The 270476-nt window shown below is 49.1% G+C and overlaps 3 protein-coding genes and 1 pseudogene across 9 annotated transcripts; 2 read left to right on the plus strand and 2 right to left on the minus strand.

Annotated features, from left to right (window-relative positions):
- The first annotated feature begins 27300 nt into the window (after positions 1-27300).
- On the plus strand, positions 27301-59386 carry TMEM248 (transmembrane protein 248). Of its 2 annotated transcripts, none has more exons than XM_081299250.1 (7): positions 27301-27475; positions 48040-48216; positions 51111-51396; positions 53654-53804; positions 54455-54638; positions 56087-56230; positions 56728-59386. In XM_081299250.1, exons 2-7 carry the CDS (start codon positions 48058-48060, stop codon positions 56746-56748), a joined length of 945 nt encoding a protein of 314 aa, XP_081155376.1. In that variant the 5' UTR covers positions 27301-27475; positions 48040-48057; the 3' UTR covers positions 56749-59386. The 2 variants fall into 2 exon arrangements, with proteins under 2 accessions (XP_081155376.1, XP_081155377.1); XM_081299251.1 differs by lacking the exon at positions 27301-27475 and adding an exon at positions 27610-27628.
- LOC308651891 lies at positions 42513-43853 on the minus strand (annotated as a pseudogene). Its single transcript has one exon. The product of its transcript is annotated as an uncharacterized misc_RNA (transcript).
- Positions 59387-75990: 16604 nt separating the features above from the next.
- Positions 75991-81020, minus strand: SBDS (SBDS ribosome maturation factor). Its single transcript, XM_081300163.1, has 5 exons — positions 80694-81020; positions 80399-80528; positions 79094-79294; positions 77896-78060; positions 75991-77193 (listed from the first exon to the last, which is right to left on the minus strand). Exons 1-5 carry the CDS (start codon positions 80819-80821, stop codon positions 77065-77067), a joined length of 753 nt encoding a protein of 250 aa, XP_081156289.1. The 5' UTR covers positions 80822-81020; the 3' UTR covers positions 75991-77064.
- Positions 81021-81741: 721 nt separating this feature from the next.
- LOC308651774 (S-adenosyl-L-methionine-dependent tRNA 4-demethylwyosine synthase TYW1-like) lies at positions 81742-190538 on the plus strand. 5 transcript variants are annotated; one of them, XM_081299246.1, is made up of 17 exons: positions 81742-82005; positions 82509-82639; positions 84293-84430; positions 86996-87097; positions 88907-89101; positions 90356-90640; positions 100108-100230; positions 103142-103256; positions 107331-107383; positions 117454-117572; positions 130233-130342; positions 137950-138127; positions 143746-143881; positions 165946-166053; positions 171199-171366; positions 187954-188001; positions 189501-190538. In XM_081299246.1, the coding sequence occupies exons 1-17, from the start codon at positions 82002-82004 to the stop codon at positions 189720-189722; spliced, it is 2235 nt and encodes a 744-aa protein (XP_081155372.1). In that variant the 5' UTR covers positions 81742-82001; the 3' UTR covers positions 189723-190538. The 5 variants fall into 5 exon arrangements, with proteins under 5 accessions (XP_081155372.1, XP_081155371.1, XP_081155374.1 ...); XM_081299245.1 differs by having other exon boundaries at positions 165943-166053; positions 189501-190537; XM_081299248.1 differs by lacking the exon at positions 187954-188001 and adding an exon at positions 173413-173578 and having other exon boundaries at positions 165943-166053; positions 189501-189602.
- Positions 190539-270476: the final 79938 nt, after the last annotated feature.

The raw sequence follows: 270476 nt of genomic DNA on the forward strand, positions 1-270476 counted from the left end.
CGTGGGTTGTCTGGAGTCGGCACCACGGCGCCAGGGTTTCTGCTCTCCATGGGGAAGTGTGGTGTGTCATGTCCTGTAGCTGTCGTGACTGGAAGAGCCTTTGATAAAGAAGTCCTTCTCCATGGACGTTCACAGTCCGTCCCTCTTCCATATAGGTCGACTTTGGCTCAGTATTAGGAAGACATACATTATTTCTGACGTTTTCAGGTGACAAAGGTGTCCTTTTTGAGCTATAGTCAACCTTTATCATCCTTAAAAATGGAACATTAGAGAAGTTTTCCAGCTAAAACTTAGAATGAGACAGGAATATCTGCTATTTCAGTTGACATTGTGGAAGTTCTGAGGCAGGATAAAAGAAATGCAAAAGAAAGGAGACAAAGGGCAGAGAGACACGTGAACCCGAAAGCCTCGAGCTAATGCACCCCCTTCCTCCAGGCCTCTCACGCCCACACTTCTGGGAAATCTGTAAATGTGGAGTCCCTTGAAGTTCACCCACTTGTGAAAGTCACCTTGTGCACCATTGGTCAGCCTGTGCCATGAATAGATGAAGCAATGGTGGGACACTGGCTTAAGAACCCTGTTGTCCAGGGGCTTTAAAGCATTGCCTGCTGATCAGGTCTCGAAAACCACATGAGCCCGAGGAACCTGAGGACACATCAGGCCCCAGGACCCTGGGCGATTACCAGACCAGGGCACCGCACTCTGTCGCCAGGCCCCTTGTCCCTCAGCGCACATCGCCTGCCCTCCTCAGGTGGTCTCTGCCTCTGCTGAGTGTCCGTAAGCCCACTTCTGTGCACTTTGTCCAGGACCTCATTGCCCCAAGCTGAGTTCCCTCTCCAGCCCTCCTCGGACCCCTGCTGCTGACAGCTCTACCCAAGGTCAAGTCTTCAAACAGAAATGAAGGGAAGGTGGTGGAGGGATGAGAAGTCGGCAGGTGGGGAGGACCTGCGCTGCAAAGCTGAGAGGCTCGCCTTTGGTTTTGGGATTTTTGTACCATTTTACAACCTCCCATGAATTGATTGGCGTGAAGGTGGCCAAGGAATTCCAAATGTTGCAGAACATGGTATTCTTACTGCATCAAAGTGTTCTCTACATGATAAATTTAAAGGGAAAAACTATTAGAACTCTTTAGATAGAGGGGTCTCCAAATTAAAAGGATTTAGTCAGCCATTACATAACAAGAATTTTGAGGCTGCTTTTGCTGAAAACATGGGACTCTGCCCTTGAGTCTGCAAAATGTGGAAAGAAATTTACATTTCTCCCTCTGTTTTGCTTCTGTCTCCTCTGTGCTGAGCCAGTCAGCTTGGATTCCAGGAGCAGCAGGTCTGGCCAGAAACATCTTGTAATGAGTAGAAACTGCCCGGCTCCTCCCACCTGCCACAGCCACCTTCTCATCCCCAGACAGTGGTCAGCCAGACTGCCGTAGCCGGGAGGCTCCTATCAGTACCCCAAGGACAAGACTGAGGACGTGGTTCCCCTTGTCTTCCTAATGTGGCCATAATGACCGAAGTTTCTTTCCTGCTTTCACTGTTATTTTTCCCATTTAGTAAAGGACAAGTGCCAAATGTGACTAGGACTCTGGCATTGGGGCTCCAATCTAGGACGAGAACAATTAGATACTAGCTAGAAAAGACCAGGTCTTCTGACACATTCTTGCAATTAGCAGCTGCAAGCTAGGTAGCATCTAAGTGTCTGCCAAACCTACAGTCAGGAGCTGTTGGTGATGACAGTTTGGAAGGGAAAGGATGAGCTATTTACTCTGAACTTATGCTGGCCACTGATGAGGGTCCCAGGGCAGCTGGAAGCAGGAAGGGCCATGGGTTTGTACAGTCACTGAAGAGAAGTGCTTGTTTCTGGATTGGGGAAGTAAACAGGAAGGTTTTTGAGTCAAGATGAGCAGTCACAATGTGGATAGCTTCTCTCCTCCCTCGATTCTCTAGCCTCTAGTTGAATTCAGGATAGCTCAGACTCCTTCTGTGTCACTTGCTGATGGAGAGACGCAGGGTCAAGAGCAGTGGCACCACCTGTGATTCATTCTTGTCAAGAACAATCAATTGCCATCTAACCAAGTTCTCCCTGACGTCCAATCCATGATGTCAACTGGAAATACAGCAGGTCCTTGTTTCCAACAAGACACCTGCGTCAGGCCCTAGTAGACCAGGCTACGGATCATGGAGTCATTTATACTCAAGTTCCCCATCATCAGCCTGGAACTGAGTTCTCATCTGCCTCCTGAGGAATCAGGATGTGGGGGCCCATGGCTCCCAGCCAGTGTCCTTCCTGCCCTTAATCATCACCGCTCTTAACCCCTAGGAAGACTGCCCTGAAATAACCCTGAAATAAATTTTCTATTACTCTGTCTCCCTAGACCTGCAGCTTACAAGAAAGTAAATTCAAAATGACTAATCTTTTTTTTTATCAGAATTCTCTTTTTTTAATACCTTTATTTTATTTACTTTGTGTGGTGCTGAGAATGGAACCCAGTGCCTCACACGTGCAAGGCAAGTGCTCTGCCGATGAGCCCCAGCCCTGACTCATCTTGTTGGTGGTTATTTTGCTTTTTACAGCCCTTCTCTGTCTGTAGAACCCACCTCTTCTGCTCAGCAGCCTGTTGGAACTCTGATTCTATCTCGTGGAGTATTGCATACGATTCTAAGGTCATAAAGCCACTAAAATGTTGGGGGCTTTTTTTTTTTAACCAGGGATTGAACTCAGGAGCACTTGACCACTAAGCCACATCCCCAGCCCTGTTTTGTATTTATCTAGAGACAGGGTCGCACTGAGTTACTTAGCACCTTGCCTTTGCTGAGGCTGATTTCAAACTCATGATCCTTCAAAGCCACTGGGATTACGAATGTGGACCCCCATGCCCAGCTTAAAATCTTAGTTTGTTGCAATTTTGACAACATACAGGGAAGAGAAAAAAAAACAGAAAAGAATAAAAAATATGGGACATTTTCTGTGATAATTGTCCTGGTTCTTTAAAAATGACATCTTTATGGGGGAAAAAAAGATGAGGGGGGACTATTTTAGAATCAAAAAGATTTAACAAAAGGGAGAAAAACACCCACAATTTAGGACAACTTCATACGTCTGGAAAGGAGCTGATTAGTAGGTGACATAAGTGTGACATTTTCACTATTTCCAGGGGTGATACCTGGTGTTGATAGCCGTCATGGGGCTCCCGTGGGGCTGGACAGAGGGGAGTGCGGGCAGTCTGCGTGTTTTCAACTGTAACAGCAGAGGTCCGTGGGTCATGGGTTCCCGTGATGCTGGCTGGAGGGGCAGTCTGTTTTCTGTTTTGCTAGACCATGCCTTCTCTCTCCTCTTTCCTCTGGCTGGAGTCAGAGCTTTACTTGGGGCTCTTTGGTTTGTTCTGTAGGCTTTTCTTAGCTGCGGGTTTCTTTTGAACCCAGTCTGGGAAACACAGGAGCCTGGCTTCCAACACAGCTGGGTGGTGACAAGACACCCCTCCGTCTCTGCGGCAAGGCTGGTTCCGCCTGGGAGACCAGCTGTGCAGAGTGAGCTCCTAGGGCCGGTGGTGCAGGCCGAGTGGGGAATCTGAACTCTGCCTGCAGAGCAGGAGCGTGGCACCCTGTCCTCTCTGGGGTGGTGTGGAGGCTGACTGGAGACCCAGGACTCCTGCTGCTGGGGTTGAATCAGAGTTCTGCTCTTAAAAATAAAGCCAGGCGCCATGGCCACACCTGTAATCCCAGCGACTCGGGAAGCTGAGTCAGGAGAATTGCAAGTTCAAAGCCAGCCTCAAAATGAGACCCTGTCTCAAAAAAAGAAAGAAAAAAAAAAGGACTGGGGATGTGGCTCAGTGGCTAAGGACTGCAGGGTTCAATCCCTGGAACAACAACAACAATAAAAAGCTTTTAGCCAGCCTAGATATCCATCAGTGGATTCATGTATTTAAAAAAAAATGTGGTGGGGCTGGGGATGTGGCTCAAGCGTTAGCGCGCTCGCCCAGCATGCATGCGGCCCGGGTTCGATCCTCAGCACCACATACAAACAACGATGTTGTGTCCGCCGATAACTAAAAAATAAATATTAAAATTCTCTCTCTCTTTCTTTCTCTCCCTCTCTCACTCTCTCTTTTAAAAAAAATTAAAATAAAATAAAAAAAATTTAAAAAATGTGGCTGGGGCTGGGGCTCAGTGGTAGAGTGCCTCCCTAGCATGTGTGAGGCACTGGTTTGGATTCTCAGCACCACATATAATAAATAAAAATAAAGTTCTATCAATAACTAAAAAAATAAAATTTTTTAAAAAATGTGGTATAGGGCTGGGGTTGAGGCTCAGTGGCAGAGTGCTTGCCTGGCATGTGTGAGGTCCTGGGTTCCGTCCCCAGCACCAAAGTTTTTTTAAAATGTATTCAATTATGCGATAGGAGATGGTTCTCATTCAGCAGTGGTTCCACTTAGGATTTTCAACTTTACAATGGTGGGAAAGTGATATACGTTCTGTAGAAATGTCAAGTTTTGAACTTTGATCTTTCCCTGGGCTCTCTCCATGCTGGGCAGTGGCCCCCAGAACTGTTCCCAGCCGGCCACCAATCCCAGGGCACAGAGTCAGGCAGGTGCTGCCAGGTTGGGGTACTCAGGAGATCAGGTATCTTCTGTGCGTCCTTGACCTACGATGTTTTCCTCTTACAGTGGGTTGGCTCATCAGGAAGTTCCCCAACATTAGTCAAAAAGAGTCTCTATCAGCACAAACAGGTGGAAACAAAACGTAAAACACAATGCCACTGGGGCCGGGGCTGGGCTCAGGCAGAACGTTTCCTAGCCCGCGTGGGACACTGATCCTCAGCAGCACATAAAGACAAATAAGTAAAATAAAGGTACTGTGTCCATCTACAACTAAGAATTGAAAAAATACAATCCATTTACAAATGCTTGACGTTAAATATTAGGGTATAAATACTACTGGACATTTATGCTGACAGCTGCACCAACTGCCAATGATGAAGCCAAGGAAGAGCTGGACAAGCAGAGGGGCGCATTGGGTTCTTGTATTGGATGATTCTCCCTGAACTGACCTTTAGATGTAATAAAATTCCAGCAAGATTTCCTTTGGTAGTTCTTGATGAGCATATTCTAAAATTCATGGGGGAAGGCAGAGGAACCAGAGAAACTAGAATTGCCTAAGCAATTTGGAAAAAAAGGGGGGGAGCAGGGGACATAGATCAGTGCTGTGCGTTTGTGTGGCCTTGGGTTCAACCCCTGGCACTGCAGAAATACCGAATGGAAGGAGGAAGGGGTCGGGGAGAAAGGGAGGAGGACTCCTCAACTTGAGGTCCTTCACTGGGGGGCGGCTGGGGCTCAGTTGTAGAGCACTCGCCTGGCTGGGGCGAGGCTCAGGTCTCACTCTCCAACCCTGCAGGGAAAACAAAAGCAGGATTCAGTTACAGCGATTGAGAGGGCCCTGCAGTCGCATAGGGGATGGATGGATGGATGGACACACCTTAGGACCAGTACAAAAGCAGCACAATGGAAGGGTAGATGCTCAGCAAATGGTGCTGTAGAAATTAGACATCAGTAGGCCCAAGAAAGAGACTCCTCCTAGGAGCACTTTGACTTCTATGATTCCTGCAGAGAGACAGTCTTGGGTAGGACCAGGTCAAAGGGTCTTAGACTTGACGCCAGAAGCATGATACATAAAGGGGAAGAAAACAATGAAAAATCACTTAGTCAAAATCAAAGACGTTGTTCTTTGAAAGACCCTGTTGATGGAGTGAATGACGGAAGAGAGAGAGAGAGTATCTGCAAAGCACATATCCAACCAAGGGCTAATATCTACACTGCATGAAGAGCTCTGTCAACTCCCCCGTTAGAAAGAATCAAAATGCTACTGTTATGTATAACTAAAAATAAAAAACAGAAATAGTTTTTTAAAAAAAAATAAGTAAATAAGTGTGCTGAATTTACATTTTTAAAAAATTAGAAAATGAGCAAAAGATTTGAACATGGAAGAGCATACGTGAGAGCGCTTAGTGGGGAAAGTACAATCTTCTCACAAATGGTGCTGGGAAGACTGGACAGCCACGTGCAGAACCGATGGTGTTGGACCCTCACCTCACACTGTACTAACTCAAAATGGGTCAAGGATCTGAAACAAAACTGTGAGACCCAGAAGAAAACATGGAAAAGTGTGCTTGATGTTGGGTGTGACTGCTGTTTTTTGGGATATGACACCAAAAACACAGGCAAAAAAAATAGAAGTCAAAATTTAAAACTTGCAGGACATGGTGGTGCACGCCTGTCATTCCAGCAACTTGGGAGGCTAAGGCAGAGGCTGGCAAGTCAGAGGCCAGCCTCAGCAACTTAGTGAGGCCCTATCTCAAATCAATTAGTAAAAAGGGAACTGGGGCTGTAGCTCAGTAACAGAGCGCTTGCCTCTGTGAGGCACTGGGTTCGATCCTTAGCATCACATAAAAATAAGCAGGCATTCTGTCTATCCACAACTACAAGAAAATTTTCTAAATTCAAGGGGCTGGAGGTGTGTGACTCAGTGGTAGAGCACTTTCCTAGCATGTGGGAGGCCCTGGGTTGATTCCCAGCAAAACACACACATACACACACACACACACACACACACACACACACACACACACACACGGTAAATGGATTGCTCTGTGGGAGGTTCCCAGGGCTCAGCCACGGCTTCCTGACTGGGCTCAGGCTGAAGCCTCCCCTGGTTGCCTGCTGCTACCTACAGGTCATAGGCTGGGGCACCTGTGGGGATGTGATACTTGTGTGGCACCCTTGGGATGGCAGGCAGGTGGCACAAAGCACTGCAGAGAATAAACCAGCGAGACCCCACCTCTAAGGAGGAGGCCCAGTGCCTGTCTTCACCTGCAGGCGTCCTGGGAGGGGGAGGCCATCTGCTCTGCCCAGTCCTGGGCTTCTCTGCAGAGGGCACCTGTAGCTGGAGGAGCAGAAGGGGACACTTCTCCCTGAGAGTCAGGGGCCATGTCTCTGATGTGCTTAATTGAAAAACCCGACCTTCACCCAGATCCAAAAACTCAAAATTGCAAAAGACCTCAAAAATACTAGAAATAGTGACTCCAAATCCAAGTCTTGCTGCAGTGGTTTCCAGGAGACTAGAGGAAGCCACAAGGTGATCCCCTTCCAACCACTCTCCTCCAAGGCCCCAAGACGTCTAGTGGGCAAAGCTGAAAGCCTGGGCATTGGTCCCCTGAAGACCCCTGCCAGACTTAATGGCCACAGAGCAACCCAGACCTGGCAACACTGCAGAGTCACCAGCCACGGTCAGTAGGGACAATGTCAACGTCCGTCCTCCTTAACCCAGGAGGATCAGCCAGAACCCTCAGGGACTTCTAACGGACCAAAGGGAAACGCAGTGAAGGGAAGACCACAAGCTCAAGCCAAGACAGTGCTCGACTGCAAGCCCTGTTCTCACAGGAAAGGAGTGGCCAGTGTAGCCTCTGCAGCCCATAAGCCAGGACCAAAGGCTGTGATCTAGCTGCTGGTGAATGGATGACAGAAAAGCAAGACAGGGCTGGGAGTATGGCTCAGTGGTAGGGCACAGGAGAGGCCCTGTCCCACCCCAGCACTGCAAAAGAAAACCAGGACGAGGCCCAGCAGGACAAGGCCCAGCAGGTCGAGGCCCACCAGGATTAGGCCCACCGGGACAGAGCCCACCAGGATGAGGCCCACCGGGACAGAGCCCACCAGGTGAGCAGCCACACGCTGTGCTGCGTCTGAAGCTCCCCAGCTCCTTGGCTAAGGCAGAAGAGAAAGCAGGTTGGTCACCATGGGGAAGATTCCCAGGGATCTTCCCAGGGGTCTTCCTCTCCTCTCACCTTCTCTACTCTCTGTTGGACACAGGTATCTGTCTCATCAACATGATGGTGCAGATAGCCCAAGCCAAGTGCCAGCGGGTCTGTGGGCAGTTCACAGGGTGCTCGGATGTCCTCATCAAGGATCCACCTTCACCAGCAAGAGTGTCACAGGAAGAGACATCCCCCTGGGCCCTCACCTAGGAAGTTTCTCAGAGTAGCCACAGGAGGAGGCCAGGCCATCCCTCTGGAAAGGAAGCTCGTCCATTGTCCCCAGAGGAGTTAAGTTCTTCCTCAAGTTCACCAGTCACAGGAGGCCTCAGGGGAGGGAGGGATGGGAAAATGCATGGAAGGAGGGGCCCAGAGGGCAGGAGCGTGTGGAGAGCTGCCTTCAGAGCAGCCCTGAGTGCGGGAGTGGGGGGTGGGGGGGTCCAGGGCAGGCGCAGGAACTTCAGGCGAGCTGGAGAGAGGTGTTTTGGTTGCACAGTGGAAACATGGCAGACCGTGAGAACGCTCAGGGATCGAAAATTTCTGAAGACAATATGAATTTCTGAAAATGTATCCTGTCTGTCTACGGCCAGAACTAAATTCCTGTCTTCAAAGATATTTGGCTTAAAAGACAAAACCCTTAACAGAGTTTAGGAGATCGCTGCAGTTTTATAAATGAAAAAAAAAAAATTGGACAAAACTGTGTAATATGAAGCAAACTCACAAGAGAAAGACAAGTAAAAACCTCTGGTCTCATAGTCCTTTTGAGGAAAAGAGGTCATGAGATTTCACTTGGTCTCTGTTTATGGAGCCTGTTTATTTTATTACCAACTTTAGGTCTAGAACTTTATTTTTTAAGGTTCTAATTGAACTATCTTAGGAATTTTTAGCATATTTTATGTTTTCAGTATTCATAAAGTATTAGATCAGAAGTGTCTGTTGCACTATTGATGAAAGTGATGAAGGGAAAGTCACACTCTGTTCAGTGATGGCACTGCTACTGTAAATGGCCTTGGGCGGGGCTTAGTGGTTAGGCCCATGCACAAGGTCCTCAGTGCGATCTCTAGCACCCCGGAGTAGTAATGATAGTGATCATCTTAGGTGGTGGATTGTAAATTATAAAAGATGAATACAAAGTTGGGTCTAGTGCTTGAGCAATTAAATTCCATTTTTACACACTAATGGACATTTAACGTCTTATTTTCATTTAATGCGAACCTTGTTTGGGTTATATATTGAAATTAATATATTTTGGTTCTGAAAAACACTGTTTTTACATACTGGTTTTCTTGGATTTATTTTTCCATCAGCAAAAACATTTCTCTTTTAAAATTTTTTAATGTTATTATATTTTTATACCTTTATTTTATTTATTTATTTATTTATTTATTTATTTATTTATTTATTTATTTATATGTGATGCTGGGGATTGAACCTAGCGCCTCACAGATGCTAGGCAAGCGCTCTACCACTGAGCCACAGCCACAGACCCCCATTAGCAAAAATTTTTTTAAACATTGACACCTTTTCCAGTTAAACAACGTTTAAGTAAAGTCCAGATCCTTTTATTTAGGATGGATCTATTTAATCCTTGTCCCAGGAAGATTGTCGGCATGCACTTAAGATATTGGTTGTCTTCCTAGGTGATCATATATCACATGTACATATACTAGATGCTTAATCAGGGCTAATGCCATCTAAGAAATGTTCTCATAAAATAAACAAAAAGACAAATGACAAACTACATTTGTCAGATAAAGGATTTCTAACCTTTACATAGAAAAAACTTTCAAATAAAAAAAATCACATGTGAGGCACTGAGTTCCATCCTCAGCACCACATAAAAATAAATAAATAAAATAAAGGTATTGTGTCCAACTACAATTGAAAAGCATTTTAAGACTGAGTGCAGTGGCGCACACCTTTAATCCCAGCAGCTCAGGAGGCTGAGGCAGGAGGATCACGAGTTCAAAGCCAGCCTCAACAATAGCCAGGTGCTAAGCATCTCAGTGAGGCCCTGTCTCTAAATAAAATAGGGCTGGGGGTATGGCTCAGTGGTCGGGTGTCCCTGAGTTCAATCCCTGGTACCCACCCCAAAAAATTATAGGGCTGGGGTTGTGGCTCAGTGGTAGAGCCTTGCCTCATATGTGTGAGGCACTGGGTTCAATTCTCAGCACCACATATAAATAAATGAATAAAATAAACGTCCATCAACAACTCAAAACAAATTTTTAAAAAATATTTATTTTTTAGTTGTAACTGGACACAATATCTTTATTTTATTTATATTTATTTATATGTGGTGCTGAGGATCAAACCCAGCACCTCGCATGTGTAAGGCAAGCGCTCTACCACTGAGCCACAACCCCAGCCCTAAAAGAATTTTTTTAAAGTTCACAAAGGACATGGGAAACAATTCAGTCTTTAGACAACAATAGGAAAAATACTCAGTCTCATTAATACTCAAAGAAATGTAAAATAACTGAGTAGCAATATACAGTTTTCCTCTTTGGCAAGGATGAGAGTGTAGGTTCACACTGTTGTGACTGTGAGTGTGCAGAGCAGTGCCCTTCATTGAAGGGAGCATGGACGGTGACAGTCACAGGGGGTAGGTAGCATGTGTCAAGGGCCTGAGACCACTTTCCTCAGGCTGGGGCGTGGCTCAGTGGCAGAGCCCTTGTCGGCACACACGAGGCCCTGGGTTCAATCCCACCCTCACACAAATAATAACAATGGAGGAAACTGCCCTATAAAACGTTCAGCATGGTCCCAGGACTGTTTTAAAGTCCCTCAGCACCCACGGGAACAAAGAAAGGGAAGAAGCAGGGCAAAAGCCTGTAGCAGGAGTTACCATTGGGTTTGGAGGATTACAGGTGGCTTTAATTTTCCTTTTAAATATCTTCTAAAATTTCCTAAATTTATATAATACCATGGTTGTCTTATAATCAGAAGATGGAAAAGAAATATTCTAAAGGTATGAAGACAAATCTACCCGAACCATGGCACAACACAGACTTTCAAAAGGGCATATTAGGGCCGGGCACAGTGGCCCACGTCTGGGATCCAGCGGCTCAGGAGGCTGAGGCAGGAGGATCCAGAGTTCAAAGCAACCTCAGCAAAATCGAGGTGCTAAGCAGCAGCTCAGTGAGACCCTGTCTCTAAATAAAATACAAAATAGGGCTGGGGACGAGGCTCAGTGCTCGAGGGCCCCTGACTTCAGTCCCTGGTGCCCCCCACACACACCAAAAAAAAAGTACATATTAGAAGTTTAAGGGCTCTGCTGCCTCTGCGCAGGTTTCCAGGGCAACGACCCAAACAGAATGCTCCCTACAGGGTAGAATCGCCCTCTGAGAAGGTTCCAAAGCCTGCCCTCTTTAAAGGAATAATGAGTTCTCTGCAGGGAAGGATCTGGTGTGGACTTCCTCTGTGGAGCGCCCACTGGGTGGTTTCACAGGAGGAGTTGATCGCTCACTTAATGAAAACTTGAGGAAGCTGAAAGGACAGCCTTTGGATCCTGGTGCCCGCCCGAGGCTGGTAAGCTTCTTACATAGAGGACACTCGCCCGAGAGGGCCAGTGGTCAGGCTGAGCCTGAACTTCTGACAGCACCTACTGTGGGGGGGGGCAAGGGCTATGGGCAGGTATTCTGGTCATCGTCTCCAGATTTGAAAAATCAGAGGACTGAGTGGACATGACCGCTATCGTAAGTGGGAAATTTTCTTATCAGTGTGTAAATAATAGCACCTTATCCTGAAATCCCAGTCCTTGGGTGTCCAGTAAACTGGTGGAGGGGACTGGACGAGGTGATCTGCTCAAGGTTCCTCTGAAACCACACTGACTGTGGATGCTAGAGTGGAGCTCAGGATTGGCGTGAAGGCAATGTGGAGAGACAGGACACACAGACGCTGGACTCCCCTGTGGCGTGCTCACAACCCAGCAGCAGTGGAGGCTGTAAAGACAGGGAGAGGTGTAGCTCGAGATTCAGATGACCCCAGAGACAAAGGAAGGGAGGCAGGAAGGGCGCTGGCATCTGCTGGGCGTGACCATTACTGAGCCCTTCATGGTCCAAGGACTGTTTTATTTATTTTTTATTTTTTATTTTTTTTAATATTTATTTTTTAGTTCTTGGCGGACACAACATCTTTGTTGGTATGTGGTGCTGAGGATCGAACCCGGGCCACACGCATGCCAGGCAAGCGCGCTACCGCTTGAGCCACATCTCCAGCCCCACAAGGACTGTTTTAAAGTCCCTCAGCCCTTCATGGTCCCTCATGAGTCCCTCATGAGGCTAAGGAAGCATCTGAGCTCATCCCACTTCAGCACTCACTGATGTAGAGATGGGGCCTCACTAAGTTGCTGAGGCTGGCCTTGAACTTATGGTCCTCCTGCCTTTGCCTCCTGAGACGCTGGGATTACAGGCATTCGCCACCAAGTGGCTTTCCCTTTGTAGCAAACCTCGTCTAACAGGGATGGTAGTAGGTGGCCTTCACTGAGTGTTTGATTCACGCCAGGGACTGTGCTAAGACCTTCACAGGACACAGACCCTGCCAGGTCCCTAGATCTGTTTTACATGAACGCTCCTCATGGTCCCAGAGTTCTGAGGCAGGAGAGAATGGCAGGTCCCAGGAGTGCAGCCCAGTGGTGACCCGCCCGCATGAGGCCCTGGGTCCAACTCCAGCACCCAAAGCCAAACCAAATCAAAGCAAAGCAAAAGTTGGCTGACGTTGGCCTAGTGTGTCAGAGGGGTGGTTGTTTCTCCTAAAGTTTCATTTTTGAAAAGTGACAAGAGCACTGAAGGCAACACCCGCATGCCATCAGCATACACCCTAAGAACAGGGACATCCTCCTGCGTAATTATGGAAATCCAACCTTCCTGCAATGAGCAGACCGTTCGGAGTTTTTCAGGATTTCCCAATATTGCCTTTCATTGCTCGTCACTTAAGTGGTCTGGTCTCCACACACCTTAGATGTGGAGCTGCCCCTCTGTTTCCCACGACGCTGCTGCTTCTGGGTTGGTAGTACTGATGCGTCGGCCTCGCGGAGCATTCTGTATCCCGGGTTCGTTGGACCACTTCCTTGTGATTAGGCTCATGTTGCCAATGGCCGGGGCAGGCACACCAGAGTGATGTGTCCTCAGTTCAACCCATCAGCAGGCTGCTGACCATTTTATCATCACTACTTTAACTTTTGGTGCTGGGGTTGGAACCCTGAGCCTCCCTGTAGCCCTGAGCTGTACTCCACCTCAGCAGCCATTTCTGACACGCAAACCGCCCAGAGGGAGGGAGACAGGTGTCACTTGCTAGATTCCAAAGACAGGTCTCAGAACAGCCACACTGAGCCACCTGTGGCTGCTTCAGGACACAGGCGGCAGTGGCCATGATGTTAGGTAAGGCCAGCAAGGCTGTCCCAGGCCTGCAGAGGCTCAGTGCCTTCACCTCCTTCTCTCTCAGTCAGAACCCGTGGATCTGATGACCAGGGGGTGGCTTTCCTCACGTAAAGGCCCGGTCCAGCTCTTGCCTCCCCTAAAGCTCTCCTGCTCTGGGTGCCAGCGTCTGTCCAGCACAGGGATACCACCTGCGTGAGCTCGCTCAGGAGAGGAGTTTCAAACCCCGCGGCGTCGGGTCCCCCAAGTGGAGGCTTTCTGAGCTGCAGCCTCTCCGAACAGAGCGTGTGGGCATTACATCGGCGCTTCTCATGACCACACACTCTGAGGGCCTGGCCTGGCCTGGCCTTGCCCTCTTGGGAATGTGGACCTGGTTCCTCGCCTCGCTCAGCGAGCCAGGTGTCCCTTGTCCATCCACCACCTTAGGCTTCCAACCCACAATGAGGGGAAGAGCTGTCTTTACACCTTCTGTTTCACACCTTCTGCTCACAGTGACCAGGTTGTTTTAACCGGAGCTCTGCCTTGCCCAGGTAGTGCTCCTGCAGCTTGCTACCCCGCTGAGCCTCCGTGGAGACAGGACCCACGAAAGGCAGACCTCAGCAGAGCTACGCTCCCGGGGCCATAGTCAGACCTCCCGCTGGCTCATCCACAGTGCAGCCTAGCCTTGCCCCGGCCTGCGTGGACGCGGGCAGTTTAGCGGTCAAACACGCACAAGATAAAATCTACCAAAGGGTACGATTTGGCACCTCCAGGTCACTGTACAGCCAGCTCCGCTGTTCATTTCCAAAACTTGGTCCTCACCCCAAACTGCCACCCGTCTCCAGTGACCGCTGCTCCCCTTCCCTTTGGTGCGGGTGCCTCGTCTAGGCACCTTGGGAAGGTGGACCTGTACGGTATTTGGTGTCTTTTCATTCAGCGTGTTCCCAGGATTCACCCACGGTGTGACATACACAGCCCTGCGTTCCCATTTTGGGGACCTGTCCTGAGCAAAGTGTCCTCATGAGATTCCATCCTTGTGCAGACATCAAAGACGGCCTGGGCTGCAGTGGCTATGGGGGCTGCAGGCGATGAAGTCTTGGGGCCCCGGATGCAGTCCCTCCTGCCATGCAGATGGTGGCTGAAGGATATGTGCTGTGTCTCCCACTCTCCTGCTGGCAGCCAGTGAGTGGTTCTACCTGTTGGCACCGTGAACAGCGCTGCTGTGAACGTAGGTGTAGACGTAAATGGACGAGTCTCTGCTTTAATTCTGTTTTTTTTGGGGGGGCGGGGGGCACCAGGGATTGCACTCCGGGGCACTTGACCACTGAGCCACACTCCCAGCCTATTTGTATTTTATTTAAAGACAGGGTCTCACAGAGTTGCTTAGCACCTCTCTGTTGCTGAGGCTGTCTTTGAGCTTGCGATCCTCCTGCCTCAGCCTCCAGAGCTGCTGGGATTACAGGGTTACAGCCACTGAGATCTGCCTTTTAAGTTTCCACATTTCCCAAGAGCAGTAGTCCATAAAGGGGTACCCTCAATTACCAAGTTATCTAAGAACCCACATAAACTAAATTGCACGACTGTTGGCCAGAGCACACAGTGAGGGAGCGGGGCTTCCTCCAGGAGCGCAGCTGGCAGGCTCCTCCTTCGGCGTGAAGGCCATCCACAGGACAGCTGGAAACTGCATTCTGTGCTGAGCATGGCCTTCCATGCTGGTGTGTTCTCTGGAGCCCTCAGGGGATGGGCTGAAAGGCCCGGCTGCTGGTTTTGAGTGTGGCAGTCCCCACGCTAAGACTGGTGCCACGGTGCTGCGGGGTCAGGACGGGGCCTAGGGGCAGGGGTGCTGCCTGCAGCATTCCCCTCTGCTCCACATTACACCATTGTCCCGTTGCCTTTCACCGTGCAGGGTGGACCCAGCCCCCCGGGCGTGCTTGGCCAGTGCTCGGCCAGTGCTCTACTGCAGGCTGCACCCAGCCCCACCTCCCTGTGGTCAGCAGGGCGCAAGCCCTCTGAACCCTGTCCTTCAAGGTTGTAAGGGGGTTTCGTTGCACAGGAAGATGGTGATAGGTGGGGTGGGCAGTGGAGTCTTCGTGGCTTCTCTGCGGCACTCCTTCCATTTAGGTAGTGGGACGGGCCTCTCTGGGAGAAGGCAGGTCTCCTGACTTACTATGGGAGAAGGTGGGTCAGCCCCAAGACAGAAGGTGGGGAGTCAGCATGTCTGTGACTGCAGTGGGGAGAGACATTCCGGGCTCCACGACCTGCCTGGGGGACAGAGTCAGGAACTGTGGCGGGAAACTGAGACCACGAGTGGCAATGAGGTGGGAGGCGCTGGTGGGAGCAGCAACCTCTTAATGGAGCCGCGCCTTCCCTGGGGGAGTCCGCGCCTTGGGGGTGGGGTGAGATGGGGTGGTCCGCGCCATCACAGGCTGGTTTTGCTGCTGCAGAAGCAGGTTCCACACAGCGAGGCCACTCGCCAGGTCTGCTGCGCACCACGGGGAGCCACGCAAGGCCCTGGCCCAAAGCCCAGCGGGTGCTGTGGCTATTCTGGGACCTCCCAGCTTCCAGAGCCTCGAGCCAAAACTAGCCTTTCTCCTGTGAGAATCGTGGTCTGGGGTGTTCTTCCAGGGCAACTCCATTGAGGACAACCACCATTGAGGACAAGCAACCCAGATGGAGGCAGCCTCCGCAGACCAGCTCTGCCTTCTATTCAGCAGCCGAGTCAGTCAGAGGGTCACTTTCTGGGTAGAAAATGGCCCCGATTGCAGGAGGAATCTGTGCTTATGTAGGTCACACAGGGGGACCACTGGACCATGCAAGACCTGGACACAACACATCAGCAAGGATGGCGGGTCCAGAGCTCAGCATTCAGTGCTTATCTCTTTCCCTCCAGGGCCCGCTGCACTGTCCCTGGGAAAGGATGTTTCGGGTCCTTCCCAGAGACTGTCATTCTAGGCTGGATGGATATCTTCTTCCCAGGGACTGTCCTGCCCTGGGGAGGGACGTATTGGGAAAAGACCAGTGTTACCAGTGTGTTGCCCCCTCCCTCCCCTCCCCTCCCCTTCTCCCAGGCTGCCCTGTTTCCAAATCCCTCAAACAGAAAATGGGCGAAGGTGGGGTCCATTCAACAGCAGCCAGGTCCCTGAGTAGCTCAGCTGCAGGTCCCAGGAGGGAGGAGGCCACTCTTCAAGAGCATAAGGCCATGTGCTCTCCTGGCTGCTGTTCCCTTGGGCACTTCTCTCACGATCTCGGGACACTTTCCTGACATCACCCTTAACGGGAGAGTATTTCAGATCTTATTTATTTATTTACTTATTTTGGAGCTCTAGGCCCTACCTGGGGTATGTGACCTCACACAAGAAGGATCCTAAGAGGAAGGAAGAGGCGGTCAAAGGCCTGGGCAGAGCCAGGGCAGTCCGCCTTCTGTCCAGGGAAGGTTTTCCGAGTGCAGGTGGGTAGGGTTCTATTAGCCCACCCTGTCTCAGTGCTACCTGGCAGGATTCCGAGGCATTCCCAAAGAGGACCCTGCACACCTGGAACGTTTTTCCCCCTAGTTCATTAGTGCCTGTCACCTGCCACCCCACTCCTACTGGATGCCACCTTCTGCCATGATCAGCACCTGGGCTCAGTGGGAGGGTGTGGGCTTCTCGCCGGCCACACCTCTGACACATCTTCTTGGGCTCACTTACAGCCCAGGGCCATAGACTGCCACTTGGTGTGGGGTCACATTCGCTGTGATGGCACAGTGGGAGTCCAGTCTACCTCATAGGCGGGCAAGGGGCCGGTATAGCGTGGCAAGCCACCGTGAGTGCTATCCTGTGAATGCCCCCGGTTGGGAGCCTGCGTCACCAAGTGTGAGGACAGTCCAGAGTCCTCCACTGAAGCGCAGCTCTGCATGCGCTTGCTCCCTGACTCCTCCAGGTCCAGGGAGCCAGGGCCCTCTACTCGCTGCGCTTCCCCAAGATGGCTGTTCTGGAAGTGGCCAACTGAGGGACCTGCCCCTGCGGGTGGATGACCTCATCCTCCTCACTGAAAGCCGCCTGTGAGTTCTTCCTTTTCGTCTTTGGTCTCTGAATGTCCAGATTCCCTCCTCGACAGTGAAGGTGGAAGTCTGCTTGCTGTGGACAGGGTTGTACTCTGTTGGGTTATCAAATTTGGCTTCTCCCTCTGGACACCCAATAGGCCCAGGAGTCCATCATCCACTCCAGTCCTCTTCATCTCCTTCACAGCTGATGGCAACATCTGAGGCCTCACGCACAGTGTGTGCCCTCGTGGAAGCCCCAAATGACACTGTGGAATTGGTGGGATTTTGTTGTGGCCTGTGAGGCTCTGCTGAATGTGACCTAAGAAAGGGCCAGGTGTAGTATTGCGATCTCTCAGGAAAACTAACTCTGGGTGTTTGTGATGGGCAGGGGTTTCTCCCAAATAAGGAATTCTTCTCCTCAGTGTGAGTTTCTCAGCTAGTTCATCTGCTCTGAACACATCCAGAGGTAAACCAGGGGGGTTACCACCAGGTCAGGCAGTCGACTAGGGGAGGCTGGAGCTGGAGCTGGTGGCTGTGCCATCTTGCGTCTCTCCCCTCCCATCTGGAGGCCCTAACTCAGGTCTTAATATAATTCTGTGTCCTTCAGGTACCGGGGCAGGTAAGTGCCCAGTAACAGGACAGTGACTGTTTATCAATAAGAGCACAGCAGAGAGCAGAGTGCAGTGATCTTGTAGTCCAGGAGCTCGGAGGTCGTCACTGAAGAGCCAGTAAAGTTTTTTCTGGAAACGCCAGGTGGGAGGAAGAGGCAGCCATGTGGTGAGATTTCAGCGGTAGGATTGTAGGGTGCTGATGGAGCAGGCTGGGCCGAGCCGAAGGTGTGCTGCTGTTTTTTTTTTTTTTCTTTTTTTTTTTTTTAAAGAGAGAGTGAGTGAGAGAGAGAGAGAGAGAGAGAGAGAGAGAGAGAGAGAGAGAATTTTTAATATTTATTTTTTAGTTCTCGGCGGACACAACATCTTTGTTGGTATGTGGTGCTGAGGATCGAACCCGGGCCGCACGCATGCCAGGCGAGCGCGCTACCGCTTGAGCCACATCCCCAGCCCCTGTGCTGCTGTTTTGTCAATCAAAGACTCCATGTGCACGCTAGCTGTAGTGGCCTGCGCCTGTGCACGGGAGGCTGAGTCGGGAGGTTCACTTCATCCCAGGAGTCCAAGCCCAGCGTGAGCAAGAGGGAGTGAGGGTAGGAGAGGTCTCCTGTGTTGAGGCCAATAATAGGGCCTAACCGTGGGACCCCACTTGGTTTACTAGGCACGGAGCCTCCTATTCGGCCCGGGTGTGAAAAAGCCCTAACAACTGACTCCTTGTCCCAGGGCTCTGAGTGTGGTGTCTTCTAGGTCACCAGAAGAAGAATTTCTCCCATGTTACAGTCTGCACGGGCCTGGAGTTTTGCCGTTAATCAACCACACCTGATCAATTACATGATCTGTGACCTTAATGAGGTTGCTTTTAATGTGGCCTGTTTTACAGATGGTCATATCACCAATTTAGCATATTAGAACAATGCTCAGTCGTATGAGCTCTAGGTCCCACATTACCAGACTTGGGACAAGGTCCACGAGAGTTCAAAGGTCTCTCAAGAGGTGTAGTAGGTGGATGTTGTAGACTGTCCCATTAGCCAGGTCAGGTGTGGCACACCAGCCATGCTCGGTTCGATGCATGAGTTGGACATTCTGCTGCCCACGGGGGCTCGTGAGGCTGTTGGAGTGCTGTTCGCTGAGGCCTTTGAAGTCGACCCCAAATCCCCATGATCTGCCAGTATTACTCCTGGTCTTCACTGGGTATCTTGAGCAAGTGTGTGGGCATCTTGTGTTTCCCAATTACAGCAACAATTTCTCATTGTTCTCCAAGTATCTGATATAATTTCCAATTTGCTATTTTGAACTGGCTTAGGTGACATGTCTGTTCCTTTGCCCGAGACGTGCCTGTCATTCATGATTCACCTCACCCAGCAGGGGGAGACCTTTCCTCAGACATGATCCATACCCATTGTGCATTCAGGTATGAGACACCACCCCAGCACAAAGTTTATGGATCACATATTCTAGCTTGTTCGTGGACTTTAAATAATTCCTTTCACATCAGCATCTGCATAGTCCCTAAATTAATTTCTTTCCCCTTGAGCAGGCCTTGGCAGTGCTGCGTGCCGTGTCCTTGAACACAGTAACTTGACCTACTTCTCCACCCTGACCATTTGGTGCACACCGAATGGCCGTGGCCCTTCTGGGCACTGGGGTCAAGAGATCCTGACCTTCCTGTCAATCCTCACCCTCCATTTCTGCCTTGATCTTGTTTTATAAATAAGAAAAGTCACTTAACTTTTTTTTTAAAGCAATCCCAGTATTCCAGCAGACCTGCAAGTGAAGGGAGATGCTGCTGCCTTACCTAAGCAGGTGTCTGGTTACCCGATCTGTAGACTCTTGGGTAACTTTTCTTTTTGAAATTTGTTCTGAGCCTTGGGATTTTACATCGTAGAGACTCTGAGGAGAGTTAAGGCAGCCTCTATTCCTGTGAAATCCTATCCAGGTTTGTGTAGCACTCTGTCAGTTGCCTGCCTTGTGGGGGTGCGGTGGTGCTGCTGATCCATGCTACTCGGGAGGCTGAGGCAGGAGGATTGCTCAAGTCCAGGAAGTGAGACTCTGAACCGGGCACGGTGGCACACGCCTGTAATCCCAGTGGCTCCGGAGGCTGAGGCAGGAGGATTGCAAGTTCATTGCCAGCCTCAGCAACTCAGTGAGATCCTGTCTCTAATAAAATATAAAAAAGGGCTGGGAGTGTGGCTTAGTGGTTAAGCGCCCCAGGTTCAATCCCGGTACCAAAAAAAAAAAAAAAAGTGAGATTCTCACAAATAAATAGATAAAATAAAACTAATAAATATCACCACATGAGGGGCTGGGGCTATAGCTCAGTGGTAGAGCACTTGCCTGGCATGTGTGAGGCACTGGGTTTGATTCTCAGCACCGCATATAAATAAATAAAATAAAGGCCCATCAACAACTAAAATAAATAAATAAAGATCACCACATGATGAAAGCCTAAAAGTTTACTGATTTCCTGTTTTGATTTTCTTTCTTTTGTGAAGTCCTGACTTAAAAAAAAAAGAAAAAGAAAAATCGGTGTCTGCAGTCCCCTCTCAGTGTGCAGAAAGTGTCCCTGGGGGTGTCTGGGCATTCGCAGCCTGTGCGACCATCACCACACTCAGCTGTAGAGAGTTTTCATTTCCCCTCACAGAAGCCTCTTGGCAGGAATGGCTAAGGAAACTGTGGAATATATACACAGTGGAATATTCCTCAGCATTAAGAGAGAATAAAACCATGGCATCTGCAGGACATGGATGGAGTTGGAGAATATCATGCTAAGTGAAGTCAGCCATCCCATAAAACCAAAGGCTGAGTGTTCTCTCTGATAGGAGGGTGCTGATCCATAATGGAGGGGGCATGGGAGGATGGAGGGACTTTGATGGGGCAAGAGGGAGGCAGGGAAGAGGAGGGGGAAGGGGTAGGAAAGATGGCGAAATGAGGCGGACATCATTACCCTAGGCACACATGATTGCACAAATGGGTGACCTTACATCATGCACAACCAGAGAACTGAAGTCGTGCTCCATTTGTGTTCAGTGAGCCGAAATGCCTGCTGCTGTCCAGTACAGCTGGTTAGAACGACAAACCTCTTTTCTTCCTTCCGATGGCCGCCTCCCCGTTGACACTTGCCTCTCCCTCTCTGTGGTGTGCATGTTCTGAGCCTGTCACACAAATGCCATCACATGATACCCGTCTTTTGTGATTGCCTTCTTTTCTCCTCCCTCCCTTTTCCCTTCCTTGAGACAGGATCTTATGGTGTTGCCTGGTGGGGGTCTTTAACTGGGGGGCTGAGTGATCCTCCCACCTCAGCCTCCGGAGTCCTTGGGACTCCTGGCCTGCCACGCCTACCATAAACCATAAAGCTTTCTTCCTTCCTTTCTCTCTCTCTTTCTTCTCCCCAGGTAATGAGGATGGAACCAGGGCAGGTGCTAGACCACTGAGCCACAGCCCAGCCCTGACTCTGTACTGCTTGAGTGAGTGAATGTAGAAGTGGGAATCCCAACCTGGTACCGCAGGGCTTCCCTGTCTCTTCTGATTTGTGGCTGGCCTCGCCTGCTTCTGGAATTGTGGCACTCAGCTGAGGCATAGTCTTTGCTCTCACCTCAGGGCTGGCTCCACAGCCGCCAGTCTCTTTCAAACCCACTTCCTGGCATTCGACCTCCAGCTCACGTCCATGTTCACCACTGGCCAGGGGTCCTCCCCCTTGTGGAGAGCGCTGGGCTACGGGCACTATAGACTTAATCTGAGTGGGACAGGGTCGTGCTAGCTTAACCAGGCTGGCCTCAGATGTGGTCCTCCTGCCCTGGGCTGGAAGATTCTTGGCCATCACTTCTGGATCCAAATCTTACCTGATCATTCCATCCTGAAGTAGAAAATGGTGAACTGAAGAACTGTTCAGGGCTGGGGACGCAGCTCAGTTGGAGAGTGCTTGCCTCACGTGCACAAGGCCCTGGCTCAATCCCGAGCCTGGTGCAAAGTTAGGACAGTGTGCACTGTTTTCAGCCCAAGTCTGGGCGACTGCCCGATTAAACTCTAAAGTGACTTACCACCTAACCTTTAAAAATTATTCTATTTTTTTTAAAATATGGAGCGCTTCACGAATTTGCATGTCATCCTTGGGCAGGGGCCATGCTAATCTTCTCTGTATCGTTCCAGTTTTAGTAAATGTGCTGCTGAAGCAAGGACACACACACAAAAAATAAATCTATTTTTATTTAATACTCTTTTATTTTATTCTATTATTTTGTATGTATATATTTATTTATATAGAGATGGGCTCTCCTTATGTTACCCAAGCTGGTCTCAACCTTGTGGCTCAAGTGAGCCCCCCTCAGCCCCGTGGGACTACAGATGCCTGTAACTACACTCAGTTTTACTCCCTTCATTTGGTTTTGCAGGGCTGGGGATGGAATCCACTGCTTCACACATGCCAGACAGGCACTGTACCACTGACCTATATCCTGAGCCCTTTTTATTTTCTTTTTGAGACAGGGTCTTGCTCCGTTTCCCAGGCTTCCCTGGAACCTGTGGGCCTCCGGCCTTGGCCTCCTCAGTGGGTAGCCCACAGTTGTGCACCAGCTGACCAGCTTCACTCTTTAAGTTCTTTCCCTCTCTTGGGGGTGGGTGCTGGAAGTCGCACCCAGGACCTTGTGCGTGCTAGGCGTGTGCTGCATGGCTGAGCCACCTCCTGTGTTGCCCCCTTTTTAAGTTTGCAAGACCCATGCCCACCCTTGAGGTGACACTGCCAGCTTCACCATCTCTCTACAGCTTCCCACGTGCTGGCAGCAAGACTGCCCTTCCTCGTGTGGCTATGATAGACCTTTCTGTTAGGCCATCCAATAATCTGGGGGCTTCTATGTGAATCTCCCCACAGTAGCAGCCAACAGAGGATGTGAGGTGGGCCCCTAGTTTCCCGCCAATGTGCAAAGCCAGCGGCTGCTCCTTGGTCCCAAGCTCTCAGGACCCATTTTCATAAAGATCTAGCAAAGTGCTGCCTGTAGTGACATAAAGACGACTCAGCTCTGCCACTGAGTCATCCCTCTCACTGCCTCTTCTTCCCTTTCATTGTCATCTCACCCCACTTTATTTTTTGTTACCAGGGATTGAACCCAGGGGCGCTTAATCACTGAGCCACAGATCAGCCCTTTTTATATTTTATTTAGAGACAGAGTCTTGCTGAGTTGCTTATGGCCTTTCTAAGTTGCTGAGGCTGGCTTTGAACTCACAATCCTCCTGTCTCAGCCTCCCAAGCCGCTGGGATGACAGGTGTGCTGCTGGGCTCTCAGCCCATTTTATCATCTTCTTTGTTGTAATGAGTCTCATGGGTTTGGCTTATTCATCAAAAATTAGAGTGCAAACCAGACAGGGTACAGATCAACTGAAGGAGGTTCTAACTTACTTTACCTTGCTAATGCTGAAAATACCAACCAAGGAACTGAAATTTGAGCTGTCCTGACATTGTTTTGTGGTTTTCTTCTGATCCATTTCTGTAGCTCCTGAGGTCCAGATTCTTTCATTTCCAGATTTCATTGGAAAATTTTATTATTAGTATTCATTTTTGAAGTCTGTCTTACTTCAAGCTGAGGGTAGCTCGTTAATTTTCAGCCCTTTATCAGAATCACATTTCTTTCTAAATTATGCCTGAACTTTATATATATATATATATGTGTGTGTGTGTGTGTGTGTGTGTGTGTGTGTGTGTATATATATATATATATATTTTTTTTTTGGTACTGGGGATGGAACTCAGGGACATGTGACCACTGAGCCACATCCCCAGCCCTATTTTAGAGACAGGCTCTCACTGAGTTATTTAGTGTCTTGCAATTGCTGAGGCTGGCTTTGAACTCATGATCCTCCAGCCTCCCGAGCTGCAGGGACCTGAACTGTATTTTTAGAGTGGGTAGAAGTCCTCCAGAAAATCCCACTTGTGACACCAACAAGGTTTAACAGCACTCACAGCCCCTCCCAGAGCCAATGACAGGGAAAAATACAATATAGTAACTACATCAAAGTAAAGACACATCACAGCCAAAAGCTGTCTCAGCAAGAGATCTGGAAAGGCCAGGTTGAGGCTCCTATCATCTTTCTCCTGTAAGAGACAAGAAAAACCCATTTCTGTCTTGAATCAGGAAGCATCACAATCCACACGAAAACACCTTAGAATAGGGAGCTGAAAATGGAGTTTATATTATTTATTTAAAGAAAAAAAATTACTGGTCACATAGGCACATCCCTGCTTGAGACTGGCCTCAACAGCAACATCCTGCAGGTCTTTTTGAGGCCAGGTGTCCCTCATCAGTCTCACCAGCCTCCGTCAACACTATTGGGAGGCAGACGCAAGCCGCTCCTGATTGCCCTGGGTTCATAGTTACGAAGCGACACTGTTTATGAGTTTGTGCCCCATCTTGACCAGGGGCAGTGTCCTGCAGAAACTCAGCAAGACTTTTAGACTATCGCTGAGTCTATCAGAATTAGCCCTCTGCACACCCTAGGTCATTGTGATCAGTGCTTTACCATCCATGTGTTTGGAGGGTCCTTGACAACTGGAGAGAGCTGGTGTCATGTGCCAACCTCAGGCATGAAGAATGGGAGATTCAGAGGAGGGCCGTGACCCAGAGAATCCAGGGCAGTGGAGAAAGCTGTTTGCTGGAGTCTGAACTTTGAAACTACATGTGATAGTTTAGAGAAAACTTTTCTTTCACTGCTGTGATTGAACCTGGCGCATGCTAAACAAGCACTCTACCAGAGCCACATTCCCAGACCTACAGAACATTTTGAGAAATGGGACACACTCAGATTCTGTGGTAACGAGAGCCCAAACAGAACATTCTGGGGGCTTTGGTTTTACGACCTGCTGTGTTGAAGAGGTGGATGCAGCAGGACCAGAGAGAGCTGTTTTCAGAGAAGGTTTTATAAAGCCTGATGCTAGTCTGTCAGTGAACATTTTTTTGTTAGTATTGAAGAAGATACAGAAGAATTTAACTTGAGAGACTATTTTGGAAACTATGGCAAGACTGAAACCATAGACATCATAGAAGACAGGTACAGTGGAAGAGAGAGGACTTGCTTTTGCATCTTTCAGTGTCCTGATCCAGCTGATAAAGTGTTGTTCAGAAATACAACACCGCAATGGGCAGAACTGTGTGGAGACAAAGCCCTTTCTAAACAAGAGATGCAGTCTCCCGGGCCACAAGAGCTCAGGAGATGGACCCCACAGCTTGTGACAGAGGTGCTTTCAGTCTTGGAGGAAATTTTGGTGGAAGAGAGTCTTGGGTGGTGGAGGAGGTAGATCAGAGTTATGGAGGAGGACATGGAGTGATGGTCCTGGTGAAGATAGTAGAGGAGGCTTTAGTGGTGATGGATCAGGATATGGAGACCGAGGCAATGGATACAGTGGCGGTAGTGGAGGTGTGAAGATCCCACTATGGTGGGAGGAGCTAGGATGATTTTGGACCACAGCAATCACATATGTACCCATGAAGGAGGGCAATTTGGGGGAAGACTCTGGAAGTCCTTATGGTGGTTATGATCTGCTGGTGGAAGTGGAGGGTGTGGTGTAGAAGGTTTTAAAAACAAAAAGGGCTGCAGTTCTTAGCAGGGGAGCAGGAAAGCTGCAGGTTACTTTGAGACCATCACCCCAAATGCATCAGAGGAGCTGGAACCATGATCCATAGTCAGGAAAGTTACTGCAGCTCACACAGGAAACCCTTCTTTTTTTATTTTTCATCTTTTTTTTAAGAGAGAGAGAGAGAATTTTTTTAATATTTATTTTTTAATTCTCGGCGGACACAACATCTTTGTTTGTATGTGGTGCTGAGGATCGAACCCCGGCCGCACTCATTCCAGGCGAGCTCGCTACCGCTTGAGCCACATCCCCAGCCCCCAACCCTTCTTTTTTTAAAAAAATATTTTTAAATTGTTGATGGACCTTTATTTTATTCATTTATTTGTATGTGGTGCTGAGAATCGAACCCAGTGCCTCACACAGGCAGGGCAACCGCTCTACCACTGAGCCACAACCCCAGCCCATGGAAACCCTTCTTGTCCAGGCCAACAGGTCACAGTTTGCAAAAAGCACAGCTGTTAATGTAATGTAAAGTCAATTAGATGTACGTTCCCAGAGTCTTTTATCTGTTGTAGCTTTGTCTTTCTTTCTTTTCATTACTTCAGGTATATGCCCTGTAAATTGTGGTAGTGATACCAGGAATGAAAAATTAAGAAATTAAAAAAAAGATATCTAGGAACTTAGTATGCCTTTAATTAGTATGTGCCACTGTCTTCTGCACACTCCACAACTTTCCAGCTAAATGGTGAATAATAATGTTGTTTTTTAAATTAAATATTTAGTAGATACGAAGTGCTATATATAAAACGTAAACACAACAATTCAGTAAGTAATCATGTACCCATCACCTTTCTAGAACACCTCGCAGGCGCTGAAGGGCTCTGGAAGCTCTTCCCCCTCCCAACTCACCCTCTTTGTAAAAAAAATATTTTTTGTAGTTGTAGGTGGACACAATACCTTTATTTTATGTTGATTTTTATTTGGTTTCTGGGGTCGAACCCAGGGTCTCATGCATGCTAGGCAAGCGCTCCACCATTGCGCCACAGCCCTTAACTCTCCCTCCTAACACCTGACTTGAAGTTTGTGCATCTAACGCGCTTTGTGTTGAACCCGCCAGTTCCGTGTGCATCTCTAAGCAATGCGACTGGATCTGCACGTTTGGGAACGTCCGGTACTGGAGACGCTGCAGTGACGGTCCTGTGCTGTGCTATCCTCCAGGCGGTGTGCTGAGATCCACGCCCACCGTCGCACGACCTTGGTTCAGGGTCCCCCGCGCCGCTGTCAGTCACCCGCGAGAATATCCAAGTCCGTCTGCACTGGTTGCTTATCGGCACCTGTTACCCACAGTGTCCAGCGACCGCAGAGGCGCTGATGGAAATCGGTGAGGCCCGCGGGGGCCCACGTCCGAGCGCCCCCTGGGTGACGCGCCACCACGGGAGGTCGTGCGCGCCTTAGTATGCGGTCGTTCCCGAGCACTGGACAGACTGATCGCACAAGACCACACTCGTCCACCGTTTTCTTTCGCGGTGCTGGGAACGCGGTCCAGGGGTTCACGCACGTTAGGCAAACAACCGCGCTCTCACAGGGGCACCTCGCCCACAGGAGCACAGTTGGCCTGAACACGAGCGTGCAGTCACTGCGTTCGCGATCGCGATCGCGCCCGCGCGCACGCCCGGTCCCCTGCACCAGAACCGTTCAGCACACCCGAAGGCGCGCAGGAACGGAGTCGCTACGTGCGCGCACACACTTTTGCGTACTGCACGCCAACGCACTGTGCACGCGCACGACGCCCTCGCGTGGGTCCGCGAGCGTATGCCACGCAGGCTCCTAGGGGTGCACCCTGCCGGGAGGCGGGGCCCCAAGCCAGGTTCCGAGGAAGCTTGTCCTGGCCGCGCCGCCGTCTACGTCTGCGTCGGGGGTCACGCAGCGCTGGCAGTGGCGTGGGTGTTTTCCACCCGGAAACCGCGGCGGCTGGAACCCGTGAGGAGCTGACTGCGGCGGCGGGAGCTGGCTGGGCTCTTGTCCTCGCGGCGCGGCGCGGCGGGGAGAATGGTGCCGGGAGACCGCGGGCCCGCCGCGCGCCGCCGCCTGTGAGCCCCGCGCGGCCGGGGCGCCCGCCCAGCCGCCGGCCCGCGGGAGGGTGAGCCGAGAGGGTCGGGAGGGAGGACGGAGAGGGCGGAGAGAGAGGCCGGGTCGGTCGGAAGGGAGAGGGGAGGCCTGGAAGGCAGCGGGCCCGGGCAGGGAGACCGGGAGGGCCAGGAGCGAGGCGGGGGGCCGAGGGAGGCTGGAGACGGTGAGCTCGACGGGACCTGGAGGCCGGGCGGGCCGAGCAGAGTGGGGAGAGGGGGCGATGGGGCGCCGTAGGGAGGACCGGGCCCGGGCCGCTCGCGGGCTTTGACTCTGGTGGCGCCTGAGGCGCCGCCGTTTGCAGGCTGGACGCCCGTGGGAGGGGAGGGGCGCTTGGCGCGGCGTGTGCAGACGCCGGTCCTGGGCGGGCGGCTCCGGCTCTGTTCCCGCGGGTTGTCTGCACGGTCGGGCGCCGTGGAGCGTGCGGTCGGGCCTGCGGTGCTTCTCCAGCCGCCCTTCGGGCTGCGGAGCGGCTTTGGTCGGAGGAAATCTCCATTAGCAGGTTCCGCCCTCGCCGGTGACCAAGGGGGCTGCCTCGGAGCCCGGCCCGACTGCTACGCTCCGGCCCCGGGGAGCCTCCGCGGGGAGTGGGAAGATCATCTCCCGGGCGGGGGTGAGCCTCCGCCCGTCTGTGCCCGCGGTGCCCCTTTGGTCTGCGGGGGTCTGGGCGTCCGCACGCCGGTCGTCGGTGAGTGCAGCGTCAGTGTTTAGCAGGCAGGAGTGCTTTCTACATCCTCGTCTGAGGATTCTGGGAAGAAACAGGCCTGCTGCACACTGAGACCCACTTGGTGACTCTGAGTGGCTTACGTCCCAGGAACTAGGACGTGGTATGCTGACGTTGTAGTAAAGGGCCTGCTAGGATTACTAAGGTCGGGGTACTAAGGTCACCAGATGCTTATTATTCGGCTTTTGGGCTCCAGAAGCAGGTGCACCATGGAGGAGAGAGCTAGCGAAATGTAAATACAGTTTCTGTCTGCAAGGAAGCAATAAGCTATAAAATGTGGTGGGACCGAGATGGCATAGGGCTATAACTGCTGTTAGGGATTTTGTTAGGTTCAGGAAAAACTTAATAAAAGTGACCTTTCAGGTGGACCTAGAAAGATCTGGAGGATTTGGGTCATTAAAAATTAGCTGGGAAAATGAAAAAGTGCGGTCAGTTTGTGACAGAGCACCCTAGTTTGTGGCAATAGGTGCCTCACAGTGTTGGCAGAGGCAGCTGGTTAGGGTTAAATGTTAGAGACAGAAGCAAATATTAACTACTGGTTTCCAGTTGGTTTTTTTTTTTTTTTCTTTCTTTTGTAGTTACAGATGGTCAGAATGCTTTATTTTATTTTTTATTTTTATGTGATGCTGAGGATTGAACCCAGTGCCTCATGCATGCTAGGCAAGCACTCTGCCATTGAGCTACAGCCCCAGCCCCATTTCTGGTTGATTACTTGGTTATAAAGAGTTGTTTTCATTTGATAAGTCTTATTTTATTAGGCAGTCTATGGCAAAAAGCAGTGTTTAACTTATTTTAAGGACAGTAAAAGATGCTGATTGTCATTCCTGTCTGGTATTAACCACTGGAAAATTAAATTTGGTGGTGTCTGTGAGTGTTTCAGTGCCCATGAGTAATCTGCAGGAGCAGGGTTCTAATATGGTCTAGGCAGCTGTGGCCAAATGACAAATGTAAGTCCTTTAGCTGTCTCCTGAGTTTTTCTTTTCCATTTGTTTTGTGGGGGAGGGGGCACTGGGAATTGAACCCAGGAGTATTTAACCACTGAGCCATAACCCAGCCCTTTTTATTTTTATTTTGAGACAGAGTCTCATCAGGTTGCTGAGGGTTTTGCTAAGTTGCTAAGACTGACTGAACTTGGGATCCTCCTACCTCAGCCTCCCGAGCTGCTGGGCTACAGATGTGTGCCACTTCCCCTGGTTCCTGAGTGTTTGTAGTGACATCTTGCCCACTTCACAGAGAGTCTGTTTGTTTCTCTTACTTTCTTGCTGTTGAAGAACTTTTGAAGCCATTCAGACAGAATACCAGGTTGCTGACTTTGGAACATGATTGATCTCAGGGTCTCACTGGCTTCAGGCTCAGCTTTCTTTAAGCACACTCAGAAATGCTCCACTTTCCCTGTTTGATGCTGCTTTCCACTCTTCCTCCTTCTCCACTCATGTTCTAGCTTTTCCTCATTACAAACATCTGAAAAAATGGTCCTGCTGGGGGACACGTATAACACACTACAAGAGTGGTGGCTCTGTGGAAGGTTTTTCAGTATTTATATGCTACAGAATTCCATTATGTAAGAGGGTGTTAAAAAGAGACTTTTTAGCATCCTGAATGTGTAGGGTTTATTTGGGTAAACTTGGAAATCCTTAAGTTGTCTTGCCCAGATTAAAATAGTTTTACAAAGATCTGTAGCTCTCTCTGTGTAATTTTCTACCTGAGTGTAATCCTGGAGCCACATGGCAGTCTTTGAAGCATGGCTGTTTGCCAGTTGGGCTTTTGTGCTTTTGATTACAAGTATCATTTTCAAAATATTTCCTGATATTTACACTGAGTTTTAATGTTATAAGATTTTATATTGAGCCTGGAGCATTCATCTGATCTCAGCATCTCTCATGACTTATTTTCTTGAATATCTGTTAGTAAAGCCCAAAAACATTAATTTTTAGGGGCTGGGGATGTGGCTCAAGCGGTAGCGCGCTCGCCTGGCATGCGTGCGGCCCGGGTTCGACCCTTAGCACCACATACAAACAAAGATGTTGTGTCCGCCGAGAACTAAAAAAAATAAATATTAAAAATTCTCTCTCTCTCTCTCTCTCCCCCCTCACTCTCTCTTTAAAAAAAAACATTAATTTTTAGTATAGGAATACTTCTAATTTTGTTTAAGATGGTCAGCTAGTTAAAAAATAAATAAATTTTTTTTTTAGTCTTGGAACTATGATGAATTTACTTTTTTAAAAATAAGAGAAGCGCATGTTGGAAGTTGCCATGGTTTCATGTCATGTATTTAAAAATGGAATCATAAGTACATTAAATGTGAGTAAAAATCCAGCTAAAATCTGAAATTTGAAAATAAATGGTTGTAGACTGTGTCCTTTCATTTTGTCTTTATGAGAATACTGTTGTCTAAACTGCACATTTAGCTACAGAATTTCAGCTTTATGCCTTTGGTTATAATTTCTCTTTTGATCACTTTGAATTATCACAAGTTTACGAAGAGTTTACAAATCTTATCTGAGTGAGATGCAAGAAACCACTGGCAGAAGAGAGTGCTTTATGCTCTCTTGAGGTATGCCTTGATGGAACATTTCAGACTTCAAAACAGTTTATTTAATTGCACTTTTATTGAAGTCCGTGCTAAACTATACCGTGTGTGTCTGTGATCTGTGAAATTGGTTTGTTTTTCAATTTAGCATTTGACTCTTATCAACCCTGGTGTTGTGATTGATGGTACGGCTTCTGGGGTCAGACAACAAGTCAGAATCCATCTCTGCTGTTTATTTGCAGTGTGACCTTGTACAAATTACTCAGCCTCTTTTGATTGAGTTTCCTCTTCTGTAAAATGAGGATAGTAATGTCTACCTAGCAATGTTGGGAAGATTAAAAAATTTGTGTGTTAAGTACTTGGAAGCGTGCCTGGTATATTAGGAATGTTATTTTGTCCCTCCTTAGCCCTTCCTAATCTGTTTTCTGCTTCTGTCATTCCAGTGAAAGATTTTTTTTTTTTTTTTTTTACGTTATTGTTGATGTCTTGACTGCAAAATTGTGTGGATGCTTTTTTACCTCTATCTCATTTGATGAGGTCGACTCTTCACGCAAACCGATCCCATCTGTTAGGCAGCGGTAGAACTTAATGGTTAAAGCATGGGCTCTAGGGTCCCAGTGGATTTAAACCAGGTTCACTGACTGTGGCATTGGGCAAGTGAACAAACTCTTCATGCCTTAATTGCCTCACCTCTAAAATGCATTTAAGAATCTTGTAGAGTATGTGCAAAACTCTAGAACAGTGTCTCTCTCCATAAAAGCAGGCAATACTGCTAACATTATCAAGCACCATCTTAGTGCGGGGACTGTTTGAGGTGGGAGGAGTGCCCAGACAGCATCAAGGAAATGAGGGACACCAGCAGGATGCATCTGCAGTTCAGTCTGACTGAGGAAAACAGCATCGGTAGGGCAGAGAGATGCTTTTGAGAGTCATTTAAGAGATGGAAGCCACTGGGCTTTAATGAGAGAGTGTACTGGTGGACATCTTTCAGGAGGAGGAGGAAACTGTTAGGCAGCTTGTAGTGTTTTGGTCTTGTTGGTTTGGTGAACTGTGGGTCATCTGAGTTCCTGAAGCTGGATGTTGGATCTGGAAGTTAGGGGATCTAGCATGGGCATAAATTTCCAATTTTATCCAAATAAACCCTACACAGGTATGTGCCACCCTTGAACAGAAGTCCCAGCTTGAACATCAGCTTTTGAAGGAGAATGAGGAGGGAGGGCCCAGGGGAGTGCGATTTTGTGTGTCAGGTGCTCCGCATCGTGGCTAGAACTCCAAAGCAGGCTTTGTACTTGGCACTTCAGAGGTTACTGGAGGCCTCAGGGTTCTCTTGGTCTTCTTTGCTTCCCACTTGTCCCTTGGAAGGTCTGTTCTGCCTGCACTCCCTGCTTCATGATGGGGAGGGAGGAAGGTAACTATTGCTGGGTCTTGGTGCTTGGGTGCTTGGGCTGGCACAGGATGCCAGGAAGTGCCCTTAGGTTGGTGCATCTTGGATGATCTGCTGTTACATCCATTACTGTTGTTTGTTTGACTCAGCGTTTGCAACCCTTGGCCTTGAGATCCTTTGGATATTTGAGAAATATAAATGTGTGTGTGTGTGTGTGTGTGTGTGTGTGTAGTGCTGGGAATCAAATCCAGGTCCACTTTTGTGCCTTAATTTTAATTTTTGTATCAAAATGAGCCGTTCTCCCACATCAAAGTGACTTCCTGCTGTTCTCAGGACGTCAAGACCAGTGTGTTTCTTGATGGGCTTATACAGCAGGCTTGCCTCACCCACTTTCTCCCTGTGCCCCCTCCCCACCCCAACTCCCAGCTTCTCTCAGACATGACTGTTAAAGGAGAACTTTAAGTAATTTCCCATTCAACCTGAGGTCGGAAGTCTAGTTGAAGTTGAATGGTGGTTTTGTTTTTCAAGTGAAGTGAACTTTCTGGTCTGGGTCACAGTAGAGGTTTAATGTGTCTTAAATGAAAACAAATTGGGTCAAATATAAAAGTAGGAGTATTGTCTGGAAGCATAGAATCCCTCTCCAAGGATTTTTAGTTTAAAACTAGAATAAAACTAGTTCAAACTTTTGACAAGTAACCATGTGATACACTTGAAAGTGCTTGGGTTTGGGAGAGAGGAAGGGAGAAGAATGAAAGGCCTATAATGAACGAGCATTTGCTTCCTTTCTAATAAAGTGCTGCAAGCAGGTTGCAGAAGTTTTTCTCCACTGATCCCCCTTGGCGGCCTCTCTCCTTGACTACTCCTTTCCTCTATGCAACTGTGTTTCCTTACTTAAAAAGTTAGCTCCTCACACCCACCCTCCTTCCATCTGAACCGTGGCATTTAGCTGTTGCCTCAGTTTCCCATGCCGTTCTTATCTTTTTATTATTGGATTCTTCCCTGCCAGAGAATACCAGAGATTACCAGGATCTTGCCAGGTGCAGAGCTCAATTTTCCCTGGGTACTTTTTATTTCACTTGATTATTTTTATTTATATTTATTTGTGTATTTTCCAGTACTGGAGATTGAACCCAGAGCTTTGCATTTCCATGTTGTACCCCCACTGATTACTTTTTTTGGGGGGTGATACCAGGATTGAACTCAGGGACACTCAACAACCCCTGAGCCACATTCCCAGCCCTATTTTGTATTTTATATAAGAAACAAGGTCTCACTGAATTGCTTAGCTGAGGCTGGCTTTGAACTTACAATCCTCCTGCCTCAGCCTCCCAAGCTGCAGGGATCACAGGTGTGCGCCACTTCACCTGGCCCACTGAGTACTTTTGAAGGAACAGAGAGGTGCAGGAATCTTTTCTTCTTGTATTCTCAGTAGTGGTTCACCTCATAGCCTTTGTCTGGTACCTCTGGAAACTTTGGCTGGGAACTCTTCTCCCTGCCTTACAGGACACCTCCCCGTCCTGGACACCTTTTGGCACATGGTCTCCCTTCTTTCCTTGTCCTCCTCTTTTTCTTTTGCTCCAATGGAGAAGCCCAGGCCTGTCTGGAGAGCAGTGTGCTTCCTGGTCTGGGGAAGCTGCCTCTGAATGCGCCTTCTCACTTTGTACTTAGGCTTCTCCTCAAAGTACAGGTCACTCTGAGCCATCTAAATGCAGTTGCTGCAAATTAAGGGTCACCTTTCTTGGCACCAGGACTGGTTGGAAGACAGTCTTGTTTTCTGTTTTCTAGGGTGTTTAAAGAAATCATTCCTTTGAGTTCTGTTTTTTTTTTTTTTTTTTTTGGTGGCACTTTTACACTGAGCTACCTTCCCAGCCTATTTATTTATTTAGGGTACTGGGTATTGAACCCAGAGGTACTTTGCACTGAGCCACGTCCCTAGCTCTTTTTATTTTTGAGATGGGGTCTCACTAAGTTGCTTAGAGCCTCACTGAGTTGCTGAGGCTGGCCTTGAACTTGTGATCCTCCTGCCTCACCCTCCCAAGCTGTTGAGATTACAAGCATGTACCACCTAACCTGGCTATCCCAACCCTTTTTATTTTTTATTTTGAGACAGGGTCTCACAGAGTTGCCCAGGCTCGCCTGGGATCCTCAATCCCTCATCCTCCCCAGTAGCTGGGATTATAGGTGGGTGCCCTTGCATCTGGCTTTAATAAAAGTTCTACTTTTTTTTTCTTTCCTATTTATTGTCTTCATTAATGAAGAAAATGAATGGAATTAAAATTTAATGTTTTATTTTGATCACTCACTAGATTAGCAGGATTAATGATGATCATATTTATAAATTTTATTGTTGAAATTGTTAGAAATGAGGCTAGGGTTGTAGGTCAGTGGTATCATGTTTGCCTAGCATGTGTAGATTTGATCACCAATAGCACAAAAATAAAAAACTACTAGGATGGAAATGCAGATTTATTCTTAAAATTTTTTTAGGAAGAAGAAAGGTACATGCTGTCCCACCAGCAAGAGAGCCACCAGTGTTTACATTTGAGAGTACGTTGTCTTTTTTCCATATGTGTGCTTGCTCAGGAACATTCTTCAAAAACATGAAATAGCTTCACTTCTTGTAGAATCTCAACACATACAGGCTTTTTTTTTCACATTACTATTCCTTAAACAATACAGAATAACTAATATTTACATAGCACAGATATTGTCTTAGGCATTATTAATAATCTAGAGATGATTTAAAATTTATAGGCATATCACTAGGTTATATGCAAATACTACACTATTTTATCTGAGGGACTTGAGCCTCTGCTGGTTTTGGTGGCCAGTGCTAGTGGGGTCCTGCAACCTCGCAAGGGACAAAGAAGAACTGTATGTTGCTTCAGGTCCTGTGTTTTTAAAGGCTGCCTTGTTTCTTCCTTCATATTTTATGTAACCAGTCGCCTGCTGTCGTTGAATATCCAGTTTCCACTTTTCACTCCTTTAAATGCTCTTTCTGTTTTCAGGAGTGGGTGTTTTGCAGGATGAGTTCTTAGAAATTCAGGGGTAAAAGTGTGCCAGGTTTAACTGTTGATATGTATGGCCCGGTGGTTTCCAGAGGTGGTTCACACACCCTCCCCTGTGCCCTTGCAGATGATTTATGCTCCTGTAACTTGTGGGTTCCTTGGGGCATCTTTAGGACAGTCCTAGTATTTTCACTGGCCTTAGTCCCTGTATGGCATGCAGTGTTGTCACTGAGCTAGTCTCAGTGTTCTTGGTATGCATTGGGGGACTTCAGTCCCAGGCTGGCTGTGCTTGTGAACTGCCTTTGCACTGCATTGTGAACCTTGAGTCTCTGGACTTTTCAGAGGCAGCTCTCAGCCTTGGTAATTTTTCTCCTTCCTGGTGAGTTCCAGGACTCTAATTGGAGTTGGAATTAATTTAGGGAAAGGGTCAGAAAGAGTACTTTTCCTTTTCTTTATTTTCCTCAAACAAAACAGTTTATTCTTTAATTAAAAGTGGCATTTACTATTGCAAAGATTACAGTAGCTTTCTTGTAACTATTAGCAGGGAAAATAAATTTATTTAACCTTTATTAATTTCTTGTCTGAAAACGCCTGTGAATAGTAGAAAGGAATTTTAAGTTTCTAAACTATTTGGAATATTAATAGTTTTTATTGGAAAATGCTTTTGCCTGTTTGATGACTACCGTTGGCCTATTCTGGAAAATTTCCCCACATTAAAATGGTTTCACAACATTAGCTAACTTGTGTATATTTAGGTTGATGTAGCTCAGTGTTTTAGTTATCGGCGGACACAACATCTTTGTTGGTATGTGGTGCTGAGAATCGAACCCGGGCCGCACGCATGCCAGGCGAGCGCGCTACCGCTTGAGCCACATCCCTAGCCTTAAAAAGTATTTTTAGTTGTAGATGGACATGATATCTTTATTTATTTACTTATTTTTTATGTGGTGCTGAGGATTGAACCCAGGGCCTCACACATGCTAGGCAAGTGCTCCACCACTGAGCCACAGTCCCAGACCCTCAGTGTTTAACATTTGATGTGACATGGTTGTAATGACTAAGTTCTCTCTAGAAGTGATTTTTTTCCCCCTTTTTAATAGTCAGGGTCTTGCTCAGGTTGGCCTCAGATCCTTGGGCCCAAGCCATCTCTCCCCTATTTCTGCCTCTTTGACTGGACTGCAGGCCTGTACCTTTGCAACTGGTGTGGAAGTGGTTTTTATTTTGTTTGTTTGTTTTCAAGGTGGTGGGGATGGAACCAGGCCTCCCACATCCTGGCAAGTGCACCACTGAATCATACCCCCAGTTTTAATTCTGTTTTTTCCTTAATGTTTCGTAATTATAGCTTCAGGTATTGAATGCATCCTTTTTCGGGTTTTGTTGTATTTTATTTTTAGTAAATTGAACCTTTAATTTACTGTTGATGTGTTTTTGTTTCTCAGTCCTGTTAATTTTAATCTAACTAATGTCATTTCTAGATTTTTCTTGTAAGTTTATTTTAAGCCTCGACTTATTTGATTCATTTAATGCACTTGCTTTTTTTTGTGTCGGAGGTTATTGGGGATTTAACCAGAGTCACATTCCCAGCCCTTTTTATTTTTTGAGACAGGGTGTTACTAAGTCACTTAGGGCCTTACTAAGTTACTGGGGCTGGCCTTGAACTTGTGATTCTCCTGTCTCAGACTCCTGAGGATATAAGTGTGTTTTACCATACCCAGCTGTGTGTCCCCCCCCCATATATTTTTTAATTATAGATGGACACAATACCTTTATTTTATTTATTTAGTTTACGTGGTACTGAGGATCCAGCCCAGTGCCTCATGCATACTAGGCAAGCATTCTACCACTGAATCACAACCCCAGTGCCTCTGGCTATATTTTTAAAATTATTTATTTATTTATTTATTTTAAAATCAGACTTTTTCATTTCCTTTTTTTTTTCTTTATTCTCTTTTTAAATTTTTTTTGTGGGGGGCCAGTATTGGACAGGAAGCCGAGTGCTTTGTATGTGTTAGGCAAGAGCTCTTTCTCCATAGCCCTGATCACCTATTTTAAATTTATTTTATTTTTATTTAAAAATATATATTTTTTGTGGTACTGGGGATTTAACCAAGGGGTGCTTTATCACTGAACTGAAACCCCACTCCTTTTTCATTTTTTTTAAATTTTGAGACAGGGTGTCACTAAGGTGCTGAGGCGGGACTCAAACTTGTGATTGTCCTGTCTTAGCCCAGAGTTTCTGGGATAACAGGTGTGCACCACCACATCCGGAAAATTACCTATTTTTAAAATTTAATTAATTCTTTAACTGGTACATAAAAATGTAAAAGTCATGCACATTAATGAGGTAATATGATGATTCAGAACATGTATACTTTGTGTAATGTTTAAATCAGATAAATCTCTTCAAACATTCAGTTTCTTTATGATAAAATGTTCAAAATCCTTCCTTTAGCCTTTTGAAATATGCAGTACGTTGTTGTCACATAGTTATTTACTTGCTTACGTCTGACTATAACTTAATACCCATCGGTAGCCTTTCCCCTTCCCTCCCTCCTCACTTGTCTGTTTTATGTCTAGATATTGAGGTGCAGAGACAAGGCTGACGGCTTGGTTGGGAAGGTAGACTGACGTGGGCAGTAGCAGTCAGATGTCTCAGGCTTGCGCAAGAAATTTTACAAGCATAGTGGGTGTCAAAATGGTCACTTTTCTCCAAGGGGTTGCTGGGAGGGGCCTGAAACAGTTCCATAGAGAAGGTAACCATTGAGTCTTGGGAGAGGATGAAAGGGATGTCATTCATGAAAGTTGAGAGAACCAGTGGACTTAAAAGCTTCAAGGTGTAGCTTTGTCCAGTATGTTCTGGGAATTGCAAGCAGGTGGAATACGGTATATTGAGAAGTAGACAAGACCTAGTTCATGGTGGACTGCCGTTCTAAGACACATGGACTTGATGTTTTGGTCATTTGGAGCTCTGAAAGATTTCAGCAGGAACATGATTAGATTTGCATTTGGAAAAGTTACTCTTGACAGTAGCATGAGACTGGATTATTTGACAAGTGACAGATCCAGTTTAAACTTTTAGAGTCACAAAAAAGATGAATTGCAGAACGAAATAAAAAGCAAGTTCAGAAAGGAATGTTAAAGAAATAGACTTGTTAGCATTCAGTAATTGCTAGAATACAGATGATGAGGCAGAAGTCTAGGGTGTTTTCTGAGGATTGGACTGAAATGGAGAACATAGGAAGAGTCAGGGTGGTTAGAAAGCAGACATATTTATTTGGACATGAGATCCTGTGGGTACAAGGTACTCAGGGAACATGGATGTGGAGATCCTGTGGGTACAGAGGTACTCAGGGAACTGGGATGTGGAGATCCTGTGGGTACAGAGGTACTCAGGGAACTTGGATGTGGAGATCCTATGGGTACAGCACTCAGGGAACTTGGATGTGGAGTTCCTGTGGGTATAGAGGTACTCAGGGAACCTAGATGTGGAGATCCTATGGGTACAGAGGTACTCAGGGAACTTGGATGTGGAGATCCTATGGGTACAGCACTCAGGGAACCTGGATATGGAGATCCTGTGGGTACAGAGGTACTCAGGGAACCTAGATGTGGAGATCCTATGGGTACAGAGGTACTCAGGGAACTTGGATGTGGAGTTCCTGTGGGTACAGAGGTACTCAGGGAACCTGGATGTGGAGATCCTGTGGGTACAGAGGTACTCTGGGAACTTGGAGTAGAGGTATCAGGGCTGTGAGGACTGCTCAGGTGTTAGTCTGTGGGTGGCTCTGAAGTATGCTTTTTGGAAGAAAAACAACAGTACGTGCTGTTGGGTTATATTGGTAGAAGAGGTGGGAGAAAGGAATACAGCTAGAGGAGGGGACATGTAGGGCAATTTATATTATGAAATTTATATTATGTTTACTTAGCAAAGAAAATTTTAAAAATACAAATTGAGACTCCAGTTGACCGAGTTAGAAAAACTCAACTGAATAAATCCAAAGAAAGCTGATGAAGGAAAATAATAAAAATATGTAGGGCTGGGGTTGTAGCTCAGTGGTAGAGTGTTTGACTAGTATGTGTGTTTGAGGCCCTAGGTTCAAGCCCTAGTACCACAGGAAAGAAAAGTATGGAAATTATTGAAACTAGAAAACAAAAAAGTGGTCCAGATACAATCTCTAAAAACAAATACTGTTTTTTTGAAAACATGAATATGACAAAGTTCTGGAAAGGTTCATAGAAAAGAGAAGGTGAGCACGAAAAACACGCACTGAAGAAAATATAACTACAAATACATTAAAAATTGAGCTAATCACAAATTGATTCTGTGCCATAAAGTTTAACAACCAACATAAAGTGGTTAATTTGTTAGAATAATATATCGTCAAAATTGACTCCATAGAAGTAGAAACAGATTTATAGCCATTTAAAAACATGATGAAGTTAACCCTACCAAAATACTAAACCAAACAAAAACTTGGCAAACTCAGATGATTTTTCTGGCCAACGTCTATCCAATTTCTTAAGATATAGAAGTGTGTACTTATTCACAATGCTCTAGAAACTGATTAAATACAGAGAATATGGTAGGAGCCTATAATTTTCTTATCTCACTTATGAATGGATATGAAAATTTAGAATAGAAAATTTAGCAAACATATCATTAGTGTAGTTTTAAAAAAAAAATCATTACCAGGAGCTGGGATTGTAGCTGAGTGGTAGAGCATGTGCTTTTCAAGCACAAGGCTCTGGATTTAACCTCCAGTGCCAGAGTAAAAGAGCCTCTACAAAAAAAAAAAAAAAAAAGCTCATTAAACTCATGTAGAGTGCAAATATTAGTCAACATGAAAAAGATCAAGCAGTTCATGTTAAGAGATTAAAGGAGGAAAATTGATTGCTTGGAAAATTGCAGATGAAGCATTCATAAAGTCTAGCACGTTGCTGGAGTACATGCTTAACATGCAAAAGGCTGTGGGTTCAATCCCTGGCACCAAAATTAAAATGACATTTACAATAAACATTTCTTTGCAAACTTGGAACAGAAGGTGAGAGATTTCCAGTAGAAACATAACAAACCCCTTATCTATCTATCTATCTATCTATCTATCTATCTATCTTTGTGGAGCTGGGGATCAAACCCAGGACCTTGTGCATGCAGGGCAAGCACTCTACCAACTGAGCTACATCCCCAGCAGTGAAGTTTATAAACATTTTCTGTAAAGCCAGGAATGAGGCAAGAATTCCTATTATTTCCACTTCTATTCATCATTTCATTGAAGGTACTAATCCTAGTAATAAAAAAAGAACAAAATTGATAAAAGGTTGGAAAGGAAGATCATACTTTTGTTTACAAGTGGTATGATCATCTATATAGAAAACTCAAGTGGGGCTGGGGATGTGGCTCAAGCGGTAGCACGCTCGCCTGGCATGCGTGCGGCCCGGGTGCGATCCTCAGCACCACATACCAACAAAGATGTTGTGTCCGCTGAGAACTAAAAAATAAATATTAAAAATTTTGTCTCTCTCTCTCTCTCTCTCTCTCTCTCTCTCTCTCTCTCTCCCTCTCCCTCTCCCTCTCCCTCTCCCTCTCTCTCCCTCCCCTCTCTCACTCTCTTTTTAAAGAAAAGAAAAAAAAAAAGAAAACTCAAGTGAAGGCACAAACAGGCTGGTTAGAATTTAAAATATTCAGCAGAGCCTGACATCAAGATCAGGATGTAAAAGTCTTTTTCATTTGTATAAACTCAATAACAATAGTCATTGTAATTGCTAGAGGATACCTCCAGCAATAGCCCGATGAGTTAGTATGTCTTTGAATCTGACAAGATAAATAATGAACTTTCAAGAAAGTTTTTACAAGTGGTGCTGGCGTTTGAACTCAGGGCTTTGGGCATGCTGAGCATGTACTCTGCCATTGAGTTACATGCCCACCCCTCTCACCCACCAGAGAAAGTTTTTTTGTTTGTTTGATTGTTTTTTAAATCTTTGTTTATTTTTATGTGATGCTGGGGAACAAATATGTGCCACCAGAGAAAGTTTTTAAAAATTATTGAAAAAGAAAAGTAGGCCAGGTATGGTGGCACATGCCAGTAATCCCAGCGGTTTGGGAGGCTAAGGCAGGAGGATCGCTATTTCATAGCTAGCCTCAGCAAAAAGTGAGGCACTAAGCAACTCAGTGAGAACCCTGTCTCTAAATAAAAATACAAAATGGGGCTGGGGATGTGGCTCAGTGGTCAAATACCCCTGAGTTCAATCCCTGGTACCAAAAAAAAAAAAAAAAAGAAAAGAAAAGAAAAGAAAGAACAAGAAAAGTAGACCCAAATAATGGAGGGAAATACCACATTCATCGTTTAGGAAATTACAATATTATAAAGACTTCCCGAATTAGTGAATTTAATTTCCACTTAAATCTTAGCAGGAATTTCTGGGAATTTGTAATTGGAACCTAAAATTCACGTGGGAGATTGAAGAGCAGAGAATAGCCACCACAACTGTTTCTTTTTTTGGGGGGGCGGGGGGGGGCGGTGCTGGAGTTTTGGTGCTTTCCACTGAGCTATACCCTCAGCCCTTTTTATTTAAAAAAAAATTTTTTTTTTTGGGAGGGACTGGTTCTTTATTTCAAAAAGACACTTGTCAATATTCAGTATCAAAACAGTTGCACTATTGTTTGTCTTTCTCCCAACTGGCCTCAAAGAGACCACAACAAAGGAGAATACATTTTAAGCCAATAAGCTGCAGGATGTACACCTAACAGACCTCACGGAACCTCACCTAAAAAAGTGGGGATTGGGCTGGGAAAGAAACTTTGAAAGATCAGCACACTGCCAGCCCAGACTCCAGGACTCTCACAGCCAGACGAGGTGGCCAGGTACCCCACCCCAAAGATGCAGTTTCAAAATAATATAAAATTTAAAAAGTTGTGTACATAAGCTATTCAAGATTCTCCAGCACTGACTGATACAAAGCACAATACAAAGCACTTTTAGATACAGCAGCTTCAGACCCAGAAAAGGGTGATGAGATGAGTTCATATGGCTAAATCAGTGGCCAAAACATAATTTTCTTTCTTCCTTTTTTTTTTTTTCAAGCAAGCAGGAGAGCAATTAAGTGGTCACGAAAGATTAAGGGGCCCATGATCCAGTCTGTGAGCACTTGGGAAGTGGGTAGAGATGGGAGAAAAATTTGGTCTCAGGGCTAAGAATATGGCTCAGTGGTAGAGCATTTGCCAAACAAGCACGAGGCCCTGGGTTCAATCCCCAGCACCAGAAAAACAAAAAGTCTCAGAGGTCTCAACCATGTTAATTTGGTCATTTCTGATGAAAAAAAGTAAAAAATAAGAATACAGTTGTCTAAAGATACCTTAAAGCTAAAAATAAAACCAAACCTGAATAGCAAGGTTTTTGTTTTTTTGGCTAACTCCTCTTGGAATCACCTTTCTGGTTTGGCTAGTACTTTGCACAGAGCAATGAGGTTTGCCATAGTAGAGTCTTTCCCTGGGCTCTGTTTGGCTCTCAGTAAGGCAGGCCCATTCCTCTTTTCCTCCTCTAAGGAGAGGGCAATAGGGATTAGGCTGGAAAGTTACCTTCCAAAAGTGAGAAGGGAATTAGATTGCTGCTTCAGAGCTATGAAATTATTTGGAATGTTTTACAAATGGTTACTGTAACAACAAAAAAAGTAATTACAAAATGTGTACATCACAACATGCTTTTAAAGACACTTTGAGTTGTGCTCACATTCCCTTAAATGCTGTTCCCAAAGGTGCTCAGCCTCTAGCCCAGCTGGAATCTCTGGGAAGAAGCAGAGACAGTTTGGTGAAAAAGACAAGGGGGTAGGGGGTTGAGGGGGTGTTGAAAGGAGAAAGCAGCCTTCCAGTTAAAGATCAGCCCTCAGTTTCAAGGTCAGCTTCGGGCTGGCTGGCCTCAGGCGGAGTCAGGGTCAGAGGGAGGAGCAGCAGCAGGGCGGGACTGGGGAGCTCTACATCTCATTCAGGTCTAGCAGAGTCTGGTCCAGCATCCTTTGTGTACAGAGGTGCTCCTCTTTGGTGCATTTCAGCTTATCTTCCAAATCATCAATTGTCTTTTCCAGTTTGGCTACCGATCTCTCGGCAAACTCATCTCGGGTCTCTGCCTCCTTGAGTTTATCAGTGAGAATCTTTATTTCTTCCTCATATTTGTCTAATTTTTGAGAGTACTTTTCTTCAGCAGCATTCAGACACTTCAGGTTCTGGTCCATCAGTCTGATCTGCTCATCCATCTCTCGGCAACGGGACTCTGCCAGCTCAGCTCGTTCCTCTGTGCGTTCCAAGTCTCCTTCAATAATCACTAACTTACGAGCCACCTCTTCATACTTCCTATCTGCTTCTTCTGCAATGTGCTTAGCTTCTTTGAGTTGGATTTCCTGGAGTTCCATCTTCATCTTTTAGGGCCTGGTTTTCAATAACCTTCATACCTCTCTCACTCTCATCAGCAGCTTTTTCTGCTTCCTCCAGCTTTTGCAGGGCAGTAGCAAGGTGCTCCTGAGCACGGTCCAGCTCCTCTTCAACCAGTTGGATCCTTCGGTTCAAGGAGGCTACCTCAGCCTCAGCCTGTTCCTGGGCCCGCCTTTCTCCCTCAACTTCCCGCTGGAGGCGCTCAGCCCTCTCCTCGGCATCATCCGCTTGCTGCTGCAGAACCTGGATCTTGCGCTTCACCGCCTCGACGGTGGTGATCCCGGCCATGGTGCCCACCCAGCGGCTTCTCGTTATCCTTTATTTTAAATTTTGAGACAGGATTTCAGTAAGTTGCTGAGTCTGTCCTTGAAGTTGATCCTCCTGCCTCAGCTTCCAGAATTGCTGGGAATAACAGGCATGCACCACCACACCTGGCTAGCCAAGACCATTTTGAATAATAACAATAAGTGGTAGACTTCTTGTGGTTGATAGCAAAATTTAAAGCTGCGTGGTACTAAGGTAGGGGGGGAGAGAGACAGTGATGAAACAAACAATAGAAGCCTACAAACAAACCTAGGTACACATGCAAGCTTGCTGTGTGAGAGGCGTGGTATTGTAAACCCACCAGGAAAGGGTGAGCAGTTCAGTAAATGGGCTGGGCAATTGGCCGCCCGAATGGAGCAAGATTATAAAGTAGAGAGCTGGTTCCAGGCTTTCCAAACTAATTCCAAGTAGAGGAAAGACTGAAAGTAAAGAGAACTATAAAATTCGTAGAAGAAAATGAAAAAGTCTTTATGGTGATAGTATTGAGAAGGGATTCCCAGATAATTCATATATACACAATCATGAAAGCAAATAGGTGATAGATTTAAATACATTAAAGTCAAGAACTATCAATCGAGGAAATGCAAGTCAAATTGAAGTGAGATACCACCTTGTGTACAGTAGGATTGTTATAATAAACAGATAATGAGTGTTGGCAACACTGTGGAGAAATTGGAACATTTTTACACTGCTAGTGAAATGCAAAATAGTGCAACTGCTTTGGAAAAGAGCCTGGCAGTTCCTCAGAAGATTAAATAGACCCTGCAGTGGCACTTCTAGGTCTGTAGCCAAGAGAAATGAAAACCTGTCCCCACAAAAACCTTCATACATGTTCATAGGATTATTTACACTAGCTGAAAAGTGGAAACCCAGACATTCACCATCTAATGAATGGATAAATAAAACATGTACAAGTTAGAGATCTTGTTCAGTGGAATATTTTTGGCAATAAAGGAATACAGTATCGTTGTGTACTACAACATGGATGAACCTTGAAAACATTAGTCTAAGTGAAGTCTAATTGTATTTATTTGAAATGAATGGGCAAATCTAGAGAGATGAGGAGCATCATTAGTGGTTGCTTCAGGGCTAAAGGAAATGTCGATTGCTGTAAAGGGTATGGAGTTTCTTTAGGGGGTGATAAAAATGTTTGAAAATTATGATCTCTCCATACTCGTGATGGTTGCCCAAATCTGTGAGTATATTAAAAACCATTGAATTGTATACCTCAGATGGGTAATTTGTATAGTCTGTGAATAAGAGATATCTCTAATGAAGCTGTTTTTAAAAAGTCAAGAACTCTTTGTATGACAAGGCATATCATAAACCATATTAAAGAAAATCCAGAGACTATAAAATTGTTAAAGATTCAAGAGGGGCCGGGGTTGTGGTTCAGTGGTATAGCGCTTGCCTGGCATGCGTGAGGCAAATATGGGTCAGTACGATCCCTGGCACCACATAAAAAATAAAAATAAAAAATAAATAAAGGTATTGTTCATCTAAAACTAAAAAAAAAAAAAAAAAGCATGTAAAGAACATAAAAGGAGGGCTGGAGTTGTGGCTCAGTGGTAAAGCACTCGCCTAGCACATGTGAGGCACTGGGTTTGATCCTTAGCACTACATAAAAATAAGTAAGTAAATAAAGTATTGTGTCTGTCTACAACTTGTGGGGGGGGGGCGGGAGCAGTAGTAAATGACCAAACCATTTAGGCAGTTCACTTTTGAATGGACCCAAAAGGGTGATAAAAAAGTGAAGAGGTAGCTGGGCGTGGTGGAGCACGCCTGTAACCCCAGTGGCTTGGTAGGCTGAGGCAGGAAAATCAAAGTTCAAAGCCAGCTTGGCAATGGCAAGGTGCTAAGCAACTCAAAAACAAACAAACAAACAAACAAAAAAAACGAAAAAGGGCTGGGGATGTGGCTCAGTGCCCCTGAGTTCAATTCCTGCCCCCTCCCCCCGAATAAAAAGGAGGTGCTGGGTTTCTGAAGGTGAAGTTTAGAGTGATATATATCATTTTACATCCGTCTAGTTGGCTCAACGTGGTATGACAGAGTATCAAGGCTCAGCACAGGTATTGGGAAATAGAGCAAGGCCTTTTAGAGATGGTCTCACTGAGTTGCTTAGCATCTTGCTTTTTGTTGAGGCTGGCTTTGAATTCAAGGTCCTCCTGCCTCAGTCTCCCGAGCTCTGGGATTATAGGTATGCACCACTATGCCCAGCAAGAAAGGCCTTTAATTGCAGGTTCTGGGTGGGGGAAGTGTAACCTGGGACAACCTGCTTATAGAGCATTTTGGATCATATCAGGTCAGGTTGAAGGGGGACCCTAACTCCATGAATGACTGGAACTAGAGCCTTTTTAGTACTCATTGTAAGTCCCTTTATGAGTGAAACAGTGGGAAGAACCTAGCTGGGATATTTCTTTCTGTCCAGCCATCTATTCTGTAGTTGAATTATCTCAGAGATATATATATATATATATCTCAGGTAGCCATCTGGATATAAATCTATATCTACATTTATATCTAGATATGTGTCAGTTACATTCAGAGGACGATATGGGCATAGATCAAAAGATAAATCTCAGAAACAGAATATTAAGTGGAAATGTATGAGGGTTGATGCATACCTATAATTCTAGTGACTCCAGAGGCTGAGGCAAGAGGATCGCAAGTTCAAGGCCAGCCTCAGAAACAAGTTCTTCAGCAACTTAGTGAGACCAAAAGGGCTGGGAATGTGGGTCATTCAAAAAAAAAATTCAAATAGTGTTAGTAATTATATTTTTGTATATATACATGTATATATACTTTTACTAAGTACAGAAAACATGCTTGGATAATGATACTTGCCAGTTTAAGGACTGAATTTTCATCTGAGGAGAGGGAGTAAATATTATTTTCCATCTCAGAGGGCTCCTGTGAAGACAAGAGGCCCAGCCTGGCTGGTCTGAAGTATGTATTTTGGGTTCTTAATCTGTTCATTTACCTTTTTGTCTCTAAAATTTAAAAACGGGTACAGACTTTAAGGGGTTGCTTTTTGTGAATGTGGTACGCTCACACTTGTTGGTTGTGTGCCAGCTGTGTTTAGGAACCGGGGCAGGGCTGAAGACAGGCAGAAGATCTCTGCTTCAGTAGATCTCACAATGAGGGGACAGCATGGACAAGTGGTGAAATTTCAGGTGGACACTGAGCCTTGTGGAGGGAGCAAAGCAGGGAGCTGGAGCAGGTCAGTGTGGTCAGGGAGAGAGGTCTGCTGTCCTGAAGAACATGCATGTGAGCTCTCAGGAAAAGCTTCTCAGGCAGGTGTAAAGGGTCACAAAATAGGTCATGCTTAAAAACCTCAAGCAAAATAAAATACTTAGGAATAAACAAAAGAAGTGTAAGCTTACACTACTAAAATGGAAAACATTGTTGAAATAAAGAAAACCTGAATAAATGAAAAGGGCATCCCAGCCATGCTCGTGGACTAGAAGACAACACTGTTGAGATGATATTACTCCTAGCCCACCCTCAGATGGAGTGCAGTCCCCATCAGAGTCCAGTGTGGGGGGAGCTGATGGTAGTCAAGTTGGAAAGGTCCACAGGGCAAGATCGGGCGCGGTCACAGACTTCATCCTGGGTTGGTGGACGCTTGGGATGTTTAAGTAGGGGAGTGATGAAATCCAGTATTTAGTATTTATTGAGTACCCACTGTGTGCCAGGTACAGGTGCACATGAGTGATGGGGTAGTCAGTAGAATGGTGTCGAATAAACAGAATTTAGCTTTTTAGTGGTGAGAAATGAAAACATTTTTAATTTATTTCTGTCCAGTGACATACTTAAACATCTTTTTAAGTAATATGGAAGTAGTGGTATTCATTATAGATATTTAGATGGTTCAGTCTGAAAGACAGTACGTATCTTTCAAAATCTTACCACTTTGAGCCAATAGCAGTCAGTGTTTACTGCTTTTTCCTTCTAGTCTTTTAATTAATTAATTAATTAATTTTGGTGCTGGGAATTGGATCCAGACCCTTGCACGTGCCAAGCATTTGCTCTTCTTCCACTGAGTCATAGTACCAGCCCCTTGAATGAATTTATTGGTCAGTCATTTCTCAGGTTCAACTACAAGTGTCTCCCCTAACACCCAGCACTACTAAAGGAAATAAAAGTGAGAATCAGTCTACACGTCTGATGATCCATTTCTTTCAGGTGGAGCTGGTCACAATAATGTTGAGCGCCAGCCCCCTGGAGAGCCTGAAGCTGCATGTCAGCAGTCGGCCCCCCCTGGTGGTCTTCATGATCAGCGTGAGTGCCATGGCAATAGCGTTCCTGACCCTGGGCTATTTCTTCAAGATTAAGGAGATCAAGTCACCTGAAATGGCAGAGGTCAGTATGTTCTAACTTCTCTTGGGCTTACGGGTGGAGAAGTGCCTCTTGGCTCTCTGCATGTCTTTGTTTAGTTGTGAGTTTTTGCTCCTGGTGAGAAACATGGGTTTTTATTCAGAATTTTCTGTCTTCCACCCCTCAACTCACTTTGTTAGGAAATATTATTGTTTGATTTAAATAATGCTGCTGGTTAATATTTCAGCAATAAAACAGAGGTGGTTTGGAGAGTATATTTTTAAAATGATTTGTTTCAAGAAGCTAGAGAATTCACTTTTTTGATATTTATAATTAAGTTGCTCACTGCTATTTGCAAAAATTGAAAATTTGGTACTTCAAAGTCACACGTCATCATTGAATTTTATCAACTGTTCTGATGGCCTTTTTATTGGCCAAGAAGGGGTTCTAAAGAAATTTGAAAGTAGGATCTTATTTCCAAATATATGTATCTTTTTTAATCATGGAAATCTTCAGTTATTTATAAACTTGCCATTTAGATTGTACATTTTCAACAATTTAAGTAAGTTATTGGGGCACTAATCTTTAGGCATATAATAGTTGGGACACATGTAGTGCAGATTTTGAAAGTTGTGTATTTTATATGTTAGAAAACAACAAATTTAATAGTTCTTCTTTAATAGAAGTGAATTAATTTTTTAAATTAATGAGTAGAGATGATGCTGGATTAATGGTAAGTGGTTTGGGTGGTAGAACAGAGTCTGTCTTCCCTGGAGCGTCTCCTCTTACACCTTTCTTCCTGCTTGCCTACTGGTGGATGTGGGTGAGATTGGGGTGTTAGTGTTGCTCTGCTGAGTGTGCATTTGTGTGCCTTGTGCTGGAGAGAGAGGGTTCTGAAATTGGTCTGTGGCTTTCTCTTGTTCTCTTTGGCATTCTAGATCGGAGGTGATCTTGGCAGTGGGGACAGTCTTCACACACAAACTGTCTTACATAGGTCAAGTAACAAGTTTAAGCTATTTTTATTATGGAACCCTTTCAAAGAGTTTCTTATCAGGGCACATATTGGCTGACTTAATTCTTCCTCTCTCTTGTCTCTACCTGAATCCTTAAAAGTTGCTATAATCACATTAAAGCTGAAAATGGACATTCTAGTCACAATCAGATCTCTGCTACATCCTGGCATTTCTTACTTGCAGAGCTCAAACTCCTGTGGAATATGCAACCAAGGCCAATGGTTAAGATTTATTCTGGGGGCTGGGGTTGTGGCTCAGCGGTAGAGCGTTTGTCTAGCACATGTGAGGTGCTGGGTATACCCCTCAGCACCACATAAACATAAATAAGCAAAATAAAGGTATTGTGTCCAATTATAACTAAAAAAAATTAAAAAAAAAAAAAGATTTATTCTGGGCAATGAGCCCTTGATAGTCAAAGTGGCTCCTGGCGTTGGCTTTGGCTGGCCGTTCAGCATGGGATTTGGAAAGGCAGGAATGCATGGGAAAATTTGGGGCTGCAAATCAGAACTTAATTCTTCCTTCAACAGTGGAATTGAGAGCCCCTAATATGCTCTGGGCCTTGGTTTTTTTTCATGTCTGCGATATGCTGGGATAAGATTAGAATGTTCACTTCTCAATCCTGATGTTTCTACTGAGTTTGTAGGCATTAGGAAAAATGACATATGATATATCCGTTTATCTTAGTAAATGTCAACATACAGTTGTATTGAATGCTATAAGATAGATTTCCTGACTTCCTGGGGATTACTCAAATGCTTTTACAATTAATACTGTTTGCTTCTAATTCCAGTGGCTTGGGAGGCTGAGGCAGGAGGATCTCAAATTCAACGCCAGCTTTAGCAACTTAGTGAGGCCCTTTCTCCAAAAAAAAAAAAAAAGCATGGCTGGGGATATGGTTAAATGCCTCTGGATTCAGTCCCCATTTACCCTCTTACCCCTGCAAAAAATCTCTGGGTTTCTGTTAAATTTAAAATAGATTCTTGGGCTGGGGATGTGGCTCAAGCAGTAGCACGCTCGCCTGGCATGCGTGCGGCCCGGGTTCGATCCTTAGCACCACATACAAACAAAGATGTTGTGTCTGCCGAAAACTTAAAAAATAAATATTACAATTCTCTCTCTCTCATATAAATGGAAGAATAAAATACATACTCTTAAAAAAATAAAATAAAATAGATTCTTGTTGCGTTCTTTATAGATACTGGCATCTGTTTCTCTATGATATAATCAATTGTGTTTTAAAAACTGTATTATGATTTAAATCATTGATGCATGACAGCAGGATATGACGTTAGGAGAGAAGTCTGGAGCTGGGGATGCAGCTCAGTGGCCGAGCACTTGCCTGGCCTGCACAAGGCCCTGTGTTCTATTCCTAGCAGTGCAAAAAAGAGAAAGAACAGGAAGAGGACAGTACTGCAAACACACTCTGTGCCCTTCCTAAAGTGGGAGCAGGCACCAGATGAGCATCGGGCTTTACTGCTGTTTTGTGTTCTAGGAAGAGAAAGCAGTGTATGTAGAATTAACCTGTTGAGGAATTGTTTTAAAAAATTATCATTGTAACTCTGAAATGAATTTGGATTAGTGCTTTTATTATTTAGTACTTTTTTTTAAGTTTGATTCTGAAGCTAGATCTTCTTAAAAGTATAATAAGCTGGGTTTTTAAAAAAACACATTTTTCTCAAGTGCTTATTTAATCTTACAGGGTATTTGCTGTCTCATGGCACAGTAGTTTTTCTTTTTGGTGTGCATGTGGCAGTGAGTAGGCAGACTGCACTGTCCTGCCAGTGTATGGTGGTGGTGCAGCGATTGACTCCACATCATGGGCTTCTCTTGTGAGGTGTCACTACACTGAGGGTTATGACTGTGTCCCTGCGGTAGGAGACTCTGGGACTGCTCATGTTTCTTTCTCTCTATCTCACTTTACTGAAGGATTGGAATACTTTTCTGCTGCGGTTTAATGATTTGGACTTGTGCGTATCAGAAAACGAAACACTAAAGCATCTATCAAATGACACCTCAACTCCGGAGAGCACAATGACCAGTGGGCAGTCCAAAGTGTCCACTCAGTCCCCCCAGACCCTGGAGGACTCAGGCCCAGTTAACATCTCAGTTGCAATCACCCTAACCCTGGACCCACTCAAACCTTTCGGAGGCTACTCTCGCAACGTCACCCATCTGTACTCGACCATTTTAGGACATCAGATTGGACTTTCAGGTGTGTACGAGATAGTCAACCACATATGGGTCTATTCATCTTACTGTTTGTTTTTGCATGTGTGTCTCCTTTTGTTGAGCTTAAATTCTGAGGTCAAGAAGGAAGCATGTGTACCACATGTTTTCACTTAGTAAAGTACTGAGCATAACGTAATCCCTTTCTAAAAGCTTGTAACTAAAATCAGAAACTGATGGGCTGGGAGTGTAGCTCAGTGGTAGAGCACTTAACTCGCATCTGTGATGTCTTGGGTTTGAGCTTCAGCACCATACACACCAAAAAAAAAAAAACAAAAAAAACTGTAAAGTTTGTTTGTGGTCTTACAATTCACCCTTGAACAGCAGTCTGATTTTACTTGGATTTTTTTGCAGGGGGGTTGGTGGAGATTTGCAACAATTTGAAAAAACTTATAGATGAGCTGTGTAGCCTAGAAATATTGAAGAAAATATAAAAATTGTAGATATGTTAGTAAATTTTTAAAAAAAATATATTTTTTTAGTTATAGGTGGACACAATACCTTTATTTTATTTTATTTTTTGTGTTGCTGGGGATCAAACCCAGTGCCTCACCCATGCTAGGCAAGCGTTCTACCACTGAGCCACATCCCTGGCCCTGTTGGTAATTTTTTAAAAATAATTTACTACCTTAAAATATGTCTTTTATAAAAAGTTCAAATTTATCAAAATGCATTTTGTAAACAGAATTGTATGTGTTGACATTTGCAGACAAGAGAAATGTGAGCAAACCTAAAACGTGGCATTAAATTTTAACTGCATAAAACTAACTGTAGTGCACACTGCAATGATTTCATAGTCCTTTCTTATTGCTGTTTTGAACTCAAGTGTTATAAGTATCCATATAAGTTAAGATACTGGGTGGCGCTCATCATTGCTGAGTGAGCAGTCCTCTCTTCACTAGTAGTTCAGCATGTTGTAAACGTGATCTCGCTGTACTAGTGTGTCAGTCCACATGTATACTATAGATACAGCACACAACCTGTGCTAATCAACTGCATTGTCTGTACAGCTTCCAGTCAATGCAAGACTGAGTTAAGTTCTTGGGGACTCAAAAGTTATATTCAAACTTTCTACTGGGTGGAGGGTAACCCTTATGTTTTTCAAGACTCAATTGTGTGTACAAACACATAATTTTTATTGAGTCTATCCTGTGGAATTTTCAGTACTTACCATGAGGACATTGTCTTTAGTCTACTTTCCTCCCTGCTCAGTGCTGAGGACTGAACCCAGAGCCTCATGCATGCTAGGCAGGTGCTCTACCATACCTGAGCATTGTTTGAGTGCCCATTGTTAGTCCTGTGCTAGCTGCTGAGAGAACTAGAAACAGTCTAAGATCTGACCTGCTCCCCTTGGAATTTTGGGATTACAGAAGAGACAAAAATAACATGAGTTAACATATCTATCAGGCACTTAAAAATAGTTTCTGGCACAAAAGAAATGCTATATAAGCACTTGTTAGATAATATGAAAACTAAACACCTATAAAAACAAAACATGGATACTGTCCTTTGACTAATGCTACACCTGTGAGGTACTGATGGTTCTGGAGGACAAAAAGGCATTGGAAGTGGAAAAATCAGAAAAGGCTTCATGTGAGATTCTTGGAAGATTAACCTTTGACTCTTTGTTTACTGAAAACTTTTTTTGTAAAGTCCTTAAAGGAATTTGTAGTGCCTGCCTGTCTCCTGTTGCCTGTTTGAGAGCTAATCCCATGGTAATGAAGACTTCTGGGTTTTCCATGTAGCAAGCATGCATATCATCTTCTCACACAATATAGAACTTTTAGTTTAAGCTCTGTCACTAATCAGTCCCAATATCTTTCTTAAATCTGATAGACCTCTGTATGTAAAAAGGGAACATTAACCCTTCTTTGGCCACATTCGTGGGATATTGGTGACTTACAAATGAAGTCAGCAGACAGAAGCAACTTGAGAATGCTGTGTGCTGCAGGGTCTAGAACAGCAACGCAAATTCCCCTAACCAAGCTCTCCAGTGCAGATGCTGCCTTGGCTTTGGTTGGCATCTCAGGCCCTGGGTGAAAAGGGGCATCTCTTCGTGTGCCACTTGGTGGCTCTGCTAGTTGAACAGGTCTCATACTTGGGATCAGGACTGTTCCCACAAAGGCAGGTGGCAGGTAATTCCTGGGTGGGTTTATATTCATGACTCCCTTGAATCCCAGAGAAGAATGTATGAATTCTTGCCATTATTTAAAAAAAAAAAAAAATGGGTTTGTCTTTCACAGGCAGGGAAGCCCACGAGGAGATAAACATCACCTTCACGCTGCCTGCAGCTTGGAGCTCAGATGACTGTGCCCTTCATGGTCACTGTGAGCAGGTGGTGTTCACAGCCTGCATGACCCTCACAGCCACCCCTGGGGTGTTCCCCGTGACCGTGTAAGTATCTCTACTCCTGTCTGATAAGCCATTCCAGACATCTGAGGGTGTAAATTGGACCTTACTTTCTATTAAACACATTTTTATTTCTGAAACCTGCTGCAGTTTTCTGAGCATCGGTGTCGCTTTATGTTTAAGGTGTTCTTTCTTGGGCTTTTGTGCCTCTCTCTATATAAAGGAGATAATGATCTGTAAAGAAATATGTGAGATACGCAAGATAAATCCTATACTTACAAGAGTTCTGTGCTGAATACAGAGGAATTGTACTGGCATATATCTATTTTAGACATTTGGAGGTTTGCAGGATGAGGTCAGAAAATGAATAATGCCTAATGCAAAAGTTTGTATGTAAAGCTTTGAGTTGTAACTAAGAATTTTGGTAATTTGAGAGTAGGTGTAAAAGGAGCATCAGTGGCCACATCAGATATGAGGTGACAGTGAGTTGAATTCTGAAGGCAAGACTCCATTGCTCAACACCCAGATGTCAAGTGCCTGTAGTTTTCCTGTTACATGTTTATTTAAAAAATAAGACTGAAACTACACATAATGTGTTCATCCCAAAGAAGCATGTGTATTTCCCACATGTATCATGTTGAGGATGCCTGGTGCAGCGGGAATGGGTCACTGATGGTCTTTCCCTCTGCTTGCAGGCAGCCACCGCATTGCGTTCCTGACACTTACAGCAATGCCACACTCTGGTACAAGATCTTCACGACAGCCAGGGATGCCAACACAAAATATGCTCAAGATTACAATCCCTTCTGGTGTTACAAGGGAGCCATCGGAAAAGTCTACCATGCTTTGAATCCCAAGCTTACAGTTATTGTTCCAGATGTAAGTGAAATGTGTGTGTGTCCTTGAATGGGGAGTGTAGGCCCTGGTTACTTCCTAGGGTGAGCTTAGTCCCTGCAACTCTAGATTTCCAGCTGAGGTTGTCCTGGGTAGAATAAATGAGATTTGGAAAAACAGGCCACCTTTTTGGCTAAGAAAAATTTGATTATTTTCTTTATTGTTTTGCCCAGCAACTGCTATTCCCTAACCTGTAGGGCTTGCAAGAGATGTTTGCATGGTCTCACTGATGCCTGCAACCATTCACAGAATATGTGGTTAGTGTCACCAGGAGCAATTGATAGTTCTGTTTGGAATTCAGAAAGATAGGCCTTGGAGGAGGTGTGAGTCTTGGGCGAGGTGTTGTAGTCTGAATAGGAAAGGAAGAGAAAGCCCTGCTGTCTGGTTGAGAAGGTGCTATGCCAGCTTCCTCCTGGTGAAGGCTGCACTGCTGTTCTCAGACGTTAGGTGGAGTTCTCTCTTTAGGCCTGGCCCTTTCCCTTTTCTGTGGCTCTTGTTCGTATGTGTGGCACTGGGGTTTGAACCCCAGCTCCTTTTTATTTTTTATTTTGAGACAGGGACAGGATCTCACTATTTGCCCAGGCGGGCCTTGAACTTGCCATCCTCCTGCTTTGGCCTCCCAAGTCACTGGGATTATAGGTATGGACACCACACCTAGCCTCTATGGCTCATTTTTATCAAGTGTGGGAGTTGGTAGGTCAGGGACCTCCAGAACTGAGCAGGAGAGATGCGGCTGGTGGGCAGGTACCAGGTTCCAGAAGGCCCTCCCTGCCTAGCTGAGGCATTCAGCCTTTCTCCTGGGGCAGATAGTCACTGCCTTTGTTGGGCAGCAAGGCACTTGTAAAGCAGTGCATTAAAAAGATGGTTCTGCCACCTGGGACATGTAAATGGGAAGGAAAAGGAATGGAAGCATGTCTGGGTTTCTCCCACAAGCAGCAGGGCCTGGTGATAGATTGCATATGGGGGGTTGCAGAGGAAAGAACCCAACAAACCTCAACATGGTCAGCAAGGAACTTACGAAAATGGTAAAATGCAGAAGGAAGGAAGCTGGCTCTGGGGAGGGTGAAGTGCCGAGGCCCTTCTGGTGGACTCAGGCTGGAGCCTTCAACCTGAAGGCAGTTGGGGGAAGAGAAGAGAGGGGGCTAAAGACAGGTGTTGGGCCTCCACAGGGAGGAGGCCTGGGAAGGTGGGGTGTGGGCAGTGTGGGCTAGAGGCCAGGCAGAGGAAGGAGTGGGTGACACACTGCTGAAAGACACTGTGCCTCCACTGAATGGGCGTCAGCTGTGGGGTTATGATGACAAGCGAGGCCTATGTTTCAGCTTGAGAGTGAGGCTGATGCCAGTCTGGAGCTGGGAATCCCAGCTTCAGAAACTCAGTGTTAAAGTCATTCAGAACTCAGTGCAGATGTTTCTGTTTTTTTCTTGTTTATTTAGGATGACCGTTCACTAATAAATTTGCATCTCATGCACACCAGTTACTTCCTGTTTGTGATGGTGATAACCATGTTTTGCTATGCTGTTATCAAAGGCAGACCCAGCAAATTGCGTCAGAGCAATCCTGAATTTTGTTCCGAGAAGGTAGGTGAGCTGGGGATGGAGTCTGGCCCAACACTTTGCTGGAGGGTATTCTGTATATGGATATTCCCAGTTAGTTCTTTACCCCACTTATTGTGAGCAGCACCATTTCTCCAAAGAAGTCTATCCCTGACTTTTCATTACAAGTAGTCTTCACCTGACCCTGAATTGTGATATTGGGTTTTCAGCCATAGACCCAGGCTCCTTAGCAGTTCAGAGGTGCCAACCATGGCACGTGCTCTGAAGCCCCCTTGGAGAACCACTGATCAAGTGGGCTGCTTTCTGCACCTCTCAACGCAGTGGTTCCACAAGTCAAGTGTTGCTTGCAGAAGACTTTAGACTTCTAGTAATTCCTGCCTAGGTGAAATTGTTTTCTAAGGGGCTGAATAAGTCCCCACCTGATCAGTGCATGCAGTCAGTGTGTCCTGGTCTCTGGGAGGTTGCTGGAGCCCTCATGGGCCTCACTGTTAGACTGGATTGCCTGTCTTGCTCTCTTCTAGGTGGCTTTGGCTGAAGCCTGATCCTGCAGCTTCCAGTTTTCTGAGAGAGACTGAGAACCATAATGATTGCCTGCTGAACCCAGCCAGGGCCTGGCCACTCTGTGAATACATGATCTTGCAGCGTTGGGTTATTCCAGCCAAAGACATTTCAAGTGCCTGTAACTGATTTGTACATATTTATAAAAATCTATTTGGAAATTGGTCCACGATGCACGTGCTTGGCACTGGGTGCAGACGGAACTCTTCAGCCTCACCTGGGGGGGGCCTGTGGACTTGGGATAGATATGCATAATATTAGAGAGCTCCTGTGTCCTGCTGCAGGGGAACAAGTCCTGGTGTTTTTAACCAAGGTCACAGGCGTCTCACTGCTGGTGGGGTTGAGGTTTGCTTTGGTTCTTGTTTCAGCCCAATGTGTACAGAATGTTTGAAACAGTCTGCACCTTTGATATGATACTGCATTTCCAAAGCCACCAATCCATTTTGTGGATTTTGTGTGTCTGTGGCTTAATAATTATAGTAACAACAAAGATACCTTTTACTTCATTTTGCTTGCAAGGAAGCATACCTATCTTCTGTTTTTGTTTTTGTTATTTTTTTTAAAGAAAAAATAAAATAGTCACATTTTAATACTACTCTAGTTAGGACAGACTTGTGCTTTTATCTTGAGTAAAAAGTGAAATATTTAAAAATCACCTATATGGTAAAGATCTAAGTTTCATTTTCCATGTGGATGGTGAGGAACCTGGTTTTCAAGTTGGCACAGAATGTTCTTCTGTCTTTTTTCCCTTTGTTGCTCCTTCCCTCTACATAAAAGTTAAAGCAGCTTCCTCACCGAAATAGCTTACAAATTAAGTAAGAGGTCCTAGAGTAGAGTGACAGCTCGCTGCTCTGCTTCTGGCCTGCAGACAGTGATATAGGAAGAGAGAATGAAACGTAGTGGTCAGGAAAGGGTTTCTTGTTTGTTTTTGGAAATGAGATTCATTTTTGGTTTCCATTTATTTTTATATAACCAACACATCTTCAGGAGGAGAAAGGCAACTACTATATCGTGAAAACTCCGCCTGTGAAATTTGAAGGGTGCAGTTTTGATTTGCTTTTTGTCAAGGAGGACCAGAAATGTTTGATTACCTAGTTCGTCTGTCCCTTTTGCCCTCTGGTCCTCCGACATTTAAACAGAAGTGTGCATTATTTTCTCCAGTCCCTGTTGGTGTGTTGTTGCTGTGTTTCTCAACAACTCTGCCTTAATAACTCATTGTCATTGATGACTTCTGTGTCCTCCCAGGCACTGTCAGAGCAGAAGGGCAGTTAAAACCGCGGACAGGACCACCATCTCTTCTTTCCCTTCACTTTAGGTCTGAGGTCTGTTCTAAGTTAGAATTAGTTTCTGCAGCCTGAAGTTCATTGACCCAGAACATTTTATACCAGGTCTTTTTGAATGGAAAACAGTTGTGGGCTTTTATCGAGATTGTTAAAAAGTAATCATTGTAGCTGTTTGATATGTTAGTATTTCTTCTTCTTTTTTTTTTTTTCCTTTCAGTACATTTCAAGCACAGTAACAGTTTTTGTCTATACAGTTTTTATTTTTATTTTTTGGTATGATGTGAGTTGCTTACATGATGGATGACTAATTTGTTAATTTAGTTTTTTCTTGAGAGACTTTGAGAGTGTAATGAGACAAGATTGAGAAAGCCATTTGGCCAGGCCTTTAGAAATGTCAGTATCATTTGAACCATCCTATTTTAGATTAAACTGCTACTGAGTTAATAGCTTCCCAATGAAGTGGAGTTGTAGGGATAGACTCATAACTGGAAGAGTAATGTAGAAGGAAAAAGACAAGTGAAAAAGGTCAGTTTCACTGCTTTGTTCCATCCAGCTAGTTGCCAGTGTTAATTGCCCTTGCTTTAATTACAGGGAGTGCTGGAATCTGTAACCAGGGGAGGGACACGTTAGGCATGGGGAGAGAAAGTGCCAGAAGTACTTGGGCAGTATGTCTTGTCCTGAGGCCAGACATACACTTTACAATCCACATTCACCACAGCAGGTAATTCTCGAAGATTTAAAGCAACACACAGGCAGGTGTGTGAAGGAAGGCTGGGGAAGAGGAGAGGCCCTGGGCCAAGAGCCTTTCACAGACCCTCAGGAAGTTAGGGGCCTGTTACTGTTGGGGCACATGCATTCAAAGCTCAGTCCTCAGCTTCCTCTTGCTGGTGGACTCAGGATTAGAAGGGGTCATAGATGGGGCCCTTTGCCATTCAGGGGAAGTAGCACTGGCTTGTCCTCGAGCATCTTGGACTGGAGGTCCATTCAGAGGTCAGCAACTTACTGTTAAAATGGTTGTTCAGATCATATTGATCTCTTTCCTTTCCCTTTTGTCCTGTCACTGTATGACTCGAATCAGTTTTGATTCTATTTGTAAGTTTTCTCATCGTTAGGAACCTGCCATTTCTGCTGCGTGTTCTCTGGCGGTGTGTCAGGATTCAGCATACTGGTTTTCAACCCTCCTGCAGGCACTGGGGTCATGAGGGCCAGCGGATCCACTTCACTTATCTTGCTGCATGATGGTCAGAAGCTGATCTGTTATGGCATTCAACTCCCTGGTTAATTTTCTGTGTTTGAAGTATGTGCATATGTGCTTTACAGAATAAAACATCTGAATTTATTTCCAGTGTCTCCTTTTCCTCCAGTTTGATGGGCATTTTCTGAGGGAAGAACATGTGCAATAAGCAATTGAGAGTTTTTTGCACCTGTTTGTTTGAAGCATCACCTGTTATTAGGATGAGTAGTAGGCATTGTTCCTACTAAGGTGGCCTCACGAAGCCTGGGTCTTTTTCCTAAGAGCACAAAACCTCTTGTCTTTTACAAGGTTGGTAAGAGCTGACAGACCTGACCCAGATCCTCCCCAAGACTTAAGCAGTGCACAGTGGGGAGCATTGAAGAAATAAGGGAGTTAAGGATGCCCTTCCCTTCCTGTGTGCACCAGGCCCAGTTAACAGCAGACTGCAGTCCCCTCTGCTGTCTCCGGGCTCCTCAAGCTCTGTTCTTCCTCTGCCACCACAGACATGACATCCTCTGTAGCTTCTGAGGCAAAAGGAAGGTTGTGTTCACTAATGCAGATTCTTCTCTTCAGTGGGCAGATGTTCCAGTCCGTCTCTCACCCTGCAGCTAGATGCCAGCTTCATGAGGTCAGTCTCAGGGCCAGGCTTAGCATTGAGAAAGGTGATATCTCAATGGACTCTTTGTCTCCACCTCCTTCGCCACTACCTTCTTTCTGTAACAGGTGGGACACTGTGCTTGGAATGTCTTGTGCTACTCACTTCTCTTTGCTTGTACTCTTATCTTGTGCATGAGGTTTGCCTCCCATCATTACATAGACCACATTTGTGTATTTTACAGGCTATATAAAATCTGATTCATGCTAGGTTCTCAAGTTAGAGATTTTACTTTAAAACCATTTCAGTTTCCTTCTGGGCTTACTGTGCTTTAAGTTCCTGTAGACTCACAGATGAGCAAGGATTACCAGGAAAGTGGAATGAATACACAGACCAGAGGAGCTCTGCAGCTAGCTGAGTTTCTTGTGAGCTTTGTTGCTGTCTCAGAGAAATTTCTCTGCTCATTTGTGAGAACCCCTCTTCTTTTCACCACTAAAGATCTGAAAAACTTATACCATTCTAGTTGCAATTTGAGGGGTGTACATGAGTGGTTTGAAAATGGAAAAATAGATGGCAGTTAATTGCTATGTTGAAGGGGAGGGAAGGGGTGGAGTTTTGTTTTGATATTCAGGTTCTTTGAAGAGCCTTCTTTGTTCATTCATTAACAAATATTTCTTGGGTTCCTTCCTCTTGCGTGCCAGTCACTGACAGTAGGCAGTACGATACTTCGTAGACACAAGGCTCCCCTTCTGAGCCCTTATACCTTCTAGCTGGGGAGACAGTTCATCAACATAGAAATAATAATCCAATGTCAGGTAGTGATGAGATAAAGATTACCTGGGTAGAGCAGATGGACATGGCACCTCGGTTGGGGTGGTCACAGGGCATCTTGGGAGACGAGCAATTTGAAGATAAATGTGAGTGTTCAGGATTGAAGCATTCCATGTGGAGATTAGAGGCCCTGGTTTGTTGCTAATTGAAGAATGGTAGAGACCTGTTTTCCACCTGAGGACAGGATCATCCTGGTTGCCACTTGATGGCCCCAAGAGGTGTGGTGTGCAAGAGGATTCTTCCCTGGCTGAGGCACAGCATGGGCATCATGAACCCAGGCCCCTTCTCAGCCTCCTTTATGCCATCCTTCCAGAGGCTGGACAGCCACCATGGGTTAACCTTTCTGTGTCCCTTTCCTCTTCTGTAAAAATACCCAGTTCAATGCAGAGAGGATTCAACATAGCTAGTACCAGGCACCAAGAACAGTGTTGGACACTGTTTTGGGACATGGGGACTAACAAAGCAAAGGGGGGCTCCCTTGAGCTTTATTCTTCGTAACAGTGGTGATGCCTGAGCTGTGGCTTCTTAACCCCCATTGGATTCATGGGAACCAGCCTCTGGAAGGATGTTTATCACCAAAACAAATGTCATGCAGGGATGTGCAGGTCAGCAATACATGCAGGTCAGCGGTACATGCAGGTCAGGTAATCTCCCTCACTGCATATGGCACGCACTGATAGTTTTGAAACTTTCTGTTTTATTAGAAAGTTCTTTGACTACTAAATTGATTGCATGGTTCACAAATGGAAGGCAGCCGTGGTTTCAGAAATTTATTTAGATGATCTCTGAGACCCCTTAAACTAGCTGAGGGAGTTCTGAGTCAAAGCCTATATTCTAGCTGTCAAGAATTAGTTTTATCATTTGTACAAAGTTGCAGTATTTCTAAGTCTTGGAGACTTGGCCAGACCTCATTTTAAAGATGAAGAAGCCATTAATCCAAAGAAAAGAGACTGGCCCCGGGCTGGGGGTGGTGGCTCAGTGGTAGAGTGCTTGCCTAGCATGCATGAGGCACTGGGTTTGATCCTCAGCACCACATAAAAACAAACTAGTGTATCTACCTAAAACTAAAGATACATAAATAAATAAATATAAAAAAAAAAAAAGACTGGCCCCGACGCTCCCAGTTAACATTTAACTGCTTGTCACTACCAGCCCCTTCATCTGCAGTCCAACTCCCAGCTTACATCCTGGATCTGGAAGACCTTTCCAAAGGCACTTGGCTCTTCATTCTGTCCTTGTTCTCCACCTGGATCTTGGTGACTACATTGCAACATGTTGGTGACCATAGGACTGGATCACAGGCCTCATCTGCAGAAACTGGATATCCAGCTCAGCACCCAATGGACACTGTTCTCTGCATGGTGGACCCTTACCATTGATAGACAGGCCTTGCCTCTTGCATGGCCACTGTCCTGCTCCAGCCTGCCCTAGGGGCCAACCTTGGACACACTTGGGACATCAGGGATCCCTTGGCTTTCCCTGAAATGTAACTGAATTATTCCCAGACTCCTCTTTTTAAGACTTCTTTTATCTTAAAGAAGGTCATCACCAAGAGGTGACGAAGGGATTAGATGCTTGTGCCTGTAAGTCACTGTGACTGGGGCAGCGATCCGTGCAGGTCAGGTGCATGAAGGTCAGCGGTACACATAGGTTAGGCAGCGAGCAGTACATGCAGGCCACTCCTATGATGGCACTGCTGGAGTTGGGTGTTGTTTTCCCAGTAAAACATACATACTCTTTCCCAATTTACTTGCATTCCTGGAAAATAAAGTATATTTAAGTGAGCAAATAATAGTTTGTGCAAAATAGAGTTAGCTCGCAAGCTCAAATGACTTAAGATTTTTTTCATCTTTACATGAATGTTGGGAAAGACTAGAAAGTATAATAGATGACATATCTTGGCCTTGTCAGAGTTTACTGTCTAGGAGCAGGCCTCTAATCACCATGAGCGGGAATGCCTCAAATTTCCAGTGTGTCCCCTGGGGGTGGCATCACTTAGAATCAAGACTTCAGAATTCTGCTGAAGTTGAAAAGGTTCCCTGTGGCCTCAGCTTTTAACTTTAAAACTGCTGTCACTCCCTGGCCCTCATGGGCCACCTGCCTGTGGTCGGTAGTTGTTCCTCCTTGGTTAGCCTGACTTCAGCCTGGACCTCAAGACAGTGCTGGGGTTTAAGGAGGTCCTGCACTGACCGTGCTGTAGGAGGAAGCCCTGCCCAGGTCCGTCTGGCATTCAGGTAGGCCAGCTTCCACCCAGGCAGGCACTGAAGCTGGGAGACAGTGCTGTTATTCCTCTTTTTTTTTAAAAAAATATTATTTTTTATTTGTTCTAATTATACATGACAGTATAATGCATTTTGCTGCATCATACTTACATGGAGTATAACTTCTAATTGCCTGATAGTCCATGATGTATAGTCATACAGGTCATGTAATCATATGTACATATAGGGTAATGATGTCCTATTCATTCTACTGTCATTCCTACCCCCTGACTCCTTCCTCTTCCTTCACTCTCCTCTGTCTTGTTCAAACTACCTCTGTTCTCCTCCCACCCCTTGTGAATTAGCAGCTGCATATCAGAGAAAACAATTGGCCTTGGGTTCTTTGGGATTGGCTTATTTTGCTTAGCAGAATATTCTCCAGTTCCATTCATTTACTGGCAACTGCCATAATTTCATTCTTTAGGTCTAAGTAATGTTCCATTGTGTATATATTACCACAGTTTCTTTATCCATTAAACTGTTGAAGGGCATCTAGGTTTGTTCCATAATTTAGCTATTATGAATTAAGCTGCTATAACATTGATGTGGCTGTGTCACTGTAGTAGACTGGTTTTAAGTCCTTTGGGTATAAATCTTGGAGTGGGATAACTGGGTCAAGTGGTGGTTTCATTCCAAATTTTCTAAAGACTGAGGAAGACCTGGTGATAGGAGAAGGTTCAGTGGGTGGTGGGTCCCCATGGTCTTCAGTTTCTCTCTCCAACGTTCTGCAGTTTTCATTGTACAGGTTTCTCACTTCTTGGTTAGATTTATTTCCATTTTTTTAATGTTATTGTGAATGGAATTGTTTCTCTGATTTCTTTCTCAGCAGATTCATCATTAAAGGGTAGGAGAGCTGATGCAGGAGTGCTGGTGTGTCCTGCTTTGCAGAACGTGCTCATCAGTTCTGGAAATCTTCTGGTGCAGGGTGTTTTTTATTTTTTTTTTTAATATAGTTTTTTTTTTGTTTGTTTGTTTTTCTTGACACAGGATCATGTTATCAGCAAACAAAGATAATTTTTTTTTTACTATTTGTGACCTTTTAATTTTCTCCTCTTGCCTGATTGCTCTGGCTAGAGTTGAATAGGAGTGGTGAGAGTGAACTTCCTTGTCTTAGTCCTGATTTTAGAGGAAATGTTTTCTTTTTCACCATTTAGTATGATGATAGCTTTGGGTTTATTACACACAGCCTTTATTATATTGAGGTAAGTTCCTTTTAGCTGTAGTTTCTTGAGCATTTTTAATATGAATGGTGCTGGATTTTTCTTTTTTTATTTTTCTTTTTATTTTTTTTTAAAGAGAGAGTGAGAGAGGGGAGAGAGAGAGAGAATTTTTAATATTTATTTTTCAGTTCTCGTCGGACACAACATCTTTGTTGGTATGTGGTGCTGAGGATCGAACCCGGGCCGCACGCATGCCAGGCGAGCGCGCTACCGCTTGAGCCACATCCCCAGCCCTCTTTTTTTAAATTTATATTTTAGTTGTAGTCAAACACAATACCATAACTTATTTATTTGTTTTTATGTGATGCAGGGAATTGAACCCAGGGCCTCGCACATGTTAGGCGAGTGCTCTACCGCTGAGCCACAACCCCAGCCCTGGATGCTGGATTTTTCACACTTTTTCCTGTATCTATTGGAATGATCATGCTATTCTTATCCTTAATGTTAGTTAGGTGGTGAATCACATTGATTGATTTGAGCCAGTCTTGCATCCCTGTGATGAATCCTACTTGATCATGATATAAAATCTTTTTAATGCAGATCGATTTATACACACACACACACTCACACAAAATATGCATTATATATATTTATTTTATATTTTGGTACCAGGGATTGAACCCTAGTGTGCTTAACCATGAGCCACACCCTCAACTCTTTTTTTTTTTTTTTTAAATTTTGAGACAGGGTTTCACTAAGTTGCTTAGGGCCTCACCAGTTGCTGAGGCTGGTTTTGAACACACGATCCTCCTGCTTCAGCCTCCCAAGTCACTGGGATTACAGGTGTGTGCCACTATTCCTGGCTGATAATATTTTATTAAGGATTTTTGTGTCTGTATTCATTAGAGAGATTGGTCTAAAGTTCTGTTTCCTTGATTTATCTTTGTTGATTTTGATGTGAGAGTTATACTGGCTTCATAGAATGAATTTGGGAATGCTCTCTCCCTTTCTATTTTATGGAATACTTTGAGAAGGACTGACATTAGTTCTCCTTTAAATGTTTGGTAGAACTAAGCTGAGAATCCATGTGTCCTGGGCTTTTCATTGTTGGAAGGCTTTTAATTACTGTTTCAATTTCAGTGCTAAGTTGCTAAAGCTGGCTTTGAACTTGTGATCCTTCTGCCTAAGTGTCCCAAGCTGCTGGGATTACAGGTGTGCACCACTGTGCTTGTCTCTTAGTCTGTTTTCTGTTGCTATAACAGAATACCTGAGGGTAGTGAAAAGAGATAGATAAAGAAAAGGGATTTTCATCTTGAAAGCTGCAGTGTCCAAGATCTGGCCATGTGCTGATTCATGTTAGGGAAGTGGGCAGAACACAAGGGCAGACTCAGTTTAAAACAACCAGTCTCACAAGAGGAAGAACTGAATTTATCAGGTCCCTGGAGAAAGGCATTAATCCCAGCTGGGCACAGTGATGCACAGGCCTGTAATCCCAGCTCTTTGAGAGGTTGGGGCAGGAGGATCACAAGTTCAAGGCCATCCTAGTCAACCCATCCAGGGTCCTAAGCAATTTAGTTAGGCCTTATCTCAAAGTGAAAAGGGCTGGGGACTTGGCTCAGTGGTAGAGTCCCCCTGGGTTCCATCCCCATAACAAAACAGTAACAATAAAACACAACAAAAGCAAACAAAACCCCCAAGAGGCCAAAGAAATGAAGGCTTAGGGAAAAAAGTTAGTCTGTTCTCTGTGGAAATTCCTTTTCCAGTTTTTATTTTACACCGTTTGCTATTCACAAAGAAGTACTGCTGTTAAAAACGACCCAACCTTGAAGATCATTTCTTCTGAACTGTGGGATATTTTGCTGCCCAAAGACTGTGTCTAACACAGCTGCCTTCCTTGAAGATGCTTCCCTAGTTCTACTGCCTGGCGACCGTGTGGAAATGGAAAGAGCTCAGCTCCCTGTTCCGAAGGAAATACAAGATTCGAAATGTGGGTTTTCCTTGAAGAAAGGGATGATGCTAATTAGAAGCTGGGAACAAAATTGCTAGTACTCAGAGTTTTTTTTTTTTTTTCCGCCTTTTTTTTTTTTAACAACACAGTTGCTGTGCTATAAAATATTTAGTTTGTAGTGAAAAGAAAATGAAATTTACAAGCTTCTGAACTCTACAAAGAGCTTGGGCCTTGGGCTAGGGTTGTGGCTCAGGAGTAGAGTGCTTGCCTAGTACCGGTGAGGCCCTGGGTTCAATCGTCAGCACCACATAATAATAAATAATTAAAGTTATTGTGTCTAACTACAACTAAAAAAATAAATATTAAAAAAAAAAAAACGGCTTGAGCCGGACAGTGATTCAACCTCAAGAGAGTCTCAGAACAAGTGTCCTCTGATTGCTTCCTTTTATGTGGTATGCAGAGATGGCAACTTCTACTTTTAACTGTGTTGGTGTGGAGCTTTATGGGATTTTAAACTTTGTTACAGGCAGCCTAGCTCAGGGAGCCTGCCTTGGTCTGAGCTGGCTGGATTCTGTTGCCTACCAACATAAGAAATTGGCAAAAGATGGAAAAAGGAGAAGTGGACTTTGTGTAGTTTGATCCAGCAGGGGAGACACAGTTGGAATGCTTTTACTCTGGTCCCACAGAAGTGGTTCCAGTCCATGGAGACAAAGCCAGGTGGTGTGTGACATAGATTTAGGCTGTGTTTACCAGGGAGTAGGTTAATCTTAATTTCCTTGGCGTCTGTCCTCGGCATGAGGTAGATTTTATTCTTGGTATGAGGAAGTTTGATATGAGCTGTTTCACTCTTTAGTCCTATGACTGCCAAAGTTTGTAAAAAGCACTTCAGGTGATTGTGGAAAGACACAGACTTGGCTAAGATAACAGATAATAATGGTGTTATGGGTTAGACTTGAGGTGTCCCCCAAAAGCTCATGTGGGAGACAGTGGAAGAAAGTTCAGAGGTGAAATGATCTGGTTCTGAGAGCCTTAACCTAATTAGTGCATTAATCCCCTGATAGGGATTAAAAGTGTGGTGACTGAGGCAGGTGGACTGGCTGCAGGAGGTTGTCCTTGCCTTTGTGGTTTATATTTTGTCCCTGATGAGCTGAGAGTTCTTTCTGCTTCCTGGTGCCCTGTCGTGAGCAGCTTTCATCCTCTCTGCCCTTCCGTCATGATATCTTCCTCACCTTGGGCCCTGAGGAGTGCAGTCAGCTGACCGTGGTCTGAGATCTCTGAAACTGTGAATCATATGCGCTCTTTCTCTTCTAAGACTTGTTAGGTCTTTTGCCACAGAGTGAAAAAGGTAACTAAAACAAATGGCTTCTTACTGATGGATGTTAAATGAAGATTCTAAACTTGAACATTTTTTCTTGCTTCTGAAATTTTCATCTGTGAACACCTACGAGGCTGCCAGAGCAGTTTAGTTCCCCATGACTTTTATAATTGGCAGCCTCCTCTCTACAGATGTCTGCAGGCTTAGATGAATCATAGGGCTTCAGAACGGTTCAGAATCCGGCACCCCGGGAGGAAATAGGAGATGGACACGTGGGCCAAGTGGGTAGTTGCTAAGTTATGTGTGGGTTCATCCAAGGCTGAGTGGCAACCCTCCATCTGCAGAGGCGACCGGTGACAGAGGTCAGACAAGCCCAGGCCGCTCCCAGGTTGAGTGTCCCTTATCTGAAACACCTCAGGTCCAAAGGTGTTACAGATTTCATAGCTTCTTGTTTGTTTTGGATTTTGGAGTATTTGTATGTATATGGTGGAATATCTCAGGGATGGGTCGAGTGTGTATTTTGTCCACACCTTGTGCACACGGCCTGGGGTGATTTCATTCAGAGCTTTAGTGAGCCTGTGATGATTGTGACTCTGAGGACATGTGTGGAATTTCCCACCTCACATCAAGGTAAAAAAGATTCAGATCTTGGAGCATTTCAGGATTTGGATTTTTAGGCTAGGGACCTTCAACTGAGACAAGGCCTCCTGGTGTAATATGGGTGTGTCCACATGCTTGGCCACACGTAATCCTCACATCTGCCCTCGTCAGTGAGAGGGCTGAAGCTCCCTCTGGCCACAATCCATCACGTTTGTCTGAAGGAGAGGGAACCTTGTCCTGGTTTCCAGAACAGCACAGAACATGGCCATCGTGGGGTTCATGACAAGGTCCTGTCTGCAGGGATCTCTACAAGAGGCTACCCTTCTTGCTCTGTGGGAGTGGACCAGCTTGACAGGCCAGCCTGGCTGGGCGGGTCTGGTGTGACTGGGTACGGGCTCCACACTGCTGTCCTCTCAGTGTGTGGGCAGCTGGAGTCATGGCTCTGCCATGAAAAGCAGCTCCTGGAGGAGGTGAGAAGACCGAGCTGCTGGAGAGACGAAGCCAGCAGGGCCTGTGAGGAGCAGCTGCTGCCTGAGAGCTTCTGGGGACAGCTCTGTGGGTCCACTTGGTGATGAGGAGTCCCCGATTCCACCAGGGACCCTTCTCCAGCTTCTTCAACAGCACAGAGGATTTCAGGGTCAGGTAGCATTGAACACAGGTCAAGAAGCCGTGGAGATGTGGCCACTGAGAACAGTCTGCTGGCATTTCAGAATGACCAGGTGTCTTACTGTGCTGAGGTTTTGTTGTTGTTGTTGTTACATTTTTTTAAAATTTACTTTTTAGGTGTAGATGGACACAACACAGTACCTTTATTTTTATGTGGTGCTGAGGATCGAACCTGGGTCCCACCTGTGCTAGGCGAGCACTCTACTGCTGAGCCACAATCCCAGCCCTATTTTTTTTTTTTTTCTGGCGGTTGTAACAAAGTGCCACAGACTGGGTGGTTTGAACAATAGGAATTTATTTTTTTATTGTTCTGAAGCATGGAAGTCTATTGAGGTTGACAGGGTATGTTGTGTCCCTTCTGAAGCCTTTTTCTTTGGCTTGTAAAGGGCTATTTTCTGAAGACCATGTCCGCACATGGTCTTCCCTGTACCTGTCTGACTCCAGATTTCCTCTTCTTGTAAAGACGCCAGTCATATTGGATTAAGGCCCACCACAATGACCTCATTTTAATTTATTTCCTTGTTTAAAGGTCCTATCTTAAAGTGCATTCACATTCTGAGATATGGGGGATTAGGATGTCAACATACACGTTTTATGGGGGACACAGCTCTCAGCCCATAGTGTAGCAATTCAAATCCTAGGTAAATACCCCAAAGAATTGAAAACAAGTGGACAAGCCAAAACGTGTGCACTAATCTTCATGGCAGTATGATCCACAGTAGCCAAAAAATAGCCCAACATCCATCAATGGGTGAATGGATAAACAAAAGGGGTATATCATACAATGGAGTTATGGTTCAGCTATGAAAAAGAATGAAGTAGCCGGGTGTGGTGGCACATGCCTGTAATTCCAGGGGTTTGAGAGGCTGAGGCAGGAGAATCACAAGGTCAAAGCCAGCCTCAGCAACTGTGAGTTGCTAAGCAAGTCAGTGAGAACCCTGTCTCTAAATAAACTACAAAATTGGGCTGAGGACATGGCTCAGTGGTCAGCTGCCCCTGAGTTCAACTCCAGGTACCAAAAAAAAGAATGAAGAACTGATATATGCTACAACGTGGATGAAACTTGAAAACATTACGTGAAGTTGGATAATTGTTATGGTTTAGATGTGAAGTGTCCCTCAAAAGCTCATGTGAGAGTGCAAGAAGGCTTAGAGGTGAAGTGATTGAGTTGTGAGCACCTTCACCTACTCAATGCGTCAGGCTGCTGATGTGGGTTAACTGGGCAGTAGCTGCAGGCAGGTAGGGTGTGGCTGGAGGAGGTGGGTCACTGGGCATATGCCTTTGGGATTTATGTTTTGTCCCTGAGGAGCAGAGCTGCACATGCGTTTCTCTCTCTCTCTCTCTCTCTCTCTCTCTCTCTCTCCCCTCCTTCCCCCCCCCTCCTCTCTCCCCTCCCCTCTCTCTTCACTCCTCTATACCTTTCCATCATGATGTTCTGCCTCACTTTGGTCCCAGAGCCTTTGAGTTGGTGGTATATGGACTGAGACTTCTGAAACTATGAGTGCTAAATAGACTTCTCCTCCTCTGAAATGGTTCTCATCAGGTCTTTGGTTCACAACAGTGAAAAAACTGACTTAAACAATAAGCCAGGTACAAAAGGTCATGTATTGTATGATTCTGTTTATATGAAATATTCATAATAGGCAAATGCATAGAGAGAGAGTGTAGCTCAGCCGTTTCCAGGGTCAAGAGTGTGACTGCTAGTGGGTATGGATGGGGTTTTCCTTTGGGATGCCGAAAACCTCTGGAACTAGGGAACCATGAATGGCTTAATGCTAGTGACATGCACACTTTACAGTAGTTCGAGTAGGCTGGGTATAGCTCAGTGGGAGAGCACTTGCCACTAGCCTATTGTACGGGGGTGGGGGGAGTTCCAGTGCTTAAAATGGTAAATCTTATGTCTATTTTGCCTGTGCCTATAAAAGCCCCTGGGAGATGCTGGCTGGATGTGTGGCCTGGCGTTCTTGGCACCATCTCCAGCCCTGCTTCTCCTCTTTCCTGCCTCGTTGTGAGGCAACACTGCAGACTCAGAGCCCCTGCTGCTTCTGTCTTTTAAAGAGGAATTGCCAAAACCCTGCTTAGTCATCCTTGTCACCTTCCTGTTCAGTTTTATGTGCCCAATAAATATTTCCTCTTTTGGCTGGGAACAGTGGTGCACACTGTAATCCCAGCAACTCGGAAGACTAAGGCCGGAGGTACTGTGACAAAACATCTGACATAAATGAATAAAAGGAGGAAAGATTTGGCTCATAGTTTCTGAGGTTTCTGACCATAGTCAGCTGGCGAGGCAGAACATTATGGTGGAGGGCGTGGCAAAGCCGAGCTGTTCTCCTCATGCCAGCCAGCAGCAGAAAGCAGAGAGAGCAAGGGCTGGGTCTCAACAGGCTCTTGGTCATGCCCCTGGGGACAACTTCCTCCCAGTAGACCACCTTCTGATATTCCCACCACCTCCCAGCAGCCCCATCCGCTGGAGATCCAGCTTTAAACGCGGAACCTCTGAGGGGAATCCCAGGTCCCAAACAGGAGCCTGTCCCCCGGAGAAACCAGTGTCTAGGGTGAGAGTGGGAGAAAGAGAGGCTTCATCTGAGGCCAGAGAACTGAGAAAAGAAAGGAGCTCTGCTGGAAAGTCGGCTGCTCAGCTCAGGGGTTGAGGGGCCACAGATAAGGGACAGGAACATCATGGGAGATGGAGAGTGGCTAATAAAGGGGAAGAACACTTAGGTGTAGTGTTTTTTTGTTTTGGTAGATGGACACAATACCTTTATTTTATTTTATGTGGTGCTGAGGATGGAACCCAGTGCCTCATGTGTGCTAGGCAAGCGCTGTACCACTGAGCCACACCCCATCCCCATTCATGTGTTTTCTGGGAATAGGCAGAGATCTTCCAGGAAGGGTGGATGGTACCATCTATTGAGTGCCAACTCTTTTTACCTCTTTCATGCTTTGGTGTTCCCGGGCATGACGGTGGGTAAGTCTGGGTCGAGGTAACCCTGTATTACAGCGTCGGACAAAGCTTTTTTTTTTTTTTTTTTTGTAGCAGTTTGAAACCAGACCCATTTATTATCTCACAGTTCTGTAGGCCAGAGTCCAGAAGGGCTTGACCAAGTTTCTCTGCTCAGGAGCTCATAAGGCTGATATCAGCTGAGCTAGTCTCTTATCTAGAGGATGGGGTGAGTATCAACTTGCAAGCTCAGTACGCACGATAGTTTTTCATTGCTGTGACCAGAATACCTGACGAGAACAATTTAAGAGTAAGAAAAGTCTCAGTGCAGTCAGAAAACTCCATTGCTCTAGGCTTGAGGTAAGTCTGTGCATCGTGACAGAAGGCTTGGCAGAGCCAAGCAGAGTGGGCATGAGGAGCAGGGACGAGAGATGTGACCCCAGGGCCTACCCAAGTGGTCTGGACCAAGCCTCTCCCAGGTGGGCAGCATGGCAGCACACAAAGCCGAGCAGATGCTGACCAAAGGTCAAGGCAGCAGAGGAGACAGACATGATGTGAAGACAGAGAGGCCATGTATTTCATCTTCATCCTTGCTGGACACCTGCAGGCCCAAGGGAAGAGTCGGTGTCCATCCACGGCACTCTTCAGGAGACCATTATCCCTGCCTAGCCATCAGCGGTGCTGCCTGTGGCAGGGCTCGGGGGGCCAGCGTGCACGCCCAGCTGGTGACCTCCAGGGTTCAGGCTGTCTTTTGGTACTAGGATTGAACCCAGGGGCGCTTAACACTGAGCTACGTTTCCAGCCTTTTTTTTTTGTTTGAGACAGGCTCTCGCCTAGTTGTTGAGTCTGATAACTTTATTTCCTACTCCCCATTAGGGCTGGGATAGAGCTTTTGTGAGCTAAGCTAGAGCTTCCCATTTTCATGCCGTAAACCTCAAACATGATTTCAACCTGAACTTTGAACTTGTGTTCTTCTTGCCTCAGCCTCCTGAGCTTCTAGGATTACAGGTGTGCATCACCACACCTGGAAAAAAAAGTTAGTGATTTTTAAGTCAGCTAAGAGCAAGTGAAACTAGAAGGTTTACTCAGGGTTTCTTCCCGGGGACATTTTATGCATGGTTCTCTTGTGCTAGTCCCTGCAGGTGGCAGTGTAGTTTTCTTCTTGGCTGTTTCTGGCTGTAGGGCCTCCTGGGTGCTGGAGTCCTTTGGGGATGGCTCTGGTCAGTTGCCTTCCTCAGTGTCCAAAGGTCAAGGCAGAGCATTTCTTTACTCTAGAAAAACATAGCCTTCTGGCGGTATTTTATAGAATGACCTTATTTATAAAGCCCTTTGCATGATCATGGGGAAGGTGGAAGAATGGATATTTCAAGCTGCACCCTGAAACATAGGGAGAAAATCCATTGACCTGTTTTTTTTTTTTAAAGAGAGAGTGAGAGAAGAGAGAGAGAGAGAGAGAGAGAGAGAGAGAATTTTTAATATTTATTTTTTAGTTCTTGGCGGACACAACATCTTTTGTTGGTATGTGGTGCTGAGGATCGAACCCGGGCCGCACGCATGCCAAACGAGCGCGCTACTGCTTGAGCCACATCCCCAGCCCCCATTGACCTGTTTTTAACTTGATTTCATAACAATTTATTTTCCTAGCTATAATGTCCTTTAACTATTTGTATTTCAAAGTAAAAATCACAATTGCAGTGATAATTCCTTTTAAAATAATGTTTTAAGGCTAGGGATGTCTTTCACTGGTAGAGTGCTTGCCCAGCATGTGCAAGTTCCTGGGTTCTGTCACCAGCACTGCAAAGAACAAAAATCATGCTCTTCGGAAATGTTAATTATGGCAGTGTGTGTAGTAAAATCACTGAGGTCCTTAAAATCACATTGTCTCTGAGAAACTGAGGCAGTCATCACTCAAGTTTTACACAAGCAGACAAATTTCATTAAGAAATACTTTATTGATATTAACTCAGGTCAATATATACCTCAAATCTTTCTATCTGCAGTTTTAACTATAAGTATACAAACTGCTTTTACCTGAACAGCTTGTAAGATATTCCTACTCTGGATCCCAGAGGGTCTGCATTGATGGGAAGGAACTAGCTCTTGGTCAGCCCAGCAGCATCAGCCTGACTTGCATCTCTGCGCAGGAGCAGAGAGCCACCCAGTGGCCTGCTAAGTGGAGCCTGAGATTCCACAGCCTGGCAGATAACAAGAGGTGGAACCTGTTCTTCCACAGTGAGCATGATTCTCCTCCTTCCTCCACAGCCTTTCACCTCCACACTCTGCCAGGGAGGAATGGAGTATTTGTAGATTCAGTTAGGAATTCAGTGAAACTGATTTTTCCTGAGGTTTTTGGGAGGGTGCCTGGGCAAATCAGCTATGTGTGCTCAGTGTTGTGAAGTCATTCCCAGGTAGGAGCTGGATATCCAGTTTTATCAAGATTTGGCTCAGAATTATAATTTTATCTCAGAATTTTGATGCTATAAAGTGATATTTAGATTCTCTTAATTTGAAAGGTGCCGTCATGGATAAACACATTTGGAAATGGAAATCAGGATGAGAATCAGTGATTGTCATCAACTCACCATGAAGTGCTGCAAGTGGCAACTTGTCCATACCCAGTCCCACTGTTCACACAGCAGGAGCCAGCACAGGACCTGGAGATCTAGTAGTGTGAGGGAGGCATACAAAAAAGTGTAAGGTTCTGCAATCTGCATTTGTGGTAAAATTGGGGGTTCATAACCCACTTCAATCTAATGTATGAAGTATGATATGTCAAGAGCTTTGTAATGTTGTGAACAACCAATAAAAATTAAAAAAAAAGTGTAAGGAAGAATATTACTACCAGAATTACAAGGGATCTCATGACACAGGCTTGAGGGCAGCATACAGGTTGAAATCATGTTTGAGGTTTACGGCATGAAGATGGGAAGCTCTAGCTTAGCTCACAAAAGCTCTATCCCAGCCCTAATGGGGAGTTGGAAATAAAGTTATCAGCAAATTTTTCACCATGCATCTATCTCCTGGTATCATGGCCCCTCCCTGAGCTACACATTCATTTGTTCCACATCGACTATGTCCCAAGCATGGTGCAGTGCACACATACATCTGTCCTTTGCCCTTAAAGGGGCTCACAGTTCAAAACAGAAGATACTTAAGCAGTGTCTTTGATATGAGATGGAATCAAGGGGATTTTCATGTGGCAGGGGTTCCAGATGCTACAGCAAATAATTGTGCATGAGGCATAAGGAGAAGCACAGAGAGCTGTTCTAACAGAAGATGATTAACTTTGAAGCATTCTTCAGACCAAAGGTATACACCAGTCAATCCTTAGGACAGTGCATTTTAATGATGGTACTGGGAAGATGATTATGAGCCAAAATGGTTAACTACTTTGAATAATGAGATCAGTATAAAGTGAAAAGAATTTTAAAGGTTCAGAAACGTGACTCGGATGTGATACACATTGGGCATTTCTTTTTATTTTTTATTTGTAGTTGGACACAATACCTTCATTTTTATGTGGTGTTGAGGATCAAACCCAGGGCCTTGCATGTGCTAGACAAGCGCTCTACCGCTGAGCCACAACCCCAGCCCACACTTGAACATTTCTTGAAGTTTGTTTTCTGAGAGGAATAATCAAAAAACTTAAGGCAATGTTGTTTTAATTTTTTTCTATGCTAGTATGTGGCTACTGAACATTTTAAGTTAACTATTAACCTGCAACATCATGTTAGTAACAGTATAATTAGCTGGAAGAAGTGTGAACTTCATTGTAAAATTGTCTCCTGGGACTTCAGCTTTTTTTGAGACGGGGTTTTGATATATTGCCCAGTCAGGCCTTAAGCTTATGGACTCAAGTGGTCCTCCCACCTCATCCTCCAGAGCAGCTGGGACTACGGGTACATGCCAGCACACCCCGCTGGGACTTGGAGCTTACATTACACTGGGGCAGAGGTCAGTGGCAGACATATGCTTAGCATATGCATGAAGCCCTGAGTTTGGTCCCCAGTACCAAGCAGAATAGACCCCAACAAATAGGCAAAACTGAGGCAGTGAAGGGCACTTCCTGGAGCAGTGTCAAGCAGCAGTCCAATTTCAGTGTTGACACAAAATTGTTCATTCCTATGCCGTATTTCCTTTAGTACTACTAGAAAAAAATTGACTTCATTTTAAAATAAACAGTATTTTCTTTTTGGTACTGGGGATTGAACTCCGCCATTTTTACCATTGAGCTACATCTCTAGCAAAGTTGTTGTGACTGGTCTCATACTTGTGATCCTCCTGCTTCAGCCTCCCAGATACTGGATTAGAGGTGTTCAACACTATTTTGGCTAAATGGGACACTTGGGGAAACAAAAATTTTTAAAGGTAATAATAATTACACAATCATCAGACTTTCAAAAGCTTAAAGTTTTAATACATAAATCATTGCCAGTAACAGAAGACTTGGACATGGTGGTACACATTTGTAATCTCAGCCACTCAGGAGGCTGAGGCACAAAGATCCCAAGTTCCAGGCCAGCCTCAGTAATTGAGACCTAAGCAACTTAATAAGACCCCATCTCAAAAATAAAAAATGAAAAGTTCTGTGGATGTTCTTCAGTGGTTAAACACCCCTGGGTTCAATCCCTATTACCAAGCCCACCCTCCTCATGCATCTTTTTTGATAAGCAGATTTAACGGTGTAAATAAAAACTGCTATCAACAAAATAAAACAATTATATCCCCCAAATTAAGATTTATTTGGTGTTTGTCAGATAGGCATTTTCATTAACACCAGCTTATTTAATTCTCCTGACAACTTCCAACCCTACTATAGATGGAGAAAAGGAGTTAGCAAGCTGTCTACAAACACAAGCCAGTTTAACAAAAATAGCAGTAGTTTATTGATCACATATAATTTTAGCTGTATTAATATATGTTATATAACTAAGAATTAGAAACGAATGACTTTATATTTTACCAAGGACAATCTGAGTTTTGGCAGCATATTCAATGACCATCATTCAGTCCTACAGCCACCACATGCCCATTTCAGATAATCAGGACGTCATCATCCAAGCTTGACTGACACGATAGTTACCCCTACAGGCTGTATTACACGTTTTCTTTTCCAGTAAATACTCCTTTTTAACATACAGACATATTTCCCAATAATCTTACTTATATAATATACAAAACTTAACTTTTTAGCCACAAGAGTTGTCTCAGGAAGCTTTCATTTTGGAGTGCCATAAAGGCCTGAGACAGCAGCAAAATGACCCTCTGGACTTGTACTTTTGAGTTTTCATTGTGTTTAGAACACCCACATTATCCTCATGTAGGAAGTCTTTTTATGCACACATGAACACAAGACAGAAATGTCAAATTGATCACTTTTTTTGGCAAATCACAGAAATTGAACAGTGCTACCAGAAACAGAAACATCTCCTTTTAGTGTTTTATAGCTGAAGAGACTGATGAATGTCATTCAAACTTCTCATCTCCTTCTTCCACGTCTTTCAAATTGAGAACTTCCAAAGAACCTTTGCCCTTTGTTTCCTTTTGTATTAGCTCATCAATTTCCCGGAAGCAGCCTGGGTCAATCAGACACACCTGAAACGGTCAACACAGCTGTTTAGCACATGAAGACAAGCAACCCAACAGAGTCACTCACTCATCTCCTTCAGGACAACGAGGCACTACAGTTCTGTGTGCCACAGACAAGCAGCAGGTAGGCAGCAGCGGGCCTGCTAAGTCTCCACCTGTCCTGTGGTGAGGGGGGGATACGGTCAGCAGCAGAGCGAGCACTTGCCTGCTGATGTGCAAGGCAACCCCACAACCCTAAAATGTTCTATGGTGCACAAAGCGGACCAACTTTTAGTCTAATTTCTCTTTGGCCCATAAGAGAAGATTCACTGTAAAACACGTTTTCTCATTAAAGTTGAACATGATGGATATTATCTTGAACAATTTAAAAACAAAAATTATGGGCTGTGGTTGTCGCTCAGTGGTAGAACATACATTTGCCTGGCACATGTGAGGCACTGGATTTGATCCTCAGTACCATAAATAAATAAATGAATAAATAAATAAATAAAAATAAAGGTATTGTGTCCAACTACAACTTAATACACACACACACACATATATACATAAAATTGTAACTGCTTATCCATATAAATTTCTACTTAAACCTTGATATGTTAATTCTAAGATTATGATACTTCTGGAAATGTGTATTTACTACACATTTATGCTAGAAAATACACTATGTTGGTATCATAAAGCAAGGAAACAAGAATATCCAAATCTCACAATTTCTAGCTGCTGGCCATAGTCTTCGCTTTCTATAACCTTGATCAACGGCTTGAGCTTGTCCTTGAGCTTCTTCCCTTCATTCACTGGAAGAATGAACCGGAGCCTCATGTGAGCACGTTCAATCTTCATCTTTTCCTTCAGCTGCTTTATCACTTCTAAAGCCTGTCAGGACAAATGTCATTTCTTTACTTTTGCTGTGTAAAAGTAAAAGTATTCAAAAACAAGGAAGCTTTCATTGACTGCGTAGGCAAAGGTTTCTTTGCTATGACAGGAAGAATATGACTACAGAAGAGAAAAACTACACATTATCAAAATAAAAAAATTCTATTTCAAAAAACAATACCTAGAAATTGAAAAAACCCACAAAGTGGGAGAAAATATTTCCAAACCTACATGTGTTAAAAGGACTAGTATCCAGGATCACTAAAGAACTCTTTTGTCAATAAAAGAATCCATAAAGAAATGGCTCAGTGGTAGAGTGAACCCAATGTCTGCCACCTAATAGACAAAATGTGATATTCCTGTACAATTCCCATGAAGTTCTGATCCGTACTACAACATAGAAGAACCTTGGGAAGGCCACACAGTGCATGATCCCATTTATTTGAAATGTTCAGAACAGCTAAGTCCAGGGAGACAAAGTTGACAGTGGTGGCCAGTGGCTTGTGGGGCATGGGAGATAGGGAATGACTGCTGTCTAACACAAAATTTTTCTTAAGGGTGTGATGAAAATGTTCTCAAACAGAGCATCAAGAAAGGTACTAAAGTTCTGTAAAACTGAATTGCATAATCTAAAAAGGATGACTTTTATGGTGTACAAATTACATATAAACATAAAATTTAAAAAAGAAGAGTTAAAAACAACTCTTTAAAAATCCAAGTTTTGTCTTTAAAGGTGTGATTTGGACAGGAAGAGAAGAGTCCTGTGTGTTTGTTTTTAAACAAATTACCTGTTGTGTAACCCCAATCCCTGTTCCCCTCCACCCCATTTAACCTCCTATTGAGCAACTTCCACGCAGCCCCAGTGTTTTAATGATCTCTTTAGGGGAAAATAACATCCATGGATAGAAGTCTTGACTTTAAAAACCACTCACTTGAGAATTAGGATGTGGCTCAGTAGTAGAGCACTTGCTTACCACACACAGGTCCTGGGTTCCACCCCAGCACTGCAAAACCAAACCAAGCCCCTCCTTACCTGCTGTTTTGTACTCTTATTGGGCTTGACTGAATAGTGGATGTCCTTCATGGCTCTCTCAATAAGGATAACAGTGTATGGTCTCTTTGTTTCCGGGTTGACACACTTGTCTGCCACGATGGTTGCAATGTCCCTAAACATCTGCTCCAGCTGTGTGTGCCTTTCTTTATCAGATACCTGAACCTCTCCTTTAGTCAAAATCTAAAAATAAAACAAGTTTAAGAAAGCAAGCTAGGCATGGTGGTGCACACATGTAATCCCAGCTACTAGGAAGCTGAGGCCACAAGAGTCCAAGCTTGAGGTCTGTCATGGCACTTAGTAGGACTCTAACTCAAAAAAACAGGGGTGGGGGTCGTGAGCAGGGACTGCTCAGTGGCATGTACCAGGTCCTGAGTACTAGGAAGAGGGGAGAAAACGGATATCTTTCTTTACTGCACACTCTTTGTTAACTGACCACAAGAATTAATAACATTGGGGCTGGAGATGTGGCTCAAATGGTAGCGGCGCTTGCCTAGCATGCATGAGGCACTGGGTTCAGTTCTCAGCACCACATAAAAATAAAAATAAGATATTGTGTCCACCTGAAACCAAAAAAATATACACATTTAAAAAAACCCTCTTAAAAAAAAGAATTAATAACATTGAATTTCATCTTCTCCAGCTGACATTCAGGATTGATCTGAACTTTGCCTAACCATACACTGGATTTCAAGGTGTGCTCACTTATTTAGGACAGGGTAGAGAAATAGAAAAGGGCAATCTCGTAGAAAAAATTCGATATTTCAGGCATGCCACATTTGAAAAAAATAAAGAACTGGGCAAAATGAGGGAATTATCACAATACCTAATTTTTGGAACTTCTGGCAAAAAGCATTCCCATTCTGTATTACTAAAAACGAGTTCCAGGTGCAGCGGATTCCTGTAATCCCAGGAACGTGGGAAACTGAGGCAGAAGGATCTTAAGGCTAACCTGAGCAAGTGAGATACTGTCTCAACAAAAAGGCAGTGAATGTGGTGGTGCACACCTGTAACCCGGGGGCTTGGGAGGCAGAGGGAGGAGGACCACATTTTCAGGCCAACCTCAGCAACTCAGCAAGACCCTATCTCAAAAACAAAAAGTGCTGTGGATGCAGCTGGGTAGGACAGCGCCCCTGGGTTCAATGCCCAGCACTGAACACAGCAACGGCCTGCGACCCACGTTCTTGTGCGCAACCTTTCCCTTTAAAGACAGCAACGCTAACGCTGGGCACCCCTCCAAGTACCTGGCCCAGGGACTGCCGCGGAAGTCAGGCCCCGGGGACCCACCTGCTTGCAGATTTCCGTTTGATCGTCGGTGCCGAAAGCACTGATGAGGTCTTCCTTCTTAGCGACCTGGCCTTTGGAGACGTTCACGAACACGGAGTGCGTCTGCAGGACCTCGTCCAGGTCTTTCTCCCTAGGGAGAGCGGGAGAGGCCGCTCACAGCCTGGACTCGCCCGCAGAGCCGCCTGGGCACGCCCTGGAGGACGCAGCCCCGGCCCGCGCCGCCCGCCCCGGCCTGCCTTCGGACGCGGCGGGGCCGACCCACCCCGCGACCCGCCGGGGAGCCGGGCTCACTCACACGCCGCTGCGCCAGCCCACCACCTTGTTCTTGTAGCAGGCGATTTCGAAGCGCTTGCCTGCGCGCTTCATGCGAACCACCGCCACGTTGGTCAGGCGGATCTGGTTGGTGGGGGTGAAGATAGACATAGTGGCCGCTCACAGATCGCGGCCGGGGAACCAGGGCTCTGCGCCTCGCGGCCACTGGTGCCCAACTCCAACGACCCCAGGCGCGCGCAACCCTAACGACAGTCACCGGGCTAGGCCCGTCCGCGACCGCCACTGCGCACCTCGCAGACCCACTGCGCACCTCGCAGACGCACTGCGCAGGCGTCCGGCCCGGCGCGTCGGGCGGGGACGCGAGCCACCACACCTGCGCTTTGCGGCGTTTTACGACGCGGTTTACGTCAGCGAGCGAGAAGAGCTGTTAGGTCTGTGGCTGAAGTTTAGAGACCGGATGGAAATGCAGCACCTCGTTGCAGAGTACCGCAGAGTTCTGGGGTCACGCCCACTTTAACTTATTCAGGTTGTTTTCTTTTCCTTGCTGGACATCGAATCCAGGTCCTTGCGCACGCTAGGCAAGCGTTCTACACTCCTAGCCTAAAGGGAAAAATTACCAAACAATAGAGAGTAAAAAAAAAAAAAATGAACTCCTATCGTCCCTATTTCATTTTTGGCAACACTTTTCCTTCTTTTATTTCCTATTCCTCATTTTTTGGTCAAGTATTTTAAGACAAATCATCCCATGATTTTAGCCTTAAATAGTGAAGCAGGTACTTTAACAGTACGTCCAACGACATTAACCATGACTGCTCAGCATCTTGTAACAGTCACGGAACTGAGACCCAAACATCAACCCACGCCCGTCTTTTAATACTCCTCCCCTAGTTCTCCCCCCGCTCCGCGTTCCCAGCCGAACTTAGCTGCCTAGTGTTTTGATTGGTGCTTCTTTCTGGGCTCTCCTCTTCCCCCTCAGCCAATCCGAGCACTACCGGCAGCGCTGGCCCGGGCCCTTTTGCCTAGCGCGCTGGGCGGTGCTCCCCCCCTCGAGCCCGCCCACTTCCCCTCTGAGCCAATACGATCAAGACGAGGAAAGCGCGCCGGCTCAGAGCGCTGGGCGGTGCTTCCGCTGGGCCCGCCCCTTTCCCTTCTGAGCCAATCCAGGCAGTGTCCGGCGCGTCCGGCGTCCCCTCTCGGCCCGCCTCTTTCGCTCTGGAGCGGTCTCGCGCGGCTGCGAGCGGCATGGCCTGTCACCGGGCTGCGAGTTCTGGCCTGCGCGGCCGCTGAGGAACAGCTATCTCCGGGTCTGAGGGCCTGGGCTCCGAGGAACATGGGTGAGGCCCGGCGCGGCGAGGCGTGAGGAGGCGGGCGGATCTCCGGGCCTTGCCCCCGAAGGCTATCCCGGTGGCCGCGACGCTCGACCCGCTTCTGCCCTTGGAGACTGGGGGCGAGGTCCCGGCATCCGCTTCCGAGGCGGAAAGGCACGGCCTCGCCGCCCCACGCTCAGGACCCGGAGGAGGGATCCTTGGGGGTCGTGCCCGGCCGAAGCTCGGGGCGCTCCTCGCGTCCCCTCCGCGAGCGGCGAGGCCTGACGCGAGCCCGCGGCGGCGGCGCGCGCCTGTGGCCCGAGGCGGGGACTGGCTGCGCACGGTTCGCGGGCCTCGCCGCCGGGTCGCCTCCTGGCGCCGGACCTGGCTCTCGTTGGTCTTGCCTGCCGCGGTGGGCGCTGTCTGCGGGGCTGTTCCAGCAGGTCCCCTACGTGAACCTGGGGGCTGGCTTTGGCGGTGTTTCTCTTGCAGCTTTAAGTAGCATGGCTAACGTGTCGTTATGAATTTAGATCCCCCTCTGGCCGCCTGGGACCTCTCCTCGCCTCTGCTGTCCTTGTGGATGCACAGGTTTTACCTTTATTTGGGCTTTGCTTTCGGCATCAGCCTTTGGATCTGTGTCCAGATTCTCATCAAGAAGCAGGTAAGGGGCTGAAGCTGGGGCTCAGCGGTGGAGCGCCTGCCTAGTACAGGGCCCTGGGTTCGATCCTCAGCAATACATAAAAATAAATAAAGTCAAGGTATTGTGTCAGACTACAACTAAAATAAATAAATATCTAAAAAAAAGAAAAAGAAGCAGGTGAGTCGAGCAGGTTTTCTTTTCCCTTCCTTTTAATACAGTATTTAGGTATCAGATTTTACAGAGAATTTAGAGTGCAGATTTTCCAAGCCTTTCAGAAGAAATGCAGAAAATCTAAAAGTAATTTTGAATCATTTTCATGTTTGATCTCTAGTGTGTTGTGTGTGTGTTTGCTGGAGACTGCATCCTGGGCCTAGTACGCATGCCAGCCAAAGAGCTTCCGGTCTCATTATTATTTTCTAATAGCTTCACAATCTTCTTCTTGAAGTTTTTAGAGAATAAGTTATTATTCTATTATCTGAGTTAGATACAGCAGACCTTTATTTATTTGCTTACTTTTTGGGGTACTGGGGATTGAACCAAGAGGCACTTTACCACTGAGCTGCATCCCCAGTCCTTTGTACTTGAATTTTGAGGCAGATCTCACTAAATGGCTGAAGCTGGCCTCTAACTTGTGATTCTCTTGCCCAAACTACCTTCTGTCCACAGTCCCTGGAATTATAGGACTGTGCCATCAAACCCAGGTACAGGAAGATGTTAGTAATGAAAAATTTCTTATAAAAAATCTTTTATACGAAAATCAAAAATGTTTTGTACTTTTAAGCAGCAGTAGTCCTCTTTTTGCATTCCACTAATGAAGGATCAAAAAAATGTTTCCACTGTTATTCCAGTAAAACACATTGCAGAGGAAAGTATGCATGGTTGGCCTTCTGGGTTCAATAGGATTAACCCACTTACAGATTGAAAATACTTGGGGAACTCCCTATTTGTCTCCTGAACTTATACAGACATTGTTCCTTGTCTTGTTTCCTAAACAAAACAGTGTAACTGCTACTTATACAATATTTATGTTGTATTGGGTATTATAAGTAATCTAAAGATGGCTTAGAGCATATGGGAGGATGTGCTTTGTTATATGCAAGTACTAACCCATTTTGTGTAAGAGTCTTGAGCATCCTTGGATTGTAGTATTGACAAGGGCTCCCGAAACCAGGTCCCCTCAGGATATCAGGATGACTGTAGTAGTGACCCGTGCAGGCCCCTTCTTTCACAGTTTTACCCTTTCACACCTGCTTTACCCTTGAGGGAATGGGAATCATTATAGTCTTAAAAAATAAAGGTCTTGCCGGACACAGTGGTGCATGCCTGTAATCCCAGCAGCTTGAGAGGCTGAGGCAGGAGAATCGTGAGTTCAAAGCTAGTCTCAGCAAAAGTGAGGTGCTAAGCAACTCAATGAGACTTTGTCTCTAAGTAAAATATAAAATAGGGCTGGGGATGTGGCTCAGTGGTTGAGTGCCCTTGAGTTCAATCTCCAGTACCAAAAAAAAAAAAAAGATTTGTCTTTAAAGGTATACCAAGAGGTTAATACTTGAGGAGTACAACCAGAAAGATCAAGAAAATAATGAAGAGGGTTAATAGCTGTGTTAATCTTGATCCATACTGAAGTTGGGAAGAGATTGAAGCCTAATGGATTTGGTGCATTTGTTTATTTTCAAGGGCAAAAGTTCACAGGAGAGATCTATTCCAGAAGCAGCTCAGGATCTGATGACAAATGATTATGCCTCCCTTCCAAAGAAGCACATCTTTGTATCTGGAGTGAAGATTTTCTATGGTTCCCAGACTGGTACAGCAAAGGTGAGAACTTTATATGATGTTTTTTTTCCTTTGATATCTTGACATTTTAAGAAAATTCCTGAAATATATTTTTTGGCATTGGATTGAGTTAGTCTTCTTATCTTTAGTTACTTCCCCTGTTTTTTCCATCATACATTTTTCCTTTCTGATTGGGTGAATGGATGGGTCTCATCTCTTGCATTCAGTTAAAGCTGATGGATGGTGTCTGGTGGTCATTGTCACGAAGGGTCTTTGTTCTGAAGTCTTCTTCTGCTTCAGCAGGATGGAGAGACTTCTGAGTTCATGACTGATGCTTGTGGCTCCAGGACTAGGGGGTAGTCAAAGCAGAATGACTGCAGTAGTGACCCATGCAGGCCCCTTCTTTCACAGTTCACACACCTATTTAATTGTGCTTTGATGTCTAATAATATCAAGTGTTGAAGATGGACATTAAAATAGATGTGTACTACATGCATAGAGCTGAGAGCTGCTTCATATTCTCTTAATTGTGTCTAGATGACACTTTCTTCTTTATTATGATGGTCAGAGCTATTTAGTGCTTTCTAGGAAAAGATTCTAGCTGAGTGTGGTGGCTCATACCTGTAATCCCAGCTGCTTGGGAGGTTGAGGCTAGAGGATCATGAGTTCAAAGCCAGCCTCAGCAACTTAGGGAAGCCCTAAGCAACTGAGCAAGACCCTGTCTCTAAAAAAAATGTGCCCCTGGGTTCAATCCCCAGTACTGCAACCCATCCCCCAAAAAAGGTTTTCTGTAGGGCTAGGATGAGAATGACTTATTAAAAAATCAAGGACTGGGCTGGGGATTTGGCTCAAGCGGTAGTGCTCTCACCTGGCATGCGCGGGGCGCTGGGTTTGATCCTCAGCACCACATAAAATAAAAATAAAGATGTTGTGTCCACCGAAAACTGAAAAATAAATATTAAAAAATTCTCTCTCTCTCTCTCTCTCTCTTTAAAAAAAAAAATTAAAAATCAAGGACTTATTTCTGTCTGCTACTGAAGAAGGATCCACTTCCCTCTTGAGGATTCACTCAGAAACATGCTTCTTAGGTGATCAGCACTTCAGTCGTCTTTGACTCTAGTGCAGCCTCTCACCAAGGTCAGCCCCCAGCAGTGCAGGTGGGAAACCTGAGGAAAGGGAGAAATTCACGAGAAGCTGAAACAAAGTCCTTTCATGTTATGCATAAAATATTTTGTTCAGAGCCTTTTTATGCGTGTGTTTAAATTTTTTAAAAGAACAAGTGAATCCTTGCAGATGGTAACAAATCCAGGCACAAAGAAATTTCAGAATGAAAAGTGCTTTCCAGAAAGCACCCACCTCACTACCTCTGAACCCCTTTTTGCTGTTCCTGTTTTTAATTCTTGATGATTGTTTAAATTATCATCTGCTCATGTAGTATGTCTTTATCAATAATGGGAAAACATTTTGAACTCTCATACTAGCTACTCACACAGTCCTCAGATGTCCCTGGCTTGACACTGCTGCCCTCACTAGCTGAGCTGGGGTAGGTGCCTGTCTACAGCTGTGCCTGCTGAGCTTTTTTTTTTTTTTTTTTTTTTTTTTTTGCGGTGCTAGGGATTGAACCTGGGGCAAATCAGTGAATTCCAAGGGATTTAGAGCTTTGTGCTGGGTGACAAAGACTAAATATTTGTTTTTCAGTATGCTCTTTGTCCTTACCCTTTCATGTTCGATACCAACTCTCACTGGCTCCAGTCCTGCGCTTTCTGCCCTCATCTGGGGATTTTTTTCTCCGTAGTGCTGCTAGTCACTCTCTGGTGTACTCCTTTCTCATTCCTAGTTTATTCTCTCTCCATTAGACCCCGAGTTGCTTGAGATCAAGGGCCATGTTTGTTATGATTACTGTTTTCTAATATTGCCCAGAACCCAAACTGGCATGGTAGTGCCAGTGGATGACCAGTTTCAGCTAATAGTCCTGGAAGGCAAGGAGTCAGGTGTTGGACCACCATAGAGAAAAGAGGAGGGTGTTTTCCTGGGTGCCAAAATTTGGCCAGCAGTTTATCTTTCCCAGGTTTGGTTCATTTCCTTGAGGAAGAGCTGGCAAGTGTTTTGCCAGGGGTGAGGGGTTGGTGTCGCCTCCACTCTTCGACCCGTGTGCATTCCTCCCTCACCTGGACTTTCACTGTCTGGCTCCCTCCTGCCCAGATCTCTCCCATCTTGTGTTGTAGTGGTCCGTGGTTCTGTCGGAACTGGAGTCCCCTCAGGGCTGTCACCTGTCAGCCTGCTTCTGTTTGTATCTCCCCTTCTCGTCACACCCCACATTTCTTTCTGTGCTTTTTATGTGTTCATTCTAGTGGGCAGAGCTGCTGGAATGTCTAGCCAGCGTGGGTCTGGTCTTGTGCCACCCTCAGAGTGAGAACAGGATCAGTGGTGGCCTCTGGGAGGGTGACGAGGACACGGTGAGCGCAAGGGTGCTGTGTGCTTGCCACGGCAGACACTAGTTGCCAGCGAAGCCTTCCCAGGGAGTGCCGAGCTCTCCTGCCAGCAGAGCTACAAGGGCTGTGCTGTGCTTGTTTGGTTTACTGATGATTTTATTTTTTTCCTTACTAGGGATTTGCGACAATTCTCACCAAAGCAGTGACCTCCCTAGATCTGCCAGTGGCAGTTATTAATCTGAAAGAATATGATCCAGATGATCATCTAGTAGAAGAGGTTGGTAATCATCTTATTTTTTTTCTTGAATAAAAACTCAAATTTTGGGGCTGAGGATGTGGCTCAAGTGGTAGCGCGCTTGCCTGGAATGCGTGTGGCCTGGGTTTGATCCTCAGCGCCACATACAAACAAAGATGTTGTGCCCGCCGATAACTAAAAAATAAATATTAAAAAAATTCTCTCTCTCTCTCTACCTTTCTATACCTCCCTCTCTCTTAAAAAAAAAACAAAAACAAACATATAAACAAAAAAAAAACCCCAAATTTAATTGACCTCTTGACATCTGGGACAATTACAGTCTTCAGAGTAAATCTGATTTTTCATGTTAAGGAATTTCAACCAGTTTAATTTTCAGCATGAATCAGAAGCCCTGAATGTGTAGTGTAGTGTGCTGATCCTGCCGTGGGGTGTGGCCTGTTCTTTGTTGGGGTGGATAGTTCTGGGCTGAGGTAGGGGTGGGAAAGCTTGAAATTTCCTCCTTCCCTTGTTTTTTTTTTTTTCAGTACTGAGGATTGAACTCAGGGGCACTTGACCACTGAGCCATGTGCCCAGCCCTATTTTGTATTTTATTTAGAGACAGGATCTCATTGAGTTGCTTAGCGCCTTGCTGTTGCTGAGGCTAGCTTTGAACTTGCAATCCTCCTGCCTCAGCCTCTTGAGTAGCTGGGATTACAGGTGTGTGCCATGGCACTGGTCTCAAAGGAAGTATCTTTAGTGTCCCATGCATACGGTCAAGGCACAGAACAGCCGTAGACAGTATGTAACAAGTGAGTGCAGTTCCAATGAGAGTTTATTAAAAATCAGCAGCAAAAACCAGGCATGGAGTTACTGGTTCAGCTCCCCTCGGCCCAGGTGGGATGATCACTTGAGCCCAGGAGTCCTGGCAGGACTGGGCAACGCCGAGACCTTGTCTCACAGTTGGCCAGCCCTTTGCTGGATAAATGTCTAGTTGTTACTCTGTCTATCCGTCTTCACAAGAAAATACTGGGGTGCAGATGAGCTTGGATATGCTATAAATTATTTGTGAAAACTTATTAGCCAACTTTGATCCTTAATTGTAAGTAAGAACATGTGACCAAAGTCTAACCTCATGACTTGGAACTGTGAAGAGACAGGCAGATGAGGTTCTGGGCTAGAAGGGCTGAGGCTTCTTTCCCAGGTAGGTGATGGAACCAAGTGTGGAGTTACTTTACATTTAAAAGTTGTTTTTTGCCAGGTGAAGTGGTGCAGGCCTGTAATCCCAGTGACTCAGGAGGCTGAGGCAGGAGGTCTGCAAGTTCAAGGCCAGCCTTAGCAATTAGCGAAGCCCTAAGCAACTTAGTGAGACTCTGTTTCAAAATTGAAACAAAAAATCGACTGGGGATATAGCTCAGTGATTAAATGCCTCTGGGTTCAATGCTCAGTACAAAAAAAAAGTTTCAGGTGCTGGGGACGGAACCCAGGTTGTGAGGAGTTATGTTTGTCAAGTAGTTTTAGGAGACCTTTCTGTATTTTTTTCCTGACTGCCTGGGATTTTGTTTCCAATATGACAAAAAAAAAAAAGATGATAGGAACTTATAGTCTAGAAGTAGGATAGAGCGTGGAGAAGCAGCCAGGAGACGGGTTGGAGCCAGGCAGGGTGTTGTTCCTGGCCAGGGGTCCTTTGGAAAATAAGTAGTGTCTATGAACGTGCCCCTTATCCTTAGAAGTTAGGTGACAGGAGTGCCAGCCTTTTAGCAAAGGGTCTTCTTCATTGAGACTGTTTGTATCTTGAATATTCTTAGATAAGTTTTACCTTCAGTGTCCTTCTAAGCTCTCTGTCTTGGTTAGATCGCTAGTAAGAGCGTCTGTGCCTTCCTGGTTGCAACGTATACTGACGGCAGACCCACGGAGAGTGCAGAGTGGTTCTGCAAATGGTTACAAGAGGCGTCCAGTGATTTTCGATTTGGCAGAACTTACCTGAAGGGTATGAGATACGCTGTGTTTGGCCTGGGGAATTCTGCCTACGCAAGCCACTTCAACAAGGTGGGTCTGTGTTAAATTACGGGTATAAATTATTTTTTCATTTTAAACAGGGACAGCAATAACTCATACATGTGTATGTGTACGTGACATAATCTATAAACTTTGGTATTTACAGTAAATTTCTTGAGTTATTCTCTGTGGTGGCGCTTGTCCCCTGACCACAGCTTGATGTGTAGAAGGCTGTCAATAAATTTTTGTTGAATACAGTGTATCTCACACTGTCTGGTGTCTGGGGTAGACTGAGGGCTGTCAAGCCGAGCTGCCGGCTCCCTGGAGCCTTGTAGGTGAAGATCGTTGAATCTTTGGACTTTCTCAGCAACCTGTTCTGTTGTTGAATCATGTTTGTTGCCCAAGCTAACTCTTAAAACAGGTGAACTCATTATTAACTCATTAATTTTTAAAGGAAAATAGAGAATAAACATTCACTATCTTTTTTGTAGTAAAATATTAAGTTTTTAATATTAAGTTTGTTTTATTTTCTTGGATCTTTTTTGAAATGAAGTTAACTTGGTTCCTTTTTGTTTGTATCCTGCTCATTGTACTTAAAGAAATCAAGCCACAGAGCCTCTGGCTTTTCATGTTCTGCAGGATCACCAGAGCTCCTGGGTGGCTGTCCCTCAGGGCCCTTGGCTGGTCTGTGGTGGGTGGAGTGTGTGGTGCTGGGCACTCAGCTTGCTTTAGTCCTGGTTTTCCTTCATGTATCACAGTGTAGATTTTCCCTTGTATTTTCAAAGGCATTAGACTAAGAATGAGAAAGTTCCCGTATGTAAGTATTCATGTAGCCTTGCCCCTTGGCAACCTAAGCTGACCCCTGTGCCTCAGCTTAACTGTTTCAGATCATAGGGAGTTTGTGAGACATGAGTCCTGCCAAATTGATTCCCTTTGTACTTTATTTCTAACTGGGCTTTGGCCCCACAGGCTTTGTTACATTTTGGGAACTCATTTGCTTTGCTAATGAGTGTTTTGTTCTGACTACGATTTAGAGCAGCAGTTTTAAATTTCTTTTTTGTTATTAACACTTTGTCCACTGACAGGGTTTGTTTGTTTCTTTGTCAAAAAAAAAGTTTCTTGCAGAGAATTAGAATATTACATAAAGTGCAGCCTGGCTGGGTTGAGAGTAGCCTTTGAGGGCTTGCAGTTCCCTGTGCCTCAGCAGCCCCTGGCGAGAGCCCCGTGCAGCCCTGGGCTCTGGAGAGCAGTCTGAGGGCCTTTAGACTCCCACATGCCGTCTGGCTCATCTCTCTGTTCTTGCAGGTTGGCAAGAATGTTGATAAGTGGCTCTGGATGCTTGGTGCTCGTCGTGTGCTGGCCCGAGGAGACGGGGACTGTGATGCAGTTAGAAGCAAACATGGCAGCATCGAGGCCGACTTCAGAGCCTGGAAAACCAGGTTCATTTCCCGGTTGCAGGCTCTTCAGAAAGGAGAGACGTCCTGTGGGGGCAACTGCAGGAGAGGCAAGTGCGAATCCAAGCAGCATGGCATAGAGGATGAGGAGCCAGAGCCTCACGCCCTGGCTGCCCAGCAGCCCAGGGACACTGAGGTATGTGGCCAGCCATCGCTCACTGCTTCCCTCCACGTCTGGAAATGCGAACGTCACCTCTGCCCCCGGAACCAGTTCATGGGCTTCTGGCTGGAAGGAAGGTCTCCCACTCGTGCTGTATTTAGCCTGTAGTTCTGGATCTTTCCTGTATCTCCCCTTCCATCGCCACATTGCTTGAGATAGGTAGAGTCTTAACACATCTTGCAGGTTAGCAAGAGAAGTCTCAGAGAAGTCAGATTGTCCCACCTGTCTTATTCCTCAGATCATGTTCCTTGCGACATAGATGATTCCATTGTCACCTAAGCAGAGGTTGCAAGTCCCGCTGGATTCACCTGTTTCTTCCCTCACTTTCTGAACGTTTCTGAGTGTCCCTTTGACACTCTTGTCTACAGGCTGTGTCCGTGCTGTCCTCTCCACAGCTGTTTCTTTTGGCCACCTGGTCACTTGTGACATTCAGAAGGAACTCAAGACCCTGACCCCGCTTGCCTTCGCTCTTCTTGGCCAAGTTGTGGCATGAGTGGCCCCAGCTCTCTGGCTCAGCAGTGGCAGCCTTCACACCTCCACAGCCTTGCTTTCTCCCTTCTGTAGTCAGCTCTGTAATCCAGGTTCCTGTGACCCGTACTTGTGCCTCATGCCAGGGCTCCTACGTTAAAGTCTCTTGACCCCATTTGCTCTCAGCCATTTTTGTTGGAGAGTGGGGACGGCTTGCTTCTCTCTCTCTGTGGGCCTCCTTTGGACTTCATGCTCTGGTGAGCACCCTCACTTGCCTCACTGTTGGCCGCACCGCAAGCCAGCTTGTGCCTTTCCCATGCCCTGCATATCATGGCCACAGGCTCAGCCACCCACCCACCAGGCTCCCTCCCTTACCCTGCGAGTTCTCCTTCTCACCCTCTTAGAGGTCATTGCACAGCTCCTTTCCCCCACCCCTTCTTCCATGTCTCTTGTAGAACCACCAGAGGGGAAGGAACCCGGTGAGGTCTTCCTACCCCGTGCCACCTTTGCCCTCTTTCCTGGTTCAGAAGTTAAGTGTCTGGTCTGTGCTGTGGGGTCAGGGACTTGGTTCCTTTATATATTGCATCTTCCTCTCTCCCTCTCTCCTAGGTTGTGCCTGTAAATAAGCAAACATACTCTGGAAGCATTAGTGTTTAAGCAACATAAAAAAGCAAAATTTCCCTTATTGCCCATCTTCAGTCACTGATCCATTTATCTGCTTTTTTTTTTTTTTTTTTTTTTTTGAAAAAGAGGTTCTTTTTTTTTTTTTTTTTTTTTAAGGGCCTTTATTGTGTTTATTTATTTACATGCGGTACTGAGAATCGAACCTAGTGCCTCTCACATGCCAGGCAAGCGCTTCCGCTGAGCCTCCGCCCCACCTCCCATTTATCTGCCTTTTTTTTCCAGCTAGTCTTTTTGCTTGAATTTGCTTATCCTTCCTTCAGTTCATGTTTTTTTTTTTTTTTTTTTTGGTACCAGGGATTGAACTCAGGGGTACTCGACCACTGAGCCACACCCCCAGCCCTATTTATATTTTATTTAGAGACAGGGTCTCACTGAGCTGCTTATTAGCACCTTGCTGTTGCTGAGGCTGGCTTTTTTTTTTTTTTATTTCTTTTTTTTTAAAGAGAGAGTGAGAGAGGAGAGTGAGAGAGGAGAGAGAGAGAGAGAGAGAGAGAGAGAATTTTCAATATTTATTTCTAGTTCTCGGCAGACACAACATCTTTGTTGTTATGTGGTGCTGAGGATCGAACCCGGGCCACACGCATGCCAGGCGAGCGCGCTACCGCTTGAGCCACATCCCCAGCCCGAGGCTGGCTTTGAACTCACAATCCTCCTGCCTCAGCCTCCCCAGTTGTGGGGATTACAGGTGTGCGCCATCGCAAATTCACTCTAAACATTTTTATTGAAGTAGAATTCATGTAACATAAAAATAACCTTTTTAAAGTAAACAGTTGAAAAGTGTTCACAGTTGTGGATGACTGCCACTTACATCTGGTTCCAGAACTTTTTTATCATCTTAAAGAAAACCCTTGGCCCTCAGGTAGTCCCCGCTGCTTCCCCCAGTTTGCCCTGTCTGCTTTCTGTCTGTGGACCGTGCGACCTGTAGAGTCATGTAAGTGTGGTTGTGCAGTGTGGGACCTTTGTGTCTGGCTCCTCCACTTGGCTTCCCCAGGATCACCTGTGTGGACTGTCTCCGTTCCTATGGTCAGTACTCTGTGAGCGTGTGCCTGGCCTGTGCCGCGCCTCCTCGGCCTCTGTCTGCTGGCCGTGGGCCTGTTCCTGCCTTTGCCTGTGGTGAACCTTGCTGCCGCCAGCCTTCGTCCACATGCCTTCAGTTCCGTTGGTGTGTCCATAGGAGGCACCCGGCTGGCAGTGCTGCCGTGTGACCTACAGAGCAGGTGCCCGTTCCTCATGTCCCCTGGCAGCATGGGAGAGTGAGTTCTCACGTCTCCCGACACTTGTTTTCCACCTTCCCACTTTTCACCTGCCCTCCAAGTTGGTGTGTAGGGATGCCTGCTGTGGTTTGGGCTTGCGTTTCCCTTGTGACTGTGGATGTTGAGCTTTCATGTGCTTATCGTCACTTATGTGACTTCCGTGACTTCCTTTGAGAAATGTGCATTCAACTCTTTACCCACTTTTTAATTGGGTCATTTGTCTTTTTGTTGTTGAGTGTGTAAGAGTTTTGATTTTATCCTGGGAAGTCACACCTATCAGAAATGCAATTTGCAAATTCTCCATTTGATAGACTTCCTTTCTTGAGGTTCTTGCTGTTTATTTCCTTGCTGGTGCCTTACAGTCATGCTTTGCGAGGTCTGTCATGCCGTGTTGGCACCTGCACATGACTTCTGCTCAATCTCCTTCACCAGGCCTTCCCTTCTCTTCCCTCCTCCCTCTCCTGGTCCACTTGCTCTACTCTGCTGATCTTGCTAGGTTTTCTTTTCACTCTTCTCAGTCACAAGGGAAACTTGGCCACACTGTATCGATGACTGAGCTGCAGTGTGATTGGAAAATGGGAACTGCTAGGCAGGCAGCATTGTTTTTGGAGGCTGTTTGGAGCTCCTTGCAATTGCATATGAATTCAGAGATCAACTTTATCCAGTTCTGAAAAACAGGTTGTTGGGATTTTGAAAGAGATTGAGTTGAATTTATGTTGGGCAGGCTCATCTGAGTAATTTGTGTTTCAATCCATGAACACAGGGTATTTTCCATTTATTTAGGGAGCCTTTAACTTCTTTCAACAGTGTTTTGAATTTTCAGTGTATAAGCCTTTCACCTCCTTGGTTAATTTTTTTCCCCTAAGTATTTTATCTCTTGAAATGCCCTTGAATTCTATCTCTAGTGATCAGAGAAAATACACAGAATACTTCAGAATTCAGAATTTATCGAGAGTTGTGTTTTGGTCTGATACGAGATCTGCCTGGAGAGTCCCATGTGAACTGGGAGTGTGTGGCCTGCTCTCCGTGGTGGCAGTTCTTTGTGTGTGGTTCCCTGCCGCACAGTGCTGCACAGCCTTTGCCCTTTTTCCTGTGTCACTGTCCGTGCTGGTCTGCAGTGCTGAGAAGTAAGGAACTCAGGACTGGGTGCTCTCGGGCATCCAGTGCCTCCCAGCCCTGCATCTTATTAACCTGCTGGTTCTTCTGGCTACTATTGAAAGTGCGTTGTTAACATTTCCAGCTGTGGTAAAGCTGTGTGTTTCTCTTGTCAGTTCTGCCAAGTTTTGCTTCATCTGTTTTGGGTCTTATGAGATGAAGCATCTGTGTGAATGATTGTTAGGTGTTCCTGATGGAATTAATTATCAACTCTTGTTAATATACAGTGGCCTTCATTTCTTGTATTTGACTTTGTCTGATAGTCACCTCCCATCTCTTTTGGTCAATATTTGCATAGATTGTATTTTTTCCGTTTTTCTCACTCTTAACCTTTTGTGTCTGTGGAACTGAAGCTGGTCTCTTGCACATAACATAGAGTTGGTTCATACCTTTTTTGTTTTCCTTTTTTCTCCTTCCATTCTGGGTATTTTTACTTTTTAACTGGAGGGTTTAATTCATTTTCATTTTAAGTAATTACTTGTAAGGAAACACTTCTGTCATTTTTCACGTTTTCTATGTGTTACATATTTTTGTTTCTCATTCTTTTCCATTATTGCCTTCTTTTGTAGTGTTTTTTTTTTTTAATTAAAAAATTTTTTTTCTGGTGCTGCGGATTGAACCCAGGGCCTTGTACATGCTAGGCAAGCATTCTGCCAACTCAGCTCTATCCCTAGCCCCTTCATTTGTGTTTATTTAATTTTTTTTCTGGCATGTTATTTTGATTCCTTTCTTGGCAATTGTTGAGCTTTTTGGATGTTTAGACTCCTGTCTTTTTTCAAATTTGGTAAGTTTTCAATGTTTATTTCTCTCTATATTCTTTCTCTTTCTATTCCCTTTCTTCTGGGACTCCCTGACATGTGTGTTTGTTCTCTTTTATTTATTTATTTATTTATTTATTTATTTTTTTAAGTTTTTTTTTTTTTTTTTTTTAAGAGAGAGCGCGAGAGAGGGAGAGAATTTTAATATTTATTTTTTGGTTATCGGCGGACACAACATCTTTGTATGTGGTGCTGAGGATCGAACCCGGGCCGCACGCATGCCAGGCAAGCGTGCTACCGCTTGAGCCACATCCCAGCCCAGTGTTTGTTCTCTTGATGGCACCCTACAGGTGTCTTAGGCTCTGTTTCAGCTGATCTGTCCTCACATTTGCGGATTCTTTTGTTTGTTCATATCTCTTACTGAAACATTCCAGTGAATTTTTCAGTTCAAGTTTTGTACTTTTCAGCTCAGGAATTTGTTTTCTTTGAATAGTTTCTATGTTTGTGTTACTGTTCTCTATTTGTTAAAACATTGTTCTTACGTCTTTTATCTCTTTGAGCATATTAAGACAAGTCGACTTTAAGTCTTAATAAAATTCAATCTGTGCTTCCTCAGGGACAGTGTCTGTCTGTTTTTTGGTACTGTAACAGAGTACTTGAGACTGGGTAATTTATTAGAAACAGAAGTTTTCCAACAGTTCTGGAGACTGGAAGGTCCAAAATCAAGCTGGTATGTGGGGTCTAGTGAAGGCCTTCTTGCTGACCCGTAGTGGTAGAAGGTGGAAGGGGACAGAGTGAGTCCATTCTCACAATCTTTTTGTAGTGGCATTGATCTGAATACCCCAAAGGTCCCGCCTCCCAACAGGGTTGCATCTGAATCAAGTTTTCAGCACAGATGTTTTTGAGAAAACACATTCAAACATAGCAGAGAGTTTCTGTTAATGTCTCCTGTAAAGGGGCCTTGTTTTTTTTTTTTTATATTTATAATTTTTTTGTTGTTGAAAAGTAGAACTTTTGGATATTCTGATGTATTAACTGTGGAAATCAGATTCTTTCTCTGTTAAGGATTTGTTTTCGTAATTTATTTCTAGTTGGCATCAAGGGTTTGGCCTCTCAATTGTGGCTTTTGGCTCTGGTCTTCATTTGCCTCCCTGCAGTGAGTCCTGACTCTTCTCTGTCCGTGTCCTGAGCAGCTGTCAGTGTCTCCAAAGTTCAGCCCAGTGTCAGCTCCTTCCTTACCTCCTGGGATTCCCTGTGTGGTTCATGTGTTGAGGTTGGGCTGGGTGCTGGCTCAGTTGGCCTGGGTGCTGGCTCAGTTGGCCTGTGGTGATACTAACTTCTGACCCACTCTTGCTCACATCCATCCATTTCCCTCCATCGCTACTGCTCACCTGCATTTCTTGACTAGACTGTCAGAGGTCTTCTCTCCTTCCTGTCTTCTTCCCATTTGTTCTTTACCAACACTTAGGGTCATCTTAAAAGTAGAACTCAGAAGCTTTACCTGATCTTCTAGTGCTGTGTTAATCAGAGCTGCCATTCCTTGCCTGACCGCAGCACCTGCTCTGACTTGGGAGTTGCCTCACTCTCATCCTGCTGTTCTGTGCCTTCCTGACCAGTCCAGTCACACTGGTCTCCTTGGTGGTCTGAGTCTGTGCTGCACCCCAGGTGAGTTTGAATACCCAGTCTTCTGTTCTCCTGTTCCTCTCTGACTCAGGCCAGCATCTTCTCTTCCTAGAGTACTGCAGTGCTTTCTTCCTGGTTATTCCTGTCCACGGTCCTGTCTCCTTTAGATTATCTTCTGTGTTCCCAGACTGCAGTGCAAATCTGTTATTTCTGTGTTTAAATCATTTTAGAAGCTTCCTCTTCTTCCAGGATGTGTAAGATCCATGTGGTCTGAGCACACCTTCCTCCCTCTTTTAGTTAAGTTTTTTATTTCTATGTCCAGAAGATGTGACAAGAGTAACGGAGAGGAGGAAAAGTTCATTTGGTCAGTGTCAGAGTTTCTGTCCACAGTTGGCCAGCCTTGCAGCTCTGAGCCTGAGGTGAGGCAGGACACCAGGTGGAAGGGCATGGAAGGGGAAAGAGTCAGGCTGTGGCCAAGGAAGCAGAGAGAGCTCCACTCGCCAGGGACCCAGAGGCACCCCCAGTGACCCAGCCTGCCCACAGTCACCACCCAGTTAATTCATGTCAGTGTATGTATTAATCCACTGACTAGACTAGGTTATAGCTCTCACCCCGAACATTCCTGCTTGTCTTACACATGAGCTTTTTGGGGACATCTCATATCTACCACAGCACTCCCCCTGTTCACCTCTAACAGCTTTTCACTTGTCTTCCCTGGCCAGGCCAGTTTATCATCCCTAACATCTGGCCCAGGCGCCATCTTGTTCAGGCCGCCGCTCATGGGTTCTGAGCCAAACTGTGTGGTTCTGTATTCCCGGGTTTTTTCCTTAAAGCTTTACCACTTCATAGTGGGTGTCCTTGTGGTGCTTTAACTGGATCAGAGCCTTTGAAGAGGAGGGGAATGTGTTATATTAGTTTTCTAGCTCTCATGCCTCACATGAACTGAGTTTACTGTTCATGGAAGAGAACTTTTAAGCTTTCCTAAGGTTGCAGAGCCAAGTTAATGGTGGGTGTGATTCAATTTTTATGTGGCAATGACTTGGGTTCCCTTGGGAGGTAGTAAATTCCTGGCCTGATAATTTCTGCCTGAAACTCTGAGGCTTTTAAGAATATATAGAGGAGTGTCTACTGCCAGATTTTTTTATTTTTATTTTTTTAAAAGCCTCGGGGAACATAGCCAATGGTGATTCCTTTTTTTTTTTAAATTTATTCTTAAGTTTTAGGTGGACACAATATCTTTATTTTACATTTATGTGGTGCTGAGGATGGAACCCAGTGCCCTGTGCATGCTAGGCGAGCGCTCCACCACTGAGCCACAACCCCAGCCCCACGGTGATTCCTACATTTTTGTGTAGCAGCTTTAGTGTTAAAAGAGTGGCACAGCTGCTGGCTTGGATGGAGCATGCACATCCTGAAGTCCAGAAGTGTTTCTGTTGGACCTTTACAGAAAGTGTTCACTGACCTGCGGTTTAGGATTAGATGAGGGATGGATGAGGAGATCCCCGGTGTCTTGCTTGTGTCTAAGATTCTGAAATCCACTGGACAGGAGAGAGAGAGGAACGTGGGGTCATGGGCAGTACTTATCTTCATCACCCTGGGATAACTGCAGCGGGACAGCGTGCATGTGGGTCTGTGTGTTCCAACGGTGGCTGGGAAGCACTGGACCAGAGCTGGCAGAATGATGAGTTGTTAGCAAGTGTGTTGCAGATGCCACTCTTGTCTGCGTTCTTGAGAGTTTGTGCATGAACTGGGAGATGAGGTGGCCTTCACCTGAAGAAGTTTTTCTGTTGAAGTTGGGGAGAGGTGAGTTGAAGATGTCTTTTCCCCCTGTGGGTGCTGGAGCTGGAACTCAGGGAGCTTAAGTTATAGGCACTCGACCACTGAACTGCTCGTGTTATAGGTGGGCACTCCACTACTGAGCTGTTTGTGTTATAGGCGGGCACTGGACCACTGAGCAGCTCATGTTATAGGTAGGCACTTGACCATTGAGCTGCTCAAGTTATAGGCAGGCTACTGGACTACTGAGCTGCTCGTGTTATAGGCGGGCACCCCACCACTGAGCTGCTCGTGTTATAGGCGGGCACCCCACCACTGAGCTGCTCGTGTTATAGGCGGGCACCCCACCACTGAGCTGCTCGTGTTATAGGCGGGCACCCCACCACTGAGCTGCTCGTGTTATAGGCGGGCACCCCACCACTGAGCTGCTCGTGTTATAGGCGGGCACCCCACCACTGAGCTGCTCGTGTTATAGGCAGGCACTAGACCAGGATCTGAGGAACGTGGTTCCTTGTCGTACAGGCACCATAGAACACGTAAACTAAGAAGGCTGTGACCTCAGTAGGAGTGATGATCTCCTGGGACACCATTGTGTATGGTCTGCTATTAGCTGTCATTTTGTGATGCCTGGCTGTGTTTTGTCACATGGAAGAAAGGCAAAGATGACTGCCTGTTCCTTTATTGACAACACAGAAGGCAGACCAGTGAGCCGGCCACATGCTGCTTCTGCAGTGTCAGGCTTGGTTTTAAGTGGGAGGCATTGAGGGTGCCCATGGCAGCATCACCTGGGACTGAATGCGGAGCCGCTTGGCGGAAGAGCTGTTTTGTGCCACGTGACTGGTGTCTCTGCTGTTGTCTGGAGCATTCTGACCAGCACACAAAGGTTGGCAGCCTAGTTTCTTCCAGCTTTAAAATGGTCCTTGAGTTATAGAGTACCTGCTGTTTACTTCATCTCCTAGCACCTGTTCATCCTGCATTCTGCCTTCACATCTCCCTGGAGAAAGGGGTGAGGCTGTGCCTGTGCTTGCCCCTCACCAGCCTCTTCAGCCTCCCTCTGCTCACTGGTAGGAGGCCTGAGTGGGTGTGAATTCCATGCATCTGTTCAGAGCATGTGGAGAGCACTGTGTGCTGGGCGTACAGTAGGTGCTCAGCGTGTTTCTTTTTCCTTTTTGGAGCTGCTGGGGATTTGAATCCTATCAACAAAGGTTTCCTTGTAGTGGTGCCACGTTCCCTCCACTTCCTTTGGCTTGCATTGGTGGTGCCGGGGATGGAATCCGGGGCTTATGTGTTGCTGGCCAGCTCCCCAGCACCAGCCAGCCCACATCCAGCTGCCATCTCACCCCCTGCTGCTCACCCTGGTCGTGTGGGAGGGCAGGTGGGCTATCAGTTGTTCTTGTGTGGTGTCCTTTACAGGACTCAGTCTGATGTCAAAGACAGGATTTTTAAAAAAAATAATAATTTAAAGATGGTGATATTATCATTGGAGGGAGTGTGAGAGATTGCCTGTTATTTTGAACAGTGTATCCCTCACCTCTTTTTTAAAAAAAATATTTACTTTTTAGTTGTAGTTGGACACATTACCTTCATTTTATTTATTTATATGTGGTGCTGAGGATCGAACCCAGGGCCTCCCATGTGCCAGGCAAGCGCTCTGCCGTTGAGCCCCAGCCCCAGCCCCCCTTACCTCTTTTTAAACAAAGTATTTCTCTCTGCATTTCTCTTCCAGGAGGAAGAGCCTTGTGAGAGCAGCAGTGAGGAAGAGTTTGGTGCTGGCGAACATCAGGGCCCGAATTCTGTTGTTGATGTTGAGGATCTTGGAAAAGTGATGGATCTTGTGAAGAAAGAAAAGGTATTATTCTTTTGGGAAGTGTTCACTGATCCTGCCGGCGGCTGATCTCCAGTGTTCTGTTTTTCACGTGGTCCGTCAGAGCTCACAGTGAGAGTCTCCGTTCTCTGGTTTCTGTCTTGATAGTTTGACAATTTTTTTTTTTTTTTTTTTTTTGCCACAAGCAGGAGTTTTGTGGAACTTGTTTCTTCCCCGCCCTGTAAAAATAGACTCCTAGGAGGATAAGCGGGGGGTGGGAGGAGGACAGAGGAGAAGGTGGACGGTGGATTGGGTGGGCCTCGCTGTCTGAGGGTTTGTGTGGATTCTGCTCAAGTCTGCTATGTTCTATACAGGCCCAGAGGTGCTGGGCTCTTGTCTGGCAGCCTGGGTTGCAGCCTTGAGATCAGCATGGGGGGCTCTAGGAAGACGGAAAGTGCTGGAATGGGCTGGGAGTGCTTAGGGGTAGGTGAGAGTGTGTAACCTACTAGGGTTTATGTGGATTCTAATAATCTGCAATTTAAATAATACATACTAACCTAAAGACTAGTGTAAGTTTCGAAAAATGAGAGTTCCGTAAACTGAAAATACATCAGATCTGTAAGCCTTGGAACAAAGAAGATGTAAAGCTTTTAAAACCTGAGAAAACCAGGGAAAAACCTATACAAAATCAAGTGACAGTTCAGTAAGGCAGCAGGATGTAACGTGAAAGAGTTAATAAGCTTTGTATTTCTATGTTATAGCCCGTGAGAACTTGTTGTGAAAGAAATGCTGCATATAAAATAGCCACATAAAAATATAATCACCTAGGACTTGATTTAGAAAGAAACACCCTAAGCCTGTATTTTAAAGCTTAATATATTCATGAAAGTATCAAAATGGACTTGATAAAGAGAAAGACATACCTTGTTTTAGGTAGGGTAAAGATGTCGTTTCTTTTAAATTACACATAAATTCAGTGCACCAACAAACATGCAAGAATTGTTAGGAAAACCTTGGCAGAAGTAGTAATAAGAAGGACTGACCTTACCAGAAATGAGTAGGCAATTCTCAGAAGTTCTGCCAGCAGATTCGAAGGTAGGAAAAGATGCTCAAGTGCACCCACGGCAAGGGAAGGGCAGGTGAAAACCACACTGGCCTGTGTTTATCATCTACCAAGTAGCACAGTTCCAGAGTGGGACAGCGCCCCCACCTGTCCAGTACTTGTACTTTGCAGGCGCGAGTCCAGAATGCCTAGGGCGTTGCTTCAGAGTCACAGGGACACCAACCCAGGATCTGTTGGTTCAGGTTTGTGCTTTGCTGTGAAGACGCAGTGTCACCAGTACAGACCGCATCTGACCAGGTGGTGCAGTGCAGCCTGTTGGCAAATAGCCTATCAGGCACTGTTCCAAACAAACCGCTCTGCCCACCCCTGGGACACTGCTGAGCATCTCAAGAGGTGGTGGGATGGGTCCATGTGAATCAGTGTGATTTCCAGGCCATGTGGGGTTTGCAGTGGAGGCTGAGATGGACTTGGGATTTTAACAACAGCTATTTATTGTATATCTGCAAACATGGTTTGAACGTGTTCAGGTGGGTGCGTGTGTACATGTGCATGTAAATAGTATTTTCTAGCTGTGTTCTCGGAAAAGATTTTTATGTTCACAATCAACTCTTGCAGCTCAGTTCAGCTTAGTTTGCGTAGACAAACTCCCTGGGTTGGTGTTACACGCCCGTGCTTAGGGCAGGGTCCTGCCTAGACTGTCCCCACTTCAGGGCGCAGTAGATGAACCCTGAAACAGCTCGTTGAACAACTAATCACCAAACACTGGTGGACACTGCCAGAGGGATATGGGAAACAACTTGAGGGTTCCCCTTAGGCCAAGTTTGAGAAATTTGAGATTCAAAAAGATCAATGAACTAAGGGTTGTGTTACATCCAGTCTAAAATATCAATCCTTGTGCGACTCACGGGAGAGGTGTGGAGGTTTCTAGATGATACAGAATGCATGATGGAGTTGAAAAATTACCTGTTTTCAGTCTCCAGTAAATAATTGGTTTAAGCAAGGATTTGGGCAAAAGGTCTTTGCAGAACAGATATAAACATATATTTCTTTTTTTTTTAAGCAAGTTTTTTTTACACAATACCTTTGTTTGTTTATTTTTATGTGGTGTTGAGGATGGAACCCAGGGCCTCGTGCATGCTGGGCGAGTGCTCTACCGCCGAGCCACAACCCTAGACCCGTAAACATATATTTCCAAATGTCATCCCAAAGAGTAATCTCCTGGAAATGATAGAAGTAACTGGATGAGTAGAATCCCTCTCAGATTATTTTCTAATTAGAAAGGGAAAGTGTACCTTATTAATGGACAGATCAGGTGATTCCCACATATATCTAGCAATCAAATTTATCCTCCTCCTTAATGGTACAATCTGACCTATGTCCTGTTGTGGTTTAGATGTGAGCTGTCTCCCTAGGGTTCTTGCAGGACTGCCGGAGTGGCTTGCCAGACTCTAACCAGTCTGTCCATCCTACCTTGCAATGACTGGGTGGTAACTGGGCAGGTGGGGGCATGGCTAGAGGAAGTGGATCACTGGCGCTGTCCTTTACTGAGCCCAGTGAGCCCTGTGGTGTTCCCCTCACTTTCCTGTGTGTCCCTGCTTTAGGGGTACTTACTTTTTCATATTTCAGGTGAGAAAGTTGACTTTCAGAGTCAGTAAGCAGCTTGCCAGACTCAGGCAGAGTGTGTCAGGTGCCCTGGTGGCTTGTGTGGTGGGAGTACATATTTCTAGAGCCAGGACCTGGTGTGTGGATGCTCCTCTGACTGGATGTGGCCTCCTGGTGGCACAGGTCCAGCCAGGCCGAGGGGGCCTTCTGCTGACTGAGCCCTCCTGGTCTGCGATGGTCTGTCCACTGCACATTGCTAAGTCTGGATTTCATTCTTTTTACTTTCAACAGAGAGAAGAGGAGCAGCAGGAAGAGAAAGGTCTGTTCGGGAGCAGAGGGAAGAAGGAAGGCGGTGAAGGGAGAGCCATGCTCACGCCTGCTCTCCGGGAGGCCCTTACCAAGCAAGGTGGAACCCTGGGGCTGTCACAGGCTATGCTCAGGCACCCAGCTTGATGCCCAGGGGAGGGGGCACAAAGCAGGGCTCACCAAGGGGGAGGACACAGCCTCCTTCTGGTCAGCTCAGCAGCTGGTCGTGAGGAGCTGCCGGGGCAGCCCTTGTTTCTAGGTCTCACTATTGTGCTGGTGGTGGGGAGTGGCACTTCTCTGGGCAGCGTTTGCGCTGTCAGTGGCTCACGTGTGCACATGGACTTCCTCAAAAGCCACTGGTGTTAAGGGAGGGTCATGTGGTATGGCATTGAGCTAGTGAGAAGTGTTTTTGGTAGAAGGGTCACAGCTGGGGTTTTGCATTCATACCTTGTTGACTTATAACCATGGTTTCTTGTAGAAGAAGAGTAATGAATTGGGAGTCTAGAGATTGACCTTCCTCCCTGTCCTTTGCACCCCTCATATCTATGAAGGGCCTTTGATGTGGCAGTTCTGGTAACGCAGAGAAACAGGAGACAGCATCTCCTTCAGGGGACCATCAGTCTGGGAGAGGGTGCAGGCCAATATTTATTTATTTATTTATTTATTTATTTATTTATTTATTTATTTATTTATAAAGAGAGAGTGAGAGAGGAGAGAGAGAGAGAGAGAGAGAGAGAGAGAGAGAATTTTTTAATATTTATTTTTTAGTTCTCGGCGGACACAACATCTTTGTTGGTATGTGGTACTGAGGATCGAACCCGGGCCGCACGCATGCCAGGCGAGCGCGCTACCGCTTGAGCCACATCCCCAGCTCTACAGGCCAATATTTATATGATTTAAATAATTTTATTGCACTAGACTATTACCACTTAGGCGTTTTGTGGTAGATTACGACTGCTGTTGTGCTGTTTGTGTTCTGCTTTCCTGTTCTTGAACTTCCTTTTTCTGTTTTCCAATTTTTTTTAGATTGTTTCCTTGTGACCTGTGTGTCTCGTGCCTGTCGGCTTGTCAGCTTTAGCACTTTGTCATTTGGTGGTTGCTCACCTCTTTATCGCATTGGTGTGTCCTTGACAGTAAAGGTTGAGCACCATAATCTGAAAGTTTGAAATGCAAAGTCTGAAACTTTTTGAGCCACCTGTGTGGTGCCACAAATGGGAAACCCCACCTGATCAGTGATGGGTCTCCGTCCAAAGGCAGGGGCACTTACAGTGCTGTGTAGATTACCCTCAGGCTGTGTGTGCAAGGTGTTTACTAAACATGCACGAGTTTCATTTTTACACTTGGATCTCATCCCTGACGTATCAGTGTACATGAAAATATTCCAAAATCTAAAAAAATATGAAATCCAGAACATTTCTGGTCCAAGTATTGTGGTTAAAGAATATTTTGCTGTGTCACCCATTTGGTGTGGGGGTGCCCGTACCACAGTGAGCTCTGTCTCCCTTCCGGACCTCTGTGCAGTGGTCATTGTGCTCTCCATTTCATACGACATCGTATTGGTTTAAGGGGTTGCTTATCTATTAAGGATTTACATAATTTGAAAGGCTCTTGAGTTGGGAGTGTGGCTCAGTGGCAGAGCATTTGCCCATTGCGTGTGAGGCCTTGGGCTTGATCCCCAGTATCACCCATCAAGAAAAATAAAGAGGGGCTGGGGTGTGGCTCAGGGGTAGAGTGCTTGCCTAGCATGTGTGAGGCACTGGGATCGATTCTCAGCACCACATATAAATAAATAAAGGTCCACTAACACCTAACAAAGTATTTGAAAAATAAAAAAGAGAGAAAGAAAAAAGACTGAATTAAATATTCTGAAAAAAGAATTTTTTAATTTTACTCATATAGATACCATACTCTTTAGGTCTGTGATCTGTCTGACATCTTTTCCATTCTTCCTGAAGAAATTCTTTTCTTTTTTAATGATGGAGGATCACTCCCGGGCTTCATGCATGCTATGTGTGTGCTCTGTCCCGGGCTGCACCCCAACCCAGAGAGAGGGTATCCTAAATCTGCTGCCTGTTTCCTTGATTTCCTTCTTTTCCATTAGTGCTGGGGATTGTACCCGCCTCACTCAGGCTGGCTCCTGAGAGCAACCGTGCTTGTCTCTGGAGTCACTGACTTTTGTTGCCTAATGTTTCATATCCTAAAAACTGTGGTTCTCATATTTTGCCCACTTTTTGGTGTTTCCAGTGGAATAGTAAATCCTCTGTTGTTCTGTCCTGGCTGGGACCAGAATTCTGTACTTTGAGTTTTAGCATCTATGTACAGTTGGCTCATCTTGGCATTGTGGTTTATGAGATTTCTTTGTCCTGTAATTTGCACATTTTTAAACCTAAAAGTAGAATTGTATAGGATATTGTGTATCTCAGGAATAAGAGAGTTAAATAATAAATTAGAGCATGATTTTTATGCTAGTAGCATTAACAACATAGTGTAGGAATCGAAGAGTGGACCTAAAGTTTTCCTTGGTAGTCTTTTAAATGCTAATTCTGCACCAGAGATTACTTATTCGGTTGGACTTAGTTCCAGTCCTCAAGTCAACAGCAGTGCTTGGCTTATGTGCAAGATTTATGATCAAGCCCTGTGAACATGGCCCCTAGAGACTGTGGGTGCCACGAGTAACCAGCCCTGATGGCTTCTGCTTCACCCAGACACTCTCTGTCTATTGGCCTTATTTGTCTGCAAGTCTCTCTGTGCCAGAGATTCAAGGTGACTGTGGATTGCTCTCAAAGCGTCTGAGAAACTGCTGAATGAATTCTGAAATCAGAGTGTTCTGCTGTTTGCCCTTCTAGCTGTTTAAAAAGGAAAGACATCCATGCTTTCCATGTCTTATGTGGCTCAGCAGTTCTATACCTTTTTTGGGGGGGAGCTGGGGATTGAACCCAGGGGTGCTCTACCACTGAGCCACATCCCCAGCCCTATTTTTTTTGTAACTGCTTTTATTTTTTAAATACATGACAGTGGAATGCATCACAATTCTTATTACACATATAGAATACAGTTTTTCATATCTCTGTTTGTATATAAAGTATGTTCACACCAATTCATGTCTTCATATATGTACTTTACATAACGAAGTCCATCACATTCCTTCATCATTGCTACCCCCCTGCTCCCTCCCTTCCCCTCCCACCCCTCTGCCGTATCTAGAATTTGCCAATTCCTCCCATACTCCCGCTCCCTACCCCACTATGGGTCAGTCACCTTATATTGGAGAAAACATTTGCCATTTGTTTCTGTGGGATTGGCTAACTTCACTTGGCATTTCTTCTCCAACACTATCCATTTACCTGCAGGTGTCATGATTTTGTTCTCTTTTATTGCTGAGTAATATTTCATTGTATATGTATGCCACATTTTTAATCTATTCATCTACTGAAGGCCCAGTCCTATTTTGCATTTTATTTAGAGACAGGGTCTCACTGAGTTGCTTAGGGCCTTGCTAAGTTGCTGAGGCTGGCTTTGAACTCGGTATCCTCCTGCCTCAGCCTCTCGAGCTGCTGGTATTACAGGTGTTCACTGCTGCGCCTGGCTGGCTCAGCAGTTTTAAATGTAAGTTTGCGGAGGTACTGAGAATGCACACTTGGTTGCAGTTCCTAGAATTTGGGGCAGTGTTTCTTTGTTTCAATCTCCATTGACAATCTGGTTCTTCATTTTTTCCTCAGATTGCTGATGATCGCCTCCTGGGTTGTTCATGGGAAGCATGATCTTCTTTTGGCTTTAGGCCCTGGTGGGTGGTCCTTTCCGCCTTGCTCCCTGGGTCCTCAGGGAGTCTCTGCTTCCCAGGTCCTCAGGGAGTGTGTTCTGTAGTTGTTGGGAGCAGTCTCCGTGTGTGTTGTGGGTCAAGTTTGTTTATTGTGTGGTCAGAGATTTTAGAGCTGTACTGAGTTTGGCCTGTGAGATCTGTTAGGTACTGAGAGTTTAAAACCTTTGTGAATTTGGATTAGTTTGTTGTTTCTTTGAGTGTGTCATTAAATGCATGTACATTTAAAATTATTTATTTATCTTCTCAATTTGGCAAATTAAACCTTTAATATTTTCTGTTTGCTAAATTTGAATATCACCTTTTGCTGTAAGACTTTGGATGAGCTCAATCTGTGTTTCTTGCTTTTCCATTCAGGTTATCAGTTGATTGGGAGCCATTCCGGGGTGAAGCTTTGCAGGTGGACAAAGGTATTGTATTTGTTTTAGTTCAAATATTATTTCTATCATATGCAGCTTTTATATGGATGTTATATGCAGTGAGTGTACTATTTATAAGTATAGTTTATAGTTAATAAGACGAACAGACTTTTGGATGAAAGTTTTAAAATAAATTTTGCAAATGTTGGTAGACATGGGACCCATGTCCACCATCCCAGTGAAGATAGAAATTATTCTCCTCACCCCAGTGTGGATTTCTTTGTGCCCGTTTCGTCACCGGGGGCTGTGCTTTTGCTGCTGTTATGTTTGCCTTGCTCACGTTCCTGTGGCTGTGGCACCAGGTCCTGTGTTGTCTCCCACGAGTGGCTTTAAGGCCACTGGCCGTTCCCAAGGGGCGTCTATAGTATAGAACCCCTGGTACACTCACTTCTGCTGCTCGGTCGTAGCCACTGTATTTTATCTATTGACAGATATTTGGTCTCTTTCCGGTTTTTGGCTATCACAAATAAAATGGTTGTGAACATTCCTTGTTCTTTTGAAACCTTGGTGAAAAGCATGATTTGTTAGGAAAATAACACTACTATGGAGAGGCTGGGTGGAGGGTTGCTTGAGCCCATGAGTTCAGGGCCAGCTGGGCAATATCAAGAAACAGAAGATGTGGTCCTGCCGTTCTGGCTGGGCACTGCCTCTACCTTTCTTCTCTGTGCCTGCGGGTCAAGGTCCCCGGCTCCCTGGCAGTGTTTTGTTTGGCCCTCTTGTGCCTAACAGGAGACCCCCTTGTCTTCTCCTCTTGCCTGTCTCCTGGTTGCCCCAGGCTGCAGCTGAGCTTTGCTGGAACCCACAACCTTTATGTTCCTCTAACGGAGCACCTTCCTTGGTCCTTGTCGTTTCCAGGGCGTTGCATGTCGTCCATGTGCTCTCTTGCGTCCTTTGGGTGCTCTCTGCTCCATAGGCTGTTGCTGTGACTCGTGGACGTCCAAGAAACTCTTCCCATTGTGTTTTTTTTTTTTTTTTTTTTTTTTAACTTTCTAATCCTCTACCTTTATCCTAAGGTTCAGGAATGTTCCAGCAGATGACACCTCTGTCACCTTCTGTTATCCCTTCCACTTTTGCGACAGTATACTAAACCTTGTTAATTAATTACATACTTCTCATATCCCAAATTCGTTTTTTGCATTCCAATGATTTTTAGTAATATCAGATTCAAATGCTTTCTGTTCATAGCCAGTATTTTGTAAAGTTCTTTTTACTACTGCTAGTTCAAGTTTACAGGTAATACAATATCATATACATAACTTAAAAAAAATGGAGTTTTCAAGCGGTAGCGCGCTCGCCTGGCATATGTGCGGCCCGGGTTCGATCCTCAGCACCACATACCAACAAAGATGTTGTGTCCGCCGAGAACTAAAAAATAAATATTAAAAATTCTCTCTCTCTCTCTCTCTCTCTCTCTCTCTCTCTCTCTCTCTCTCTCTCTCCTCTCTCACTCTCTCTTTAAAAAAAAAAAAATGGAGTTTTGCTCAAGATAAATGTAGAGGAGGAGGCCGTCTTCTGCTTAGTGCCTGGGGCCTCTTGCAGAACATGCATGTACCACTGCACCAAGGGCGCAGTGGAGCGCCAGCTGCTTGCCTGGGCTCCTAACAGAGAAGTCTGGCCTCGGGAGGTGTGAGGAGACAGGTGCCCTTTTACATGAGAGGGAGAAGGACAGCAGCTTGTGGGTGTGTGGGGGGAGAAGCAGGGACGACCCCAGCCGAGGCACGAGGGTAAGCTGACAGAGCGTATCACGAGAAAATGGGAATGGGTTGTCCTGGCAGACAAGCTAGGTCTCACTTTAAACTGGAACAGACATTTTTCCCGCAGTGCCACTGGGGGGTAGTGATGGGATGTCATAGAAAAGAGGTCTGTCTCCAAACCCCATGTCCTGTTGAGACCTGCATTCAGCCTCAGTTCCTAGCAAGGCTTGGAGATCCCATCCTTCAAGCAGCAAATGGGATAAAGGGAGTGGTCAAGAGAAATTCTTTGACCAACCTCTGGTGACAGTCTGTCTCCCTGTAAAATCTTAAAATGACAGGCAGCTCTAAGACAGCTTGAACACATAGCCATCACAAGGTAGGCTTTTCATCCTTGGGCTGTAAAGTCGTTTACAGTCTACACAGTGGCAGTGACTATCCTTGGAACAGGTTCATCAGGGAGAACCATGTGCCCACGTGTTCAGCGCAGAATGTCTAGGCCTCTTCTCGGAGGCCTGCGGTGGCTCCCACCCCTCCTGCTCAGCACCTGGGATCTGTAGGGCTCCTTGCTGTCAGCACTCCACCCTTGGTCTTCGCTCGTTAGTTAGCAGTGTTGCTCAGGCAAAACCTTGCTTTTCTCTCATCTCCCCGTCTGTTCCACGAGCAGGTATCTCCTCCCACACACAGAGTCTGACTGCTTTTTTCCACTGACGCTGCTGCACCTTGGTTTGGATCACCTGTGTACATCCCCACACCACCTCGCTCTACTCAGTTTCTCTGCTCTACTCCTAGGCTCCTGCGTGGTCTGACTGCTGCACAGCAGCCAGATGGAGGCCATGTCGCGTGATCACTCATTGCCGTAGGGTTCCTGCCAGGCCCTGTGTGCTGTGGTCTCCCCTTGCTTCTGGGGCGTACCAGGGGTGACCCCATCAGAGAGCCCTGCCCTGGCCTCGGCCAGGCAGCAGCCTCCCCACCCACCAGGAGCCACCCCTTTGTCCTTGGTCCCAGCACTTGGCCTTTAGACCTTGCAGCACTTAGAGCTGCTCTCCTCCTCATTCATTGCCTGTCCCCATCTCACTCACTTCCTCTTCCCAGCGTAAGGGTTTTGTTTTATGTCGCACACTCAGAGTCCTGGCATGTAACAGTTGCCTAGTGAAGTTCCTTGGGGGACAAATGATAGAAGGAAGCCCTGAACCCAAGGAATGTCCTGTTTAGTATGGTTCTACGTACTTTTGAGGTCTTTTCCCTGCTCTTACATCCACACCTCATGTGCTGTAGCTTTTCTTGGGGGGGTTCTTTCTGCTGTTCATGCTGGCCCATTCCTTCATCTTAATTTTCTCCTCCCCATTCCAGTCTCTACCCGACCAAATCCTCATCTGTATCAGTGAGGAAAACAGAAACTCCCTGGGTGTATTTTAGTAAGAACAATGAGGTGAATTAAGTAAATGCTTGCAAAACGCCTGACAGGCCGGGAGGAGTAGAGGTCAGGGCGAACTGCTTCTGACTCCAGGACGCTGCTTCGAGGGATCCAAGCTGTGCCCATCAGCTGCCTGGTGTCTGCCTTGGGGAGTCCTCCAGCCACTGCCCGAGGGCAAGGATCTGCCATAGGTGCCCCTTGTTTATTGGTAGAGTCTAAATGAGCAGGCTTTGGGCGAGGGAGTCTGCAAGGGTTTGGGGCTTCCCATTCCTGCCTGAGGGAGGTAGAGGCTGGGCTTCAGCAGACAGTAGCCAGTATAGTCTGCTCTGGACCTCAGTACCCATGCCTGCCCTTCAGCCTCACCTGTACAGTAGTCTAGACAGTATGTGGGCCTCTGCCCTCTCTGGTGCAGGTGTCCTTGTAAGGGAGAAGGTGTTCAGGCTCCTCTTTGAAGTGTCTTGGTAGCCTGTGCTTTAGCTGACTGCCATGGACCCACCTGAAATAAGGCAGGGCAGAGAGGAGGGAGCACTGAGGGCTGGGGAAGGCCTGCCAGGGTGCTACTGTCATCCCCTCACGCCACGCCGTCGCTTGGTCATTACTGGCCCTTGTGGTATCCTTCACTGCTAGTCAGGCGGTGCTCTGTCTGCCAGGGGAGGTGAGCTGCCAGGGGCCCCTGCTCCCATCCCTCTCCATGATGGCTCCTGTTCTGGGAGTACTGAGGTGTTGCAGTGGCTTTGTTTTTTGTTGACTTTGTTTTCCGCAGGATCCCTGCAGCCGGCACACCAGCTCTTTGGACTCTTGGTCTGTGGCATTTGGTACTGCACAGAGCCAGGCAATGGTGCTTCTGTCTGGAGAGTCCATGATTTTCCTCACTTGAGAGCTGAGGAGCCGCCTGGCAGAGGGCACAGGACCCAGGTCAGAGAGCCCGGCAGGCAGCCAGGCAGCGTCCTCATGCTGCCTCCTCTGGAGGTGACGTGGGCAGTGCTGGGTGCACAGCAGGTGCATGTGGCAGCTGAGGAGCCCCAAGTTGGCCAATAGTGCCAGGGCCCGGGATGGGCTGCCAAGAGATCTGAGGCTGAACCATGCTCCTGGGGCTGCCCCAGGGAGACCTCCGCTTCTCACGGTGCTCATCACCAGCAGCGCGCCTCTGTCTCTCAGGACTCTGCTCAGCGGCTGCTGGCTGGACATGCATTGTCCTCTCTGGAGGGCCCGCCCCATGCCTGTCACTACAGGAAGAGAATTTGTGGTTAGATTTTAGAAGTGGCAACATTGTTAGCATAGCTTCTTTGTCCTGTTGTATGGCCAGCATCCCAAGGAACCTGGCTTCCTGCCCTTGTACCCAGCAAATGAGAGAGCCGGCATCCCTTCAGAAAGTATTATCTGGACATCCGCCTGGGCTCTCTCTTGTTTCCTTAACCTGGCTGGGTTCTTGGGGACTGAGAGGGATGTTTCAAAGACATAGTGCTTTTTGTCAGTCCCCCTTTTCTGCAAGGACGGCACATTGGGCAACCCCCAGTCTTGTAGAAGGGCTGCTTGCAAACCCGCTAGCCTCTGCCTGGAAGGTCCACTTTTCTAATCAGGAAATGAATCTGCCATCTATGTGGAGGAAGGCATCTCTTCCTTCAAAGGTGTCTGGAAGTAAAGCTGGTGGACGGAGAAGATCTGTCTATATGCCTTGCCCTGGAGTCCAGGGAAGCGCTCTTCTCCTGAGAACCTGTGTAAACCAGAGTCAGCCCCTGAGGCTGGGAGGTGGCAGTGCAGTGGTGATGTGTTGCTGTGCTCAGGGAGGATGCCCCACGCCTGTCTCCAGCTCTGTCCAGTAGGATTACTGCCCTGCAGGGGTGGTCAGTACTGTCCTCCACACAGCATGCTCACCATGTGCTCTCTGCCTGACCTGAACTAGCCCTGAGTGATGCAGCCAGTAACCAGGTGCTGCTGTTAGACACTGGAATGTGGCTGCTGTGAGTGAGGAATGGACCTATTCAGCCAGAAAAGTGTGGCTCCAGGGGTCTTGGAGGAGGACTTAATTTGATGAAACCATGATTTCATTTGATAGTCTCTCCTTATCCTTGCAGCACCCTAGCCTGTGGATGGGACATGCAGTGTGTATCATTGTGCTGTTGTGATACAAGAAGAAACACATCCTTGATCTATGTTTTGTGTTCCTGACACAAGAGCTTCCAGAGTCCTTTGTGCTTCCTGAGTGACAGAGGCAGGAAGGACTCTTTTTTTTTTTTTTTTTAAATATTTATTTTCTAGTTCTCGGCGGACACAACATCTTTGTTTGTATGTGGTGCTGAGGATCGAACCCGGGCCGCACGCATGCCAGGCGAGTGCGCTACCGCTTGAGCCACATCCCCAGCCCGGGAAGGACTCTTTTGTAATGAGTAATGTATATGTGACAGCTTGTGTCAGTGCTCTGGATGCCAGCTGAGTGTCTAGTGATCCAGCCGAGACGGCACCTCTGTCTAGAGTTAGCAGTTGGCCCCATGAGTTGAAGGCTTAGCTCTGCAGGACTGCCCACTTCAGATACCCCACCAAGAGGCTCCTCGTACTGGACACCATGGTTGGCTGAAAGGGGTTCTCAGCAGTTTGCTTATGATATGTCTGGATATGGTTTGCATTTGGTTTATCTTATTTGTTTCCCTGAGTTTAATCTGCAAATTTAGGACTCTCACAAAATTTGAGAATTGATTGATCATTGTTTCTTTTGATGATTTTGCTGCATTCCTCTTCCTACTGAGCTCCAGGAACACAGGCAGTAGCTGTTTTGACATTCTTCACATGTCCTAGAGGTGCTGGCCATGCTTATCCAGACCTCTTCTGGTCTTCAGAAGGGCACTGCCTTTCTTCTTATCTTCCTCCTCCTCTAGTAATAGTTGCTTTGAATTTTTGTCTGGTTCTTTCAACGTTTGGGTCATTTCAGGTATGCAGACATTTATGGCTTTCTCCTCGAGTCTCAGTTCCATTGTTCCAATCCTTGTATGTCCAGGACTTCAGTGAGGTTTCAGTGGAAATGTGTAGTAAAACCAAAGAAGATTGCTAAGCTTTTTTGAACTCTTGAAAATAAGCGCTTTATTCATTTGTTTGGAAGAGGTTCTTCCCAGATAACGTATAGGTTGGGGCCGGTGGTCTCCAGCTTCTGTGGATGTGCCAGGCCGGAGGAGAGGGTACTAGTCCACTGTCTGCTGACAGTGTGAAGGGCTGGTGCATGGTGCCGGCAGCTGGGAACAGTTGCCTTCTGGGAAGCAGCCCAGCAGTGCCAGAGCGTGCCCGGTGCCTGGTGAAGAGGCCACGGCAGGGCTTACGGTTCAGATCCCTCGTCCTCAGAACTTCATTTACCTTTGTTTGTCGTTAAAACAACATATTCTTATATAAGAAAAAAATATATAACAATATATAAACAGTGTAATAATTATTTTTATAACATAGAAATTTGGGTATATATTTTTGATTTTTTAGTACATTGCAATCAAGCTGTATATGCAATTTTGTATCAGTTGTTTTCATCCAAGATAAGCATTTTCCTATTTGTGTAATTCTTAATGACTCTAATTTTTGATGACTGTGCCGTAGTTTAATTCATTAGTCACCTGATGCTGATGACATTTCCAGTTTTCCCTACTATAGATTAAATGTGGAAAATGAGTTTTTGTCACTAAATGAAGAATGAAGTTTTATTTGCATTTAGATTATTTCTTTAGAAAGAAGTCCTAGAAATGATATTAACCAATTCAAAGTGTTTATTTGGCCATTTATTATAACTTTCTGTGAACTGTTTCTTTAAACTTTCGTGAAGTCTAGATCTCTCATTAATTGAACGTATTTTTTCTACTTTGGAAATTGCCCTTTGTTATTTATTTTTTCTGTTGCTGGGAATCTGCCCCAAGGCTTTGTACATGCTAGGTAAGGGCTCTACTGCTGAGCTACACCCTTCCAGGCCTGTTTGATATTTTCTTTTCTTTTCTTTTTTTTTTTTTTTTTTGGTACCAGGGATTGAATCCAAGAACATTTAACACTGAGTCACATCCCTAACCCTTTTTGTTTTTTATTTTGAGGTCTCAATAGGTTGCTCACAGCCTTGCTAAATTACTTAGCCTGACTTCAAACCTGCAATACTCTTGTCCTGAGCCACTGGGATAACAAGGACCATCATATCCAGCCCCTGTTTGATTTTTGGTATACTTAATTTTTTTTTTTTTTTAAAGAGAGAGTGAGAGAGGAGAGAGAGTGAGAGAGAGAGAGAGAGAGAGAGAATTTTTAATATTTATTTTTTAGTTCTTGGCGGACACAACATCTTTGTTGGTATGTGGTGCTGAGGATCGAACCCGGGCCGCACGCATGCCAGGCGAGTGCGCTACCGCTTGAGGCACATCCCCAGCCCCAGTATACTTAATTTTTTAAAAAATTTTAATTTGTTCACCTTTGTGATTTTTGCCTTTTTTTTTTTTAAACCCATGGATTTGGAAAGCAGTAATTTCTGTCTTCATTTACATTTTTAAAATGGGTTCTTTAGTCAGTTTGCAATTTATTTTGCTCTGGAGCATAAAATAAATATCTAAATCAGCAGTACTGAGGTGTTCTTGAAGAGTCGGAGAGTGACTGTTCTGAAGCACTCCCTGGTCTCTTGTGGGTCATGTGATCTCTGTCACCTCTGCTGTTGTAGCACAGACCCAGAACAGCCCCCAGAGCAGCCCCCAGAACAGGTGAGCAGATGGGGCCTGCTCCAACTCCGCTTCACTTACCCCTGGACGGTCTGCTAGGTGTGGTCTGTGGGCAGTAGTTCATTAGTCTCTGAACTGAGGTCTTCAGCTTCCTCTCAAAAATCAGAGTTGGAAATTTCACCCTACTTGCAAGATAACAAATCATCTGGCACAGTTTCACGGGTGCAGGCAGAAGACTAAGCCTCTGGTCAGACATAGGGCCGTTTCTCACTCTTGAGTTGTAGTCCCCACAAAGCGGCCCCAGGAGGGCCAGGTCACTCTGCCCAGGCCTTCTGGAAGGGGAACCTAGACAGAGCAAACAGGAACCTTTGATAACTGCCAACAGTCCTGGCTGACATGTGCCCACTGGGGCTATTTCCTTAAATGGTAACAGGCAGGAGACTCGCCTGCCGTTTGCTCCAGAGGGAGATACTACTGTGTCTGTCTCCCAAAGGGGCCATTTGCCAAGCAGAGAGTGTAGAATGAAGGCAATAGGTGTTGCTGTCTGTAGTCCACTTAGAAGAAGACCAGTGGAGAATCCGCTCCCAGCACTCCATGAAGACAGCTTCTCCCCAAGCCCATGCCACAGAGCCTGAGTGAAGTCCTTCATTCATTCAGTGTGACTCTGTTGGGCTAGTATCATGGGGATTGAGCCTAAGGATGCTTTGCCACTGAGCTACATCCCCAGTTTTTAGTTTTTATTTTGAGACAGGGTCTCAATTAGATTCTTAGAGCTTCATTAAGTTGCTTAGACTTGCCTCAAACTTGGGATCCTTCTGCCTCAGCCTCCTGAGTCCCTGGGATTACAAGCACGTGCTGCTTTTCCTTGAAGATTAGAATTCATGCATCAGTGAATCCAAAGCTATCTCTATATTTTTTCTCCATTTATAATAAATGCTTTTGATTCTGAGCATGTATATTGTTCATAGGTCTTTTCCTTTTCAATGCAGGCTGCGTGTGGAGTTTTGAATGGAGAGGCACCTTCAGTGTAGTGTCTGGGGACTGCTAGTGTGCAAGGTGCTGTAGCACCGGGTTCCCTGCTGTCTCTTGCTGGTGCGCCGGGTGCTGTAGCACCGTGGTCCCTGCTGCCTCCCGCTAATGTGCAAGGTGCTGTAGCACTGTGCCCCCTGCTGCCTCCTGCTCAGTGCTTGGCATCCCCGGAGCAGAACACAGGATGCAGCCCTACTGAGCTCTGAACAGTGGAAAGAGGAGGGCTCTTTGCGTTGGGCCCTAGGACTGGAGGGACAGTGCAGCAGCAGGGTGTCTTACATCCCCCAACAACAAGAAGGTGGCATCCCCCACCTAGCAATGGAGGCCTCGCAAGGCTCATTCCTTTCCTGGCTGGTGCAGTTCCTCTGAGGTCCATATTATCACAGTCACTGGGCCTCAAATCCTCGGCTGTCTGGGGTGCTTCATTTGTCCCCTCCTGCCCGGGGAGTGACACCAACGACACTCTGTGCCTTCCCTTCTCCTCCCTGGCCTTGGAGTCTGGCTGCGATGGCCTCTCTTCCACAGCCTTCCTGGGGCTCCACCACTTTTACTTTTGCTGAAATCAAGACTGTCCTGTGCGGAGCTTCTGGGTGCATCTTTCTGCCGATGCCTGGATATCTTGATCTCTTGATTCCAGGCCTGAGCTGACTTTTCAGGTTGCCCACTCCCTGCACTGAGGGGTTTGTGTGTTCTTATTGCTCAGTGCTATATGCTTTTGTCCCTCCCATTAAACAGTGTTCCTCTTGGGGTCTTCTGTGTCCCACGAGCATGCTGCTTCCCTGTAAACTCTTTAGAACGTGTTCAGATTCTGTCCCTTCAGTCCACAGGAAATGATCTCTGAGTGCATCCCCTTTCCCATCCTCCCTTGTTCCCAGTGGGACCCTCTGGCATCTGAGTGCGGCTCCCATTGCTCAGGAGCTGTCTTGCTGTCCCCAGTGCTGTGTGGCTTTCTCCTTACGTTATCTGGGGCGATTCTGTGGCTTTGTATGTGGGGGTACCAGTGGCCCTCCTGTGGTGTTACCCATTACTCAGAGGTAATGGGTCAGAGGCGTACTTCAGGGGGTTTAAAGAGCCCAGGCAGGACCCGAATATCACAGTGTACAGACTGTATAGTGTTACACCGTGCAGAGACCAGCAGGGGTACCGTGGTCACGGAACTTGCGGCTTTCCCTTAAAGGGAGGACAATGCCTTGGAGTTCTCTTTCTCTTCTCTTTCTCCATGGTTTTGCTCTAGTGACCTCTGGCTTTTGCTTGTCACAGTCAATGCTCCGGGGGAGAGGAGGCTGCTACAAACACACTTTCTATGGCATCGAGAGCCACCGCTGCATGGAGGCCACCCCGAGTCTGGCGTGTGCAAACAAGTGTGTCTTCTGTTGGCGGTAAGTGGATGTGCAGCTGGGGGCTGTGCCGCCCCGAGTGGCCTTCCTGCCCAGAATCGAGGGCCTGCGTGTGGGCTGCTCTTCTCTTGAGCAGGGTAATGGGAGGTCGTCAGCTGCTTCGTTGTCAGCAGAAGTAGGTTTTAGCGTACAGATCTGCTGCACTACAGCTTTGTTAATACTAATCAACTAATACTCATTAATACTAATGAGCTCATCAATATTCAGTGCTTTATATGTCTTTAATTATAATTCTTTACCTACATTTCATAGATTTCTGTTGGTAATATGTTAATTATTATTCAATTAGAATATTTACTCATTTCCACGTGAATTCTGTGTAACTCAGTTGGTCAAAATAAGTTATTATTAAATAAGTGTTACCTGTAATTAGGTTTTAGGAGGTTATGTTTTTGTTATTCACTGTACACCCAATTGTTTCATTGTTTCGGAACGTGTTCTCTGTAATACAGAATTACTTGAAATTTATTGAGAAGTACTGTGTGCCTCGTTACGTGGTTGATTTTTAAAACTATAACTGTACATGAAAAGTCTAAAACCTGTGTATCTGATTAACTACATGGAGTTCTTTTGGTTTTTGGTACTTGCTAGGTCTTTCTTTTTGCTTCCTTTGTATAACTTCAGCCTTATATTTCAGGCATGTTGTTCATAAACGAGTGTTTGGATCGATTTTCTTAAACTCAACATTATTGAGGTCTGATTGACAGATGACAAAATGTTCCTATTTACTTAAACCTAGTTTGGCGAGTTTTGATCAGTGTGCGCCTGTGGGACTGCAGCCATGTTCCATGGAACCTGTTCTTCACCCTAAAGCAGCTTCTCTCACCTTACCTGAGCCCCAGTCAAACTGATTTACTTCCTGACAATACGTATTATTTTTCTTGCATAAAAACGGAATTGTCTGCATTTATGTGTGTAGTTTCCTTTGCTCAGTAAAATGGTCTGAGCACCGTCCACGTTGAGTGTTGATAGCTCGTCCCTTTTGTTGCCAGATAGTCTGCTGCATGGTCATGCTTCAGTTTCTAATCTGCTCATCTCTAGGTGAACATTCTGGTTGATTTCTTGACACATCAGGGAAAGAAAAGCACAGGCCAATATCCCTAATGAACAGGGAGTAGAAGTCCCTTGAAAAAATATTAGGAAAATGTATTAAAAATATGTTAATCTGATGTGCACCTTGATCAAGTGAGCTTCATATCAGGGGTGCAAGTTGGTTCAGCTTGCCGATCACTTCATACTGTTTCCTTTTTTTTTTTTTTAATTGTTGATAGATCTTTATTTTACTTATCTGTTTGTATGTGGTGCTGAGAATCAAACCCAGTGCCTCACCTGTGCCAGGCAAGTGTGCTACCACAGAGCCCCAGCCCCTCCTTTTTTTTATATTTAGATTTTAGTTGTAGTTGGACACAATACCTCTGTTTTATTTTTATTTATTTTTATGTGGTGCTGAGGATTGAACCCAGGGCCTCACATGTGCTAAGTGAGCGCTCTACTGCTGACTCACAGCCCCAGCCCTGCTTCCTTATTGAAGAATAATGTGGCCTGATTTAAAACCCTTGGCTTTCTTTCTGAGTTTGCAAAACTGGCAAAAACCCTGGGATAAGTAACAGATGTTTTTGGGAAATGACATTAGTGTAGCCCAAGGATAGTACACTTTATGCCTTATGGAAGAATGGTTCAAAGTAGGTTTTCCTTTAATTAAATATTTATGTTATAGCCAGAAACAGCAGTGGTCTTTGTGTGGCCAGGTCTATGCATCTATGAATAAGAAAATGAATGGCCATGAAATAATTTCTTTCATGTTAGGAGTCTTTTTTCCCCTTGCCTAAAGGAAAATGAAAATTGTTAGAGATAACCAATAATCTGCCTTTAGAAATACAATCTTTGAATAGATCTTCTGAATAGGTTCAATTAGGAAAAGGACTTATGGTTTTACTAAGGCTGGGGATCATGAAGACAAACATTTTGTTATTGTTGTTGCCTTTTCTCACTTTTAGAATGGGGACTAAAACGAGCAATTTCTCACTGAAATTTAGATTACTAAATGCTATATTAATTTTCCAAATTCTAATTAGACCTTGCAAAGGAGAATTTGTCATAGCAAACTTATTCCAAGACAAATTTGTTTTAAATTTATCTTCAAACTGAAATTTTAGAAAGATCATGAGCCAGGGAATGCAAATTATTCATATATAATCTCTTTCACAAATTTTTTTTGTGTGCTGGGCACCACAGCATACACTGTAATCCCGAAACTCTAAAACAATGAGGCAGGATGACGACAAGTACAAAGGCAGTATGGAGAATTAGTGAGACCCTGTTTCAAAAAAAATAAAAAGGGCTGGGGATGTAGCTCAGTAGTAGGGCAACCCTGGTTCAATCCCCAGACCTTGTGCATGCTAGACAAGCCCCTTTAGTGTCCTTAGATGTAGAAAGCTTTTTAAAAGTTCTGAATTCCAAGATGAGTATTTTAATGACCTTTTAAAAAATGGCTTTCTATAGATCATATTAGATGTTCCCTGTGCTTTATGAAATTTCCTTTGCCTCAACTACTATAGTAATACTACCATATCAATCTGTTTTAACTGGAACCAAATATGTAACATGTGTAACCAAAGGTAAAATCTGCATTCAACTTTAGGTAAAAGGCCATGAAAATACAAATAAATGCTAACATTCAAAAAAATAAATAAATAAAACCCTTGGCTTTCAAACCCTCTAGTGAGTTTCCGTTTCAGTTATTGCAGTTTGGTCTTCCTGGCTCCACACCTCTGCTGGCCTCCATTTTGTCTGTGTATCTTTCACCAATGCCCTGCCTTTGTTGAGGCGTTGCTCTCCGGTTTCTCCCGCTCGCCCCATGGGCTCCGCCAGCTCCCTGCGTGTGTTGGAGGTAGTGGGATAAGGCCTGCTCTGGTGGACCTGCCATCGTCCTCAGGGAAAGCCTGGTCCGAGTCTCTGTGAGCCTGCCTGCATTCCTCGTTTCTCTTCATGCTTTGAAAGCTGCAGAGTTTGGTTAGTATAATGTGTTAACTCTGGAAATAAGATTCTTTTTTTTTTAATGAAAATTTTTTTTAGTTGTAGGATTCTTGCTTTTTATTAAAATATTTTTTCAGTTACACTTGGACACAATATCTTTATTGTATTTATTTATTCTTATGTGGTGCTGAGGATCTAATCCAGCACTTTGCACATGCTAGTCGAGTGCTCTACTGCTGAGCCACAACCCAGCCCCTAGAAATCGGATTCTTCCTACTCCTCAGGATTAGTTTATTGCTTCCTCTGGATTTTAGTTCTTTCTTGTTTAGTGAGTTGTCTAAACAAAAGAATCTATGCTTGATTCACTTACTCTGGAAAACTCTTTGTGTTTAATGAAAAAATTAAATAAGCATTTCCTATATAAAAGAGTCTCTTCCTTGGTATGTATTGTCTCTGAAGCCTGTCTGTTAAACTTAATGGTCAGCTAATATTTTGACAGAGATTTTTCTTAAACTTGTGGGGCTAAAGGGCCTGGGGGAAAACAACCTCTCCATGTCCTCTTGTAGATTGACCCTGTTGGGACACTCTTTTCAAGGTTGGACAGTCCATTTAGAGCTGGGCTTCAGTCTTCACTTCCTGTTTATGCTGAGTCAAAAGGTCAAGCACAGGTGACAGTTTAGGTCTTAGTTCTTTTCTTAGCGTGTATCCCATGATGCGTGAGACCTTTTAAGTTTCTGGGCTTCTGTGAGCACTCTTCAGTGTCCTCTCTCTCTCCTTATTTCCTCTCCAGCCATTGGACTGTCTGTTGCCTTCCTCAGCTATGACCCTCTGACCTGGTCAGGACCCGGTTGTGCATGTACCTGTCACAACCCATGGAGAGGCAGGTAGAAAGAGGGAATTGTATAATGCATTTCCTCCCACACTTATCATAGACAATCATGTTCCATTTACCTCCTTTAATCCTGTTTTGATACAAATGTTGGCCACCATATTGCTTATCTGTATACTTCAGTTGACAGATGAAGTAAAACGTAAAAATAAGGCCTTTGAAAAAGAATATAGCAGCAAAGCTATCATCTCATATTAAGTTCTTTTGCATGTTTTTCCTTTTCTGTTTGTCTAGGGATATGTTGAAAAGCAAAAGTGTTTTGTTGGGCATCCTGTTAAATCGGTGGTTTCTTCACTGGGGACAGAATTGCTGTATTTCATCACAAAGGGAGACTTGGGACATTTAACAACGCCTGAGACATTTTGATTGTTGAAACTGATGAGGGTGCTCTTGACATCAGTGGGTGGCGGCCAGGAGTGCTGCTAAACACCTGTAACACACAGGTCAGCTCCCCATAGCAGGGAATGGCCTGCATGATGCCCGCTGGGCTGCAACTGAGACCCTTCTGGGTACAGTGGTCCACACCTGGAACAGTGCAGCACTGAAATAAATGTAGATACGACATGTTTCCCTTAGGGGCAGAGTGTGTGCTTATAAATGTGGGGTGGGGACTTTCAAGACAAAAGCCTGCTGGCTCTGGATCACTGGGCTGTAATATTTGGATTGTATTATTCTTAGATGGTGAGAGAAATGATCAAATGCCTTGTGCTCTAGTTCTCACTGTTTTTCATTTTACAGTAAATGTAATTCCTGATCTCTTTAAGATTGTTGACATAGTGGTTTTTTTTAGGTCAGAATTAAAAAAAAAAAGGGCTGGGGTTGTGGCTCAATGGCAGGGCACTTGCCTACCAAGTGTGAGGCACTGGGTTTGATTCTCAGCACCTCAAATAAATAAATACATACATACATACATACATACATATATCAACAACTAAAAAATATTAAAAAAAAAGAATTCGAAAAAAGAAAGAGCACAAGGATTATACCTCTTACCTTTGTTGCCTGTTTATAGCTAGTAAATAATGCAGTCCTTTAGTTTCCTGAACAATAAATTTACTCAGATTTTTGAAAAGCACACAATATGTTTAACAGTGTTATGTATCAATGATATTTTAGAAAGATTTGAGTAAATAGAGATATTTTATTTATGATGACTTCTGGTAAAGAAATGCTAATATATTAACTTTTCAAATTAGAATTCACCCTGTTTCAATGAAGAATATAGCCTGGTTTAGGTGCACACTTGTAACCTTAGTGACGTGGGAGCTGAGGCAAGAGAATTTCATGTTTGAGGCCAGCCCCAGCAACTTAGTGAGGCTCTCAGCAAGACAGTGTCTTCAAAGTAAAAATTAAAAAGGGCTGGGTGTGTAGCTTAATGGTAGAGCGCCACTGGCTTAAATCCCAGCAAATACTCCACTTCCTGCAAAAAAGACTTTTTTCAATTAAAAAAAAGTAACAAAAATATGAGAAAAGGCTCAGTAAAAGTTGATTTAAATGCTTACATAACTGTTTTGTTTTTCTTTTAGCCCATTCTTAAAATAGCCTCAGAGCCTCAGTTCCCTAACTGTACAATAAAACAACACTACCTTTATTATAGGTTTGCTACAAATCTTAATTGCTTTAAGGGAGATTGCATATATGAAAGTGTTTTTAAACTATAGGGATGTACACAGATGTGAGTTTTTAAAAATGAATTTCTAATTTTATTCTGATAATATGTGAAGTGGCCATGGATAGGTAAAATATTATTCAGAGGGATTTATTTCTTGAAACACAAACATACCCCGAATTCTCCATTGTGTTTTATTTCTGTTTAAGTGAAAATTTTATTCTTTGAAATTTCAAATTAAGAGCTGTATTTGTCTTAAGCAAATAACCCATTTAAAAAAAATGGGCAAAGGATTTGAATAATTTTTCAAAAGTGGTATAAACTGCGCTGGGAGAACATGAAAAGAAATTCATACTATCTAAAAGAAATAGCCCAAGTGTCCATTAACTGAGGAATGGATAAATTAAAGGTGGAATAATCATATGAAGGGATACTGTTGGCAGCAAAAGGAAACTGAGCAGTGATGTGCGCTGTGTGTTCAGGTGCAGGCGCAGGTGCCGGAGCCCAAAATGGGTAGGCGGGCGGGTCTGTGGGCACAGGATGGGGTCCCGCAGTTGCCTGGGCACAGGCTGGGCGGGGGCTGCCTAGGGATGAGGAGTTTGAGGGTGATCTGGCGATGGATGCACAACTCTTCAAATACTCGGAAAGCCACACACTGTGTCCAGGTGGGGGTTCTGTGGTGTGAGTCTCTCAGTAACACTGTTCAAGTGAGTGACGTTTGTCTTCAGTGGGAGTAGAACCAGTTTTAAAATGTATTTTGAAAGGTCACCATGCATATGATAAAAAATTCAAAGCAGACAAGAAGTTACAGGGTGAGAAGGAATCTCCCTTCCAGCTCTGTGCTGCCGCGCCCAGGCGCTCAGAGGCGCTGGTGCTGTGCGCAGACACTGTGGCGTGTGCCCTTGTCAGTATGTGCACGAGCACCCTCTGGGCCTCCCAGTCGACTTTTCTTGCCCATTCTTAATATCGATCTTCTCATATCAAAGTGCCTCAAGATCTACTGTGAGTGGGACTTTTAACCCTCTAAACTAAATCACTGTTTAGAAAGCAGGAGGAGCTGGGGACACAGCTCAGTTGGTAGGTGCCCCCCCAAAAAAAAGCAGGAGCAGAGAAAGATGTGCAATTGGTTTTTTGTTTCTAAGGTGGTTAATAAGGTGCATTCATTCCGTCCACAAATGTTTCCCTATTCTTTATATTTAGTAGGATCACAATGAAATTTTGCTTCAAAGTAGTGCTATAATTTTGATAAAAATTCTTACTTGAACTAAGTTTTTTCTGACATCTGTCTGATGGTTTTTCCCTTTGCTGAGAGTGTAGTCTGCTGTGGAGCAGTGCTTCAGCCTTACTGAACCCTGTGCTGCCACAGTATGCAGACGACACAGGCCCTTCCCAAGCAGGTTGCCTGAGTGCAGTTTGTAGTTTGCTTCAAGGTGAGTGAACTTAAGTTACCTTCCTTCACAGCTTAGTGATGAGCTCTCTGTTCTTGTGGAGGCTTGGTGACAACCAAGTAACAAGCCCAAGCCACAGGCCCAGGCCCAGCAGCTGATGTGGAAAGGCAGCCAAGTGCAACCGAGAATGGTGGGCGCTTTACTTAAAAATCAGGTTTTTAAAATTGAAATTGCAGAGGAGGGGAGGTGAGTATTGATGCTACAAAGACCAAAGTTAGAAAGGACTGTTATGAATATTGGGAAATTTTGGGAAAGCAGGCAAATCTTTAGTCAGTTTTGATTGTCAAAGTGATTCAAGAAGAGAGTCAGACTGAGTAGTCCAATGATTATCACAGTAATAAAGTCAGTACTTACAAATCTCACCTGAAAGAAACCAGGCCTGCATATTTATTTATTTATTTATTTATTTGGTGTGTTGGGGGTGGGGAGACTCAGGGGCACTCAACTGCTGAGCCACATACCCAGCCCTATTTTGTATTTTATTTAGAGACAGGGTCTCTCTGAGTTGCTTATTAGCACCTCGCGTTTGCTGAGGCTTGCTTTGAACTTTTGATCCTCCAGTCTCAGCCTCCCGAGCGGCTGAGATTACAGGTGTGTGCCACCATGCCCGACCAGGTCTACATGGTTTTATAATAAGTTCCAGCTAACATTCAAAGGAAAGTAGCTCTCCAGTGAGTGCAGAAAGAGGGAGCCCTTCTGAGCTAATTTTAGGAAGCTAATGTAACCTTGATATGGGTTCAGCCTCCCCTGCAATGTTTGCAGTCAGAGTTATTCAGGTTTTGGGTTTCTGTGGATTTTAGAAAATTTTTGTATGCACAATGAGATATCTTGGGGATGGTTCCCAAGTCTAAACACAGAATTCATCTGTGTTTCACATATACCTTACACACACAGACTGAGTGTACCCTTATGCAGTACTTGTAATAACTTTGTAAACCAAGGCTGTGTTTTGAAAGTCTCCACTTGACCGTGGGGATGCACCTCAGTGATAGAGAGCTTGTTTTCCATGCATAAGGACCTGGGTTCAATCCTCAGCACTGAAAGAAATTGCACTTGTTGAGGTCACAGTGATGCTCACAGTTTTGGATTTTGGAATGTTTTGAATTTCATATTTTCAAATAAGGGACACCTAACCTGTTCTAATCCAGAGAGGAACAGTATGAGAAATAAGGTTTGCAGGGCAATGTGATCATAACTGTTGGGGGAAAGTCCTGAAGAACAGACCGAGATGCGGAGCTCAGCACTGAGGAGGAACATCAGAAAACCAGGACCAAAATGGTTATTTATGCAAATACAGTTTTGAATTGCCATTGTAGCTGGCTGTGTAATCCATTCTGATCAATTTGCATTAAAAAACTTTTCTTTTAGTTGTAGATGGACACAATACCCTTTTTTTTTTTTTTTTTTAATATGGTGCTGAGGATAGAACCCAGTTGGCACCCAGTGTGCCAGTTCTCTTCCTACAATGTGCTGTGCACAGAGTGGGTGTAGAACAGCCAGCACCTTGACCAGGTTTGGTGTTTAGTAATTCTCCAGGAGGATAATATGAAGGCAGCTGTTCCCAGAACTTCAGCATCCCTCCACTTTGGTGAGCATCTTTCAGACCACACATGTGCGAGGCAAACGTTCTGCCACTGAGCCACAACCCCAGCCCATGTGTTTGCATTTTTTTAAAGTCTTCTTTTTTTAGTTGTTGATGGACATTTATTTATTTATTTATATGTGGTCCTGAGAATTGAACCCAGTGCCTCACACATGCCTGGCAAGTGCTCTGCCACTGAGCTACAGATCCAGCCCCAGTGTTTGCCTTTTTTGATTAAAATATTTGGACATAGATTCTGTCAATTTATACTTCAGTAAGTGAATGTAAAAACTTTTCTTCCTAATGTTTGCAACATTGTTTTTTGTTTTTGTTTAGTGGTGCTGTGGCTGGGAACCGAGGGTCTCACACATGCTAGGCAAGTGTCCTACCACAGAGCTACATTTAGTACCAGTGTCTGTTTCCTTACATAGAAAGAAAAGTCTCCCATGTCAGGTTGAATAGCTAGCACAGCGGTTTCCTGTACACCTTTCCCATCTTCTGCTCCCGTTAGCATCTAACATTGCCCCAGAACAGTTATCCAGGTCCAGAAGGTACCAGAAGGAATGCTGATACGCCCCATCAGCTCTTCGAGGCCCCTGAGATGTCACCAGGCTCCCGACACTGCCCTTCTCTTCTGGGCTGCATGCAGGGCCCCACTTTGTGTGGTTGCCCAGTATCTTTCGTCTCTCCTGGTTGTTCTTGACACTTTTTTTTTTTTTTTTTTTTTTGGGAGGAGGAAAACTTTATTTGGTGCTTATGGTTTCAGAAGTCTCAGTCCATAGGCAGCCAGCTTCATTGCTCTGAGCCCTAGAGGAGTCCCAAGTGTGTGGTGGAAGAAAGCAGGTTGGGACATGACATCAGGAAGTAGAGAAAGAGAGAGCTCTCAGCTCAGTAAGGACAAAATATACATCCCAAAGGCACATCCCCAGGCATCCAACTCCCCCAGCTGCACCCAAGTTGCCTAACAGTTACAACCAAATTAATCCCTAACAAGGGATTAATGCTCTGATTAGATTAAATTTCTTATAACTCAATCATTTGTCTCTGAACTTTCTTGCACTGAGTCTTTGGGAGACACCTAATATCTAGCATAACATTCTACCCACTGGCCTCCAAAAACTCATACTCATCTCACAATGCTAAATATATTTAGTTCATTTCCAAGAGTCCCCATAGTCTCAACAGTTCCAGGATTGACTAAAAGTCCAAATCTGAAGTCTCCTCTGAAACTTAAGGCAAACTCTCAGCATGAGCCCCTGTAAAAATCAAATCTAGTTACATATATCCCATATATAAAGGCACAAAGAAATGTTTCCATGTGAAGAAATAGGGGCATAGGAAGAAGGAATGGGACCAAAGTAAGACTAAAATCCAACTGAGCAAACAAGTCCTGTAGTTCCATGTCCAATATCTGGAACACTTGGAATTACGTATGATGTTCTCCCCAAAGAGCTGTGTAGGTCTGCCTCTATGGCATTGCTGGTTGCAACCCACATGGCCTCTGTCTTGGCTCAATTTCTGCAGCTTTCCTCAACAGCATTCATGGTACTGGCATCTCTTAATCTTGAAGGTCTCCACTGAAACTTTAACTTTGTCCTCACATCTCCATGCATCACCCTGTCAGGGGCAGCCCACAGAGACTGATCCTGCTGTACTTTGCCTGGCTTCCCAGGCCTTCCTTTGAAATCTCACTGGTAGCTTCCATGACCCCCCAACTCCAGCATCCTGTATTTCTGTAGAATCAGCACAATATGCTTGATGCCAGATTCTTCCACCATTTCTAGCAGTAGCCAAACCTCCAGGGACCACAACTGCAGCAGCCTCTTGAGTACCTGGGTGGCTCAGCATTGTTCTTGACACTTTTGAGAAAAACCTGTGAGGTCTTTTGGAGAAGGTCCCTCCTTTTGTGTCTGGTGTTTGTCATGATTAGACTGGCATAATGGGTCTTGTGGGTGTGCTCTATTCCTCCTTGGCTGATACCAGAAGGGACATGTTATCAATTTATTGTTTATTACTGTTAATGTACAAGAAATAGATGGGAGTATTGTTTTGTTATTGTTTTGCCTGTGAGTATCCAGTTGTTTCACCACAGTTTATCGCATAGACTATCCTTTTTCCGTGGAATTTCCTTTGCACCTTGTCGGAGCCTCGTGGCAATAAATCTGTATCTGGTTTCTCACTCTGCTCTGTGGGTCTGTGTCTCTCCTTTGGCCAACGCCATGATGTGGAGAGCACTGCAAATTCAGAAGTTGTCTTGACATTGCGCACTGTGAATCCCATCTTGCTTTTCCATTTCCATGACTGTTGTAGCCATTCTGGCTTAATAGGGACTCTTAGATCACCTTACTTGTCATGCCTCCTTGGACTTGCAGTGGGCTCCGCAGGTCTGCACGTCTGCCCAGCATCGGGTCTCCCGCGAGTGTGGCGAGTCTCTGCCTTCACCTGGGGCTTTGGCGATCCACAGTTTCCAGCATATAAGCCACAGACGTTCTTTTGGATTTATACGTACTTATAAATTTTACTGCTATTTTAAATTGTACTTTTAGTTTCAAATTATAGTTTTTCGTTGTTGATATATAACTGTAATTGATTTTGTGTATTTTAGGCTCCCTTTTAAATTATCTTTTTTTAAATAGATTTTTCTTTTTAAATTTTCTGTGTAGATAGTCATCTGTGAAGAGAGACATTCTATTTCTCCCTTTTTTCTTGCCCAGTTTCACTGTCCAGACCTACATGCTGAGTAGGAGTGGCGAGAGAGGACACTCTGCTGTTCTCTGATCTAATGAGTAAACTTTCATTCTTTTACATTAAGTCTGATGTTAGCTGCAGATTTTTGTTGATCCCCTGTATGGGAAATCCCCCTTTATTCCTAGATTGCTTAGGGTTTTGGGTCAGGAGCGGGTATTGAGGTTTGTTAAACACTTCCCTACCTTGAGATGCATGTTCTTTCTCTTTTAATTCTGTTAATATGGTGAGATATGGTGATTGGGTTTTAAATGTTGAACCAGGCTTGTGTTCTTGCATAAGCACTGTGGTTTTAGTGTGTTTTAATTTTTATATGTGGCTGGATTCTGATGGCCAGTGGATGGTGGATTTCTGTCACTGTTTGTGGAGGTGTTGGTTTGCAGTTTTCTTTCCCTGCAGTGGCAGTGTGTGTGCTGAGAGGGGCTGGATATGGGTGGTGGTCTCGGTGTTGAGCTGATGGGCCTGTCTAGTTGGCACCCAGTGTGCCAGTTCTCTTCCTACAATGTGCTGTGCACAGAGTGGGTGCAGAACAGCTAGCACCTTGACCAGGTTTGGTGTTTAGTAATTCTCCAGGAGGATAATATGAAGGCAGCTGTTCCCAGAACTTCAGCATCCCTCCACTTTGGTGAGCATCTTTCAGACCACACTCTGGGAAATGGAATGGACACACAGCATGGCCTCAAGGAGATTGGTGATTTGGCCAGACACTCCCAGACTTGCCCGATGAGACAGAGTAACGTAAGAGAACAGATCCTTGTGAGCAGAGCTGGCTTTACACACAAATGTGAGAAAAGAAGAACTGTAGAAGTACGTGGTTCTCATATGAGCAAACTGATGTGGGATGTAACCTGTTCATTCTGATGATTGTCCAAAGTGTGGGGCTGGGCCTGTCGCTGTGTTTTTCTCTCACTGATCAGAGTGGAGCAGAACTCTCCTGATCCCATAGGAAGTCCATCTCTACCCACTTTTGCTCCACAGGGAGCCCAGGAGACAGTTCCAGTAGGAGCTCTTGATTCCTTCCCCAGGCCTGCACCCAGAAGCACCGTCTCAGGCCCTCTCTGTGATTTTTCAAGCATGTGTCCAGCTTCCTGCACTCATTTAATGAAGGTCGACTTAGATATGAGAATGTGGTGGTGGCAGGTTACCTGTGTTTGTGCTGGGCACGGTTAGCATGGTTCAAAGCAGTTTTATTTATACCTGCAGTTGACTGAGCAGCGGGAGCTGGGCAGAGATGGGAATGGCTTCTCTGTCCACCCTGCTGCCAGGTGTCATGACTGGGAGGTGCTGCCATGAACAGCTGGGCTCTTAGGAGGAAGCCATCCCTGGTTTGGGGACTATCTCAGTCGATGCCTGGCCAAGACATTGTCACAGGAACCTTTGATCTTGTTCCTAGGCACCACACCAATCCTGTGGGCACCGAGTGGCGGTGGAAGATGGACCAGCCTGAAATGATCTTGGAGGGCGCTGTGGAAAACCACCTGGACATGATGAAGCAGTTCAGAGGTATTCTGCAGAGGGACAGCAGCACCACTTGGAGCCTGAAGCAGTGTGGTGGGGGGATCGCCTCTTTGGGGTATTTCGCTCTGCTGGAAACTTCCCATAGGGAAGCAAAAACATTGTAGAAATATTCTATGTATCTTAACCTTTAAAATTTTTAAATTTTATATTCCACTTGATGGAAAAACTGAAAATTCAACCTAAAGGCTAGCAGCTCGATCTGTAAGTTTTGCCTGGGAACATATCATCCTTCCTGAGATGCTTTGCCATTGCTCTGTCCTGGTGGGCACAGCCTTATGAATGGCCTGGGAATTTTAGGTCATAGGAAAGTTCTTAAGTAATATCAGGCAGTACTGGAAAAGCTTTTGTGGCTGAATGCTTTATAAAAAAGGAGGGATCATGTCGAAAGTTTTTTTTCACGTAATCTATAGTAATACAGCAAAAAATCTGCCACTCAGTTTCTAGAATTTTCTGATTCAATTGTTTTTTTAATTATATTTAAAAGATATTTGAATCTACTAGAGATTCTTGGTCTCAAAATCTATTGTGTATCAGAATCACCTGGAGAGCTTGTAAACACAGGGTGAATTCTGTGAGTCAGAGCCAGAGCCCACCCGAGCACCGCTTTGCAGAGCTGGGGTTTCAAAGAGGTGGCTTCATCAAGCAGTGACTGTGAGTGATGAGCTGAGTGTGCTCCCATGCTCCCCACCACGTGTCTTATCGCCTCTATTCCATTTCTTTCCACATTTGACAGTAAAAAGATTCCAACAGAGGTTGCTCTGATTTCCTCCTGTGGTGTTAACAAAATGATTCTACATCAATAATAGTTCACACAAAGCAGTCAATAAAGTTTTGCCTTGTTCTTTATGAACTAGGGAGAATAGACCTGTACATGTTTGTTTATGGGTAGGCTTTTTCATTTACATTTGCAGAGATGCTCATAAGTATTGTAATTTTTCGCCTTGACTTTTAATCTGAATCATTTTTTATGGTGGGGTGGGGATAGATTGCTTTCTGTTATTTGGATAAAACAGGGTCTCTTACCAGACTTTTGGGAAATTAAATGAAAGTGTTGGTAAAGAACAATAAGTCTCAACTGGAATTTGACTACCTTTTCTTAGCCTTTTTGTTACTTTAGTTAATAGTGATTGTTGATCCTCAAATCACATACACAGTATGTTTAAAGGTAGCATCTTGTTTTTTTCTGGATAGTGTATATTCAGGGTTCTCTGGAGAAACAGAAGAGCGTGTTTCAAAGAATAGATTGAGAAAGAGATTGACTTGTTTATTGTAAGAAACTGGCTCCTGCAACTGTGGGAGTTCGGAGAGCCCCGAATGTGATGGGCTTGGCTGGCAGGTTGGGGACCTGGGAAGGGGATGGGCAAAAGTCCCAAGGCATTCTGCTGGCAAAATTCTTGCTCAGGGAGGTCCATCTTCACCTGATTAGATCAGGTCTCTCCACTTTATGGAGTGTAATTTGCTTTACTCAAAATTCACCAGTTTTAATCCTATCTAAAAAACATCTTTGCAGAAACATCCAGAATAATGTTTGACTCAGCATTGGGCACTATGGCCCACCCAATTTGACACATAAAATTAATTGTTACAAATAGTAATGTCAGAAGCAGGAAATACCAGGATTTTTTCCTTTTTTTGCTCTACTGAGTGTACTTTTGGTGTGTTCTTGAGGAGCTAGCTAAACCCTGGTGGGGGCTTATTGCTGGAAGCCCTGAATCTCCTGTACGGTTGTGTCCCAGGCAGTTGCTGCAGGAGGAAGCAGCCCTGGGGAAAGCTGTTCACTTGGGTAGAGTTTTCTCAGGGTGTCTCCTTGCTGAGATGCCCTTGGTACAGAATGGCATTCTGAGTTCTGATAGTAATTTTTCTGACAGAAACATTTTTGCAAATGCACTTTAAATGGAAATCAGTAATGAATAAGTCATGGAGTTGACTTTGTCATGTTAGTGAGGCGTGTTGGGTGAATTCACAAGAGCGCAGGTTCTGGGTCGTCCGTCAGACCGGCTTGGGGGGTTTGTACTGTGCAGAAGGTTCCAGAGGCGTAGGAAGCCAAGGCGGTTTTTCAGTGAGTGCTGCCTTCCAAGGGGATAACCAGCTGTGGCTTGCAGAGAGCAGGGGCAGAGCTGAGGGACTGCTTAGCTGGCTTAAGAGTGCTTAAGGTGGAGTCCCGCTGTCACCAGATTTTCTCCTAAGAATGGCTTGCTAGGGTGTCACCTGGGAAAATCTCACAGAAGGTGCTTTCTTTTATTCCTTAATTGATTGACTTTGGAAAATGTTACCACATCAGCAAAACATTGACTCAACAGTAACTTTGATGGAGAGGTTTTCCACGCGGGCCTGGGAGACCTCAGCTCTTCATCTTACCACAGCAGTTTCTCTATCCACCAGCAGGAGGTGGTGCGGGTGAAGGTGTGGTGGATGTGGGGAACCAGGCATGGCTAGCTCCTCCCGCCTGTGTTTTCATAATGAATGCCAGCTCCCTTCCCCTCCAGTTTGGGGCCCTGGAGGCTGTTTACTGCTTCTTACCTCATTCTGAGTCAAAATAAGCCACATTGGTTTTTGAAAATCTGGCTTCCTTCTCTAATTGCTGCAGTGAATCTTGCCGTGAAACTACAGTATTAGAAGAGGCAACAACCTGATTGTTGAGGAGTTGATAGGGCAGAGGGAGGGGAGAGCAGGGCACGGGGCTATGGGAGGGTGAGGTACCTGCTAGAGCTAACAGCAGAGCCACCAGTGTAGCTGCTGTGACGCGTCTCTGCCCACGCTGGCCTTCACCAGTGGTCATCCTCTTTCCCACCAGCCTGGGCCCTGCAGTGAGCTCTCCCCTTTCTTCAGCCTCAGGGGACCAGGTGCAGGTAAAACAGGCCACCTCCTTTCTGGCTGCTTAGCTTCAGGCGAGGGACGAGGGACACACTGCCTCTTCTGAGCCCTGCACCCTCCCCTGGCTGTAGGTTGAAATCTGGCCTCTGTTCATGTCCTGGTGGAGGCTCTTCTGGCTTCCTGGCCCTGAGCTCCTTGTGGAGATTGGCCTGGGGAAGAGGCCCGGCCCTGCGACAAGGAGCTGCCCTCTTCCAGGTGCCCTGCAGGACCCGCCTCTGTCTCTCTTCCAACACATGCTTGAATTTCCCCTGTTGAAGCCCCCATGCTGCTGCCCTGTGCCCTTCGTGGCTTAAAAGGAAAAAACAAAAACAAAACAAAACAAAAAACAGAGCAAATAACCCAGAAGAAACGTGTGTTTCTGGCTTCCTTAGTTGGAATTTAGAGCACATTTTCCCATAGTAAATAGTATTGGAATTTGATTAGATCATATTGAAGCGGTTTATCAGTATTATGGTTTAGGTACATTACAGATTAGTTTGGTGTTTGGGGATTTGTTATGTTCATTAATTTACATATAGTAGCATTGTATCTGTGGGAATACAGATTTTAGACTTAAAAATGCTTAGAAACAGATGTCTTTTGTAAATTGGAAAGTACACTATTTTAAAGGCTTGAAGCCTTTCCCTTTGGCTTGTTATGTTCCAGGTATGTCCACTTTGGCCTCTCTGTAGAGGTCCACTTTTTAGCTTGCTAAGAACGTTCTTTGCCCTGGCATGGAGTCCTTTGTTTTCTAGAGGGGAGGAATACTTGCTTTTTGCCGTGGGTCTGGTTCATTTGTGGTTTTATTTTGGAGGACGGGACCACTGTTGCTGCCCATTGTGTTGGCGTTTCCAACTTGAGCCAAGTGGCCAGCCTTGAGCACATTTTGAAAACATTCTCTGATTTTTTTTTTAATGCTCCCCTTCTGTGCTGCTGTTCTCAGTTCTGAAGGCAATCATCTTTCTTCTCATGACTGTGTTAGCTTTCCATTTATATACATGCACAATTAGCTCTGTATTGATTAAAAGTGGGTGAGAACTTCACTGTGAGTCAGCATTTTTCCAAAATGCTGCTGTCCCTTCTGACTGCCCTTGCAGAGAGCAGCAGCTCAGTACTCATGGAGTAAAACTGCTGTCCACAGTGACCTGGGTCCTGAAAATGCAGAGTTGAAAGGATGCATTTTGTGCCAGATGCTCATCTAGAGTGACCTCGGAGGAAGGATCTGCTCTGTGGCTTTGACAAGACGGGAAGGGGGAGGAGTGCACCGCCTGCTGGTGCCCCTGAGCATGCCTGTGCAGAGCCTCAGTGCAGGTGTCTGTGTCAGATGTATCTGTGATGTCCAGCCCGAAGGCTCAGGAAGGGTTGAAGAGGACGTTTTATTTCTGATTAGCCAGGTTTGAATGCGGGAAGCTGAACCACTGGCTTGCTCGTATGTTGGTCTGTGGGTTGTGTTGTTTGTTAAGAGGAGCCAGGAGCCCTGAGCTCTTGCTCAGGCCTCTTCCTTGAGAGGTGTGACCTGATGACCTGCTGAGAGCCACAGCCTAGTGGCGTTTTTTTTTTTTTTTTTTTTTGCCAGAAGGGAGTGGTTGAGAGGTGATGCCAGCGAGCCATTGAGATGATGATGGTTATGTTAAGCTGTGTATTCAATTGTATATTAGACCCCTGCTGCCCGCTACTTTGGAGTTCTGGTGTTGGTTGGGGAAGTTCTGGAGGAGGGATTTCCGGTTGGTGGTGTTCCTGGAAGGGCTGATGGGTGGGTGGATGGGTGGGTGGCATTTGGGGAGTTTGGACAATAAAGGAGTTCCTGTTTTGAACCTCTGGTGGCTCGGTTACTTTGTGCCCAGCCAGACTGCGGCAATGACCCTGGTCAGAGAAACATCAGGAAAGTTGCTTAAAACCAGAAGTAAAAAAAAAAAAAGTTGCTTAAAACCACCAGTAAAACCAGAAGATTCCAACAGCAAAGCAGAGTTCAATTGTGGAAGGGCAGGGCTTAGTCCCTGAGGACAGAGGGCTGTGTGCGTAACGGGGAACGGCATTGGGGAGATGCAGTGGGGTGCTGCCGCTACTGGCACTGCCCTTCTCCAAGACGTCCTCCCATGAGACCAGAGGCTGTGGGCAGCTGCTGGAGGACAATGAGCACCTGGTTCCAGGGAGGAGTGTGCGGGAGCCTCAAGCCGCCAGTTTGGAGTGGAAAGTGCTTTTACAGGAAGAGGCTTTGCAGGGCCAGCCTTTTCTGTCAGTTAGGACGGTTTTTAAATCCCAGAGCCTGTGGTTGTAAAGGTTGGTCCTTGTTTGCTCTTGTGGCTGTCTGACAGGCAGGTGTGGTGGTGATGGTTCAGTGATAGCTCTCTAAAAGGTGGCACTTGTCTCTTTGCTCTGGGGTGTCCTCCTTCCTTTCTGGTGGCTCCTTGCCAGTGTCCTTTGCTGACCTCTCCTCTCTTCCTAGAATTGTGAAGTCCTGTCTGCACTTCCTGTCTTAGTGATCTTATCCAGTCCCTGGATGGAAATGCCATTGTTTTGTCAAAGTGTTTACTTCCACCCAGAATCCAGGTTTGAATGTCGTGTGTACATTCAGATGTCCAGTGGACACATCAGACTTGGCAAGTCTAAGATTGAGCACTGATCATAACCATTCCCTCTCCCCATTACCTGCCACCTGCTGGACTTGCTTTGTCTCTGTTGATGGCAGCTCTTTTGCTCAGGCTGTTAACTTTTTAGTGATTTAGTGATGTTTGGAGCTGTAAGTCCAATCCAGTAGAAAGTCCTGTTGAGTGTCTTTAATGCAGATCCCCTTGGCAATTCCACCTCCGCTGTCACCATCTTAATCCAAGCCTCCAAGTCAAGTGAATTTCTTGGCAGATAATCTTCTTTGTCCCTCTGTCTTCCCTGTAGCACCCAGAGTGACACTTAAAAGCCACCGTGTTACTCAGATTCCTCAGGTGAACACACCTCACCTCCCACTGGGACCACCCAGGGTGCAGGCCAGAAGCAGGACTGCTTTCCTCCCCCCACACCTTTGTCTGCTCTACCTTTTCTTTCCCAGTGTTTATCACCTTCTAACTATTAGTATTATCACAGTCCTTGCCAGTGTGCTAGCCATCAGTTTAAGCCTGGCCCTTGATTTACATTTATGGAAAGAAGACCCATGGAAGGCTGCCTCTAGTCCACACGGGCTCTGCCATGTGCTCAGAGGTCCCAGGTGTTGGTGGCTGCTGCACTGAGGGGTGCACTGTGCTCTGGATGGACTTGCTGTGTCCAGTGTTACTCTAAACTCCAAAGGCACACGCTTTCGCCTCTTTATTTACTGAAAGAAAAGTCCCCTGAACAGTACTTGGCACATAGTAGGTGATTAGCTCATATTCATTTAATTGAATGGAATTACCATTTCATTTGAAGTAATTAAAACATTTGGGGCTGGGATGTGGCTCAAGTGGTAGCGCGCTTGCCTGGCATGCGTGCAGCCCAGGTTCGATCCTCAGCACCACATACAAAGATGTTGTGTCGGCCGATAACTAAAAAATAAATATTAAAAAAATTCTTTCTCTCTCTCTCTCCCTCTCTCACTCTCTCTTTAAAAAAAAAAACATTTGATTTTCTTTTTTAATCACAAAATTAAAATATTTGCAGTAAACACTTTTTTGAATGCTTATGTGCTGAGTCTGACATTGTGCTGAGCATTTCTGTTGCTTATTTAATTCTCATAATTATGTCTGCATGCATGTGTGAAGTCACCATCTTACATGTTAGGGAAAGAGAAGTGAGAGACTCAAATGTTGTGTAGAGTCAGACTTTGGGCCTGGGCATCCAAGCTTTGTTGGGCAGGGTCTCACCAGGGCTCAGTTCTTCCACGTTCTGAGCTTTGGGGCAGCTTTGGAGTTCAGGTTGAATCTGCCCTTTCACTCTTCTGTCTGGAGGGATGTTAAAGTTGGTGGTATTTTTTACCACCAAAAGGAAGTATTATGGGTGGTGCTTCGTTGTCTTGGATCAGGCTTTGTTTAAAACCGTGGTTCACTTGAATTAAGATCTTAGATCTCGCTGGACTCGGTGGTGCATGCATGTAACCCCTGCAGCTTGGAGGCTGAGGCAGGAAGATTGCAAGTTCAAAGCCAGCCTCAGCAACTTAGCAAGACCCTGTCTCTAAATAAAATATAAGAAAGGGCCAGGGATGTTGCTCAGTGGGTAAGCACCCCAGAGTTCAATTCCTGGTATTAAACAAAAAGATGTTAGATCCTCATAGCCCAAGAAATGATTCATCCAGAAATACTGCTGTGACGTGTGCTTAGAGGGATGGGTGTCCGAGAGGGCACCACCTGTCACCTGGGTTCTGCTGAGGGCAGCCTGTACCTCCTGTGCTGGACTTATACAGGCTCACTTAAGGTGGGTTTTATTTGTGTGTAAAATAGAATTACCTCCTGAAAGCTGAGGCACAGCTGGTCAGTGAAAGTTCCTCTTCTTCACGTTCTTGGCAATGCGGGATGGGAGTGCGGTACTCTGGTCATGATTGTTGTGGATGCCAGTCATTGACGTCACGAATTGGAGGAAAGTGGCAGCAGCAAGTCCCTCATGAGTGCTTCTTGTGTGCCGGGCTCTCAAGATCCCACCCCACGCTTGCTGTATATTTTTTGATTAGTATCAAAAAATGAATTTATTCTCTGAAACCAAAGAATCATTAAGGAAAGGCAGTGTCCTCGGTCAGTGCCTTCCTTGACTTGTTGTTCTCCTCTGTGTCTGTCCTGCAGGAGTACCAGGTGTCAAAGCAGAGCGGTTTGAAGAAGGAATGAAGGTTAAGCACTGTGCACTGTCCCTCGTGGGAGAACCGATAATGTACCCTGAGATCAATAGGTTCTTGCAGCTACTCCACCAGCGCAAAATCTCCAGTTTCCTCGTCACAAACGCACAGTTCCCTGAAGAAATCAGGTGAGTAGTGCAGCCTGTTGTGAAAGCTGCTTGGATCTGTGTGACTGTAGAGTGAAACCCATAGGCTCCAAGACATTGGAAGGGATTGATTTGCTTACTACGTACCCAACTCAAGAAGGTGGACCTGGTCCTGCTTGTCAGAACCCATCCCAGAAAAGATGGCATAAGTCAGTAGACATGTGAGCTATGAAGGTGGTTGCTGAAATCCTGGGAGAATTCCTGCAACTGCAAAGCCTGGCAGAGACCTATTGGAGAGTGTTGTCTGTGGGCATACCTTCCTCTGAAGCAGAGCATCCTGCCAGCTTGGGAAGAATGTGTACGCTTAGGCATTGAGGGTTCGTGAACCGTGGCAACCTCCTGCCTCTGGTCTCCGTAACAGAAGATGTGAATACTCTGCTCCTGTGCTTCTGTGGATGCCCCACTGCAGAGGGAAACACTGGAAAGAAAATTGCAGTTGCAGGGACGTGTGCAGATGTTTCTTCTTGCTTTTCCGAGAGCGGCACAGCAAGAGGACTTAGGTGTTCAGGTGGTGTGCGTGGGTCTTAAACAGGTGCAGAGCTCTCTCGTACTAGGGATCCGAGCATTGCAGGCTTTGGCTTCCAGAGATTTGGGTCCTTGTGGGCGACCAGTCCCCCAAGGATACCGAAGGTCAGATGTAGTTTGAGGAAAGCTTAAAAGTAGAGCAGTGAGTGTTCTCTACAAGATACTAGATCATGAACCACAGGTTTCTGAAACCACTCTGGAGCCAGCTAGTCCTGAGATGGCCTCCACTTCTGTTTCCATCATCAGTGCTCCTCCGATGTGAGCCAAGGCCCCCACCATGCTGTGCCTAAGAGACCAGGAAGAAAGTGGTTCTCAGTGCTCATTTCTGAGAACTGGGAGGTATTGAGATGCCAGTTGTCTCTGGGGGTCTTCATTTCTTTCAGGGAAACGAGGCTCCAGACTGAATCTTGGAAGCTCCATGTGTTCATGGTGCAGCTGCACTCAGCGGGTCAGCGGTCAGTGGTCAGCCCAGGCAGTTGCTCAGCGGTCAGCCCAGGCAGGCAGCTCTAGGCGAGCATCATGCAGCCTTTTCTGGTCTGAGCTCACAGGAGGACGTGGTCATGCTGCCTGGGTGACTGGGTGCCTTACAGGCTGGATATTTGTGTCTTTCTAGGAGAGCCTGGCTGTGTTGGTGGCTTCCCCGCCCTGCCTTGGAAGCGTTGCATTCGTCCTGGTGGCCTTCTTGAGGTCTTCAACTTTCCCAGGAGGGTTTCAGTACTCCAGGTGCAACGTAGTGGGCTCCTCGCTGACAATGACCCTCCCAGGGGCGTTGTCCAGTGACAGTCCTGCAGGGCTTATGGGCGAGAGCTCCATGTCGCCCCCACTAGCTGTGGTCGCAGTGTGGAGGCAGATAGGAGGGAAAGGACGAGCCGCACTGCCCAGTAACTTTGTCCTTCTGTCACAGCTGAGGCTAACGAAAGCGTGTGCTTGGTGCTAGTAATAGAGCAGGGGTGGCTGGACAGGAGGGAGCCACTCCTGAGCAGCATCTTCTCAGGCTCACAGAACACGAGTTTCCATGGGGTTCTTTCTTGGGAGTGTCACTGATCTGCATTAGTGGGTATTGTCACTAATGCTGTCTCTAGCTACCTGATAAGACCTTTCCTTCTGCTCCTAAGTATGAGCCGTGCAGTTGTGTGGTCCTGGCCAGCTCCGCTGGTCTTGATGTGCTCCTGTGTCAGTTGGTGGATCCACTGGGCTGGCCGGGTTAGGATGGCCTTGAGACCACTGGGGTCCACATTCATGAGTTCTGGCAGGCTTCTCTGGACTCCTGGGCAGGGAGCCAGCAAGAGAGAGTGCCTTTCTTGGCGCTGGAATCGCCTGGGATCGCCTGGCCATGCTGTGTGTCCAGCTTCTGGGGATGCTGCAGGCTCTTTGTCCTGTCGCTCCCAGCTCTGAGCATTTGCCTGCCATTCTCCTGAGACCACCTTTGGCATGATCTGTGCTGTCTTCCTCAGGAACCTGGTGTCCTTCATGGGTCGGCTTGCCTTTCAACTTATTCGTTACACCGCTTGAGCCACATCCCCAGCCCCGTTACACCGTTCTTAATTCCCCAGTTAACTCGGTCATTCTTTCCCACTCTGCTCGACTATTTTGGTCATGGTTTTGGGGTACCCATTCATTCATCTCTTGCTCCCCCCAAGGTGAATGTTTAAGGCTGAGCACTGTGTCTAGTGTCTAGTTTAAGCCACCTCCGAGCGAATGCTCAGTACATGAGCCTATGGAAAGAAGTTGAGTTTAAATTTTTTTTTTGAAGTTTCATACCATTCACAATTATAATTTATTTATTTATGTTTTCTAGTGAAACTTTTTATTTGTTCTAATTAATTATACATGACGGCAAGTAAAGTGAAGAGAGAACCTGCAGAGGGGAAGAAGACCGAGCACTAGCATTTCTCTCTGAAGAGTGGGTGTGGGCTTCTCTGGTACTTGGCGTGATGGTCCACCTCTCACAGTCTGTGGGTTTCTTGGCCTTCTGGGTTTACAGTGCCATGTGCCGCCCAACGCCGCAGCCCTGTGGGTGCCCCGCTGTGGGAGAATGCTGGCCTTGCGTGGGGCCAGGACCTGCGCAGGGCCTCTGGGATGCTCCAGTCTCTGGCTGACAGCTGTGCTCTATGGTCTTTGTGTGGGCCACTTGGCCTCCTTGGAACCTCCCTGCTTGGTTGTGGGGACTCAGCTACCTGAGGGAGGGGTGATGGGGGCACAGTGCCCCGCAGCCTGCGCACCTAGCAAGTGGCAGAGGGGTCTCTCCTCTTACTACTCTCTGTCCTCACCTAGATTATTGGCCTGAACTGATGGCCGCAGGTGCCTTAGTGTTGAGTTGTCACTGCGTTTGATGTTGGGGCCACTGTGGCTGTTTTTTTCGTTTTGAGAGGAAAATGAAACTTACTGTTTACTTGGATTTCTAACAAACATAAATTTCTCCCTGCTTTGTTTCTTTCTACAGATAGTGATAGGCCTCATTCTGCCTTCCAAAGAATATAGCTCGGAAGATAGAATGAGTCACTAATGTCTACTGAAAAAAGAAAAGGGAGAGGGACTTTTTATTTGTTGGTACATTCCTTTATTTTCTTATTCTTAACTCAGTCTTAAAATCAGGACGAGGGTCACCATGGTCAGCACTTGAGGAGTCGCTGCACATTTGGACTGGTTGTTGGTTTAAGATTGAATATCCTAAATAGTACCCTTTTTTTGTTCTCAGCATTGATGGTGAGGTTTTCAGACACAGGAGTTGTTATGATGACATAGTGATATCACACTCTGCTTTTTGGAAACTTAAATGCTGTTGTCTCTGTAGAGATGGGTGACGTGTCAGGGGCCTCGTTGACGTCATGGAGGATAGAGGCCAGTAAGAGGCAGAAATAAGATCCCTGGGACTGAGAAGGTGTCTCCCTGGTCCCTTTGCTGCTGCTGAGCACCTCAGAAATGAGCTGTGAAGTCCCAGGGGCCTCTTCTCCCCTCTGTCTGTCTTTGCTCCCTGGCATAAGGTCTGCACAGTTCTTTGACAAGTGTCTCGACAGCGGCGTGGATCCATGTTCCTTCCTGTACTGCGGGTGTCCAGGGCTCGCTCTCGTGTAAATGATCGATGTTTGCACACTGAGCTTGACCTTTGGAGTAGTTATGAAGGGTGGGGAAAAGGCCAGGAAGTGTCGTGGCAAGTCCTGTGAGGATCCGGTGCGGACAGCCAGCAGGACCATTAAGACAGTCAGGTCCTGTTCTCTACTGGTCAGGCAGCACAGCTGTGTCTGTTCGAGAGGCCTGCGGGGATGGACTGAGGAGACAGGGGCGGGCCTCCATGGCCATGCTGCTCTTCTGCACTTTAGTAAGTGATGGCCTTTGCTCACAGTGACATGTCCTGAAACTCTAAGACTTCCCCTTGCATATCAGTATTGCAGAAGGCTTAAAATACATAGTATTTTTTGGGGGGAGGGGTACTAGGGATTGAATCCAGGGCACTGAATATCCCTAGTCCTTTTAATTTTGAGACAGGGTCTTAGTAAGTTGCTAAGGCTGGCCTTGAACTTGGGATTCTCCTGTACCACTGCATATAGCTTCTTTTTTTTGTGAGGGTGGGTACTGGGGATTGAACCCAGGGGCACTTAAGCCACATCCCCAGCCCCCTTTTAAGATTTTGTTTAGAGACAGGTTCTCACTAAGTTGCTTAGGGCCTCACTAAGTTGCCCAGGCTGGCCTTGAACTTGTGATTGTCCTGCCTCAGCCTCTTGAGCCACTGGGACCACAGAAACAGTTAGTATTTTCATCACCTTTTTCTGCCTCTGGTCAGCTCTTCTGCATTTGGTAAGATTGGGTCTGGCATCTCTGACTTTCCTGCATGTCACTTAGCTGATCATAGCACATATTTGCTTGGCTTACTTTTCCTTAAAGATTCTGCCCACTGATGTCAACAACGCCCACTAAAAGGTAGCTTTAGGAACCTGTGTGTCTGTGTGCCAGCCCTTCAAGGTTCTTCACCCAAAGACTGATCAGGCTATAAAAAGCACATAACCACTGTGTGGCATAGGAATTATATCTGTTTTTTGTCTTTGTGTTTTGTACTGGGGATTGAACCCAGGGATGCTTTACCATTGGGCCATATCCCCTGCCTGTTTTACTTGTATATTTTGAGATGTGGTCTTGCTAGATTACTTAGGGCCTCTCTAAGTTGCCCAGGCTAGCCTTGAACTTGTGATCCTCCTGCCTCAGCTTCCTTAGCTGCTGGGATTACAAATATCTCTATTTTAAGTGTGCATGGACTTTGAAACAAAAAGCATGTGTAAATAACATTGTAGGGGTAAATGTGGAATATGTGTAGAACAGTTATAGAAAATCAATAGTGGGAGAATTTTGTCAGAGGCTTAATAAGGGGGAAATCCTGTCTTCTTTGCTGGTTAGTTTTAAATTCACCAAAGAGAGTAAGTTATGAGACCCATTTGAAAGGAGAAGGGGAGAGATTTTGGGATATTTGCAATTTAGATATAAAGCATAACTTGCAAAAAATCCAGCAGCTAGAAGTGAAGTGAGCCAGTGAATCTGAGAGATGAGCTCATGAGAGGTGGGAGTCTGCACCTAATGTTTCTCCTCTGGGTGGCGCAAGTGCTGGGTCATAGCCCTGCTATCCTGGCTCCCCTTGCCTGCACCTCCCCAGCTTGACTTAACCCCTGCCCCCCCCCCCCCCCCCACACACACATGTTGGAAGCTCAGGAGTAGAGCGGGAGCTTTGGGTTGTCCCTGGTTCCTTGGAAGACTTCCTTCTGTGAGTTAAAGGTCTCAGGTGGCCATCGGCACAGACCCTGTGCAGTTAGGAAGCGATAGCTGTGCAGGTCTGAGGGCGGTGTTCGTGGGAAGGGAGGTCCCAGGGCCCCCTGATTGTGCTGGGCTGGTGCTGCCAGGCATGAAGTTGGGTTCTGTTCTGTTTTCCACTAAAACCCCGTATTTGAATGATGATTAATGGTTTCCATTTACCAGGGGTAGTGCTGGCCGAGGGTGTGTTGCTTGGGTCGGTGTGGTCACTGCAGCTGACAGCCTGTGTTGCTGCCTGATGGAGGCATGATCTAATTTTTTTTTCCTTTTAATTGAAGAAAGCTCAAGCCGGTCACTCAGCTGTATGTCAGCGTGGACGCCAGCACCAAAGACAGCCTGAGGAAAATCGACCGCCCGCTCTTCAAGGACTTCTGGACCAGGTTCCTGGACAGTTTAAAAGCCTTAGCAGAGAAGGTAAGAATCCGACTCCCTGCAAATGAGCAGAGGAGGAAAGAGAACCCAGAGTACTGTTTCCTCTGAAACCAACTGAGCGGATGTGGTCTTGCTAGATTACTTAGGGCCTCACTAAGTTGCCCAGTTGTCCCCCACCACGGGGGGACAGTGAGTGTTGGCTCCCCTGTGCTGGCACTGTGCTGGGAGAGTCCTTCGCCCTGCGTGTGTGTAGGGAGAGGTGGGTGCACTGCAGGGGTTGGTAATGGCACGTGGTTAGGTAGCTGAGCACAGCAAATCCAGGGGAGGTGTCGGCAAATGGCGTCAGTTCAGAATCAGTGTTCACTTGACTGCACTTCAGGGACCAGGCTTCCTGTCTCGTAATGACTTGGCCTCAGGTGGCCACTGTAGTTATTTCTCCTGCGACGTTGGCCCTTCTGTGTGTACTCTCTTGATGTCCTTTCCTTTCCTTCCTTCTGGTTATTTGTTTTTTTTAATGGAACTGGGGACTGAACCTAGAGGTGCTTTACCACTGAGCTGTAGGGTCTCGCTGAGTTTTTGGGGCTGGCCTGGAACTTGCAGGCCTCCTGCCTCAGCCTTTCGGGTTGTGGGGATCACAGGGGTGCCCCACCGTGCCTGGCTTGGTTCTTCTTTACCATCAGCCCTGTCTGTGGGGCTGGCACTTTGTGTCAATTCTGCCTCTGGGCTTCCGTCACAGCCCTTTGCTTTTGCTTTTCTCTCTGCCTTTGCTGTTGTCACTGGCCCTCTGTTTTAGTAGCCTCCGAATTGATCTCCTTTCTTGCTGCTGCCTTTTGAGCCATTGTGAGAGCCGTACTCCACATCTGCCTGGTGAGAAGCACCACAGGAGCTGACCATTAAAATTTCCTCTGTGTTATGACTTGAGTGTGATGTGTCCCCCTAAAAGCTCATGGGGTGATGCAAGAATACTGAGGGGGGACTGGTTAGATTAGGAGTGGTGGCCTCATCCGTGGCTGAAGCTGTGTGGTGGATTAATAATGTGGGTGGCCCACTGGGTGGCAGCTGTGGGCAGTGGGGCATGGCTGGAGGGTGTGGGATCCTGGGCCTGCCTGGAGGGTGTACCTTCCCGGCTGCCCTTGCCCTCTGGCTCTGCTTCCTGGCTTCTGGGAGCTGAGGACTTTCCTGTGCCAGGATGTGACACCTCCCCTCAGGCTCAGAACGAACTTTTTCTCCTCTAAACCGTTACGTCTGGCAGTTTGGTCACAGTGATGAAAAGCTGACTGCACACTGTTGCTGGTATCATCCTGGTGTGTGTGTCACAGGTGACACTGGCCGTGCAGCCAGATGGGAAAGTTGCTGTCCCAGAAAACTCGCTGTGCTCCTCCACCCTGCTCTTAGATGCCGCTGACTTCACCCACACAGACCCATGTATATTTCCAGTCTTGCTCCTCATGGGTGCTGGGAATGTGCACCTCCCTGCAAGGATACCTCCCTGCACAGGCACCTAGCGCTTCCTGGCCTGAGTCTCGGCACTCTCAAGACCACAGTGTCCTTTCTTCCCACTGAGGGCTTAGCTCTGTCCCTGCCTCTGCTGAGACGCCTTTTCCAGTGCAGTATCTCCCCTTCCTGCCCTCCTAAGTTCCACCTGTAAAAACACTGGCCTGCCTTTGCCCCAGCCACTCTCCTGGACTGGACTGCGGCCTCAGGCCTGGGTTCCTCACATGGCCAGCACAACACATTTTATGGCATTGGTAAGTGGTTTGTAGAAAGAATGATTGAGTGGAAACAGCAGAGCTTTGTAGAGTGCTATATGCATTTTCCCAACCCTCCAATTGCTTAATTCTGTTTTCTTCTTCTTCCTTTTTTTTAAATGTTTATTTTATTTTATTATTTTTATGTGGTGCTGAGGTTCAAACCCAGGGCCTCGCACATATTAGGTGAGCGCTCTACTGCTCAGCCCCAGCCTCAGCCCCCATGTGTTCTTTTTTTTTTAGAAGTTAAATCAGTGCCTTTTTTGGTTATTAACACACATATTTAAGAAACACACTAAGGCACTACTTTGACTTTGCAGCTGTCTTGGACTCACACAGCCAGAAGGCCAAGTGCTCTTCAGGCTCCTAAAATGGACTCATCTCTGGACTTTGCCTTCAGCCACATCATCACCACCTGTGGCTGAGACAGGAGATGCGTAGCTGGAAAGCTGGGATGTGTTTAGAGGAGCGTGAACACCAGGAGCTGGCACCCCCAGGCTGTGACCAGACTGTGTCTTGGGTCAGAGTGGCAAGACGACAGAGGCATTAGCAGAATAGCTTAGGAGCTTCCTGTCTTACTTTGGCCAGCATTTTCTGCAGAATGATTCCTCATCTTGACATACCAGCTTTTGGATGTCCAGTTCAATTACAGTGACTTTGGGCTTACTAATTAATAGTGATGAGGTTAGAGTTTTATGGTACTGTCTGACCCAAGGACACCTTCAACTGGGCTTCACTCTGGTCTCCTCATAATTCCAGCTGGGAAGGTTTCCTTGGGCTATTTATTAAGGCAGGTGCTTTCTAAGCATTTTGTAGCAATTACAGTTAATGTTTCTCATTCTTGAATTGTTTACGTAGCCATTTAAGAAAGAAGATCTGTGGCTGGAAACTGCTCTTTAAAGATTTTCTTAACTCCAGCTTGTATTTATTTTGGACTATCTGATATGAGGTATAGTGGATGCTATCAAGAAAGGTTTGCTTTACTGCTGACACACAAAATGAACATGGCATAACTATATTTATTAGCTGTGGTTAAACATCAGTAACTCTGCTATCATTTGAGGTTTTCAATAGAAGTGCTATTTCAGGTATCTCAATTAGAATGACCCTAGTGTTTTTGCCTATTACTTGTTTGGGCTTTTTAGTGTGCCTGAACAAGAAAAAGCATTAAAGAATGGGAATTTGTTGAACTTCATGAACAAGGAAATTCGGTTTACTGAATTTCTAGCCTCCTTAGAAGCTGATGCTGCCCAAAGTAGGAGGTGGAGTAGTTTGTTTTTCCTCCTGGAAAGTATGGTGTTCATATTTCCAGATCTTTATCCTTTATCAAAATGTTCCTTTTCAATACGAGGGGAGAAATACATTGGTACTCTAGTATGTGGGGTCCAAAAGCCATTCTGTCAAGATAACAGGGCAAATTGGGTTAGCTTCGACTTTGGCCTGTTAGAGCTGCATGCCACACAGTCCTGTTTTTAGCAGAGAGACCCTCTTGTTCAAGACAACACTGCCTACCTTACCAGTGTGTTCTGCTGGCACGCAATGATGCCAAGGTCACGATCCAGCAGGAGGTGAGAATGATGAGTCCTCTTCTGTGTTGAAGCAATAACATCAACTTTCGTAAAACCTCCTATTTTAAAGAGAAAAAAGGCGGACATCATTGCCTTCATTACATATTCTTGGCCATCAGAAGTGAACACCGGCCCCTCTCTGTGGATGCTGGTGCTCTGGCCTCACATCATGTGGCCCACAAGTGCAACTTAAAAGACATCGACTATTTGACCTCATCTCTGCTTATAGAAGCATTAGGTGCCAATTAGGGACATTTGGGGGGAAGTAAAGCATGCTCACGGTCCTTAGTTTGATCCCTAGTACCACAAAAATAAAAAAATGCAGATTAACAGAAATAACTCATTAAAAATAAAGAGTCAAGGCAAGAATTTAGCTGTAAGTGCAGGTCCTTGAGATGAGAACTATTCACAGTGACATCCGTCTGTTCAGCCCTCATTTGGGGAGAGCTGCTGCTTTGTGCCTGCCTGATTGAGCTCTGTGTACTGCTGTCACTTTGGTGGTCAGCATCATGCATGAGCATGTCCCCATGACATTGAATTCTCTGATATGCCTTGTGAGGCCACCTTGTCTTTCACTCTGCTCAGTTCCTGGATAGTTGGCCAGCAGCAGGGAGTAGCAACAGTGTGTGCTGTTTGTGCATGTCTCCCCCTGGGGCCTACAGAAAGTAGGGTTCCTGTCCAGTGCCTCTGCTGTCTCTGAGTTGCAGTGTGTACATTGTGTCACTAACATCATAAAATTGTTTGTGGGCTGGGGATGTGGCTCAAGCGGTAATGCTCTTTCCTGGCATGTGCGGGGTGCTGGGTTCCATCCTCAGCACCACATAAAATAAAGAAGTTGTGTCTACCGAAAAACTGAAAAATAAATATTAAAAAAATTTTTCTCTCTCTCTCTTAAAAAAAAAAATTGTTTGTGACCAGGGATAGCATGGTATGTTTAACTCTAACCCTAACCCTAAAGCATCATTGCTTTCATAAGGAGAGGTAAAAATGACATTGTATTTGGGAATCTATGAAATGTCTTCTCTCCTTCCTTCCCTCACTCCCTCCCTGCCTGCCTCCATCTGTCCTTCCTTCCTTCCTTCCCTCTCTCTGAGGATGAACCATTCTCTTCCCCAGGGTTCTTATTGACATGTTTTGATTTGTTTCTTCGTTAATGTCACAATCTAGGCTTGAGCCCCTCTGGTCTGAATGTCTGTCTCTCACCACTCTTTCTCCTGCCCCTTTACCTGAATATACCTTTGGCAGCACTCTCCATGGGCAGAGGTCTCCCAGGACTGTTGGTTTCACCTCCTTGGCTTTAGTGCCGTTAACCCTGTTCTGCTTGGCTAAGATGGCATTCAGATTTTGGCCACTGCTGAAATCAGAGCAAGAATGCTGTGTGTGATCCAAAGCCAGTGCCTGCAAGCTGGGTTCTTCCCTCCACTTACAGTAAGTTCTCTAGTGACCTAGGTTTCCTCCAGATCTGACTTTCACCTAAGCTCATTTAGGACGGTTTGAAGGTGTTGCCTGTTAGGTCCATGTTGAGGGGTCAGATGATATCTAGTGATCATTGCTTGTATTGGGGCAGACTCTGAGGCATGTTGGAGGACAGATAGGTCGACTTTAAAGTCCTGTCTTCAGCAGTGGGTTGTAGTTGAAGGCAAGATGCAGGTAGAATTACAAGAGGTGCCCAGAGGAACAGAGATGCTTAGGTTTTCAAGACAGGAGCATGGAGAGAGAGTTTAGGAAGAATTGGTTCAATTTGATGCAGGTGTCATATGTCACATGCAATTCAAGGAAAGGAGTTTTTAGGAAGAGAAGTAGGTAAAGAGCAAGGTAGGAGAAAAAGAAGCTCTGTTTATCAGTTGGTCTTTAATGACACGACAAAATAAGTCTAGGGCAGTGTTTTGTGTAGAAGGTGGTTTGTAGTGGGAGGAATGGGAAGGATCCAAGAGTGCTGATGTTATTTAATGAAGAAATTGAAAGCATTTCTTATCAGCTTAAAGATTGCCTAAGCATATCTGCTAAAAATCACCTGTCAGACAGATATCATCATGAGAGGACAATCACCTGTCAGACAGATATCATCATGAGAGGACTTGTGCTGCTCCGGAACTCGGAGCTGTGAACACGGTCTCTAACAGCAGGGCCTCTGCAGTCTTTGTGCATGTTCATGTATGTATGTGCTTCACATAGAAGATCCTATCATACTTATTTTTGTGAGTGTAGTTTTCTAATGTAACAGGAACAACTGTGCTGTTGTTCTTCTGCCACCATAGTTTCGCTTCGCCTGTTGAATCTTTTATTCTTTTTTGCCTACCTTTTAACTTTATGTAAAGGGAACCACCATGTGTGCTCTTGTCCTGATTTCTTTTACTGAATGCTTTGTTTTGAGATTTCTGGGTGATGTTACAAGTAATAGTGGTTCAATTATTTTTATTGCTATACAATAAAACCTAATTTAGAGATGAAACCAGAGTTTCTGCTGTTGTAATTGCTGGTGGGCTGGTCCATCTGTGGTACCGCCCTCTGCAGCAGGAGGAGGATGCCATCATAGTGTCAGCAGCTGGTGACAGTCAGGTGTCCGTCTTCCAGCTTCCTCGAAGATCTCATGATCTTTGTTTGGATTCAGCTTTCAGTGCCCTGCTTGAACCCTTAGCTTGTGGAACACTTGAGTGTGTTTTCCTGTTCTTTCCTGCCGAGTGTTTGGATCTCAGTGCCTTGAAGTGTGTCCGGTGGGGTGCACATCAGGGGTGGGCTTGCTTCTCCAGCACTGCTTGTTGAGTGACCCTCCTGAGCACCGAGCAGAGGAGCCGCCCCAATTGGCCAGTGAAACTCGGGTCTGGCCAGTCCCTTGCAGGAGATGCTCTGGGTTGCTTCCAGGGATGTTTCCCTTGACTTGGGAGTGATTTGTATAGTACCAACTCAGAATTAGGAAAGGAGCAGCAAAATAACCAGTGACAGCAACAACAGGAAATCAGGAAGAAGAAAACAAGGTAAACAAAGGAATCGGTTAATTAAGGAGGCAAAAAGAAACTGACATGTTTGACGTAGAGGTTATTGATATCTGTTCCCAAAGTAGCCTTAGAGGTCTGGTGGAGGTGGAAGGCAGATGGCAGACAACAGATGGGATCCTGGGACAGGGGCAGAGGCTTGGAGTTTGTTAGGTGGGGGTGCTGGTTGGTTTGAAGTGTTGAGGACTTGAACATGGACTGGTAGTTGGAGAGGAGGAGACAAGGGACAGCTGGTCTTTGTGGATCTCAGGGGGGTGTGTTTACTTTTGTTTTCTGGAACAGTGGCTTTACCAGTGCCTGAGTTGTTGTGATGTATCTATGTGTCCCTGAAACATTCAGCAGTGGCATAAGGTTTCAAGAAATGGTGTTGGAACCAAGTCTCTTTTGATTCGTCCTAGTTTGCATATCCATGGGTTTCACCTGGCTGAGATCTGGGAGGTGGCACTCCAAGCGTGCCCAGGTTGTTTTCTATTTGCTGTCAGTGAAACTTATGTTGGAATTCTAAATACAGAGAGAGGTTCCCTGCTTTCTGTAGTTTCATTTGCCATGTGAAGGGTGTGGTCACTACCTGTCCTCCCGCCCCACCTAAATAATCCTCCACCAAAACACCTCCTGTGACCTGGCCCTGCACCCGCCCACCCAAAGGGCCTGCCAAAGTGACCAACCTGCTGTGGCCTGCCTCTGCTAGGCTGCGTATAAAGCCCACACCCTCGTGGTGGCCAGCAGCCATTTTCCCCACAGAAATGAGTCACATGAGGTGTCTGACCAATTGACTCCCCTGCTGAGTGAAGAAGAGCTTGCTGACCGAGGTCTGCCTCCTGCCTGCTGCCTCTGGCATTTGTGGCTGTAGGCTTTCACCATGGACCACTACTTTCCAAAACCAGTGAATGGGAGATCCCAGAACAAACAAGTAAGAGGTCAGACCGCAAGCTCTTCTGAGTAGCACAGCGAGGTCTGGCACCATCTCACCTGAATTGTCCCTTTGTCCAGAGTGTCTGCCCTATATACACTACCTGCCCCCGAGTCACCTCATTGGTGGCTGTCTTAGTTATCTAGTTGACTGCCATAGTGTTACAGAGTGTGTGTTAAAATAATGGTCACACAGCACAAGAGTTCTGATTCTAGCAGTTCAGATATGCCAAACGGGCCACAGACCACGTTTTTTAGGTGAAAAGGAAAAACTCTTGGTAAGGACAGAAAAAGAATCATGTGCTGAGGTTGCTGAGATCTGTGGTAAGAATGGATCTTTTATCTGTGAAACGCTCAAGAAGGGCTGTTGGATCTCATGTTGCAAAAGTTATTATCAGTGCTTATTAAGTGCTTCATGAAGGCGGGAAAGGCCCCACTATATTTGTGTATGTGGGCATAGGAGTAAACAGCATGTTTGTGGTTTGTAAGCCAAGATGACGGGTGCAGCCCTCAACAGGTTAAGGGAAGCCGTTTATTCTGTGCAGACTTGGGCGCTGTTGGGCTAATTTCCTGGATGCAAGAAATGGCCATCGGTTACAGAGGAGGTTTTGTTTTTAGGGTACAGTTAGGATGGTTTCATCATTGGAACTGTGGGTATGCCGTTTGGATAGTCAGGGGCTAGCTATGTAGGTCAAGCCTTTAACCTCTGGAGGGCAGCTGTGGAAAGTTGAAGTCATTGACAGAGAGGTTCTGAGAGACGGATATTTGAATAATTGCCTCCTGACTTATGGGCCAATTGTTGAGTATCTACTGAGTGTCCTTTTAGGACTAATTTGCAGTGGGGAGGTCAGAGGCCAGAGCTTAACTTTCAGTATTCCCCTCCTTCCTTCAGCAGAGGATCTACTGAAAGCTTAATGTTGGGCTAGTTTCTCTCCCTCCTTCCAGCTGCATTGGGTCTCTGCTTTTCTTGGGGGCTGTTTTGTAGGATTATTATTTTCCATAACTCTTCAGGGTTCAGACACCTGCTGGGCATCTTGGGTTGTATCCCCTGCAGATAAGGGGGCTACTGTAGCATTGAAGGAAGGTTTTCATACTTACAAATAGTGATCTGGGATTAAACTAATTGAGATGCATTGCTGTGAGTGGATGTCAAAGAAGTCTTAGCCCCCACCCTGAGAGACAGTGCATGTTTATTTTCTTGACATGTAGATCTTCCTCTTTAATTTCTCCTTCTAAATTCAAGGTCATTCATCTCAAGCCTTATTTTAGAAATTTTGTGTAGCTGTTGCCAATTTGGAGACTAGAACTGAATTCTTATAAAAGAACCATTGTGTTTGATTTCTGAAAACAGTTTGAGAGGGAAATTAAAGAGAATGATCAGAAACTTATTTCTTCTGCTCAATGAGAGCATTTGGGAAGTGAAGGTGGTGGAAGCCGTCTGGGCTCTGGGTGACTTGTGACAGTGTGGAGAGGACGTTTCCTGACATTGGTGGGCCGTAAGAAGCCGTGGACGTGGCAGAAACCCTGTCCTCGCAGGAATGAAGACAATGTCGGAATGAAGACAATGTCATCAGTCCTTCCATGGGAGGCCCCGGATTGAAGTCAGTGCTGCCTGTGTCCAGCCATTTGCACCCCTCCTTTATCCAGCCGGGTGTGGGGGGGTGGTGGTTGTGGGGGTGCTTTGCCTGCGACAGTTAGAAATGTTAAGTCACACAGATAGCACAAGTTTTGGAGCTCACTAGCTTTCTCTCTACCAATATTAGTCTTTCTTTCCGATGAGGTGTTTTTCTCTATTTGAAGTTGTTTTCTCCCCACTGTCATTTGGCCTGTGTTGAACCCCAGCATGGACCACGTGATAGGCGCAGGAGGCCTCACCCTGGCGGTGACTCGGAGGCATGTTTCTTTCTCCACTCTTCTGGCCTGTGACGCACTACTGCGTCTTCCCGTCTTTCGTACTTGGAGATTATCTGGTGGATGCCGAGACTGCTGAGCACCCTGAGGTGACAGGTCCCTCCTGCCTCTGTACCCCATCACAACTGCAGCGCATCTTTCCTGTCTTTCCCAGGGCGAAGGCAGAGGTGATCCTGGTGGTTTTTGAAGGTCGTGGGACTGAGGATAGTGATCGAAGGACTAGAGATTGAACTCTGCTAGAGATGTGGAGTTCTTTTCCTCCTGGTGATCAAAACCCCCACCTGGCTTCTCTTTAGAATTTTTTTTAACTGTTGGGTTTATACAAAATGTACTGAATTCAGAGAAATGCAGGTAAGTTTCAAACTTCCTACAGGTTTTTTTTTTTTTTAAATATCTTTTTACTTGTGGATGGACACAATATTATTATGTGGTTTTGAGGGTTGAACCCAGTGCCTCACACTGCTAGGCATGTGCTCTATCTCTGAGCCACAACCCCAGCCCCAAGTTGCTTTTAACAATGCATTTTTACCTTTTTGTTTGCATGCAAATAATTTGACCTCATTTTTTACCCCTTTCCTAGAGATCTGTCATTTATTTAGCCATTTCCTGATTGACTTCTGTCTGTTGATAAAAACAGTTGGGCACACTTTTATTTTTAATAAACTTCTATTTTAGAGCAGTTTTTGATTTGCAGAAAAATTAGATGGTATGGAGTTCCCAGGCACACCCTTCCCAGTGCCTCGGCACCCCAGGCCATTGGAGCCTCCTTATGCGTCAGGCCTGTCACCTGTCCTTCTCTTTAGGTCTTCTCTTAGGTCTGCCAGTGGCCTGTTTGTGGGCCAGGGTCCTACAGTTTCCACCCAGGAAGCCAGCTCTTTTTGTAGGCTGGACTCCCCAGGCGTCTCCTGGCTGGGCAGTTCCTCAGACTTCTGTGCTTGATACCAGGACAGTTCTGAGCAGTGGTGAGGCTCTTGGGATTTGCTGTTGTCTTCTGATTTGATGGGTTTTGTGTGGTTGTTGGCAGTGGGGGGGCAGAGCCAAGCCCGTCTACCCTGCGCTCTGTCTCATACTGTGGGTTCTGTGTTCTGGTTTTCACTGTGTTGTATGTCCCTCCTGACAGCGTCACGCAGAGAAGTTTTACCATGTAAGAATCTCCTGTGCTCCTCCTGCACAGCCTCCCCACCTCCCCCAGTCCCTAGCAGCCACCACTGCTCTGACCATCTCTATAGTTTTGTGTTTCCCAGAATGTTGTATAATTGGATGACACGGTTTGTGGCCTTTTCAGACTGGCTTTTTTTTTTTTTTTTTTTTTTTAAAGAGAGAGTGAGAGAGGAGAGAGAGAGAGAGAGAATTTTCCAACATTTATTTTCTAGTTCTCGGCGGACACAACATCTTTGTTGGTATGTGGTGCTGAGGATCGAACCCGGGCCGCATGCATGCCAGGCAAGCGCACTACCGCTTGAGCCACATCCCCAGCCCTCAGACCGGCTTTTTAATGTGAATATATTCATCTAAGTTTCCTCCATTTTAAAATTTTATTGCTAAGTAATGCCTTATTGTATGAATATTTCACTGTCCATTGGAGGTTATGCTGGCTGTTGACAGATGATGGTGATTATGAAGAAAGCTTCTGTCTGAATGCAGATTTTTGGGTGACTATAAATTTTCAAATTTAGTTGGGTGAATACCGAGGGAGCGGCCACATCTCTGGTCACACGTCTTCAGTCCTTTGAGGGAAGCCCAGGAGTGGTGTGGCCAGCTCCATGCCTCTCGTTCCCTAGCAGGGCAGGGCACCTGCTGGCTGGCGTTGGCTGTCTGGGCCTCAGTGGTGTCTCGTTGTTTTAAGTTGCAGTTCTCTGATGGCAAGTGTCAGTGCATCTTTTCACACACTCACTTGTCACTCATATCTTTTTTCTGATGCAGCCTGCTTAGATCGTTTGTCCATTTCTTCGTTGGGCTGAGTTTCAAGAAGAGCTTTCTTAAGTAGGTGTTTTCCAAGTGTCTTCCCTGAGTCTGGCTTGCCTTTCATTCTCTACCAGTGTTCTCCTTCTTCAGAACACAAGTTGGATTGTGCTTTAAGTCTGCCGTTATAAGCTCACAACCAAACTCAAGGTCACACGGATTTTCTTTTGTTTTCTTCTAGAAGTTTTTTTTTTTTTTTTTTAAAGAGAGTGAGAGAAAAGAGAGAGAGAGAGAGAGAGAGAATTTTTAATATTTATTTTTTAGTTCTCGGCAGACACAACATCTTAGTTTGTATGTGGTGCTGAGGATCGAACCCGGGCCGCACTCATGCTAGGCAAGCGCGCTACCGCTTGAGCCACATCCCCAGCCCTTCTAGAAGTTTTATAGGTTTGCATTTTGTATTTAGGTCTGTAATCCTTTTTCAGTTGACTTTTGTGAGAGTATAGGTTCTGTGGAAGTTCTTATCTTTTTAACATGACATCTTATTTTCCTAGCACCATTTTAAAAAAAGGCAATCCTGTCTATATTGAGTATCTTTGCTTCTTTGTGAAAGGTCAGTTGGCTGTACTCTCCTGTGAGCCCAATCTCCATTACTCTGTTGTCTGTTGCCTCCAGGAGCTTACAGTCCTAGTTACTGTGGCTTTACAGTAAGTCTTAAGGTCGGCACTGTGAGTCCTCCAACGCGGCTCTTCTTTAACCTCGTGTTGGCATTTGTAAGTCTTTTTCATTTCAATATGAACATTAGAATCAGTTTCCTATCATCTATAAAATAGCTTCCGGGGATTTTGGTTGAGATTGAGCTGAATTTATAGATCAAAGTGGGGGAAAAATAACATCTTAACAGTATCGAGTCTTCCCATCCATCTTCTCTACATTTATTTAGCTCTTCTTGGATTTCTTTTATTTGTTTCAAGTTATAAGTGTTCACTGGTGGCGTTTTGGAAAGCAAATCGCCTTATGTATCAACCTTGCATCTCAACATTATCATACTTGCTTATTAGTTCTGGGAGTTGATTTGTCCATTTTGGGGAATTTCCTAGATAGACAACATAAAAGACAGTTTTCTTTTTGTACAGTCATTATATCTTTGATTTCCTTTTCTTGTCTTACTGCATGTTCAGTAGAAGAGAAAAGAAGGCACATCCTTGCTTATTCCTAGTCTTAGGTAGGAAGTATTCGGTTTTTCACTCCATTAAGTTTGGTACTAGTTGTAGGTTTTCTACAGATTTTCCATGTGTGCTAAGAATTTTGTCCTGAATAGGTATTGTCTTTTATCAGATGCTTTTCTGCATTAATTGATATGCTCATTATTTTTCCACACTAACCTGTTGACACATGATGTCAAATGTATTACATTTTTTTTGTAGTTGTAGATAGACAGAATGCCTTTGTTTTGTTTATTTTTATGGGGTGCCAAGGATTGAACCCAGTGCCTCACACATGCTAGGCAAACGCTCTGCCACTGAGCTGCAGCCTTAGCCCTCAAATGTGTTTTTCGTTGAACTAGCCTTGCACACCTGAAGTAGTCCCCAGCTGGTCAGCAGGCTTATAATTGTTTTCATACATTGTTGGATTTTATTTGGTAATATTTTGTTAAGGGTTTTAAAATCTATGTTATGAAAGAGTTTGATCTCTGATTTTCTTTTTTGAAATGCCTTTATCAGGCTTTGGTATTAGGGTGATGTTGTCTGAAGACTATGTTGAGTAGTCCTCCTTCTGCTTTCACTTTGTGGACGAGATGGTGGTGGATTGGCATCGTCCTTCAGTAGTTGGTAGAGCTTAGCAGTCAACCCACCAGAGCCTGCTGCTCCCTGCTGTGGGAGGTTACCAACTATTGATTCAGTGTTCATGACAAACGCATGCCTGTTCAGATTATGTGTTTCCTCTTATGTTCATTTTGGTGGTTTGTCTGCAAGGAGTGTGCTGGTTTTTGTCTTTTATTGGTGTTGTCCAGTTTGTGAGCACAGTGTTTTTTGTAATATTCCTTTTTTGATGAACTTCGAGATTATTTCCCAGAGCTGGTCGCCCTGCCAAGCCCCTCACCCGATGCTCCTGGTGCGCCCGCCGGCAGTGGGATTCTGCTGCTGCCCTGGCCTAATCTCTTTCTTGGTCATTCTGTTGCTGGAGCTGCCGGCCTCTTCCTGCATCTCGACCCCAGCCCCCTGCACCTGTTCCTGCCTCCTCGAACAGGTCGAGTTGCTGGTGTGGCTGCTGGGAGAGCAGCTCACAGGTGCCAATGGCCACACTTCGTGCCTATCTTCCCAGGCTCTGCTGAACCTGTGGAGGTCTTTCTGCTCCTTTACTACATTCCTGGCCTTTGAGCCAGTCGGTACCCTTTGGATGGACAGCTGAGGTCAGGCTGCTGGGATCTCCCCTCAGGAGTCAGGAGTGTTAAAAGGTGTGTCTGTGTGTTCTGAGCCACACTTGCTGTGTTTCTCCCTAAGCCCCCTTTCTGTGTGTATTTATGTCTTCAGTGCTATGCTGCACGTAAGTTTTGTTTTTAGCTCTTAAAAATTTCAACATAAAAGTCACTGCTGTCAACATTCGGGTGTGGTTAGAGGACCACGGCCAGAGGCCAGCTCCCATGGCACCTGCTCCCATGGCACCTGCTCCCTGCCCTGGAGCCACCATGCTGGGCTCTGCTGCTGTTTCTGTGCGCACCCCACACTCTGGCTCCAGAGCTCTGCTGGGAATGTCTTCAATGTGGTCCTCTCCTGGGACTGAGCACCCCGAGGGTTTGTTGTGCTCAGAATTATAAATAGTGCTGGAATGACATTCTTGCTTACCAGTGTCAGCCTACAATTTTTATGATCTCTATAGGCTGAATTTTAGAAATGCAGTTACTGGGTCAACAGATTTGAATATTTTTTTTCAGATTCTTTAATCTTGTTGCCATATTAATTTCCAAAATGTTTGTGCTAACTTGTACTCCAATCCTCAGTGCATGAGTGTGCCTGTAGTGCTAAACTCAAGGCAGTGTCAAATACTGCTATTTAAAAAAATCTTTGCCATCTGATAAGCCAAAACAGTACCTCATTAGTGCTTCAATTTGCATTTCTGTGATTACTAGTAAGCCAGTACTATATTTTAGGAGACCATTTTATCTTGTTTTGACACAGCCTCAACTAGTTTGTCTTGAATTGCAACTGTCAAGATAAATCATTGAAATTAAGAGAGGTAGACCTGGAATAAACAGCCTCACGCAGGATGTGCAGCAGGAACGTGGCCTAATGCGGAGCCTCAGAACCCTAATGGGAACAGTGTGCGCTTGGACCTCCTGTTAGGATGTGCAGGCACCAGGGAGGGGGAGCAGCCCTGCTTGCCACAGGTGGGGGAGGGGCTCCCTCACTGCTGGAGGATCTGTTGGTAAGGTGCTGCTGGGTCTTCTAAGTCAGGGAGCAGACATGCTTCCTCACCACAAAGATCTCTGGGCTGCACCAGGGACAGCTGGAAACCCGCAGGGTACCTTTCTTGTCTTGTCCTTATTCTGAGTGGGCTTTGTTATCAGAGCCTTCAGACACAGGACAGTGCACAGATCTTACGTGGCTGGCTTGGTGGATCGTCATAGAGTGAACACAGCCAGCAAAACGCTTGTAGGATAGCAATAGCACCTGGTCCTGGTCATCGGCCCCATCTCCTCTCTAGTGACAGTCACGGCTTTCCTCACACCATAAGGTAGCTTTGCCTGCTTGGGAGCTTGTCAAACGGAATCATAGTGTTTGCTTCCTTGAATATTTACACGTTTTTCCCTATGCACATCTGTTAAATTTCGCCCATGGTATTGTGCAGCTGTGTTCCAGTGTACGTATGTCCTCAGTTTATCCATGGAATGACTGACAAGCTTGGCTTTCTCTACAGCGTTGGCTGTTGGGAGGAATTTATATTGGCTGCCCGTCTAGGAGTAAGACTGCTGTGTGTTTGCCCCCCTTCACAGATCACTAATTCCTAAGGTGGCACCTGAATTCGTGTTCCCAGCAGCAGTATATGTGTGTGTGTGTGTGTGTGTGTGTGTGTGTGTGTGTGTGTGTTCCAATTATTTGCATCCTAGATGCTACTAGTCTGTCAGTCTTTCTCTTGGTAGTGAAGTAATTTTAGTTTAATTGCCACATATTTATGAATTTTCTGCTTTTCCTTCTGTTACCGATTTCTAGCTTCGTATCAGTGTAGTTCGAAAGTTTTTTAAAAAATGATTTTAACATTGTTTAATTTATTGAAACTTGTTTCTTTTTTAAAATTTTTTTGTCTTTACATATTTTTCTTTATGTAGTTGGACACAATACCTTTATTTTATTTATTTATTTTTATCTGGTGCTGAGGATCAAACCCAGCACCTTGTACTTGCTAGGCGAGTGCTCTACCACTGAGCCCCAGCCCCAGCCCCAGCCCCAGCCCTCATCTTATTTTTGAAGGACAGTTTGCCAGACACAGAATCCTCAATTGACAGCGTTTTCTTTCGGCAGTTCACACATAGTGTTCCATGACCTTCTTACTTCCGATCATGGCCATGGAATGTTCCCGCCTCCCAGGCCCTGACCCGCAGCACGAGAGCTGGGTCAGCATTGGCTGCTGGCCCGCTCCCTGCTGCTGCTTCCCCTCAGCATGGCAGGCCCTCTTTCCAGGGCACAGTGAAAGGCAGGGACAGTGTGGGTGGCCAGAAGTGCATCAGAGCCAAGGTCAGGTTTGCAGAAGTACTGGACTCACAACCCCCACCCCCAATCAGGAGCTGGTGAAAGACAGCTGTGGTCAGCATGCCGTGAGCTTTGGAGGAAAACAGAAGGCCTGCAAGAATGCAGGCTGATGAGAAGCAGAGGTCGAAATTCTGAGGAAGAGTAAGAAGGAAACGCTCAACACCAAAACAGTGTGACAGACACTTGAATACCTTTGGCAGGCTGGTGAGTAGTCTCTCTAGGGACAGGCTTCGGGTTTGCAGGTTTACCGACATAAATACCCCAAACTGAGAAGCAGAGGGGACGGGGCAGAAATCACAGAGCAGAATGTCTAGACTGCGGGACACTGTGAAGGTGAGCCGCAGGGGAGAGAGGAGCAGGACCGACCAGTACTTGGAGAGCAGCCGCAGAGTTTCCCTAGTTAGTGCCTGATGCCTGCAGGTCCAGGGAGCGCGGAGAAGAGCAAGCAAGACAAATGCTGCAAATGGAATGCAATTCAAGGCTGCACACCAGAAACACACCAGAAACGTAGACGCTAACCCTGGCCACACTGTGGAGACTTCAGAAAATCCAAGACACAGAAACAGTCCTCTTTGGGCAGAGACGTGGGACTGCCTCCTGCTGCGGCCTCTTCCTGGGGCCAGCTCACTCTCCCGGGCCTGTGCGCTCAGGTCCTGCCCTCGTCTTCCTGTTCTCTGATCTGCGTTTGTAGTCATTGATGGAGGTCTAAAGGGCCCCTTTGGCTGATTTGAGGGGAGTCAGCAGCTTCTCACTCACACTCTTTGGCCATAAGGAGTGCTTCCTCCAGCTCCGCCGAGAGTGCAGCTTGGAATTGACATTCCATTCGCAGCCACTTGTTGGAACAACACAGTTTCTCCCTGATGAACCACATGGAACGCAGGTCTAAGCCGTTCCAAGGCCAGCTCACTTCTGCAACCCAGAATAACCACAACATTGAATCATAACATGAATAAGAAAAAAGGGGCTTTACCTGAAAACACAGAGGCTAAATATATCAATACAGAAAAACATGACAAAATGGCTGTCTTCTAAGAATGTGAATTTTGTTTTATATTTAGAAATTAACTTGACTTTCAATAAAAAAGAAAGATAGTAGGATAAATCGAATAGATACAGAAGAGTGATTCAGTAGAATTCACCTGTTCATGGGGAGAATCTAACAAAATATCGCTACAGAAGAACGTCACTGTCAATAAGCACCTAAAACTTGAGCATCCAGGGACACAGGATGCCCAGCGTCAACTCTTCTGCTCCACCCAGCGTGCTGAGCACAGGAGATAGACAGTGGGATTGGAAAGGAAGCCGCCATCCTGTGGGCAGGTCTAGGATCCCTCAGCCAAAATGCTTGGAACCACAGTGTTGTGGGCTTTTCAGATTTAGGAATATTTATGTGGATGGACAGAGCGTCCTTGAGGATGGGGCCCCCGTCTGAGTACGAGGTCCATTTGTGTTTTACTAGCACCTAAATATCCTAAAGGCTTCTGTGTACAGTACCTTTATTACACCTGTATTTTGACCCTGAGGTGTGGAATTTTCCACTTGTGCTATTATCAGCGCTCAAAGTGTTCTGCATCTTGGAGGATTTGGGATTTTCATATTATTATATTCAACCTGCATATGAAATTTTAATATAACCTGTGTGGGAAATTTTCCTATAAATCTATAAATTATTTTAGTGACTATAATTAATAAGTACATTTTACAAACTCATTTGATACAGAATTAGTTTATAGAATTCAACGATATTTTTGTATGCCAATAATAAAGATGTCTTAAATATTAGTTAAAAAAGGAAAAATTAAAAGATACCACTATAACAAAGCATCAAAAATATATTAACTAGAATATAAAAAGCAAAAGATAATGAAAACAATATAATGTTCTTGAGAGAAAATTTAAAGGACCTAAACAAGTGGCATTGATTGGGAAGATTCGGCATTAGGAAAGTAGTATGTCTCCAGGAGCCACTAGCTACACGTGGCATTTGAGCACTTGGAATGAGACTACTCTGAATCGGGCTGTGCGCTTAGTATAAAATGCTCATTGGAATCAAAGACTCAGTATGGAAAATCAAGTGTCAAATATCTCTATTGTTTTTAAATGTTGATTACTGTTTTAGGTTGTAACATTTGTATATATTGTTATAAAACATTAACATTGATTTCACCTGATAACTCTTTACTTTTTCAATTTGACAGCAAATTTAAAATGTGTAGTTTTCATTTTTGGTTCACATTATATTTCTATTGGACAAGACTAGATTTAGATTTGATGCCACCTCTGTCAGAATCAGAAGAGATTTTATATATAGTTTTTGAAAGTTGATAGGCAGTTCTAAGGTTTATGGGTAATAGAGGGGCAAGAATATTGAAGGCTCTCTTGGTAAAGGTCTCCATCATAGGGTTTCTCAATTTCAGCAGGTAGCCTGATTATTCTTGGTAGAAAGAGGGTAGGGGGCTGTCTTGTGATTGTGCCATGTTCCTTAGCCTCCCTGGCCTCTACCCACTAGATGTCTGTAGCACCCCCATTTGTGAAAATCAAGATGTTGCCATATGAATAAATCAATGGGGAAAAACTTACCACATTGTCACAAAATTGCTCCTGTGTTACAGAATTGTCCCTGAGAAGGATGGTCTTTACTGGGTGTGAAATCTATCCAGCAAGTCAGTGCAGGCGAGGACCAAGGTAAACATTTGGTCAGTGGAGTGGAAGGTGGAGGAACAGAGCAAGGCCCGCACAGGTGCAGTAGGTCCATCTCAGTGGCACAGCTGTTAGGAAAGAAGTTTGACCTCTCGGCACCACACACACAGAAACCGGCTTTGGGGATTTTGGATGCAATGTAAGAGACGAGATGATAAAGCTTTTAGAAAAGAATGTAAGAGATTCTCTTCATGGTCTCGATGTGTGGAAAGGTTCTCTAAAAGTCAGCAGCAGTGCTGATCATGAAGGAGAAGGGTGCTTAGAGTGGGCTGTACCCAAGGCAGGATCCTGTTGGTGAGGAGATGCTGCAGGAAGATGGACCAGAGGCCATCGAGCAGCTGGACATGTTCCTGGACATGAATGCCACGGAGCTCGTCGACCCAGAATATGTGAAGCTTGCATTAAAACAGATCAGTAGGAAAAAGGCAGGTCCCAGAGGAGAAAGGCCTACAATACCAGGTTCTCCCTGGTTCCAGAATCCAGAGCTCCAGGCATGGCGGTGCACGTGGCAGGGGAGCTACAGCTCACGGGTGTCTCTAGCCTCCAGGCAGGTGCAGGGCAGAGCGGGAGCGCTAGCCTTGGCAGTAAGACCAGATGGCCAGGGCAGTGTCGGGCTGCGGGGGCGGGCCTGCTGTACCTGCCATGACCTGCCCGGCTGCAGGGAGTGGTGTGTCCTAGAGGGTGCTCCACCGGGAACCTTGCAGTAGTGTATTCCATCAGAGGCCAGGGAGGGGCTTCCCTAGTAATGCATTCCCAAGGGGAGAAGCAGGCAGCACTGAAACCATTCACAACTATGTCCAGCAGCACAGCGACTCTCTCGGATTCTGTGTGTGTGTGGGGGACAGACAAAAGAATAGGTGTCACCGTAACATTTTACCTAATTTTCTTTAACAGGTAAAACTAAACTCTAATATGATAAGAGATAACAGCCATTTTTATAATAGCTGAAACCTGGAAATAATCCAGGTGTCTCCCAGCAGGCAGTGGTTGGAGGCATTTTTGTGTATTCATACAGTGGAATACTGATAACAAAGAGAATGAGCCTCACCATGCAGCAACGCAGAGGGTCACGCAGGCACCCAGACGAAAGAATCTGCGGTTCCATTCATGTCAATTTTAAACAGGCAAAAAAACTGAACTGCGGTGTAAAAGTCAGGACATGGGATGTCTTTGGGTAGCAGAATAGTGACCAGGGGAAGAAGAGGCCATCTGGGGATGGTGTTTCATGACAGCCCCTCAACCATACATTCGTGTTTGATGTCCGGGTCTGGCACAGTGAGATGAGCCTGCTGTGGATACCTGGTGTGGGTGTCGCATCCAGCTCTCTTCCTTGTTGCACATCTGCAGAGTGAATAGGACACCAACCCACTCTGTTTCTGGCCAAGCACAGCAGACTCAGCAGGTGAGCTTGATGGTGGCTGGTTCTGCCCTGGTTGTGGGCCTGCTGGGCCAGGTGCCTGCTCCAGGAAATTGAGGACCCCCTTCAGAGTCCCCTCACATTCGCCAGCCCAGTGGGACCTCTGGTAGGGGTCAGATAGTTTGTTTCCTTTTCTGCATGTTATCTCACTAAATGATCTCCAGGCTTTCAACAAGTGTCCAGTGTAGGTAGGTTCTTCTTTGCCTTCTGTTTCCTGGTTGGTCGTTGCTGGCATGTGATAGCTATTACTGCTGCTGCCACTTGGTTCTAAGTGCTGTGTGCATTAACACTTTTAATTTTGTCTCAAACCTTCCATTGTGCACAGGTAGGAGCTGAGAACAAAGAGAATAATAAAGACACATCACATTTACGGCTGTGGTGAGGTTCTCCCTGGTTCCAGAATCCACGTTTATCTGGCCTGTGGCTCTGTGCTGGGAAAGCTGTTGATTTTCATTTTGTAAATGACTGCTGTCTCAATTCTAATCTGATTTTTCACTTGATGGTCTTGGGGTTCCCAGAAGCCAATTACATTATTTACGGTTAATTATTTTTATGTGCTCTCCAGTAAGTCCTGTCTGGCTATCTTGCTTGGATTATAACTTGCAGGGACACGCTGACACAGAAGTAAGAGTGGACATTCTTCTGTTAGTCCAACTAAATGGGAGTGGCCTTTTTTTAACCACTAAGAATTACTTGGACCATTGATTACAAAGTACTTTTCCTTATGTTAAGTGTGTTTTTTAATGGGTTTTTATTTGTGTATTCTGGTTTTTTTTTTTTTTTTAATCAGGGCTGAGCCTTTAAACTCTATCCCATGCCTTGGGTATCTGTGAGTTTTTTTTCTGTGCTTAACTAGTTAGTGTGATGAATTGTATACCCATTTAGCCTAACGTTGAGTCATCTGCATTCTGAGAAGTTTTAACACAGTGCTAAGTTTTATTTGCTAAGCTGTCACTAAGATCTTTGCATATGGCAGTGCAGCTGAGATTGGTTTGCCGTTTTCTCCTTGAAGCTTAGCATTGCTGTGGAAGGAATCTGGGAGAGCGCTGCCTTCTCTCGCATTGCGTGGTGGGTGGGATGTGCCTGCCGAGATCTCCTGTGAAGGGCTCATGCATTTCCTCCTAGTTACAGAGTGTTTAGCAGGGACGGGGAAGAGGTTGGTGTCCTGCTTGTGGCTCACTGTTTCCTCAAGTCGCAGGTCCTGCCTCCACTCAAGGGAAGAGTGCACTTTATAGATTTTAGATTTTAAGTTATCAGTAATGTCGTTTTGAGATTTTTCAATAAATCTTTGCATCTTTAATTGTTTCAAGTTCTAGAAGGGGAGCTGCAGAGTTAAAGGGTACAAACCTTGGGGGGTGTGTGTGTGTGTGTGAGAGAGAGAGAGAGAGAGAGACTCAGGGCCTCCTGCACGCGAGGCAGGCACTGTGCCACTCTGCTACTTCTCCAGCCCTTTTTACTGTATTTTGAGGTGGGATCTCACTAAGTTGTCCAGGCTGGCCTCACTCAGACTTGTGGTCCTCCTGCCTCAGGGCGCTGCTCCCCACCCCCACCCACTCCCCAGATCAGGGGCGCACCTCACCAAGACACCTTGCAGTGTCTAAGCTTCTTGAGGCCTAATGGCTCTTGTCTGGTAGCTTTTGGAGAACCGTGTCTCTTTGGGACATACTGTAAACAAACAACGACATTGACATCTGTAGGTGTGCCTCTTCTTCCAACAAGTAATGCCAAGAGGTTATTGAAAGATGAGAGAGCAGGAGAGAGGATGAGAGTGACCATTCTTGTCATTAACAATTTGAGTGTGATCATTGTCTGAAAGCCCACAGGTTATTTGCATTAATTTCCCATAGCATAAAGGTTTTGGCAGCTTGATATTTCTTACTGAATCTAATATGCTGTGTGTGCCCAGGAACCTTGGGGTACCTCACATAGTGTAGGTGTTATGAAGAGAGAACAGACACTCTTGAGTAGCAGTGCCTTTTCTTAGGCCCACGAGGATCGAGTAGCAGTGCCTTTTCTTAGGCCCACGAGGATCTTACTTCATTCGGGATTTTTTTTCCATTTGTACCCAAAATATAGCTTATGGTACATGAGCCTATGCTGAGCCTCTCTCATCTGGGGTTGTCCAGGGGCTGGGAAGCTGGAGACTCCTCTTGGGTCACCATGTGACCACCACCATAATTAAAGTAGAGTTGGCTCTTCTATTTCAGCAGCAGCGCACTGTCTACCGGCTGACACTTGTGAAGTCTTGGAATGTGGATGAACTCCAGGCCTACGCCGAGCTCGTGTCCCTGGGGAGCCCTGACTTCATTGAAGTGAAGGTAGGCCTGCCTGCTAAGCATGACTCCCCTCACCGGGCTCCTGGTAGGGGACAGTCAGGGACCTGAAGCTCCAATAGCGGTGTTCATGCAGCGACTGGGAGAGCCTGGCCCTGTGCAGGGATGGGAGCTCTCAGGAAGACCCTCTCTTGCTCTCAGTGAGCCTGCACTGCAAGGGAGGGGATGACCTAATGCACCTAATGCAGAGTGACATTAAGCTGAGGAATGAAGTGGAAGCCTGGTGAGCTCACGCAGTAACTTGGTAATGAGCTTTATTGTGAAGCACTCTAGTGTTGCAGAAGTAGGTGGCTGGTCTGAGGGCTCTTCTCAACCGCCACTGGGGATCTAAAAAGTCAGCACCCTGTGTTGCTTGCCAAATGAATATCTTAGGAACAGACAAAATCCACAGAAGTAAAACTCGTAGAGAAATATGTGATCCAGCCACAGTTTAAATGTTGTTAATACTGAAATACAATGTAGGAACATTTTGGGTCGTATGTAGAGAGAGCGTGTCCCTGACTAGCCTATCAGGCCTCGGGCCTCAGGCACCAGTGTCCTGGTTGTCAGGTCCTGTTCCCTGGGGAGGAGACAGGCATGCATTGCTTTTATAATTTAAATATCTGAAGTGGAGGGGTTACAGTGGTGCATGTCTGCAACCCCAGTCACCCTGGAAGCCAAGACAGGAGAATTGCAAATGGGAGGCCAACTAGATGATGGAGCCAGACCCTGTCTCAAAATAAAAGTAAAAAAGACTGGGTGGGGTGTAGCTCTCTGTGGTAGCTTGTAGCTCGCCAGCATGCCCAAGCATGCCCAAAGCCCTGGGTTCTACCTGCAGTACCACATGCCAAAAAGCAACAATAAAAAGGAAAAGAAAGCAAAGGAAATGCAGCTGGGATGTAGTTCAGTAGTAAACTCTCGAGGCCCTGGGCTTGATCACCAGCACTGCCAAACTGGGGGGAGAAATACTGAGATGAAATTAGTAAGTTAGTGAGTGGAGAAGGCATGCTTTCCTGTTGAGGAGGACGAAGCACTTCAGGCAGAGATAGACACAAGAGTTTATTGCCAGAACTGACCAATAGAGGCCCTCTCTCCATAGACTGAGGAGGGCAACACAGGCTTGGGGTTTGGGGCTTTCATGGGGGAGGCTCAGGGATTAGAGTCGGGCGGGTCCTAATGCCCGCTGTTAAGGGTGGGGTTGGTATGAGGGAGTGGTGAGCCTTTCTCAGAAAGGCCCTTGGACTGGAAAGCAATGTTTTTTCCTTAAAATGGCGGCTGTCACTTAAGATGGCCATCCAGATGCTAACAAGGACCTTATGCTCTCTTCTCAACTTGTCACCCTGAGGACAGCAGACCGTCCTGCTGTGGTTGTGTAGCCACAGTAGTAACCCCGGGTGGAGGAGGTCTCGGCGGGCCTCCTAGGGTGTGCGGTCTACCCAGGCAGCTGCCCTGGGGAAGGGGGTGCACCAGGGTAGCCTCAGGTAGCCGCCTGTACCCACCTGTGCTTCTTCAGTACTACAGAGAGAATGACAGTCCCTATCCAAGGGGCTCCATTGAGAATTCAAAAGTAACCCCACCTGGATTCAGTAAGCATTGAGATCTTTTTCTCTTAGACACATTTACTAAACTAAATCAAAAAATGCTATTTCTTTATTACATTGATTCCTTCTTTTCTTTCATTGCCAGTCTCGTAAAATATTTTTATTATATTCTCTGTAAATTAGCATTTATTTTAGCTTCATGTGCATTACATAGGCCTTCACTTGCTGGCCTGAGGATCTTAACTACCACTTTTTGCCTACTTGTTTGTGAGACAAGCTCACCTGCCCGTTAGGTACCCGTGAGCAAGGCACAGCCGTCTCTGCCCTGCTTGCACCTTGAGAACAGCACGTGCTCAGCGCTGGTTGGTGGCGGGCGGTTTCCAACTCCTGCCATTGGCACTGTAGCCAGGCCTTGCAGAATGGCCATCTTGGCACAGCCCCAGCCTCTGCTCTGCACAGCGGCAGTGGCGGAGCCACTGTGCCCCTGGGTGGCAGTGCCTGCGTGGGTTGGTGCAGAGTTCTGCAGTTCACTGTTATGGAATGTGGCCTGATCTCCTGGGGTAAGTGGCGGTGGAAGAGCAGGCCAGCCCTACTGTGGGAGCTCAGTCAGATACCCCCAAACCTGTGGCCTGTGCCTAGGTGGGGCAATGGGGTGGAGAGTCTGACGGGGCCGAGAGCAGCCTGGCTCCAAAGACGCGTGTGTGCGGCCGCCAGCGTGCTGTGCAGGTCTCCGAGGATGAGGGAGAGACCCCGTGGGTCCCCCCAAGAAGCTAGGCTCAGTTGTGGTGGGAGCTGTTGAAGCATTTTTAAATTAAGGAGCGGCATGCTTGGGGTTTATTGCTGGAAGAAAACACTAAAAACTCACGAGGTAAATATTTCTTTTGTTGTCGAATTATAGGAAACGAAAACAGTGTTAGGAACTTTTTGACATCTGGTTGGTGTGAGTAGAATGTCAAATGGTCGAGCTGCCGAGACCCTGTTCTCTCCTCAGACCGTGAGTCCCAGGACGGCCTTGGCACGCAGCCAGCAGAAGGACCCCACGGGTTCCTTTCCTGCAGCAGCCTGGTGCTCAGAGCACGGCCTAGATCTAGGTGAGCATCTGGGCCTCTTGAGGACCTCAGGTGCTCCCTTGCTTCTTGGGCTTAGTCTGGACTTGGAGAAGGAAACTTGCTCAGGGGCAGGTGGGGAGAGGAGTGGTGACAGAGGGGAAGGTGGCAGCCAGCCAGGACATGAGGCAGTGCTGAGCATTTCAGGGTTAGCTGTGGTGGAGGACGTCAGGCCCAAGCTCCCTGCAGACCATCAAATGGAGCAGAGGCGGAGGAAGCTGGGGAACCCCAGGTGGTGGGCGCTCCGGTCCAGAGATCGTTTTCTTCCCAGGTTCTTGTGCTGCTCTGCCTAGCTTTCTGCCCAGCGTGAGCACTGGCCTTGGTGCCTAGGAGGCTTCCACACTGCTTACCAGGAGGCCTTTGTCAGGCCTGAAGGAAGACTGGACGGGAAGGTGCTCTTTAGGGGAAGGACTCCGAGCAGCCCCATAATGAACCACCATGCTCCCTGCTCTCGTCCTTTCCAGACCCGTCCCCTTAAAGTACCGTAGTTCATTGCTGCCCAGCAGTGAAGTATTTTCCAAAGCTGAGGTCTTACCTGAAATCTCCATGCTTCAGAGAACTAACTTTTTAAGTAGAAAAAGAGACCTCTTTGCACTAGCTACTCCCTCCATGCTTGATGGTGTAATTCAGATATCACAACAGTGTTTAAATTGAAGTTGAGGATATTTTATGACCTATGAATAAATCATTTTTTTGTTATTTATAGTTTTGGGTAAGTTTAGCACAGTTTTAAGCCTTATTTTCTTGATATTTTGAACTGTATTATTATTTGTCTTGTTCATGTAAAAGGCACACTCAATTTAGGCACTCTGACTCATGGTGGCCAGGGCTTTCCTGTGTGCAGTGTGGAAGCTGGGTTGTGGTGGCTTCTGCGTGCTAGGGGCCCTCTCACCTGAGCTCTGGCCTCGTGGTGGCTTCTGCATGGTAGGGGCCCCCTCACCTGAGCTCTGGCCTTGTGGTGGCTTCTGCATGCTAGGGGCCCTCTCACTAGAGTGTGCCGGCCAGGGTCACCTGGCTGCCCAGTGACTTGTGCCCACTCTACTGTCAGGGTGTGGGTCGCTCTGGAGTCCTCTGACATTAGGCTGTCTCCTGTTGCCTACTTGTGGCTGCCTGTGTCTGATGTCTGTTCACGGTATGTGCAGGAGACAGACTTTGAGTGCCACACACATCTGCTTTCGTTGTTGAGAACCACCTGGTGCAGGCCTGTCTAGAGAGCGTTCAGACCAGTTGGCAAGAAAATTTGATTTGGGGATATTTGAAGAGCCTGCACAATTAAGCTGTCTCTTTTTTTGAGGGGGAGGTGGTACCAGGGATTGAACTCGGGGGCCCTCGACCACTGAGCCCCATCCTCAGCCCTATTTTGTATTTTATTTAGAGACAGAGTCTCACTGAGTTGCTCAGTGCCTTACCATTGCTGAGGCTGGCTTTGAACTTGTGATCCTCCTGCCTCAGCCTCCTGAGCCACTGGGATTATAGGTGTGCACCACCACTCCCAGCAAGATGTCTCTTATTATGAGAAAGTTAGTTGTGAGTTGTCATGGAACCTCCCCAACAGAGGGTGTGACTGTGAAGCCTTGGAGTCTGTGTGCCTGGCTGCTTGGCAGAGTTCAGGAGAGTTGGAAGCCAGTTCCCGATGATGCGGTTGCACCTGTCAGGGACGGGCAGTCCCGCGTAGTATGTGTCAGGGATGGGCAGTCCCGCGTGCTTCTCTTCGTATGCCCACGTCAAAATGCAACATAGTGTGCTCTCCTTAGAGGATGATTCCTAAGGAGTGGCACTTCCCTGTTGGGACTTCACAAGGAATACAGGAAGCATGCGCCTGGGTCATCCTGGAAATGGGACACTCACCCTGTTCTCGGGTGTCTGGAGCTGCCGCAGGAGCTGAGGGCCCAGCTTCGAGCGATGGGACTGTGGAGACTGGCTTCCCCATCTCTCCGCTCAGCAGAGGAGCCCGGCTGTGGGAGTGGGCCTTACCCAGTGGAGTGGGCTGCCTTTGGTTCTTTGTAATACTGACCCTGACCTTTTTTGGAAAGAACATTCCACGGAACCTCCCTTTCTGTGTCCCCTACATAAGGATAAAAAACTCAGGTGGTACTCTCTCTTTCCAGAGGGGCCCCTAAGGCCGAGCACCATCCCCAGATGTTGAAAAGGCACTTCTGTGTGCTTCATGAGTTCTTTGCCGTTGTCTTTAGTCACTGAAGTGGTCAGATTTTGTGAACCCAGCAGGGTCGCCAGCTTGGCGAGATGGCGATACCCGGGAGCCTGCTGGTCTCCTGAGCCCTTGTGCTCCTGCACTGGGGCCATAGCTCCAGCCTGGGGTGGTGCTCAGGTGCATGTGGTTAGAGGGCTCCATGGGGACAGATGTGGGATGGTGGCTGGGGGCATCAGCTGCTGTCTTCGTCCCCCCTTGTGCGACCTTTGTCACTTTCTTCTCTTTAAAATGTTTGCTGAGGTGGGCTGGCCAGCTCAGGGGGATGTGTGACTGCCTCTGTTGTGACCCGCAGGGTGTCACCTACTGTGGAGAGAGCGCGGCCAGCAGTCTCACCATGGCCAACGTGCCCTGGCACGAGGAGGTGGTACGCTTCGTCCGCGAGTTGGTGGGTCTGATCCCTGACTACGAGATTGCCTGTGAGCATGAGCACTCTAACTGCCTCCTGGTAGCGCACAGACGGGTAAGCTTACCCAGCCTGCTCAGCCCCGCCTCCTCCCGTCTCCCTCCCCTCCCTGCCCCGCCTCCCTGCTGTGTGTGTGTGTGTGTGTGTGTGTGTGTGTGTGTAGGTGTGGGGGGGCTGCCTGTCTGCAGCCCTCCTAAGCCTGACAGGAAGGAAGCCCTGCATTCTGCTTCTCAGGTTCTTAGGCTCTTCTCGGTGTGAGATGGCTTCTGTTTTTAGTCTAGACATCTTAAAGTGCTCCCTGGTTTGTAATTTTTAGAAAAGTACATGCTGAAAAAATCAGAAGCAAAACACCCTTGTTGTAACCTCCCGTCCCTTCCCTGTCATGACCTCCTGTCCCTTCCCGGGCGACAGGGAAAGCAACAGTAGTGAGCAGCCCCCGTGTGCGTTCGGCTGTCAGAAGGCACCAGGGTGTTCATCAAGTTTCTGATTGCTTTGGATTTTGGCATCTGGAGAATTCTGTCTGAGGTTTAGTTCATGACACTACTTGTGTTTTTCCTCTTGAGCACTTTTATTAGGACCAGTGCCTCATCTAGTACCTTTTTTAAGTGAAAAGGAAAAGTCAGCGTGGGTGGAGGTGGCCACTAGGAGAAGACACCTGTTGGAAGACCAGCATCCGTGCAGCTGCCCCACCTTGTGTCCTTGCCGAGGTTGCAGGCAGCAGTGGGGTGTCTGCCCGTGGGTCCAGCAAGCCCAGGGTTCAGCAGTTGGTGGGTAGGGGCTGGAGAGTGTGCCGAGGCTGGGTGGCGGATGCCTGGAGGTTCCATGGTGTTTGGCTCAGTTTTCTGTTCAAATTCTCCACCGAAGAAATGCTGTTTTAAAAAGGGTCATGGATAAACCTTGAAAACATGATTTTTAACTGAAAAATGGTAGGTATGGAAGGCCACGTATAGGAAGCAGCCAGACCAGGCAGCTGGGGTCCTGGGTGATGAGCTGCTCTGAAACCTCATGGTGCCGCACAGCGTTGCGGGTGTGAGGGACCACTGAGGGCTGCGTGGGAAGGGCTGGCTCTGTGGGCGCGTGCTCCACGGCAAGAACAGCCTGGCACCAAGAAAGGCAAGGAGCCAGTGTTGGCTGCCCCCTCAGGTCCCCGCAAGGTTTCCCAGGTTAATGGGTTTAGCGACATGAGACCCATCCGTTGAGACTCCACACACTCTAGTCTCAGCTCAGTCTGAGGCTGAAAGCCCTCGTGGGCTAATTTGTGTGTCTGAGCTGTGGCCCGTCAAAGGCATGACCGCTCAGAACGAGTAGGTCCAGGAGCTTCAAGTATTGGAATGTTGACGTAGCTGTGGAGAGAACTGGCGCACCAAGTAGCTCGTAAAGAGGAGAGGCAGAGGAGCCAGTGCAGGCCTGCGTTATCTATATTCTCCAGTATCCGTGGGTGAGGTGTTGCTCAGTCACCAGGAATACAGAGTCAAGCCCAAAACATCCCGCTTCAAAATGGTCTAACAGAGAGACAGTGTGCCAGCAAAAGCGTGCCTGCTGGTGGTACCAGAGCTGTGGCAGAGCTGAGGGGGGCCGCTTGAGCTGGGCCTGGGGATGGCCAAGGAAGGCAGCTGCTTACCAGGAACCTGTGCGGCGGGAACCGTGGAGACGCTGTAGGTCCAGAGCAGGTGGCGGGAGAGGTAGGCGCACTTGAGTGGGCCGAGGCTGTGGAGCCTCCCAGCGCCAGGTGGGCTGTGGGTGAATGCAGGGCTGGGTGGGAGGGGTTGTAAGGGTGTGGGTGAGGGTGCAGCCTGGGTGCAGGGGCACCAGCCAGGGTGGTGGGGGTCATGGCATTGTCTGCGTGTTTGTGTCTGCACCATCGTGGCATTGTCTGCTGTGTTTGTGTCTTATTTGTTTGGGAACATGAGGACAGAGAGGCTGCACGTGGGCTGCAACGTCAGCTCAGATACCAGCTGGGAATGAGGTAGCAGATGGTGGGAGGCCATGAGGAGGGTGCCCCAGAGGGCTTGAGATACCTGCAGGGCCAGGCACATCCTGGCGCAGAGGTTCCCACGCCTTCTCACTTGAGGTTCACCTGAGCCCCTGGAACTTCTTCACAAGCACCGTCCAGAGAAAGGGCTGGCAGTTCCATTTCTTGGCCCTGTTGAGAGCGACGTGGCACAGCCTGACACTGAAGCCAGGACTGCTCTCCAACTGGTCATCCATGTGGCCCACGGTGTCCGGCTTCACTGCTTCCCTCTGGAATTCACCGTCCAGCAGTGACCCAGTGAGTGCTCTGCTCTCGTGGCTTGGGAACCCTCAGAGACCCATCCCAGTGGCTCATTTCCCATTAGGTGTCCTCTAGCCTGTTCCCCTCCACTGGCTGCTTGCCCATCATGTCCTGCCTTCTGTGTTGACACCATGCCTGTGACCCAGCAATTGTATTTCCCGCCTGGCTTTTCCTGCAGGCCCATGGCTGGCCTTGAACCAGAGACGTCAGGATGGCCAGACAGCCACTGACCACCTCTGACTTCTCAGGAGACTGCTGGTTCTTCTGGAAGTGCCAGGGTTTCCGACAGGTAGCGCAAGCCATGGTCACACTGAAGCTCCACTTCCTGTTACCCAGGTTGGCCACCAGAGAAAGCTGTGAAATAGGGCTGGGGCTCAGTGGCAGAGTGCTTGCCTAGCGCAGGGGAGGCCCTGGGTTCCATCTTCAGCACCATAGAAACCAATGAAGTAAAGGTGCTGTGTCCACCTACAACCAAAAAAATTTTTTAGGAAAGAAAGCTGAGTATGAAGCTCTTTCTTTGTAAAAGCATTACAGGTTGATACCAAACCATGAGGAGGTGTAGCCAGGCCTCCTGGACCCTCTCCTGGTTGTTCCAGATGACTGGGTCTGACATGGCCTGGAGCAGACCACCTCCAGGGGGTGACGGAGGCACAGCCCTGGGTCTGTTCAGATTCCGTCAGATTTACTTCTTGTATGTGTGGGAGCGTAAAGCTTACGCTTGCATAGATTGAGGTCATTTTGTCACAATCGAGAGATGAGCGGGCAGGGAGCATGGCTCAGTGGTAGAGGGGTGCTTGCCATGCGTGAAGCCCTGGGTTTGACCCAGCACCCAAACAGACAGCAGAGCTGTCCTGTCACCATGAAGGTCTTCCTTGTGCTGCCCTTCTGCAGTCCCGACCACCTTCCATGCCTGGCCCTCCCTTGCCCCTAACTGCCACTGACCTATCCTTCCTGTCTGCAGTTTTTCCTCTTGAGAATGGCAGATGGTCAGTTTCAGTGTGTGACCCTAAGGCTCATGGGCTTCTCTGGGACCTAACGGTTAGGTCACCTTTGAAGGACGCCCTGGTGTCTCCCTGTTTTGGGGTATGGCAAACCCAGCTGCCCCCTGCGCTTCTGTCCAGGTTTTTGTGTTTTTGTTTTTGTTTTCCTTTAGATCCTCTGTCTCCCTGTTGAGGTCATCTTGTGCTTCCTGTGTTTGTTTAGGTAGCTCTGTGTCGAAATGGTCTTTTGCTGCCTGTATTTGCTCTTATCTTAATCACGATGTACTTCCTGGTCACCTCTCTGGCATTTTTTGCACTGTGCTGGCCATGGAGTCTAATAATGTGGTTATCTTGGTTTGTTGGGGCAGTTTCTTCCCCTGTCTTTTCATGATCCTTTTAGCTCTGTGGGTCTGAGGTGTTACTGTCTTCACCCATAGGCTTATAGTGCACCTGTGGGGTTCCAGGACCCCTCCTTTGTGGGGAAGGACAGTGTTAACAGATCCCAGTGTAAACAGTGTACCACCTATGAGCAGTTAGTTGCTATTAAGACATTTATAGTTTGGTCACAATGTATAGAAATGTTGGACTTGATTATTACAATCAGTAGGTTTGTGAAAGGGTTTACAGATTCTGATGGAGGAAAGTGAACTGGGGTGAGGTGTGGGATGATCTGCTGAGGAGGCAGGATGTGAGGATGTGGACTTAGTAGATCTTAGGAAGGGTGAAAGAGGAATTTTATGGAGAGGGTCAGTAGCAGGAGAACAGAGAGGAAGTAATTTGGGGCAGGCTGGTACGTGGGAAGACAGTAGAATAAATAAAACCCACGTATGTATTAAGGAAAATAAAAGATGTTAAATTGGACGAAAAAGGGGGGGGGGAAGGCATATACAACACAACTGTAATATGCTCTTCAGACATCCCATCCTCAAAATTCTAATTCATGCAAAGTACTTGGTTTCCCACGCTGGGAATGTGAGGGCAGAAGATAGAGGGCAGGAAGGGAGAGGGGAGAGGGCGGGAGGGGAGAGGGGAGAGAGTGGAAGGCAGGAGGGGAGAGGGCCCGAGGGGAGGGGGAGAGGGGGGAGAGTGGGAGGGGAGAGGGCAGAGGGAAAGAGGAAAAGGAATCTCAAGGAAGAACCAGCATTGTTGATGGCTTTGGTTGGAGATCAGCATCTCTCCTGCTTCCCTTCTCATCCAACAGGTGGGGTTGTCTGCTGTTGCCTGGTGTCTCTGCCCTCAGGACGGTGAAGGTGACCACAGTGGGAGGGCCAGTCCTGGTACAGGGCATCTGGAAGATTCCCCAGATCCTGGTCCCTCTGCAGCCTCTCCTCCTAGGGACCTCTCTCACCAGGATCCTGGTCCCTCTGCAGCCTCTCCTGCTAGGGACCTCTCTCACCGTGGCTCCTGTGGGCAGCACCGGGTCACACTGTTCACCTGTCCCACTGAAAGCTGTTTTGTGTTGGCACTTACTAGCCACTGGGGAGACGGGGAGTTGGAAACCAGGTACCTGGCCAGCTGGAGTTCCAATCTGGGAATTGCCCCCACCAAAGACGGTGAGAAAGATGACCCAAGATGGAGCCGGGCTGCTTCCAGGGTGGAGGGCAGGGTGGGGGAGCCTGGCTATGGCACTGCGACGTGTTTTCAGAGACTAGCTCTGTGAAGTTCAGTGTTGGGGCTCCTGGTCGTCTCCAGAGCTGTGGGACGTCCCCAGGTGCAGGCAGACTCCTGTGCGGTGGGGACTGTGACTGGAGCTGCCGACTCGCAAGATGGAGGCCACTGGGAAACCTCACCACGTTGGTCGTTGGGGGTCCACAGGGGAGTGGCGCCAGAGTTCCTATGGGTGGGTAGCAGCTGATTGGAGCGGAGTGGCGTCTGGGAGTTCAGGGTGCTGATGTGGTTATTCTGCGAAGGCCCTTGCGCCCTGTGTGGGCTGGGGGTCAGGAGGCCTGCTCTAATACTGAGGCCTGGAGCCCTGGGCGCAGGCACAGCGCTGGTGATTTCTACGTAAGAGCAGCTGTGTAGGGTCCTCTGTCACCCTCAGAGAAGCAGTGTTCTCACTAGTTGAGACCTGGGTTATGGAGCAACAAGAGCGCTGCGTCCCTCCGCCAGCCATCTGGGACCCCTCCCTCTGTGGACGCAATTTTGCTCTCTTGGGAATGAAGGCCCAGGAGCGACTCGCTAGGGCGAGTGGCCGCCTATTTGCCTGCTTGACATTTGTGTTTGAGGGGAGAGCACCATCATGGGGTGATCGGCCCGCATGGCTCGCTGTTCCTGGAATCTCAGAAATCTCATTCTTATCCTGGTGCCTTCCATCTTGAAGAGGTTGGTGACCTTGGGGCTTGTTGACCTTGTGTTGCCAGCTTTCAGATGAAGGTTCCTCGCAGGCTCGGCAGGTCTTTGTGCAGAGTGAGCAGGAGGCTGGCTCACAGTTGGAGGCACAGAAGGAAGGCCACGCTGCCCAGCCTCATCCTGCTTCCTGTTCCCAGCACCTGCAGGCCCAAGCCAAGAGTCCCCTCCACAAGATCTTATTGTATCTTAATTTGCATCCTAAGCACTTGCTCTTTGGCTCCATTCATGCAGACTTTTGGTTTCTTTAATGAGCATTTTGTAATTTTCGGAGTCCTAACATGCTCTGTCAGATCTGGCCTGAGCCCAGAGCGGCGCGCTCTCCCGTTTCGCCTTGTAGGCATTCCTTGCTGGTGTGTAGAACTCGTTCTGGTGTTGGTCTTGCATCTTGCAACCTTGCTGCGCTCACCGTATTCTTCTGGTTGTTTTGTTGGTAGGTTTCTTGGGGTGTTCTGTGGAGACTGTTGTGTCACCTGCAGATGGGGACGGTTTTGTTTTTCCTTCCCAGTTGGTGTGCCTCTTCCTTCCTTCTCCACTTAAGCACACTGCCTAGCACGGTCAGTGGTACACTGCTGACCTTCTCCTGGTCTTGGGGGGAGCGTTCTCACTGTTCCCTCAGGTGTTTGCGCATGTTCATTTTCAGGTGGAGGCAGCTTCGAGCCCTGTTAGGAAGGTTTGTAGTCGGCTCTGTGCTTTCCCTCTACTGGTCTGACTCTGAGCCAGAGCTTGGTGCGTGCACAGAAGCCAGTTCTGTGGCCCTGGTTTTTAGAAAGAAGGAGCTTTGTTGAAGGTTAACTGACAAGAAACAGAAGACTTACTTAGGTCCCGCGAGGAGAGTTCCCAGGGCTTGGGGACCTAACAGGGCTCTGTGCCTGGAACTGGATTGCGGGAGCTGCCTTGTTCCTGCCAGGGTGGCAGCCTGAACCCCGTCCCCCCAGCCCCCTCTGATAGCTTGCTGGGGAAGGCGGGCCACCTCGTTCTGCTGCCCACATGGCCTCCTCTGATACCACGGGGCAGGGTGGAGGCCTCATGATGCCGGACTCTCCACTCAGCTCCTTGGCCTCTGGTATGTGGGGTCTCCCGGTGCTGCAGGGGAGGGGTGGAGGTCCAACTCCTGCCCTGAGTGAGTTCCACCATGCCGCTGCTGGGAGAAGGGCAGGGTTCCCTGAACTCTCTCTACACCTCCCAGCAGGCGGGTGGGCAGAGGCCAGCTGTCCTCTTGGCCTGGGTGAAGTGTTCTCTCTTGTTGGGCTGCCCTCTTTTTCTCTTTGTCCAGAGAGAGAAGTGTCTGTGGGGCTGTTGTGTTTCGATCATGTCCACTGTGCTTCTGCATCATCTCCAAGGCCTGCATGGGCTGAGAGGCTCCTCCTGCTATTCTGCAGCCCCGCTCCCTGGCCTGCGGCCTCCACCTCTGCCTCCACTGTGTGGAGTCTGCGGAGCTCCCAGGAAGACCCAGGGGAAGGGCTCTGCTGCCCCTGGGCGGACCCAGCTGCCTTCCCCTGCGGTCTGGGTTTCCATCTCCCCAGTGAACACTCTCCTATTTAATATGCCGTATTTTTCTGATTCTGGTAAAGTTGACTAGCAGAAATAAGGATATTGCCATAAAACAGAACTTTGAAAATTCTCCAGTTGTGGCTTTTTTTTTTATTTATTCATTTCAAAAATTAAAACACTTTCTGATCCAGGAGAGCATGTAGTCCAAAATGTAAGGTGAGTTTTTAAAGAAAAAAAATTCTACAGGGATCCCAGGCCTTGGTTAATATTTACATTTAGATGACCTTCAGAGATCCTGCGTGAAGTTTGCAGGAGTAGCAAAGGTGTAGTCTCCAGAGCGCTTTGTTAGGATCTGTGCAGCCCGTCAGTGCCCAGATCGCCCCCTGGTGGCGGGGAGAGCCGCCTGCTGCACCACAGGCCAGTCTCCCTGGCTGCAGTGAGTGCCCTTCAGTAGCTGGTCTCCAGAGCAGCCATCCTGCCCCTCGCTCACACTGCAGGCCTGTGGGAGTGTTGCTGCTGGCAAGAGGCAGGCTCATCGGGGACCCAAAGCAGAACCCATGTGGCACTCAGTTGAGCGCGTCTGGCCTCACAGCAGAAAGGCAGGCAGCTTGGTGTTTAGGTGGGGAAACCCGCGGAACTTGGTTCATGGTCATCAGACCACAATGAATCCAATAAACCCTGGTAGTTTCAGTTCAGAAACACTGCAGTCCTCTCCACACGTTGGTGACCACAGCCTGTTTTAGTGGCTCTCTGCCACGGAAGCCAAGGCCCTGGTGAGGGGCACACGTGCAGAAGTCTCGTGGTGGTTTTTGAAGACTTGATTGCTTATTTTAAAAAACAGACTTTATGTTTTAGAGCAGCTTTTTATTTATAGGGAGATTAAGAATATAGACTGATGGCCACATTACCAAAAGCAGTATTCGGTTTCAGTGCAATCCCCATGAGAATGCAAAGGACATTCTTCACAGAACTAGGAAAAAATAGTCCTAAAATTAATTTGGGAGAATAAAAGACCCAGAATAGACAAAGCAGTCCTGAGTAGGGGACTCACAACACTTGATATTAAATTATGCCCCAGAGCTGTGGTAACAAAACAGCATGGTATTGGCATCATGGTAACATGACATGAAGACATGAAGACATGGTAACATGACATGAAGAGCAGAGGACAGGGACAGTCCACACACCTGCCACCATCTGGCGCTGGACAGAAATATAGGTGGGAGAAAAAAACACCCTTTTAACAAATCACGTTGGTATAACTGGAAATCCATATGAGGAAGAATGAAACCTGATCCCTGCCTCTCACCTACACAAAAGTCAAATCACTGTGGATCAAGTACCTCGGAATTGGATGAGGAGCCTTGCAACTGCGGGAAGGAAACATAGGGGGATCAACAGTCCATCATAGGTGTAGGACCAGCTTCCTTACCAGACCCTTCTAGCTCAGGAGATAAACCAAGAATCATTAGTGGGTCGGCGTCCTGCACAGCAGAGGAAATGAGCATACAGAGAGAGAGCCTGTAATGGGAACGATCCTTGCCAGCTACAGGGGATTAATACCCAGACTACATGAAGAACTCAGAAAACCCCAAATAACCCAATCAGCATATAGGCAAAATAGCTAAATAGAAACTTCTTGAAAAAAGGAAAGCAAATGGCCAATGGATATGAAGAAATGTTCAGCATCTCTAGCACTCAGGGTACCGCATACCAAAACCACACTGGATCTCCTCTCACTCCCGTCAGATAGATGGCAGTGGTCAGAAATACCACAATAAGAAGTGCTGGTGAGGATGTGGGCAGAGGTTCACGCCCACATCCTAGGTGGGCCTGCAAGTCCACACAGTCACCCTGGAAAGCACTAAGGGAGTCCTCAAAAAGCTAGGGATGCAACCACCTAGGGCCAGCGTCCCACCACTCAGTGTTCATCTAGACGACTACAGCATGCTGGAGGGACCCAGCCACTTCAGTATTTGTGGCAGCACCGCCCGTCACAGCCAAGGCATACATTAGTTAAAAAGAAGAGCACGGCCTGGACTTGTCCTGTGGTCAGCGTCTCGTGCTGGTGCTGGTGGTGTGTTGGAGTCCTTGACCAGAGTGGTGCGCTGCTCCAACTGAAGTCCCTAGGGTGTCTGGAGTTCCTCAGGCCTCCTTTCCTGTCCTCTTGCTGTCTTCGGCTTCACATTACACCCAGCTGTCACGTCTCTTTAGGTTCCTCTAGGGGACAGCAGTGTTTCACTTTCCTTACTTGATGGCCTGTCAGTTTTGAGGGCCTGTGGGACGCCCACTGTTGGAATCTGTGTTCCTTATGAGGCTTGACTGTGTGTTTTTAAGAGAAAGATCCCAATACCTGGAGCTTTTTCCGTGGCGGCACACCAGGGCACATGCACACCGCCAGCATGGTGGGTGACGCTGTTGCTGCCTCCGTCAGGGGCCACGGCAGAGTGTAGGCCTCTCCTGTGGGACAGCTCTCCCCGCCCCTTGCTGCTTTCTCCAGGAAGAAGCCGTGGTGGGCAGCCCACATGTCAGGAGGGCTGTCCCTTCCTCCCCTGCGGGCTGTCCCCAGGCGCTGTCCTGGCGTCAGCTCTTCAGTGGCTCCTGGGCCCACCTGCCACACTGACAGCAACGTGGGGTTTCCTGATTTGTTTGATTTTCGCCAACCCTTCTTTCTTCTGGCACTCTAGGATTCTCTAGGCTGATTTGTGTATATTCCTGCCCAGCCCCAAAGTCGGCCATTTCTCTTGGGAGCCTGGCTCCTTTCATTGTTGAATGGTATTAAGGACCAAGATTCATGTGCAGGGGTGCCCATTGCTGCTGGTGTCTTTTGGGTTCTCCCAGCTGGCAGTGGGGAAGCGTGTGTGTGTTCTGACCTCAGGTCTGTAAGGATGTCTGTGCATGGCCTCTGAGGTGTCCCCTGGACGTGCTGATGGGGCATGCTAGACTCTGGCTGCACACACCACTCTGGCCTCCCCCGTGCTCATGTGTAAGTGCCGCTCTAGCAGTGTGAAGCTGGCTCCTACCGGCAGGCACGCACCCTCTTAACTGTTCCGCTCAGGACCCAGGTACAGTGTGTGGGGTCCCTGGACTGCAGCGCTCAGGGCGGTTCCTTTTGCCTTAGCCTCACCTGCTGGGCTCGCTTTTAGATCCCTCGGTCAGTCCCTCTTACCCCAAGACAGAGGCCTGGCTCCGCCTTCCCTCTGGTGTAAGCCACTCTCTGGCTCCCAGAGACCCGTCTCTGACCAGTGCTCACTTGCCTGCTGGGCCTCAAGCTTGGCAGACTCTCCTAGAACTCAAAGGCAGTGCTGCTGGGTGAGCTGGCACAGAGCACTTGCCCGTTTTCAGGGCATAGCCGGCTTCCCCATGGCGGCCGACCACTGTACTGCTCCTGAGAGGTGGAGAGAGCTGGCAAGAGCAGCCTTCCACCTCCAGACACCTGGGACTGAACTCTAGCTGGGCCTCTCTCGTCCTTGGCAAGGCTTGAATTTTTCTAGCTTGAGTTTCCACCTTTGGAATAAGAGAAAAAACAGTATTTAAGAGTCGGGAGCCTCTGTCAAGATTCAGTGAATTAACACATGTATGATGCTTGTTGCGGTGACTGTAATAAATGCTGCTGGTTGTTAAGTTCATCAGCAGACCTTAAAACCAGACCATGGTAATGAGACATGGCAGGAGACAAGAAGAGACCGTGCAGGACGATGGCAGAAGAGGCCTCCAAGCGCCTGGAAGGAAGGCCACTACCCAGTCTCCATCTGCCACTGAGTGAAGAGGGAGGTGAAGGTAGTGGGTGGGGTTGGTCCTGCTCACCTGGGTGTGAAGGAAAAGCAGATTCGTGCACTGGGGACAAAGACGGCGTCGGCCCAGAGACACACCAGGCCTGGGGGCAGCAGCAAAGCCCAGGCAGGCCCTTGCCCTGTGCTGGAGGTGGACAGCAGTGTGGAAAACAGACTGCAGGGCTGAGGAGTGGGCAGACTGCTGGACGTGTGGTCCACCAGAGGCAAACCTGGAGGATACAGACAACAGACAGGTAGATGGACGCAGTGAGCACAGGGCAGTGACGGCCTCCCAGCAAGGAGCTCCCAGATCAGGCCCAAGGCCCAAGCCCCCAGGCAGAAGGGACGCATCCCCAAAAGCCAGTGTCATCCTGCCACTACAGACTGATGTGGACACAACAAAAAGAAAACCAGACCAATGTCCTTGACGAACATAGGCCAGAAGTTCTTGATGAAGGACTTACAGACAGAATTCAACAGCACCTCAAAGGCCACACCATGGTCAATAGGGCCCACTCCGGAGATGCCAGGAAGGTTCAGCAAATCAGTAAGTGTGACACAGAATCAGGAGTGACAATCCCATGACAGTCTCAAAAGATGAGGGAAAATCTCTGATAAAACTGAACTCCCAAAACATACTCAATAAAATATTTTTTTTAAAAGAGAGAGTGAGAGAGGAGAGAGAGAGAGAGAGAAAGAATTTTTTAAAATATTTATTTATTTTTTAGTTCTCGGCGGACACAACATCTTTGTTGGTATGTGGTGCTGAGGATCGAACCCGGGCCGCACGCATGCCAGGCAAGCGCGCTACCGCTTGAGCCACATCCCCAGCCCATCAATAAAATATTTCGTGAAGAAAAAATGAAAAATAGAAGTGAAAACCAGCAAAGGGAGGAACCACCAGAGATCCAACATTTCAGAGTCTCTGCAGGCCTGGTGGGAAGAGGAGAGCTCACTGCACTGAGCTCGTTCATTGAAGGAATAGGAAGTCAACAAATAAATACCCTAACATTGCATCTCAGAGACCTAGAAAAAGCAAAATTAACACCCAAAGCAGTAGAAAACGGAAAAAATTAAGATCAGCTGAAATCAATAAAATTAAAACAAAAAAATGACAAAACAAAAAGTTGGTTATTTGAAAAAAATAAATAAAATTGATAAACCCTTAGCCAAACTAATGAAGAGAAAGAGAAAACTCAAATCACTAAAATGCTCTATGAAAAACTAAATATCCCAACGGACAGTACTGTTGCAGTAATTCACGTGCAGGTCAGCATGGGAAAAGAAAGAAGAAGCAGAGCAAGTGAAGCAGCAGCAGGAAAAAAGTTCTTTATTGTGTACAAGCAATCTTTTTATAGTATTGTGAACAAAGAAGACAGCCTTCCAACATCAATAAATGAGGTCTTTCAGCTAATTAAACATAGCATACAGAAGTTTTACTTTCTAACCAGAAGTGACCCGCTTCTCATGGCTAATCTATTCTCGGCCCGGAGTATGTTGAGCTCTGCTCTTTGTTAAGAACAGATAATAAAATTTTTCTCAGTGCCATCCTAGCCCACTTGGCAGAACATCCCGTTTGCAGGCAAGTCCTCCCAAGGATAGCAGACACTTCGTTTTCAAGCATGTCCGCTGTTACCTATCTATACCTTGACAGAATATCCTGTTTGCAGGCAGACTCCATCAAGGACAGTAATAGTAACGCAGTTACATCTGATTCTCTACACACTACTGAAATACGGATGATAATGAAAAACTATTTTAAAAATTTACATTTTAATAAAATAGGAAATCTGAAAACATGACATTTCTAGAGACATATGACCTGCCCAAGTTGCATCAGGAAAACAGAAAAATTTAAACAGATCAGTTTCAAGCAGTAGAATTGCTGATGCCATCAGATCTCGCCAGATGCCCCTGTTGAGGAGATGAGCTGGGTTCAGAGGAACGAAGAAAACAGTAAGAAATCATGCAAAAAACGTGCACATGAGTTTCCCAGGTCGTGGGTGGGACTGCTTGGTGACCTCCAGGGTCCTCTTCCACACTGGAAGGCAAGAGAGAGCGCACACCTGGAATCTCTTTATTTTGTAGGAGGACACACAGAGGAGCTTGATGGAATGTTCTTTACCAAATAAGGCAGGGGGTAGGTTTCAAAGGTGGAGCCTTGCTTCGTGGCGTCTTGTGGTCAGCAGATTGATTGACATCGCACATGACACCCATCTCAGGTGCTGTGTGGGATCATAGGGAGAGGGAGAGGAGAGCACACTTATGTCGCACAGCCCAGTCAGTGTGCAACACCAGGCCTGTCCCCTCATATGGCTCCAGGGCGCATAGCTCGCACACACAGCCCACGGGTGGCTCACGACAGTCAGAAGCCAACCAAAGAAAAGCCCAGGACCAGATGGGCTTTCAGCCAGGTTCCATCAGACCCTCATAGAAGAACTCCACCAATGCTCCTCCAGGTGCCCTGTGACACAGGAAAGGAGGGGACCCTTCCAACCCCAGTCTGAGAAGCATGACAGGCAGGAGAGGTACTTTGGATCTGCAGGTCATGCTGAGGAGGCAGAGCCAGATCCCGCCCCATGTCCGTCCTCAGGACCAACAGGTACCTTGTGTTTGCACAGAGGATGAGCTGGGCAGGGGGCTGCGCCAGTCTCAGTCTGGTGGAGCTGAGCACTGGGGGAACACCCTGTTCTGGTTCTGCAGAGGGATCCAGGGGGGCCTTCCCACTGCAAGGACAGTCACCATTTGCTGCTGGGGCATCTGTCAGACCTGTGACCCTGGAGGGGGCAGTTCAGTTCCCTTGAGGTATGTGGATGGCCTCAGGGTGGGTGCTGTGCCTGCCTCTCTCCTGAAGATGCAAGACACTGAAGGCTACAAGTGCTGACAGCCCGTGTCCCTGCAGTCTGTCTCGGTCTTGAAGGGGTAGGGGTGTGGGGAGCTGAGAGACCCTGCACTGCTGGTTTTTAGACAGACACTTATTTTAAATGATTAACTTGCCCTGTGCACCACTGAGTGGGTCACACGGTTAAAGTAGTGGAGGGGACGGTGTGGAACTAAGGCAGAGGTTCAGGCTCCTTCCTGCTTCCGCTTATTTGTGGGGCCTGAGCTGCGGCTTTGCGCAGAGGTAGCTTCCTGCGTCCCTGTTGCCGCAGCCCTGTTCACCATGGAGCCACAGCCCTGGTGGCTGCTCTGTTTCCAGCATAGCCCAGCGGTGTTTCATTGCTGGGACCAAAATGCCTAGCGAGAGCAGCTCAGAGGAGGGATATCTATTTTGGGGTCACAGTTTCAGAGGCTCAGTCCATAGTAGGTCAACTCCATTGCTCTGGGCCCAGGTGAGGCTGCATATTCTGGGAGGCGGGAGGCGGGGCGCTCAGCTCATGTGGGTGTCAGGGGCCAGGAAAGAGGCAGGGCAGCCCCACAACTAGCCCCTCCAGCCACAGCCCACCAGCCCACACCAGGACGGACTGATTGGTCACAGCTGTCACATCTGGGCATTTCACCTCTGAACGTCCCTGCAATAACGGGAGGTTTGAGGAACACCCTCAGATCCAGACCATGACACCTTCAGTTTCCTTGGAGCTAATTGGTATGTGATGGTGATGATGATGAAGACGATGACGAGGATGATGTCTAGGTTTCTGCATTCTTTAGCAGATTCATCCCTCAGGCTCTTTGCCAGGGCAGTCTGCACTGGACTGTCAGCATCTTGGGTTTCCCATGAGGTCCCTCTCTCGGAGCTGTCTTTCCAGGGACACTTTCTGGTCCCCCTGTGTTGGGCAGGTCCCTCTCTGTCCAGGTCTCCTTGTCTTCTCCCCGTGAGAGCTCTCTGGTTTCCAGGGTCGTGTGTTTCTGTTTGACTTGTCCCTACTTCATGGGAAACGTCCTCCCGGGAACTACTGAGTGTGCGACAGGTGAGATCCTGGGTGTCTGCAGATGTCACCCTCCTCCACCCTGTGGAGGGCCCACTTCTGTGGGCTGGACAGTGCTCTGCTGCACGCAGGTCAGTGCAGTGGGAGGACTGGGGGCCCCGTCCTCCCTGTGGTGCCCAGCCTGGGTCCTGCTGGGTCTCCTCCGCTGCCACCGGGCTCCATGGTAGACCTTTCCATCACTTAGTGGGGTTTCCCGTGGGAACACAGTGAACATAATCTTTTAAACACCCTGGTGTCAGAGACCCTGTGCTGTCCCTGCTGTGTGGGAAGGAGAGGAAGCAGTGAGCATGGCCCTCGGTCAGCAGCGTGGTGGCTCTAGGGAGGCAGGGCCAGGGCGCACTGCCCTGCACAGCCTGGCTCCATCAGTCAGGGCCGTGCCTCACTGCCTTGCCCCGTGCCTTGAGACCATCCGTGACCTTCTGAGTTTGTAACTCTGCATAGACCACCTCCCGTGCATTGGATTAGAAGAGTTCTTGAGGCGGGATGACCTCATGTCTCAGGACACTAAGCCTCCAGTTTTATGATTTGGATTTAATGTCCCTGTTTACGCTGCTGTCATTAGCAGTGTCTGCGTCAGTCATACTTAACTTGACCTTTTACATGAACAGTACGACTTTCTCTGAGCTCTTTGTATCAGGTACTTCTGTCCTCAAATTGTCATGAGAGGTCTTTGGGGTCTTATGACTCGGGGTTCATTTCAGATCAACCTATTATGGACTATTTGTGCCACCCCCATCCCTGACCCCTCGTGTGGCTGCATGGAGACGGGGCTGGATGGGACCTGGGAGTGGGCCTGGTCTGGTGGACCTGCGTCCTTGAGACCCTCTCCGAGCCCAAACCGAGGAGAGGCTGCGCGGGACACAGCCAGAAGGCAGCCACTGCAGGCTGGGAAGGCCCACCCTGTAGACAGTCCTCCTGGCCAGGCCGCGGCAGCCAGAGCCTCAGGGCCTTCTGGTTTGTGTTCTCAGTGGCACATGCCAGGCGTCAGCTTCCAGTTGCCAGGTCTGTGTACCTGGTTTCTGCATTCCGAACCAGCTGGAGGCCCAGAACCAGTAAGAACGGGTTCCCCTAGGGCTGGACTTCTCCCAGCACCCAGAGTCCGCCAGTCTCCTGAGGTGCAGCCAGCAGTTTTGTGATACATGTAGAATAGTTTATGGGTTTTGCCTGCGTGTGTGTGTCTCAATGTGTCTGTGTGTGTATGTGTCTGCATGTGTATGTCTGTGTGTGTATGTCTGTGCGTGTGTGTGTGTCTGTGTCTGTGTGTCTGTCTCTGTGCTGTTTATGTGTTTGTATGTGTCTGTGTGTGCACACACGTGTGTACCTCCTAGATTGAACTATAAAATATGTTTTTTACCGTAGGCTGGTATAAAAAGGAGAGTCAGGTCTATTGCTCTAGTCCAGACAGACCCTTTAGTCCTCAGGCTGTCTGTGGCCAGTGATCACTGATAAGTCTGAGGAGGAGGAGGCCTGGGGTCATGAAGGCTGAGGGGCCAGACTCTAGACCTGGAGCTCGACCCCAGAGGGACAGGAACAGCAAGGAGGGCTGTGTAGCCTGTTCTCACAGACACAGCTGGGAGCCCCAGAGGCCCCCCGTGGGGCCACATTCTGGGTGATCGTTGTCCCCTCTTCTGCCCAGGGCACATGCCAGGTGCTTTGTGGTCACCTGTAAAGGGCCTGGGCCAGGTGCACAGGCGTGGAGGGGAGGGAGTGGCAAAGGGCAGCCTTGGGGGCCTCACTGCTGAGGTACGCTGATGCGTCTCCTCCTGTGCTGGTCAGGGAGCCCTGTCTCCACAGGAGTGCGGGGGCCTTCTGCATGGACACACTGAGACGGTCCTTTCTGTATTGTGCAGCCCGTAGCAGCAGAGTCCCGTCCTGTCTCCAAGGACGTCAGTGAGCAGGTGGGGTTTTTCCACCCTGGTCTTCTAGCTTCGCTTAGAGGTCAGGAGGATAGGGCTGGCCTCAGTGTCCTGAGTGATGGCTACAGGGTGGGTCAGGGCCTCCTCTCGGCCTAATCTTGGCTGGTGGGCAGTGCGGGAGGTCACTGCAGACGGGCTGTGAGGTGCTACCGTTGGACAGCTCAGGAGCAGGGACCTGTGGCACAGGAGCTGTCCTGGGCTAAAGGGATGGGGGTGTGGCGCTTCCCAGAGAAAGGACAGGGACCTGACGTGCAAGCTGGTGCAAACCAGACAGGCAGCATGGGAGCCTGGGAGGTGGGGCCTGCTCTCTGGAGTCCGCGGGTGCCTATGTTCAAATGGGTGGCCATCTCTACCACCCTGGGCTGAGACTCGGGCAGACAGCAGCAGCTGGGGGAGGCCACAGCTGGAATTGGCTCAGTCAGTGGAAGATGGTGGCCTCATGAGGTGATGTGGGCCCCTGGTGGCAGAGCTGCTCAGGAAGATGGTGGGGCATGGGTGTGAGCACCAGGGGAAAGGGTCAGCTCCTTCCACAGTAGTGGGTGGAGAACAGTCAGGGCCTCCGGTGTGGGAGAGATGAAGGCAGAGAGCCCTGGGGGCACTATTTCAAAGAATGGTCTTTCAAGGAGATTTCTCAGAGCTATTGGGTAAGAAATTAGATGCCACAGTAAATTCCAAACCCAGGAGCCTGCTTATTTTCAATAATTCCTTTTCAGCTGGACCAGGAAGCTCTTGCTTGACTTGGTTCATGGAGTTAATCAGGCTCTGTTTTCATTTCTGAGACAGTTAACTGTCGACGGTGGGTTTCAGCACAGCGGGTACACTCTCCACGGTGCTGCCAGGCAGGCGCTCGGGGGAGAGCCCTCACAGCTCAGCTGGTTTCCCCGAGAGCTGCCTCAGCTTTGCCTTCATTCCACGTTGACTTTTGAGAAGCAATTTCCTTAAGAGTACAAATTGGATTATTCCTCTTTATTGAATTGGCTTTCTGCTAATGAGGTATTGTATGCACTTTGGACTGGAAAGGCTGGTTGGAGTCATTTAGCATTTCAGAGTTGGAAGGCATTGATTAGGGCTTTTGCTAATAACTCAAGCGGAGTTTGGTAATAAAAAGGCTTCTGTCAGATGCAGCTAATAGCCACAAAAATCCAGCCAGACAGAAGGTGGCCGCAGGACTGGGGTAGCTGGGCCCTGAGCGCTGGCAGCACTGGGCAATTTGATGCCCGTCAGCAAGACTGCTCCCACAGCCCCACCCGGGCCAGGACATCTCCCATCCCACAGCTGGTCCTCGGCCTGCGGGTTGCAGTGCTCAGGGGAAGCGCCTGCCCATGCTGCAGGTTGCAGTGCCCAGGGGAAGCGCCTGCCCATGCTGCAGGAAACCAGGTGTGGAATGTGGAAGTGTTGACCTGACAGGGAGAAAAACCAGGTGCATTAGTGCCTTCCCTGTGGATGGTTCCCCTTCTGACTTGAGGCTGATTTCTTCCCAGTTTAAGATCGAGGGAGAATGGTGGACGTGGATCGACTACGGCCGCTTCCAGGAGCTCGTCCAGGAGTATGAAGATAGCGGTGGGTCAAAGTCCTTCAGTGCAGAGGACTACATGGCCAAAACCCCTCCCTGGGCTTTATTCGGTGCCAGGGAAAGAGGCTTTGATCCCAAGGACACAAGACATCAGAGAAAGAACAAATCCAAGGACGTTTCTGGATGTTGAGCTTATCTGAATTCAGGATGCGGGAGGACAGAAGAGAGGCAGCCCCCAGGTCCTCGACCCTGCAGATCTCGTCTCCCCCATGGCTGTCCTGTGGGGCTGGAGACTGCCGCACACTTGGTGCCTTGGAGCAGCTCCCCGCTTCTTGCCTGGACTCTGTCCCTCCCTGCTGTATTTCTGAGAGGAGGTTGTTTGGGGAGGAGGGCAGGGAAGAGCCATGACTAGGATTTAACTAGTGGTTTTGAATCAGTCTTTTCGAGACGTCCGGAGTGTCACTCATGGGAGCCTTGTGCAGCGTGGACACTGGCCCCACCTTGGGCCCTGGGCTTCTTATGCGGTGGCCCCTGGTTACAGAGATTGGCTCCAGCCCTTCTCACAGCCTGCGAAGCCTGCCAGCTGTCAGTTTGCAGATCTCTAAGTACTGCATTGATTACATCACTATGCACCACTGGAGCTTTAGGAAGCTCTTCTGGACCGCACTCTGCCAGTCCCCAGTCCCACCGTCACCATGGGACACGGTACACGGCCACACGGAGCAGAGGCGTCCTCTTGCCAGAGGGGTGCCTCCCAAGGGCCCTGGGCCATCTGCCTTCCCTGCGCCCTGGGCTCCTGCTTGGCAAGGCCGCTGCCTGGGCTTCCTCTTGCCACTGGGGTCCCCCCTGTACTCTGTGGCCCTCGCTGAGTCACACAGTCTGTTCTTGAAGGCTCAGGCTTTCTCTAATGAAAAACAACACACTCAATATATTTTTTTTCAAGTTGTCAAAGTTATTTTAAAATTCTTTTATCTAAAAATAAATAAAATGATCTTTTCTGAAGACTTGGAGCACGAATACTCTCATGTGCCCAGTGTAAGGTCCTTCTGGTCCTCCGGGTTCTGAGCCCTGCCAGACCCACCTCCTCACGCGGCAGCTGTTCTGTGAGGCCCTCTGCTCTGGGCTGAAGTTAGATTCATAGGTGACGCAACCTTCCTGCCTGCTTAGTTGAAAAACGGTACCGTGTTTATTTCTAAGTGGCAAGAGTCAAACACCTCTCCCTTGTGACGTGGGACGGTGAATATGGGAGAACCAACTCACTCTCTCTCTCTCTCTCTCTCTCTCTCTCTCTCTCTCTCTCCTCTCGTTCTTCCACTGTCTGCTTCACTTCTGAGGCCAGATGTGTGGGGGCTTTCCCCAATGACCGACGGCGCGGCTGTGACCTGGGGTTGGCTCAGTTCTGACACTGACTAGAGGTGGCACACAGCAGTTGGTTAGTGGATCCCTGAGTCACTGAGGCTGCAAGTGGGGGTCCCCTCGCTCCCCTCCTGGGCCTGGTAAGTTGCTCAACAGGCTCTCAGAACCCGGGACGACCATGTGCAGACTGATTTGCAGGGAAGGTGGAGGGGGGCACCACCCTCTCCTCTCCCACCAATCTGAAAGCCCCACAGAACCCACAGTTGGCAGTCTTAAGCAGCTCTGTCACTAGGCACCATGCGTCTCCAGCTCCTTGCCCCTGCTGGAGGGTTGGGAATGGGCTGAGAGCTCCAAGGACCAGCCTGAGTCCAGGAGCCCAGCCAGGGCACCTGAGAACACCCCAGAGAGTACGAGCTGTCCACGTGGAGCCGCCAAAGGCCAGATGTTAGGACAAAGGGCATAGATAGCTAGCACCCCTGCCACCCCGGAGATAAAAGGGTTCTAGGACCTTTGTGTCAGGATGCAGGGGGAGAGAGGACAGATATGTGTCATTGTTACTGCTCGGATGTGAGGTGACCCCCGAAGCCTTGTTACAGCAGGAATACCCCAGGGTGAAATGAAGGGGCTCATCCTGGGGTGGATGCCCTGGGGGTGGCAGTGGACCGGTGGCACCTGTGCTGGAGGGTTGGCTCATGGGGCTTCCCTGGAAGGTGCGCCCTCCCTGCACACCCTACCCTGACTCCCTGCTCCCCGACCCCACCGTTTGTGAGCAGTCCCTTCCCCCTGTCTCACCTGCCATCCATCCATCCATCTGTGGACTGAGACCTGAAACCTGAGCCCCAAGTGAACCTTCTCTCAGATGTTCTTGTGGATATTTTGGTCATAGGGAAGCTGAAGCTGCATAGCAGGGTCACAGGTGGGGGAGATGGGCATCACAGCACCTGTCCCCCACCCCCAGGCCTCAGCACACAGAGGCAGCCTCGCAGGGCAGCGGCCCTGTGCTAGCAAACGGAAGCAACTTCGTGGAGAAGCATGTGCTACGGAGCCAGAGCCCAGCTGGGTGTGGGATGGCTGGCCAGGCATCCAGGTGCGGGAGGCTGAGGAGGCCCTACGTTTACCCCAACCAGCAGACCCCTCCCTTAGAGAAAGCAAACCTCTGGACTCTGCCTCAGTGACAGGTAAGGAATTGTTCTTTTATGCCTGAAAACATTTGAGAACAGATCAAAGGATATTTCTGGCCTTGAGCTTATCTGACTTGAGAATGTTGAAGGACAAACTAAATGGCCCAGAAGGTTCTTCTTTCTATTTAAAAAAAAAAAAAAAAAAGGAATAATAACATGGCACACTGATCCCAGTTCACAGTCACAAGGAGATTCTGGAGTGCCCAGGGCACCTTCAAGGGAATCTGGAATCTACCTGAACAGAGAGTGGGAGGGGAGGGACCTGGATGCACCACCGTGGTCTGCTTGCAAACAAAGCCTCTGATTCCCATTGGAATCTTTCCTGGCAAATGGTTCTAACATTAGCTGAAAAATTAGCCACCAAGTGGGAATAGTTAAGAAATTTTAGAAAAAATAACAAAGTTGCCTTGTAAGATATCAAAACATAATAATAATTAAAAGGAAACAAAACCAATTTCCAAAATGAGTGGGGGCTTAGTGACACCCTTCTGTTGGAACAATGCAACAATGAGCAAAATAACTAAATCAACCGATTTCATTTTTTTTTTCTTGGAATTGAACCCAGGGGCACCTTATCACTGAGTCACATCCCCAGCCCTTTTTTATTTTGGGACACGATTTTGCTAAATTGCTGAGGCTGGCCCTAAAGTTGCATCATCCTTCCTCAGCCTCTCGAGTCCCTGGGATTACAAGTGTGTACCATTACACCTGGCCGCAAGGCTTTGCTTCAAGTATTGTGAGGCTCTGTTGTCAGGTGCCACCAATCTGTAGCCATGTGTCTTTGTAGTAGATCGTACAGTGTGCTTCGCTTCAGCAGGACTTGCTGTTGCCGGACACCTGCTCTCAAGCACAGGCAGTGGCTCTTGTCTGCTGGGGGACTGCCCCTTCTCGCTGGGCTACTTCTCTGTGGGCTACTGCTTTCCTGGTCCTTCCCGTCCCTTCCCTTCCCACCTCACTGTCTCTGAATCTACGGTGCGGCCCCTGGCCAGGGCCTGTGGCTGGAGGACCATTGCTCTCTGGAGCATCTGCCATCTGTCTCTTGATGAGGTGCCCTGAGATGGGTTGCTCTTTAGTGTCTCCAGGCTTGTGGCCGATCCTCCCTCCCGCTGCCTCCTTTGGTGAGGAGACCTTGTTTAAGTCCCTTGCTACAGATTTTACTGTATGTATTTTTCCTGTTGGTGTCACCCCATGAGGGTGGCCCTCAGTGGCTCCTACACAGTGAGATGGCCGCTCCTTCCCCACTTCCCTCCCTCTCGTGAGAATCACACAATGGTCTCTGCACATTGCAGATCCAGCAGCACGATTGCATGTGCTCAGTTGTAGGCAATTGTAAAGGCAAAAGGGCCATAGTCTCTGAGGACGGCCATACTGTAGTCCTCACAGGGTCCTATCCTCAGTGGACCAAGTCAACTGCGTCCTTTGTGAAAACTCTTGGGCGATTCTGCTGATGGTGAATTGTTCTATTTCTTGTTCATCTGGCAATGTCTGAACTTTGCTATTTTTCAATATTTTTGTGTTGTAGATGGACACAATACCTTTATTTTTATGTGGTGCTCCTGATTGTCCCAGTGCCCCTGCACTGGCTAGGTGGGCGCTCTGCCACCGAGCCACAACCCCAGCCTCAACTTTGCTATTTTTGAAGACTTCCACTAGATAGATAGAGAATTTGGGCTGAGAGTCAATTTCATCTCACTTTTCTGATGAAGTCAACTGCTAATTTTATTGAGGCTCATTAGTTTCTCTTGAGAAGATTTGTGTGTGTGTGTGTGTGTGTGTGTGTGAGTGAGTGAAGGTTTGGTTGATTTTCAGACTTCTAAAATTGGGCACCATGGCACACAGGAGGCTGAGGCAGGAGGATCACAAGGTCAAGGCTAGCCTCAGCAACTTAGCCAATGCCCTAAGCAACTTAGTGTGAGACCCTGTCTCAAAATAAAAAATAAAAAAGGTCTGGGGAGGTGGCTCAGTGGTTAAGTGCCCTTGGGTTCAATCCCTATTACCAAAGGTTAAAAAAAAAAAAAGTAAATAAATAAAGGGGCTGAGGATGTGGCTCAGTGGTAGAGCACCCCTGGGATCCACTCCCCCACCAAAAAAAACTTGCAGACCTGTGGAGGAGGCCAGTTCACAGTGATGGCCAGTGGCTGGAATGGGGAGGTGTGGACGACAGGTCCTTATCAAGTGCACCTGGGCCACTCTGGCAAAGATCGAGTTTTCCACCAATATTAGTGCCCATGGATTAAAGGGGGATTGAAATCACACACAATCTGTTCTGCAAACAATGGGCTGCAATTGGAAATGACAAGAAAATGCAAGAATCCCCAGATGTACAGGTTAGAGAGGAAGCCACAGCCCCCTGGGAGGTCCTTGCAGATGGGTGGGGACCGCAGTGCTCACCTGGGGGCCGCAGCTGCGGGTGATGTGGCTGTGGCACTGCCTGGGGATGGATGGTGTGTGTGGTCAGTGCTGGACATCCAACACGTGTGATGTTCACCTGAAGGGCAGCCTCTCCCAGAGGGGCATCAGCAGTGGACACAAGTGAAACAGAGAGGTCGTGGAAGCCAGAGGCAGCATTCTGGAACTGCCAGCAGAGCGGCGGCATGAGCCAGGGGCACCCAGGGCTTAGAGGCAGGTCACTGAAATGGAACCTGACTCTGAGGACAGCGGTGCTGGCTCAGCAGGGACAGGGGACAAACCGCTGAGCCGCCCACTTCAGACGAGTGGATTTTATGGTATGTGAAGTGCGTCTCCATAAAGCTGGGTTTTAAAAAGTGAGGTGCACGGAGGCCAGCCTCCCTGCTCACAGGACTCAAAGGAAGCACAATAAAGGAGTACAGTCCTTCCTGCCGTGCACCAGAAGGGTCCTGCAAGGACAGCTCCGGCTCCCGAGCAAGACTGCCCAGCTCCCAGCTGCCCCGCTGGGCAGAGGCCCTGCCGGGAGGCCTTCTAGGACAGGCTGCCTCTCACAGGCCCCGGCTGACACGATGCCCTGGCCTAGAGACCGCTCTTCTAGAACCACTGTGCGTCCAGAAGCAACGTAAGAACCAGCCGGTAAAGGAACGGTCAGAGAGTCTTCCTGGAGCATCCAACACACGGGAACATGAAGGCAAACCTGGGGGACTGCTGCCTGGGGTGCGATGGACTGACCTTACTTGAAAAGATCATGTGGTTTAGTTAAAAAATGCTAAAAACTCAACTGGATAGGGGACTGGTTGTGAGCGCTCACCTAGCATGTGCAGGGCCCTGGGCTCGAGCCTCAGCACCCCATGAAAATAAATAAAATAAAGGTATGTGTCCACCTACAACTAAAAAGTAAATATTTTTTTTAAAAACTGGTTAAAGGAACAAAGGATGTGGAACAGATAGAGAGAGGGCTACAAGGTAGAAAAACTTCATTTTCACCAAGGAAATGAAAATGAAGACAATATTCTCCCATCAAATTGTAAGGGTTTTTACATCATCATAAAGATTATGTAACAGTATTTCAAAAGCACTTTGGCAATTCATACCAAGAACCTCTATCTTTAACCTTGGATTAAAGGACTTAAAGGGGAAAATCACATTTACAAGTACTTATTAAAGTATCTTATAACAGCAAAAAAAAAAAAAAACCCTCAGAAACCTGAATGTCCACTGGGAAGGGCATCGATTATCTCAAGAGTGGCATAGTGTGATGCCTTGCTGTGCGGGTGACATTCAGGAGGCGTCTGTGGAATGCTGACATGGCTCTGGTCATCACTTGGGATTCCTTGGCAAATACACGATGCTGACGGACACTCATCAGAGCATGGATGTCCAACATGTGACTGTGACCTGTGGCCAGAGCCACAGGAAGGTGGTCCCCAGGAGAGCACACCTGGCAGGGCTCTGGAGGGCCTCCAGGCCTGAGAGAAGAATGGTAGGTGGGAAAGGGCCAGGTGGGAGCCTGGAGCAGGGAGGAGAGCAGGAAGGAGATGGCTGGCCAGGCCCTGCGAGCAGCCTGGTTTGCTTGTTCATCAGATGCAGAGGCCAGAGGCTGAGAGACGAGTTGCCAAGGACGTTCACAGACCCGGAGAGCTGTGGCCGACGCAGGCTGGCCTCGGGACAGGGTGGACGGTGCTGCCATTCTCCCTGTGTCCAGGAGCTCGAGTGCACTGTGGACATGCAGGCTCACAGCCCTTCTGGACTCCCCAGGAGAAGGTCCGACAGGCCTGCGGAGGACAGAACTATGACTAATTGAAGGCCCAGGAGAGGGCAGGGGTGAGAACAGGAAGGCCCAGCCCTGGTCACAGCAGGGGAGAGGGAGACACACATACCCAGCAGGGAGGGCAGGTGACTCCAGGAGGACCCCCGGAAGATGTTGGTGGGAGGTGTCGGAGGCCCACCAACACCTGCAGCAAGGTAATGGTGGCAGTGACAGGAGCAGTGTGTGACGGGCGCGGAGCTTAGAAGAGAACACGGGGTCATTGAATCACACAAACACCGGAGGCGCCGGGGTGGGTCCACGTGAATCCAGCTGTCATACAACAGGTCACACAACGGGTCCGATGGCTCCGCCAGCTCCTCTCTCCTGAGGGGAGGTCCTGAGCCATGAGTCAGCCCAGGGTGGGGAGCGACAAGTGACGAGAGCAGTCGAGGACAAGTGTATTTGGAGCTCTCTGTTTCAGGGCTCAGTCCACAGAAGGCCAACTCTGCTGCTCTGGGGCCCAGTGAGGCAGGACTTCACAGTGGGCTGGGAGTGGAGGAGGACAGCAGCTCAGGACAGGGCTCCAGCAAGCAGAGAGGGCTCCACTCACCAAGGACAAGCCCAGAGGGTCATCCCAGCACCCACCTCCCCCGGCCACACCCCACCTACCTGCAGTCACCACCCAGTTAGTCCCTATTGGGGGATCAATGCTTGGGTCAGATCAAGGCTTTCCTAACCCCGTTCCTTCACCCCTGAACCCTCTTGTAGTGTCTCACATGTGAGCTTTAGGGGGACACAACACCCTCTTTGCCAAGAAAATGGCTCATCTCAGAGGGAGATTGTTGCTCTAGCACTTGGGCCAAAGCCATCACCAAGCCCACATGTGCCTGAATGAGGAATAAACAGGTTCTGAACTCCTGAGGTGTTGTGGCTGCTTGTTGCTGTAGCACAGCCTGACACAGGCTGACTGACACAGATTCCTGGTCAGGCAGGAGGCAGATCTGTGGGTCGTGAAGACGCCACGTTGCATGTCTTCTGCCTCCTGTGTCCCTGGCTTTCAGCCAGGTGGCTAAAAAGGGCTGCATTGTGAAGACTCGTTTGGCCTCCACAACCCACTTTCCCATTGCAAAATGTCACAGTCTTCCAGTTTTAGCAGCATTTCCTCCTGTTCCCATAGCAACCCCACTTTCCGGGACAGAAGCTGGACTCTCCTAAAGGGATGGAGAAAACACTTCCACTTCTTCCTCTGACCTTCTGGAACTTTCCAGTGGGTGGTAGAGACGAAGGTGGGGTCTTCTAGGCCAGGCGGTGGAACAGAGGACCTGCTGAGGTGAAGAACAGGATGTCCCCCTCGCCTCACTGGCTGCCAGAGAAGGCAGAGGGGTTCCAGGTTTGGATTCAGGGGACGGTGTGGTCTGGGAGCACCAGCTCCAGCCAAGCACACCCCAGCATGCAGCCTGCCCCCATGGCTGACCATGCCTTCTGGGCGTGTGACTTCCCGGGTCGTCCTGTGAGTTGCCAGGACCCTGTCTGAACTCACAGCCCCAGCACCCAAGGAATCTCGTGGACCTGAGGCTGCTGAGTCTCAGCCAGTGTGGCTGTCTACATCTCTGCCAGGGTCCGATCCGCTTTCTGTTCTTCCTACATGGAAATCTTGGTTTTGGTTGTCGATGTCATTTGACCAAAGAACTGTGTTACCCTGAGAGGATCCCATGCTGTGCTTGGGGAGCAAACGGCCTCTGTCCTCCAGACCCACAGCAACTCTGAGGAGACCAGGATGTGTGGACGCGTCCTGCTCTGCACCCTCAGCCTGCAGGGTGGGGGGAGCTGGGAGCAGTTAGCAGGGGACACAGACCCAGGGCACAGGGCAGCGGGGCCTTCAGTGGACCAGGGACAGCCCAGAGCTTTAGAGTGAGAAGCCTGGCTGCTGGCCATCCTCACAGCAGGACTCTCCCCAGCAGCTGGGGCAGGAAGAGAGGGCTGGGGAAAGGCCCCAGGAAATGGGGGCAGAAGGTGGGCAGCGGGCAGTGTGAGCTGCTCCAGGGTCTGCCTGTGGTGCTATGTAGAGGGGCAGTGTTGAGATCAGTGCTGGCCTCACAATGGGAAGACGGAGCCGGGGGCAGAGCCTGTTGATTGCGAGCCTCCCAGGGCCCAGGGCTGCCCAGGAAGCCCAGGTGCTGTGGCTCTGGTGGAGCAGTCCTCGCCAGCCTCCCGGAAGTCACCCTTTCTGCCAAGCTGTCTCACGTGGCCTGTGTGGGGTGGCCCCCAGCCCTGTGGCCGCTCTCCTCACTGGCTCTGGAAACTTCCCCTGCAGCCTCACTCTCCTGGGCTGTGGAGACCTTCATTTCCTCTCCAGTGTGACCAGGGACAACCGGGATGAGATGTCGGCCTTGTGGGCCTTTTCCAGTTGTCTCCCAGGGGCCCCTGGCTGGCCATCCGCCATTGCATAAACCACATGCTGAAGTGTGGTGGGGACGGCTCTGTGCCTCTTCTCCTGCACAGATGGCTGGATTGCGTAAGTGAATCCAGAGCCAGGCCTTGCTCGAGGGAAATGGGAGTCCCCTCCTGTCTCTCATGGGCACCTACAATTTCCTTCCTCTGTCTTTCTGGGGGGACGTGTGCAGGGGGTCATCGAGAGACGCTGTCTTGGGGCTTTGACCCTCCCTAGATGTCCAGGGTGCTTTTCTGACTCTGGGATGGACAATGGGGCTCCATTTCTGGAGTTCGGGTAGATTCTGTCCCTTTTCCATGCAGCGTGGCCTGGCCCGGCTTTGGGACGCTGCCCTTGGCTTCTGTCCCCAGGTGGCAGCCTGTGACAGGTGAGTCTGGCTGCCAGTCTGGGTGAGTGGCAGGTATGTCTTCTCAGAACTTTCCGGGTCTTCAGAGAAGCCATTGTGTGGTGAGGGTTGGTGATGTTCCTGTTTTCCAACGTGGCTCGGAAGTGAGGTGTTTGCCCCTCAGGCCTTCCCATGGCCTCTCTGTGTGAGCGCGTCCCGACCCTGCGCTCAGCTGCCCAGGCCACCATGGGGCCTCAAGGATGGCAGCCCTTTCTCTTAGCGCTGGGCTGGAAACCCAGGGCCAGGTGCCGGACACCCCAGGAGACCCCCAGCTAGTCCTTCTGGGAGGAAGCAGCCTCTTCAGAAGGGTTTGACCAGGAGAGAGGACCCTGCCTCACGACCCAGCCCCCAGGCCTCACTTCCCCACCATGGCCCCACCCGCAGGCCCCCGTCACTCCCGCATCAAGGTCCAGAGTCCCCTCTAAATGTCACCTAAACCAGATGTGGCTGGACTTGGCAGGTTCACTCTGAGGCAGGTGCCCCTCGCTCACAGAGCGGCCACAGGCCACCCAACGTGGAGCAGGTAAGTACAAAATGAGGCACATGCAGGGCCTGGCAGGGAGCCGGGCTCCGGCTCCACAGCATCTAGCAGGTGCTGAGTGGGGATGGGGACACCCACGGAGGCCCTGGGCACCCAGGCCAGCTCCCTGCACAGAGGGCCTTTCCCCACCGAGTCGACTCTCCTGCCAGACGCTGGTCTGACCTCTGGGAAACAACCAGTGACCCCTCCCTGGCTTCTCCCACCATACCCGGGTGGCGCCACCCGTGACAAGGCTCAGCCCTGGGGCTCTGGCTCTGAGGCCATGCAGAGCCCCGGCTCCTGTGGGTCTGGCTGCTCCAGGGACCACCCTTGGAGCGCAGCAGCTGTGCCTGCGGGCAGTTCTGCTCTTCCAGCCTGAGAAGCCCACGCAGGGGCGGGGGGTGCACACCAGGCCTGGAGACCCCAGACCTGGACGCCCCGCAGACCCCAAACATGGATACCCCACCCTCGAACCTAGTCTTCGTGTTGCTGAGTGAAGGTGTCGAGGTGAATTGACCTAAAATCCGTGGCACACACTTCAAGTGTTCAGTGTGACACATTCGACACACATCTACCCCCATGACTCCACCCCCATCAGGAGATCCCTCCCCCAAATTCCTCACACCCCTCCCTCCAGCCACCCATCTGCCCGGTCTCTGTCTTCTTGCGGTGGGTATGATGGGCTCCTGTGGTCTGTGATTTTCATCCCCTGGCTCACTCCGCTCAGCACATGCAGACTCACGCTCGCTGCTGCGCCCGCCGAGGCCTTGGATTTTGCTGCCAGGAGTGGCCCTACTGGACTGTCATACCACAGGCGTTGGGACCGTCTCACTTGGGGATGTGGCAGTGAAGCTATGGTGAACATCAAGTGCGAGCCTCCACTGCCAGGCCTTTCTCTTGGGAAAATACAGTAACCAGGAAGGTGAGATGGGAAACCTCCACGCTGCTGTCCACAGTGCATGTGCCCCTGTACGTCTGCATGCATACTGTCAGTGACTACACACCTGCACACACCCACACATGCAATCACACGCACACACCTGCACACACACACACACTCGCACCCATGCATGCAGGCACACGACACACACCTGCACACAGTCACACACACCCGCACCCACGCATGCAGGCACATGACACACACCTGCATACACATAGTCACACCCGCACCCACGCATGCAGGCACACACACAATCACACACAACTGCACCCACACATGCAGGCACACGCACACACACACACACCTGCACACACTCAGTCACATACACCTGCACCCACATATGCAAGCACACACACACATCTGTACCCACACATACAGGCACACGTACACACCTGCACACACACAGTCACACACACCTGCACCCACACATGCAGACACACACACACACCTGCACATACACAGTCACACACATCCACACCCACACATGCAGGCGCACACACACACAGTCACACCCGCACTCACACATGCAGGCAAACACACATGAACACACACAGTCACATCCACACATGCAGGCACACGCACATGCACACACCCGCACCCACAAATATAGGCACACACACACCTGCACACACAGTCACACACGCCCGCACCCACACATGCAGACACACGCACACACCTGCACACACACAGTCACACACACCCACACCCACACCCATGCATGCAGGCACATGAGCAGTCACACATCTGCACACAGTCACACCCACACCCACACATGCTGGCGCGCGCACACACACACAGTCACACACATCTGCACCCATGTATGCATACGCACACACACAGTCACACACACCTGCACCCATGTATGCAGACACACGCACACACATGCACACTTGTAAACACATACACAGCCTCCACACGCAACATGTGCACACACATGTGCACACACGTGTGAGCATCACTACTGGTGCCCTCCATTCCTTTATGTGAACCATTCATTTGGCATCTGCTTCCTTTGGTCTAAAAGGATGCCTTTAACATTTCTTGTATCCAGGTCCAATAAAAATTATTTTAGCTTTTCTGTGTCTCTGTATTTCACCTTCATTTTTGAAAGATATTTTTGCTAGATATAAAATTCCAGATATTCAGAGGTTTTTTTTGCTTTGATTATTTTATTGTTGTTTCTTTTCATTTTAAATGTGAGACGGGTCTTGCTAAGTTGTTAAGGCTGGCCTTGAACCTGAGGTCCTCCTGCTTCAGCCTCCCAGGTAACTGGGATTACAGGTGTGCGCCACCATACACAGCTTCTTTCCTTGTTTTCAAGATGCTGTTTTACTTGCTGTCTGCTCCCTTGCTTTGTTCTGACAAGAAGCCTATTGCCGTTCTCGTCTTTGATCCTGGGTGTGGAGCATGTCTTATTTTCCTGACCGCTGCTTTTAAGTCTTTATTTTTTAACCCCTGGCTTCGAACACTTGATAATGCTGTGCTTTGATATAATTTTCTCCAAGTTTCCTGTTTATAATTCTGTCACAGTTGGAAAATGCTTAGCTTTTACTTCTTCAGATATCTCTCGGTCTCTGTCCTCCTCTGGGAGCTGTGATGACATGAGCTCAGGCACTTGGAGGCCCACAGATCATGGGGTTCTTCTTACCAACTTCTCTCCCTCTGTGTGTTTCATTTGGATAATTTTTCTTGCTAAACCTTTGGGTTTCGCATCCTTTTTTCCTTACCTCTCTGAGATCAGACCTTAGTCCCACCTCTGAGTTTTTCATCTGAGACATTTCAGTTTTCACCTCTGGGACTTTCTGTATGTCTCTAATTAACTTTTGAACTTACCGAACGCAGTCCAATACCTGTTTTCATACCCCTACTTGCTGATTTCAACGTCTTTGTCAGTTCTAGTGAGAGATCCTGGCGTCCTCCGAGGCTGGTCTTCCTTCTCCTGAGGCCTCGGGCCTTCCTGCATCTGCGCGCTCAGTTGCTCTCTGAGTGCCGACGGGATGAGTCTTACCTTCTACGCTGCTGGGTGCTTGTCTCTTCCCATGTCGTCCTCTGTGGTTGGTGTAGTTAGGGAACTCGGAAACAGTTTGGTTCTTCAGGGTCCCACCTGAGAGGTTTGTTAGGTGGACCAGAGCAGGGTCCAGTGGAGGGCAAGGCCCTCTTGACCACTCCACCCAATGCCCCAGGTGTTGGGAGGCTTTTCCTGTCCAACTACCTTGCTCTTCTTGCTCTGTGTGGGTGCTGGGCACAGCTCCATCTAGTCCTCTCGGGTGATCTGTCTCTGGCCTAAGTAGCTGTCCTCACACTGAGGTGCTGATCAGTGTCTGGTGGGTGCTCCAGGGGGACCTGTGCAGACCCTGGGCCTGGCTCCCCGTGGTTCTCTCCCTTTCTGTTCCCTGTTCTGCACACTCCAACTCCCCACCTCCTCACACTCCCAACTCCCCACCTCCCCACACTCCAACTCCCCACTTCCCCACACTCCAATTTCTCTCCTCCCCACACTCCCAGGCTGAGGGATCTTTGAGCTGGGTGATTGGCAAGGAAGTGGGCATAGCACACACTTTGTGGCATCAGGGACCAGAGTAAAATAGTTGTCTGCCACAACAGACTCTGGGGTCAGACTCTTGTACCGTCCAGGGGCATGTGAGGCAGTGGGCGTCAGCTCCTGCCGGCCAGGACGGCTGTGCCAGCCTCTGCTGTCGATAGCACAGGTTCACACAGGAGCCGGGGTGGGAAGGTCCTCCTGCATCTAGTGGCCTGGGCCTCGTGTTCAGATGGGGTCACTTGCTCTGAGTTCTGGGCTGGGGGTTGTTTTTGTGCAGCTTCGGAGAGAGCAGCTGGTCCCATATAAGCCACTACACCAAGTGTCATGTCTCTGGATGACATGACAGCGTCTGTGCAAAGTGCACACCAGTGCTTGCCTCAGACTGTCCCCAGGGTGTCCCTGGGATGCTGAGAGAGCCCTCGACTAGAGCCACCTGGCTCTCGGCATTCTCTGCAGAAGGCGTCACATGACAAGCCAGTGAGCACGGCAAGGGTGCAGCTTTCCCAAGGACAGAAAAGGACTTCACGCTCAGAGAGGGGACCCTGGCATCCCGGAGAGGAGAGGAGAGAAGCCCCTGGTTTGTGCTCTCTGGAACTGTGGGGGATCCCAAGCTAGTGAGCCATTGTTAGATTTTGAAAATGTTTACGAGCTTCCCCGGAGGTCAGTCACATGGTGCCTCTGGTGCCCGCTGTCTCATGGCGACCATGCCCTAGGGCGCCACCTTGCACTGGGCGGTTAGAATGTTCCTGATGGGCTTCACAGTCCAGCCGTCGGATCCCTGTGTGCACGTTGTGAAGTTACTCAGGGGGGTGGCATTTTAATTGGCAGTGTGTCTGATCTCTCAAGCACACATTGAATGTTCTGTTCATCTCTAACCAAGGAGGTGAGCTTGACGTAGCTTGTCATGTCTTGAAGAGGCTCCATTTAGGGGACCCTCCTTTGGGCCTGTTTTAGTTACCTGTTGCCAAATGAGCTAAGGTTGATGTGCTGCCAATGTGACCTCAGGCTGAATTAAAAGAAATACAACATGAGGACAAAGGAAGAGACATTCACCCCACTCTGGGAGCCTGCCAAGAATGCCAAGCAGGACAGTGGCAAGGGGCCAGGAGCTTGCTCTTGACCCCACCCAATCCAGACTGCTTTCCCTCCATGCTTTTAAATATAATAGATAATTAAGTATGTATAACTTAAAGCTGCTGTTGGCTGCACATTCGGTAAGTTGCAGCTGAGTACCTCTTCACCGACATGGGCTTCCTGAGCCAAGATTATCTCCCCTCTGTGAGCACACGCATCTTTCCATCCTAGGCTGCAGCCCACTAGACCTAGGCCACTGCCTGGCACAGTGCCCGATACTACACTCATGACGGGTGGTGCATGAAAATGAAATCCTCTACAGCCCTGCTCCAGTTGCTCATTCTCCACTGTGGGATGATAGCCAAGTGGGGTAAATGTGAGTCCAGTGTGTCTCAGGCTCCCTGGTGTGTGTTAAGATCCAGATCCACATTGGTAGGTCGAGATGAGGCTCTGGAGCTGGCATTTTGTCCTTGGCCCAGGGTCCGTGCTGTGCATGCCATGCCCCCACCTGTCACTTTGCTTTCCGGGTGTCAGGTGGCTCTCCTGGAGTGGCAGTGCTGGTGTTCAGTAACCGTTGTTACAACAGCCCAGAGCACACAGTGGTGGTTCTGGCCATTCAGAAGTGCCCAAGGATACTGCGGTGACGAGGTCAACAGCCAGGCCATGTCAGCAGTGGTCCTTGCCGAAGCCATCTCACAAGGGTCAACGCCAGCGGCGGTCCTCAGTGAGTGGTCTCACGAGGGACAATGTGCTGTGCCTCCTTTTTAAGTCCTATTTTAGATGCTGTCTGACTTCCCTTGGTTTCCTCTTTGACCCTGGGTAATTGTGGGTACCCAGAGTCCCCGCCACGCAGGAGGCCGAGGTGGGGGAAACCCTGATCTGAGGAGTTCAGAACCAGCCAGGGCAGCTTGATGAGACCAGGTTTTAAAAAGTTAAAAAAAAGTACCATTTAGTTTCCAAATAGTTAGGCTTTCCAGACGTCCTGCTGTGATGAGTTCTAATTGGATTCCATTTGATCAGAGGCTATTCTTCGCAGGACTTGCATCTTTTCAGCTGACCAGGACTTCTGGCAGGGGTGTCTCATCCTGCAGGAGCGCTCTGCCCTCTGAACTGGAAAGAAGACACGTGGTGTCTGGTGGCCTCTGGAGGTGCTGGGGCCGTGGGGAATCTCTGTGCCCTTGAGTTCTCTCCCCGCCCACCCACACTGAGCAAGGCTGCGGTGAAGACCCCGTTTGCAGCCAGAGGGGCGCCCGAGGGCTGGGCCCGTATCCCTGGGTCTCGACCTCTGGGGTGTGAGCAGAGGCGCCTGCCATCACAGCCATGGGCACAGTCTCTGGTCCACATGCTGTGCGCATCCTGGGTGATCAGGGGCAGGCGCCTCTGGCTTCACACCTGGTGCCTCTGGCTCCACACCTGGCGCTTGGCTCTGTTCATCCCCGATGCCCTCTGGGCCACCTCCCCTCCACTGAGGTAGATGCTTACTGTGGTCCATTGGGGCTGCCTGGCCAGTGGGGAAGACTACCAGGGCTACGACCCCCAAGACTGCCCCCCTGACCTGTTCCTCAAGGCTGTTCCTCGAGCGCACAGGGGTGGGCACTCAGCCGAAAGCCCTCTGCAGGCCTCTGGACTCCCCCGTGCCGTCCCTGCTCCCCAGAGCCAGTCCCTGGAGCTCCACAGCCTTGGTTTCCCTGGCCTCCAGCCCCAGACCCTCGACTCAGGGAGCCGCTGGGCTTCTCCCCCAAACACCGTGGCCTGGACACTCATCCTGGCCCTGAGCTGGGCATGCCTCCGAGGCACCTTGTTTCCCATTCCAGGGGGCTCTCGGGGTCTTTGACACCTGTGTCCACTGTCTTGAGAGCCATTATTTCATATATTTTATGAGATATTTGCCCAATTTTGACTATTTCAAGAACGTGCCTAAATTCAGTCTCTGTTTTTCCCTTTTGACTGAAGCTAAAGTCTGGAAGTCCAACATCCAAATTCAAAATATGGTGAAGGAAGCATTTCAAAGTCATGGCCAGGCGTAAGGCGGCTCGAGGGATCTAAGAGACAGTGATGGGACCTCTGAGAAAAGAGCATTGGGTCTGATTCTCTGCCAGACACCAGAATGAACCCAGGTGGACAAAAAGTAAAATGCAAGACCTTAAAAATCAGAGGGAATTGTGTGAAGAAGGCAAAACCTCCTGATTGGAAGTTCATGAACGTCAATAGGAGTGAAATGATTCCCAGATTGATTTTTGTTGTTTTCAATGAATGTTTTATTTTGGAATAACTTCAGATTTGTAGTAAATTTGGAAGGGTATTACAGAGTCCCCACGGGCCCCTCACCCAGTCATGCCCTGCTGAGACCATGTCACCTGACTGCAGTGGCTTTGGAGGCTGAGAGGCACCAGTGCACGTGGCTGCTGTCAGCCGCATGCCAGTTCCAAAGACTTGGTGCTTGGTCCTTTTCCACTCAGATGCATCCAAGGACAGAGGCACCAGGAGACCCATATTTTTACTGTAAAAATCACTCAATTATTTATTTTAAAATGAAAAAAAAAAGAAAATGGCAAAAAAAAATTCCAAGGAAATGAAGGATCGATAGCCTTAGAATCAATAGCAAAATCAATATGTGAACTATTACCCTCCCCACAGACACAGACAGGACCTCAGGAGGGAGCTCACGGGGAGGGAAGGACGCCCTCTGGTGGTGAGCACAGCACAGTGGGTCCTTCTAGCAGCTGGCAGGACTGAAGGGACAGTGCTGGTGGGTGCCACAGACAGGTCCCCAAGCTCTGTGTGGGAGCAGCTTCCGCGTCCCCTGGGGCAGGCCACTGTGGTCCTGCTCCCTACCATCCTCCTGACAGCAGGATAAGAGCAGAGGGAGGAGAAGGGCCCGAGAAAGACAGGGACAGGAGGTGAGGTGTGGCATCCACCCTGGGGAGGAGAGTGGTCTGCACTGGGCCAGGGCATGCATTCCACACCCCAGCAGATGCCGACCCTGACCGGACCCCAGGCCAGGCCAAACCTCAGAGTACTGTGATTTCCCAGTGTGCACCTCTGGGGCTGAGAGGGGTGTATACAGAAGGAGCCTCAAGGTCATTGCAGGCAAAGGCCCCTTTTTGTGGTTTCAGAGAGTTGAATTCTGAGCACAGGAGGAGGCTTTGACATGCTTTCAGGAGGCAGTTTGAATGGAGCAGGTCACTTACTAAAAGCTGTTTCTATACATAATTAAGAATTTAGAGAAGAAAGGTTATTATGAGAAAGATGAAGATTAGCTGACTTGTTAGTGCTAGGAAAACATTTTTTTGCATAAAACAGGATATATTCTTCTAAAGTGCCAGGAAACATACATATAAGGTACGTAGCAGGTAGTACAGTTAGGGCCTTATTTTTCTCCTTAATCAAGGCTGTTGTGTCCCACTCAGATTCAGGACACATGCCATGATCTCAGGAGCTCAGTCCTTTGATGCATAGCAAGCATGATCAACATGATTAATTTGAGAAGTGAGGAAGACCAAGATACAGAGGCCAGCCCAACTTTTTGTAGGCAGGGGTCAATATGAGCCTTGCAAAGGAAAACATGCCTCAGAATTTGGGGGTGGGGTGGGGTACCAGGGCTGTGGGGCTGACACAAGTGTATGTCTTACGTACCATTAAAAGAACTGTTGTCTGTTCTTTTAAATGCTCAAGACTGGCTGTACTTTGGTTATGATTGTTTTTGCTAGGTTTCTAAGACCAAGCTGGTCAAATTGACCTTGTTCCTATCTATTGTTAAGAGTCAGCTGAGTTCCCTCAGGGGTCACTCTTGGGAACTTGAGAGCCTCTTAGTTCCTTTAGTTTCATCTGCCAGGATGGACCAGGGTCTCCTTGACCATGTGGCTTCCCTTGGAAGCATCGGGGTGTCTCCTTCTCCAGTGACCCTTCTCTTTGCAGCACGTGCATTGGTTGGCTTTCTGTTCTCCAGGGTCTCATGGATCCCTCTGATGGGGAGGTCATGTGGCCCTTCTCTAAGTTGCCAAGCTCTTAGAGAAGTCCCCTTGTTCCCTGAGTTCAAGCTGACTCAGAGGCAAGAACAAAATATTGGCAATTTTTTTTCTTGGCCTTTTTATTCCTTAAGTTTTGACTCCAAGTTTTAGTCTTAAACATCCAGCAAGGAAGTTTTATTAGTTTTAAAGTAAGAGTAGTGGGTTTTACCATTAATGTAGATGATGGCCTATTTAACCTCAAATTAATTCAGGTTGTTATATTAAAAGTTGTACTTTTGTAGGCACTAACAGATGATAGTTAGAATTTAGAAGAAAAATACAAAATGAAATTAACAAGAGTAAAAACATTTAGTTTGTATAAAGGCCATGAACTAAAAAACATAATATTTATGTTTTTTAATGGCATATGGGATTATATTTATAATCCCAAAACATTACTTTAAACTTTAGTTTGAAGAGCACCAGCTTGGTAAAATGTTCTTTTAAACTTTATACTTTAAAGACTTGTATACTTGGAAGATATGAATACATTTAGGAAAATCCAGAATCTGTAGTGTAGTATAAAACTCTAAAATAACAGTTGTTGTTTAACCAGAGTTGTACATTAATATTTGACCTTAGAAAAAAAAGCCTTTCTTATGAAATTTTTGAATTTTTCCACTTAATTCTCTTACTAAGATGAAATACTTCATGCTATTTTGGGTATTTTAATTGGAAACACAGCTGAAACTTTTTGAACTCTTTGCATATAGAATTGCATCTGTTAGAACTTCTTGAACTCTTAGTATCCTTGCTTTAGTGGAGACCCAGAAACAATGAAATCTTAAACTCTTTTTTTTTCATTTACCAATTTATAAAACACATTTAATGTTTAAATACATTACCTTGTAGAATTTAAGAAGAGTACTTGATTTTATATTTAGCAATTGATGTTTTAACACTTTAACTTTGTAAATTAATCAGATATTTCCTCTAACAGATATTTTATGATTAATCCCATTGATATTAATATGAAATATAATTTATTCATTTTTAACTGTAAAAACCAAGACATCAAACAAGTGTAGTTAATAGTACTAGCTATCTATTCCTTGTTGAAGAAAAATCCTAGAAATAATGGATATTACATTCTGGACATTTAATTGTCCGACCACCTAGAAAAACTTGTGAGTTAGTAATTTTAAAGACCTCCTTATTCTCATCCATTACCTAATTTAAATGAACTCTTTAAGTCAATTTGGATCCATATCTCTTTCAATCTTTAGTTGAAGAATGCTCTTTTATCTATATGCCAATTCTGATGCCAGGCACATGACATATGGACACAAGCACACATGTAGACACAGCAACACAACACACAGCAGCGCCACGTCCTTAACACAGACAGGAAACAGAGGTCTTGTGGCTCTTTGGAGGTAGATCTCCACAGGTAGGAGGCAACGCTGCACATGCTTACTAAAGCCTCTATTAGAAACTTAAGGAGGCCTGTGCAGTTGGAAACACCAGGTGTAAAGTGAGCCGTAATCACTGTAGCGGAAGAGCAAGAAGAACGTCTGGGACCCAAGTGCACCAAAGTGCAGTTAGTGAGAGAATAGGAGAGCTCTGGAATCCTTAGGAGAGAGTCTCAGAGTGGAGAAGACTTATCTGTACAAGATCATTCCATCCTTTCTCCCTGGGCGGTAGTGTTTAGGAGGCCCTTGGTAAGAAGGCAGGGTGGTAGACAGCCGAGAGGAGATAAGAGAGCCATCATTTAGGTCCCACAAGCTGCTTGAGTTTAAAAGTGGCACTTTTCCCCCTTTTGGTTTCAAGCCAGTTTCCCAGTTGGTAATCAGGCCAGGTTTGGGTGCAGAAAACGATTCTCCACTGTGGCCAACTATTTTAACACAAGGGAGGACGTTTGCCAGCTAGTCGTGTCCTTAAATTTCTTGCATGTTCCCTTTGTCCTTTGGGTCCTCACACTCACAGGACCATGATTCATATTCTGCTCCTCAATTTGAAGGGGGAGGCAAGCCTGCTGGTGCCCTGGGTGATGTCACCATAGAGAAAATGGATGATCTGGGTCCCTGAACTAGGACTGATTCTCGCCAGAGGAGGGGAGTCTGATTTTTAAATCGAGGGGAACTCTACCTTGGGAATCTTCCATAATGGGTCCCTGTTTAAGAGGCAGACAATGTGGACAGAATTGGGTAGAAACCACCAGGAACTGAGGCAGATATGGTCAGTATGTGGTATTCCGAGGGCTGTCAGGGTCAGACTTGGCACTCGAGACCTTCATGCCACCAGGAGTGGCCCTGGCCTGCTGCCTTCAGCTGTCTTCAGCCTTCCTCTGTCCCACGCACCGAATCTGCCACACAGACAAGAAACGGCAGCAGGTCAGGACCGACACATGCCTGGGTGAGGGGGACCAACCCATCTCTTGATTTTAAATGAAGAAGAGGGCTGGGGTCAGGACCTGATCTGGGGGCTTGTGCAGAAGCATCCACGAGAATTAACTGGAGAGCAGAGCAGGGCTTAACCGGGGCTTGGAGCAAAGGCCACAGAACGCTTGCAGGTTGAGACCTCAGGCCGTTTGCCATTGGGTTGCAGGAAACTGTCTAAATCCTGGAGAATCTTGGGATCAAAGGTCCCAAATTCCAGATTTGGCCTATTGACTTAGGCCGTCTAATTTATATTGCAGCCAGATCTGTGTACTAAGCCTAAAGAGGTGGAGGTTCTTAAAATTACTTATGAGACTACCTACGGGGCGTCCTGGGGACGGGAGCTCCCATGTTGGGGAGGTTTGACTGGGGTGGCCATTGAGAGCAAAGTGTCCTTGTTGTCTACTGTCACCAGGCCAGTTCCACCAGAAAGTGAGTGGGTATCCCCTGCTACAGTCTCAGTGGTGGGGACCCTGGGGTCTGGACAAGCCGAGGACGAGGTCTCTGGCAGGGTGCCTCTGTGAGAGACAGGAAGGGATCTTGCCTCTCTGCAGAAGGAGAAGGCTGGTATCATATGCAGGGACAAAATGGCAAAAGCAGATTCTGGCCCAGAGGTCTTAAGGGTGTAAGGGAAGCCAGGCTGTGGACACAGGGCAGGGAGTGGACGCTACTGCCATGCCCAGAGTCCAGGCAGGTGTCCAGGGGAAGAAGCCAAGGGCAGCATGTGCGGGGAGTGAGGCCTAATAACACATCTGATTTCCGAACAGCTCGCCTGACCCTGTTTAGCAAAACTAAAACCTTTAAAAGCAATTCCACATTAAAAAAATATACCTGAGCTCAATGCTGTTCAGGATCTCAGAAAATATTTCTTTTTGGGCTTAGCTTTCTGTTGTCATTTTGGAAAGACTCTCTCCCACCCTCTGTTTCTATGTAAATGAAAAAATTATGAATTTTAAAAGTTCATCTCCCTTTACCGAATTTTCTTGTTAATTTTCAGGGTTTTTCTTAACACACGTGGATGTTTTAGTATTGTGTTTGATGTGAATGTGTATTATCTTACTCTAATTGTTATACATTTTGTGTCTATTTCACATTTTTTTTCAGTCAATCAGGATTTCTACAACATGGTAAAAAATCATCGTGCTTGCTGGTATTTTTGCATTATTCTTCATTTTACAGAAATGCCCCAGTCAAAATGTTCTTTGCTATAATGTTACTGTTGGCTGTGGAATTAAAATATAAACTCTTCATTATGCTAGAGAAAAATCCCTTTAGTTCAAGTTATTATATTTTATCAAGAGTAACTATTAATCAGCATGGATCTTTGGAAGCTTCTTTTTGAAATTGTGATATGAATTTTCTTATTGGTCCTGGATTTTGTCACATACATTGCATGATGTTCGATATTTTTTTTTTTTAAAAGAGAGAGTGAGAGGAGAGAGAGAGAGAGAGAGAGAGAGAGAGAGAGAGAGAGAGAGAGAGAGAATTTTTAATATTTATTTTTTAGTTCTCAGCGGACACAACATCTTTGTTTGTATGTGGTGCTGAGGATCCAACCCGGGTCGCACGCATGCCAGGCGAGCGCGCTACCGCTTGAGCCACATCCCCAGCCCATGATGTTCGATATTTTAATAGTCAACTATCTTGGGGCTGGGGATGTGGCTCAAGCGGTAGCGCGCTTGCCTGGCATGCGTGCGGCCCGGGTTCTATCCTCAGCACCACATACAAAGATGTTGTGTCCGCCAAAAACTAAAAAATAAATATTAAAAAATTCTCTCTCTCTCTCTCTCTCTCTCAAAAAAAAAAATAGTCAACTCTCTTGCATTCTTGGAATAAACTGGAAGTGGCCAAAACTCTTTGATCACATGGTCATATTTGATTTGCCAATGTTTTTTAGTCTTATTTGTCGATAAGTTTTGAGAAGAGCAGACATTCTTGCTAAAGGTATCAGACAGAACCCACATTTGCCTTTCCTGGATCCTGATTCCTATCTTAGTGGGTTTTCTGTTGCTATTGCTAAATACCACAGGCTGGGTAGTTGATAAAGAAGAAAGGTTTATTTGGCTCACAGTTCTGGAAGCTGCCAGGCCCCGAGTCAAGGGGCTGCATCTGGCGAGGGCCTTCTTGCTGATGGGGACTCTGCAGGGTCCCAGGTGTCACTGGCATCCCAGGCAAGGACGGCAAGTCTAAGAGCCAGAATGGCTGGGACAGCAGATCCGCTCTCAGTATGAACCATTACCCCATCCATGGGCCCCATGATCCAGTCACCTCTCGAGATCTTACCCGTCCCACCTCTTGACATCTCACAGTGGAGATCACGAGTCAGTCCCTTGGTGGGGGCAGTCAGCCCACAGTGAGGTCCTGGGGGGTCACGGCAGCCTGCGTGTGCTAAGTGGGGCTGGGGCACCTTGAGCCTGACTTGGGGTCCTGCTGGCCTCTTCCTGGAGCTCTGGGCCTGCCTTTGGCACTTCTGCTCCCAGGAAGGCTCCTAGGAGGCCAGCCGGAGTGGTCACTGCGTAGACGGCTACCAGCAGCCCTCGAGGGGCCCTCACGCAGCAGTCAGCAGAGACTGGTGATGGGTGAAAAGGAAGAGTGACTTTGATGCCCCAGGATTCGAAAGACTTGGGGACACTGGTCCCCTACCCCACTTGGCCCCCAGCTGCTGGCTCCTTGTTACTTCCTCCTTCTTCGGGTTCCTTTGTGGACTGTGACCTGAATATGCATACTTGGGGGCCTGGGTGACGGCCTGACCTGTCATTCCCCTTCCCTGACCTGAGAGCCTTAGGGCCAGCCCCGCCCTCTACGTGTGGGAGAACCAGGAAGGAGTCAGCTGCTGGCCTCGAAATGGACTGGACGACATCCGTGTTACAAGACCTATATTCCTGTCCTCGTCACACCACCCCCTGGAGTTAGACTGTGGCCTCTGCAGTCCCTCAGCCCGCAGGGCGCATGGGGAGGGTTCCTCATGGCCGCAGAGTCACCAGGAGGGCTAGAGGCTCCCAGGCACTTGGGACCTGCCTGCCAGGCTGCACAGTCATCTTCTGGCCTGTGTTACAGGATCCTCAGCTGGAGCCTCGACTGTGACCCCCCAGGGTCTCTGAGACGCAGGCTCTGCCACTCGGGAGTGGACATGTGTGTGAGGGCCAGGAAGCAGCAGGGCTCCAGGCAGTTGGTCTCCTGTCCCCTCTTCCATTTTCCTGCCCTTTGCCCTCCTTCCTCTGTCTTCTCAGCTCCACGCCCTCTGGGGGCCTCTGGGGGTGACCGGAGCGTCCCTGCTGATCTTGGAAATTGGGACAGTGACACAGAGTCTGTCAGGCTCCTTGTGAGACCACCTGTGAGTCTGTCAGCCCGGGGTCAGCATCAGCCACTCTGGTCCCCAGGGAAGGCGAGGTGTGGGAATGAGGTGTGCCAGGGGCTGGAGGGCGGAGGTGGATGTGGGGAGATCCCGGGTACTGCAGGCAACCCCATGGTGGACTGGGGGGGTCCCGGGTACTGCGGGCAGCACCATGGTGGACTGGGGGGGGTCCCGGGTACTGTGGGCAGCAGCACCATGTGGAGGGAAAACCTCGGAAGTTGAAATAAGAACGTTAATGGGATGAAGAGAAAATTGAGGCCCAGGCTTGCGGGGGTTGGGGGAGCTGAATGCCTGGGACCCCGAAGGCCGTGGGTATTCAGAAAGTAGGAGCATGGCGTGGCTTCAGGACAGGAGAGGCCAAGCCTCACCCTCCACCCTCCTGATGGCCCCTGGGGAAGGACCCTGGAGGGTGCTGGAGGGAGTCTGACCTGCCGGAACCCAGACTTGGGCCAGGGCACTGCAGGAGGATGGGTCAGCCAGGAGGGGCAGCTGAAGGGCTTCCCCCTGGCCCGCTGCGCTGAGGACAGCTCCGCAGGTTTTACAGGTACACTCAGTGGCCCGCAAGTAGAGGAGCAGGCTGTTGAGAGCCACAGCCGAAGGGGCCCCAGCAAACTTCCAGCTGCCAGCAAACTTTCAGACTGCCGGCTGATGATTGGCTCACAGTGGCCCCAGCAACATCTAGCTGATTGGCTCCTCTGCGGTGATGCTCATTGGGGGACTTCTTTGGCTCTGCCCACGCGACCCAGCCAATTGGCCTCAAGAGCAGGAGGATTGTGGGAGGTGGTGAGGGTTGTGTGGGGGTGAGAGGCTTGTGGGAAGCCGGTGGTGGCAGTTGGGCTCTGAGGGTTTTTCCTGAGGAGCTGTTTTGTTTGGCCTGTGTGGTTCTAAAAATAAAGTTCGTTTCTTTTGACAAGTGGCTCCTGAATTGTGCCCAGCCAGACTGCGGCAGCAGGCGAAGGGAACAATGAGCTCATTGTGAACCCTGAGGTGAGGCAGGGGGTGTTTGGGGGAGACGCTGCAGGACGTTGGCCTCCCTGAGGACAGTCCCACAGCCCTGGGCCAAGGTTCAGTGAAAATCATAGTATTTAGGAGGATGAGGAAAGGGGTTCAAGAAATGAATCCTCGGGCTGGGGATGTGGCTCAAGCGGTAGCGCACTCACCTGGCATGTGTGCGGCCCGGGTTCGATCCTCAGCACCACATACCAACAAAGATGTTGTGTCCGCTGAGAACTAAAATAAATAAATGAATATTAAAAAATAATAAAAGAAATAAATCCTCACTTCCCAAATGGGGACGTCAAGAGTCAAAGTGGGGAAAATCAAGGGAAAGCACAAGAAATATGAAATTTTGTAGCACAAAGGTGAACACGGAACCACAGGCCGAGATGGCCAACTGGAGATGAGTGGGAACAAGAGGGATGTCCAAGATAGGGGTGGGCAGAGGCGGTCAGCGTGTGGGGATGGCGATGTCTCTCTGTCTGTCTCTCTGTCTCTCTCTGTCTCTCTCTCTCTCACACACAATGCACACACACGCGGAGCTGCAGAGGCTCATGTCTGAGATTCCAGACTCTGAGGCTATAAAACCCTGCAGACATAAAACCGGTCACGTCGGCTACCTTTGTATTTAGAGGAACCTGCCCAGCAAGGACGGGCCATGTTCTGACCTAAGCTAAGGCCATGAGGTTCCTTCCCCCAGAACAACTGGAAATAAAGTTCATCTCTGAACACGGAACTGCAGCAACCCCGTGGCCGGGTGCTGGCGGAGACCTCCGTTGGGGATCCAGGGCGCAATTCGAAGCCCCACTGAGCTCAGAGTGCCACGAGGCTCCGCGCCTCAGGCCCAATTTTGGAAGCTTCTGCTCTGGCTCTGCCTCCCCTCTCACTGCCCTGAACCCCTGCTCCTGGAGGCTCCTGTCCTCTGCTCCCCACCCAAACTTTCTCTGAGCATTTTACCCCCATCCCGTGTTTCTCCACCTGCTGTCCTGCATCCCGAGTGGCTTCGGCTCTTCTTGGAGGACGTGGCCAGGGAGATACAGACGCCTCCAGCAGGTGAGAAATGGGAGGCATCTGGGATGTTTATTGAAACATATTTTCTCATTTAAATAGCGGCATTTTATTATTAACTAATTTCTCATTATCGTAAACAAACGGATAATTTAGATGCTGTTTTTTTTCATATAAACATTTTTGCAAATTATTCATACAAATTATTCCTATTTTGCAAAAAAATCATTTTAAGACAAATGAATTCGTGCACAGAGAATCTGAAATTGAAACAGCTGGAGGTTCTTAGCAAAGCTTGGAATGTCGGGCACAGAGACGAAGATGCCTGAAGTGATACAGGCTGACCTCCTTCAGGGTAGCTTCAGGCCTTCTGTAGGAAAACAGCAATGGCAAATAATAAAAAGAGAATGTAGAGCTCTTTAAAAAAGGAAAACCTAAAACAGTTAAGAAACAGTTGCTTGTTAAGTAGGATGAGTGACACAGGTCTAGAGGTGGAGTCTGAGCAGGGGAGGGGGCTGTCAAGAGGGCAGGCGTCCCGAGGCCCCCATGTGACAGCTCCTGCTCTGAGGCCTTGGCTGGTGTTTGGTGAGAAGGTTTTGGGTTCTTTATATATTTGGATATTAGCCTCCAGTCAGAAGAGTGACGGTAGAGATCTTCTCCCACCCTGTGGGCTCTTGTTACACTCCTAATCGTTTCATGTTGCTGTGCAGAAGCTTTTAGATTTTTATCCTTCCTTCCTTCCTTCCTTCCTTCCTTCCTTGTACCAGGGTTTGAGGAACTCAGGGACACTCAGCCACTGAACCATATCCCATCCCTTTTTTGTATTTTACCTAGAGACAGGGTCTCACTGAGTTGCTTAGGGCCTCGCCCTTGCTGAGGCTGGCTTTGAACTTGCAATCCTCCTGCCTCAGCCTCCTGAGCTGCTGGGATTACAGGCGTGTGCCTGGCTAGAAGCTTTTAGTTTTATGCAGCTCACTTATTGGTTCTTGGTTTTATTTCTTGAGCTTTTGGGGTCTCATTAAGGAAGTCAGTGCCTGTGTCTCTGTGTCTGAGGGTTGACCCTGTTTTCTTGCAGCACTTTCAAGTTTCTGGACTAATTCCTAGGTCTTTGGTCCACTTTAAGTTGGGTTTTGTAGAGGATGAAAGCGAACTAGTTCCATTCTGCTACGTGTGGATAACCAGTTGTTCAGGCACCATTTGTTACAAAAGCTGTCTTTTCTCCAACAGGTTTTTGGCCCTTTCACCAAGGGCCAGGTGACTGTGTCTCGTGGGCTGGTCCCGTGTCTCCCATTCCTCGGTCTCAGTTCTGGTGTCAGTGCCATGCTGTTTTGTAACAGGAGCTCTGTGGTGTGTTTTGAGAACAGGTATCTCGTGCCACCAGCCCCTTTTTACTCAGAACTTCTTTGGCAGTTCTTCCAAATGAATTTTGGGACTGTTTTTCTAGTTTGGGGAAGTTTGACATCGGTGTTTTAACAAGGATTCACGTAGAATATGCACAGTGCTTTGGCAGAAGGCCATTTTAACAACGCTGACTCTGCCTGTCCAAGAACATGGCGGGAGGCCTTCTACCTCCTGTTGCTCAAACTATGCAGACCTCTCTCAAAAGAAGACATGCAGAAGGTCAAAAAGAACATGAAACAGCATTCACATCTTGGGCAATCAGGGAAAGGCACATCCAAGCTCCATTGAGTCTTGCTTCACTGCAGCCAGGATGGCAAGTCTCAAGGACATGGTTAACAATAGAGGCTGGCGAGAGTGTGGGAGGAAAGGTGAGCTTGTACACCATCGTTGGGACTGCAGGTTGGGACAGCCACCCGGGAAGGAAGTATGGAGACTCCTCAAGAGAGAAGGGACGCAGCCTCTACAAGACCCAGCTGTCCCGCTCCTTGGTATTTATCACAAGAACCCAAACCAGCAAGCTGTGGTGGCACATGCATCTGAGGCCCACAGCAGCACCGTCCACAGAGGCCAGCCGTGGGGCCAGCCTGGTGCCTGTCAACAGATGAACGGACGAGGAAAACGTGGTGTAGGGACACAATGGAGTTTTACTCCGCCCCAAAGGGGAATGAAAATATGGCCTTTTCTGGTCAATGGATGGAACTGGGGAACATCAAACTAAGGGAATGAGCCAGACTCAGAAAGTCAGGGAGTGAACATTTTCTCTCATATGTAAAAGAAGTTTTTAAAAGGCAGGGCAGGGGTCTAATGGAAACCGAAGGAGGAAGAGCAGAGTGGAGGAGAGGCTGGGAGGGCGGGAGAGGCCTGGGCTCAGACACGGAGCAGATTATCCCTGCTCCCAGTTCCCGTGTCTTTTCTGAGATTCTCTCTTTATCCTTTATATCCATTTCCCCCATAAAACCCTTTGACATTTATCTGGTATTTAAGCAGGCCTTCCCGAGTCTCACTGCCTCGCACGTCTAGCATTCGATGCCGTCCTGACGCCTGTGGGGGACATGCACACCCGGCATGGCCTCCGCTTTCCCTGAGGAATGTTAAGCTTTGTCCCAGCAGGTCAGCTCCTGGGTGCTCCCTGGGGGCCTCTGCTAGGGTCTCCTTGCCCTCACCTGTGGGGCGCAGCCTTGATTCCTGCCTGAGTTACTAACCTTAGGACGTGGCCTCCTGGGTTTCACTTAAAACTGGAGTGTTCAGGAGACCCTTTCCTGTGGTGAGGTCGGGCCTCTTTCTCTGCCCGTCCAACATGGACAGCTGCTAAAGTCCCCAGAGCCTGGCCCTGCTGCAGGGAGCTGGGCACTGGCCCTGCTGCTTGAGCTGCCGCAAGGGGTTGGGCTGGGCTCTGAGGTCCTTCTGGCTGAACCCCAGGAAGATGGCGTGGGCGGCTATGGGTGCACACCTCTGGGTGACACGCATGCCTCATATTCTCCCAATGGGTGGGCTCAGCCATGGAGAAGCAGGGCGAAGGGGTTGGTTTCAGGGCAGCAGAGTGGGCAGGTGGCCACACCCCAGGCACCCCCTGCCACAGGCCCCCCTGGCCACGCCCATCAGCTGCACTGGGGGTGCCAGGGTGAACAGCATGGTTGTCCTCTCTGGGGAGAGTCCCTTGCCTGCCCCTACCCTGAGCCCCTGCAGCCAAGTGTAGCTGCCCCAGTACAGGTCTCACCTGCCCCTGGGGCTGCCCTCCGTGGAGGGGAGCTTGAGATGCTCAGGATATGTGTCCCCCATGCTGCCTGCGGTTGACCACTCCTAGGGATGGGATGTGGTCATTCTAATGGTTTGTTTATAGCTTCTAATTGTTAGGAGCAGGTGGGTTTTGTCTGGTACAGACCTTATGCCATCATCAAAGCCGGAAAAAAAGGATGTTCAGACATAAAACAGGGGTGCCCATGGTCACCATGTGGGTTTCACGTTGTGCTGGAGAGCCCGGCAGGTGAGGAAGAGGGGACAAGAGAAGGGCCGGGGGGATGAGGGTGAAGAAGCAGAACTTGACGTATCTGTAGACGATCTGAAAACCCCAAGTGGTTCATAGAAGAAATTTTAATTAGCATAAAGGAGGTTAGGAAGAGTGCTAGGTATTAGAGCAATTCTTAAATATATTGCTTCCTGTGCATTAGCTTCAGGTCTCTTAAATTATATTTTGGGAACAATAAAGATTTCTCTCAGAGTCCAAGCAAATTTGTAACACAGTTTTTTTGTTTTTAAATATTTTTTAGTTGTTGACGGACTTTTTTTTTTTTTTTTGTCTGTGATGTTGAGGATCGAACCAGTGCCTCAGCAGGCGAGGTGCGCGCTCTGCCTCGGAGCCCCAGCCCAGCCCCTGCACCCCAGTTCTTGTCCATGTTTCTTGACATTTGTTTTCTGGTTTTGCTACCAGAAGAGCCTTGGCTGGAGGAGAAGGGCGATCTTGGGGCTCAGGCAGAGGGAAGGGACAGGCCAATGGTGGCCTGGGCCTGCTGGGACAGAGGGAAGGAAGCTGAGGGAGCCCACAGGGGCCCCAGTGGCCACCTTCACAGCCGTGCCCCTGGCAGCAGTGAGCACCTGGGCGTGTGGAGCAAGTCTGTCCCGTACGTCCTGGAGGACTTACCTGGCCGCTGCTTAAACTCCTGGAGGACCCAGGCAGGGGAAACCAGCTCAACCGCCCGCACCTCTCCACGAGCTGGGCCCTCTCAGGACATGGGGATCCTGCTGCGGACTCTGCTACAGGCTGGGTGAACGCCTACAGAGGGCTCTAGAGGGGGTCGAGCAGGCAGGAGCTGGGCTTTGGCCTTCACAGCACAGACAGGAGAGAACCAGATAGTAACATGGTCTCCAGGCCTCTGGCTGGCCCAGGACTGTCGCCTCCTGTGTTTGTGCCCTGGTGCCCACACGGAGCTGAGGTTTGCTGGGCCAGCTGTGGGATAGGGAGCAAATGTGGCTGAGACGTCAAGGAGAAGGACCTGGGGACAGGTTAGCTCGTGGCTGGCCCTCGGGTCAGGCTCTGGGGGAGGCCAGCCTTCACGTCATAGGGAGATGAGGGCCGGTAGAGGAAGCAGTCTTGCCAGTGTCCCCACTAGCCACATGAGCAGGCCCGTGGGAAACCTGCCCACCAGCCGTGGCTGACCTTCTCAGGGGTCTCCAGCTCCAGCCAACAGCAGACCGAAGCCCCACAAGAAACCCTGAGCTGGAGCCCCCAGTGCCGCTCCCGAATTCCTGACCCAGGGGAACTAGGAGGGAGCCATTTATGATGTTCATTTTGAGCCGCCAGGATTTGGTGGACTTGCTACATAAGGCTTGGGGTCTGAGGCCGTGGAGTCTCACTCTCTTTCTCTTGGCTCTAATGACTTTGGACTTGGCCACCTCCCCCACCTTGATGTGGCATCTGGGACAAGTGTCCCAGGCAGAGTCCAGGTGCAGGGAGTTCCTGAAGCTGTGGAGGCTGTCCTGAGAAGGATGGAGGTCAGCATGCCCTGGAGGACCTTCTCCAAGTCACCAGCTGCCCTCCTGCCAGCTGGCCCGGTGCAGCGCGGTGACTTCTAAGTGACAGAAGTCGGTCCAAGGCCGGTGGCCTGGCTCTTCCACCTCTTTCCCTTCCTCTGCTGGAGTTGTCCGCTCTGTTCAGCAGAGGGCAGTGCAGCGCCCCGAGCTGCGTGGATGCCCTGAGCTGAGGCCGAGAGCTCTGTTGTCTGGGGATGGCGGCTGCTCACAGGAAGCCCTGGGCCTCCGTGTGACACAGCTGCATCCTCCTGAGGCCACGTGCTTGTGCGTGTAGACACGGGGAACCCGCCTCATCTCGATAATGGCACACTTACGAGGCCCCAAAAGCCCAGGACGATGGAATCTACTTTCTTCCTGATTTCCAGTGGTCACCAAAAGGAGGCTGTCACAGAGGCACTCTGAGATCTGGGAAGGACGCTGAGGCCTTTGCTGTTGGGTGGATGGACCTTTACGACAGGCTGAGTGGAGAAGCCAGTCACAGGGCCCAGTGGCTTCCGTTTCTATTAAGTGTCCAGAAATGGTGACGTCAGACACAGGAAGTGCATGATGGTCACCCAGGGCTGGGAGGGTGACAACTGCTGAGGAGTCTCTCTTGGGGTAACGAAAAATGTCTTGAAATAGGTTCTGGTGACACTTGTGAATTCTGTGATGGCTGAAAACCCTAGGATCGTACACTTTGGACCGGTGGACTGCAACTCAATGCTGCATGTGAACAATTGTGTCAGCTAAACTTTCACATCGACCTTGTTATCCTATGGTTCAGCCTCTGAGCATCCGTCGGTCACCTGTGGAGACGAAGGCTTTCCACGGAGGAACCACACTTCTGCCGTGGGTGCTGCGTGGCGAGTGCTGGGGAACCACTGTGGAGACATGGCTGAGTGCCTCTCACCATTCAGCCAGCTTGTCATGGTTGTAATGGGCTGCGGTCCCCATGCATAGACAGTGGCCAGTGGGGGACACAGCCAGTGTGCTCACTGAAATCACTGGCCCACTGGGGGCCATGGGCCCCCAGCCCTTCGGTATGAACCAGGGTCCATGATGGCCATGGCTGTGAGGAACTGCAGGTGTTAGAAGCCCAGTGTCACACAGTGGCTCAGATTTGCTCCCAGCTCCGGCTCACCCTGTGTCCCAGATCTGTAGCAGCATGGATCCCAGCACCACGGGGCAGAACAGGGCTATCCTTGGGGACAGGTCTATCCTTGGGGACACACCCCTGGCAGGTGGTCAGAGCTTGGCTCCAGGACCTCTGCTCCTGGGCTTGGCCAGGGTCACCCCTGAGTCCTCTGGTGCTAAGTGTCCCACACTGAGCCTCATGACCCTGAGGAGACCTGTGGGAGGTCAAGGTCCCAGGTGCCGCTGGCTTGTGCCCTGGAGACCACGGCAGCCCAGCCACCGCGGCCAACAGAGGAGGTGTTGGGCTCTGCCATCTCTCCAGCCTGCTCCCTGCTGTTTGCTGGAGTATGACTTGGAAGGCTGTGGTCACCTCCCCGAGCCCAGCCTCTGTGCCCGACCAGAGAGAGAAACAGAGAGACGGGAGATGGGCTGGGGCGGGACGGCCCTGGAGAGCTGATGTGGGGCCTCTGGTTGGCCGCCACAGGTCCTGGTCTTAGTCAAGGGTGCAGTCTGCCCTCCTGTGACATCTGCAAGAAAGAACAAGACACGGGGCGTCTTTGATGGCGGGCGGCCGGATGCCGTCACAGTGCTTGTTATTTGTGGAGAAAACGACATGTTCTTTCCAGGGTGTCTGGTGGCTTAATGACAGTGAAGCCATGCAGGGTAGGCACAGCAGCTCTCTACTCACCTCCCCGACACCCACTAACCTCCCCGACACCCACTCACCTCCCTGTCACCCACTCACCTCCCCGACACCCACTCACCTCCCTGTCACCCACTCGCCTCCCCATCTCCCACTCACCTCCCCAGGCAGCTCCCTGCACAGAGCAGGGCATGGCTGGAAGAGGCAGTCGTGGCTGCACACAGTGGGCCTGAAGACCCACCAAGTAGAGAAAGAAACCCAGGTTCAGAGAAGTCGGATGCCACACCCAGGGTAGCATAGCTGGTAGCGACAAAGTGAGATGAAAACCAATCTGAGTGACCTCGTACCGCCTGAGTCCTGGTACCGCCTGCCTTTCCCCGAGGTCTGGCAGCACTTCCCGCCCTCTTTGGGTCCACCCAGGTTCTGTTGCTTTGTTCGGTTGGAACCCGGCTCAGTGGAGGTGACACTATAAACAACAGTGTTCTCCTGCCCAAGCCCCAAGCCCCCGGGGCTCTTGGTTAGATCCATGCAGAATTCACACTGTAGACGAAGCCATTTCTGGAGGACTGTGGCCCTCCACCCATGTGGGAAGTTTCTCTGTTGGTGAGGAGAAGGTGTGTTCTTTGTTCAAGTCTTTCTTCAGTCCTACACTCTGTTAAAGACTGTTTTTGTGTGTATGTGTGCACTAGAGGTTGAACCCGGGGCACTTAACCACTGAGCCACATCCCCAGTCAATTTTTTATTTTGAGACAGGGTCTTGATAAGTTGGTTAGGGCTTCAGTAAGTTGCTGAGTCTGGCTTTGAACCTATGATCCTCCTGTCTCAGCCTCCCGAATCACTGGAATTACAGGCGTGTGTCACCCTGACTGGCTTAAAAGTTTTATATGTGATTTCATTGTCTAAAAAGCAAAGTCCCAGAAGAGAGTAAACTTTACCAGGATGGTGGCCATGGGCCTGTCCAGAGAGCCTGGGCTTGGAGGCAGGATGCCTGGTCTCTTGCATCTGGTACCCAAGATATACGAGGAGGATGTTGGGGTGTGTCACAGGTGCCCTGGAACTGAGTGCTGCGCGAAGCTCTGGATGTGGCTAGACTGCCAGCACAGAGGCCTGGGACCGGCTCCAGGATGCAGAACAGGACCTCCATGGGCTGGCCTGTCCTGGCCTAGTCCCTCACACTGCTTGGGATGCAGACTGCAGCTCCAGGGAAACCCCACAACAGAGACGAGTGTGGAAGTGAAACCCTCTGAGCTCTGCTTCCTACGCCTGCCAGGAAGGCTGGCTGCAGGTGCCCTGTCAGAGTCTGGAGCTGCATTAGAGCTACGGGGTCTTTTTGTCAAGGGGGATGGTTTCTTGTTCTTTTTCTGTGTTTCCAATGAGAGGAAGCCTTCTGAGCTGTCCTCAGGGCAGCACTGGAGAGGCCTTCAGACCCTCCCGCCCGCCCCCTTGCACGGTGGAGTGGCCAGTGCGCTTGGCAGCCCAGCAACTTTGACCAGGCTGGGGGCTGCTCAGGGGAAGATGTGCCCCTCATCTGTCCCGGCTGAGTGCTCATCGGTGGGCTCCCCACTGCTGGTCAGGGCACAGTGGTCAGGGCAGGGGTCAGGGCAGCGGTAAGTTTGAGAAGGAACTGAGCACGTGGCTCAGGCCTGTGGTGCTGCCTGGCCCAGGCTTGCCCTCTGACTTTCAGCAAGAGCCCTATGCTATGGGGTCCTGAGGTGGCCCTTAATGACATGAGTGTCTGCCCTCCGTGGTCTTGTGTGTGTTCTCCATGCAGCATGATCCTGAGAGAGGGGCGCAGCCTGAGCCTCCCAGCCTGCAGCCAACCCCAGGGCTGGCCCTGGAGCTCAGGTCTGCTCTCAGCTGCCTGGCCTCTCTCCTACTGAAGCCCTGATCTGGATGCCCATGGGAAGCCCCTGCTCCAGGCTGTTCTGACTGCCAGCTTCATCACCTCCTCTTGGGCCTCCGCTAGTGCCCACTGGTCCTCCCTGTTCACACTGATCCCTCCAGCTTGCCCTGTAGTCTTTCTTCATCCCTCACCTGCATCAAGGGCAAGTCAGGGCGCCTCCTTTCTGTGGTGACCAAGAGCATGGTACCCGACACGTGCATGCATGGGGGCAGAGTGTCCCTTGGTGTCCCCGGATGGTGAGCCTGTACGTCTCTTTATGGAATCAAAGTGAGTGTTGCCCAGGAGCATCATGCGATGTGAGTTAAAGTGGCCCTGAGGCAGATCCATGGAGAAGGCTGCTGTCATGGCGCACAGTAGGTGGTCAGTGAGCACTTGAGTGAATGGTGAAGGAAGGAATTTAAGGGAAGATAAGTAGTGGTAATATAAAATTTTAAAACATTAAATTTATTTTAAAAACATTTGTGGACCTACATACAGTGGAACAATGGAACAATGGAACAGCGTTTACTGTGAAGGGCACCAGCAGATGGCCCACGAACTCATGGGGTCGTCACTGTAGCACCCGGGCTGAGAATCCCACTGTTCCTACATCTGCATCTGTCCAGTGACAGTTAACATCCCAATGAAGCAAAATGACCACAAATCAACCCAGTTAATGGGCAATGTGCTGGGGCACAGCACCACTTTAACTTTCCAAATTCAATTTTTACATTTAAATGAAATTTAAAGATTTAAAAAAATGTTTTAATTAAAATAATGAAAAAAATGCCAAATGAATTCTGTGATGGCTTATGTCACAACTGTTGGTGATAAATTAAAAAATGGTGCACAGATATGAAGCTATTGCCTATCCTGCAGACCCAGCATGTGGCCGCCTGTTTTGTTCCCATCAGGAAATTGTGGACTTCCACTCCTGGCCAAGGTGGACATAAGGATCAGATTCACAGTTCAGCCTTAATCCCCCTCCCCCAAACAGAAAATATGAAAAAGTTTCAAAACACTGAGCACCAGAGAAAAAAAGGACATCTGTTTCCAGTAGATGAAAAGCAAATGAGGTTATCCACAGATGGCCAGCTCACTCCTGAGGGAGCATTCTGAGTGTTGCAAGGATGGGAAGAGAGCTAGGAAGCCCCTTGAACTGAGAAGAGCTAGCCAGTAGTTAGGGGGAGGTGAATGCAGCTAGAATTCAAAGGAATGAGCACAGAGGAATTATGAGATCTGCACAGGCAGCCCTCAACTGTTCAGCTGCGGGTGGGTTAGTGCCTGGATACAAGAGAACCACTCGAAGCCAGGGAAAGAGACACCCAAAAGAACTGGACGTAACAAGCTGGGCACTCACACAGAACAGGGAATCTCAGGATTAGTGGCTCTTGGGAAGGAGTTCACAGGTCTTCCCTCAGTAGTACTCCCTCTGGAGTAATTGTTGCTGTGGTCTCACATTAAAAAAATCTTAAAATCAAGACCCAAGTCAATAAAACAATTTATAAATTAGTTGTGCACCAGAAAGGATCATCACGAATATATAAATTTTAAAAGGAGCCAGCACACAACCAGGTAAAATTCACAATGTCTGGCATCCACCAAAAAATGGCCAAGCAAGCAAAGAATCATGAAAGTAAGACCCACCATGAGAAGAAAATACCAATTAAAAAACCAACCCAGAATCAACTAGAAACTTAGAATTATCAGATAGGACATGGAAGCAAGTACTGCAACTACTGCAACTGTAGTTCACAGGTTCAAAGTTAAAAAAAAAAAAAGATACACAGGAGATTGAAAATCCAGAGTATCTAAGCTGAAGAATATGCAGGATGAGGTTAATGGCAAATTAGACATTTCATGATAAAATGATAGTGAACTCAAAGATAATTATCAAAAGTGGAACAATGAAAGGATTGAAAAAAATAACACCATCAATAAAATGTTAGGACAACTTCAAGCAATAAATGTATGTAATTGGAGTCCATGAAGGAGAGAAGTGGGTGTGGAAAAAATAATGAAGAAATAATGATTGAGACTATCTAAATTTGATGAAAACTTTAACTCATAGATCCAAGAAGCTCAATAAACCCAAAGCCAAGAAACATGGGGGATGGGTGTGAAGAAAGAGAACTATTGCAAGGCATATCATTATCAAACTGCTCAAAACCAGGGCAAAGGAGAGAATCCTAAAACTGTTCAGACTGAAAAGGTCATGTTGCAAGTAAAAGAACAAGAGAAGGGTAGCAGCGGACTCCTTATTAGGGACAATGCAGGTAAGAAGACAGTGGAACAGCATCTAAAACACTAAGACAGCAAAGTCCTTCACAATACATGTCTGTCGTCAGCAAAAATATCTTCCAAAAATGAAAATGAAGAGAACAGTTCCTGGGACATGGAAAACTGAAAGAATCACCAGCAAATCCCCAATACACGACGTGTTCAAGGAATTCCTTCAGGCAGAAAGAAAACAATAATTGGAGGAGATATGAATTTGGAAAGCAAATGAAAAGCACTGGAAATGGTGGATTCCCGAGTGCACATATGATATTTTTCCTGTTATTTAAAACATCTTTAAAGTATATTGATGATCCGACCAAGAATAGCAATAATGTAGTATTGGGTTTATAACAGGGAGAAGCAGCGTCCATGACAATAGTGCCGCCATCTGGGGGACAGTGGAAGACTGCTGATGTGACACCCTCGTGGGTCAGATTCTGTGGTGCCACTTGAAGGCAGGCTGTCTTGAGTAAAATGCATTCTATGAACTCTGCACTGACCACTGACAAAACAAAGCCAATAAAGGGGGTAAAGATGGAGTCATAGAAAAATTTGTTAATGCAAAAGAAAGTAGGGAAAAGAGACCAAAAAATAGATGAGAAAAAAGAGAAAACAAACACTAAGATGATAGACTTCAGACTAATCATATAATTATCACACTAAATGTAAATGGCTCAAACACTTCCCCCCAAAAGGCAAAGAATTTCAGTTTGGATTTTGAAAACTGCATTATATTAAAAATAAAAAAACCAAATAGGTTAAAGTAAATGATGTCAACACTAACAAAACTGAAGAGTCTATGTTAATACCATACAAGTAGATTTCAGAGCAGAGACTATGCCCAGAGCCTAAAAAAGGTGATTTTATGATAATGAAGACGTTGCTTTATCATGAGGACATAATGGTTCTACATGTTGATGCAGCTGATAATAAAGCTTCAAACACCTAGAATTGGACAAATCCACAATTATAACAGGATTTAAATACTCCATCTCAATATTTGAGGAAACAGAAAATAAATATATCAAGTTTGAGCAACACTTATCTATCAAGTTAATTTAAATGACATTTATAAGATATAAGTCTCAATAAATTTTAAAGAATCCAAGACACAGGCATACATTCTCTGATGACAGTGGAATTAATTAGAGCTCAACTAAATTCTAAGTAACAGAAAGACCTTCTGAAAAGTTCCCAAATATTTGAAAAAATTCATAGACCAAAAATATCAGAATAAAATTAGAAATTATTTAGAACTGAATAAAAGTCAAAATACAACACATCAAAGTTCACAGGATGCCACCAAATAGTATTTAGCACTAAATCCTTTATTAGATGAGAAAGGAATTAAACCAACAGCCTAACTTCCACCCTGAAACACTGGATGGTGAAGGGCAAAGACACCCAAAGCAAGTTGAGAACAAGAATATGACAGGGCTGGGGACACAGCTCGGGTGGCAGAGAGCTGGCCTCACGTGCACAAGGCCCTGGGTTCAATCCCCAGCACCACAGGGACTGACGGCAAAGAGTCTGTGAAACAGGAAACAGAACAGAGACAGTTACTCAAAAGTCTGTTCTTTAATAAGATTAATGACAGACATTTGGGCAGACTTTAAGGAGAGGAAGAGAGGGGACACCTACTGCCAACCCAGGACAAGAAAGCCGCCTTCCTCAGACCTGCCTGTCTTCGATGGATGGCAGGAACACAATGGACAGCTGTTCTGGCCAGGGATCCCAAGACGTGAGCGCAGCAGCAAATTCCCTGTGAGACACGATTTCCAAAGTTCCCTTCAGAAGATAGAGCCCTGTGTCCAGTGAGGAAATGGAGTTTGTGGTTTAAAACATCCACACAAATGTTCTAGGTCCAGCACCGTCACTGCTGGGTTCTGTCAAACATTCGGAGGGGAAATAATATCAATGCCACAAACTCTTCCAGAAAATTGAAAAGGAGGGACTCTTCCAGTTTACTGCCCTAAAACCCAAACAAGATGACGAAGAAGAAATGCTGTGATCGCCCAAGGTCCCTTGTGCATAGAGACAGACGTAGAAGTTCTACAAGGAAATCAGCCCAACAATGCATGTGAGGAAGATGGACCATTCTGAACAGATGGGGTTTGTCCAGAAGGTGGGGCTGGCTTGACATGAGGCCCAACCCTGTGGTTCCACCCTGGTGGACAGACGGTGGCCCACCCAACCCCTGCCCTTGCCTGAAGGCTGCTCAGAACACAAGGCAGGGTGCAGCCCTCGACCTGAGGAACTTTTGTCTTTCTTCCAGGCACTCAGGACAAGAAGAGAATGCGTGCTCATGTTCCATCCAGTGCTCTCCTGGAGTTTCCAGCCAGAACAAGGAGATGGTAGAAAGAAATAGAAGGCATCCATAATAGGAAGAAAAAAGTTACCAACAAATGCCACTGATTTCAGGATTTGTTATAAACATCAGTGACTAAGATAACATGTTATCAGCATAAAAGATGACACTAGAAAGTCCACACCTACACACATATGGACAGTGTTCAAACCGGCAACTCCGTGGAGAGAGGCCAGTCTATGCAGTAAGAGTGCCGTGGCCATTGCAATCTATGCATATGCAAAAAGGAACTTCAATTTTTCCCTTAGATCATGTGCAAGAATAACTCAGATTGTATCTAAGACCTAAATATACAACCCCAAACGATAGCATTTCTGGAAGAAAATATAGGCAAAAACCTTTGTGACCTTGTGCTAAGCAAAAACTTATCCAAATACAAAAGTATGATATATATGTAGGTACAAATGAATGAATTAGAGTTCATTGGAACAAACTCATCCGTCTATAAGATCCTGTTACATGAATGAAAAGACAAAGCATGAAAACATTTGTGAGAGGAAATATTTGCAAATTCTATGTTACAAGTCTTGTATCCAGAACACACAATGGAATTCCAGAACCCAGTGTAACAAACAACCCACTAAATGGGTAAAATCCATGCCCACGTGATTTCAAGGGGCTCACCTGCGTGACCAATGCACTCATGGCACAGGACACGCAGGCTGGAACTGCAGGCATCCCCACGATGTGGCCGTGGCCGAAGGCATCTGCCAAGGGTCCTGCACGGGACGCTTGGACCCTGGTGGGGCTGTGGAGGGGTGGTGAGCCTTTGGAGGTGAGGCTTGGTGCAAGGGGGTCAGGTCACTAGGGCACTGCCCTGGGTCAGCTCTGCCTTGCAGAGTGAGTTCCTTCCTGCCAGAGCAGGTCGCTATGAAGGAGCAAGGCTGTCCTCTCCTGGCTCCTGGCTTCCAGGCTACCGTGCAGCTCCTCCCCAGCATCAGGATGGGGTGCTGGGTACCCTCACTAGTGAGGCCGAGGTGGGCTGGGACGGGCTCAGGCATCTACAGCTCTATGGTCCTCCCGAGTCAGAGTCCTCCCTGGGTCAGATCATCCCTAGCTCTGTGGGTCCTCCCCAAGTCAGAGTCCTCCCTGGGTCATCCCTGGCTCTGTGGGTCCTCCCCAAGTCGGTGTCCTCCCTGGGTCCTCCATGGCTCTATGGTCCTCCCTGAGTCGGTGTCCTCCCTGCAGGCAGTGTGGGCATTCAACAGCTGGCTGCTGTGGGTCCTGGACGCTCCCCTGAGCTGCTTCACAGCCCACTGGCTGAGGCAGGAGAATGGAGTCCTGGGAGCGAAGGGCAGAGGGCAGGCCAGGATGTGTCTTTGCTGACCTCACGACCTGTCATGGACCAACAGCTCAGGGGCGGTGCAGTTAATTGTCAGCCTGATGATTATTTTTTTTTCTGGTGAAGACGCAGCTATTTCTGGCTGGTAGAAAAGGAAACTTGAATGTTACGGTCGTATTGCGGGGTAAGAACTTTGATCCTGCATCTGACCTGGCAATGTTACTCTAAAGTTTTTTAATAAACCTACAAACGCCCGGTTCCTAAGTGCTTCGGGAATCAGGTCAGATCTTGGGAACTCCTTTCCCAGCTCGGAGTCTTTCATGGCTGAGTTAATTCACCTCTGCTTGCGCTCATTCCTGCAGAGGCTACCTATGAGCTCTTTAAAGGCCCCTCTGAGGCTGGTGGAGCAGCGCTGGACCCTGTGAAGGAGCCAGCGTGGGGACGGGAGTCTGCAGCCTTCCTCAGCCTCAGCCTCGGGCAGCCTCACTGAGGAGGGCCAGGACCCTGGAGACGGCAGGAAATGTTGCCGGGAGGGTTAGTTGTGGAGAATCGTGATTCAGATGGGTACCTTGGTGGCTTTGGCAATGGCAGGCTGATCAGCCCTAGGGCTGGGGCATCACCTGTGTGAGCATGGGTTTGGCTGGGGCCAGGGACAAGCAGGAGGAGTCCCTGCAGCAGGGAGCGGTGGGCCAGAGCAGATGGTGACGGGTTCTGCAGTTTGAACCTACCTCCTGCCAGCTCCCAGGGGCCCCACGGAGTCCCTCACTGGCCTCCCTCGCTTCTCATCCTTGTCCACCCCACTGGCTTCCCTCCATTCCCGGGTCAGGCTGTCCCCTGGCTGGGGTGTCCCAGAACCTCACAGTCTAGGGTCCCCTTCATTTTACTGTGGCTCAGAGGGAGGGAGGGACGAGAGGCCTGGGAGTCAGAGAAGAGAAGGCCCAGGCTCCGTGGAAGAGTGAGCTCTCTTTTTGTTTCTGTGACCATCTCACACTACATTGAAGTACAAATTAGGCGTCTTCTGTCGAAAGTGTTAATATCCTGCCCGCAGATCTCAGCGATCCCCAGGAAGAGCCATGACTTCCGGCTGGAATAATCTTGGGGCTTTATTATGCTGGAAGAGTGTCTGTCTCTCTCCTGACTTTGACTGTGACATTACCAAACCCCCGTCTGTGGCTCTTGCCTCGAGAGCTGTTTTCAACTCCCACTTCTCATTCCCCCTGGACGCAGCAGTCAGGGGTGAAGGCGGGTGGGCAGGCGTCCGTTCTGGTACCAGTGGGCACAGGCCACAAGGTATAGGGGCAACTCAGGGCTGGGAGCCCCAAGGCACAGGCAGTGCAGGAGGTCACCTCTGGAGCCTGCCACATAGGACACAGCCCTGAGCTCGAAAGCATGTCTGTGTGTGTCTGGGAGCAGAGACCAGGGGACAGGGACACCACTGAGCCTGCGAGGTGAGACAAGGTTTGTCAAGGCCACAAAGAGCAAGCTGATTACCAGGAGTTCCCTCTCCCCCATGCTCTGCAGAGACCAGAAGGAGCCACCTGAGAGCCTCGTGTTTGTCGAGGATGTGTGTCTGAAGTCTTGGCTGGGTTGAGAGTCCCTCTGGGTCCTGAGGCTGGCCTGGGCACACATGGGGACGTCAGAGGAGCTGGAGACTCCTGGGTTGACGCAGGTGGAACTGCCCCTGATTGCTGATGGGAAATTCTTAGGTGGACTGTTGGTCCCATCCTGGAACACAGGACATAGGTGGTCTCTGCTTTTAGCACCTTCCCCAAGGACCAGGCTGTGGGTCACCCAAGGACCCATCAGCCATCCCAGCAGTGCCTGACTCCCTGGTGCCTGAGGAGCAGGCTGGAGCATCGCTCTAACTTCCCACGGCCGGAGTTGCTCGGCCCACAGTGGCCTGGGCAGCTATGCTCAGCATCTGGAGTGGGTTTTGCACTTCCCAGTTCCACGAACTGTCTCAGTGGGCTTAACAACCCCAAGAAAGGTTTCTGCAGGACTTAGTGGGACGTGCCCCATGCGGGGAAATCTCGGAATGTAGAGATGGCATGTGAGAGGGGTCAGCCGTGGATTGCCCTCAGGGTGCTCATGTCCATCATGGCAAAATAAACCTGAAGGAGGGCTTCTTACCATCAAGAGGCGTTAGATGAAAGAGTGATAGTGGGGTCAGGCCAGTGCTGATGCTCAGGGACGCATGCCTGTGTCCACAGGAAGGAAGAGGTCCCTGTTTGCCAGCCTGCCATGCGGCTCTGTCATCTAGGGCACCCCGAGTTCCCCAAGCTGGTCCCCCTGGAGCCTGACTCCCAGGAAGACACAGCTGTTTACTGTCCACCATTCTGTGAGGGTCCCTGCAGGGTCCCCGTCTGAGAAATGGAGGTCACTGCACCCACCTCATGCTGCGGATGTGGGAACTAAATGCACTTCACCGAGCATGCCGGCGGAGTGCTGGCAGGGTTCCGTTATTGTGGTGACGATGGTTGATAAGGATGTGGGACTGCCTGGGACACGTGTGATGGCAGAAGCTGAACCGCAGAGAGGCAGGGACAGGGCTCTCTCTGCGGACGTCTGGATGTAGAGAGGACCCACGTGGCAAGTCCTGGCTGAAGCATGTCCTGGACACGTCTGAACATGGGCACGTGGCCGTGAGTCTGTCCTTTCGAGGGCCGCCATTTTGCAGCATTCTGGGGTGCGCCAGAGTCACTGAATGTCTGCGCCTGAACCACCACCTCTTGGGTGGCTCGCTCTCCCTCCCGGGCCGCTCCTCGGCGAGCCTTGCTCTCCTGCTGGCCCCGTGTCCAGCCACCTGGACCTCAGCCTCCTTAGCGGGGTCTGCGGGGGCTTCTCTTGACCGCCTCACCATGTCAGTCTCTGAAAGCCTCCACACAGAGTCCGACTGAAGATTGGGGGACACAAAGGGACAGCCACCGAGAAGGGGATCATGATAAACCACTTGCTCCATCTGACTGTCACCGAAGTGTGGGATGGGGTGGGGGTTGGAACAAGAATGAAAATCCCCACGAAGGTCCACTATGGACTTGATGTTTTTTGTGTCACCATCCTGCTGTCCAAGGTCAGGGTTCTCTGGAGTCGGCCTCGGTCTTTGCCCAATACCTGGGGCTGGGAGGGGAGGTGGAGACGCTGGCCTGGCGTGACGAGGCCCTGGCTTCAGGAAATGAAAAGCCAGGATCCATCCTGACCCCGGGGCTGCTCTTGTCTCAGGTCCTTCCTTCCTTAGGGGAAGCCTTTCCCAGAGTCCGGATCCCTCGCTCTGGATGGCACAGAGGGAAGCTCCCAGGAACCGTCTGGGCAGGTGTTGTCGTTTAGCAGAACAACCCAGGAAAGGTCTTCCTCTCCACATCAAGCCCTTGGAGCCTCGCCAGGCAGGGGCTGAGTGAAGAGTTCTCTCCACCACACACAGGTGGCCGGCCATCTCGTGGAGGCAGGCACACTGTGGTGTGCACATGGACCCCGGTTTGACCTGCAGAGGTTCCCCACCAGTGACCAATGTGCGGAGCCGCCATATGGCACAACTGTGGGGAGTACAGTCCTGAACAGTGCTTCTTGCAGAACAGCTTCTGTAAGAATCATGATAGACTACACAAAACAGGAATGGCATTGCTTAATCATTTGCAAAGTAATATCAGTCCCACGTCACACGGGACCCAGCAAAGAAGCACCTCCCTGTTCTTGGCTATGCAAAGACCCAGGGCTTCCACGTCACTCTTTCTGTCCTCTGGGTCCTGTTACGCTTCCCGTGTCCCCCTTCCCATCTCTCAGGACGGGAGGAGGACCAAGGAGCATTGGCTTCTTTTGCACAACTTCCCTGGGCGGAGGGCATGTGGGAGGTGGATCTCAGAGATGCCACTGTGCTGTTCCCACAGGTCCGGATCCAGCAATCTCAGGCCTCCTCCCTGACGTCACGACACCCCTCCTCCCTCTGAGCCACTTCTGGGAATTCTTGGAGCCTCTGATAGAAATGGACGTCGGCTGGCAAAGGCCTTTACTTGCTGGAGATGTTCTGCTTTTACACCTGGGAAAGCAGGCGAGGGTTTGGTCTCAGCCTCGGAGGCAGCCTGTCCACGCAGGTGCCCAGCACGCGGAGGCCCAGCCTCTGTTCCTGTGCTGTCCCGGAGAGGTCCTGTGGGAGGGGCTCTGAGCTGTCACCAGGGTGGTGGCCGTGGTCGGGTGGCAGGAAGGAGTGGCTGGGGGAGTGGGGCTTTTGCCAGGGTCTTGCTGGCGACTAATAGGAATAAACGTAACAGTGTGGCCCTGGATGGTAGCATTTTGGGTCCCCTCTTATGCTTTCTCACATCCTGTGATGGGCACACAAGTTGTGTGTGAGCTAACAGACTGGCCAGGGCAGAGGTTGAGTCCCACCTACGAGTGACCAGGACTCCATCTGAGCCCGTGTGAATCATGCAGGGGTCTTTGGGCTGGGGGAGGTAAGTGGGTCTTTGGGTGTCCAGCAGCCCCACCCCTGCCCTTCTCTAGTCTCCCTGGGGGGCTCCTGTCCCAGGGCCAGAGGGAGCCACTGCAGGGCGGCTGGCGGTGTTCATAGCTGGTTGGCTGCTTTGCTGGCCTTCACAGGCTCCAGGACCTCACAGCCTGGCTGCAGCGCTTCCTTCACGGTGGGCTTTGGGTGTTCGGAGCCCTGACCCAGGGCCGAGGACATGCCCCCTCCCCTCCTGCCCAGCCTGGTATGTCCCTGCCCATGGCTTGGGTGCTTGTTTTCCTAGAAGCCTGCGATGCGCGTGCTGAGTTTGGCATCCTCTTGGCCTAGGAGATGCAGAAAGGAGGTTAGGCCTCCACCCATGGGGAGGTGGCCTTGTGGAGTGACAGCAACCTGTAAGGGAGACAGCATTGCCATCAGTGCAGTGTCCAGGGCACCTGCTGGGCTGTCTCCACTCGAACAGATGGGGGTGGCTGGCCAGCTATGCTAGTGCTCAAGGTCAGGTGGGCGACAGGCCATCCATCAAGCTGTGCGTAAGCTGCTCACCACCTCCAGGAAGTTCACCTGGGCTGGCTCCTAGCCTCCCAGTCTGCTGTGTCCTCCAGCAAGCACCCAGGAACGTGACATCCACACAGTCCACCGTGTCCAGCTTCAGGGGGGCTTCTCAGGCCCAGGGTGTGGTGCTCGGGGAACCAGTTTTCACCCTCCATCTGCCCATGTTGTGCCCTGGGGGGTCGTGGACTTTCAAAGGTGCTGCAGAGCTCAGGGTGCAACCTCCCCGCAGGCGGGCAGCAGAGGGGGGCACGGAGGGAGACCCTGAGAGAGGACGTGCTGTGGTCCCACACCTGGGGCAGTTCCTGCTACTTGCAAATCCCCCCGAAGCCTGAACCTCACGCCAGGGAGCTGAGCCCAGGTTCAGGGAGATTCGGGAAGAAAGCACTGTCCCAGGGGAGGGAAAGCAAGGCCTTCTGGGGACATTGGGCAGGTCACAGCCATAGGTCAGTGTGTCGCAGAGGCTGGCCGCGAGGAGCCTGGGCTGGTCACAGGAGCTGTGGCCTTGGTAGAGACTTTGCCAAGGTCCGTACGGGTATTATTCTGATGTAGAAGATGACTGTATTCACTTACTAAGCAAACTGTCTCCATCCCAGCCACTCGCGGCTATGTAGGGTGTTGGCCTCTTATTGGAACTTCACAGGTGTGAGTCTGACACTTGATGTTTTACACATGGGAGCTCAGCTCACGTTGTTAGTAGGAGATATGTCCAGCCGTCGACATCGGAGTTTGTAGTGGGACAACCCTGTACCAGGCACTGGGAGGAGGGAGGTGAGGGGCAGTGTCCCTGACTGAAGGACACTGTCTCTTGCGGAGCAAGGGACAGTCCCATGAGAGGAAGAGTCACTGGGGTGGTGATGGCTGCAGGGGAGGCGGGCACCCCTCTGGCTGGGGAAGAAGCGGGAGCTGGTCCCTGGAGGCAGCTGCCATGGACGAGGTGGACAGCGCGGGGCAGCAGGACGTGCCTTCCAGGCTGCAGAGAGGCCACATGCTGAGGCCAGAGGTGCGGAGCAGCTTTTCCCAGGAGCCAGTGTGTATTCCTGGGCGGGATCCGTCGTCGCCTGCCCTCCGTGAGCTGGAGGAGAGGAAGGTGCTGGAGGTGGCCTGGGCCAGGGCTTTTGGAGCCTTTGAGGCGGATCGCGGGGCTGGATTTTTATTCCAACCACCTTGGAAGCGAGTGTCTCGTCTTCTAGAAGGACAGAGTGAATCGTGCTCCCATGGCAAACCCTTGCTCAAGTCCCCTTCCTTGTTTTCTTAGGTGTTCAGTGGGGCCCATCACCGTCCAACAGAGCTGAGGATCTTATAAAGGGCCATCTCACCATGTCGCCCAGCTAGACTTCTGGCAGCTTCCTTGCTCCCTGTGAAGTCCACTGCCTGCCTGCCTCCCCATTGGATCAGGCTGTCACGTTCCCCGCGGTCAGTGCTGGCCTTGCCTGGAGCCCTGGAGCACTGTTCTATCTGAAGGAGCAATGTCCCCCCTGCTGCGTCAGCACCTACTATCTTCTGGTCCCCACCTCAGGGACCCCTCAGGAGCATCCCCTCCCTTCCAGAGCCAGTCTGTCCTCAGGATGGGGATGGCCAGGCCTGAGCATTCCCACCTTCACCTTGAGCTCCGCTTGCAGCTGCCTATGCTCATCTGTCTTGCAGCCCTTGAACAGCCCTTCTGGGGACATTGCGCAGGTCACAGCCACAGGGCTGGGGCGGGGCTCCCTTGTCTGTCACTACCTCCTGTGCCAACCAGGACGTGGGTGACCCCTGAATGCATGGCAGGGGGTTCACTAGAGGTTCCTCACAGGGCTCTGCTAAGGCAGCAGAGGGCATGGAGGTGAGGGGACAGTGGGAGGCCAGGCTTCTAAGTCCTCATGAGTGAGTGGCCCTGGGTGCTGCCGCAGTCTTGGCTGGGCACAGAATCACGAGCCACCACACAGCTTTGTAGATTCAAACAGCAATTCTTTATTCCCGAACTCACACCGGCCTCCACACACGTTCTGGGGCAATCCCAGTTCTGCTGCCACCCAATTCACCTACTCCACGAGGCTTTTTTCCCAAAATGCTCTCTGAATCTCACGAGAACTCAACGGGAGCTCAGGCAGCAGGAACGCCCTAATTCCAGCAGCAATAATCCTCAACATCGAACTTCCCTAAAACCCAAGGTCTTAAACTGGGAACGCCCTTAACCCAAGGACCGGGATACTATACTTCCTCAAACTGCAGGATACACCCTAATCCTGGATCCACCCTCGTCCTTGAGTAGGGTCATCTTCCTCAAACACACATGCAAGGTCACAGCAAATTTAACATGGGGTATGCTGGCAAGGAAATCCATGCGTCATTCCTACTTGGTAATGGCCCTCAGCAGGGTGCCGCTGGAGGAGGGGAGCGGAGAAGACGGCGGGGCCAGCAGCCGCATCCTCACCCTGCCCAGGGAAGTGGGGACGGCTCCTCTAGCTCTCAAGCGGGCCTGGGTCAGTAGATCTGGTCTCTGGGGTCACACCTTCGCTGACTTGCATGGTCACCTGTTGCTCTTCTGTCTCATCACGAACCCCAACTGGGCAGGGTACTGCTCCATGTGGCCACCTGCCGTGTCTCTGCCTGTGGGGTGGACGCCTGCCCAGGAGGCCCTCAGGCCCTGCATCTGCCATGACTGCAGTAGGCACCTTCCGAGGGTTTCTGTGTCGGGACGCGTTCCGTGGAGCGGATGCTGGAAGGTGGTGGGGTCCTAGTGGTGGGGCTGAGGGCAGTCGGGTCACTGGTGAGGGGGGCCCCAAGTGGCTCCCACAGGGGTCGTCATGATCAATCTGGCCCCGGCCCCCTCTGAGCCCCAGGCTTGATGTGATCTCTAGGTCCCATGCACCTGCCACCTAGATCCGCCCACCAGGGCCTCAACAGAGGCCAGGCCGCGCAGTGGCCCCGTCTTGGACTTCAGCTCCCCAAACTGAGACCTAAACAAACTTCTTTTCTTTCTTTACGAATTTGCCCAGCTTCATCTTGTTGTACCCCCTCCCCTAGGGCATGGGGGATTGAAGACCTCTAGCCCTCTGGCCTGGGCGCCTTCTCGGGGACGCCAGCATCCTCCATTTTAGCGTGGCTATTCTTCATGCGGCTCTCAGCACAGACCCCTGGGAGTGAGCTGCAGGATGAATGAAGCCCTCCCGCTCCCTGATGGTGGCCGCCCAAGTCCTGAAGCATCAGCGGGGCAGGCCGCATGCCCGATGCGGGGTGACCCGCACGCCCGACGTAACTAAATGAGAAGCTGGCCAGCGCGTGGGTCCCCCACAGTCCTGCCCCGCGTGTTTGCATGCAGGTCAGTTCTCATGAGTGAAATGTCTTAGTTGCCCCTTAACGTTTTGTTTTGAATTCTCTCGATTTAAGCTTAGACTGGGAATATTTTTGCCTAAAAATTTGACAGATACATAATGTAAGGATGTGCCAATAGGCTCCAACTTGAGGGATGATCTTAAAATTTTACCTCTCTTAAAATTCCTTTTGATCTGTAAAGGTCAACAGTTACACTCCAGGGTCTGGACTGTGCCAGAATGTTCCTTCTGTTGAGGCTCGATCGTGACTATTAGAACTCTCCAATTTGGGATCTCCAAGGAAAATTCCTGTCCAGTTAGGAAAACAAAACCGTCCTCGATGTCTCAAACAGATGGCATTTAACACAGAGGATTCGTCGTACAGAAATTGGAAAGCTGAAGTCACCCAGAGATTAGTCATTGCCAGAGCACCACCAGCCTACCATGACACAGAGGGAGAGTGGTCTCCCCTGACCTGGTGGGCGGGGTGCCTAGGCCTGGGGGGTGTCCACCCAGCAGGATTGCAGTGGCCGGTGCCCCATGGACAGAGGTCATGGCCTCGCTGCTCGGGAACCTCTAGGAGGGGGAAAGGCTGGTGCTGGACCTCCGGGGGACACAGAGAGGCTGGACTGGCGGTACCAGGGGTTGTGGGGCCTGGGCCAAACCTCTGCTGCCGTCTCTCTCTCTGGCTCTCGGTTCCCTCCTGAGTTCTCCTTCAACTGACGCTAACAGGGAGCCAGAGGCAGAGGTGCTGGGAAATATGTCTGGAGACCCCAATATGCCTGGGTGGCCTGGAGCCGAGGGGCAATAGTGAGAAGCCAGCAGACGTTGGGCTGGCCAGTCTTAAGGCTCTGCCAAATCCCCCACAACTCAACAGAGATGAGCGTCTCTCCTGGACGTCGGATAGGCTAGGTTCCTCCAGAGAGGAATGAAGGCGGCTGACACTCCCCTCTGTCAACCAGCAGGGAAGGGGCAGGTCATCATCCGGCCAAAGCAGTGCCCACAGTGGACCTTGGACAGGGAGGGGAGAAAGCCTCCTCCTCTCTGGGCCTTGGTCCCTGCTGTTAGCACGTGAGGGTCAGGGCAGCCACCAGGGCACGCTTGGAGGTGGATGCTGTGGACCAACCCCTAGCCCGCAGGACAGCTGGGGTCTGCGTGGGGTAGAGTCTGACTCTGCCCAGGTGACCCGCGTCCAGTCACTCTCAGAGTCCGTGGCACTGCTGTCCACACGGACCAGCCTGCTCTCGGTTCTATTGGAGGCACTGGAGAGGTGGTGGAGGGGGGACGAGGACTGTGGCACTCTGGGCAAAGAGCACCATGAGGCCAGCCCTGGGGGCAAGGAGAGTCCTCCAGGACCTGAGAAAGGGCAGCGCTGAGGCCCGTTCCTGCCTCGTTTGAGGACCCTCCTCGTTCTGGGGCTTGATTTCATTGGTGGATACTTTGGACAAGGCCTAGGCTGGGGGACGCCGTAGGAGGAATACAGTGGGAACAGGCGCCCTGTTGTGAGGTTCTGGCTGACCCCTCCACTCTGCCGGCCTCACTCGACCTTGCCTTGAAAGGCCACCTCACCTGGAGGTGCCCGTGAGGGCCAAGGGGTCTCTGGGAACGTGCGTCTGTGGGATACCCCTCAGGCCAGCTCTCCCGTGCCCAGATCTCACCATCTCTCTATCCTGATTTCCTGGGAAGTGAGAGCAGGGCCACATGCAGGTCCCCCGAGGGCATGGCAAGGTCAATGAGTGAGGCAGGTTCTTCACTTACAGGGCTGTCATGGCATGAGGTCATTGGGCACCTGAAGGTGGCAGGCAGGGGTCAAGGGGCACAGAGGGGTTTCCTGGGAAGGCCCCGCTCGAGTCTCAGGAGCCAGCTCTTTCTGATGGACAGCCTGAGCTGCTGTGTGCAGGGTCATTTCTCAGCAGGGAGGCTGGGCGCAGAGACCGTGTCCACCCCTCGCCAACTTGAGGCCATCAGGATCATCCTGCACAGGGTTACCTGGCCCATGCCTGCTGCCCCTTGGCCAAGGAGCTCTGGTGGCACTCCGTGTTTGCTCCGTGTTTGGGGACAGAGCGTGTGCATACCTCCCTCCTTGAAGAGCAATGCTAGCTGAGTCCAGCCTGTCATCTCACAGGTCAGAAACCAGGCCCGAGAGGCAGGGTCACAGTGCTCCTAGCACCCTGAGGAGGGACGGCAGCCACCCCCCACTCAAGCCCAGCTCCCTCCTGGACACCTGGAGCGGATGGGAGGGTTGGTCCTGAGGGCTTCCGACACTGAGTCCTGGTTGGCTGCGTGAGTCTTGGGCTGGAAGGATGGCATTGAAAATACCCTGCAGGATCTGCTGCGTTGCTGAGGAAGGCCCCGGAACCCAGCCCAGTGGGCTGCCAGGCCAGTGGGCTAGCCTGAGGAAGAGCCGTGGGAATGGCCACAGGGGGTCACAACAGAACCAGTGCTTGCCCCAGCAGGAGCCACAGAAGGAGGCCATGTTGGCTCTGGTGGTGTGGAAGCAGGACTGTCCCCACAGGACCATGCTCCATTGAGGGAGGCCACAAAGGCCAGGAGCTGCCCCTGTGCCTTGCTCGGCCCCACATCTGTGCCCCTGTGCTCCAGGCTCCCTCCTGGCCATGCTCTGTCATGGCTGTCTTGGGGATGCCCATGTAAACCACAGCGTTCAGGCAGGGGATGGGCGGCTGCAGGCCCTGGGCCCCGTGTCTGGCTGTTGAGGGTGGGCAGGGAGGTAGGTGTGTACACACAGGCCGACAGCGAGTAACAAGATAGGCATGCATGTACACAAGCAGACATGTCCATGTGTGTCCATGGGGAGGGCACATGTGGGAAGCCATGTGCACAGGGTTACCTGGCCCATGCCCCTTGGCCAAGTACATGGGAAGATGATGTGATGGACAGGCATGTGTGTACACAGGAAGACGTGTGTCATGGGAAGCCACATACTTGTACAGGGTCAGGAGCATCTGTACCTGGGCAAGCATGTGTGTACATGAGAAGGCATGTGTACCTGGGTAGGTGCATGTGAACATGTGGGAAGGCATATGTGTCCCTGCATAGGTATGTGTCCCTGGGCAGGTACATGTGATCATATGTGTGAAGGCATGTGGGTACGTGAGCAGGTACATGTGTAGCTGGGAAGGTACATGTTGGAAGGCATGTGCATACCTGGGCAGGTACATATGAACAAAAATGGGAAGGCGTGTGGGTACTTGAGTAGGTACATGTGAACATATGTGGGAAGGAGAGTGGGTACCTGGGCAGGTACATGTGAACACATGTGGGAAGGCATGTGGGTACCTGGGCAGGTGAGTACATGTGAACACACATGGGAACGCATGTGTGTACCTGGGCAGGTGTGTACATGTGAACACACGTGGGAAGGTGTGTGTATACCTGGGCAGGTACATGTGAACACACGTGGGAAGGCATGTGGGTACCTGGGCAGGTACATGTGAACACTTGTGGGAAGGTATGTGGGTACCTGGGCAGGTATGTGTGTACCTGTGCAGGTACATGTGAACACACATGGGAAGCGTGTGTGTACCTGGGCAGGTGTATACATGTGAACACACGTGGGAAGGTGTGTGTGTACCTGGGCAGGTACATGTGAACACACGTGGGAAGGCGTGTGTGTACCTGGGCAGGTGTGGGTACCTGGGCAGGTACATGTGAACACATGTGGGAAGGTATGTGGGTACCTGGGCAGGTACATGTGAACACACATGGGAAGGTGTGTGTGTACCTGGGAAGGTACATGTGAACACATGTGGGAAGGTGTGTGGGTACCTGGGTAGCTATGTGTGTACCTGGACAGGTACATGTGAACACATGTGGGAAGGTGTGTGTACCTGGGCAGGTGTGTACATGTGAACACATGTGGGAAGGTGTGTGGGTACCTGAGCAGGTATGTGTGTACGTGGGCAGGTACATGTGAACACATGTGGGAAGGCATGTGTGTACCTGGGCAGGTGTGTGTGTACCCGGGCAGGTACATGTGAACAATGTGGGAAGGCATGTGGGTACCTGGCGAGGTACATGTGAATACACATGGGAAGGCGTGTGGGTACCTGGGCAGGTATATGTGAACACACGTGGGAAGGTTTGTGTGTACCTGGACAGGTACATGTGAACACACATGGGAAGCGTGTGTGTACCTGGGCAGGTGTGTACATGTGAATACACATGGGAAGGTATATGTGTATGTGGGCAGGTACATGTGAACACATGTGGGAAGGCGTGTGTGTACCTGGGCAGGTGTGTACATGTGAACACATGTGGGAAGGTGTGTGTGTACCTGGGCAGGTACATGTGAACACACATGGGAAGGCGTGTGTGTACCTGGGCAGGTGTGTACATGTGAACACACGTGGGAAGGTGTGTGTGTACCTGGGCAGGTACATGTGAACACACATGGGAAGGCATGTGTGTACCTGGGCAGGTGTGTACATGTGAACACACATGGGAACACATGTGTGTACCTGGGCAGGTGTGTACATGTGAACACACGTGGGAAGGTGTGTGTATACCTGGGCAGGTACATGTGAACACACATGGGAAGGCATGTGGGTACCTGGGCAGGTACATGTGAACACATGTGGGAAGGTATGTGGGTACCTGGGCAGGTACATGTGAACACACATGGGAAGGTGTGTGTGTACCTGGGAAGGTACATGTGAACACATGTGGGAAGGTGTGTGTGTACCTGGGCAGGTGTGTACATGTGAACACATGTGGGAAGGTGTGTGAGTACCTGAGCAGGTATGTGTGTACGTGGACAGGTACATGTGAACACATGTGGGAAGGCATGTGTGTACCTGGGCAGGTGTGTACATTTGAACACACGTGGGAAGGTGTGTGTGTACCTGGGAAGGTACATGTGAACACACATGGGAAGGTGTGTGTGTACCTGGGAAGGTGTGTACATGTGAACACATGAGGAAATGTGTGTGGTACCTGGGCAGGTATGTGTGTACCTGGGCAGGTACATATGAACACACGTGGGAAGGCGTGTGTGTACCTGGGCAAGTGTGTGCATGTGCTCAGGCAGGTGTGTGCAACTTTCGAAGTGAATGTCAGCACAGTGCTCTCAGGAGCAGAGCCTGCAGCAAAGGCCGGCTCCCCCTTTACTGGAGTGCTGTCCAGGCCCCCGTCTGGACAGTGCCACTGACGCCTCCCGCATCCACAGAGCAGGCGGGACCTGGGCGCTCCTTTGGGATCTGCGAGGCCCCAGAGCCTTGTTCCCTGGGCCTGCCCCTCCCTGGCCGGCTCCTTGCTGGAGTGAGAGGTCTGCAGGAAGCTCTTCTCCAGCTCCAGCAGCAGCCGGAGCAGCCCCAGCAGCAGCCGGAGCAGCTCCAGCACCTCCAAATTGGGACTCTAGCCCTTTAAATCTGCTCAGTTACCAAAAAAGAAGAGGCACCAGACCCTGTTAATTAAAGCTCGCCCTGGTCCATCATTCCGAGGAGCTGCAGTGCTCTGCTCCTTCCCGATGCTTAGACTCTCCTTGACTCCCAGCCATGGATCTTGGAGAATTTCCCCCGAGATCAGCAGGAGGTATGATCCTTGCCGATGGCACTGAGGCTTGTGTGGCTCTAAATCAATAAGGAAACTGGCTGCATGGACGCCGCCCGCCCCCTCCTCCCCATGCCCTCTCCAGTTTCCCAGCTTGGGTTGAGTGGAGACAGATCAAGTTTTCATGGGCTTGGGAGGAGGGAGAGGGGGCTGGAGGCAGCGCCTCGCGGGTTTGTTTTGGCCCTGGCTCCACCTGGCTGCCAGAGGGGCTTGGAGGAGTGGGGATGTGTTTCTTTAAGCGCCGGCTCCTGCCCATCACTTCTTCCCGGTCGGTCCCTTCTCCGGCACAGGGCATAACCCTGCCTTGACTCGCTCCTCAGATGGACGCCCTGCCTCTGGGTCTGAGGATGGAGAGTGCTGCCCTCCTGGGCTGTGGGCAAACTCCTTCCCCACAACTTTCTCTCCCTAACTCGTCTGGAGGAGCATCATGCTCCCCCCCGCTCCCCTCCCCGACTCGGACGCTGCTGGAGTCCAGGGCTGGCTGCTGTATGATTTCAGGAATTCCTGACCCCTTTTCTTTGCGCCTTTTGAGGAAACTCACTTCCAGCTGAGTCTCAGGTTCTGTGGCAGAGTTGTTTTTACTCGGGAATCTGCCTAGCCTGGCAGAGGGGGAGGATTTATCTTCTCTGCACATTGCATCTTGTAAATCGTACTCGGCCCAGAGAACATCTCTCTGCAAGTCCCTCATTGATCTGGCTTCGCCCCCACAGCTGCCTCCTCTAGTCATCCCGGAGGAACGTCTCCTTCCAATCAGCTCAACTGACTACGGACGTCTGAGGGAGCCAGCTCTGGGAGGGGGAGCCATTTCCATCACTCGAGGGACAGACCACGGGTCCTGGGATGTGGGTCCATGTGGCTTGGGGAGGGGCCTCCTTGGCTCCGTCCCTGGGCCCAGCAGCAGCGTGTGGGAGGGAGCACTCTCCTGATTTTCCCGGGTCTAAGGCGCACAGGGTGATGAACAGCTCCTCTCAAGTCTCGCGAGGGACGTGCCCAGGCTGAGCTCCTGGAGTGGGGATTTTCCCCAGAGCTGTTGCCAGCAGGACTCTGACAGGCACGGTGGCTGCTGTGGGTGCTGCTGGACCCCAGGCCGGCACGGGGTGCTGCCTCTGGAAGTTGGCACGTCTGCTTCCCGGGCACCGAGGGGCAATGCGGTCATATTGTCAGAGCGATGGACTCTCTGCCGGGCAGAGGCCCTCGGTCGGAGGCGGCTCGTCAGAGCCCACCAATGGGGCTCTGGATGGACTTCCTAATGCCTGTGTCCATCGGTGCACTTGAGTGGCCATTTGGAGGTTGCCAGAGAGGAACTCAGCGAGAGCTGTTTCCTGCAAGCAGTCAGCGAGGCCTGTCACCCAGGGCAGGGAGGAGGCCGTGGCGGGGACATTGGGGGTCCTGTGGCCTTTCCCTAGGCAGTGCTTTCCTCAGTGGGAACGGGTCACTGAGGGCTGTGAGGCCAGGCTGTGGTGAGCAGGCCGTGTTCCCTGGCTCAGGAGGGGTCCGGGGAGGGTCTTCACACAGCAGGGCCACCATCCTGCTCTTCCCAGGAGCCAGACTCCAGAGGCCTGGGACGAGTCGCTAGCTGTGTCCTTGGACTGGCCGGCCACTGGCAAGAGGTCAGACCTCTGCTCCTTCACATCCCGTCTTGTCCACTTAGAATGTGTGCATGTGTGCGTGTGCATGTGTGCGTGTGTGCGTGTGTGCGTGTGTGCATGTGACTCACTGTCGTCGCTGGCTTTCTGGCACCTGTGTACAGATCCCCGTGGAGTTCATTTAGACCTGGCAGCTCTCCACGCTGTGGGGCCACTGGTACTCTTCCAGTGACCTTAGGGGCTCTCAGGTTGCAGATGGTGGGACAGAAGGGCCTGCCTGCTGGGACCCACACCCTGCCTGGACTCAGCCCTGTCACTGACCTGAGCCTCCCATGCATAGAGCCTCAGTTCTCTACCTGTGACGTGGTCAAGTGGTCTGGATTCCATGGGGTCATTTAGTGGGCATCTGCGTAGGCCACAGGTTCAAAGACAAGTGGCCATAGCTGCCTTCAGTTAAGTGCACATTGACCCAAAGGATGGAACCACTTAAACAGCTATCATAGCTCCTGCCCTGACCACGGACAGTGCCCTCTCTGAGAACAGGGGTAGCCTCACCTGTGTCATTGCCCCCTCCCCAAGGCCAGCTGAGGGATGGATGGCATTTGTGCCACATAAAAGTTAATTGAATGAATATCTGATGTCCTGGGGGCATTTAACCTTCAACACAGGTGACTTTTAATGACTAAGCAAGACCAATTTGCCCTCAGTTTACTTAGGAACCTCAGCTGAGCCAGACAGATCACAGGGCACCACTGCAATAAACTTGGGCTAAAATATATCCCCTGGTGGAGACCCTCCAACTGCAACAAAGGAAGTCTCCGCCCGCGTATGCTGCTCTGGGCTCCGCTGTGGAGGGGAGGGTCCTCCCCTCTTCGCCAGCTGCTTCCTCCTCTGCATGCTCTGCCGGAGACCAGAGGTCCTGAGCGCACCTGTGTGCACCGAGGTGCCCCTTTGAGGAGAGTCCTGACTCAGTGGTGTCCGTCAGGTGCTCACTGAGGGCTGCCTGGCCACCATGACCAAGAGCACCCTGTTTCCAAGCAGGGCACCAGCAAGTCACTGGGGAGCAAAGCCAGGCAGCTGCCCAGCTGGGGCTCAGGGACAGCTTCCTTCAGGGAAGGGACGGGGCACCTCTAGGTCAAGGTGGCTGTGCTCGCAGCGGGGCCTGGGGTACAGGAGGCAGTTCCACCTGGCCGTGCGCTGTGAGCTCTGGCCAGATTCCCAAGGTCCTGGTGCCTTCGGGGAGACATCATCTCAAGGGGAGAGAGGGAGCGCAGTACCGGAGGGATGTGGGCTGCAGGCTGAGTGGCCGTCCTTGCTGGGCTGTGGTCCAGGCACTGGGAGGTGGCAGTGAACAAGGCCCGCAGAACCCCTGCCTCGTGGCTCTACCTTCCGGGAGCCCACAGGGGCCAACAGACGGGTGCACGGACAGGGACGCCTGCATGGAGGGAGGGACAGCCGAGGAGGCGGCCTGGGTGGGGGTGTGGCCCTGGACAGTTGAAGGCAGCGAAGGCTGGTGGGGCACCGTGGGAACTTGGCCTTGCACTAGATGGAGCTGGTGTGGAGCCGGGAGTGGGGGGCACACCTTCAACGCCCCGCCTTCCCTATGGAGGAGGATTGTGGGTGGGCAGAGCTGGAGGCAAGACTGGCTAGGAGGCCACCTTACAGTCCAGTGAGGGGCCATGGTGGCCGCCTGGGGTCATAGGATGGAGGCAGGGTCTTGCTGGTGGGTGGACATGGTGCGAGAGCAGGAGCAAGCCCAGGTGGCTTCCCTCTCTGGCTGGGTGGATTAAGCGTGAAGTAGGCTTGGGGAGAGGGGGGCAGGGGGGGCTCTCACGTCCACTTGGAGACCTTGTGGAGCCTCGGTGGACAGCTGAGTAGGCAGTCCTGAGGCAGCTGGCTAGAGGCAGATGAGATCATCAGGAGACAGACGGTGGCTGCAGAGGACTCGGACTGAGTTCTCAGGTGCCACAGCCTCCTAATTAAAGGAGAAGTGGAACAAGTGGGTGGGCAGTGTCTCCCCGTCCATGGCAGTCCATGTGGGTGGGCAGTGTCCCCCTGTCCACGGCAGTCCATGCCGCGGCACTTTGGTCTGTGGTACAAACACAGTCCTTGGCTTGGCCCTGTTGGGAGGGGGAATCTCAATGGAGTCTTGGGTCTTGGCAGCCTGTCGTGGAGGGGATGGTGGTCCCCTGTCCCCTGCCCTGTGTTTTGACTTCTGACCACGTGGGAAACAGTTCTGCCATGTCACATGCTCCTGCCATGATGTGCTGCCTCCCCAGGCCCAGAGCCATGGGGCCAGTCAGTCGTGTACTAAAGTTCCAAAGCTCTAAGCGGAGCCAACATCTTCTCTCTATCAGCTGATCCTCTTGGTATTTGTTACAGTTACGGAAAGCTGCCTAACACTTGCCCTTCCTGCCCTTCCCACCTTCTGTCCTGCCCCTTTCTCCTGGCCCTCCCCACCTTCCCCAGACCTGCACAGGTCTCGAGAAAGAGCTCTCCTTGGACCTCCAAGTCCTCCGATAGTTCTGGACCTCCTCTTCTCTTTCCTTACAAATAAACTTCTCTTTCTTTCAGAATTAATTGAACAACTACTAGGCAAGGAGGATGCAGAGAGAAAAGCCCCAGAGTTTGCCTTACTTGAAAGACCACCTATTGATCCACGTGTTACCTACTTCCATGAAGTGATTTTGGTTTCATTTTGTGTGTGTCTATACAATGAAATATATAAGCTAAATATAAAATATTTTGTACCAAAATTTTGTATTTGAATTCTAGAATTTAGAAGAGAAAAGAATAGAATGCAGAAATTGAGGACGTAGGGTTCTATAAGAAAACAGCTGAGCCACTAACCTGGTCAAAACTTCTTGGTAAGAAAAAGGAAAGTGCGGACGGCTTTGAAATGGGCTAATGTATAACTCTCACATGCAACGCTCCTCTGCACACAGCCCTGCCGCCTGCTCTCAGGTCCGGAGGGAGGGGTGATCCGCCCCAGCCCCCTGCGTCCTCTGGGCCAGGAGGTCCTCTCACAGGAATGACATCATCCATCTGCCTGTTCAGACTTTTTGGGAATTGCTTTGAGTTTATTGTTCCTGAGATAATGCACTCGATTCTCAAAGAAAACAAAATTTTTCTGGTACTTCATTCTGAAAGAACATTTTCTTCTTGGGTTTCATTTAATCCCTTAAATGGAAAAAAAATAGGTGGATGGTATCTTGGCTATTCCCACAAAGTCTTTTCAATAGCACCCAAGTTATGTGTACACGTATCAAAACATAAAATATAAACCCAGGAACCAACACTCAGAGTCATCTCCCATCCTCAGCCTGGTGCCGTAGCCAGAGGCAGCACCTGGGAGTGGGGTGTGACGCAGCCAGGTCAGTGGTGGAGGGACCGGGGTGCTGGGATTCAGAAGAGAGGCTGTGGTCCTCCTGGAGCCTCAGCTTGTCCTTAGCACCAACGTCACATTTCCCAGACACTCCCTCCTGACCTCTGAAGCCTGAGTGTCCAGGTCTCTGGAGGGTTTGCTGAGACCCCCGTTCCCACCCCCACCCCTTCTGAATTTCTGATTCCCCGGCTCCTGGCTCCTCCGGGAAGGGGCTGAGAACTGGCCTCTCTGGGGGCTGCCGGGGCCGGCTGGGCGCACACTGTGGAGAGCAGTCTCAGTGGAGAGAACCAGGCAGGGGGGGCTAAGACAGGCAGCAGACGGGGAGAGAGAACTTTCTATGGGCCAGATCCCAGGAATGAATGAGGCGGGGGCGGCCAGCTGGGGGGGCCTCCACCTTCCAAAGATGCAGTGGGCCGCGGAACTGAGACTAAGTCTCAGGGGAGCCCTGCTGTCCTTAAACACGCAGGCACAGTCTGTGCCCGCAGTCCCTCCGCCCGCCTGCCCGCCTGCCCGCCCACTGCAGGGAGAATTACAGGCAAGGCGTGCGCTCAGACCCAGGCTGGGAGCCTCCCAGAGGTCTCCGGTCTGTCCCAGCCGTGGGGACACCAGGCTCTCCTCCCCCTGGGGAAGAGGTCACTGGACTGGGCATGGCCCACATTTTCTCTTGAGTGTATTCCATCATCTTGGCGGGCAGAGCATCTGTCAAGTGAATCTGTGTCCCTGGCAGGTTATTACGCGCTGAGTTGGTGTGGTGGAATGAGGCTGTAATGAAGCCATGCATACTCTTGAACTGCTAAAATTGATCATAAAACGCGCACGGCCATGAGCTGATCTTCGCCTGCGTGCATTCGCTCGCGCCTGGAGCCCAGAGAGATGGACGGCGACCTGTCGTAGGCGGGCGGCAGAGCTGGCTCCAGAGTCTTCCAGAGAGGCCCAGCGCGTCCCACCTCTCCCCGGGGCTGCCCGGGATGTCCAGGGCTCCAGGCTGTAAGTCCTGGTCCCCTGGGGAGTAAACTGCCTGTCCACGTCAAGGAGGCGCTGGACGAGGAGGAGTGTGGAAAAGCCAGGCCCCATCCAGGGTCCCCGCTCCAGCTCAGGGGGGGCAGCCGCAGATGGGCCTCCACCACATCCTCTGCCAACATCTCTGCAGGCTGCTGTCCCTCCCTGGACCAAGAAGCCGGATTTCTTCAGCTCAACCAGGACTGACGCTGGTGGGCCAGTCAGCAGGGAGCGGGCCATGGAGCGCAGGAAGGAAGCCGGTGTTTCCCTGCCCTCCACCCCATGAGGAGCTCAGGACAGGCTCCTCAGCTGCAGAGAGGTGCCCCATGGGGGGTCCCACTGTGCACCTTGCATTAGCCCAGGTGTGAGCTTGGCCCTGGCTCCCGGCCCTGGATCCCGGTCCTTGCTCCCGGCCCTGGCACAGCCTGGGCCGCAGGGAGCAGGCTCTTGTTTACTGGTCCTGGGTCCTTGCTGCCCACCCGACCAGCTGGATCACAAGTTTACCGCAAGCTTAAGGCACTTCTGCCTGAGAAGTGGGAAAGAGAAGCCAAGAATGCTTCCCAAATGCCGAGGCTCAGGGGTGACACAGGTTCTCTGCCACTGTCCTGGGGCTGCCCTGAGGCCCCCGTGGTTGGCACTGGGGATCTTCACAGAGTTCCAGGACAGGGGTCCTGGGGGACTGGCCCTTGTCTCAGTGTTCCCAACCCTGCCACCACCTGTGTGCTCTGTGATGAATTGAAGGGGGACGTCCTTGGCTTTAGGGTCCCTCTGGGGGAGGATTTTCTGCAGCCTGTTCTGCTTGGGTTCCTGATTCAGCCTTGGGACACTGGACTGGGGCATGGAACCGTGGCTGAGTCTGCTGCTTGTCCATGGGCCACTCTTGTTGGGTCAGCAGTTCATCTATGCATCTGACCCTGGGACCTAAGCTGCCACCCAGGAGGCAGGGGAGGGGACTCTGGGGACTGCTGGGTGAAACAGGTTCCTTTCTCCCTCGTAGTCACTAACTTGGAGGAAAATAAAATTTTACCAGCAGGAACTTAAGAGGCCCAAGCTCTGGGAAGACTGTCCCACAGAGGAGTCTTCCTGGGTCTGTCCTGGAGCCCAAGGATGGGGGTGGCTCACTCCCTCCCAGCTCACCTGGGGTGTCGCACCGGCCACCCACAAGATGGCCGGGGCTCAGCAGCCCCACCTCTGTGGCCAGGCAGAGCGAGATCCTAGATTTGAACCACAGTGACTCGTGAGTGTGACGGCTGGTGACCACAGAGGCGGGGGGGACTTAGGGAGCTCCCGCACTGGCCACAGTCTGGACCCGCGGATGCATTCTCTGTACCAGAAAGAGGCCGGGCGGGCGGCATAGAAGTGTGTCCAATGGCAAGACCTACGTGAGGGAGGAGCAAGGGGACAAAGGGAAAATGGACCTGGGAAGCATGGAGGAGCCAGGGACGAGGTCAGTGCGCTGGATGCATGAGGCCAGACCCTGGGCCTTTTCTGGAGGTGGGACTCCGGGTGGCCCTGGGCTTTCTCTCAGCCCACAGAGGGGAAGATCCCTTAGAGCAGCCCACTCCTCAAGGAGGAGCCAACAGCTGCTCCAGAGAGGTCGGCCATTCCTGACCCCGGAGGCAGAGAGAAATATCCCTACGGGTTCTCCAAGAAGCACACAGGGAGATACAGCCCCTGGTCCTGGGCGGCCCAGCCCACCTGGCAAGGGGCACAGCAGGCCACCTCCTGTGAGGCTTCTCAGGGGTCAGGAGGTCTGGAGGGGGCTGGCCACACCGTCCCCTCGAGGTCCCCTTTAGTCTTATTGGAGCTAGGTGTCCCGTGAGAGGCCACCTCTCCCGCACGCCCTTCTCCTCTGGGATGAGGCATGGAGGGCACCCAGTGGGGTGGTGCCAAGGTTGCAGTGGGCATGTGCTGGGGGATGGCAAAGGACAGGGCAAGCTGACCAGGCAGGCTCTGCAGACGCTGGCCCTGGCTTTGCTTCCGCCATTTTAAAGGTTGGGGTTCCTCACAAGATTTCACTTGAAGAAAGGGGCCCCCCAACTGATAGCTTTAAAGCCGTGGCTTGGGAAAGCGGATGGGCCAGCTGCACCTGGGAGTGAGGACGCCAGGCTGAGCTGATTCTTCCTGACAGTCTCCTGGCCGGCTGGCCTGGGGCTGCTGCGTGGGCATGGCCCATATGCCTAACAGTTGGGAGAGCCGGAGGTGGCCTGGAACCCTCTGGAGCAAGCTGAAAAGGTGACCAGGACACCTCCCGGAACAGAGTTCTCTCAGGATTTGGCTGCTGCCAAGCCCCACGGTGAGTGCTGGCACCTCTTCCCATGGGTTGGCGCTTCAGCAGGGTCCATCTTGGTTGTCACTGCGCGTACCCTGTGGGGCCTGTGAGCAGGCACAGAGACCCATGCAGAACTCGGGGTCCCAGGTGGAGTCTCGACAAGGAGTGGAGCCTCCCCCCAAACCTTGACCTCGGCAGAAAATCTTCTGATCCACACAACAGTGTGGTCAGGTGCACTGACCGTCCACCTCGGTGTTCACCTCCCACAGACACCCTCTGTGCAGCGGAATGTTCTAGTGCATCTCTTCTTTGTTATTTACTGTGAAGCACCTGTGAGACTTAATGGGAAGAACGTGAGTGATGTTTGTGAAAACCCACGGCCCTCGGCTTCAGAACAGCCGCTGTCCCCGCTTTCCACTTGGCGGCAGCTGGACCCCAGACCCCACCCACGACAGCCACTGCTGGTTAGTGATGGTGAGACTGCGGCCCTCTGTAGAGAGGAGCAGAGGACTCTCTGTTCTCTGTCGGCGTCCACTTCATCCAGGAGGAGGCTCAAGTCACAGAGGCCTGCTGACCAGTCAGGCTCCCCCACTGGCCTCAGCTTTGCATCCACCATTTTTAAGGCCATGGTTTTCTGACCTCACAGGAAAGACCCACTGGACACCACGTCCTGCCTGGGGGCCTTCTGCACACCTTTGCCCAGGAAGTGCTGGGCAGGGCGAGGGTCGCAGATGGCCGGTCCTGCAGGCGCGTCCTGGTGTGCGAGGTGGAGCTTCTTTGAGGGCCCGAGTCGGTTCCAATATCCGTGTCGGCCTGAAGCTGGCGACGCTGCAGGAGACCTGCCGCTCTCGAGAGCGTCCTCGAGCCCCGTGGTGCCCGAGGTGTTTCTAGCCTGGGCCGGGCTTGCCTTTCCCTGTGCATCCACACCCAAGGTGAGGGTCAACTTGGAGACCAGGCACAGCCGGAGATGGACAGTGACCATAATGACAGCAGGATACAGTTGTCTGAAACTCATGATTGTTCATTTCTGGAGTTTTCCCGTTAGTACGCTCAGGCCTTGGCTGACTCCCGGTGACTCCAGCTGTGGAAGGGACCTGGGCGGGAGGTGACTGCGCTCACCTTTCCTCTTGAGGAACCTCTTGTGGGTTCCTCCCGACACCTCGTGACGTCCTTGGAGCTACCTCTGCCAGCTGTGCCTGCCTGGGCTTTGGTTCGGGGGACAGGTGCTTCTCCTGCCTGGTGATCACACCCAGTGATTTCAGGGGACCCTGGGCGTGGCAAGTGATGGCGCCCTGGAGATACCGGGCTCTGCTGGTCATCTCGAGGTGTTGGTTCACGTCTTGGTTTTGCTTCAGCCGGGGGCTCAAGGGCTGGACAGCAGCTGGGGTGTCTGGATTCCTTGGGCTTTGCTAGCTGCTGGGAGTGCCCCACACGGTGCAGTCTGGGGTCAGTGGGAGGCATGGCAGCGACCGACAGCTCAGGCCCTCTTCCACGATCCTCTGCCCCCGGTGTCCCACCCGCCTTCTGACCATGGTGTCCCCCCAGCCTCCTCTCATTCCTTAGGAGCCAGCCTCACCCAGCCTTGGCCGGGCTGCCATCGTGGAGGCTGTGAAAGACGGGGGTGGCCCCTTGGAGCCTTTCCTGTCCTGGAGGTCACCTCCCCTGACTTCAGTGCTGTGGCCACACTCTAGGGCCTTGGAGCACTGTCCAGGTCAGTGGTCGTCATTTGTAGGGAGCTGGCCAGACATGAGCTTCTCTGTTCCCTTCAGAGTGCTCGGACTTAGTGCGTGGTCAACAGGTGAGATGACTCAGAGCCGTGGACGCTGTGTGGAGGGGACACAGCTCGTGGCCAGGAGGGGACGCAGCTGGTGGCCGGGAGTGCCTCCCAAGAAGCCCAGGAGGAGTGAGCTGGTGTGGTGAGACATACATCCCCCACGCTGGGTGATGAGTCTCCTCAGTGCAGTCTGTGGGAGCAGTGAGTACCAGGGGTCAGTGCTGACCATCGCTGGTCACCTTCCAACAAGGACTCCAAGAGACCAGTGGCCCAGCCCTGCCTGTTACTGTTCCCCACCCCATGGGGCCTGGCCTGGGCCATGCGGGCTCACAGTGCACGTGGAGGATGCTAGGGGTTGGGTGGTCAGCAGCCGCCAGGCCTGAGCCCCTGGACCCCTCTAGTCCTTCAGTCAGGTCAGACTCCTCCACACGCCTCAAGGTCAGTGGGCTCACACGTGGACCCCGTGTCCTTTACTTCCTGGAGGACGGCAGCAGGAAATTCCTCCCAACTTCCCTCCCGTGCCGAGTTCCAGAGTGAGAAACCCCCATCAGGGCAGCAGCTTTCCGTCCCCAGGCATCTTGTCCCTTGTAGCTAAAGCTCTTTGTGAGTCTGGCTCCCTCAGGAGGCTCCCTGGACGGAGGAGAGGACCATGATGACACTGGAGTCTCTTCCCCCAACCACGAGGCAGCCACCTCCCTCGGGGCAGAGTGGCAGCTTAGACTCTGGACTCTGCACACAGATAAGCCTGGACCTGCCTGCCTTTGCCGCTCTCTGGGTGTCCCTGTCATTTCCCATGATCATAAGGAGATATTAGGTACCAAGTGACTGGAGGAAGTAGAGAGGTCACGTGGCTCACAGTTTGGAGGTTTGAGGACTTGGTGCTGACTTCTGCCCATCTCTGGTGATGGCCTCGTGGCAGAAGGCATCCTGGGCAGCTTGTCCAGGAGAGTGCAGAGCAGCCTGGAAGCCTGGGGAAGCCTGGGGACAGGCTGGGTCCCCACAGGACTAGGTTTATGCCTTCAGAGGGGCTGCTCTCAGTGACCAGAGGACCTCCCGCTGGCCCTTCATGAAGGTCCTGCCACCTCTCAGCGCACACACTGAGGATCAAGCACTCACCCCATGACCCTTGGGGACACACTTGGACCCGGCCAGCTGTACAGTGTCCATCACAGCACATTCGAAGCCTCGTGACCCCCTCACCTCCTCCATTGGCGGGATCGTGGACACACCACCTTCTCAGGAGGCATAGGAATCGGGTGGGGCTCCCGTGAGACCAGGTCTGCTGGGCCAGCTGGACGTGGCCATGGCCGAGCACTGTCACAACGACTGCACTGATAGGGACAGTGCCTGCTGCCTTCCACAGTGGGGACGGTGGAGCCCCCGAATGAGCAGGGACCCCAGAGTCATGAATGGCCTGAGTGTTGCCCGTGTCCTAGGCCAGAGCTGACCCAGGTGTCCCAACTAACCAGGCCCAGCCACCAACCCTTCCAAACAAGTGTTGAGGAAGGTGACGGTGAATAGCAGGAAGGGAAACGTCAGCGGATGTGGCCCTAGCGGGAGGGGAAGCCAGACCCGGCCTCTCAGCCCCATCCTCAGGGTGCCGAGAGGCGCCTCAAGTTTGCACAGGGGAGGAGCTGAGCAGGGCGGGGCGGGGGTCTGAGCCCCGTGGGAGCACCCCTGTTCTGGTTCTGCCAGGGGGCTCCAGGGAGGGCCTTCCCCCTCAAGGGACGGTCTCCACTTGCTGCTTGGGGCACCTGTCTGTCTGACCTATGACCCTGGAGGGGGGCATGGAGACCTCTGGGCGGCACTCGGGGGTCTGAAAGCTGTCTTCTGTGGGGGTGAGGGAGGTGCGGCAAACCCAGGGCCGACCTGAGTCACCAGTCCTCAGAGGAACCCTCTTTGAGTGATTGGAGTCCTGAGTGCAGCCGAGCGGATTCCCAAGTTTGAGGTGATAAAGGAATGGGTGGGCTCGGGCGGCAGAGATGCCAGGCTCTCTCCTGCTTCACTCTCCACGGGGCATATGCTGGCCCAAGAGGCTGCTTTGAGCAAAGACAGCTGATCGAAGGCCCCACTCTGTGAGCTGGGCTGGAACCTGACCCATGAGGAGCTCGACAGGCTGAGGCCACAGCACCATCATGGACACGTGGAAACTGGGCAGCCGGAGCTGGAGATGGCAGTGGGCAGCTGCACCCGGCAGGGAGTGAGCTCCTGCTCTCTGATACCTTGTGGCAGGCGGTTGCCAATGAGGAGGGTCCCGATGGTGAGGTTGGAGCCTGCCGGCTGGTGGTGTCCCCAAGCCCCCAAACTCCGGGACATGGCCCTGCGTCAGACCCACCTGAATCCTGAGAACTCTGCGTTTATCTAGGATGGGCCTCCTGTTACCAAGGGAGGAAATAAGAGCAATGGAAGGAAGCCCCCTTGCTGCAGCCCGCGCAGGGCCGTCCTTTGGAGGTGGGACGGTTCTGAAGGACGGGTGGCTTTAGCTCACCCAGAATTGGCCTTCACCATTAGCAGTGCCAACTGGGGCCACTAAAAGCTTTAATTCTCAATTCTAGAAGGTTTAAACTCTAAAATACTTTCCAATGTGGCTTTACAGTGGAGACAGGGCTCCTCTTCAGCAGCCTGTTGGGGTGCTGAGTCTGCCTCACTATAGGGGGAGCTGCCCTAGTGCATGCCAGAGAGTCTTCTAGAATCAACAGGAACCACCCATCTGTGACAGAGCCAGTGCTCGACTCTACCACCTGTCCTGGAGACATCACCAGGGGTCCCAGGAAGCCTCTCTCCATCCTCTGTCCCAGAAACGTCACCAGGGGTCCCAGGAAGACTGGGTCCCTTCCCAAGTCTCACACAAGGGCACAAATTTGGATATGTGTATTTTCCAGAGAATCTGGGTTATTCAATATGAGGCTTCCTTGGACTCCTTGGTGGGGGGTGGCATCAGATGCAAGGCCTTGTCCCTGCAGGAGGTAACTGTGGCTCTCCTGCCCCAGGGCTGGCATCTGGGTGGGGTGATGGCAGAGGGCTTGGGAGGCCAGGTTCTTTAGAAAGCCAGGCCAGCAGGGACTGGAGATCTGTTGGGGATCATGACTGGGGGGAAGGAGCCCCCTGCCTAGAGGATGCTCCCCGGCCTGGTGCTGAGCTTTCTGCTCTCTACTCAGAAAAGGACAGGGGTGGGGTGGAGGGAAGAGCAGGGCACACGTGTGCAGTGACGTGGGAGTGGCAGGAGGTGGGAAAATTGAAATCTAAAACTGAAAAAACTGGATTAAAGTAGAAGCACAAGTTAGGAATAAGGACAGCCCATCAAGATAAAGAAATCAAGACCATCTGAGATGAGATAAGAGGGCCTCCTAAGAGGAACTAAAGATAAAGAGCAATCCCAGTTAGGGTCAGAGGTGATGCCAACAGGACAAGGAGATCCAAACACAAAGGCTGAAGGCGGGTGGAGAGGTGGAGATAAGTAAATGATGGCCATGCATAAGTGGAGGGCAGCTGGAGATACGGGCTCAGGGGCAGAGACTTCCAGAGGTCCGGCTGGGTTGGTGACCACCTCTCAGGGCGTCCTGACTGGAGAGGCCCCTCCAGAAGGGGCAGTGTCCCCCTCACCCCGAGGGCCCATGGCACAAGCACGCAGCCAGCTCAGGAAGGTTCCCAACAGGGCTCCTCTGTCTGGATGGGAAGCTAGAGTCTGCAGGCCACACCCATCAGGAAGTGACCCCTCCCTGGAGCAGGTCAGTGCTGCCCCCAGGAGGTGCTCTTGCTGCTCTGGGGTTTCAGGGGCCGTGGGTGCCCTTACCTCCAGGTGCTTGATGAGTGAGGCTCTGACTCTGTGCCTGCCCTGCTCCCTGGCTCAGGGACATCGTGGTGAAGACCGACTTCAGCAGTCACTCTGCAGGTCGGGAAGCAGCGTGGCTGGGGGTATGGAGCCAGGTCAGGGCTTGGCCCTTGCCTGCTGGGACCCAGCAAAGCCTGTGTGCAGGGCTGGGTGGCGTCCGGATCCTGTGTGTCTGGTGACATCTGGCCTCACCTCCCGAGCATCTTTCTGTTTAAGTCTTCATACAACTCCAGGGTTGGGCTGGGGTCCTAGGGTGACTCTGAGGCCAGTGGGGGAAAGAGCCAGGTTTCTGGGATTCCAGGATGACACAGGCAGAGCAAGGGGGGACCAGTGCTGTCCAGATGGAGCCTGGGAGGACTAACAGCAGGCCCAGGGAAGAGTCCAGAGGAAAGAGGTGGGTGGGCACCCTGTCCCAACTTACCTGGGAGGGAAGAGCATGCGTTCTCTGAAACCTACCTACAGGCTTCTCCCGGGGTCAGGGTCTGCCAAACCAAAAAGCAAAGTGACTGCCTGGAGACGTAAGAGCTTGAACTACTGGAAGGCCTGTCCAGCTACGGCTGGCCAGGAAGAGCTGTCCCCTGTGTAGGGCTCTCATGAACCTGAGGGGTCCTATGGGAGTTGGGAGGGAGCCAGGAGGACCTCTTCCAGGGTGCTGCAGTGGGGCCTGTGTGGCCACAGGCATGGAGACACTGGGGAATGCAGAGATGCTGTCCTCCAGAGACTGTGGTGGGGTGGACATTCACTCCAGCACAGAGCCTCTGCCTGAAGAGGGGGATGGTGAGGCAAAGGAGGGGCCCCAGTGATTGCCTGGGTGGGGCCTCCAAGCACAGGGTCACTGTGAGTGTCCAAGGCAGCAAGGAGCACCCCAGACCCACCAACAAGGCTCCCACCACATCACTGGTGGACTGGTCAGTCTGATGGACTCCTGTCCCTCTCACAGCCCTGTTGCACCCTCCACCAGAACAATCAGCACTTAGAAGACGACCATGCGTCTGGACAAGGCTGGGTCACTCCACTGGGTTGGGCACGACCATGTTAAAATTAAGGACACGTGTAAATGCACGGTGCCTGATTAGACAGGCACTCGGGAGCCAGACCTGCTAGGGGATGGTGGCTGGTCACTGGAAGCAGGGCTGCGAGCATCTGGCCTGTGGCAAGCATGGGAGTGGGAAGCCACCACCGGGTGGTGACGGGTCTCCTTGTCCCTTTTGGTTTAGATCCTCATTTGCTTCTTCCCACCTTAATTCGGGCTCGCCTACATAAGCTGGCTATGGCTCTGTGTCTTGATGGTGTCCCCTGGTGTGTGACCTTTGTGTCACTGGGAGGGGAAAAGGAATGGGGGATGTCAGATGCCTTCAGGGTGCTAGTGGCCAAAGCCTTCCCCTCCTGTGCAGCCAAGGTCCAGCCACCTCTGACGTCCGCTGAGCAGGGGCCTGTCAAGTCCTATGTGTGGCCTGCCTCGCCCACCTCGTCTGTAAACAGTGGTGTCCCCTGCTGGGTTTGTCCTGCTACCCATGGCTCCCAGCCCAGCAGGGGGCCCTCCAGGTCTGCTCCCTGAACACACATCATGGTGTCCATACTGGATGAGGCTCAGGCTCTCTAGGAGTCCCTAGGAAGCCGAGCCTCCTGCTGGCAGCTGACGGGCACCTGGAGCATGTCCTGGCTGGGCCTCCCTCTGCTGCTGGCTTGCCCTGCCCAGGGCCTTTGCCCCTGCTCCCTGTGGCTTCTTGGTGCTGCCCTGCTCTGTGCCAGCCCAGCCCCAGGCTCAGCTGGGCGCCCACATTGCAAGTGGAGACTGGATGTGTGGAAGGTGGAGGAAGGGGCTGGGCAGGGGCTGAAGAAAGGCCTGGGCAGGTGCTGGGGAAAGGCCTGGGCAGGGGCTGGGGAAGGTGCTGGGCAGGTGCTGGGGAAGGGCCTGGGCAGGGGCTGGGGAGGCCTATCAGAGCTAGGGGTGTGGGCAGACCCACCGCATGAGAGGACATGGAGTGCAGGGCCATCGTGTGGCCTGTGCCTCTAGATGTAGTGCTGGCCCAGGGCATAGAGCAGATTCTGGCACCTGGGTGGCTGACGGCCGAGGGACGCCCCTGTGGGAGCCTGGTCACAGCTCCAGCGAGGTCACCCCAGGGAGGCAGGGACCTTTCTATGAGCCAGGCCACGCTCACTCCTGTGGCTTCTTCCCACTGCCTGGATGCCAGCACCGCAGCCACACCTGGGCTCCAGAATGTCCCAGCAGGTTCCTCTAGGAAGAGACAGAGACCTGGAGGCTCATGGGTCTGACTCAGCCCACAAATGGCCTGTTACTGGAGTTGACATTTGGCCTTGTTGGGTTGTTGATCTTCCTGTTGGGTGTGTTGATCTTCCTGTTGGGTGTGTTGATCTTCCTGTTGGTTGTGTTGATCTTCCTGTTGGGTGTGTTGATCTTCCTGTTGGTTGTGTTGATCTTCCTGTTGGTTGTGTTGATCTTCCTGTTTGGTTGTGTTGATCTTTGCTGTTTGGTTGTGTTGATCTTCCTGTTGGTTGTGTTGATCTTCCTGTTGGTTGTGTTGATCTTCCTGTTTGGTTGTGTTGATCTTCCTGTTGGTTGTGTTGATCTTCCTGTTGGTTGTGTTGATCTTTGTGGTTTTTTTCTCACAAAGTGTCATGAAAGAATGGCACCATTTTAATTATCAGCTGATTTGTGGTTTTGGCAACCTGGTTTTCGGCCTTGCTGTACACATCACACCCGGTGGGCAGTATGGGGCCGTGTGGGGCCGTGTGGGGCAGTGCTCCTCTCAGCCAGTCAGGGGCCTCAGGTCACCAAGGCCTGGCGTCTAGCAGCTCTGGCTCTCCGCGTTACCCCTGGGCCCTGCACACGTCTCCGTCAGCAGGTTCTGTCATGAGAAGGGGAGGTGCCCAGGCAGTGCAGGGGGTCCCATGCCTGGGCAGTGCAGGGGTTCCTGTGTGGTGCCGGTCAGACTCCACCGCTGTGGCTAGAGGAGCCCTGCAGCCTCATTCTGGTCAGCGTGGGCTGCTGTGACAGGGCACGCAGGCTGGCGGCTCTGTCCGGAGATACCGTGTACAGCGCTGCAGGCTGGAAGTCCAGGGGCAAGGTGCCCACATGCCTGGCTCTGGGGTGCTGGCAAGGAGCTGCCTTCTCTGAGGTCTCCGAGATCTCGGGCTCCTTCTCATGAGGCGCTGTTCTGTAGGAGGAGCGCCCGTCAGAGACCCCACACTCATTTCTCCTAGAACCATATTCCCAAGGTGGTTGTGCAGGGTGAGCGCTTCAGCCTGCACTGGGGACAACACAGGTCAGGTGCAGCGTCCCAGGGTTCAGGGTACGTATCCGAAGGCAGGAGAGCAATTCTAGGAAGGAGAGTTAGATGACCAGAGGTGGTCCAGGCCTTGCAGGCAGATATGCAAAGGAATGGGGTGGACTCCACAGAGGGAAGGCCAGTGCCCAAGCACAGGTCCCCCATGCACAGCTCCTGTGCCTGGATGTCCTGGCAGGAGCATCCGAGTGCTGGAGGATTCAGGACGTCCCCACTCCGACGTCTGCTGGAACTGGGCAGGTGGGTGGTGGGCACTGGGCATTGCCAACCTGTGCTATTTTGTAGTTTCTCTGGGAAATTCTGAGCTGTCTCACTGTGGGGAGGGAGGGCCTTGCGGGTAGAGCAGGTTGGTGCGAGGGTCTCTCCTCCACTGGGCACAGGAGCCCGTGGCACCACCAGGCTTTGCTCCTGCAGGGAGAGTCGCTGACTCTATGTCCCCGTCTCCCTGATCCTGGCGGGGACTGGCAGGTCAGTCTCTTCTGCAGGTCACTCTGCTTTCTAGCTCACAAGCTGAAGCCCCACCAAGGTCCCCCATCTGGAGTGGGCACACAAAACGGACGATCCAGTCCCAGAACTCAGGAGCCTCACCAGCCCATGGCCCTCCCACGCTCTGGGCTTCCAGGTCCCAGGTCCCAGGTCCTCGCTCAGCTGACTCCAGCGTGTTGATCTGCTTCGCGCCCCCGCTCCTGCCTGGCGGGAGTGACGAGGAGAGATTTACTGATAATTAAGTTATGAGCTGCCAGACTCAATTGCTGTCAGGAGTACTTTAATTCTACCAGGGGACCCAGAACAGAAAGCCCCGGGGACAGCAGAGGCGTGTGGAGATGGAAGGGGGGCCTGCGTGAGTGTGCGTGTGTGAGGGCTCACGTGGTGTGAGCGTGCACGCATTTGTCTTCGTACATTTTCTGTGGCTATTACTGAACACCACTGACGGGGTAAGTTGCAGAGAAAAAATAAATTTATTTCTTCTAGTTCCAGAAGCTGGGAAGTCCAAGATTGAGGGGCTGCCTACGGGTGACCCTCGGTGTTGGGGACTCTGCAGAGTCCCAAGGCAGAGCGCTGCAGCCCGTGGCCAGCCAGAGCAAGCAGCCTGAGATCACTTTAGAACAGAGCTACTCCCTCAACCACCTGTCAGTGCGTGGATCATGAGGGGACTCACCCCCTCCTGGGGTCAGGGTCTTCACCCCTAAAACCTCTCACAGCCCCGCCTGGTCCCACCTCTTAAAATCTTGTAAAGGGGACTGGATTTCAGCCTGAGTTTTGATGGGGTTGTGAGTTGTGTGTGTGTGTGACAGTGTGTGGATGTTTGTGAGTGTGTGTATGAGTGTATGTGAGCGTGTCTATGAGTGTGCATGTGTGTTACTGTATCAGAGATCATGCCGTGGCACCCCTGGTGAACATGCACTTGGGGACCCTGGGACTAAAGCGGGCGCTGGTCTCTTCAGGGGTCTGGGACTCAGCCAGCGTGGCCTCCAGAAAACGTCCTCAGAGAGCTGACAGAAGTAGCCTCACTGTGCGCAGGAGGCCACGGGTGATCCTATCAAGTAGTGTCCTATCAGGAGAGCCAGGCCCGGGGCTGCGGCCACCCTGGGCATCTGGGAGCGTCCTTTCAGGGTGGGGAGGGATCCTCCAGGGAGAGCTGGGGCTCTGGGGATTTCTCTGCCCTGTCGTTGACTGATTCTAGAAACTTCCAGGGTCTGGAAACAGAGGACTTTCAACCAAGGGCAACAGGGGTTGGAGTGTGGGACATTTTTACTGTCCCAGCTTGGTTTCCACAGGAGGTCCAGCTCACCAGAGCAGAGGAGTTCTGCCCCCCGGGGGACCTACTAGTGGTGCTTCCTGTCCACGGAACCGGGTGTCCCTTCCTGGTGGCTCCCTGAGGGCTGTCCGTGGAGAGGCGGGAGCACTGTTCGGTTCCTTCCTCTCACGTCATCTTGAAGGAGGCGTGAGTGTCTCGGTGGGTGTGTTGGCACCATTTTCATGACCACGAGTTGGGCCCTCTGTGCTCAGGGACGGGCTCCGCATTGGTCCCAGGATACCTGCTCACCGGCTTTCAGCCTGTTGGGAAGTCCTGGGCTGACCTTTGTCCTTCCTCCCGGGACCTGATTCTGCATAGTTGGAAAGGTATTTAGAGACCGCACTCGGGTACCAGCGCGCCTCACTGATTCTGAGTGTGATCACTTTGATGATTTTTAAATGACAATACGGGGACACATGTTTTAAGAGAGAAGAGTAAATCCATGGTTCACTCTGATATTTATATTCAACTAGATTACAGGGGTTTTACTTAACCTTAATATTTTATATTGTAGCACTTTCCTCTAACATGGAAAACCCTGATTCCTAACGGCACTCAGTGAATCTCTTATTATCACTTCTTGTGGGTCTTTTGTCCTTAGAATATGTCTCACTTGAAAATAAAGTAAAAATATTATTTTTGTAGTAATTTGGAAAAAAAAATCCTTCTTTCTGTAGTTAGGCCATTGGCCTGAAATAGAGTTGTGTTTGCATGCTTTAGTTTATTTTCTATTTTTAGGAATCACAGTACTTTTTCCTTTCGATATGATTTTTAAATATGTAAAACTCGTAATTTATTTTTTTCTATTATAAATAGAGCTGGCTCATCCGTTACTTCTTCAAGCTCAGGACTGTCTATATGTGAAGTCTGTTGAGTTCTCCACGATGGCTCCAGTCCCACCACTTTACAAAGTCTGCTAAGGGCTGCCCATGAATTCTTGTCATCCTTAAGGAGGGAGGCTTTATTTTGCATCTCCCGTCCCATCATGGGGTTCTAATTGCTTGGGCAAGTGTTTTGGCTGATGCCTGTAACACAGTGTTAGGCAGCAGGCATATTGGCCTCCTCCTCCTCCTCCTCCTCCCCTCCTCCTCCTCCCCTCTTCCTTCTCCTCCTCCCCTCCTCCTCCTCCCCTCCTCCTCCTCCTCCCCTTCTCCTCCTCCTCCTCCCCTCTCCTCCCCTCTCCTCTTTCTCCTCCAACTCCCCTCCTCCCCTCCCCTCCTCCTCTCTCCTCCCCTCCCCTCTTTCTCCTCCAACTCCCTCTTCCCCTCCCCTCCTCCCTCCTCCTCCCCTCTTCCTCCCTTTGCTCCTCCTCCTTCCCTCCTCCTCCTCCCTTACCCCTTCTCCTCCTCTTCCTCCTCCTCCCCTCCTCCTCCTTCCTTACCCATCCTCCTCCTCCCCTCCTCCTCCTCCCCTCCTCCTCCTCCTCCCCTCCTTCTCCTCCCCTCCTCCTCCTCCTCCCCTCCTTCTCCTCCCCTCCTTCTCCTCCCCTCCTCCTCCCTTTGCTCCTCCTCCCTTTGCTCCTCCTCCTCCCCTCCTCCTCCTCCCTTACCCCTCCCTCCTCCCCCTCCTCCTCCTCCTCCTCCTCCCCTCTTCCTCCCTTTGCTCTTCCTCCTCCTCCCTCCTCCTCCCCCCTCCTCCTCCCCTCCTTCTCCTCCCCTCCTCTTCCTCCCCTCCTCCTCCCTTTGCTCCTCCTCCTTTTGCTCCTCCTCCTCCCCTCCTCCTCCTCCCTTACCTCTCCTCCTCCTCCCTCCTCCTCCTCCCTTTGCTCCTCCTCCCCTCCTCCTCCTCCCTTACCTCCCCCTCCTCCTCCTCCTCCTCCCTTCCTCCTCCTCCCCTCCTCCTTCTCCCCTCCTCCTCCCCTCCTCCTCCCCCTCCTCCTCCCTTCCTTCTCCTCCCTTCCTTCTCCTCCCCTCCTCTTCCCCCTCCTCTTCCTCCCCTCCTCCTCCCTTTGCTCCTCCTCCCTTTGCTCCTCCTCCCTTTGCTCCTCCTCCTCTCCTCCTCCCTTCCATCTCCCCTCCTTCTCCCCTCCTCCTTCTCCCCTCCTCCTCTTCCCCTCCATCTCCTCCCTTCCCCTTCTTCCCTCCTCCTCCTCCTTATACCCTCCTCCCCTCCTCCTCCTCCCCTCCTCCTCCTCCCCTCCTCCTCCCCTCCTTCTCCCCTTCCTCCTTCTCCCCTCCTCCTCTTCCCCTCCATCTCCTCCCTTCCCCTTCTTCCCTCCTCCTCCTCCTTATACCCTCCTCATCTCCCTCCTCCTCCCCTCCTCCTCCTCCCCCTCCTCCTCCCCTCCTTCTCCCCTCCTCTTCCCCTCCCCTCTTCCTTCTCCTCCTCCCCTCCTCCTTTTCCTCCCCTCCTCCCCTCATCCTCCCCTCCTCCCCTCCTCCTTTCCTCCTCCTACTCCTCTCCTCCTTTTTCCCTCCTCCTCATCCCCCTCCTCCTCCCCTCCTCCTCAACCCTTTGCTCCTCCATTCCTCCTTTCTTCCTCCTCATCCTCCTCCCCTCCTCCCCTCCATCTCCTCCCTTCCCCTTCTTCCCTCCTCCTCCTCCCCTCCTCTTCATCCCCTCCTCCTCCTCTCCTCCCCTCGTCTCCTCCTCCTCCTCTTCTCCTCATCCCCCTCCTCCTCATCCCCCTCCTCCTCCTCCCCTCCTCCTCCTCCCCTCCTCCTCTCCTCCTCCTTCCCTCCTCCTCCTTCTTCCCTCCTCCTCATCCCCTCTTCCTTCCCTCCTCCTCATCCCCCTCCTCCTCCTCCCCTTCTCCTTATCCCCCTCCTCCTCCCCTCCTCCTCCTCCTCCTCCCATTCTCCCCTCCTCCCTTCCATCTCCTCCCTTCCCCCTTCTTCCCTCCTTTCCTCCCCTCCCCCTCCTCCCCTTCTCCTCATCCCCCTCCTCCTCTCCTCCTCCTCCTCCCTTTGCTCCTCCCCTCCTCCTTTCCTCCTCCTCCTCCTCCCCTCCTCCTTCTTCGTTTGCTCCTCCTCTCCTCCTTTCTTTCTCCTCCTCCTCCCCTCCTCCTTATCCCCTCCTCCTTATCCCCTTCCTCCTCCTTCCCTTCACCTCCCCTCTTCCTCCTCCCTTACCCCTCCTCCTCCTCCTCCTCCCCTCCTCCTCCCCTCCTCCTCCCCTCCTCCTCTTCTCCTCCTCTCCTCCTCCTCCCCTCCTCCTTCTCCCCTCCTCCTTCTCCCCTCCTCTCCTCCCTTTGCTCCTCCTCCTCCCCTCCTCCTCCTCCCCTCCTCCTTCTCCCCTCCTCCTTCTCCCCTCCTCCTTCTCCCCTCCTCTCCTCCCTATGCTCCTCCTCCTCCCCTCCTCCTCCCCTCCTCCTCCCTTCTCCCTCCTCCTCCTCCTCCCCTCCTCCCTTCCCCTCCTCCTCCCCTCCTCCTTCTCCCTTTGCTCCTCCCCTCCTTCTTTCCTCCTTCTCCTCCCCTCCTCCTCCTCCCCTCCTCCTTCCCTCTACCTCCCCTCCTCGTACTCCCTTCCCCCTCCTCCCCTCCTTGTCCTCCCTTCCCTCTCCTCCCCTCCTCCCCTCCACCTCCTCCCCTCCTCCTCCTCCTCCTCCCCTCCACCTCCTCATCCCCCCTTCCCCCTCCTCCCCTCCTCTCCTCCTCCTCCCCTCTTCCCCCTTCTCCCCTCCTCCCCTCCTCCCCTCCCCTCCTCCTCTTCTATTTTTCTCATCCTCTTCCTTCTGTTGTCCTTCTCCTCTCTCTCTTCTTCTTCCTCCTTCCTTTTACTGATGTTAGCTGTGATGTCTCTGGTGTTTACTCAGCAGTGAGACCCTGGATGTTGACCTTTGAGCTGATATGGGGAGATGTGTATTTATGTTAAGGAAATAGCCACTATGTTTTTTATTTGATTTGATTGTGGTTTTTAACTTGAACTGTTCTGGGCCACTTGTAGTTTTTTCTTTTTCTTTTTGGTACCAGGGATTAGACCCAGGGTGCTTACCACTGAGCCAGACCCTAGCCCTTTGTTTTATTTTAAGACAGGGACTTGGTAGGTTGCTCAGGCTCTCTCTAAGTGGCTGAGGCTGGCTGTGACGCTTCTGCTTTAGCCTCCTGAGTCGCTGGGGTTACAGGCGAGCACCTCAGTGCCTGGCCATTTGTAGTTCTTGATGTCCCCTGGAGGACCCCGGGTGTGGTGCTTTGCTTTTGTGATCCTGAGCCCCAAATGCAAAGGAGCAGCACCACAAAACAGTTACACACAGGAGCTCTGGGCTCTTCCGACCTGGGCTTAGAACCCTAGCTCTGTCTGGACGTGGGTTTTCCTTCCCCGAGAGCTCCCTGGTTCTGAGCAGAGGTGGGAGAAAGCCAAGTTCCAGTTTGCGTTGTGTTTAGGGACTTGGGCTTTGCATTTCCCAGGAACCCAGTAGACATTCCCTTTGTGCAGTTCCTGTGTGTTTTGTAACCTTTGATTTGTGCTCTTCAATTCAGGCTCCTTAGTATTGAGACAGTGGACGCCCAGCTCTGCAGAGTGGGTCAGTGCAGGAGCAGCGAGGAGATTTTGCTGCTCACCACCACATGACCTCTTGGAGGTACCCAGGATCCCCAGGGTTCCCACGTCCCGTGACCCTGGCGTTGAGCTCTGGGGCTGGCTGGAGCTGTCTCTGACCCATTGCTCTTTGCAGTCCCACTAAACATCAGGTGGCTTGTGAAGATGTCCCAAAGACATCTTCAAAACCGTATTATATTTGGTTTTGTAATAAAAACCGAATTGTAATAAAGGTAGCTTTTGCTTGTGGGATGAATGCAGTACCAGCTGTGCAGAGGGTTGTGGAGGAAAATCCTGCAGGCAGAACCTCTGTCAAGCACTGAAGGGGACACGGTAGTAGCTTGACCCTCAGCAGCTGTGAAAACTCGCACTCTGACCTGATGCCCCAGTGGGGCCAGAAAAGAGGAAACGTTCCCTGGTAACCACTGGAGCTAGGTCTTTGAAGATCAGTCAGACAAACACGGGCCTCAGAACCCCGGAAACTCAATGAAACCATGCAGCCCAGATCTCTGGCCTGGTCATGCTCCTCAAGGCTGCTGGGTCTTATGCTCCGTCCACAAGCCTTAGATTCTCAGCAGTTCCCACACCGATGGCTGTGGTTCTAGACACTCCCAAAGGACCAGATCCAGCAAGGGCTCAGCCAGGGGAGTCACCCGCATCCCCTGCAGCAGGTGGGCACAGAGAAGACAAGGCTGACCTTCCACCTACACCAGTCTTCCTGTGCAGCTGCTCTCTGGGAGGAGGCCCAGGGCCCCTTTAAGGATGTGTCTGGTGGCACAGAGAAGGGACCCAAAGCCTCCCTGTGGACTCCTGAGCATAAACCGACCCTTCAGCCTGAGGGAGCAGCAAGCAGCTCCTCTGTTACACGTGTCCATGTCTCAGTTGCAACGTGGTCACAGCTCTGCCAGCTATGGACAGCAGGAAGAGCGAACAGGGAAGGCTCACGAGCTCTCTCTCTGTGCTTTGCACTTTCCAGGGCCCCAGTGGGCACCATCCAGGAGGCCCGTTTTGCAGATGAGGTGATTGAGGCATAGAGGGTGACATATTTGCCCGAGGCGTAGGTAGGTATGGCCCATCTGATTCCATGAGGCCTCTCCTTGACCACCCCCCCTACACCTGTTTATCCTGGCTGGTGGAAGGGACGCAGCTGAAGGAGCACCCAGAGTGCAGAACCAAGGCACTGTCACTGCTTGGGTGTCCCAGCATGACTCCCACTGGCCTGGGCCCTGAGGGAGGGACCAGCCAGTGCTCAAGTGATGTTTTAGGTGCTGAAGGAAGTGGGCTGGTCACCTGCTAGAACAAAAAGCTGAAGAGGACACTGAGTGTGCCCTGGAGTTAGCTGAAAGCTCTAGCTTCCTGATTTAGCTCAACAGCCAGCTCCTTCAGACCTTCAGATGATGGCAATAAAGACGAAGGGCAAGTAGACTGAGAAAGCAAGTTCTGGAATCATCACTCTGAGAAGTCTGGACGTGAGGTAGCAGAAGATTGGGGACCGATGGCCATTTCAGCAGGAATTAACTGTGGCCCCAAGATGCACAAGACAGAGGCCCAGGAGGCTCTGTCCCTCAGGACGGAGCCAGGGAGCTGCAGGCCTGTCCTCTAGGAGGCACCCCAGAGGCCAGGCTGGGTGGTCAGGCCCAGCTTGTGGTGGGACCTGGCTTCCCCATTCTCAGCCAGGCAGGCGTGACGTGGGGAGTTCAGCTTGAGGAGGTGGCTTCAGGCTGGAGGAGCTGACTCCAGTTTGTCCTCCTGGCTCTGTCCCCTCTGGCATATCATGAGTGTCGCAGTGAAGGGCACCAGAGGCCAGTTGAGCAGGAGCAGCTGTTCCTCACTGGGAGCCACCAGCTCCAGGCTGTGCTCCTGCTGAGCTGTAGGCACGTGCCAAGCAATTAAGTCGATTGGGTTCCAATGCCCCTGACCAGGAGCTCGGGCACCCTCACAGAGCTCTGGGCAGTGCCAGCTAGCTTGGCAGCTCAGAGGGCACCTGGCGTCCTGCCCCGGGCTCCTCTCTGCCTAGGGGTGCCTCTGTGCATTTGGAGGCATCAACTCAGGGAGCTGATTCTCTGCTCTGAGGTCTGCATTTACCACCAGCCACCGCTCATGGCGGGGACTACCATGGTAACTAAAAGGGTATCTGAAAATAAAATGTCACTTTTCAAAATCTTCTGCCGTGATGGCACAGGAAACTTGCTCTCCGTTTAACTCACCAAATGACCGAGAAGGCTGGGGGCACAGGTGTGCTGTGGCGTGTGCGGAGGCAGGTGTAACCCAAGTCACAGGGCGTGTGAGCAGTGTGCGGCTCTGTGCAGCTATGTGGTGTCCAGGCAGGAGGACCACGCATCTGACCTGGTGCGTGTCTGTCTGTGTGTCTGTCTGGAGCCCAGTGCTGGCACATGTGTGGGAGTCCAGGGCCAGAGCTATGAGTGACGATGTGTCTGAGGTCACCGCCCCAGGCGAGGACACTCCCAGATGTGGACACTCCCCAAGCAAGGACACTCCCAAGGCCTGGCACTCCCAGGAGTGGACACTCCCCAGACGAGGACACTCCAAGATGAGGACACTCCCAGGCGTGGATGGCACTCCTCTCAGACCAGAGGCTGTGAACAGTGCTGACATCTTGCCTGGGAGGCACCTTCTAGGCCCAGCAGTGAGTCGTGAGGCCCTGTCTGCCTGTTGACACCTACAGATGTCCCCATGCCCCACTTTCTCAGAGGAGGCTCTGTCCATGGTGACTGGGCCTTTGTTTGTGTCCTGGCCACACTCCCTGCACTCCCATCTCTGGAGATGCCGCGTGT

This window comes from Spermophilus citellus, assembly GCF_964194105.1.
Source record: "Spermophilus citellus genome assembly, chromosome: 6".
NCBI classification, from domain to species: Eukaryota; Metazoa; Chordata; class Mammalia; order Rodentia; family Sciuridae; genus Spermophilus; species Spermophilus citellus.

What these genes read in the sequence shown, in the direction of transcription:
- TMEM248 (XM_081299250.1), top strand. Translation starts at nt 48,058, where the DNA reads ATGTTGAGCGCCAGCCCCCTGGAGAGCCTGAAGCTGCATGTCAGCAGT. An exon ending in ACATCAGATTGGACTTTCAG is followed by an intron (nt 51,397 to 53,653) that starts GTGTGTACGAGA and finishes TGTCTTTCACAG; the next exon opens with GCAGGGAAGCCCACGAGGAG. An exon ending in GGGGTGTTCCCCGTGACCGT is followed by an intron (nt 53,805 to 54,454) that starts GTAAGTATCTCT and finishes CTCTGCTTGCAG; the next exon opens with GCAGCCACCGCATTGCGTTC.
- SBDS (XM_081300163.1), bottom strand. Translation starts at nt 80,821, where the DNA reads ATGTCTATCTTCACCCCCACCAACCAGATCCGCCTGACCAACGTGGCG. An exon ending in GTGGGCTGGCGCAGCGGCGT is followed by an intron (nt 80,529 to 80,693) that starts GTGAGTGAGCCC and finishes CGCTCTCCCTAG; the next exon opens with GGAGAAAGACCTGGACGAGG. An exon ending in AAACGGAAATCTGCAAGCAG is followed by an intron (nt 79,295 to 80,398) that starts GTGGGTCCCCGG and finishes TTTTATTTTTAG; the next exon opens with ATTTTGACTAAAGGAGAGGT.
- LOC308651774 (XM_081299245.1), top strand. An exon ending in GGAGGCCCTTACCAAGCAAG is followed by an intron (nt 103,257 to 107,330) that starts GTGGAACCCTGG and finishes TTTTCCATTCAG; the next exon opens with GTTATCAGTTGATTGGGAGC. An exon ending in CATGATGAAGCAGTTCAGAG is followed by an intron (nt 130,343 to 137,949) that starts GTATTCTGCAGA and finishes TCTGTCCTGCAG; the next exon opens with GAGTACCAGGTGTCAAAGCA.